Below are 240,157 nucleotides of genomic sequence, written 5' to 3'. Positions count from 1 at the left end.
TGGGCAGCCTGTTTCACTGGATCAGACAACAGCTGGGGAGGGAGATGTAAGAAATCTTCACTACTTATTTTTAGCAAACTAGCATTTATTTCCTGTGCTGTAGCAAAGACCTATGGTGTTCAGGGGAGATGACCAGGATTTTGAAAAGAGTTTTGTACCACAGGGCTGTACAGACTTCTACTGCTGAAGAGTCAACCAGTCAGTCATTTATATTAACAATGATTTCTCCATTTTGCCACGTGATGTGTTCTTTGTACAGCACTGTTAGATCTACTGGCCATGTTCTTCCCTTGTGCAGTAAGCTTCTGCTAGATTCTGTCCCTGAATGGCTCAGCATATAGGTCTGGAGTATGGGGGGGAAGTCTTTTCATTTGGATATTGGTCTGGTACCTTTCCTCAGCTAGAGGGAATGTAAAACAATTCTGAAAAATATATATAATTTTTTCAGAATTATGCTACATTTCAAGTAAACCTGCAGCAGGTGCTTTATACACTGAACCTGTCCCCTGCCACTCTCTACAGCATGTTGTCTGTGAACTTATAAAATCTATTTCAATTTGCCAAGTCATTGTATTTCATATTCCCCAGTAATATGTAGAAGATTGTCAAAAAGCTGGTTAGAGTCAAAAGTGCTCAAAGCTCCTGGGAACTCAGATGTGATTACCAAAATCAGGTGAGCATTTTATTATAGTCTGTTTGTTCATACAAGCACAAGTTCAGTATTGGCTTCTTAACTCCCTTGATCTCCACAAGTAAATAGTTTATTGAAACGTATTCTTCAGGTCTCTATCATATAAATTGAATTAAGATGCACATTTCTTTGTGCAACTTAATAACAAAATAAAATAAACCCTGAAGTATATAAGCATCTAAAAATAACAACTGAAATTGTGTGGCAAAAAAATAAGAAAAAAAATAACTTGAGACAGAATGCTTCAATTTAAATTATAGACCTACCTTATCCATGGGAATTCAAATTCTGTCACAGTCTAAATAAATCCAAAAAGATTGGCAGATGTCTAAAATGCCAACGTTTTAATCTTCAGCTTCATGGGGAAGTTCTGTCCTCCTTGGATAACTAGTGGGTTTGCAGCTTTATGCATTAGAGCAGTGGTTTTCAACCTTTTTACATTTGCAGAACCCTAAAAAAAATTCAAATGGAGGTACCAGGCTCCTTTGGATGGTAAGAGAGTGCATTCACATGCTTTTAATTGATCATAGTCATCTTTTGTGGACCCCCTTAGATATAGTGTGTGGACCTGCAGGGGTCTGCACACCATGGGTTAAAAACCACTGCATTAGCAAAGTAAAATCTGAAGAGGGTTAATTTTTAAACTCGTGAGTTAGAAATTATGAAAATAGCTAAAAGTTTGTTGTCAACAACCATCAGAAACTTCTTCACCTACAAAAACTAGCATAAATGAGGATGAAAATGAGGTTTTAGAATGCTGATTCTCAATCAGGGTGCCACAGTACCCTGGGATACCTTGAGATCTGTTCAAGGTGCCCGAGGATGCCACATAATAGTAGTACTGTTAGCTGTGCAAATCTGATTCACAAGATAAAACCAAAAATTTCCAGTAGGAATTCATAGTTGGAAATATTCTGACCTGCTGAGGTCTTTCTCAGTCCTTTGCAACAGAAGAAGTGTTTTATTATTGTTTTGTAGTTAAGTAAAAATTGAGAGCATTTCTGAAGAATGTCTTGAGTCTGAGAAAGTTGAGAATCATTGAAGAAGATCTTAACCTGGGAACTCATTACTGTATTTACTCAAATCCAAGATGAGGTTATCCCTGCCTACTGCCCCCACCCACCCAGTCCCTCATTTAATATGGGGAAGAAAGCCCCTCATCTTGGATTCAAGTAGGAAGTGGTGGATGGCAGGCAGCTGCTGTGGCTCCCACTCCAGCCCTATTGCTCCTGCCCCAGGCCAGCCTGGTAACACATGGTGGCAGCTCCAGGCTCCAGAGCTTGGACTGAAGCTGCCGCTACCACTGCTGCCAGGCTGGGCTGGGGCCATAGCAACAAGGATGGAGCAGAGCCAGAGGGTAAGTGTTGGGGGGCAAAGCAGGGTAAGGAGTGCAGGCATGGGGATGGTGCAAATAGCAGGGGGTAGGTGCTGGGGAAGAGGTGATGATGGTACAGGTAGCAGGGGACAATGTGCGGTGAGGCAAAGGGAAGGAGTCAGGCTACTTGACCCTGCCCCACCATCTCCCCACTATCTATGCCCCTGCTGTCTCCTAAGCACACCCAGCTTTCAAATAACTTTGTGTCCCAGTTGCACACTTCACAGGGATTCTTGGAATATTTAGTGCAAACCATGTATGAAAGATGCTTCTGTTCCTGGTAAAGTTTTTGAATGCAAAGTATGCTTTATCAGGTTACTTTACTTTGGGACAGAGACAAGCTATTGAATGCAACTAGGGCTGTGTGAAATTTCAGCAGCCATTTCATTTCAGAGGTGTTTGGCCCATTTCGGCACCCAAAACACCAAATCCAAAATGAAACAGAAGGCTCTGAAACGAAACAAAACCATCTGAAATGTTTTGGCGGCAGATTTAAGGGAGAACAGAAACTCAGAACAGGGAGGGGGAAGGTGGGGAGGAAGGACTGCTTTGATTGACATCTGTAGCTGACCAGTGTCTATGATCTGCCCCTGAGGTCCCTTCCAATCCCAGTGCTCTTGGGGAGGGGTGGCAGCCTGCTGTTATGCCACATGCAGATCTGAGGGCCCGTGTCCCGCAGGAGGAGTCCGGTACAGCCTCACAGCCCTCCTGGGGGGTGCAGGCCTCCAGATCTGTGCAGGGGATGACAGCAGGCCGTCACTGCTAGCTGGGGCCAGCTGTAGCACCCAAATCTGCTCCACGCACCCCATGACAAGTGCCGGGAAGACTGGTGCTGCAGCTGGCCCCAGCCAACAGCAACCGCATGCTGTTGTCCTGCATGCAGATCAGGGGGCCTGTGCCCCACAAGAGGAGTCTGGCACAGCCCCACAGCCCCCAGATCTGCACGCAGGATGACAGCAGGCTGCCGCTGCCAGCAAGTGATACGAGTTGTGTTTTGAACAGTTTGAGGTGCAGTTTCACAAATCTCCCTGCACCTATCTCCTTGAAACTTGGCAAGCTTCGTGCCCTCAAAAGGGGCTTCTATCCCGGAAAATTTAATCTGAATCAGGCAAGAAATGACTAATTTATAGGCATTTTAGTGATTCCCCATTATAGCCTATGGCGGAAACACCAAAAGAGCGTCAAAACTCTGAAACAGATTTGGCCAAATTGAAACGGGACAATGAGCTGAAACACCGAAATGAATCGTTGTCCCTCCAAAATATCGAATCTGAAACTGAAGCGATACGTAGCCATTTCTCACAGCCCAAGTCCCAAGTATGCAGTTGATCCAATAAAAGATATCCCCCCCACCTCCTTCCCCAATCGTCCTTCCCTCTTGTATAGTATATAACTGTTTCAGTTCTTTAATTTTGTTGGTAAGAAATTTCCTTTGCTTGAAGTATACCATTTTAAGTAAGCAACCTGTTTTTTTGGAGGGCGTCATGTCCTTAAATCTCATCTTTATGAAATAAAAGTACTGTACTCAGTGGCAATTCTAATGCTGTCTCAGCTCTAGGCTGGAAATCCAAATCAGATCCAAATTGTTTCATATTTTCTCCATTGTCAAAAAGCTGGTTAGAGTCACAAGTTCTCAAAGTTCCTGGGAACTTAACTGTAACTACCAAAATCAGTGGAGAAAATATGAAACAATTTGATTTTATTCATCATGTGAGTGCAATAGAGCTTACGACAAGTCTAAAAATTATGCAACTGAAATTACTTTGCCACATATCTTTCTATAACTGAGTGCACAAGTGACACTTGTTTGACAAACCAGAGCAGTCTAGCACAAGTGAGGAAAATAATCTCATACATATGAAATCCTGGCTTTGTGTTTCGAATTGACCTCTTTCTAGATATTACGCTGCTTCTTAAAGTTCATCTTTAAATAGCTTCTGTAAGTAAATTAGAAAGCTGGACTATTTGTCCTACTGGTGCCAAGAATCATTTATCTGACAAGACTTCAACACAACTGTGCATCTGAAACATACTTTTGCTTGACAAGCCTCAACAGTTTAGTTGTATAGAAAATTCTTCAGCTAGATCATCTTCCGCTTAGATGAAGGCCAAAAGGAAACTCTGTGTATCACATGAAAGTTAGGAGTTTGGGTTTCTGGGGGGAAGCGGAAATGCAGTGGTTTGTCCTTAATAAATAGTATGGGAGTTTCTTAATGCATCTGAAGGGATTATTTCTATTTGCCCTTTTCACTCCAGGAAAGCAAGAAATGTATCTGTGTAGCTCATTTGAAAGATAGATTTTTTTACCTCCTTGGCTGCATATTCTGCTTTATGCATTGGAAAAAACACTGAACCCAGAGATCTAAAAGTGACCTCCCTGAATATACAGCATGAAATTTATCAGTTGGGTGTATGATCTAATCATTGATCTCCAGGAAAACCTGATACTGGCAATTTTTTTCCTATAATAACAGCATTTTTGCAGAAGCAGGCCATTTTCATGCTTTCAGTTAGACTTGGTATCAATTCTGCTTTCAAGTTGTTTAGTCTTTCATTTTCATTGTAGGTATCCTGCACTCCATGGGCGCATCCAGACAAGTGTGCACGTGCCTGTTGTGGTGTCTCTAAGCAGTTTGAAATGCCACAAGAGGCATGTCACAAATAAAAAAAATGTTCCCTGCGCTGCATATTTACAACGTGGGCTCTAAATTTGATACCTGGAAATGGGGGTGGAGGGGCTGTGGGTGTGTGTGGGGGGGTGCACCAGGCCACTTGGGCTGTCACCCAGGAGCCCAGCACCACTCGCAGGGACCACACTGGGTCCTGCCTCCATGGAACTGGCCTGGCCTGATGGCGCACAGGGCACTTGGAAGCAGGACCCAGCACAGCCCCTGAAAGCAGTGCCAGGACCTCGGGTGACAGCCCAAGTTGGGCTTTAAAATTGTAGATATAGGCAAGTGGTAGCAGAGCATAGTCCCTGCTGTAAGCACTGCCATGCCTGCATTCTGTGCCCCACCCCTCCTCCCTGAGTCCCGCACCGGCTGGGCAGTTTGTCCCACACCCAGGCCCAATCCCTTCCTCCCCTCTGCTCCTTCACTCCCCCCCTCCACGCTCCACAACAAGCTTACCAGCTGGAGGCAGCTGTGTCCAGCATGGTGAGGACTACTGCCTGTTTAGTCTATGGCCAAATCTCTGAATGGCACCAAATCTTTTCTGAATTGATTCGGAGGCTTCCGATTCAATTCAGACCTTTTAACTGGTCTTGCGATTTGATTCAGATTTGGAGATTTGGTCACCGAATCAGGCCAAATCTCCTACAAATCGAACTGGCTGCTGAAGCTTCGCACAGCCCTAGTCCAAGTGGGTGGATGTTGTCACAGGTAGCAGCACATCACAGCCAGGCAGCAACCCCCACTGCCAGACTGCTGCAGGGGGTAGAGGGTTCAGGGTTCATTTTAGGTCAGGGCCACTGCGGCAGTCCAACTGGTATGGGGAACTAGTGTCCCCAGATACCAACTGTCTGGGCCTGAGAAGCTCCTGAGAGCAAGTAGCCCTGAGCTGCTTGCCCCAGGCCCCAGTTTCCCCAGGGCAGGGTCAGTTTGCTCCAAGTGGCACAACTTGCCCCACACCACAGTGCATGCTCAGACACATGTGCTGAAGCAAAAATCCCTGGCACAAATTTGTGCTGCTTCTATTTGAGCTGCTACAAGCGCACATGCCTGCATGTGTGGGTGCACCCCACTAAAGCAGCCATCAGTTTGACAGCCTGTAGATTATAATTTTTGTTCATTGGTAGTGTCTCCTTGGGTGGCTGTGTTCCTACTGCCTTCATTGAGGTGAGGATTTTACTCATTCAATGTATTTGTCTCCAGAAAAGGAGAAGAAGTTTTCTGGGTAATCTTGTCCCAAAGTGGTTGGTTGATTTACCTAAGCCAGTGGTTCTCAAACTTTTTAGATTTCAGGCACCCCTTAGAAAATGCCAGCTCTTCCTTTACACTCATGTTTTGACTACAGGAATACGATAGAGGAATTTTTGTGTTGCAAACAACTCAGACCACACAAGGCCAGAATGTTTAATTTTAACACTATGAATTTTTTATTTGAAATCTCCAGGTTTATTATCTGAATCATGTTGACATGCATAACAGTGTTAACATTGTGTGGCATCCCGCATCATCCTTGAGAGGATCACAGCAAACCTCAGGGCGCTGCATCACCCTGGTTGAGAATCACTGCTCTAAATCCTGAGCCTGTGAAATACCAGGCATGAAGGAAGCTGAAGATACTGGTATCTTAAGGCCAACCTAGAAGCTGTTCCACAGAGGCAAAATTCCTTGTGGCTTTGGTAATTAATTTGATGGAGTCAAGCCCTGTAACCACCTACGTAACCAGGGTTTCTATGTTCTTTTGTGTGCTGTAAGCAATTTCTTGGCGCTAAATAAATCATGATATATCTGCAGGCAAAAAGACTTTATACCATTAACATCTAATAATCACAAATCTTAAATCTATATACGTTATGATCAGCATGTTTATACACAACAGATAACATACTGAGAGAAACTTGGACAGTATTACTGGAATTATGTGACAAGGCACATTACAGGAATTTATATCTTTTTGTTTGTGAAGTGAAGATGGTAAAGAAACTGAAGAATTTACTTTCTTTAATGAGTCTCAGGGCTGAGTCAAGCTTTCTGTAGACTGACACTGTAATTCCATGCAGCTCATGGCAACACTTTACCAGTCTGGCTTTTCTATTTGCCCTTGGCTGGCTCTTCAGTGGTATAAAGTAAATCTCCAGTTGGAAATGTGCTGCCAAAGAGTGCATCCACACAAGCACACATATGCACTTTGCAGCGCCTCAGAGGCTTTTGAGGTGCCACAAAATGCACTCCGCACACATGATTTGGTTCTCCATGCTACATATTTGCTGTGCAGAGCCCAATTTAGATACCAAGAAATCCTGGTATCAAAAAAAAAAAAAGGGCCAAAAAAAAGTGGCACACATGGGACCAGCATGCACCACCCTAAACTAGAACCTGGGTGGCTAGAGCTATACTCCAGCTGCTGGCCAGGCTCTGCACACCTGGATCATTGCTGCTGCTGCCCCAGGAGGCCCCCAGAACTCGGGTAAGGCTGCTGAGGCCAGCATAGGTGCTGGTCCCAGCCTCCCCTACCACCCTTCTGGGGCAATTTGCCCTGCACCAGAGCACACGTGCAGAGGCATTCCCCGAGGACAACTAGCAGTGGCACAAATATATGTCACTGCTAGTTGTCCCCAGGGAAACACACATGCATGCACATCTGGATGTGCCCAAAGTGTGTTTTCTAAGCCTGAAGTGCTGGTGACGTTCCCCCGCTACTGAATGTATTTTAAGCAGCTTTGACTCCTTGTGGCTAATTGCTGAAGCCTGCCAGGTGCCCTTCAGTTCCTACTGAGACACAGCAGGATGGATGCCCAGCATATCACTGAACTGGAAGGCAAGTGAAGTTAAAAATCAGTAGGGCTTGACAGCTGAATTTTTTGTTCACCTGTGCAGCACTCTGCTTCAGCGTTGAGGTGCATCAGCAGGGAAATGTCAGAGCTCTTGTCTTCATTCAGATCAGGTGATGCATTTCCAGATTCAGATGTACAAAGTCTAGTCAGGCAGATTATTATTGCTGGTGTCCAGGCACCACATCTGACACAGAGACTTGCAACTGGTGGCTGGTCTTGCTGTCCCAAATCTTACTGCAGCTGAGTCTTACAATTGGTATTCTTCTAAAAAGGCAGCAGCTATAGCACGTAGCCAACAGGGAGCTCCTTCTGGCAGCAGCTGAGCTAACCTTGTCTCTGCTGAAAGCAGCTTTCTGAATATGTCATGCAGATTCTTTTCTCACCTCTAAGGGACAGAACCTCATTTCCAGTCCAGTTAACATCCTGCACCCTTTGAACTCCTGAAACCAGCCGCTGTAATAAGATACTGAGCCTTTTGCGATGACATAATCTTGTAGCTGATGCAGAAGTCCTTTAACATGAAAGCAAATAGACAGATCCAACAAACATCTTCTGTGCTGTGTTTAGCTCCAGAATCAACGGCTCAGCAGCATGGCAGCAGGAGAATTATCACCAGAAGTCATCTCAATCCAGACACACTTTGTTTCCCTAGCAGGTTTCATATACCCCAACACTTATCAAAATCTTATGTCAGGGCAGAATCCAGCCTATGCTACCAACTCTGCATATAGGAGATGACAGAAAATTCTTAAACAGAACGAACCTTTGGATCATCACCCTAGACTCTACAGCAACGATCGCAATAATGGAGTATTTCCAGGATGTGCTTTTTCACATGGGTACCTATAGCCCCTGCTACATGTTGCATATGTTATGTAATTAACTGGTTAATCACACAATAAATTTAAACTAGCCACTCATTCAAAGCAATTATCCTACCATAAAAATACCAACCAGCTACAATGTTAGTGTTTGGAAATGAGTAACAAGTTGATAGCTGGTTTCTATCCAGGTATGGCCCTGCCACACGATTAATCCTATTTCTCTCTGCACTTGCTGTGCGCAGCCCTGATCTAACAACTATTTAAGTATACACATGATTAATTCTCTTGGTTGTCACATTCACACTATGTGCAGTAGATTATCTGCGTTAAGAGACTGGATCTGATTTTAAAATGGTTAAGTGGCCAAGAGGTGTTTGAGCTTTCAGTCTGTGAGGTTCTGTACTTTTTAAATTGTATTTGTTGATGTTTGTTTCACAGGTTTGACAAATTAACTGTTTCACTCCCAGTGGCTGTTCCCTGTCTTCAATAGGTGAGTGCTTCGGCTTTTACATTCCAAGATTTTTCTCAACAGCAGCAGATGCATCGGGACCTCAATGGCGAAACCAAACCACACAATCCACATGTAGGGGAGAAGGAAAGAAACAAATAGGTAGACAGGATCTGTTGGGGCTGGTTTAGGAATGGCACATCCTGCATCTGTGAAGGTGGTTGAACTAGATGAGCATTTCTCAAACAGTAGGTCACAGTGGGTTGTAAATAAATTTAAAAAATGGATCCTCCTTTAAACAAGAAAAATGTGGGAAACTGTGGTTTTTTCCTTGCTAACTGTCAGACTTCCAGCCTGCAGGGGGCTGCTTGGCCCCCTCTGCCCCACACATGCCCCCTACCACACACACATACGCACTTTCTGCCCCACACACTGGGGATTGGGGCCCGGGGGCAGCGGGTTGCAAGTGAGGGGCACTGTGTTGAGATTGGCCATTGATGTTTACAAATGGGTCCTGGTACAAAAAAGGTTGAGAACCGCTGAACTAGATGACTTGTGAAGATCCTTCCAATCCTGTGATGCTATGAAAATATAAAACTCCAAATGAGATACTAACTGATCATTTTAAGAGAGGGGATGTGTACTCTTTGACAGAGGCAGGAAGACAAGATGACAGGTGCCATTGCTAGGTATGGATATTATGCAGTCTTTTTAGTTTGCATGTATTGGGATTTTCTCATTTGAATTCTCTAAAAAAAAGGAGTTCGGTTTCAGCCTTGGCTTCTTCTTGCTGTCATTTCAGATATGTCACTTTTTCTCCCTTGACTAATATCCTGCTCATTCAGGCTGCAACCCTGGGTCTCTTTGATGATAACACAGTGAATCTTCTGAATACATTTACACATATTGCCTTTAAAAAAGCATGGTTGTGCAGGAATAAATTTGGATAAGGGAAAGAAATGAGTATAAAATTGTTCTTAGTCAATCCAGAAAATTGCTGGCTAAGTTACTCTTACTGATATTTGTATTTAATAAGTCCTCCTTGTCTAAGACACAAGTGCTCCTGCTTCTTTGTCACTTAAAAATAACTGTCTTGAAATATAACAAAAATAACATGACAAAAATAACTTGTCATGAATTTTTCTCAAGATATCAAATGGTGAGCAATATGATTTTGCTGCTGGATCACATGAGAGGAGGACAGAATCTTCCTTTATGGCCGCTGTTAAAACACAGACGTCTCTGATAGTGAAGAGATGTGGTCAGAAATGCATGCTGGTTTGCATTTAACATGCTGGATTGTAGCCCAATGTCTTTCCCAGATCCTCAAAGAAAGATTGTATAGAGTCATTTTTTCACATGTAAAACCACAAATAAACTTCAGGAAAAGGATTGTTTATTCTAAGTAATCCAGCACCAGCACCTGCTGGAGCTGGGTCATTTATATGGCTATTCAGCCTCAACAAAGATATAATTATGTCCAAAACAGTTAAGTTCATATAATTAGCCAGATAAAAGAGTTTGATTGCTCCAGAAAAGGAAAGTATCACTGGTATGAAAATCAAGTTAATGCAAATGTACATGCTGAATATGGCAGTAGGTGAACCATGACTCAAAGCTAACATTTCAAGACAGAGATGTTGTACAGTTTTATCTGTTGGTAGCAAAGTGTGATAGGAAATCAGGTTTCATTTCATTTCAGGCACACACATATGAGCTACCTATTGTGTCACTTTTATACAATGGGCTATACTGTCTGGCAGCCTAGCTCCACTGAAGTCAATCGAGAGACATTGGGAGAAAACTTCCCACTCTATCTGTGACTAAATGCCTTCTTACGAGTACTTGACATCAGCACCATGCATGTAGAAGTGCAGGACACTGTTAATTCATGAGAGTTACCTCTCATTCTCACCTGAAGACCTGATAAAGCTGATAAAGGAATGTGAGCAGTGTATATCTACTGAGTAGTGACTATGGATCACCTAAGGGCAACTCAGCATTTTTAATATGTCTTTCCTTCTCACCCCTTAAGGTGATATGAAACAAACCCCATGTTCTCCTCGACTGTGCATAGGAAAAGCCCAGGCAGCACATTAGGAGCTCAGAACACTTTGACGAAAGTAGCTTCCTTCTCCATGGAGAAGGCTGGTTCATTTTCTTTCCCCAGTAGTGTTAATAAAAGTTGGGTCCCTTTAATGTTCTGCAGAGCCATATCCCCCATGCGTGTGGCCCCTCTACACCCTACCCTGGCATAACATCCCATGATACCCCATGATCCTGCTTCACCCCTCACGTATGCAACACCATCCCCACAAACCCAGGATCTGTGCAGCTGGAGGCAGCATTTCTTCTTATCTAATATCCAATGAGAAATCCTCATGGAATGGGACTGGAGCATACAACAGCCAATGGCTATTCTGCCTTGATTCCCTGCTATTCCCAGACCCACGCAATCCCCTAACTTACATGAAGACAATTTTCTTGGGCCTGGGGGCATTTTGGGAGCTGATACTTCTTATGCCTTGGTATGCTCAGAGGGTTTGCTTTCCCTGTCCTCATGAGTGCCAGGGTAACTCTATGGCCCCAAATAAACTGTGACTAAGTCATCTAGATATAGATGGAATACAGCAAGGAGAACAGAAAATGGAAGGCCTCATTCAAAGTCCCCTTTGTAACTATAAATAATGCACCTTTGTATCCCAATACAAAAGTTTCCTATTCAGTTGACCTCATGTTGTAATAAATAAATGGTCTAGTTACATCCAGAGATTCATTTTGGAGAATGTTCTGTTGCTCCTCCGTGCCAATAACTGAGATTCCAGCTTTTTTTTTTAATGATGATGTTAGCTGGTGATAGACACAGAAAGAAAGAATCTAGGTTCAAATACTCTTCTTGTCCCCAAAGAGGGCTAGATCTGTGTGAGAGAATGTAGTCAATTGACACAGTAGGGAATACTTGTATACAAGAGACTGATCTAACAAAGAACTGAATTGCTTCACTGGAAATATAGAAGTCATAGAGGTTTTTTAAAGGTTTTTCTTCATGTATAACCAACTTGCACCCTTGAACTACTGGAGCATTCAAAATTAGCTGCCAAAATACATATGTAGGGAATATAAGGGAGGGATTTTTCCCCCTTCCTACTTCTACATATGGCAGGCGGTGTTTTAAGCCTTCCTTAAAAGCATTGGATGTTGTCTGTGGCCAACACTGGGGAATGCCAATGCTTCTGCTGGGACTTAAAGCCAGAGGTTCTTTTCATGAGGGTCTTGTCCATCTGCTCAGGGTCAAACAGTTACTGCATTTGGGATCAGAAAAGAATTTTACTTCACAGCCAGATTGCCATGTTGCCATTTTTCACTTCCTTGTAGTGGATGGCATGGCCCTCTCCTTGGGAACTCTTGAGATTTTTCAGCAGCAGGAAGTTGGCACCCATGGTCCCTTTGCTTTACCTATGGCAGATTAGGGCGTTATGTCTTGTGGTTATGTCAAGAGTTGACTGTATTTTGACTAAGAATTTAGCCAATGGATTTGTATAGCATGGTTTGGATAGGGATGATCCTACCTCAGGCACGGGATTAGAAGGTGACCTCTCTTCCAGCCCCAGTTCTCTATGATTTTGTGGTAAGTTGTTATATGATTACCATAGCTTCCAACGAGTTAAGGCGATAGTATAGTCAATAAATCCACAACAGTTTACCTACTTCTGTGTAGATAGCTTGATAAGACAGTGTCCAATTTGGGGGCTTCATTTTTACTCCACTTCTTTTGCAACCACCACTGCTGTGAAGTTTGCAGAGGTGAAGCAACATTGGCCATTAATATGGTCTGAGCCCAGGTCAAGGAATTGTTATATCAGCAGCCTTGTTGTAGTGGAGGAGATGACCCCGGATCACCTTTCTTTACATATTTTGTCCTTTGCCCTTTGGTATGGTTGTTTTTTTCCAGCACTCTGGGCTCCGTATTTCTAATGTAGTGGACAGGAACTGCCTGACCATTGTTTTTTTCTCAGATTATAAATGTGCATCCCAAGAGAAGCTAGTAGCAGTGTACATGGTACATAGGCCATGCTGCAACACATGTGTGCTAGCTATCAAATGATGGCTAAAAATGGATTTTGCTCCTGTATGGTGTCCTGTTACAAACTAGTCAGGGGGGACCAGCAGGCATTGGGGGAGTCCCTGTTTCTCTGAGCACTGCCAGGAGTGACTAGAAATAACAGTCACAAGCTGGTAGAGGGTAAATTCAGACTAGACATCAGGAGGCGCTACTTCACGGTCAGGGCGTCTAGGATCTGGAACCAACTTCCAAGCGAAGTGGTGCTGGCTCCTACCCTGGGGGTCTTTAAGACAAAGCTAGTACTCTTTCCTGCCATGTCAGGGGCTCAGACTTGATGATCTGCTCAGCTCCCTTCTGACCCTACTAACTATGAAACTATGACTTTTAGTCCGCACCCCTGAAGTGGAAATAGAAATTCTTAGATCATTTCTCTTATGTATTTGTCTAACCCATTCCTAAAAACCTCCAGTCAAGGAGACTGCACAATCTTCCTACCCTTCCTAGGTAGTCTGTTCCAGTATTACATGACTTGTATAGTTAAAAACATTTTCTTAATAGTTAAACTAAATTGGGTTACAAATTCAACTGATTTTTCCTACAGTGTCCACTTTGGGGCACCACACTTAAAAAAAAGGTGTGGGCAAATTGGAAAGAATCCAGAGAATAATAACAACAAGTATTAAAGATAGAGAAAATATGACATATGAAAAAGTTAGAAGAACTGGGATTACTTGGTCTAGAGAGGAGAAGACTGAGGTGGGGGGATGTGATAATTGTTTTCAAATATAGAAATGTATTATAGAGATAATGGTGATCAGTTGTTCTCTACATCCACAGAAGACAGAACAAGAAGTACTGAGCCTCAGTGACAACACTGGTTGGATATTAGGAAGAACTTTTTTAGCTATGAGGGTAAGCAGTAAAACAGATTATCTAGAGAAACAGACTCTGTCACAGGAAGTTTTGGAGTGCAGTTTAGGTAACATTTGCTTGAATGCTTTAGACAGAAATGATCATGCCCTGAGCAGAGTCAGAATATATGATCTCTTGAGATCCCTTTCACCCTATTTTTCTCATGTTCTAGCGTTCAATAGCCCATGTGGATATGGAGAACATGTAATTGCTGTCTTCCTTATAACAACTTCAAGCATATCATGTTGCCCACCTGGGTCTTTGTTTAGAATTAACAGTTCAATTCTTCCAATTTTCTTTCACTGATCATTTTTTAAAAACTTACATTTTTTCTTGCTGCTCTCCTCTGGACCCTCCCCAATTTGTCTATATCTTTGTCAAAGCATGGTGTCCAAAATTGAACACAGTACTCCAGCTAAGGTCCCACCAGTGCTGAGTAAAATGGAACAAGTACTTCTAACGTCTTGCATATAACACATCCCAAAATAAGATTTGGCTTTTGTGCAGTACCATCCCAGCATTGGTCCTATCCATTTTGCAATTCTTCCACATGAAGAAATGGCTCTATACTTTCCTTTGCCTCTAACATATTTAAAAAACTTCTTCCCTTTGCCTTTTATTCCCCCTGCTGTTTTAAATTCATTGTGCAATTTAGCCTTTCAGATCTGATCCCAGCTTGTGGTACTGTGCCTCTTATATTCATCTTTAGTTATGTGTCAGTGTTTGCACTTTTTGTACAGTTCTTTTTTGATTTACAAATCACTGAAGAGCTCCTGATGCAGTCATGTTGGTCTCTCCCTATGCTTCTTATCTTTCATTGGCATCAGCATAGTGAGCCACTGTGCCTTTACTATGTTTTTTTCAATAACTGCCAGTTCTCCAACACCTTTACCATTTAAATGATCTTCCTCAAGCACCATAACTATCAATTCCATGAGACTGAAGCCTGCTTTTTGAAGTCTGCTGCTTTCACTTCCTCCTTTCATTAAAACCATGTGTTCTGTTATTTTGTGATCACTTCCACCCAAATTGTTTTCTACCTTTGGATTCTCAACCAGTTCCTCCCTAGAACCTCCCCCAGTAACAGGCCTCACCTTCTGAAATCAAAAGTTATCCCCAGCAAAGTTATTGGAGTGTCTCTGCTTTCCAACAGGTATCTGGGCAATTCAATTCTCCTGATACCACTAGGCCCTGTTCTGTCTAAAATATAATTATGCGATATACACATTCTGGGCCAGTTATTAAACATACTTAGGCATCTAACTCCTAATTAAATCAGAAGAGAGCGCGCGTGCACACACACACACACGCACACACACCCCTATAGATAGATAGATGTCTAAATATCTAGTCCTATATACTTATTGCCAATTTCTCTTTAAGGTCAGAACAGTCAGAAATGCCTTATCAATAAATAACTTGATCAGACCCTTCACATTCCTGAAGTGGGCAATTTAAATGCAAGAGAGGCTCTGATAAGAACATCAGCATTTTGACATAAAAACCTCAATGGTGGTGCTGGGAAAGAGAAATGAAAGATGCAAACTTGGCTTGATTCACTTTGTACTTCAATAATCTATAAATTTCAATTTCCAGCCAGACATCAAGTATATGGATGCTTTATTCGTCACTGGAAATTGAAATGAGATACTTCAGGCAATAAGTTAAGTCTCTGAGCTTGTACTCTCAGCGGATCTTTCAGAGGCAGCAGGAAATGGAATCATCCCTTTGCTCCAGCCTCCGGACTAAACTTAGCCCTTGAAGTAAGCAGAAAATGAATGTGTTTCATAATTGTTCTGTCTTCGGTGTCAGGTCCCCATCCCCGTCGATATGGACTAATGAGAGAACCAAAGGCAAACTCCTTTTTTTACCCTTTGTCTTTTCAACCTAAATAATAATGATTTCTTGGGTATAACATTTCAAAGGAACCTTTTACGTTTAAATGGCTTGAGACAATTCTTCAAGTCTAGCTGACTCCTCCTAATTAAAACAAATTCAATTAGTAATGCCTGGGTTGTATGTTGAAAGCACCAATATAGTTTGCCCTTCAGTACAGTAGCATTTAAAGATACCTTTAATCTGAACTAATTAATGAGGCAATATATTATGTTTCCCCCCAGGCAATTCCCCTTGCAAACAACTGGCTCTACTTAAAAGCTCGTGCCTCTGTTCTAAAGTGATGTATATAGTAGATATTAAAACTTACATAGAAGAATCTATAATAGCTTTCAGTTAGGACACAATCACTCCTGCACTTTGAAATATGAAATGCAATCTGTGCACAAATACATAGCCATTTTCAGCCAACAATCTCAATGCAATAAACCTCCATTATGCCTCACAACACCACTTTCTCCCACAGCAGCATATATATTACAATTTCTATATAACATATTGATGAAGTAAAGCATAATGAATCAATCCACTTACTTAAAACCAGAACATAGCTCAGTCCCATAATTGAAGGATAAGGCCAACAACGGCTTTTTCTATATTCCTAACTGAAAGACAATATGCCTTTGGTGTTTCTGGCCCACAGAGGTGGAAAACCTGCTGTGGTTTCATGTGCATTTCCTGGTTAATGCTGGATTGATGTGTTTGAAACGTTTCTAAGGAAATGCCCAAGGGCATTTCCAGCTCTAGGGTCTGATGTACATTTACTAATATTATCACCAGTATCTCCAATCCCAAGTGTTCAGAAGCCTAGAGTTAGGCTCCCTTTTCTTTTTTACAGATTGTGGAAAATATTTTGAATGAATAGTTGGCAAGTTGTCCCATGTGTGAAAAATATTCCCAAGAGACTGCAGCACTCGGGAAGTTCTTCATATATGAAATTCTAGCAGCCCTTTAGCCCGGCTTATTATGAAAATGTATGTGTACCAAAGGGTTTCTATGTTTTAGTTTCTATTTTAATGCATTTTCTTTTCTAAATAGTGCCTTTAAACCTGACAACAGCAAGGAATTCTGAAAAAAACAAGTTGCCATCCCTAGCACAAACTCCAGATGGCAGTGACAAAACTTGAGCAATATGGGAGAGAATGACATCATCACACATGCTGCTTGTGAGCCCTGCCAGTCCCAAAGTTTCTGTCAACCATAGGCTATGCTGGTCCTATGCAAGTCTTTCAGGCTCCCGAAACTACCACATTAAGGCTTTTTAAAGTTACTGTTCCACAGGTTGGTTAGGGTTGATTTGGAGAAGGGTAAGGATGTAAGTGAACAGGGACTGGAGGGTGTATAAGCAGCATTTCCTTGTTCAGTGGAGCGTTCTTGGAGCCCCCCCCCACATTCCAACCCTATCCCAAAGACTCCTTCACAAGAAAAATGATCAGTTAACGAGATAACAATTGTCAGCAGATTTTTTTTTTTTGTAAAACACTTGTTATTGTTTCCAAAGAATAGCACTGCTTATGTTGTTTAATTAGGAAAGGTCATGAACGTATTGCCTAATGGTAAAATAGCTCTGGAAGTGAATATGCATTTGAGGATAATTAATATAAGTTTTAGGTTTCTTTTTCTCTTTTGCCTATATTTTATCATAAATGTATTTGGGGTTAGAGTTCAGAGCTGTGAGAGAAGTTTTAATTCTAAAGCTGGTTTATTCTATGGGCAGCACAAAAATCCTGGTGTCTTCACTGATCATTTCTATGCCTGTATAGGCTCAGATTTTTACAGTGATGTGACAGGTAAGTGCACCATTGCCACGTTGTGTCAGGTATCCAGGTTGTAGTCATATTGGTCTCAAGGAAAAAACAATCCAGGTCGTGGACAGAGGTGATATCTTTTATTAGACCAACAAGATTTTTGCAAAAAAATGCTTTATGTTTTCCTCATAGTACCTGCTTTGTTTTTTAACATGTATGCCAAAAGCTCAACTTAATTCTTTCTGCTATTAGCTAACATCATCTTATTCCTGCCTGACTACACTATCTCTGGTATTCCTTATGCTAGACGTGAGATGGCATATCTACTTCGAGATCCCACTCTATTTCCTAGATTAGAATCCAACTATTTTGCACCACTTTGGTGAAACAAAGGATCATAGTCCTGTTTTAACCACCGTTTGAGCTGTGGTTATGATTAAGGTCCCATCCAATCCAGACCGATATGCTTATCAGTTAATCTGGCCGCTTGTGTCAGGAACATCTGATTCCAACTTAAAACCAACAGTTTGCTGCAAGAATAGTCTGTACTTTCCTTGAGTTACTATTTGGCTCTAAAAACTACCTGAGTGAAAATTTCTCATGTCAAATCTTAGACCTCTAATTACTTTTTAACAAAAAACAGATCAGTTTTGACTGTGGATTAGGGACCCACAGTCCACTGCTTTAAATCTGTTTTCTATTCTTCTTCTTATTATTGTTACTATGATGCAACTACTACAGTAATACTCCAGTACTATTACAGTAGTGGTGCTCAGGCAACTACTGTGTGAGGGTTTGGATCCTATGTTACTAGATCTGTAGAAAGTGTTTCATCCCCAGAGCTCTGTGCAACAATAAGCACATGACCGCAGCACTTTGACCTGTTATTTTAAGGGTGCTGTACTCAGTACTGCGGCTGGCAGCCATAAGGTATACTCTGCGCCCAGAGCTGTTGCAAAATTCCCCAGGCACATGGAGCTTCTGGTGTCACTCTCCAAATCATTCCCACCCCCCTACAATTCTTGTTCCAAACTGCAGGGAATCTGCAAGTTATTACAGAAAGGTCCAGTAAGTGACACTCGTCATCCAGAAGTTTATAATCATAATGCTGACTTGAAAAATCAGCTAATTTATAGAATTAATTATGAGCATTTGATTCTAACAGCAGTCAACTGCAGAGTCTGACTGGGAGCATGATAATAATGGACTACAAATATGCATTCAGTTTCTCGCATATTGAATAAATAGCTGTCAAATAGGTTCCACCTACTAAGAAATTGTTTAGGAATTATGCATTTCTGAGCTGAAACCAAGGATCTGACCTAACAGCCTAAATCTGCACTAATGCAGACATTTTTTGAAGAAATCTCAAAATAAAAATCAAAACACCTTTGTTTCAAAATAGAAATCTGCCCTATTGTTCTATGTAGACTTGACCAAGGACTCACAGCCTTTATAGTGTTTGAAATGAATATTGCTCTGAAATAGCTTTTCTTAGCATACTCAGCAGAGGTTTGTTTAATTAACTTCAGAACGATGCATTAGGATGAAAGGGTTTGAATGCTCATTAGTACACATCTTTGAAATGCCTCACTTGATGATAATGTAATGACAGATCCTATAGTAACATGTAGAGTACATACAAGGGAAGCTAAAGTTACTGTGGAAGTGTCACATCTACATTTCTTGACTTCTGTGAGGCCTCTCAGTGTTATTATCATCTTATTACTCCTCCTGACCCAAGTGGTTAGCTAAGAAATTTAGGGTCTTGCAAGTGACTGATGATGCAACCCTGTTTATTTATCCAGAATGTACAATGTGCTGTTTTCTAGGGAGAAATACCAAGGAGTCACTTTTCTTTCTCAAAACTCCAAGACACTTTCAGGTCGGACCCCAACCCAAGAACACTTTTTTCTGACTCACATTACCTATGCTTCTGTGGCCCTCAAGCATTAGCTCCTTCTGGCTAGGTAAACTGGTATGTGATTGGAAACTGGTCTAGACCTGTAGCAGAACAAAAGTTTAGTACACACAGACCAGTTTCAAAATAGCAGAACCCAGTTTAAGATCAACCTGGATGGATATAGTATCAGCTTTAATCGGTGTAGTTTAGAACAGCCTATCAAACTCCTGTTTCAGATCCCCCTCCCGCCTCAAGTTACCTAAGTCTCCCAGCATCCCAGGATGTTTTGCAGCCCCGCTAACTCCCCCAGCTGGGCAGGCAGGCTAGCCTCAGTCCCAAAGCTATCACAGACCAGAGGCAGCAAAGATTACTCCTCAGCCCTGCCTGCACCCATCAACCTGGGAGGGGGGAGGCGGGGAATGGGGCCCCCTGCCCCAGCTAGTGGAGGTCTCATGATGTGGGGGTTTCCCTCCCACTCGGTCAGGCCAGGCTGCCCAGCCCCTTCCACCATGATTTGCTGCCTGTGACCCACAGGGGAGGGAAATGGCCCCCTGAGCTGGCCCCTGTCCTGGCCCCCTGAGCTGGCGCCTGCCCACCTGGAGCAGGGGGGACACACACCACAGGAGCTTCCTCCCCTTCCTCACTGCCTGTCCCGCCTGCCCAGCACAGCTCCTCTCTTCAGCCCCGTTCCTTGTGGTAGTGGGCGCATCCCTGCAGCAACCCTCCAGTTCCAGGGTCTCTCCACACCCCAGAGCCCTAGCCTTACTGCAGCTATGATCCCCAGGGTCCAGGGCTTTCACAGCCCTGAGCCCTAGGGATCACAGCAGCCGTGGTCCTCAGGGTCTGAGGATTTCACACACCCCTGAGCCCTAGGGATCATGGCAGCTGTGATCCATATGGCTTGGAGGATTTTCACTGGGCATGGTGCACTGGTAGGGAAGCAGATGCCCTCACCATAAGGTCCTGGCCCCCAACAAGCCAGCCAGCAGAGCTGTGGGGGTGGGGAGGCACCCCCCACCCTGCTGCTGCTGTCAGGTGGCCACTGGGGGGGCAGGAGGGGGCCAGGCTGGCGGGTCAGGGATGGCCCAGTGTCTGGGAGGCATCCCCCAACCTGCTGGCCATGGCTAGTGCAGGCACCCAGCTTTGCCCTGCCACAGAAGGGTGAATGTCTGTTTTGTTCCCTCCTGACCTAACCTAGGGCACTTAAGAGTAAAGTGCAAAACTTAAGGCGCTTCTCCCTCTAGCTTTTTGAACCTGTGTACTTAGCCTCTGTTTCTGAACTGCCCCTCCTTTCTACCTTGCACAGGCATGCATGTACCCCTTTCCCCTTCCCCTAACTCCCAACCCACTACTCAGACAATGCCCAGTGACGCTTTCTGCTGGTATGGTTCAAATTCCTAAGCAGCCTTGCCTATGCCCTTGTTTTGGGTAGTAATATGTGCTGTGTTTTGGTTTGAGGCCCTTTACTGCTTTCTTACATTTAACTTGACTGAAGAGCAGCTGTTACCTTTGCCAGTTTTAATGAGGTTTAACCCAGCCTAAGACAGTATTAATGGAGGTTTCTTTCCCATAAAACTGAAATACAGAATAATCTCACTCCCTTTATTACCTAAACACAAGGTAATAGATAGCGCTGCTCAGAGCACTAAATTTACCGCAGTAGTCCTTCCATCTTCCTTTCCCGGGAAAGCCTTCTGTATGCAAAGCCTTGTAACTGGTGGGGGAAAAATATTTTAATTAGGCTTACAAAAGCTTGTAGTGCTATCTCCACTAGTCCTCAGCTGAGACATTTCCCCCTAAATTAGAACCTCTCCCCCCGCTTTCACAGCCAGCCTTTGGTTTCAAGGTCATATTCTCTTGCAGAAAGGCCCTCTAAAGGTGAGTAAACATTTCATTTAACCCAGTGGCTCACTCTGTAGGCATTGGATGGGAATCTCTATATGCCCCAGTCACAATATTCAGAGAAGGATTTTGTGCCTGGGCTTTCTAAGCTGTTGCTACATTTCCAAGGAAGACCCCAATTTCACTGGCCGTGGCTGATGCAGAGATGACTGTGCAGAAGTAAATGCAGGTGTAAAGCCATGCCCCAACAGGGTTACTGAATTTCCCTAAGCCTCCATTTGGATAGGGCCCTCTTTCCAGAACACCTGGTGTTGTTGATACAAATGATATCTCCCTTTCCAGCCTTTCTGAGTTTTATTACTAATTTCCCACACAGACAATTAGGGCTGGTCGTTTGTGTCCTTTAATGGCCACCATATGTCAGAAATCTGAACTCTTCTGGGAGAAACAATCAGCGGTGCACAAGCTGCTGCAGTGCGTGAAGGAAATTGCTGGAGTCCTGCCAAAGAAAGTGCTCTAGACCCATTCCTGTATATTTGCCTGCACTGATTTCCCACACCCAACCTTAGTGCTAATAAGTGTCTGAGGCAGCATGGCAGCCTCATGGAAACACAGAGAGGACAGGATGATCTTGCAGCTCCCACAGGCGCTCAAGAACTGAGAGGAGGAATCTGATTGCTTATCTGGGATTTCCAAGAGGAATCATCTACCCAGCTGCTGTCTGACACCCTGCTCAGTAATAAAGAATAACTATTGTCATCACAGGCGCCTTCAAGATTCTGTGGGTCCTTCTGGCATTTATCACACCATGAATGCACCAGGCATATTTCTCATCTTGCCCTGAGAAGAGGGAAGGCTTTTATTAAAGTGCCACAGTGCAGAAAACTGGTGGGCTTCCCATGCCCTGGTACATTTCCAGCCTTGTCCCTACGCTCTGCATGCCGATGGGTTCCCCATACCACTTTTAACAGCTTTGCCTTGCATTCCACATATGGGCACAGCTGGAAATATGCCAGGGTGCAGGTAGTGTAGCCATTGCAACCAGGCAGGGGGCACCAGGTTGGGGGCTGCCTACTGCCCAATCCTAGGGATCAGCCATGGGGTGGCTGTATCCCAGACCCCAAACCTGCCCTAGCCAATCACAATGATCAGCTGATTATTGAACTCTGGCATAGGGCAACCCTGGGTTCCAGATGCTGGGCCTGCCAGCAGTCAAGTGACTGGGATCTGAGGAATGTTACGGTTGATCCCAAAAAGTCGCACATCCTGCCATGCACATCTGGCAGGTCAAATGAGTTTTGGGATCAGGCATAATAACATTTCTCAGATCCCAACTGCACAATTTTATTAATGTCTTCCAGAGGCCTGAAAGTTGCTTCCAGCAGGAACTTTATTTTCTGCCAAGTTTGTTGGACTAAAAATAGAGCCAGGCAAACACAAATGGGTCAGTGATCAATAAATCTGTTGTGCCCCAAACTTCAGAGTTCCAGGTTACTCCACAACTGTGAGGTCTTTGGCAGACTGATTGTCCTGAGCACTTCTGACAATCCAGATGGGGTGAACTCTGCTAGGCTGCTATCAGCTAGACTCACTGTCTAGGATGCTTGTGTCAGATGCTTAAAAGAACTCTTACCTGAACTAGTTCCCTGTTTGCATTAATGACAGTGAGCTAATCCTCCAGAAATTCTTAAAAAATCTGTTGTCGCCTATGGGCTTATTGGTCCTTTCTCAGACAGGCTGCTTTCTTAAGAAAGAAATGTGATCAGCTGTACCTGAGTAGAATGGTTTGCTGATCCAGTCCACTATGTTAAGAGAAGAGAGCTGCAGTATGTTTTGCAAAACTTTTCACAGCCTGTCACAGAGGCTTTGTGATGGAGGCACCTGTCAAAGACCAAGACACTTGAGGGAGTTCTTCTATCTTTTCAATAAATGAGGTTTCTTCCAATTACTTTGCCTACCTGCAGAGCAAAGGCAAGGGGTGTTGATGGATTTTAAAGGTCTAAACCTTTCTTTCATGGCACCATGCATCTATGTCTATGGGGAATTTTTTGGGGGGGGGGGCTGTTGCATAGGAGCTCCTTGGAAATGGCTATTTCATAGGCTGTTTATCTAACTGCAAAAGGTCTTACCGGTGAAGTCTTTGTGCCTGAATTTCTAGACTTCCCACAGGATGGGTAGGTAGGACTCTTGCTGTCTTATCACTTTTCAAAGAGCATGCTTGAAGAACGGACAGCTACCTGGGGGTGCTTTGGCAAGCTGTTTAACAGGTGTGTGCCTGCCCTTATTTTATGTTCACTTGCAGTCACTGGGACTGCAGGCACTTGCAGTCAGACTTCAGCCTAAACCAATCTCTCTATTTTGCTACTCTGGTACAGCTGGACAGTCATTAATGAGAGACAGACTGGATACCCTCCAGCTACAGCAGAGTGTGCGTGTTTGCGGTGGTCATGACATCCTCTATGGGGTTTTAGTTTCCAAGATATGGCCTCTTTCCCTATACATCGGGGAGTGAAGGAATTTTACTTCTTCTGCATACCTCCAAGGGGTATGTTGTTCCAAGGTGGGCAGGGAGCGATGCCCTGTCTCCCTTCTGCAATGGGCCACAGATTGGATTAGCTGCCCTAAATACAGTAACTACACCAAAGCTGCTCTAGTCTAGTCTGTGGAACACCCCTGTGTGGCAGTAGAGCACAAGCAGGGATTGGCCAGCTCCTCAAGTCCCCTGGAGGAGGCAGGCAAAGGTTTCATAGTGTCCCCTTCTCGGGGAAGTATCTGAATTGCATGATCTACCCCTATTCCTTGTCTATAGAAGCAGCTGTGTCTTGTTTCCCTCCAGTTGTTTCCCATTATGATTTGCATCCATTTTAACTTAACAAACTAAGGTTACAGCAAATATAATTTGTGTGACCCAAATCCTTGTCAGACAGACCAGAGTCCCATCAGAAATGTATTATGTAAAAAATATGCCAAGTAAGATAGGAGTAAATTACTAAATGGCAAAGAGTTTCTCTGTTGGAGAGCTCTGCCCAAGGTGTAAACTAGAGTCTTAGGAAGTTATACATAGTAAATAGGAGACTAGCTTACAGCAGCTACACAGAATTGGGTGTTTCTGCTAGATTATTAAAGAAATCGCACAAAATTTATTTGTAAATAATGCACAAACATTTAATGACTCTAACCCATTGCTTCTGAAACTCAGAAGAGCACAAAACCCAAAAGAACCTAGCTGTAAGTTTCCAAAATAAGTCTCTGAGCTTCGTGAAGATAGATGCCTCATAGCGTTCATTAAAAAGCCAGACTAACATAGTGGGGTTTTATATTTTTATAGCTGATTTGTTTTCCTCAGTCTTCATGAGTTTTTAGGTGACTGTATGGGTGGAGGCTCCTAATGCATGCTTTTTTAATGTACTGAACCTCAGCTGACAAAGGGTAAATATCTAAAGTACCAAGTATGTGCTCCATATGTGTACTAATGAGAATAAGTAATACACCCTCTAATTTGTGTATAGAATTGCAGCGGTAAAGGCATCTGCTGCAGATTAAACTAAAACAACAGCTGGCCAAAACAAGACCCTGTACTTTGGAAGTACTAATTAACTTTTTTCTTAAGGCAATATCTCACACTGTAATTCACCCCAGGACTAGAGAGGAAGAGGAAGACATTCATAGCAGGAGAGGCATTGCCAGGATTTGTATGCTGTCGGCATCTCTCCAAGAAAACACCTACAAATTACCTTGATTGGATCTTCTGGTTCAATATGTGTAAGTGTTACTTTACAATATATCAAAATATGCATAGTTTAGGGGAAAAATTGGGGGAAAATATGCGTTATATTTAATAGAATTAGTATTTTTCCCTATTGAAATGGAATAGCTTCTGGCCCAACTTTGCTGCCTTTCCAGTTCTGGAAAGTTCTGTTGGTTTCAGCAAGGCCACTAGCGAGTAGGCCAGTGGTCATAAACATACAGGCCAGATCCAGCCCGCGAAGCCATTGGATCCGGACTGCAGAGCTGGAGGGATTTGCCTGTGCCTGTGCCTGTGCTCATGCCCATGCTGGGGCCAGGCAGCAAGAAGCTGTACTACAGTTGGAGTTGCACCAGGTTTTTCCAGCTCTCCCACTCCTCAGCTGCAGCGTGGGTACAACTTTTAGCTGGTGGGTGCCAGAGCTGGGAGTTGGGGGTGGGGGCAGGGAAAAGAACAGAGCAACCACAACTGGGGAGCAGGGGTTGGAAGAAGTGGTGACAGCATTGACATAGCTCCCAGCTATCTGGTCCCTGCATGGGTGCAGGCACAGACCTAAGCTACCAAAATCACCCAGGTGCCATTGAAGCAGAGTTTGGGTTATTCCAGCCTGCAGCTTGTTAAAAGTTGCCAGGTGCTGGAGTGGGCTCTTGAGTGGGGCTACTAGCTGAAGGAAGCTGGAAGAATCTGACCTTGCTAAAGCATGGTGCCAAGACCTGATGTCCCCAGGATAAGCAGTAGCATGACATCTGGAGAAAGGAAATCTTTTGAGTGTCATTTCAGAGTGGTGAGTGTCCTCTGCTCCAGCCTTGTTCTCCACCAAAGAAACTGTGTTCCCAAGCCACAGGATCCCCTAGGCAGGATCAGTCACCTTGGAAGCTCCTTGGAATTGCTCACTTGAAGCCGTTGTCCCTGGATTGCATGCTTTCTGCTATGCTGGCTATGAAAGGTTTGTCAGTGGGATAGTGTGCTCCAAACCAGTGACTTATGTCAACAGGAATAAACTTATTACAAACTACATCTCTTTGGAGAAATATAGACAGTTGTCCTGCAATGCTGGATGCAAACATTTGCCCCACTCTGAAAATCTGTAATGGGATAGAATGAGTCGATGAATCAAATCTTACAGCAATCTCCACCAAATCAGCACTGATAAATCTTACGGGAATTGTACGTGTAGTGCTTAGGAAACAGAAATCTAAAACACCTCCGGTACATTTAGAATGGATAGTTGTTGAACATAACTTTAATGGAGAAAATAACTTTGTATGGATGACAGATTGAGGACAAAAGCATTAAATGTGAATCACATTATATATGGCTGTGATACAATATATCTGTAAAATGTGATGTAACCATCAAATCATTTTAAAGGTTATGGCCCCAATCCTGAATAAGGGAGGATTTATCAGCCAGTGCAGACTCCCACCCTAGGCTGGTATGGACTCTCATTGAAGTTGGCTCTTGAAGTAGGATATGGGTCTAAGTAAGTAATACTGTTAACTGTTAACCTTGGTTGTGCTTTTTGTGTGTGAGAGAAGCGGTGGGGGAGAAGTGGGGAAAAGCATAAAATAGTAGCAAAGTATGCATTTGCATTCCTTTGTCCTGATGTCAGTAACAGCAAAAGTAGCCTAATGTCTTGCTGAAGACATGCTTTCTCAACTAAAATGTGACAAGAAGGAAAAGGTCTCAAGGACACTGATGCTGTAACACGCTTATAATATACATTCTAATTTCTAAAACAAAAATATGCAGCTGCTGGATGGCCCTTACATGATACAGAAGTCTAGCGACTAACATAGCCAAGGATTCAGGAAATATTCTGTCCTTGCAAACAGTTCCTGCATTGCATTCACCAAACCATTCTCTTTTGCCATAGCCCAGTGTCATGCTTTGAGTATAAGAATTTCTCACCAAGAGGGTGTTACAGGATCTTTCAATAGTCGGGCTTACGGCAGATCACGCTCTGCGATGTTATAGGTGGTCAGGCTCAACTTTATTAACGAGGTGCAAAACAAAACAGAATCAATGGTGTTGTGTCCACCAGTGAGCACACACTCACCACGTCTCACGCACCCTAGCGACACGTGAGACTGGCGAGGTGTTTCCAGGATAGGTCGCCGGGATCAGGCGGGTCTGGCGTCCTTCCCTCCGGCTGGCCGGGCCGAAGGTCGCTCCGAGTTCGAACCAATCCGTGAGTACGTTCCGTCGGGCACGCAAAGACCCCAAAGTTCGTAGTGCAATGTCTTTTATACCCTCAGTGATGCAGGGTGGTCTAATCGCGTGTGGCACTTCTTCATTGGTTCGGAGCGGTGACTGTCACATTACTGACAGACCCTGGACTTTCCCTTGGGAAACCCTGTGTGGAAAATCCCAACCGCATGTTTCTTCTATACTGCAGCCCTAGAGTCTCTTATTCACTTAGCACCTGTTACATAAACACTATGCAAACCTCTAGCTGACGTATGCGAACATGGCACCTATTACAAAAGGTTATAACACACAGCAAGTGCAAAATAATTACAACAGAGGGGTTAGTCATGCCTACTTGAGTCACAGTCTGGTGTTGCTTAATTTAGTGCAGGCCATTAAGTATTTTTACTTCTGTATTAGGGTCAGGACAGGAGAACTAATCAAGTGAGACTTGGGGCTTTTTATTTCCCAGTAAGTACTTCAAATTAATTGTCTGTGATTCAACTTACTTCATACCATATACAACTGATGTGGAAACACACAAGGGCCAAATTCTGCCTACACATGTGCCCCTCATGACTTCAAAGGGAATTGTGTGCTTGTTTCCAAGGGCAGTATTTAGCCTTAATAGCTTCATCACAGATCCAAAGCCTTTAAGGGAGATGATAGGGATCATCCATGTGACAGGCAGCTCAGGTATGCAAACACCTTTGAGTATACAGCCCTGTCTGAGCTAGATACTTGTACTGTCTTAACGCCCCCAGTGTAGCAAAGCCATGCATCTTTTCAGTGTGGGTGCCCTGCAATAGTGTACAGTGAGACTTCAGCCAGAGCAGCTGCATAGCACAGTACCTATTCATTAGGATTTTACACTCAGGTAGCTGTATCAGTTTCTGGTTACATTGGTACAAATATCCCCAGTAGAGAGAGGCTTTCAGAAATAAAATGATTAGGAAATCCATTAATTTTAAATTTCTTTTCTATTTACCCTCCTTAGTATTCACATTGTCAATCATGTACAGGCCTAAAAATGTTGGTAATACGATAAATATTTATCAGATGTTTCCTTGCCTGCTTAAATAGCAAATAGGCCCTCAGACATGAACATCAACATTTATTACCATCATTCATTTAGGATGGGGGAGGGGAAGCCCTTCAGGATCTCCCTCATTTCTTCCCTTCCCCTGCCCTCAAAGGCATGTGCATGCTAAATCCAGGGGAGGAGTGGATAGCATCAGCCAGGATGACCAGACGAGGACACTGTGGGGGTTAAACAGAAAGTCTCAGCAGCAGGTCCCAGTCTCTGCCAGTTAGGGGATTTGGAACAGAATCTGGGGCCAAGCTCAGGGCCAAAAATGCAGATCACCTACATAGCAGCATGTTGTGCTTCCACCACACTGCTGGGCTGGCCCTGATCAGGACCATTTCAAACTGTTCCCCAATTATTTCACAAACATTCAGTGGACCTTTCAGACACAGTTATTTGGAAAAGACTTTTGTAACCCTCTGCTAATCCAAATTAACTATACCTTGAAATTGTTATATTATTTTGCCTTTATGCCTCAGATTATATTTTTTTAAGTGTGACTTTTGCCATAGCTAAGAAACTTGAAAGAAAAACAAGCTGCCAGCTGTTTTGATGTGACCTCCCCCACCCCCCACAAACATGGCAACGGCCACTAGCAAACCTGCAACCCACTTTTGGTTTTGTATGCCATGCATTTGTAATGGTTTGATGGATTAGGTATGTGCAGCTATGGACTAGCGTAATTAACATTTTCATCCACATCTAGCACAATGCTGGCAGTGCTGTGTGAACCCAAAACACACCTTCCCTGCCACAGGAAGCTGCAAAACAAAATCAAAACAAAGGAGTTAAAACTGAAAACCAGGAAATACTGAACTGGATTATGATTTCAAAGAAACTGGTATTAATCTGAAGTTATTCCACTGATTTTAGCAAAGTTACTCTGTAAATGATAAAGAATCAGACTCTCCCAAAATTAGTAATACATTTCACTTCAGTTAAATCTTCCTCTCAGGATCTCAGAGTTATTCTGTTCAGGAAGTAAGCATTATTGATTTGCCCAAGGTGACTGCAGAACTTTGTAGTAAGAGAAAGGCTGAAATCCAGATGATTTGACTACCATTTGCCCTTAATCATAAATCCATCCTTCCTCCCCTCCTTCTCCAATGAAGAAGTATTATTAAAATTCTGTCCACATCTTGAGCCACACTCAAAAAGAAGATTTCAGTGGTTCACTGTCAGACTGGGAGGGCATTTCAAGTAGGGTCCTTGAAGGTCCCTTGAAGGCCAGAGGTCTGTTCTGGGCCCAGTTCTAGTCAATATTTTAATTAATGATTTGGATGACGGAATAGAGAGTGCACTTATAAAATTTGCAGATGATACCGATCTGGGAAGGATTGCCAGCTTTTTGGAGGATAGGACCAGAATTCAAAATGATCTTGCTACACTGGAGGCACAGTCAGAAATCAGCAAGACAGAATTCAGTGAACATAAGCGCAAAGAAGGAGAAATCAAATGCACCCATACAAAATGGGGAATAAATAGCTATGCAGCACTGCTGCAGAAAAGGCTATGGGGATTATAGCAGATCACAGACTGAACAGGAACTGACAATGGGATGCTGTTGCAAAAGAAGAGCAACACATCCTCATTCTGGGATGTATTAACAGGAATGTCATATGGACACTGCAGGTAATGATCTGCTCTGTTCAGTGCAGGTGAGGCCTCAGTTGGAATAATATGTCTAATTTGGTGCATTGCACTTTATGAAAGAAATAGACAAACTGAAGAGAGTCCAGGGAAAAAGCAAGAAGAGCGTTTGATGGTTTAAAAGACATGGCCTGACAGAACTATTGACAGAACTGAGTTTCAGTCCAGAGCTACTGATAATGGGGTTTGTGGTTTGTTTTCAATATGTAATACATAAAAAGTTGTTACAAAAAAACCACAGCAGTCAGTTGTTCTCCATGTCCACAGGAGCAGGACAAGAAGAAATCAGCTTACTTTACAGCCAAGCAGATTTAGGTTAGCTATTAAGCAAAATACTTTTTAAGTATGTAGGTACTGAAATACTGGAACAGGCTTCCTAGTCTGGTTGTAGAATTTTCTTCATTGGAGGTTTTTAGGAACAGGGTAGACCTGGCAGGGATCCTGCCTCAGTACAGGGAGAAGAACTGAGAGGTGCAGTGGTCAGCTCTGTGGCAGCAGACTCTTTGCACTCCACTCCCCCAGCAAAGGTGGCACCTGGGGCTGCTGCCCTGATCACCCCCTGCACTCTAGCAGTTGCACTACTGGATGGACTAGATGAGTACTTGGGGTTGTTTCTAGATATACATTTCTGTGATCGTATGACGTTTCTGGGCCTGAACAAATTTAATGTCCTGATAGCACATGGTATATTTCCTGACTGACATGAGAGCTCCACTGCAGCTTCTAAAAGTGAAAGATAGAGTCTGTTTCAGTGTATGTACATGGCACAATGCAATATTGTACAGCTAATTCTGTATAAAGCTGAGAACCTGGATATATTAGTTCAGGCAAACTGTTGCACTAGTGGGGCTATTCATCTTCTGGTACACAAGCTAGGTCTTTCAGAGTGAGCTCAGGTATCTCTGTACAGCTCTGCATTGTGACTTATAGTTGAATCCTAAGAGTTTTTCCCAATTGGTTAAGCAACTTACTCGATGAGGCATAAATTGCTCCAGAGAAATTCCTTCTTGTTACAAATTAGCTCAAATGACTTCATAACAGCAGGATCAAAGCAATGCTAAATCTGGACTAAACCTTTTCCTGTCCAATGAGAAGGACTGACATTCTGCAAACTTGAAATACAACAACTGAGGTAGCTTGGATATAAAGGTTAAACTAGACAGATTAATATGAGCTCCTATAAATCTCTTAATGCTATTCCAAATGCTAATAGTGACTGACATTATAGGGTTTCCTGAAACTGATTTAGAAAGGCAAGAACTCTTTGCAAGAAAAAGGCTGTTTATCTAATCCGAGAAGGAAAAAATCCTTAATTACCAGCCAATTTAGCTGATTATAATTTCTTTCACTAAACAAATATTTTCTAAGCACTGCATATCTTCACAGTTTCTGCATTGTGCAGCACTTTTCAGGCAGTCTCCAGTATCCTGAAGTGCTTCATAAACATTAAATCATGATCACAAAAGTACTGCCAGGAGGGCAACTATTATTATATCCATTTTATAGATTGGTAAAATGAATCATAGCAAGGAATGTGCTTTTCCTAAGGTCACATGTAGAAGCTGAGGCAAAGGAAGGATTAGATACATGAATGCTGTCTCCTCCCACCCCATTCTTACCATCACATGTACTACTTCTGGTGAAGTAGTTAAGGATGTACCATGCTGTCCAGCTCACACGTAGAGAGTCATTTACTAATTTCCACACATTTCTCCGGCTTTTATTTCTACTTATTGAAATAACTGCATGTGAGACTGTCATCCATTTGGCAAAAAGGCAGATAGAGAACCTTAGGGAACTAATTTATTTTGTTGAGAGTAATCTTAGCTCACAATGAGAACAGCGATTCCTGTCTGTATTTCAACTCCTGCTTTAGCAACAGAAATGTGGGGAGATTTTTATCTCTGTAGCAAAAATCTACTTTGGTGAGAAAATACACACTTGAAACCTTAGGGTGCCCAATTACAAAAATATTATCTGACTCACTGCTCCTGACTTGAGCCATCCTAGGCAAGCATCTCTATGATCAGAGATTGGGCTTCCCAGTCAAAATGTAGGAGATTTGATCCATTTCTTCTCGGCTTTGAATGCCAAACATGAGCAGCTGAAAATATGTATGTACTGGGGTGGCTCTAATATGCTGGACACGCAAGTAAAGGGTCTTGCAAATGTGTATGACCTACAGTTTTGTTAACTGTGAACTAAAAGCATTCACTGTGCATCAAAGGTCAATTTTGGCTCTCAGATGGACATGTATTGCCTACAAATTTTGTACCCTAATGTTATGAGGAATTTCTAAAGATTTCTTGCAAGGAGTTTTTGTCACTTGTTCCCTCAGTTCTTAGTTATGTAATCCTTGAATGGAATTAATATACATGTCTTGTTATTATGTTCTGCAGTCTTTGCTCAGTGTACTGAGATACTCTGCAGGCGATTTTAAACCCTGCTGTAAAAACAGCTAGCAACATGCACATTTGGTAATAGGAAACAGATGTTGAAGGGGACTTCAACTATGTTTGATGTTCACTTTGTAATTGCATGCTTTCATTTTGTCTACCTTCAAACAGCTCACATAGCATATATGAGCACACCTAATATATATCACTACAATTTATTGTGAACTGCCTTTTATGGGAAGATTGCTTCTACACTTAAGGCATAACAGATGAACTTATTCTTTCATTACCTTCCTAAGCAAAATTGAAGGGTATAAATGAAAAGGTGCCAAGACCAATTACTTGGGGCAGTAGAATGAAACTGAGACAGGAAGGTCTTTTCGAATAGTTACCCTCCAGAAGGAGTGAAAACCCCATCACTTGGGTATGTGAAAACTTTCCTTTTTCATGTCCTTCTGACGAGTTTTTTAGCAGAATTCACAGATTTCACTGGAATCTGACAGGCTACACCATAAGCACTTCTGCTGTGGCCTTGAAGTTGTGATCTCTTGGGCTATCCACTATATACCTTAGCACCCACACCACCCTAGCCCCCGTGAAAACTAAATGGGACAAAAAACTAGAAGGCGTATTATAAGAAATAGTCTGCCTGGCATGTAGATAGACCGGATAATCTGACAGATCTCTTCATCTCTGACTTCCATGACTGTCTTTTTGGATATGTAAAATGAGGCATAGAAGAGTTATTGGATTTGTCCAGTCACAGAGCAAGTCAGTGATAAGATAATGGAAAGGCAACCCAGGAACTGTGGCTTGCAGCACTAGGCCCACACACATTGTACAGTGTACTAGAAACTGGGAAGATTACCAAATGTGACCCAGATTGAAGCTTGTGGGCAAAATATTAAAGCCAGTACCTTCTACTGGCAATGTCATCACACAACCCATGGCAAAATAATTTGAGAACTTGTGGCACTCAGGAGAGGTACCAGAAGACTGGAATAGGACTAATGTGGTGCCTAACTATAAGAAGGGAAGGAAGGAGGATCCAAGGAATTACAGGCCAATCAGTTTGACCTCAATCCCTGGAAAAATCCTGGAAAAAAATATCAAAGAATCCATTAGATATAGGCTAACGGAAGACAATATTCTAACAGATAGCAAACATGGCTTTGTTGCAAGCAGGTCATGCCTGACCAACCTAATTTACTTCTATGATCAGGTAACACGCTGCCTGGATAAGATAGGTGAGGCTGACGTCATATACTTGGACTTCGGAAAAGCCTTTGACTTGGTCTTCTACGATGTGTTCATGGTAACACTGGAGAACTGTGGCCTCAATAACCCAACAGTTTGGTGGCTAGGGAACTGGCTCCAAGGCAGGACCCAGAAAGTAATAATAGATGGAACTGAGTCAACATGGTGCTTGGTGACCAGTGGCTTCCCTCAGCTTTCAATACTTGGACCAGTACATATTCATTAATGATTTGGACTTAGATGTTAAAAGTGGACTGGCAAAGTTCGCAAATGACACCAAATTATGGGGGACTGTGGTTGTGCTGGAGGATAGCCAGGAGATACAGGCTCAACTGGAGAGGCTCACAAGGTGGGAGGATCAAAACCTGATGATGTTCAACAATGAGAAGTGTAAGGTGCTTTACCTAGGGAGAAACAACCAGCAACATACTTACAGGTTCGGCAGTGCTACACTTACTAGCACCACAATCAAAAGAGACCTGGGGGTCTTTATAGACCATAGAATGATCTTGAGCCACCAATACAGTGCCTTAGCCAGAAAAGCAAACAAAACACTGGCATGCATCTACTGATGCATCTCAAACAAGACTAAAGATGTCATCCTTCAGCTTTACTCAGCCTTGGTGAGGCCGCAGCTGGAGTACTGCATCCAGTTTTGGGTGCCACACTTCAGGAAGGATGTGGAGAAGCTTGAGAGACTCCAAAGAAGGGCTATGCATATGGTTAGAGGTATGGAGACCAGGCCGTATGATGAGAGGCTGAGAGACATGGGTCTGTTCAGCGTGGAGTGGAGAAGACTTAGATGAGACTTAGATGAGACTTGGTGGCAGCCTATCAATATATAAAGGGGGCATAACAGGGACTGGGAGAAAGTCTGTTCACCAGGAGTCCCCAGGGGAAGACTAGGACTAATGGTCTTAAATTGCTAGAAGACCACGTTAGATTAGACATAAGGAAAAACTTCTTTACAACTTGAGTGTCCAGGGTCTGGAATAGACTACCCCCAGAAGTGGTACAATCACTACTCTGGATATCTTCAAAACACGTTTGGATGCTTACCTTGCTGGGGTCATTTGACCTCAGCATCTTTCCTGACCAAGCACGGGGTGGCTGGACCTCATGATCTTGAAAGGTCTCTTCCAGCCCCTAGCATCTATGAATCTATGAATTCTAGAACAGGGGTGGGCAATTATTTTGGCTGGAGGGCAACTCAATGAATTCTGGTAAGTTATTGAGAGCTTGACACAAAATCTTTAGAAGAGATCATTTTAACAAATTATAGGTAAAAAACAAATCATATACTAAAAATCAAATATATACTATGACATTTTAATTTTATTGCAAAAATATTTTGTCCTGATTTCTTTTTTTTTGCGTAATGTATATAGAGGTCATTGTATAATAGCTCAAAATAAAGCCTTCCTCTTTTGCATATTGTGGCGGGGGTGGCTGGGACCTGAAGCGGGAGCCCTGTTTGTTGGGGCAGAAGCCATCTGGCTGCAGCTTGTCCATGGGCCCTGTCATTTCCCTGTGCTACCTCCTGCCCAGAGTGGTATAGCAGGGACAAGAGGAAGAGGAGGTGCTAAAGGCTGGGGGATCCAGACAGTACTTAGGTGGCTGCAGCTGCATTAGGAGCAGCCCTGTCAGGAATCTGTGCATGGTGTCTGGGGCCAGGTCTATCAGTGGGCACAGGCTGGAGCTGGTAGGTCTCAGCCCCATGTGGAACACTGTGCGGGTATCCATATGACAGATTCAGTTAATTTTTGGGTGCCTGCCTGCAGGCCAGATCCAGTCAGTTGGCAGACTATTTTGCCCACCCCTGTTCTAGAAGCTGTGTTCAAGTCCTCTTCAACAATAACAGCAAAAAAACAGTGAAGAGAGGTACACTATTTCTACTATCCTTCATCTTCGTTGCCTGGGACTGTAACCTTTCACAAGCAGGGGCTGTCTCTTGCTAGCACCTGTGTGTACTGTTTGATATGAGACCACCAGTGTTGAGTAGGGGTTTTAGACACCAATATGATATAATTAATAACACAATAATAAAAATAATAATGAACTGGTCATTGCTATACATTTTTCCTTAACACTGTTCTTTTTAATATTTAGTGATAACATACACAGCTTGCAAAGAGAAGGGAAAGTGCCAGTGTTCTTGACTGGCAGCATTCTCTGCTAAAGAGTGTTTTCCAGTGATTCTAGCTCCAGTTTATCAGAAGCAAAGACTTAGGGGTCATGGTAGATAACCAACTGAACGTAAGCTCCCAGTGCAATGTTGTATCTCAAAAGGCAAAAACAATTATTACAGCCATAAGCAAGGGAATGCTAAGTTGAAGTATCAAGAGGGTATACATATGTATATGGTATTAGTGGATACATTAATGGATTTCTGCATCCAGTTCTGAGGCCCACCAAACAGAAAAAAGATGTTAGCAAATTAGGAAGGAACAGGAATGAGTTGAGGCCTGGCAAAAATAACTTATAATGAGAAGCTTAAGAAGCTCAAGATATTTAGTTCATCCAAGAGAAGGTTAAGAGGTGATGATCACATATACCTGCATAGGGAAGAGAGTTCTGAGAATGTATAGCTTCTTGGTCCAGCAGAAAAAAAGGATAACAAGATCCTGTGTTTGGAAGCTGAAGCTAGAAAAACTCAGGACATATCTGTACTAAAAGCATGTGACTCAAGCTGGCTAGTTTAAAGTTACCATTAGCAGTTTAGCCGGGGCAACGTAGAGCTCATTGTGGGTTTATAAAAGTGCCCCAGAAGCAGGACATACTAGCTCAAAATGAATTCCATGTTGCTGAAGCTAGATTGCTAGTGGATTCCAAGGTACTTAGTTTAAAGTTAGCTTGGATATCTGTATATTACACCAAAGTAATTGCTATGACTGCAATATAGTGAGGCCCTCAGAACAGAAATAATTTGTTAATCTTCAGCATTAAGGTTACTTGACTATTCTAGTTCATTCTTCACCTCGTGCCTTAAATCAAGATTAGATGCTGTTTGAAATGATGTATATAGTTCAGGTGGAAATTATGGGCTTGATGCAGAAATTATTTTGTGAAATTTTATGGACTAACACAAAGGAGGTCAAAATAAATTACCAAAATTATACTTTCTGGACTTTAAGTGTATGAAATAACATTATAGCTTGTTTTTCCTTGCTTTTTACTCACCTGCACTGGCTGACAGTAGTGACAGACCCCCAGCAAGCAGAAGAGCAGCAGCTGGTGGCCTGCAACTTTCCCTTGCATGCAAGTGGGTCAGGAATAAGTATAGAGGGTGGGAGCCTCGGTTCTGCCTTACCCAGTGTATCTACCAGCACATCTGAACTAAAGCAAAAGCAAGAGGAAGCTGATGTAAGAAGGGTGCAGGATACAACCCTTCTGGGAGCAGTGAGGAGTCAAGAAGTAGATTGCAACTTGTGGTGTTTGATCCTTGCTGTGTTTGTAGAGTATCACAGCTACATGGCTTTTTCTATATGCCTTCTTCAGACAAGACTGAAAGGTTGTAATCCAACCCAAAGGTGCCAACCTCAAGTAGTCTTAAATGTGTTTCCTGTATACAGGCTTTAATATGGCCAAGAAATAAGTATGAAGTTGAAAAGCAGAGTTCTGATATGACCATAGGTAAAGGGTGGCTGAGTTGTCTTCTGTATGCTTTGCATACTAAAGTTGTGGAGGTTTTTTTCTTCAAACTCTAGGCTTTAACCACATTGGAATCACAATGTAGAAAACAATGCATTACCATAGTAGGCACAGTTCTTCAAATCAATCATGCATTGCTAACACATTACTCGTAAAATGTACCTACAGTTCTCAGGGAAAAGAAATAATGGTGTTAAATTGTAACTTTTGAAGGGAGAGTGATTGGGCAACCTCTGCTTCCTGGTGGGGCCATCATGTTTGCTGTGGAGGCAGTGTAGAAATGGCACAAAAGTACTGAAAGGAGAATGTAGTGTCTGGTTGAAGCACTTTATTCTCCTTGCCACAGCTTTGTCTTGTTCAGGACTCATGCACATTGCTGTGCCAACCCTGCCTAGGGAAAAGAGGCAGCTGGGAGGCAGCAAAGGGGACACACTGTGCTTCTGGTTGGACATTTGACAAAAAATACGGATCCTTTATCAATTTTCTTGCTGAGGGGCAGAATTCTTTTTTTGTTGTAGCCTCAGACAAAGAGGCAGGGAGGAGAGAATGCACTATCCCACCCACAGTGCAGAAATTACTCTCTATTCATCCTCTGCTCCAAGCAACCCCAGCTATCACAGCTGCCAAGGACAAGACCAGTCCCACAGATAATGTTTTTGTAAAAAAAAATTGGAAAATTAAGTCCCCATGCTTATCCAGAATGTAAATTTTCAACTAGCTGAATTCTGAACTGTATTGGATTTAGTCGTTGCTTATACAATTCACTTGGGAAGAGTTACACTACTCACAAAGTTAATATTAGAAACTGGAGCCGAGGGGCCCTGTCAAGTTAATCCTGTGATACGTGTTTCCTTCGTGCTCCCTGCAGGAATCTTGCAGGTGCTGCTGTCATTCTCAAATAGTAGAAAACACATTGGAAAAATTGATTCCATTGTTTATTTTGCCAGAGATATTCTATATCCATATTAAAAATAGCCCCTCCCCAATCCTCTTTACTTATATGCACTTTGGTACGGACAGCCAATGAAAGGTTCTTGCAGTAGTTAAGTCTATAAAGTAGGATTACATTGTGCAAAGGGCAAGGATAGTCATTCTGCATTCAGGTGACTTTCACCTATCAAAAGCTAAGATACAGAATCACAAACAATGATGGAAACTGACCCTTTTGCTGATGAGACTGCTGGCTATAGAAGGTCATTATGTTTCCTTCTGCATTAGGTTCCTTGACTCGATTTGGTCACACATTTAATTTGAATGTTTTAACTGATTTTTTTGTAATGTCTTTGCCTTTATTATACAATGCTTAGATATTCCATCAGAAAAATAAGTTACTTAAAGCATGTTACTTAAAGCAAGTCTCTCCTGCTTCAACTGTATTGTAAATAATTTTTTGTTGTGGCGAATATGTCTTTTGCATTTTTCCTTGTTCGTTTTATTAACATGTTTCATCATCCAGAAGCCCTAACTTGGTATTTGGAAGGGGTAAGCCTAATTTCATAGATTTCACAGACATCAGGGCTGGAAGGGACCTTGGAAGATCCTCGAGTCCAGCCCCCTGCCCCAGGGGCAGGAAGTCAGCTGGGGTTATAGGATCCCAGCAAGATAAGCATCCAAATTTCTCTTGAAGGCGTGCAGTGTAGGTGCTTGAACCACCTCCGATGGCAGGCAGGAATTATGGACTCTGTTGATCTATGTATTTCCACATTTACCAGCAACCTGTTCAGCCAGGACTAAATAGTGTGATAATGCCTAATGGCAGGGGGCCCCAAACTAGTGGAGGCCCTGCAAGATAAATGACAAAAATGTGAAATTCACTTCTTGCAAAAGACATGAAGAGCTGGAATGTGTGTATTCTGGATCCATTATTTGCTCCCCATTGAACTAAAAGATTACACGGAAAACATAAACATAACTACTTGAAAGAAAAGTTGTGTCCATCTGTTCTAGAGGGCAGGTTGATTATGAGGCTATTGCTTAGTGAGACTTGTCTAAGCCAAAATCGGAAAGTACCACAGCTGAATCTTGGCTTAAGTAATGGCTCAAATGCGCTAGGGCAGCTAGCCCACTGTCTGACAAACATAGGGGTCAACCAATCAACGGCCCATTTACACATCCAGACACAGCACAACATCCGAATGCTATGTAGCGCATTACACACTCTGTACCCCTTTTGTAACAGGAAAACCTTTACCTGCACCAACAACACCGATGTAAGATACCTAAATGCCACTAACTCCAACCGAGGATACCTTAGTTTATCCAACCCCCTTGGGTGCGTATTAAGTAACGCCACACTTTTGAGAAAATTTACTAAAGCCCCTCGGGCGATAACATCCTGTACTTCCCCAGTACCAGACGGGACATTACCCCCAGGCTGGATATGGCTCAATATCAATACAAACCGCACCTCAGCCAAGCCCGCTATAAAAGAAAATGAAACCATTATCCCAGTCACATCCACTTGGAGTTTACATGGTCTAACCCTGGGCTGGAAAACTGCTACAGCTCAACCACATGTAGCAGGTAGCAACTCTCGCAGACGCCATTTCTTAATGAATGAACAAATTAATTACGCTTATACACTCCTCGATGGGTGGGACAAATTTGGTCTCTGGTTCCCTCTGACAGGGTCGAACCAAAACACTTATAAAATCGCATTAATCCTTGAAGCTCTTACTAACCTTACCACACTCACCATGGAAGGTTTTCAGACCATAAAAACTGAGATAAACCAGCTCCAAAATGCTGTGTTCTTTAATCAGTTAGGACTAGACTACCTGTTGGCAGAAAAAGGTGGACTATGTGAACTGTTTAAAAATACTTCGCACTGTTGCTTGCAGTTTTCTCTTAACTCTGGGTCCAACCTTACCGATGTCATAGGCAAACTAAAAGTCCTTAGGAATAATTTCCAGGAGGTCATAAGAAAGAAAGAAAGCTGGCTTGACAGTCTAACTGGCTGACTGGATTGGTTAGGCCCCGGATGGTTAAAGTCAATGAGTGCCTCAATTGCGTTGTTCTTAATTGGAGCCACTTGTTGTTGTACTGTTGTTTTTTGTATTTTGCAGTTCTTCAAGAGCAAACTAATTACGCTATCCACTTTCGTGTACACTCGCTTGCCAAGGCAAGATGACATAGAAAATGAAGACGAGTTGTAACTCTGGTGTCACCAGCAAGGGGGCATGTCTAAGCCAAAATCGGAAAGTGCTGATGACACAGAGTTAAAAGGAACAAGTACGAACATGCAGGTGGAAAGCCCCTAAGACAAGTGCGCATGTTCAAACACACACCACACACATGGTCATGGCCAGTGTGTGATAGAGTAAGGTATTCAAATTGGCAGAGTACACATGCCCAGTCATGCACTAAGCGGATAGCCATTACATAACCAGACTAGAACATTCCACAAAAGTGATCGTACGATTGGCTACTTGAAAAGTATTTAAGTCAACACAGTTCCCGCCCAAGGCAGAGACCAGCTCAGAGATACCTTGGGCTACCTCACAAAGCGGCCACTTGTGAAGGTCTCTCCGCCACCATTGTCTCCTGGCGTACCCCGCACCTGCATGCTCGAAACCAATCGACTCACTTTCGTCAGCTGTCGTTTTCAAATTAAAGTTCGATCGTACTAGGCAACTAAAAGTTTACAGCTGCTGTAACTGTGAAACCTACGCTCTCTACAAGCGTAAGTAATAAAACAGCTTTGCAACCATTACGCGTTAGTGCCGCCTCTACCCTGTTAGCCCCCGCCTGTTCGTCCGAGCTCGTCATCCAGCACCGGAGCTCCGGACTGCTGACCGCCACAAGACTAAGGGCTCCAAATACGTGAAAAAGAAAAATTGGTTGCTGAGGATCCCAAAACAGGCAGGACATATAAAATATATCTCGTCTTAGAACCCATGATGTAATGCTCCCTTGTAATAGGAAGATTTGTTGAAATCAGATAAAAAGTCCCTATATTCTTAAGGAGACACCTTGCTATGTAGATTTAGAGTGTTTTGATAGTAAATGTCTGGTAATATACCCATTATTTATTTTCACTAGTGATGTGATGTGGCTGAAGGGATGGCAGCAAGCTCCCTCACATTCTGTGAAGAATTTAGAATGGCCTAGACCTCAACACGAGTGGTCATGTGTGCATGGCACAAGCACTAAGAAAGTTGGCTGTATATCTTTTTTTTTTTCCAGTCCTGAGGTTGCCTGAGAATTATCAAATCCCCAAGTACAACTTTAAGGTTAGTCTATGTTTTTCTGCCTGGTGATAGTCAAAAGGAGTCCAGGAGAGCTCGCTGTACTTTAAAGAGGCCCTTTTAAGGATGCAGGAACAAACTATCTGAATGAGGTGGAAGAATGGGAAGTCCAGTAAGAGACCAGCTTGGCTAGACAGCAATCTTTTCAAGGAGCTGAAACTCAAAAAGGAATCTTACGAAATTGGAAACTTGGTCATAGTACTAGGAAAAAGTATGAGAGAGAAAATTAGAAACGCTAAGTCATAATCTGACATGCAGCCAGCAAAGGACATAATAGGCAATAAGAAGAGATTCTAGAGGTATGTCAAAAGTAAGAGCAAGACCAGAGATTCCATAGGCCCCTTATGGAACATGGAAAACCATCTAGTCACAGACACTGTAGAGAAGCCTGAAGTTATTTAATGCCTTTATTTTAGGGTTTCACAAACAGAGGCAGCTTTCAGCTGATGAGAACACTTGACAGCAGAGATGGGGAATGAGACAAACAGCCTAGAGCAGAGATTGTCAATAGTGGGTATGTGTACCCCTAGGGGTACTTTGAAAGGTCCCAAGGGGTACGCGGGGGCGGATGGGGACAGAGCGCTACTACCCTGCATGCTGCCTCACAGGAGCAGGGCTGGGGCAGGGAGAGAGCAGGGCCTCATAGACACTGCACTCCTGCGCACTTGTCCCCACCTCCACTCCATGTATGGCTGCTTGCACCCCCCAACTCTGTGTCCAGCCACTCACCCCCCACCCCTTCTCCCCATTCTGCATCTGGCCACTTTTCATCCCCCCGCCTCCCTCTCCCAGTCTGGCTGCTCACCGTGGCCCACCCCCCAGGGGGTACATTTATTAAAAAGGGGCTGCCAGGCATACACTTATTAAAAAAGGTTGAAAACCCATGGCCTACAGTAATGGAAGAACAGATTAGGTATTACTTAGAGAAGCTAGATAGTTTCAAGTTACCAGGGCACGGATGTACCCAAGTGTACTGACAGAATTGGCTAAGGTCATTTTGGAGTCATTGGCTATCCTTTTTGAGAACTCATAGAGGTTGGATCAGACCCAGGATGACTGGAAAAGGGCAAAGAGAGTACCCATCTTTGAGAAGGGAAAGAAGAAGGATCCAGGGAACTACAGACCAGTCAGCCTGCCCTCTATAGATCATGGAGCAGGTCCTCAAGGAATCCATTATGAAGCACCTAAAGAATAAGGATAAGGAGTAGCCAGCATGGATTCACCAAGGGCAAGTCATGCATGACCCACCTGATTTCCTTCTATGACCAGGTAACTGGCCCTGTGGATGAAGGGAGAGCAGTAGATGTGGTATACCTTGAATTTAGCAAGGTTTGGTACTGTTTCCAACAACATCCTCATTAACATAATAAGGTAATACAGAAAGTAGTGTAAAGTGGATATTTAACTGGTTGGATCTTTGTATTCAGTGAGTAGCCCTCAATGTCTCTATGTCTAGTTGCGAGAAGGTATCAAATGGGATTCCCGAAGGGTCTGTCCTGGGTCTGGTACTGTTCAACATTTTCATTCATGATAGCACGTTTAGCAAATGTGTGGATGATACCAAGTTGGGTGAGATTCAGATACTCCAGAGGGCAGGGCAAAGATCCAGAATAATCTGAATAAACTGGGGAAAAAAATCATCCACAATCAACCAGATGAGACTCAACAAGGACAAGTGCCAAGTTCTGCTCTTGGGATGCAATAACCACATGTAGAAATACAAACTGGGAAATGGATGGCTTGGCTGCAGTACTGCAGGGAAGCACCTGAGGGTTTCACTGGACCATAAGTAGAATATGATCCAACTATGTGCTCTTGTTGTAAAAAAAGAAAAAAGCCAGCAGTCCTGGATTGTATGAGTCTACTAATCTATGAAAGGCTATAAGAACTAGGGCTATTTAGGCTGGAGAAGAGAAGACACAATAATAGTTTTCAAATACTTGAAGGGTGCATATCCAGAGGATGAAGATGAGCTTTTCTCTGTGGCTGTAGAAGCAATGGCCTCAAGCTGCAGCAGGGGGAATTTAGCCTGGAGATTAGGAGGAACTTTCCGATTATGTGGATGGTCAGGCATTAGAACAGGCTACCTAGAGAATTTGTGGAATCTCCATGTTTGGAAACTTTCAAGAGCAGGGTGGGCACATGTTTGGTTGGGATGGTTTAGTTCATAGGCACTCACTTTTATTTTTGCTGTGGGGAGTGGCCTAAGATGATGGACATGTAGACATTTTTATGTATTTCAGGTGACTGCCCTCTTCCCAAGGGTGGCCAGCACCCTTGCACCATCATGTACTTAGGATCTCTGGTTTAGTCAGGCATGATCTTGCTTTGAGCAAGGGGTTGGACTAGATGGCCATTAGAGGTCCCTTCCAGTCCTATTGTCTTAGGAGTTTATGACCAAGGTCCTCAGGCATGGCCTGTATCCCTGTTTAGTTCACCCCGTTCCATACTACCTCCATATATGTAATATCCCAGACTGGCTTTCCAGGCACTTCACATTCCCAGAGTAGTACAAAGATGCTGGAGCAGAATCCAGGATCTTTGCTCGCTACCATTCCTCTTAAATAAAATCAGAACTGATGGAGGAGGCAAGTCATGTTTCTTCCATTTTGGTGCCAAAAATGGTGTGCTTTTTCTTTTTTAATTTCAGCATTCTTGACAACCTAATTTATCAGAATGTCAAATGTCAAAGCTTGCAGGCAAAAATAAAACATGGAGATTATAGAAAATCATGAGGAAAGAATTCACAAGAAAAGCTTCTAACACAAAATATATGGATCATGTAATCCCTGTCATTTTGCATCTTTGTTTAGCTATGAAATCTCTACAGGAACTACTGGTGGCTTTCTCAGATGAAAGGAGATGAATATCATTTTAAAGCTCCCTGACGAGTTGTCATGTAGATCTGTCATTGCTTGGAGAGGGGCATAGTACAGCACATAGCAAGATGTGTAGATGACAAAACATTAGCTCCCAAAAGAAACTTTAAAGTGATATACAATGGTATATATAAATCCTGTGTTCAAATGAAGACAATCCTTCCTGAAATTATGTCATAAACTGGCACAAATCAAAAGTTTTACATCTAAATGTCATGTTAGTTCCAAAGTTTGAGAATAAGTATGAAGATCATCCCTTCTTTTTGCCTTTTTTTCTTCGGCAGTGAAAAATTAACTAATTCACAAACTTTTCAGTGAGTAGTACAGTGTGTGAACTTAAGATTTTCTACTTACCTGAAAGGTCCTAGCATTTCTATCTATATAGCCTCTCTTAAGTGTAACACTTACTGGCATGAGTGTCCAATGCAACCCTACCATTGCTATTTTCCTCCTCCTCCTCTACTACTGCACCCTGACCAACCCATAAGAACCCCAGGAGAAGCACTGGGATAGCAGATGAGGTAGAAATTGGGGACTGGGAAGAAGTGGGGCCAGTGGAGAACTTGGAAAATATGCAAGTTTTGGGGTAAGACTGATGGGGTCTTGATGGACACTGAGAAGAAGTGATGGGGCATAACTGATAGAGAACTGGGAACTGAGCAAATGCTGAGCACATGTGGGCATAGGACCTGAATTGAGAACTGGGGGGCTGGGTAATGGCTGATGGTTGAAACTGATGTGGCAGATGGAAGTTGGGGACGGAAGTGAGGTTGTAGGGCCTGGACAGAGATAAGGGCTTGCAGGCATGTCTCAGTGGCTGGGTGAATAGGACTGATTTGCAGATTTGAGGCAGAATTAACTGTAAGGCAGTGGACAGTCAGACATGAGGGTAAGAGTTCCAAGCACCCTTAAGGCCCAAATCACCTTTCTTAAAGATCAAACCAGTTGTTAATTGCAGCCACACAGAACAGGTAGGAGGAATTAACAACGCCAAAAGACAGACCAAATATACAATATGACCTGTGTAAAAATATATATATTTTTGAGATTTTGGGGGGACAGAACCCATGATTTTTTGTTGGGGAAGAAGGGCTGAGTAATATTTTGTTTTTCTTTTGAGGTCGCCAATTTTTTACTAGGGCTATCTCAGCCCTAATTAAAGAGCAAAGGCTACATATATAATAGACCTCTAATAGGGAGTTCTACTTAAAAATCAATAGCACAATATGGCCATTATAGTTAAGCTCTAAATCTCATCTAGTTTAATATTACCTGAGGATTTTCCTCTGAAATAACACAGAATATTATCTGTTCATCCAGATTTTTAAGTGCTCAGCTTCAACATCAGTGTTTAGTATCTGGCAGCTCCAGCTCTGATGCTTATGGACAGATTTCAAAAGAACTGTTTGGAAAATCTGGCCTCACTTGTTTGTGCTTAGACCTTTTGAAGATTCCAGCCATGGAGCATAAAACTTATATTTATTTGGATTAATCTAATTCAAATTTCCCCTGCCAGGAATTACTGGTGGTCATTTTCTTCTGACTGTGTCTGTGATTCCCTCCCTGTAGTTGTATGTTAAGGCTAGTGTGCAACTGAATTTCTTTTTGTACATATATATCACTTCTGTGCAGGCAGTACATAATCACCACACCCAAATGTTGCACAACCAAATATGCCAATTGCACAAGTCTGGGGGTCTATCATAATGCCATTTAAGCTACAGGGCAATCAGTTTGTTCACCTGGAGTTTACACTTTGCCACAAACCACAAAGTGGTTGTCTCCATCAGCCTTTAGCTTGGGTTTAAAGATCTGCTTAGAGAAGAGTCATATATTAGATACTTTTGAATCAGTATTTTACCAATTGCTGTCTTCCCCATTGCTGAAAATTTGTTCTTCCTGGCTCAGTTTGAAGATTAATTAGATAATCTGTTTATCTGATTAATCAGTGACCTGTTTATCGGATTTAGTGAAATATTATCTTCAGTTTTATGATTACTCTGAATGGGCTGTTGGGCACCAATGTTGTGGCAAGGTTCAATGACTTAAAGCGCTATATTACTTTGAAAAATTAAGGTATGTGGTATGTGACAATAGCACCTACTTCAGATTTCCTCCTTTTTGTTTTTTTTATTTGGTGACTTTAGGGGGAAAATATAATCTTTAAGTACTTCTTCCACTTATTACCCCCACAAAGCCAGTTATGCTAGGGAGAGTATAAAATGCAATTTACATCCAATCTGGCTGTAGTCAACAAAGATAATTGAAATTTAGCAGAAAGTTACAATAGGGAAAGCTGGTTGAGGACACAGCATTTGTATAGATGTCACCATGGGCATTATCTAAAGCAAATGGAATTGCACAGGTGTAAGTGAAGGCCAAAACAGACCTTTGTAACCGAGGGTGATACGTGATACAATAAGGACCTAATTTGGCTTTCAAAGACCAGGCTATGTTTCCAGGCCTCTTAGTTATGGGATACACACCTTTACTTGCAAACCAAGCTTATCTGAGATACAAGAGACATACACCTTCACAATGCCATTTTGCAAAGTCACTTTTCAGAACAGATTTGCACTTTAACATCTGAACAGATATTTTAAATGAGAAAGTGTTTTTAAATCATTTGAAGACTGAATTGGTAATGCACTTAAGCATTGTATAGTGCCATTTAAACCACAAGGCCTCAATACTTTTAATAAAGGTGGATAAGTTCTATTATCTTTTGTTCAAGGAAAAAACAGAAATGAGTGATGAAAGTGATTTGCTCAAGGTCAGGAGAAGAAGCCTGCAGTAGAGTCAGGTACGGAGCTCAGATTTCCTCTCATTTGCAAGTCCTATTTTGCTATTCCAGAAAAGGTTATCAATGGCATTGATAGCTAAGGTTGACTAACACTTTCTATTATAAAACCTGTTTTCATTAGCTAATAACTGCCAAACTTTAACCATAGAGACAGAAATTTACCATGCCAGCTGTTTTCCTCAAGGTGACTTTTTAAAGTAAAAAAATAAAGTCAGCAAAAATGGTACAGCCACTTCAGACATCAAGATTAGGGGAAAATATAACTTTTAAAGTTAAAAATATCTTACATACATTTCCTTGAGCTCTAACCCCCCTTGCTTTGATACATGGGCTTTACATTTGCTTTGGGGAGAATCCTGTGTTCAAGAGAATCCTGTGTTCTTTTACCTCCGTCATGAAAATTAAATCAAATTTGTCAGTTATAAGTCCCTGTAAGCCCTTATAAATTGCCATTTGTGCACACCTGGTTTTCATAGTTTTTTTACAGTTTTTTTAGGGACTGGAAGGGACCTTACGGATCATCGGGTCCAGCTGTCAAGTCAGACACTGACAGTAAAAAAATGGGCAAATATCTACTTGTCCTGAATATACTTCTAAGTCTTTTTTTCTGAGATTATATATTTCAATGCAAGTGTGGCACTGGAATTCAAAGAAAGACTGTGTAACCTCAGGACACCCCAAGAACATGGAAGAGGAAACTACTTACCTTGAATGCAAAGGAGAAGTATTCATAGAATCATAGAAAGTTAGGGTTGAAAAGGACCTCAGGAGGTCATCTAGTCCAGCCCACTGCTCAAAGCAGGACCATCCCCAATTAGATCATCGCAGCCAGGGATTTGTCAAGCCAGGCCTTAAAAACCTCTAAGGATGGAGATTTCATCATCTTTCTAGGTAACTTGTTCCAGTGCTTCACCGCCATCCTAATGAGAAAGTTTTTCTTAATATCCAAACTAAACCTCCCCTGCTGCAACTTGAGACCGTTCCTCCTTGTTCTGTCATCTGTCACCACTGAGAACAGTCTAGCTCCATCCTCTTTGAACCCCCCTTCAGGTAGTTAAAAGCTGCTATCAAATCCCCCTTCAACTTTCTCTTCTCAAAACTAAATAAACCCAGTCGCCTCAGCCTCTCCTCAGAAGCCATGCTCCCCAGCCCCCAAACCATTTTCACTGTTCTCTCTGCAACTCGTCCATATCTTTTCTATAATGAGAGGCCGAAAACCAGACGCAGTACTCCAGATATGGCTTCACCAGTGCAGAATAGAGGGGAATAATTATTTTCCTCAGTCCACTGGCAAGGCTCCTACTAATGTAGCCCAAAATGCTGTTAGCTTTCTTGGCAACAAGGGCACACTGATGGCTCATATCCATCTTATTGTCAACTTAATCCCCAGGTCCTTTTTTCCAGAGCTGTTGCTTACATGTGACCAGTTGGTCACACGTCTGTACTGGTGCATGATGTTCTTCCATCCTAAGTGGAAGATGTTGCACTTGTCCTTGTTGAACCTCATGAGATTTCTTTTGGCTCATCCTCCAATTTGTCCAGGGTACTCTGAATCCTACCTTTCAGTGTATCTACTACACCCCCATCCTGGTGTCATCCACAAACTTGTTGAGGGTGGAATTCAGTCCATCCCATCTTCCGGATCATTAATTAAGATATTGGACAAAACCAGCCCCTGGGGCACTCCACTCGATACTGGCAGCCAGCTAGACATTGAGCTATTGATTAGTACCTATTAAGCCCAACAGCCCAGCTAGCTTTCTATCCACCTTACAGTCCATTCATCCAGCCCAGGTATATTATGTCTACTTTCCCACATCCACAGAGCCAGTCATCTCATCATAGAAAGCAATCAAGTTGGTCAGGGATGGTTTTCCCTTGGCAAATCCATGCTGACTGTTCCTAATCATCTTCTTCTCCTCCAGGCACTTAGACATAGATTCTTTGAGGACCTGCTCCATGATTTTTTTCAGGGACTAAGGTAAGGCTGATTGGCCTGCAATTCCCTAGGTCCACCTTCTTCCCGTTCTTAAAGATGGGTACTAGATTTGCCCTTTTCCAATCAGCAAGTGTGGCAGTGACCTGGTCATGTCTTTTGACAGCAAAAATTGTATCTGTTTGAAAGAAATGCTTGCTGAAACATCCTGTGACAGCTAAACCGGCTTTCTGAGGGTTAAACCTGGTTTTCTGCTGCTTATCTATGTATTGCAGAATGCTTACAGCTAAAAGGTAAAGTGTAAGAGGAAGCTGCTGTGGTTAAGCATTTTCTGTAATTTAATACATTTCGCCATAGCTTATAGTGTAACTAAAGTTTAAAACCTAGTTAAGGCCAGCTTCATTAGCAATGGCACAGCTGAAATTAATCATATAAGGAAAACGCAAAGGCTTGTACTGCTATTAGTTAGTAATATAAACAAAGTTTGTAGCATAAAACTATAATTGGCTGCAAGCCAACAGTGTAATTCAAAAAATTATAAATTTGCTAGCACATCCAGGAATCGGCAGAAGGAAATGCAGCAGCATGGTGACAAGAGCTTACTTTGTAAAAAGGCTGTTAACCTGGATTTCATTAGCCATTAGATTTTAAAAGGCCAAAAGACTGAATACCAGGGTCCTTCCTGGTACCCCTTTGAACAGCGCAGATTGGGGATGCCTGCTTCGCTAGATCTTGAGAGGCTTGTTGTGTAACTTGCCGACTCAGAATTTTACTGTCTGTCTTTGTTGTTTTGTTATCTGTGCATAGTAGTGTTTTTGTTAAGTCAATAAACCTTTCTTACTTTTCTACCCTCGACCACACTCTCAATCCTGAACCCTCTGCAGGCAGCTGGGGCAGCAAGGACCTCCCCCAGTCACCACAAATTTTCAAAGATAATGGCCACAGGCTCTGAAGTCACATCCGCCAACTCTCTCAACACTCTCAGATGCATTGCATCAAGCCCCATGGACTTGTACAGCTTTTCTAAATAGTCCCTAACCTGTTCTTTCACCACTGAGGGCTGCTCACCTTCTCCCTACACTGTGCTGTCTTGTGCAGTAGTCTGGGAGTTGACTTTGCCTGTGAAGACCAAGGTAAAAAAGGCATTGAGTACCTCAGCCTTCACCCTGGACTTCTCTTGTCATAGTTCTAAGTGCAGAGAGATGGATGGAAGGTGACCAGTCCGTATTGCATTTTATTTATTCCAAGATGGGACATGGTTTCTTGGAGACTGGCAGCAGACTTGTTTCATTTGGTGCTTATCAAGGCAAGCTGTTTGACCTTGATCCTGGGATGGGATTCACAACTAATTGATAATTCTTAGCTTCTCTTTCCTCTCCCTCTTCTAGGCTGTGCTGCAGGTGTACAGGAAAAAGGGAGCAATTACTTCTTCAATGTTTCCATCTGTCCATGAAGAATTAATTGAGCTCTCATTCTGCTGTTTGTTTTCCAGCAGCAGTGGAGCAACCAGAATTGCTCCCACCTCCCTTACCTGTGATGAAGCAGCCAGTAAACAGGGAAGCTGATGAGCAGTTGCAGCAGAGAAAGGTCAACAGCTGCTCAGAGCAGTCTTCGGGCTGCAAACAAAGAGGTGGAAGGTGTTAAAGAGGTCATTCTTCCTCCCACCACCTCATGCTGACAGGGCTGATTCAGACATTTCCATTTAAAATTAGTGTGCCGCTTGGGGTACATATTTCCAATTCATAGTCCATTACAAATTATTTTAACCCTCTGAAGGGCCTCAAGGGGCCTTCAGGTCTCAGGCTGGAGACTATAAAGAAACTCAAACATAAATGGAAAATAGTACCTTAAGGTGATCATGCTAAATGCTAAATGTTAGGAAAGAGGCCTTGCATTGTTACGTGTACTTGCTTAGTGCACAGGCAAGAGAATTAACAGATTCATTTTTGCAAAAATATAAATTCTATTATTTTGTGAAAGTTAGCTTATCTCTCTCTATAATTTCATTCAAGTGGTTCAGATGCAGCTAACCTAGATATACGAAGCGCTCAGAGAATCATGGAAAATTCATAGCAAATTAGATTTGCAAGGGACCTCAGGAGGACATCTAGTCCAACCTCTGGCTCAAAGCCATCCCCAACTAGATAGATAGTATTCATATAGGACTATAGTGGTACTCCACCACTGACATTCAGTGGGCTGCAACTTCGGTAGGACAGATGAAAACCTGAGTTTCGTCTAATGGAATTAGTATATCTGATTTTCATAGACTTCATAGATTTCATAGACATCAGGGCTGGAAGGAACCTCGGGAGATCATCGAGTCCAGCCCCCTGCCCAAGGGGCAGGAAGTCAGCTGGGGTCATAGGATCCCAGCAAGATAAGCATCCTCTTGAAGGTGGTCAATGTAGGTGCTTGAACCACCTCTCCTGGCAGACTGTTCCAGACCTTGGGGGCTTGGACAGTAGAGAAATTCTTCCTTATGTCCAGCCTGAAATGGTCTTGCAGGAGTTTATGACCGTTCAACCTAGTCATCCCTTGGGGCGCTCTGGTGAACAAACGTTCCCCCAGATCCTGGTGGTCACCCCAATAAACTTTTAGGTGGCCATCAGATCACCTGAGCCTACGCTTTTCCAGGCTAAAGAGTCCCATGTCTCTCAGCCTATCATCATAAGATCTGTTTTCCTGACCTCTGATCATGTGCGTGGCTCTCCTCTGGACTCTCTCAAGCTTCTCCACGTCCTTTTTGAATTGTGGAGCCCAAAACTGGACGCAGTACTCCAGCTGCGGCCTCACCAAGGCCAAGTACAAGGGGAGAATGACGTCCCGGGATTTGCTCGAGAAGCATCTATGGATGCAAGCCAGCGTTTTGGTCGCTAGCCGCAGCATCGCATTGCAGGCTCATGTTCATCTTGTGGTCAATGATGACCCCCAAGTCTCTTTCTTCTGTAGTGCTATCCAACGTAGCACTGCCGAGCCTATAAGGATGCTGCAGATTTTTCCTCCCAAGGTGGAGAACCTTGCATTTTTCGGTGTTAAACACCATCAGGTTCTCGTCTGCCCATTTGCTGAGCTTGTCCAGGTCAGCCTGGATCACCCGCCTATCTTCTGGCATGGATGCTTTGCCCCAAAGTTTGGTGTCATTGGCGAACTTGGCCAGTCCACTCCTGACTCCAATGTCCACATCATTCAACAGTATGTTGAACAGTATGGGTCCAAGGACAAAGCCTTGAGGGACCCCACTGGTCACAGGGCACCACGATGAGTGACTGCCATCAATTACAACCCTCTGGGTCCGACCACGGAGCCAATTTCCCAGCCAGCGGATCGTGGTGGAGCCAAGGCCACAACTGGCCAATTTGGCCAGGAGGTGATCATGGGATACCAGATCAAAAGCTTTTTTGAAGTCAAGATATATGACATCAATCTCTTCTCCCTCGTCCAGGTGATAGGTCACCTGGTCGTAGAAGGATATGAGATTGGTCAAACAAGACCTACCCGCAACAAACCCCTGCTGGCTATCCCTTAGGATGTTAGCCTGGGCCAGTCCATCAAGGATGGCCTCCTTAATAAACTTGTCTAAGATCTTCCCCAGGATAGAAGTCAGGCTAATGGGCCTGTAGTTAGCCGGATCCACTCTCCTCCCTTTCTTGAAGATCGGCACCACATTGGCCTTCTTCCAGTCTTCGGGCACTGCAGCAGAGCGCCAGGAGTTTTCAAAGATCCGTGCCAGGGGCTGGGCTATGACGCTCGCCAGCTCCTTGAGTACCCTGGGGTGCAGGTTGTCAGGGCCGGCTGACTTGAAGGTATCCAGCTTCTCAAGATGTTCCTTCACGAGGTCAGCATTTATGGAGGGTAGGGGATCCCAATCACCCGGATCTCCCTGTCCCATAGCAGGCATGGGTGTCCCAGGGGACTGATGAAAGACTGACGCAAAGTACCTATTTAATAGGTTGGCTTTTTCCTGGGCGTCAGTTGTCAGTTGCCCCATCTGGTTTAGCAGGGGTCCAACGTTGCCCTTGCTTTTCCTCCGGCTCCCCACATATCTGAAAAAGGACTTTTTGTTGTCCTTGATGCTTGAAGCTAGTTGGAGTTCAGTTGCAGCCTTGGCTTTCCTGGTTTGCTCCCGGACCAGTGCAGAATAATCCTCCTTGGAGGTGAATCCCATCCTCCATCCTTTGTAGGCTTTCCTTTTTAGCCGCAGGAGGTCCGCTAGGTCCCTGGAGAGCCAGGAGGGCTGCTGTGCCTTCTTGCTGCCTTTCCTCCATGTTGGAATAGTTTTAGCTTGTGCATTGAGGATCGCTTCCTTGAGAAGCAACCACTCTTCTCGAACTCCCATCTCCCTGGGGTCATGGTCCCTGAGGGCCTGACGGACAAGCCTCTTGAGCTTGTCAAAGTCGGCTTTTCTGAAGTCAAGGACTTCTGTGCTGCTGACTGACTTGCCAGCTTTACGGTGGATGGTGAAGGTGATCAGCTCGTGGTCGCTGTCACCCAGTTTCCCATCAATCATTAGGTTGTCGATTAGGTCGTCCCCCGTAGCCAGTACCAGATCGAGCAGCGCTTTGCCTCTCGTTGGCCCATAGACTTCTTGAGTCAGGTAGAGGTCATCCACACACGAGAGAAAGCTTTGCGACCGCTCGGATTTTGCTGAGTGATCTTCCCAGGAGATGTCCGGGTAATTGAAGTCACCCATGACAACCAAGGTCCTGGAGCAAGCGGCCTCAGTCAGTTCCTGGGCGAACTCCTGGTCAAGCTCAGGACTTTGAGTGGGAGGTCTGTAGTAGACTCCCACCGTTGTGTCCCCTGTGCCGTATTCCCCATGAATTTTTACCCAGAGGGTCTCTAGCTGTCCATGCCGGTTGCCAACATCAGCTTGCAGGGACATGTAGCTTTCCTTCACATAGAGAGCTACACCCCCGCCTCTTTTGTCAACACGATCCCTCCTGTATAGGGTATAGCCCTCTATACCCGGGTCCAGTCATGGGTGGAGTCCCACCAGGTCTCTGTTATCCCAATGACGTCATAATTATTTACACTGAGCAGGAGGATGAGCTCCTCCTGCTTGTTGCCCAGGCTCCTGGCATTAGTGTACAGGCAGGCAAGTGTGCCCTTGGGGGCTCTTGCCTTGCCCACAGATTTCTACCATGCTGATGTCATGCATCATCTATTATGCTTCTGCCTACTATTACTTTTTTCCTTTTTGTAACATAATCCTGCAAGCTGCCGGCAATGAGATTTTGCTTTGTGATTTTATTTTTTTAAAGGGGACAAATGGAACCAAACTCAGCACTTGATGTAAAGAAAAGTTTGGGGCATTCATGGCCACTCATTGTTGCCTGGGAACAAATTACCTTCCATCATTTGTGTCTATTTTAGCCCCTGAGTTCTCTCGAGCTGGAATTCCTCATTCCCAACTCTATTCTTGCAGTTTCACAGTTGTTCTCCCCGAGGACCTTCTAACAACTGTCCCCCCAGACAAGCCACCATAAGCACTTGTGTCTTCCCAGCTCCTGTCAGGCAGGTGATCATATCTGCAGACTCCCTCCAGTGCAAAAGTCTTCGCAAGACCGCGCAGGCCAGCAGCCTGGTCATCCAAGTAGAGCTCAGTTGATCCGACCGGCCCAGCTGGTCACAACCAGGCTGGCGGGCAGTGCTGCACACGGATGACTCTTGCAGGTTGAGCAGGGACACCCCAAAGGCCGGGATGACCTAAAGGGAGTTGATGGCTAGTGTCTGTTGCCCATGAGGGAGCTGGGCAGGGGAATGGACGCGACTCCCTGTGCTACCAATCTATCAGCCGGCTTCAAAAGCCAGGGAACAGCTTAGCGAGCAGGGACAGGAGCCTGGGGAGTTAGCTGTGGTCGCCTCAGGAAAGCAGGGCAGGTGGCTGGAGGCCGCGGGGGGCGGTGGGGCGCGCTGAGGCGGCGGGAGCGGCCGAGCCCCGGGCGGGACAGGTGGCGGAGCGGGCGGGCGCGGCCTGGGGGTGGCGCGGGAGGCGGAGCCGCGCGGCATCATTCACGAGCCGGGGCGGGAGGAGCGGACTGCGCGCCGAGCCGGGGGCCGCCGGGGCGCGGGCGCGGGCTGGACCCCGCCGCAGCCGCCGCTGCGGGTAGGTGCTCGCGGGGAGGGGCCCGGCGCCGAGGTGGGGACGGCGCCCCGCAGCCCGGTAGAAATTGGGAGCCTGCAGAAAGCGGGGCGTGGGGCTGCGGTGCAGGGCGGTAGTTGGCAGGGGCAGACGCGCGGGAGGGGGCCCGAGGACAGCAAGCATCGGTCTGCCCGGCGGAGGGGACCCCCGGCTGGAAAGCAGAGGTTTGCATGGGGAAGGGGACCCCGGGGAGGAGGACCCAGGCAGCGGCAGCGCGGCTCTGCGGGAGAGGACCCGCGGGACGGGGCGGTGTCCTGGGGAGCAGGGGCGCCCAGTAGAGGGCACTGGGGCGGCGGGAGCCGGGTGTGCGGCGGGAGCAGTCCCCCGGGAAGGGGTGTTGGGGGTGTCGGGCCTGCAGGTCTGAGAAGAGGGTGGAGGGTCCTCCCCCTCTGGGAAGCATGGTGGAGGGACCAGAGCAGCTGTTTGGCTCTGAAGGAAACACTTCTTTGCCCCCGTTTCTGTTGATTTTGCTGGGGCAGCTGTGTAGCGACTCTACGGGGGCGCTGGCTCCTGCAGCAGGGAGAGAGGAGTGGAGACCGATTTGTATGCGAGGGCTGGAGACGAGCGGAGCACGATGTAAGGGGGAAACATCTAAGACGTCCTCAGACATGAACTTGGGCACAGTTAGAGGAACCTTAGCAGCGGGGGCCAGACTCTGGTGAGAGTTGCCCCCGTGCTGCGTATCTCGGGGCAGTCAGTGGAGGACGTGGTGAGGTACATGGGGGTATATATTGAATAAGGTGCTGTTTTAGAAATGTTTTTAGGAGGCTCAAGATGCTGGTGTGAGCGGGAAAACCCAGCAGTTGGATCTGCAGTCAGATCATGAGTTGGTAACCCTAACTTTTAACAGAGACCCAGCAATGTCCACGTTTTGGCTTCTGTAGACATTGCAAGAATTCACTGTGTTCAGACCTGACGGTGGGGGGCTGAGTTAGTTGAGAAGATGCCAACCATAACCCGTTTACAGCTAAGTGTAGTTTATGTCAAATCATATGAGTGCTTAAATCCTGGTCTGAGACAGGGCTATCAAATATGTAGTTTATGATGAGTAAGGGAGCTGCTGTAGCAAATATGAGCTCTCTCCCTTGTCCACCATGTAGAAGAAAGCAAATGAAAAAATCAGTTGTTACTCCACAGTGAAACAAACCATACTGTGTAATTTATAGTAAAGAGCATAGTGGGCTGGTGGGGGCTGGAGAGACCCCCAGTTAGATGTCCTTCCCCGCCTCTTCTTCCCAGCAACATGTCATGTCTGGGAGGTGTTGCATTTGTAGCTGACACTGGAAATGTGGGTGTCTATGTTAGCTACCACACCCCACCAGTTCATAGTTGTCATATCTCCTGTTCATGGGATGCCTTTATAGAGTTTAATGCTCATAATCTCTTATGTATTGCTCTTCTGGGTTGTGCTTTATAGACAGTGTCTGTGCAACTGAGATGCGATTTTTTTTTTCTTTGATTCATTTAGTAATATAGATATTGGGTAACTGGCTAATATTTAAACCTGCTTCCAATCTGCTTACTTGGAAAGCAAATCTCTCACCTATGGACTTAAGGTTTTTTTGCAATGACTTTAAAATGATCACTTTTTATGAGGGATTTTTGTAGCATTCAGTGTGCAATGCCTCTCTCCTTTTTTAACTCCTTATGTTTTGAACCACTTCTGTAAAAGCCTTCCTGTATTCTGAATATCTAGCTGCTTTGCCTTGAGCCTGTCATCAGTTTTATCCCATTTCAAACTTGCAGCCAGGATGTTAGATGCATATAGAGACTACCCGGTATTGTCTTTGTTTATGGCATTGCTGCCAGCCTGTGTTTAGCAGTCCCTGATGTTCAGTAGGTTCATTTGCTCCATACTCCTCCTATGGCAACAGGTTGCAGTCATTCATAGGGCCTGCAAAAGGTTTTGTAACAGAAAACTGCACTTGTAACTTACCAGTGATCAGCTTGGCTTACTGTTTTATGTACTTTGAATGTGGAAGTTGATATTTTTATGTAGATTTAAGAGCCATAGTACAATAGTAACTGTCAGTTTTTGGCTGCACCCACATAATTCACACTGCACCTTTGGTGCAGGTTGTCACTGGAATGCTAGACACGGACTTCTGTGAAGTGAGCACAGCTAAGTCCTTCATTCGTGCCCTACATGAGCAGCTACCCCTTCTTCTGCCTTCCCAGAGGGCTCCCACGTCTTGCTCCAGCAATCTAGCCTCTGGTTGAGTGAATCTAGGTGAATTACAGTCGCATCACTGGATTACAATATTATATTTGCATGGTTTACACTGTTTACTAGAAGTACGATCCTGAGGTTAAACCAGGGAACTGGGAATCTGGAAACTGTATTGTACTTAGCGGTGGCAGGGAAGGTTCTTTGGGTAGATGTGATATCTTTAATTAGACTAACTGAATAGTTGGAAAAAAGTTCTTTGCAAGCTTATTTTAGCTGTGCCACTAAGATTTGGTGTAATCTTGGAAGCTACTTAAGAGATCCCCATGTTTTGTAATAAAGGGATGCTTACATTGTTATGTAGCGTGGGCTGCTGAGGCTTAATTATTGTTTCTAAAATGGTTTGAGAATATTGTATGAAATATGCTATATAATGGAAATGGTGTTGCAGCATATATGGTAAAAGAATTTTGCTGATACAGGGAGTGGTAGCATACAAAGAGTGGTGGAAAAGAGAGAGAGAAGAGGCAGGCAGGCAGGCAGGTGCAGAATAAAAACCAAAAATCTAATAGCTAATACTCTTGCAAACTAAATTATTTCATTCAATTGCTTACCTTGTCATATGGGAACTGTTTTGTTTGTTTTTTTTTCATGAAAATTAGAATATTGAAATTAATTTCTTGTATCTTGTGAACTGAAAATCCTTTTAAAATTGTAAAACTCTCCTTTTTTGTGAACATGAGGAAGGGTGTAATGACAATGCCTATAGCTCAACCAGGGAGTAGTGGCAGATTCTTTGAAGGGTGCAGTGAGGTGATTGGCAGATAAGCAGCAGCTCAGGCTTGCCTATTCCTGGATGATTCCCCCCCAACTTCCCAGCCTCTTTTTAAGGAGATAAGCACTGTAATAGGTAGATTCGTTTTTGAAATTGGATGCCACTCAATTCACAAAAGTTATGGAAGGGTGCCTCCAGTCCCAAAAGGTTGAGAACCACTGGTATCATTAATGAGTTGCAAAAGGAGTACATAACATTTATTTTGCTTTTAATAACATGAGGTTCTCATGTGCTATGAAGAAGTTGCAGAGATATGTAGGGGCCATTCTGTTCTAAGGTTTGTGGCTCTTACAGTTTTGTCTTGAGGTTTGGTAATAATGTTACGGGTTAAAAACTGTTGGGATAGTTTCCTCTTTCAAGTTCTATCAATCTACAACAGCATCATTAACCAACAGTGAACTCTGAACAAAGTTTCTTTTGTCTGTGAAGAAGAGGATAAGTGCCAGGACCTCTTTCATATTCCAGATTCTCTGGGTAGGGAAGCTGTCATTTAGTGAATTGAACTCTCACTCCTATGCATAGAGGCATTTCAGGTCATGAGACTAGTACTGTTTCTGCAGGTTTCTAATTATTATTGATACAGCACCCAAATATGCTAGGGCTTTGAAAGGCTTAGAAAATATGTGTTTCTGGTCCTAAGAAACTTCCAGTACATACATTTAGTTGTAATATTACCAATTAAAGTAACAGTCAAAGGGCAAAGAGAGATTCCCAGTCACAACTCTGGCAGAACTCCTTTATTTTTAAAAGTCCAGGGAATCCTAATATGGCATGTGAAGATTTCATTGGCACCTGTAGAATTGAATGATACCTATGTTCATGCCTTTGTGGTAGGGTGTGTTAATGCATTTTCCAGCCTTAGGCAGAAATGTTGGGCTAGCATGGACAAGGTGTGACTATTAGACCACAAGGGTGTGATGTAGCTAGTATTTTAATTTACTTATTTATATGCTGTCCTTCCCAGAAGAAGTTCAGGGCAGCTTATGTATAGGTACCTGTGAAACCCAGTTTGAGCAATGTGATACCCATTTCTAGCTGAGTCAGCTGTGTGGGTGCCTTCTGCAAGTATCTGAATAAAAGCTGGAACTCGTACATCTCAAGCGGTAATAAGCTCTTCTTCTGCCATATATGTGAGATGGGCACCTTCATAATTTTAACAGGATCCTTCTGTGAGGCCTGCTAACCTTCCAGCATCATTGGCTTATGGCTTAGTGATTCTACCAGTCACATTAGTAATGGTTACTTTCCTCCAGTAAGGAGGACAGCAAGGTAGTGATTTACTTGCCTAGCTAGCTGGGTAGTCAATTTTTTTTTTTTTTTAACTGAAGTATTTATGTAGAAAAATGGGTTGTATTTCTCTTAACGTTAATCATGCTTGACTTAAACCCCAAAATCAAGGCAACCCTCTACTCTTCCACCCAGTGACATGTATCTTACCAGTAGTACAACCCCTGTACATCACAGAGAATGCATTACCATTCTTCATAGACATTAGGGGTGGAAGGGACCTCAGAAGATTGAGTACAGCTCTGTGCCCCATGGGTAGGAAGTCAGCTAGAGTCAAAAGATCCCAGCAAGATAAGCCTCCAAACGTTTCTTAAAAGAGTCCAGAGTAGGTGCCTGCACCACTTCTGGTGGGACTCTATTCCAGGCCTTGGGGGCTCAGAGAGTAAAGTTTTTCCTTAAGGCCAGCCTAAAATGGTCTTGGAGGGCTTTGACTGTTTGACCTTGTCATCCCTTGGGGCGCCCTGGTGAACAGATGTTCCCCCAGATCCTGATGCACACCCCTTATATACTTATAGGCTACCACCAGGTTACTCCTGATTCTGTACTTTTCAGGGTGAAAAGTCCCATGGCTCTCGGCTTCTCTTCATAAGGCCTATTCTCTTGCTATCTGATCATGTGTGTGGCTGTCCTCTGGACTCTCTCAAGCTTCTCCATATCCCTCTTGAATTGTGGAGCCCAGAATTGGATGCAGTACTCCAGCTGTGGTTTCACCAATGCCGAGTACAGTGGGAGGATGACATCCTGAGATTTGCTTGAGAAGCATCTATGGATGCAAGCCAGGGTTTTGTTCGCTTTACCAGCTGCAACATTGCATTGGTGGCTCATGTTCATCTTGTGGTCAATCATGACCCCCAAGTCCCTTTTGGCCATGGTGCCAGCAAGCATATCACTGCCAAGCCTATAAGCGTATGCGGGTTTTTTTCTGAGGTGGAATATCTTGCATTTTTCCATATTGAATGTCATCAGATCTTTATCCGCCCACTTTCTAAGCCTATCAAGGTCAGCCTGGATCATCAGCCTGTCCTTGGGTGTGGATGCTCTACCCCAAAGTTTGGTGTCATGGGTGAATTTGGCCAGTCTGCTTCTGACACCAGTGTCCACATTTTTAATAAAGATGTTAAGGAGTACAGGTCCAAGGACAGGGCCTTCCAGGACACCGCTGGTCATGGAACGGCATGATTATTCACTTCCGTCAACTACCACTCTCTGGGTCCAACCTTGGAGCCGATTCCCCAGCCATTGGACTGTGATCTAACTGAGGCTGCAGTTGGCCAATTTTTTCATGAGGAGATCATGGGAGACCAGATCAAAGGCTTTTTTAAAGTCGAGATATATGATGTCAAGCTCTTCTCCCTTGTCACCTTGATATGTCACCTGGTCATAGAAGGAAATGAGGTTGGTCAGGCGAGACTTACCTGCAGCAAACCCATGCTGGCTGTCCCTCAGGATATTGCCATCATCCAGCTTGTCAAGAATGGATTCTTTGATAATTTTTCCCAAAATCTTCCCAGGGATTGAGGTCAAGCTGATTGGCCTGCAGTTCCCTGAATCTACTTTCCTCCCTTTCTTCAAGATAGGCATCACATGGGCTTTCTTTCAGTCTTCAAGTTTTTTACCTGAGTGCCACAAGTTCTCGAATATCCTTGCCAGTGGCTGGGCTATGATGCCTGCTGGCTGTGTAAGTACTCTGGGGTGCAGTCTGTCAGGACCAGCTGACTTGAAGGTGTCCAGTCTCTCGAGGTATTCCTTTACAAGGTCTACACTGACACTGGGTATAAAGTCACCCTCACTCTGGCCATCCCGCATCATACTAGGCAGGGCAGTCCTTTGGGCTGGTAAAAAAAAAAAACTATGCAAAGTTCTTATTAAGCAGGTTGGCTTTTTCCTAGGTGTTGGACCCATGCTAAACCACTGGGACAACTGACAACCAATGTTGCCCTTGCTTTTCTTCTGACTCCCCATATATCTGAAAAAGGACTTTTTATTGTCCTTGATATGTGTAGCCAGTTGGAGTTTGGTTGCAATCTTGGTTTTCCTGGTTCACTCCCTACAGATACAGACCAGTGCAGAATACTCCTCCTTAGTGGTGATTCCATTCTTCCATCCTTTATAAGCCTCTCTTTTTAGACCTAGGAGGTACACAAATTCCCTCCTGAGCCAAGGGGATTGCTGTGCTCTTTAGCTACATTTCCTCCGAGATGGGAAGGACATCCCTTGTGCTTTCAGGATTGCTCCCTTAAAGAACAACCACTCATGTTGGACTCCCCTCCGTGTCGAGTCATGGCCCTTTAGGGCCTTGACAACAAGCCTCCTGAGCTTATCAGTCAGCTTTCCTGAAGTCAAGGACATCTGCGTTGCTGACTGACTTGTCAGTTTTGCAATGGACAGTAAAAGTGATCAGCTCATGGTCACAGTCTCCCAGCTTTCCTTCAATTCTTAGGTTGCTGACTAGATCATCCTCATTAGCCAGTACCAGGTCCAGCAGTGCTTTACCTCTTGTCAGTCCATAGACTTCTTGAGTCAGGCAGAGCTTGTCCACACGTGAGAGAGCTTTGTGACTGTTCGAATTTGACTGAGTGCTCTTCCCATGAGATGTCTGGGTAGATGAAGTCTCCCATGACAACCATATGCCAAGAATGTGCAGCCTCAGCCAGTTCCTGGTTAATCTTTTGTTCCTGATTTTGTTCCTGTAGTAGATTCCTACCATCATGCCCCTGTGCCATGTTCCCCACATATTTTAACCCAGAGGGTGTCCAGTCATTCTCCATGGGTGCCAATGTCAGTTTGCAGGGATATGTAACTTTCCTTGATAGAGACAGCTACACCCCTACCTCTTTTTTTCTGCATGATCTCTTCTGTACAGGGTATCTGAGTATACCTGTGGCCCAGTCATAGGTGGAGTCCCACCAGGTCTTCATATTCTCTCCCAATTGATATGCTAACATTCTACCCTGCCGTTCCCCAAATTCCACATTTCTTATCACAGTGGTTCCCAACTTCTTTTATACTGCGGACTAGCATGGGAGTGCGACAGGTGTGTGGAGCCAGCTGCTGGGCAGTGGGGCATCCCAGAAGGGAGGCGTTCATCCCATACGTGACTGCCAGTGGTGGAAGCTGCTTACCTGGGTGGACAGACGGGGGTCTGAGCTGGGGGGGATCGTGCCACAACCCAGCAGCCAACCTTTTGTGGCCCAGTACTGGGCCATTGCCTTATCACCACAAACATTGCACAATTCTTTGCTAATATTTGGGGAATAAGGCTTCAGTCCTGCATATACACTGAAATCAGTTGGAACCTTTCAACTTACTTCCTTTGTGTCCGTTGTGTTCAAAATTTGGTGCAGAGATAATTTTTTAAATATAAAACAAAAGATGAATTTTTGCATTAAGTGCAAAACAGAACCCAACTCTAATTGTGATATTGACATTATTCTATAATTAAGTGCTTCCTAAGCAACTTAGAATGTTTATTGCATGATGCATACAGGAGTAGGGCAAAATATAAAGGAATGAGAAGAAAATCTTGGAAAGCTGAAGCAAAAGAAGACTCAGCAAGTTGTTGGACCTATATGTTTGGGTTTATAGTATAGATGCCTTGCAAAAATCAGTCTTTGCTTTGAAAACACTGCTGTTGTGTTTGTTTATATTGAGTATGTGTTCAGGATGCTTGGGAAGGTAAGGCATAGATGATTGTTGTGAAAGGGTTATTAGTGCTGTTTTTTCTTGGCTTTTGCTAGCCATGAAGGTCAGTTGTATCTTAGTAACCTAGCTGAACTGTTAAATAGAAATAGTTTTTTGTTCTTAGCTCTATTTCTGGTGTTTTTTTGTCCTCTGGCTTTTGCTTGCTCTTTTAAATAAGGATGCTTGTTGCCCTTTGCAGCAAGGACTCTGGTGTACCATACAGGTCTATTAGGCAGGGTTTTTATGAGGTGAAAACATGTGGGAGAAGTCATCAAATGTTTGTATTACTTGGATTTGTATTAGTGTATCACTGTTGGTTCTGGTGATTTGTTTGCCTAGCTGGACAATCAGGTGCAGAAGTCATTCTCCTGGTGACCTTTCAAAATCTTGCCAGAACTTCATGGTTGAACTGGTCTGGATAGATATTTCTACTGTCATTATACGAAAGCCACTGTCTCCATCTAGAGAAATTTGTTGTTGGAGCAGGAAAGAAGTAAATCGAATGTATTCCTCATGGTCTCTCCTGGGTCAAGTATAAGCACATTGTGTGACCACAGAGAGAGTGCGGGGAAAAAATGATGTTTGCCATATATGCCAAATCTGTAAGGTGTTAGCGATGTCTGTCTTCTGTATCTCAAAAGACAAGAGGGGGAGGAAGTGGCAGTAGAATCCTAGGAAGTAGGTTGGTCAGTCCCTCTGTGGAGGTCATTGAGCTGGTCAAAGTGTGGAAGCCAGCAAGAGTCCCATGTCTGGATTTGCATTCTTGATTTGGTTCTTATATGTCTACTCTTGAGAGGTTTAGTTCTTTAACTAAGGGCATCAGACTCTCAGATAACAGAGAAACAAAGCTGTCATTCTGCCTCCTCTCTTAATTTTTTAACTTCTCTTGTACTTGACTAGTACATTACAGGCCACCTGAGTCAGTACCTATACAAGGGAGATCTACCGAGGCTTCAGTAACCAAAGGTGAAGTTGGATGTTATGTATAAAATTAAACCAGACATAGCATTGACTTTGTGTTTATAGATCTGTTCAGCTACAATCAAGTGAAACTGATATGGGCTCATATAGTCACCACTTTCATAAGGTTTCTTATAGAAAATGTGGGAAGTGTAAACGTAAACATGACCAAGGTCTTACTAATTTTATACTGCTTTGGCAACCTACGGGAGAAACATGTTGGTTCATTTGCACATGTTCATAAAAACAGCACTCTATTGGTTCTCACTTGAAAAGTCTTAACATTAGTAGACAAGTTTCTTTGGGTAAGTGTGATATTTTTTTTATTAAACCAACTAAATAGTTGAAAAGTTTTTCTTTAGAAGCTTTTGGGTACAAACACCCTTCTTCAGGCCTAGGGAAAGTCTGCTGGTGCTTGTATTCTTTCTTGGGTGGAATAGATGCTTAAGCCAATATGTAAAATGCAGGTCTGTGAAAATGCAAATGCATGGCAGGGAAGATGGGTAGTTGAGGCAGGGAACACAAAAGATGGGAAGGTTTGACTGACGGTAAAATGTAAAGAGGTTACCTGGGGTTACTGGATGGTAGGCAGGTTATACTGTGCCATAAATCCAATGTCTATATTTAGTCCATGATTTTTTTTGTATCCAGTAGATTTATTAAGTGATGTTTGTAGGCTTATGTACGAAAGATGTTTTATAGAGTCCCTTTGAGGATTAGAACTGAGAGATTGGAAAGAGAGTGGATGTCTTGTGAGAAACCTGCACCCACAGGTAATTGGGCATTTTTGTCTTTGATAGATTTTTGGCATGCGTTCATTTTGGTAACATTAGTAGAAATTCGTTGGCAAGGCTCTTTACTCTTTTATCAGGGAAAATTTCCCACTTATGAGTAGACTTTAAGTCCACAATGGCATCTGGGAAAAATTGGAAGAGCAGATTAATGAATCTAGAACAGTGGTTCTCAACCTCCAGCCCTTGGGCCAGATCCAGCCCACAGCAGCATGTTATTTGTCCTGTAGGACTCCCCACAGGTTCAGAAATTTGGTGATAGGGGAGCTCTGGCACAGCTATAAATATATGGGGAGCCCTGGACCCTGCACACTGGATCTGGCACCCAATCCCAGCATGCACAGCTGGATGGGGGTGGCACCGAGCCTCAGGGCCCAATCCTGCTGTGGAGAGCTGGGCAGGGGTGGCAGAACGGGTTGGTTCTAGACCCCCCAGGGTCTGATCCGGCCCTCAGACAGGCCCTGCACTATTCATGTGGCCCATGGGGCCAAAAGATTCAGCACAACTGGTCTAAGCATTTCACTTCAGTGGAGTTATTTGATTTCCTCTTGGTTATAAAATGAAAGAGATGTGTAACTTCTAACTTGAGGGGTGTCAAACTCATTTGGGGCTCTGTAATGGGGCCTTCTTGGGGACTGTCTACCCCTGGCCCCGCCCACCTGTTTCTGGGCCAGCTGCCCATTTTCTCACCCCTCCACACCTTGATACTATTTAGTTAATAGTTATTAATTAAGTGGGAGGCTGCCCATTTCCTTGTCCCAATGCCAGGGGGCGCTATCTGTAGCTCTGTACCTCCCTTACACTGCAGCCCAGGCTTCGCAGACGGCATCCAGCTGTTACTCAACCGGCCCCACACTGGGCCCCAGAATCCTCCTGTCAGGACCCCTCCATTCAGGTGGCCTACCCTGCCTTCATTCAGGCTATCTAGCTCCCTGAAACTATTTTCCTGTCTTGTGTGTGGTCCCCTCGGGACCTTTGGCCATACAGGCACTAGCCTTGCCTCCAAGGCCAGCGGAAACCCCAGGCCCTCCTAGCTCTGGGCATCCCTCACAGTGGGCCCCTGGCCCTTTTGACCATCCTGATCCTGGCCCCAGCATTAACCAGTCGAGCGTACTCTCTCAATCAGTCTGAGTTTCTAGCCCCACTCTATCTCTGGAGTCTGCCTTCTGGCCCTATTAGCAGGTGACCCAACTGGTTGTGGGGGCCAGGGGTTAAGGTGTCCTGACCCACCTTTCACTGGGGTGGTAACTGGCCTGGCATTTCCTGGGGGCTCCCACACCACTGAGAGCCCTACCAGGCCACCCACTTCCGGCAGGGTGCAGTTTTAGGTCATACCCAGGACCAGGAGCCTCCTAACCATCATCTACAGCTCCTCCCTTACCTCCAGGATGTTCCAAGAAGCCCCACAGCCAGGCAGTGTTGCTGCCTCGCCTGCCAGCAGCCAAATGCTCTGCTTATATAGGCAGCCCTGAATCTAAGATGGCTACTGCAGTCAGGTGCCTGCTGGCTGCTTGGCTCTGATCTTAAAGTGGCAGGCACAAACAGTGCCCTGCCACAGGCCCCAAACTGGATCCAGTCCACAAGGCTCCTTGTGAGCCAGGTGTGCACCATGGTATGGGGCCAGTTGCTGTGGGCACAGGGGTGGTGAGGGACATGGATCTGCTGGCAGTAGGAGGGGTCTAGCAGCAGCACCGGGACTAGGGAAAGTATCTGGAGGTCACAGTGGCGAGCCAAGTTCGTTTCCAGTACCCATGGCCAGCAGACCCAAAAAGCCTTGAATTCCACTGAAGGTTGTGCCGCTGAACTTCTTGTGGCCCACCAGTAGCCAAGCAGAACAGATAAGAGAAGCTCCATGAGCTATATGGTTGACACCCTGCATTAGATTATTTTCTATGGTAAAGAAAGGGGCATATGTAACAATACATGAGGAATATTTTTGCATGAAATAAATTGTAGGTTTGATGTACTAATCTATATTTCATTAATTTAGTTAGAGCTATGATTTAGATATTTTAGAAAGCCATATATGTTTTTGGATGTCCTTTCTGTATTTTATGCATATGAGGAAGACATCAGAATTGGTATCGGTGATAAGAAATATGGGGTAATTGCTTTCCCATGGCTATATCTACAGGTTTATCTAATCTGAGGAGACAGGCAGCTAATTTCATAGGCAGATCACAGGGCCAGTTGCCATTTTATGGGCTTATAGTGGTGGACCACCTGAGGGGCCCGCGGGCCTCGTCCCTTGCCACTGACTGGTTAAGAGAGCTGTCCATCATGCCTTGAGGACTGCTGGCTCACTGGGAGCCAGCATTTTATTTGTTGTAAGCTGTTTTTTCTCAAACTTCATGACATCACTCGATTTGATTTTTTTTTTTATGCTAAATCTGTGGAATCATGATTTGAGTAGGTCCTTAGCTATATCAGACTGATACTATGACATTAATGGAAGTTTAAATCCTTCTTTGATGGGGAATCCATGCCCCCAGTTAGTAAAAAAGAGCCTCAAGTTCAAAGATAAATACAGAGCTGCTAATCCATGTGAAAATAAGTTTGGCAACACTGAGGTTATGGAAACTTGGGGTATAGAAGCTTTTAAGTTGATACAAACATCAGTTCAGAAGACTGGTTAAATGCATTTAAAGTTGTACATTGAGGCTCTAATTAAATGCACTGCCTGATTCTATGGTGACTAAAGACAACAAATCTTGCTTTGTTACAGCTATAATTGCAGTAAATATTTATTCCTTTAATTCCATTTGCTCCTTACTACAGTCCCAATTTTGTATTTTCTCTTTATTTGTGAAGACTCTAAGAACTAGATTGTCACTAATTAGTGTTTTACTCTTTCAAGAACTGGGTATACGATAGGTTACATTTTTCCACACATTGGAGTAAATTTTCTATTCTCTTCTGTTTAGCTTGCCAGTGCAATTATTTGCACATTAGACTTCCACATAAAATTACAGGCATTTTGTGCTTTTATATTTTCCTACAGTGAGGACAGTCATTAAGCAGTTGTTTTCTGTCTTTGCCAGAGATGGTGCTCTAACTCAGTTGTGTGAAAAGCTTCTACATGGTTCCAGTGCAAGTGTACATTCAAGACTAATCAAGGGATTGAGGACATCAGCTTTTTCCTGCTGAGAGATTTCATTCCCAGTGAAGATATTTCTAATGTGCTGAAGTTTTTTAGACTTTGGGGACAAGATCTCTACCTCAAATTTTATGAATACTGAGAGCCATGGCTGTGGAACTTTTACTGCTGCTGTTGCTTTGTGGAAGTACAATTTCAGAGATGCAGCCTATACACAAATCACCTCCTGGAACTTTGGATTTTGGGTTTGTACCTGTGAAGACTTATGATACACATGCATATTATGAACCTGGACCAATAGGAATTTTGTTTAGCATAGTCCATTCTTTCCTTTACGTTGTGCAACCAAATTCTTTTCCTCAAGGTAAGTACATAAATTATAATTTTGTTTTATGATGCATTAATAAGACATTTATTTTCCTAGTAACTAGTGGGATCACCTTTTAAAATCAAATGGCATTTACGCATTCATTAATAGCATGCTATGTGGGATATGAACATGGGAAATTCATATGGTGTGCAAAGTAATATTTTATTTTCATCTTTTCTAAATGATTGAAATCTGGAAATGGATATTTTCCTGTGTCTTTACATTTTTTTGCATCTTTTTCATGCTGATCTTTGAAACAGTATAGTTAGAAACAAAAGTGATGGATTAGGAGTAAAGTACTAATTGCTCTGCTTTTTTAATGTTATATCTGGCATAGGAAGTATAATGAGATTTATTTGCATTGTATACTGTGATTGTTCATCACCCATCTACCAGACTTGTCCTAGAAATTATTCTGTGCATCTACATTCAAGTCATGTAAACAGAATTGCATAGTTGTGTAGACGAACACTTATTTCTGACTTGTAGTTCCTTTTGTTTAGCTGTTAAATCTCGAGACTTGTTTCTTCTTTTAGACTATTTCTCTCCCCTTTATTTCCACTAGTGTGGTTCATCATCTGGAGGAGAAATTGTGAATTCAGGTTTTTCCAGATTGCATTCCTGAATGGTGCTTTAAAGAACTCTTAGAGTTTGTGGATCTGTTTTTAATATTTTACTTTTTCAACAGCCTATTTCAGATGTTAAATGTAAGTGGAACTTGTACAAACACAGCATTACAATCCACAATGGGCTGAAATTCTGAATATATATCTATATTTTGAATTCTGAATGTGAGAAATTTTTATATTTTATTTGCTTTCAGAGTTGCTTCTAATTATTCTGGCCACTGTAATTGTAACTTTGCATAAATGTAGACCAACTGTTTTCGAATGTAGCAGATACTTTTAAAAAGTAGACTTCAATTAATCTAATTTTTTTCTGAACAAGTATTAAAGAACACGTTAACTTTCCATTTTAACTCCATCTGTGAGATACTGACTGGGGTCCAACACAGTATTTACCTTTCAACTTGCAGTATTTTTTTATCATACAAACCATTAAATTGAGACTAGTAAGATTATTCGTGTGAAAATAGGAATCGTTCCTTAAACGTAAGTGCAGGATTTAATTTTATGAGGCCTTATCCTATAAACCCTTATTACTAGGAATACAGTTTACAACCATTTTTTGTAATCCTTTTGGGGACTGTTCATAATACTACACAGCTCAAAAATTGTTTACAGGATTAGCCCCACAGAGGGCAAGTGTATTTATGTGTTTGTATTTAATATATGTTTTAGATCCCCGCAGTAGATAATTTAAAATCAGTTATTAAAAATGCTTCTTATATTGACGTTATGTGAAATCCTTTTTCCCTTCCCTACTCGTGCGCATCTCACTGCAAAACACAGATTTGAAGGATCACGTGGATTTCTGAGTCATATTGTGTAATTAGTTAATCCTATAATCTCTTTTACCATATGCTATTTTATTTCCATGTACAGTGGGCTAATGGTGTGGTTACTTTTTAACAATTATTTTAAAACTGGCACTGAAATAGAGTTCGGTCTAATCAAGAGATGAAATGCAAAGATAATCTTAAAGTGCACATGCAACTTTACACAAGTGTGTTTGTTAACTCAGAACTTTGTTGCTACTAATTAGGCTGCAGCTTCAGAACAGTTTAAATCTAGGCTATGCACACTTTACATTGGGGGGGTGTGTATTACACACACACTCTCACACATGCACGAAAACAAGGAAGTACATTTTTGCTTTATAAGCAATACTTACAGAAAGAGCCATTTTAATATCTTTTGAGGAACAGAGAGCAAAATTTAAAATGGGATCCACTTCTATATTTGATCTTTCTCTTCACCTGTAGTATATGACCTAATCCTAGGAAAGGACTTTTTTTAATATCTTACGACTCCTTGTTTATAAAAATAAGCTTTCCAACTATGTAACCATGCATGCGTATCCTTACTGCGTTACAGCATTTATAAGTTTGCAGTAATGTTCAAGCACAAGGGAAAATGTTGCAGACAGCCACTGCACATGTAGTCTGCTTTTAGTCAGAAGTAAGCGATTAGGAAAAAAGTTAATGTCAGTTTTATGCTTCAGGACAAGAGACAGTGAAATGTTATGTTTCTGGGGAGAATTTATTTTTTAAGTAATGTATGTCAGTCTGAAGAGTTGCTGATACCTCAGAATAGAAGATCTGTAAGTTAAATGTGGGAAGGATTTAGTTAGGAGAATTGGTAGAAGGAGAGAGAGAGAGAGAAACCCTAGCAGCAGAAAAAAATCTAGCGTACATGTTTAAAGGGGAAAACCCCCCACCTGACATTTAATTCCAGAGCAGTTTTAACCACTGTTGTGATCAGTGGGATCTGGATAAAATATAGAAATATGTTACACTAGCTTGGATATTATGACCAAGATACCACCAGAATATGTGGATACTATATATTATGATATGCTCTTAGTGGCAGCATAAAACCTTGGATGCATCTTGTTTCACTGTTTAAGATACGTTACCATTTCTGGCTAGTTCTTATTTTGATTATTACTGAAAACCTAAATACATTATCTTATCCTCTCTAATACTAATTTATAGTACAGTTTCCCATGATGAAAGGCTACAAATCATAATATTAAAAATCTTACATTTATGTTAATATAAAATTATGTGATCAGATGTATCTCTTACTATTCAATTTAACAGAATTAAGGAAGGGAATTGTAGCCCTCCTCAGCACTGTTTTAGGCCTTTGAGTTAAAAAAAATAATACTGTGTTCCTGCTGTATGACAAGAAATTATCCTTTTGTTTTTAAAACAAATGTATTGGTATCGATGTTAAACATTCTGCTGTCAATTCCATCCAACTAGTCCTCTTGACTCTGTTGGACATTGCACTGTTGCAAATGAGCAGTGCTTCTCCTTCAGCATAAATTGTATAACTATCTTGCAGGAAGGGAGGGTACTCAGTGGGCAGAATACCGAGGCAGCTGGGCGCTATTCCCAGTTTAGCGGCTGACCTAATGGGTCACCTTGGGTAAATCCTTTCGCTTTGCTGTGCTGCTGCTTCTAAGGTTATACAGTGAGAATAACAGTGTTTGCTTCCTTTGTAAACTGTGCATGAGTTAGGTAGTATTATCTCTCTTTATGTTAGTAACAGTATTTAATGCTATAATAAATGTTAATTCTCTGTCATTTGTATTATCTAACTAAAACAAGGTCTAAGCAACTAATCTAGTGGGTTTTTCTTTTCATCTCTGTAGTTGTTGCAAGGTGAAACACTTAATGGATTAAATGTACTTCAGTAATGATGGGAGCATGGTTTATACCACCTGGTAGTTTATATGTGAACTTGTAGTCAATTTGATCCTCTGAGTGCTGTGAATATCTTAATGTAGCTTTGTCTTTGCTCCCATGGAAACCAGTTGTTGGTTGCAATAAAATGTTGTTAATCAGGGATTTGTTTGCCAGCAGGTTGCACATAACAAATCTTCAGCTTCACAATTTGGATCTTGTAGCTAATGTACAAAGAGGAAATGAGGAGCTGGATACGGGAATTATGCTCACTTCAGATTTCAGTATAATAAAGCTTATACTGTACTGCCTGTACTGATGTTACTGGTAGGGCAGCACAGGTGGACTACATCCTTAGTACAAGACTGCCATGTTCCAACTTCTGGTTGCAGGATCTGCAGTGTTCAGAATCTTTGGTTGCTACTGGGACTAGAATGACATTTTAAACACAGAAGTAAACTGTCAAATTTATGCGTGTATTGGACATGGTATAGGTTGATATATTTAAAACTGTTTCTTCCCATGGTGGGAGAGAGGCAATATTTTGTTTTCCAGGTACAGTATAGTACTTTTTGAATCCTGAACTTGTCAGGCAACATGAAAGAGGTTTTTAGTTAGACCAGGATCTTGTCACATGAGAAGTTAAAATTCACATCAGGCAAGACACTCCAGCCTAGTTTTCATAATCAGTAGCAGCTGGAAGTAGCAATGATAGATCACATCAGAGGCACTCACCCTGTTGGTAAATTGTATGTGCCTGGCAAACGCATTGCTTTGATTAATTGAAAGGGGTTTTTTTTTTTTCTGAACATGAACATTAAGTAATGTTCATGTATGACCTGGGATTAATTTTTACTATGTAGTACCTATACAATTGTAAGTAAATTAGCTAAACACAAGTTAAAATGGCTCAAATGAGGAATGCAAGTGGTAAGGGGGGCAGCAAATGTTAGTAATTGCTTAGAATTCGGAAAACCACATGACTTTTTAAAAAAAAAAAAAGAAATCGTGTGTTCCTGTATTTAGGACTGTAAAGCAAATTCTTTTTGCCTATCACCATCATAACTGAAAACTCAAAAGAATTCTGATGTTGCAAAGAGTGTGACATCATGTCTTTTACCTTTTGTAATTATTGGTTGTCCATCTCTAGCTAAGTTCTTCTTATTAATGATGTCTCCTGCAACTGATTATGGTAAGCAAAGAAAGCAATGATGCATATTTTAAAATAGGACTCCTAATCCTATGAAGACTGATTTACTATTTGCATGTGTAAAATGCAGGTAGTTTAATAAACATTTATTCTTGCTGTGATTTCAGGTAACTAGGCAAAATATGCTATTTGACTCTATATAAGCCAGTCTTATTTGAAGTGGTATTAATAGAAGATGTAATCATTTAGGAGATCTTGACATGGGAGTTGAAACCAGCTATATACATCTGAAAGTTCAGTTTTGTCCTTGAAATCTATGGACCTTTCCAAAATAAGACTTGGATCACGTGAATATTGTTACAGAATTCATCAGCTGACTGTTTTATTTTACTTTGTCTCAGTCTAGGGGAGATACAGGGGGAGAAATTACTTCTCCAAATATCATAGTTGTGTGGATGCTCCTCTCCTCAATTCCTTTCAAGTGTGAGAGCCATGTTTTATCCCTTCCCTCTCCCTGTTCTGCAGCAAAAATTACAGACATATACATTTATATGTATGTAAAACATGTAGAATTGTATTACATAAAACATTTTGCTATTTGACTACAAAGGTTTATAGCTATCCAGTAAATAAAACTGAGCAGCTTCTGAACCAAAGGGTGGCTTTTCTGCTGGGGGCCTTTAGAATGTGTTTAAAATTCTAGTATTATTGCAGCCTGTAATAGGTATCCCTGAGTCCCTAATGGCTAATATGACTGTCCTTGTCAGAAATGTGTGAAAAGGACAGCTGCAACCTAGTTTGGCCTTGATTATTATTCTGTATCTTACTCTACCTTTTCCGAGATCTTAATTCAAGCTCCCTTTTTTTTCCAGCCAATCAATAATTATACTTAACTTAAGTCTTCACTATGCCATCACCTTTTATAGATAAAATTAGATTTTGTTTGCGTAAGATAGACAAGAGAAAGATGAGTATGAAATGGAAGCAGCTGCTCAGTGGGTCACCTTGACATGTACCCTTAAACTGGCTCCAAAGCTTATGGTGATGGCTGCAGCTATACAGTCATTGATTAAGTCACCCAGAATAACATTTGTGAGTCTCTCTTGTGTCTCTAAGACTAAGACTAAGTACAGACCCTTGGAGAGATTAAATTGGGTTCAAAATGGCTGCCTGATTTTAAACCCAGCTTGCCCTGGTGCCCACCTGGCAGACCTGATCTCATGACTAGCAATCAGTCTAAACCTGTAGCTACAGAAGTTCCACGTACACAGACCAGTCTAAAAATTGCAGAACCCAGTTTAAGATAAACCTGGATCTGTGTAGTATCAGACTTAGTCCATTTAGATCAAACCGGTGCATGTAACTTTCATCCACTTCCCCTGTGCAGCCCCAGGGCTGGGAAAACCCAGCTACTGGCCCTAGCCCAGGGCTGCTCTTTTCATCCTCCCTACACTAGTCTGTTTTTTTGCTCCCCCTAGCCCCCACCCCTGCCAGCTTTCTCAGCCCCCATCCCATCTCTACCCCACCTGTGGGTTGCACCTGGCCCCCATCCCCCAGGAGACCCCTGATCCCCTCCAGCCTGCTGAACCCCTAGCCTTCAGCTACCCCCCATCCTGACTTACCTGATATTGGGCAGCCATTTTGAATTGATTTAATCTCCCCTAATGACCCTGAATGTCTGTACTTAGCTTAACTGCTCACAGTCCTGAAGTCCATGTCTAATAGGCAGTTCTTTATCTTGCTAGCTGTGGAAGTGCATGCATCCTGCATGCGAGTCTGGAATAATTCTGGTGTTGATGCAAGTTACCCCTGACACACAGCAGTAATGTAATGTGGTTAGAATGTGGTAAAATAGAGTAATATACAGTATATTGATTTGACATTCAGTTTACCTACTGCATGAAAGGGATTTAAAGACTGGAATTAGGTGATAGCACAAAAAATAAGTAGATTGAGGGAGGAAGCTTGCTTCCTCCTTCAGATTATATACCTTTATAGTTAAAAATAGAGAGCCAGCCTAATAAATTCTCCCTTTCCCACCAATACACATATGCGCCCACCCTCCTGTTCATTTTATCCTAGAAAGCTAATACTCTTCTTACACAACATATATAACAGCAGAACCTTTCTGAAAATAAAATGCTTCAGTCTTAATTTGTTTCTGTACTTTTATGGGGGCCTGCACACGTGCTGCAATGCTGCTCTGATGTGCTGTAATTACTCAATTAATTGAGTCTGCTGGAGTGTGGCAGTTGCTATGTTCCGGTCAGCCTCTGTATCTTGTGTATCAGTGTCCCCATGCTTCAAAATGGTGGTGGGGGTGTTTCAGCTAAAACTCTGCGAACAAGCTTTAGTTCAAGCATCCCCACCACCATTTTTGGAGCGTGGGGTACTAATACACAAAACCCTGTGGTGCTTTGATTAGAGTGGTTCTCAGAGCCGCTCTAACTAAAGCCTCCCCCCCCCGGAGCACATGTAAAATGCCCTATGTGGATAAACTAATGATACCTCGGTTGCAATTCCAAACTGATTGTTCAGATTTCTTGACGGAAGGGATTTTTTTCTTTCTTTCTTCTTTTTTTTTTTAAATGCATGTTACCTGGTAACAGCTATTACAGGGGAACACATTGGCAAACATTAACACTTCTTCTAGACACTGACTTCTAGATTATTGAAAGAAGGAATCTGTCTTTTCAACAGGATTGCAGATATCCAAGTGAAAAATAATCAAATTAGTTATTATCATAATGAAGCAAATTTGGGTTGTTTTCAACCCTACTGTGCATGTGAATTTTCTTTTCACAAAATTCCTCAGGGTCTTCAGAAAGTTGGTTTAATAATATCTGTAAACAGCACCCAGACTAAAAAAATTGTGGGTTGGAAGCACTGGAAAATGACCATGCAACCTTGGATCTTCAACAGCACTTGGGGGTAAAAGAGAGAGATTCATTGAAGTAATCTGCAGAACCAGATTTGAGGGAGAGGTTTTTGTTTTAAATCTGTGTCAGTCTCAGTTTTGGCTTTCTGACTCCAGCAAGCAACAGTTGTCCCAGAACATGCACAATGTGATGCTTATCCTTTTAGTTTTCTTTTTATAAAACTGTAATTGGCAACTATTAAATACTTCTGAAATGTTAAAATTTAATTGAGACTTTTGGAAAAAATCTGGTACAGTATCTTGTATTAGTAGAATCTAGATTAAAGTATAGGTAGGTTTCACCTCAGTCACTTACTCTGCACCATTCTTTTTATGTGGTGATGTCATTGGACTCAATTAAAAGAAAGTACCTTAGAAGATGGTTCTTCTGTTTTGACATGTACTTTGCATATTTTATATTTTGTGGGAGCTCATACCTCTCAACTGATCATCAGTTTGGCTCTCAGTCTTCCATGGCCCATCAGTGACAATCTCTTTAATCCCCGTCACCGATGTGCTCCATCCTAATCCTCTGTTAAGTTTCTTGTTTATATACTTGCTCACCTACATAGTATTGTATCTTTATTCTCTTTAGTGTCCTGTAAGATACTGTCCAGATGTGAGTAACATTTTTCCAACTGCATCTAAATGACTTAAATTAAGTCACGTTAGTTGCTTTTTATATTAATTATTATTCATATTGTAACTTTTAGAACCAGCTGAATCTGGATTGTAAGCTACGTGAACAATAGTTGTTAACAGCTTGCTGTAAACCTTTAGAAGAAAAGGTGGACTACTTTTGCCTCGCCTCCTATTATTAACAAGACCTAACCCACGTAATATAGGCAAAGTCTACCTGGCCTCCTAATCTTTTTAACGAATCTCTAAGCCATCGTATTTAAGAAAACACCCACAACAGCTGTACAACAGTAATGCTGTTCAGTAACGGACTTGTCTCTAAGCAAGTCACACTTTTTCAGCCAAAATATCAGTTTCTGATTAATCCTGGTTGCATGCTAATCTGGTTACACTAATTCACTTAGTTATTCCAGCAGTTGTGCAATAACATGGATTTATAGTTTGACAGCCTTTTTTTTTTATTGACTGAAGGGTGAAATTTCCTCCTTTCTCTTAGACATTGTTTTTTACTTTTCCTTTAAGTTCTTTGTATCATGTTCAGACATTAACAGGTTACCTTTTGATACATTTTTAATGATTTTTTCCTAACTTACTATGTCCCTTGAGAGCCTGAACAGATTAAACAAAACAACAACAACCCACAAGGAAGCAGTTGTCTTACTTTGAGTTAAAAGGATATTAAAGACTGTTGGCACAAACACAAATGTACAAAATGTTTAAGATTTATTTTTATAACTTTGAATCTTTCACATATCTATGTTAAAGCTACACAGTATATATAGATTTTTCCCTTCTAGGAGTGTGTGTGTGTATAGTGTGATTTAACTACCACATTTATGCAAATTCAAGTTGACTATGAATTTAAGATGACCCAAGATATGGCAGGGAAAACAGTGGTGGGAAGGGGTAGGTGGCTAGACCCTTTCTCTCTTGCCTGTTGCCCCTCTGCCCTGCTGTCTCTTGTTCTGCCATCTGCCTCCTTCCCCCAGTTGCCTCCCTTTGCTACTTACTTTTTATGCAGCTCTGGCTCCAGCTCTGGAGCAATCAGTGGTGGCAGCCAAGCCAAGCCCAGCCCAGCCCAGCCGGAAAGAGTTGGTGGTGAAAGTTCTGGGCCTGGCTGGATCAGGGCTGGAGCAGAAGATAAGCAGTGAAAGGGGCAAGCGGCTGGGGAGGCAGCATGTGTGGTCTTCCCCATGTACCCCTCAAGCCACACATTGTGGGTCTCCACTGCAGTGTCACCACATTTTCTCCCTTGTGATCTCTCCATCATGTGCCCCCCTTCTCTGCACTGGCCAATTCTCAAATCTAAGATGAGGCTTTTTTCACTCCCATGTTCACTGGAGGGGACCTTGTCTTCCATTCAAGTAAATACGATAGTTACCACAGATAGAAGATAAGTCACTGTTGTCTGTTTTAAAAGTATGAATGCTTTTGAGCAAGAGAACTAGATGACATGACAAAAGCGAAGTGCATCCTGTAGCTTAAAGATGCAGCGTTACTTTTTTTGTACACTAGTTCCCGTAGTCAGGGTTCTAAGCCACGCTGTCCACCATTAAAAATGTACAATATTTTTTTTTATTGTTTTTCATTTATTTATTTATCTCTTAGTGTGATGGACATGCATGTTCTTACTAGTGCATTTTAGTAATGCATATTCTTTTGAACGCTGATTACTATGTTCATGAAATGGCAACTTTTTTTCAAAGTTTTAAGATGGCCTCATGGTTTTGGTTTTTAATTAAAGGCTGATATTTTCAGCACCTGAAAAATGTCCTAAAACCAGAAAAAGTGAACACATGGGTTTAGGAGGGTTTGGATGAGGAAGATTAAACTCTTCAGTGAGGCATCCACTCTTTTTAAGTATGTGGACAACTTGTTTATAATATGTACTGGTAAACGCTGTGGGTGGAATTTGTTAGCCCTGCAAATTTTGAATTGTTAAGTGAGTAAAACTAGAGTACAAACACAGTGGGTTCAGTCTCACTCTTCGGGCCTCTTCTCAGGCCCACCTGTCATCTACACTGCTTCTGCAGTGGTCTCTTGAGCATGGCCCTGTCCATCTGCTCTTGCTCTGCACATACCAGGCCTGAAAATAAGGTGGTGAAGCTGCCTTGAGAACTCCCCTGTTGCTTCTTCCAAGCATGCTGGAAACGGATCTGGAGAGCAGTGGGGAGGGGCGCACTGGGGGCACCTCCATAGCCGTGTTTTTAGGTTTGGTGTCAGTGAAGCACAAGCCAGTAGACTGGGACAGTCTCAAGAGCAGTATTCCATCTGGCCAACAGCAGTAGAGATCAAAAGTGCAAGGTTCATCCATGCTTTTATTTTGGAATGTATACTTTCATTGCCGAGGCTATCTTTACTAGGGCTTTGAACATTTGGGGTTCTACTGTAATCTGAGTGTTTTTATCATATAGCATGTTCTGCAGGGCTTGCTTACTACCAACATCACTTGGGCTTCCCATGGGCAGAGTGCTGCTGTCTGCACAGAACCAGACACGGGATCAGAACTTAAGTAATTGAGGGCTAAAGTGAGTAATGGGCTTAGAAGGCCACAAACTCGGCACTTACATGTACTCCAGGAGGTATGAGGAGGGGGACACTTTAATTAGTGAGCCATGCTAATTAAAAGCACCCGAGCATCACGTGCAGTTGCATCACCGCCCGCACTGAAAAATGGCAGCGGGGTGCTTTGAACTGAAGCTCATCGAATGAGCTTTAGTTCAAAATGCCCTGCCACTATTTTTCAGCATGGGGATCCTGATGCACGTGATGCCAGAGTCTGCTGGAGCACATTTATTTCCATGCTCCAGCACATTCGATTAATCAAGACTGCTCCAATGTGCTGGATTTCCAGTGCGTGGGAGCCAGCTCCCTGCACATCTATAAGACCCCCCCCGGTGCCTAATTTATAGAAACCTGGCCTCCATGATGGAATCCAAACCCCCAGTTAGCCCTCTTACACACTGCATATATCAAAGAGGATAGTTCATGTTCTGTGTAATGCTAGTACACTGTTTTGTAAATAAAGGAGTTCCTCCTAGGCTTCTGAGATTCCATCTCCATCAGGGGGCACAATGGTCCATCTCAAGAAAATTAGATCCCAACAATAGCCTAATAAGCAAACATTTTTCATGCTGTTGTCATAGCTGCCTCATTCCAGTCGTAAAGATACTTCCGATAAATTTTTGTAATGTCTTAACGTGAGCTATACAAAAAAGGATCATGTACAGTATTAAAAGTTTGAATTGGTGCAAATACAAATAATCATAGAAGTAGGGTCAGAAGGGACCTTGTAGATCTTCAAGTCTGACCCCCCCTCCCCCCCCCCCCCGGCCTGGGCAGGAGAAAAACTGGGGTCAAATGACTTCAGCCAGGTAGGCATCAAGCCTCTTCTTAAAGACCCCCAGGGTAGGAGCCAGCATCACTTCCCTTGGAAGTTGGTACCAGATCCTAGCTGCCCTGGCTGTGAAGTAGTTCTTACAGATGTCTAATTTAAACCTACTCTCCAACAACTTATGGCCATTATCACCCGCGCATCTCTCACCACTCCGGAGCCTAACTGCGCCCCCGCTCCCCCGAAGCCCCCCAGACGCCCCCTCAGCAGCTGCAGAGCCCCCTGCCGACCCCCGGCACAGCCGGAGGTAAGTGGGCGCGTGGTGGGAAGGGGTTAACTCCTCGCTCCCTGGGAGGACACAGCTGCATGGAGCCGGGCCGGGTCAAGCCCCCGCCCACGCCCCTACTTGGCCCAGCCCCCCAGGGAGAGAGAAGAGAAGGAGAGGGTACTCACCAGTCCCCCTCCTGTAGGGCAGGGCCCCCCCAAATCCCGGGCAGGGCCCCCCCGGCCTGAGAAATCAGCTTTCCCCAACGGCAAGCCCACTGCGCATGCGCGCAGTTTAAAAGGGCCCACCAAACAAGGAAAAAAAAAGCTCAGTTAGGCTCTGGAGCGGTGAGAGATGTGTGGGTGAAAGCCCGCTGCGCCCCCGCTCCCCCGAAGCCCCCCAGACACCCCCTCAGCAACCGCAGAGCCCCCTGCTGACCCCCAGCACAGCCAGAGGTAGGGAGGAGGCGGCTGCGTGGAGCCGGGCCGGGTCAAGCCCCTGCCCAGGCCCCTACTTGCCCAACCCCCCAGGGAGCCACGCGAACAGGCTGTGTAAACAGGTGCTTGAGTTAGCGTGGAGTTCGCACAGGAGAGGGCGTGGGAGGGCACGAGACCCTGCCTTCGAACCCCCAGAGTAGTCAGTCCCAGCCGTAGCCAGCCTATCAGAGGCATGACATGGATGGGCACGCGCTGCACACCTCGGGTCCCCTCGGGCTCTGCAGCCCTCCCATTGGGCACATCAGAGACGGCCACGCAGACGGAGCCCATGGTTCCGGGCTCCACGCAGATGGAGCCCCTGGCTTTTGGCTGCGGGGGCTGCCTGTCCCTTTTTCAGGCTCTGGGGCCCGGGAGCATAGCCACCTCCCCTTGCGGGGTCTGTTCCCTACTGGGGTCTCTGGTGCGCCAACTGGAGGAGCTCCAGGCCACAGTCCAGAGACTGCGTGCCATCAGGGACTGCGAGCAGGAGATAGACTCCTGCTGCCAGGCCCTTCTCCCCCGGGAGCCGCAGGGTAGAGCACCGTCTCCCTCCAGGACTAAGGAGGACTCTGGGACCTCCCGCTCTGCCCAGTCAGGGGCATGAACCAAGGTGGTCAAGGGCCCTAAGGCCCGCCGCACCAAGGCCCCTCCCTCACCGGAGCTTAGCAACAGGTTCGCACCTCTTGCAGCCCCAGCAGACCCTGCTCAGTTGCCAGCTCCTGCAGGCAACCCAGGCTCAACCACAGCTACTGCCCCCACTCTCCCCAAGACAAAACGAAAAGTGTTTTTTGTGGGAGACTCCATCCTGTGGGGGACTGAGGGGGCAATCTGCTGCCCCGACCCCTTAGCCCAGGAAGTCTGCTGCTTCCGAGGGTCCCGCATCCGAGACAGTTGCGGAGAGGATCCCAGAGCTCCTCCGGTCCACAGACCACTATCCCATGCTCCTTATTCACGTGGGCACCAATGACACGGCTCGGAGCACCCCCAGCCAGGTCATGAGGCGCTACAGGGATTTGGGAGTGGGGCTTAGGGATCTGGGAGCTCAGGTGGTGTTTTTGTCGATCCTTCCAGTCTCGGGCTATGGGCTGAGGATGGAGAGGAGGATCCACGCAGTGAACCAAAGACTGCGGAGCTGGTGTCATCGGGAAGGCTTTGGCTTCCACGACCACAGCCCACTCTTTGGCAAGAGAGGCAGCGAGCTGCTGGGAAGAGATGGCCTCCACCTCTCCCCCCGGGGAGGAGGCTCTTCTCAGCCAGGCTGGCTGACCTGCTCCACCGGGCTTTAAACTGGGCCCACTGGGGAATGGGGGGACTACTCCCACTGCTGGCCCACTGAGCAACCCTTGCAAAACCAGCAGACCAAGGCACTTAAGGGAGCCCACCCCTGCCCCAGCCCTGGCACAATCTGTGGGCAAGGCAAGAGCCCCCAAGGGGACACTTGCCTGCCTGTACACTAATGCCAGGAGCCTGGGCAACAAGCAGGAGGAGCAAAGAAATATGATGTCATTGGGATAACAGAGACCTGGTGGGACTCCACCCATGACTGGACCACGGGTATAGAGGGCTATACAGGAGGGATCATGTTGACAAAAGGGGCGGGGGTGTAGCTCTCTATGTGAAGGAAAGCTACATGTCCTTGCAAGCTGATGTTGGCGACCAGCATGGACAGCTAGAGACCCTCTGGGTAAAAATTCATGGGGAATACGGCACAGGGGACACAACGGTGGGAGTCTACTACAGACCTCCCACTCAAAGTCCTGAGCTTGACCAGGAGTTCGCCCGGGAACTGACTGAGGCCGCTTGCTCCAGGACCTTGGTTGTCATGGGTGACTTCAATTACCTGGACATCTCGTGGGAAGATCACTCAGCAAAATCCGAGCGGTCGCAAAGCTTTCTCTCGTGCGTGGATGACCTCTACCTGACTCAAGAAGTCTATGGGCCAACGAGAGGCAAAGCGCTGCTCGACCTGGTACTGGCTACGGGGGACGACCTAATCGGCGACCTAGTGATTGATGGGAAGCTGGGTGACAGCGACCACGAGCTGATCACCTTCACCATCTGCCGTAAAGCTGGCAAGTCAGTCAGCAGCACAGAAGTCCTTGACTTCAGAAAAGCCGACTTTGACAAGCTCAAGAGGCTTGTCCGTCAGGCCCTCAGGGACCATGACCCCAGGGAGATGGGAGTTCGAGAAGAGTGGTTGCTTCTCAAGGAAGCGATCCTCAATGCACAAGCTAAAACTATTCCAACATGGAGGAAAGGCAGCAAGAAGGCACAGCAGCCCTCCTGGCTCTCCAGGGACCTAGCGGACCTCCTGCGGCTAAAAAGGAAAGCCTACAAAGGATGGAGGATGGGATTCACCTCCAAGGAGGATTATTCTGCACTGGTCCGGGAGCAAACCAGGAAAGCCAAGGCTGCAACTGAACTCCAACTAGCTTCGAGCATCAAGGACAACAAAAGTCCTTTTTCAGATATGTGGGGAGCCGGAGGAAAAGCAAGGGCAACGTTGGACCCCTGCTATACCAGACGGGGCAACTGACAACTGACAAAAGCCAGGAAAAAGCCAACCTATTAAATAGGTACTTTGCGTCAGTCTTTCATCAGTCCCATGGGATGCCCATGCCTGCTATGGGACTGGGAGATCTGGGTGATGGGGATCCCCTACCCCCCATAAATGCTGACCTCGTGAAGGAACATCTTGAGAAGCTGGATACCTTCAAGTCAGCCGGCCCTGACAACCTGCACCCCAGGGTACTCAAGGAGCTGGCGAGCGTCATAGCCCAGCCCCTGGCACGGATCTTTGAAAACTCCTGGCGCTCTGGTGCAGTGCCCGAAGACTGGAAGAAGGCCAATGTGGTGCCGATCTTCAAGAAAGGGAGGAGAGTGGATCCGGCTAACTACAGGCCCATTAGCCTGACTTCTATCCTGGGGAAGATCTTAGACAAATTTATTAAAGAGGCCATCCTTAATGGACTGGCCCAGGCTAACATCCTAAGGGATAGCCAGCAGGGGTTTGTTGCGGGTAGGTCTTGTTTGACCAATCTCATTTCCTTCTACGACCAGGTGACCTATCACCTGGACGAGGGAGAAGAGATTGATGTCATATATCTTGACTTCAAAAAAGCTTTTGATTTGGTATCCCATGATCACCTCTTGGCCAAACTGGCCAGTTGTGGCCTTGGCTCCACCACGATCCGCTGGCTGGGAAATTGGCTCCGTGGTCAGACCCAGAGGGTTGTAATTGATGGCAGTCACTCATCGTGGTGCCCTGTGACCAGTGGGGTCCCTCAAGGCTCTGTCCTTGTACCCATACTGTTCAACATACTGTTGAATGATGTGGACATTGGAGTCAGGAGTGGACTGGCCAAGTTCACCGATGACACCAAACTTTGGGGCAAAGCATCCACGCCAGAAAATAGGCGGGTGATCCAGACTGACCTGGACAAGCTCAGCAAATGGGCAGACGAGAACCTGATGGTGTTTAACACCAAAAAATGCAAGGTTCTCCACCTTGGGAGGAAAAACCTGCAGCATCCTTATAGCTACGTTGGATAGCACTACAGAAGAAAGAGACTTGGGGGTCATCATTGACCACAAGATGAACACGAGCCTGCAATGCGATGCTGCGGCTAGTAAAGCGACCAAAATGCTGGCTTGCATCCATAGATGCTTCTCAAGCAAATCCCGGGACGTCATTCTCCCCTTGTACTCGGCCTTGGTGAGGCCGCAGCTGGAGTACTGCGTCCAGTTTTGGGCTCCACAATTCAAAAAGGATGTGCAGAAGCTTGAGAGAGTCCAGAGGAGAGCCACGCGCATGATCAGAGGTCAGGAAAACGTCTTACGATGACAGGCTGAGAGACATAGGACTCTTTAGCCTGGAAAAGCACAGTCTCAGGTGATCTGATGGCCACCTATAAGTTTATCAGGGGTGACCACCAGGATCTGGGGGAACGTTTGTTCACCAGAGCGCCCCAAGGGATGACTAGGTCGAACGGTCATAAACTCCTGCAAGACCGTTTCAGGCTGGACATAAGGAAGAATTTCTTTACTGTCCGAGCCCCCAAGGTCTGGAACAGTCTGCCAGCGGAGGTGGTTCAAGCACCTACATTGAACACCTTCAAGAGTAAATTGGATGCTTATCTTGCTGGGATCCTATGACCCCGGCTGACTTTCTGCCCTTTGGGCAGGGGGCTGGACTCGATGATCTCCTGAGGTCCCTTCCAGCCCTGATGTCTATGAAATCCTTGTTATGCCAGGGGGCGCTAGGGGAAACAAGGCCTCTCCCAAACCTTTCTGGTCCCCCCCTAGTGAGTTTATAGACTGTCACCAGGTCCCCCCTCAGCCTTCTCTTGTGAAGACTGAACAGGTTCAGGTCCTGCAGTCTCTCATTGTAGGGTGTGCCCTGTTCTTCCTGGATCATGCGGGTGGCCCTCCTCTGGACCCTCTCCATGTTGTCCACATCCCTGCTGAAATGGGGCACCCAGAACTGGATGCAGTACTCCAGCTGTGGCCTGACCAGTGCTGCATAGAGGGGGAGGATCATCTCCTCGGCCTTACTTGAGATGCACCTGTGGATGCACGACAAGGTCCGGTTAGCCCTGCCGACCGTGACCTCGCATGTTCATCCTGGAGTCAATTACATGCACTTCTGATATATTTCAGATTTTTGGTTGGGAGGAGGTTAGTAAAAACTACCATATCCATGTATATTCAGACCCTGAATCTTGCTTCTGAAATGCAAACTGAATTCCCTCTCCCAGCTTTTTAATGAAATAATATTGAAATTTTAAGTGGGGATGGGCAAGGGAAAATTAATTAGATTATGCCTTCATTAATCCTCTCTTGCCACTCCATTTCAGAAATCCTGCAAAACCTTTTCTTTGTACAGTGGGTGTGTGTGTGTATATATAGATTCATAGATGCTAGGGTCAGAAAGGACCTTAACAGATCATTGAGTGCAACTCCTTGCCTAGGCAGGGAAGTGTGCTGGGGCCAGATGACACCAGCCAGATGCCTATCCGGCCTATGTTTCCATTTAAAAAAAAGTCTCCTAAAATTAGGCTTTCAGTTTCCTGGGAGTTTTCCTGGAGGATGTTTCCTATAAACTCTGTTGTGTGCCACATTTAAGCAATCTATGCAAAAAGACAACCATCCCTTTTCAATTGAAAACACATATGTTCTGAATTTTCTAAGGAAAAGGCAATTTGCCTTCCCCTTACTGCTTAGCTGGTAAAAGCATGACACATATTTTTAACATACATATTTAAAATAAATAAATAAGAATAATAAATCAGACTTCATTTGAGCTAAGTCAGTCTGTGATGTACAGTGCTTTTGTAACCATGGCATGATGAGGTTTTTTCCATCCCTTGGAGAAAAATGGAGAATGCAGAGGAGGATTTCTGAGAGATCACAATATGGTTGCCAAAAAGCCAGTTGTTGAAGTAATTAAAAACCAGTACCAGCAGAGCTCCACTGTGTCACTCCCAATTATCTGTCTTCATGTTGCCATAGGCACAAGTTATAGAGTATAAAGGCAGAATTCGCTCTCCTCAGTTTACTTTACAATGCACTGGACCATTTTTGGAAGGAGGGGGGAGAACTGGAAATCAGACACGTAAATTAAATGTGTCACTTCATTATATCTATTTTAAAAACATTATGTAAAATTGTATTAATATGCAAATCCAGTACACCTGGAATATGCGCCATGACGTATCAACACATTGATCATTATCTGCAGTTGGCTAAAACAGAGAATCCTGTACAGCATGCAGAATTGAACCTTTGCCCTTCATCTGTTGTAAATGCCTACCAGATGGTGGATTAGAGAGAACTTCAGATAGCCACTACAGACAAAATAGATGGTGATGAGTAACTACTGTGCTGTAAACAGCATAGTTTGTTTAAGTATCTTACATAAATTATATGCAATTATTTTAATTTATTTTTCTTGATGTATGCAAATTCATTGCAGATTTCTGGGCAGAAACTCTTACCAGCAGCCTTTTCTTTTTGCAAATTTGCAGCAGGAACAAAACTTCCTTTATAGTAAAGAAAGTCTCCGCATAGGTTACTTTCAAAGGAAAAAAAAATTATTCCGTGTGTCCCATAGCAATCAATACTGTTAGTTTTTAATTTTTTTAATATTTTTTTTCTGCCCAAGCTGTTCTTAGTATTTTTTTTTTTTCTATCTATTGGAGAGCAGAGCCTGTATAAATGGTGGTAGTTGGGTACAGACATTACGCTTTTACCAGTATACGTGTTCAGAAACCGGTCTATATCCATAACAGAACAGAAGTTGAGCACACACAGAAATGGTAGAAACTGGTCTAAAAATTTGCCCCCACTCAAAGGGTGAATGTATGTTCTGTTCACTGCCAATCTAAACTATGCCACTTACAGAAAACCATACAACTTAGATTGATTCCCCCTTGGACTTTTTTAAATGTGTGTGTCTAGCCTCTGCATGTGAGAAAATGAGACCAACTTTTGGCATCTGTAGACTGAGGATGTTTTGTGGGAGAGGATGATTTAAATTGTCAAATTCCTTTCCTTGGTTAATAACAGACTCCAAGGCCATTGTGTATCTATAATTTCCATGGTTCCAATTATATTTCTGAAAAATAAGGAACTTTTTGTATGTATTTCAGATGTTTAAATGGGACTCTTTCCTTAGGAATAATGTTGTCTTTTCAGAAACTTGTTGAGATTTGCTTGTGAGAAAAGGGGCCTGTTTAAGTCACCTGCTAATCTGGACTATGTCATTATAAAACCAGTGACATTTGATTTGCCCCTCTGACTTCCTGCTTCTAGTATGAAAAGAGAGATCCAGAACAATCTGGGGTATGTTGGTGATGAAACAGTAGCAGAACAGTATTTCCTGCTCTGTTTTATTATAGGTAGAGACCTCCCAAGTTTGAAATTTTGTGATTTTCATGGAAACTATGAATTTATAGGTCCCCTTTGGAAAAAGCCTGGTTCCTGGAAAAAAGTGGGGAAATGGCCAGCAAATAGAGAGGAGGAAGGGAGTTGCAAACAGAGATGGGAAGGCCTGGCATCCCAAAGTGATGGGGAGGGATGGAAGATTTTCGCCATGAAGCACGGTGGGCTCCACCGTGTCTCTGGCCAACGCTCCCCGCTCCTCCCCACCCCGTGATTGACAGATGGTCATCTGTCAATCTCTGGGGAGCAGTGGGACTTCTGGGGGCCCTTGGCCAAAGGGGTGGGGGGACCCACTGTGGTTTGCTGCAAAAACTCGGACCACGAAATCAGGGGGCAGCTGCCCTGATTTCAGTAATTCCCTAATTATAGGGTAGTTTGGAACAGATTAAGGAAAGTAAGGTGGATATACGGGTGATAGAGCAATAGATTGGGGTCAGGATACAGCAACTCAGCCTCACTACTCAATAAACTGAAATGCTTGACTTCTGCAGCAGTCCGTGTTTTGATTAATTAAAAAGGTTTGTGTTTCTCTTATCCTTAATATAATCAAATACCCTGAGTATTGGATCATTTTGATGTTTGTGGCACCATAACATCTGTGATACTGTAATCATTGTTTTTTGTGAATTTAGTATAAAACACTCTAATTGCTGTGGCTCAGATGTGATATGCTGCAACTTGTATGAGTTTTTATTATTTTTAACAGCCCTCAAAGTCTATGAATATTGGAAGTTATTTAAAAGCTGCAGTTGTCAGCTAAGTAGTTGCTAATGTATTGCTGCCTAGCCAGGCCTCTTCAGTAACTTGCTCTCATTCCACCCGAGGCAGTCACAGTTGCCAATTCAAAACTGAGAACCTGAAGGTCATTGTTCGATAAATGAGCTTATAGCCAAGTGGAGTGTCCATATTTCACAGAAAATTTATTTATGAGAGAGAACCAAGATCTTTCCTGCAAGAAATGCACCAGACTGCAACTAGCACTCTGTCTGCCAGACCTAGGCAGTTTCTTTGATAGAGAAATGGGAGATTTTTGCCTTTGATCTCAGCTCTGACCTAGGGCATGCACACAAAGGTCATTCTGCTGACATGGTTTCTAAGAGTCCTGTAACTGAGAGAAATAGCTACCAGGGATCTACATTTTTTTTTTTGTCCAAGATGTGACCAATGTGTTGAGCATAAGCAAGTATTTGTTTAATTCTTTAATATAAGTGAATAGCCATTTTGCTGTGTCAGAACAGGAAACTTTCTGTTCTTAATTTGTTACTATATGACTTGGAGTTGTATGAATAGGAAGCCTGACTTGAATATTCCAACTAGATATAGCCTGGGAATTACATTCAAGTAAAGAGGACCATAAGATTTTTCTAAAGAGATGTCAGGGTAATAAATAGTTCAATGATCTAATTCCATTACAGGGACAGGTGTGTAGCCCTAATCTGTCTAATGGAGAAGAACAAACTATATTACTGGCTTCAGAGTCCATAAACCAGTGGACTCTGGAGAGTGAAAAGGGGTATGTTTAGCTGCTAAAGAATTTTAAATTGGGAGGAAATTGGGAATTCTTTCTGCTCTCCTCTAGTTAAACATTTTTTCCTCTGAATCTCACCCTTGTCATGGGTATCACCAGGCAGCAGGACCATCCTCTGCAGGAATCTGGATAGAGAGGTTTTATTCATGTGGAGTCCTTTTCTTTCTCATGAGGACGGGTTGAAGTTTCCATTGGAAAGCACCTTGTCAGAGGACTGGTCCCTCTTTACTGCCTCTGCAGCTGCCTGTTCACTGGATTCTTCTGTTACCACATGGCCCTGCACAAGGGCTTTCAGCTGGTTTAACTAGCTGCTATTTCAAGAGTCAAGGAACAAGAGCACCCAGCTGAAGAGATTGGCAAGCAGTGGAATGTCAAGCAGTTAGCTAAGGAGCAGAAGCATCCAGCAGTGCAGTGGGTTTTTGGTTGTAGCTGTGTTCGTCTAAGGACATAGGCAGGAACCTTGCCTGCCAGGAGTGTGGTGAGCTGTCAAGCAGCTGTCAGTCTTCCAGAGTCAGGACATTAATACACTGCCCTCCACAGGAGGGTGACAGCCTGCCCAGTGTCCTCTTCCCTGGTGTCATAGATTGGATTCACTGAAGTGGATGGGAGGAGCAAAGGAACCAGCCCCTTCTTGCCCCCTGACCAGCCAGCCAGCATACCTGCTCCAGCTGGGGAGCTCTGAATATGTGCACACCTCCACTGAACTCCTAAGTTATGTGCTGATGCAGAGTGCCGAGGAACTTGTAGCACTGCAAACGGATGTGGATCCAGGGCCTTAGAATTACAAATGGGGGAGTAGGAAAACTCTCCTTCAGTTCAGACCCAATGCTATTGGAAAGTCAATGGAGAGACACCAGTTGACTGTGCATTGCTTTAGGTCAGCCCCATAAAATTAATTCAAACTATTGATAATTAATTGAACTTCCAATTGGAATTGCTATTAAATTAACAAGGGTTGCTGCATTCAGTGTAAGTATGAAATTACTGTAGCTTGACTATGACCTTGAACACTGACTGTTGTGTTAAACCAGGGAGTAGATGCTTGTAAACTTTAAGTCATGACGTAAAATTAAAAATTGGGTCGCAATAATGGTAATGCATTCAGTTTGGGCTAGAAGTCGCATATTCCACATGTTGCAAAATTTGTCTTATTTGACATAGTCTCTCCCCCCTTCATAACCATAGTCCCCTGGACCTGAATCTGGAAACGCATGTAAGCATGTGTTTTAACTTTTAAAATTGATGGGATTACTCAATACTTTAGTTATATTTATGCTAAGTAACTGAAAACAAGAATATGTGTTAGTGAGAACACTTTGACAATATTAAAATGGTTAGTAGCTTCATGATGTATATGGTATTAATGTTATTTTTTACTGTGATGAAGCACAGGAGTAGCTCTATTGAAGTAATGATGGCTATGTATATGCTTAAAGCTAGGCATCTACCTTGAAGACCTAGGGCATAATATCCTGTGCATGATGGGGAAAAGTAATTTTCTTCTACAACTTCACTGATTTTTTTTTCTTTCTGTTTACGAGAGTTATACCAATGTAATTCATTTTTCGAGAGCGTGTGTGTGTGTGTGTGTGTGTGTGTGCGCGCACCACACACACACACACACACACACACACAGAGTCACTTAATTGGTACTTAATGAGCATGTCTACATGTTTTGTTAACACGCTTTCCGTAATGTGCATTAAATTTAGGACGTCCATTGTAAGGTACCAGAAAAAGGCGCATTAGCCTATTTTAGTGAAAGCACACAGTTTTTTGTGATACTTTAATGCACATTAAAATAGGATAATGTGCATTAAAGTGAACATGTAGACATGCCTAGTGTTTAGGAACTTAGTGCTAAATTGATATTCTCTTTTACCGTGCCTTTGTGTTGAATAGTTCCAAGAGACAGACTTACCAGAGGCCTTTGACATTGTTTCTCACCCCATTCTCATAAAAACCCCCCAAAAAACTAGGCAACTGTGGCATTGATGCCTACACAGTCAGATGGGTAGCAAACTGGCTAGATGGTGACACCCAGAGAGTGGTGGTGGACAGGTTGTTTTTGACCTGGAGGGATGTGGGCAGTGGAGTTCTCCAGGGCTCAGTCCTCGGGCCTGCACCGTTCAACATTTTTATCAGCCATCTGGATGTGGGTGTGGAAAGCATGCTGTCCAAATTTGTTGATGACACAAAGACGTGGGGAGAAGTGGGCACACTGGAGGGGAGGGACAGAATCCAGCTAGATCTAGATGGGTTACAGAGGTGGGTGGATGAGAGTAGAATGGAATTCAACACGGAGAAGTACAAGGTGCTGCATCTAGGGAGAAGGAACCTGCAATATACCTGTAGGCTGGGGAATACCCTTGTCGACAACACACTGGCTGAAAGGGATCTTGGAGTCATTATTGACTCTAGGATGAACACAAGCTGCCAATGCGAGAAAGCGGTCAGTAAGGCTAGCCGCACCTTGTTGTGCGTTTACAGATGCATCACAAGCAGGTCCAGGGAAGATGATCCTTCCCTTCCATGTGGCGCTGGTCAGGCTGCAGTTGGAGTACTGTGTCCAGTTCTGGGTGCTGCACTTCACGAGAGATGTGGCTAGCATTGAGAGGGTCCAGAAAAGGGCCACTCACGTGGTCAGGGGGCAGACCAGGCCCTACAAAGATAGACTAAAGGGCCTGAATCTATTCAGCCTCCACAAGAGAAGACTGAGAAGGGATCTGGTGGCCGTCTATAAACTCACCAGGGGGGACCAGCAGAAAATAGGTGAGGCTTGGTTCCTCCAGGGACCACATGGGATAACAGGGAATAACGGCCACAAATTGATTGAGAGCAGGTTTAGGCTTGATATCAGGAGGTATTACTTTACTGTTAGGGCTGCCAGGCTCTGGATTGGGCTCCCAAGGGAGATGAAGACCCCCAAGGTAGGGGAGAGCACCAAGAGGAGGTTGGATAGATGTCTGGCTGGGGTATTAGGATCCCAGCACGCGTTCCTGCCCAAGGCAGGGGGTCAGACTTGATGATCTGTTCAGGTCCCTTTCAATCCTGGAATCTATGAAACATGAAGACCCCCAGGGCAGGGGAGAGCACCAAGAGGAGGTTGGATAGATGTCTGGCTGGGGTATTAGGATCCCAGCACTCGTTCCTGCCCAAGGCAGGGGGTCAGACTTGATGATCTGTTCAGGTCCCTTTCAATCCTGGAATCTATGAAACTATTAAGCAGAGCATTATAACACTGAATAGTCGTACTTAGAAACTAATTTACCAATTATAAAAGGGAGGAAAAGTGTGGGCTTTTCCCCTTACGAAACTGTTTAGGGATGTGTTAATGTCTATAAGATGGTGATGTAATAGTTAATAGTTAAACCCAGCCAATAAATCTACTAGGGCAGATGGCCTCTTACATGCATGATGAAATCAGAAAAGACCCTGAGTAAAGCATTAATGGAATTAATATTGTAAGGAGTCTTACAAGGTAAATCTCTCTAACCCTGGTGATAAAATGTGTTCTATGTTAAAGCCTCAGATTACTGGTCATATGAAACGGTACATATATCTGGTCAGTCATAAACAAAAAGTGATCCAGTTACTTTGGAAACAGAGGACACCAAACTTTCACAATCCTTTTCTATTAGTTTTACATGTGAAATATGAATTGGACTTGGTATGTTCATTGTTCTCACAGACTGAGAAATCATTGGTTTCACACACTCAGGTGAGTGTGTTTCGATCTTAATGTCTTAAGGACAAGGACTGTTTATGCCCATGTCGACACTTCAGGTTGCAGTGGAGTGTAGAGACAGACCAGCCAGTTCAGATACTGGAAGCAGTCTAGCTTCTGATTTAATACTAGTTTGCATATTCGCACATCGACTGTAGTATGCAGTGTAAATCATATGCCGTTCTGTGTTTGTGTAGTGCCTTACTGAATGTTTCCCCATCTTGGGCGGCCTTTCAACGCAGCAGTGATAAGCAGGGATCTTGGTTTTCTCTGATTTTAAAATAATCCTCAATTTTGGTTAAAGAAACATAACTCAAAATCCACATTTTTATGCAATTTAAATGAAATGCAACGGATATAGATAGCTCTATCCACATAGATTTATAAATCTAGATAGATAGATCTATCCATATAGAGATGGGGAGAGAGAGCTCTATTTAGCTGGAGATATATAGTGGTGTTTCATTTTAATCATGGAAAAATGTGGATTTGGGGTGCCTTTTTTAAAACTGAAAATTGGGGATTTTTTTTAAATAGGATCCCTGGTGATAAGCCTGATTATTGCTAATTGTTACCACCAGAATGAGGGGTGACCTAGCTAAAGCATCTAAAGCCCATCAAATCTGATCATCCCAGCCTAAGGAGGCAGCCATTTGAAGGAGTCCTAGCAGTGGAATGAATGCAGATATGACTCACTAAGCCTGTTTGTGACAAAAAAAACTTTAAATGCCTTCCTTGTAATGACATCAGTAATCTTGTGGCAGATGCATGGTCCGTAACTTCTGCTACGGCTGCTTTGTCAACCTGGTATGTTTTTCCTACAGTTGGTTCTTACTCCCTACTAAAAAAGGTCAACACTCTCTTTGGAACTGCCAGCTGCATGGAAAAATCAAGCAGTTTAGCTGCTCTGAACAAGGTGGCATTTAAGTAGGTCTGCCGAATGTTTTTTCGGTTAGCCTCACTTGTGGACCCCTCTTCCCTTTTCTGCCTAAAACAGCTGCTCAAGCATGGCCTCACTGTTTGAAAGACCTATGCCTTCATCATCAATATTTTAGTGCTTGTTGCAGTATGTCAGTGTTTGAAACTCAGCTAAGCCTTTTGACAAGCAGGAGGAAGCACAAAATGACTGTGGCCTTTCTCCAGCTGCTAGAAATCATGCCTGTACAATGTCCAGGTTTCACACCCAAAGCAAAACAGTAAGATCTACAGCTTTATAAATTCTTACCTTAGTAAAGACCTTGATTTTTTTTTTTTTTTTTTTTTTTCCAGTCCTAAGGGCTGCATCTACTTGCAAGATGCAGGAAAACCCTCCCTCAGCACACTCCCCAGGTAACAAAACCAGTGAGTTGCAGGATCTCTTAACGTAGCTTAAGCCAAGTGCCAGTAACCTCCATTTTTGTTAGACTAAGCCCAGGCCTGTCTTACATGCATTGTTAGTGCAGTGTTTATGGCTCCCTTCCCCTAGCTCTGCAGATATTGTGTTGAATGTCCACATGAAATGAGTCCCAATTACATAGTCTGAGAGGGTATTGTTATGATTAAAAATAGTAATTTGCTGAATAGGTAGCATTTTTCCAGCAAAGATGGTGAACCTCTTATAAACAGTGAATTAAAATTGTCCACATCTGTATGTAGTTCATAGGTAATTTACTATTTGATTTTTTTTTTCATTAATGACCTCTCCAGTATCTAGGATCAACTCCTTTTAAAAAAAAAAAAAAAAAAAAAAAAAAAAAAAGGCTTCTCACTACCAAGTAGGTTAATGTGGTTGTCTCCTGGCATTCTCATGGCACTTCTGAGTTGTGCGCTAACAAATAAGCAGGGCAGTGACTTGCCATGTGTCAGTTGTTGTGTGATAAACTGTCTCTACGCCCACCCTACACTTGGGTTGAATGTAAAACCATATCACCTCATTCCAGAATAAAACAGGGCTCTTATCTAATTAGTCATACCTAGCTGTATCATTTAGAAAAATTGTTAGTAATTTATGTTGTCTGAAACTCAGAAATGCTCTTTCTTATTTTCAGAGGTCATCAGAAAGCTAGCACAGCAGAAGTTTGGGAACATACAGAATGATTATCAGAAGGTAATTTGTCCATTCATATCTACATAAGCTACTGGAAATAATAATTTAGCTGTAGTTTTCAGTTATCTGTCTTAAGTAGAGAATATATTATAAGATGAAAATTGTATCTGAGAATATCTTTGTACAAGGTTGTTGCGGGGGAGGGGTGGTATATTTTTTTTTAAACCGGAAAACTTCTTAAAATGCTAGAGAGCACCAGAAGCAAACGCATCTTATTTTTACTTGAAATAAAGATTTAAAGCCAAGAATGTTTTGAAAAAATTGGATGGAACTTGTTACTAGACACTGTGAACAAGGAGTTCCCATTCCTTCTTAGAAAATATAGGATTGCAGTGCTTCTAATATTGCTTTTTTTATACACACAATTGCAAGATTGTTTGCAAATATTTATTAAAAAATAAAATTTGTATGAATGTAGGTTTAGTAGAGTTTATTTAGTATTCCAGCTATAATGTGATTGTTACAAAGAGACTTAAGTCTGTGTGTAAAATAAATAATTAAATAAAAAATTTTAATCCACAATTATATAAACAGAACACCGTAATTGTTGAGTTCCCATGCTAGTTGCAGTTGTTACACAGAAAGCTGAGCTCACATAGAGATTTCAGCCATTACCCCCAGAAAGCTGAATTCCCTTGTTCCACTGATAAATATTTTCAGTTTCTGAGAAGTGCCTATCACTTTAAACACATTTTCCAATCTTCTCCCTACAAACAGGGCTGTCCTACTTCTAGGCTCCTACGCGCTGCACACTGTGCAGGCTGCACTGAGGCATGGGTCACTGAGCTTTAGGCCCAGTAGACACTCCTCCAATTCCCACCTCCTGCTACATCTGTGCACCCATGCAGGCACCCCGTGTCACTGCTACAGTAGGTGCTTCCTCGCCCCTCCAGCTGTTGCACTGCTTATCTTGCCTGCCAACCCCCAGCACACAACCCCTGGAACAGAGGTGGGAGGCAGCAGCTGGAGGAGGAAGGGGGAAACCCAAAGACTCCAGCCGCTGTTGCATTTGCACCAAGAGGGGGAGGGGAAGAGTGGTGGCTGGTCAGGAGCTGTGGGCTGCCAGTTAGACTTCCCTCTGCGATTAGTATAGTATACCTACACTGTACACTCAAGTTAGCAAGTAGCAGTGGAAGAAATAATCCAATTCAGGTACAACAGTGGTTTGTGTTCCTTTGAACCACTCCTGAACACTATAGCCCCTGTTTTAGACATCATCACATGTTGAGTTCTTGTAATATGGCCCTTGGCTGAGACCAAAATGGTTGACACAGTACTTTGTACTATCTATTAGCTTGTACATGCCTAGGTATGAGGTTTATGGGTCTGTATGTTTAGATGGATGCATGGAACTCTGTACATGGTCACTAGGCTCACATCAATGCCAAACTGATCATCATAGGATTTGAAGAGGGAAGGTACTTTGTGCTGTCCTGTCTTTCTGAGAATGAGAGTATGGCTCCAGTACTGCAGTTCCCAATTTTTTTCCAGTCGTGACACAACTTGGATAATTTCATGGATCCCCATACTTATGTTATTTGTGCACTGACAAGTAAGCAGGGGCGGTGACTTGCTGTGTGTCAGTTGTTCTGTGGGAAACTGTCCCTATGCCCACTCTTCCCTTAGGTTGAGTGCTAAACCACATCAGCTTATCCCAGAATGAAACAGGTTTATGTTGCTTTGGTTTAGGATAGGGGCTGTTACCGCAGTTCATGAGGGCCCACTCTGATAACTGTGGACATGCTGCACCTCAGCTCTCCAGTGACTGTCCTGTGGCTGCTTCACTGATGCCCCTGTCACATGGCCAGTGAGAGCCAAACGGGGGCAACTTAGCCCTCTTTCATTTAGGGAGGAGCTGCCCCAGGTTAGCTCTTGCCATGCAGCAGTTATGGGTACAGGCACAGTTATGGAGCAGCTGAGGCATGCTAAAGCTTTATTCTTGTTAACTGTAAACAGAGGGCGTGATTGCAAACTCAGAGAAATAAAAGGCTCTGTGACAGGTGCTAGAAACTCCCAGCATGTGTGCCAGAGCACGGCACTCAAGGTAATTTTGCTTGATACACCACAGCAGGCCTGGGCTCTGGGCAACTGTCAGTGGCCATGGCGCACAGGCTGCTCAGAGTAGGTGACAGGGAGGCTGCAAGCCAGGGGTGGGAGGCAGCAGCTGTCTAGAGCCCGGGTCAGATGTGGCAGGCAGCGAGGAGGTTGCAAACAGCTGCACCGGGCTCTAGAACCTTGGTCAGGCTTCACGGAGGCGGTGGCTGCACACATGCCTCAAGCACATGGCCAGGAAGGGGTCTCGGGCAGTGCAACCCCAGTCCCTTGCTCACTGTGCACCCTGAGGTGTGTGTGTGCAGCCACCACTGCCATTTAACAGGTGCTCTGGACATGGTACAGCTGTTTTTAGCGTGCCCACCACCTGCTGCGGCTGCCCAGAGCCCAGGCCAGCTATGGCAGGCAGCCAGGAGGTTTCAAACAGTTGCACTGAGCTCCAGCTAGACTCTGTGGCAGTAGCAGCTGTACGCATGCCATCGGGTGGATGGCAGGGAAGGGTTTAGGGTTGTGCTGCCCCAGGCCCCTTCCTCGCTGCTACACCCTGAGGTATGCATGCAGCTGCCATTGCCACAGAGCCCAGCTGGAGCTTTGGAGCCCAGTGCAGCTGTTTGCAGCCTCCTGGCTGCCTGCTACAGTCAGCCTGAGCTCTGGGCAGCTGCAGTGGGTGGCAGGCAGGCTGCAAACAGCTGCACAAGGGTCTGGAGCCCTGGCACTGGCTGCACAGCGGCGGTTGCACATGAGTCTTAGGGCGCACGGCTATCAAGGGGCCTGGGGCAGCACAACCCTGGCTCTTCCCCTGCCATCCACCTGGTGGTGCGTGTGCCTCCATCACCTGCAACAAGGATTGGATCCCTTGCACATCCAGCACACCAAGCTGAGGTATGGGTCGAGGTTGGGGTGTTTTTTTGGCACTTTGGCCAAAAACATTGCTGACCCCTGCTCTGTGGGGACTCCCAACTGCTGCACTGCAGCTCAGAGTTGTCACCCCTAGTTTGGGAATCACTGTTGTGGTACCTTGATAGCCTAGGTATAGTGTTTGGCTGTGTCATTCCTCTCTTGAAGCTAGGCCAAGCTGTTACCAAACCCACAAGTTATTTTGGGTGCTAACAGTGCATTCAAAGACTGCAGAAAAACCACTGTATACGTTAGATGAAGTTGAGAGCATGGATTTCATGAACTAGTGAATACGGCTGTGTGAAGCTTCAGTAGCCAATTCGATTTGGAGGAGATTCGGTGGCTGAATCTCTGAATCCAAATCAACTCGGGAGACCCATTAAAAGGTCTGAGTCAAATCCAAAGCCTCCAAATCGATTTGGAAAAGATTTGGAGATTCGGATCAGTTGGGGTGAGGCAGGCACAGCTGGGTGGCTGCAGGTTCTTCTGGTTCCTCTGGCTGTGCCTGCCTGTCTCCATCCCCGCCTGGCCCTAGCATCCTGGGACTTAAAAAGCTCCCCACTCACTGACTGCAGCAGCAGAGATCAGGACCTCTGGGAGCTTGTGACAGTGCCCGCCCCCCCCAGGAAGTGGGGGGCAGTGGGGGGCAGCAGGGATCTCCCCCCCCCGCCTGGCACCTGCGTGGCTCCATCGCGCAGGTACAGTGTGGCCTGGCAGGGTGTGGCATGTGGTCTGGGATCTGGGCCTGAGCGTTACCATGCTTCAGGTGACTGCTGGAGCTGCTCCAGCTCCCAGACCACGCGCAGCGCCCTGCTGAGCCATGGTGTGCTCACACCATAGGATAGCTGTCATGTGGGTGCCAAGTGGGGGGGATGATCCCTGCTGCCCTGCACTGTGTGGTCGTGGGGAGGAGGGCTCTGCCACAAGCTCACAGAAGCTCTGCTCACTGCTGAATCAAATAACTGTCCTCTGAATTGGCCAAATCCGAATGCAAATAAAATACTTCCCTATTCTCACAGGCTTACTAGTGAGAACTGTAAATGAAGCCATTTAATTGTGAGTGATAACTGTGAATCTGAGTGTTTCCATATTGCTCTAAATGCTGGAATTGTGTTCATGAGAACTGGAAACCACTGCCAGCTATAATCATATTTACAGTGTCCACTAGATAAACTTATTTGTCTCTCAAGAGTGGCAGTGTATAATGTCAGAATAGTGTTTATATGTTATCTGTATTTAAGAAGAAGAAAAAACTTATCTGCTTGTCCAACCTCAATAGTATGTAAGACATTAGAACAAATTTCAAGGGAAAGGAAAAAGGAGGAAGATGGAACATGGGATAAAGTTCAACATGGTTTTGCCAAAGATAGATTATGGCAGGTTAGTCTGATTCTAATAATTGAGTTATTTTTGTCAGAAGAAAGATAAGGGGAATGTGGTAAATGTACTTTGTCTGGACTCCCCAAAAGCATTTGCTGAGATAACACAGTGGAAGATGGGGGAGATGGGGATTATTATGAGAATTACAAAGTAGGTAAGGAATTGGCTGAAGTGGCGACTACAACTGAAAATGCTGAAAGGGGAAGCTACCTAGCTGAAGAGAGGCTTCTAGGGAAATCCTCAAGGATTGGTGTGGGAGTACTTTTTAAAATATGCATGTTACGTTCTTGGCTCAAAAAATAGCAGCAAGTTATTTACTTACGGAATAAAGTTAGGAGACCTTATTAGTACAGATAAAAGCTGGAATACATAAAGAAGATTTGGGATGACCCTGAGGCCTGGAGTAATAAAGTAATTAAAAAATTCAACAGTACAAATTGCAGCATCGTGTTCCTGAGGATTATAGCTAGAATTTTTCATATAAGCTGGGAACTACGAGTGACGGAAGAGGAGGCAAAAAAAGTGGGCTGTGCTTATATAGTGGTTTTCAAACTATTTCAGGGAACTCTGGAGTTGTGCAACAGGTCATGAGGGGTTCTGTAAAGATTGGTGGTAATCACGGAGCAGGTCAGGAGATGGTACACCTGGCTCTGCACCAGTCTTTAGGATAGGGGTAAGGAATTCCCTGGCAGAAGTGATATGAAAGGGTTCATGACTTTCCACTGTGCTTGTCCATCACATAATGACCATGAGCGACTTTTTTTTTTTTAATTTTGTTTTATTTTTGGATTGCTATATTAAATTGGTAAGCAGAATCGTAGGGTGTGTCAAGAAAAGTAATTCTGATAGCTTTAGGGAAATATGCAAACTACTGGTAAGAACTTGTTTGGAACAGTATGTACTCTTTTGGTCACTTATATTTTAAGAAAGAGTAATTTAAACTGGAATAAGTGTGAAGGAGAGTTACTAGAGTAATAAGGGGGATGAGAACCTGTCTAACGAGAGGAGACTAAAACTTTGGCTGCTTAATCCTACAGAAACAAAGACGGAGAAGAGATATGATTGCTGTGTATAAGTACATTATCAGGGTAAACGCTGGGGAGGGAGAAGAGCTGGCAAAGCTAAGAAAGAAGGTTGGCGCTAGAACAAATGAGTACAAACTCACCACAAAGATGCACGGTCTGAAATTTGGTTGAAAATTCCATCAAAATAGTGACTTTCTAATCACAGTAGTGGGGCCAAAAATCTAGTTTTAAGATGCAGCTTGAGAAATTTATGGATGGGGGCTATATAGTGATTATCAGGGATCTGGATTTTCCATTTGCTGCAGAAAAACATGGGAAAATGCAGATTCTCTTTAATGGAGAAAACTTGGATTTCTTCTTTTAAAGGAGAAAATTATGTATTTGCCCCTTTAAAGGAGGAAAACGTAGGAAACAGCAGGTTCCAGCCTGGATGGTCCTGCTTGGGGTTGCAAGGAGTGGGAATAGAGATATCGGGCAAGGGGAGCTACGTGCATGTGGAGGGGCAGCAGGAGCTCTATAGGAGTCTATGGGAGTAGAGATGGTTCAGGAAGGGGGCACAGGCCACCGGGAGAGGGGGGAAGAGGGAGCACAGGCCACATGTGGCAAGGAACAGGTGACCCCTGAGATTTCTGTACCCACAGTGGGGCGTGGGGCTTCAACAGCAGGGCCAGAACAGATCCAGAGGAGCTGCCTCTGGCCCAGCGCTGGGTTCTGCCTGCTGGGTGGCAGCGGAGGCTGCTGTCCTGGAGTTGGTCTAGCCCTGCACCCTGTTGTGGGCACAGAAATCTTGGGGGGCCTTACCCACACATCTGCTTCCTTCTTCACACACTGAGGGGCTGGGGGCCAGCAGGTCAGGAGGACCAGTAGGGCTGGGGGGCTGTGGGTTGGGAGTCAGGGGCACTGGCAGAGCCGGAGGGCAGCAGGCTGGGAGCAAGGGGCACTGGCAGGGTTGGAAGTAAGGGGCAACAGCATGGGTTTGGGGCAGGGCACTGGTGCATATTAGGGCTGCTCAGTGCCACAAGGCTGATCCCATGTTCTGGTGAGCAAAGGGGGCAGGGAGAGCTCTGATTTTTTTTTCCATGATAAAAAAAAAAACAAACAAAACCCCCAAAATCAAATGCCAAAAAGTATAGGTATTTAGAATGGATTTGATTATAGTGAGTGAGGCACTGGTAGGTTTCCAAATTGCGTTAATATTGTAAATGTATCAATAAAACATTGTGTTCTACCGATACCTCTATATATTGGCATTTCATTTTAATTGCAGAAAAAATGCTGATTTGGGGTTTTAATCAGAGATTTTGCAATTTTTAAACCAGGATCCCTGGTGATTGTCAGAGAAAAGGAGATTAAGGTGTGTGTGTTTGTGGAGGGAGAGGAAGATCTCAAAGACTTCCATGAAGAAAAGGGGGAAATGCCATTCTCCCTTGCCATGGAGGGCACTACACAAGGCGAAGAGTTGAAACTGCAGCCGGGCAGATTTAGATCCCACTTTAGGGAAAAAAAAAACTTAACTGTCAAAACAGTGGAAGCAGCTGTCTGGGGAAATGGTGGAATCTCCTTAATCAGAGGCTTTCAAGAAGAGCCTGGATGGGCATCTGTCTGGAATGATTTAGAAACCTGTGCAGAGTATTGGAATAGCTGACCCTTGAGGTCTCTTTCAACCCTTGGATTCTGTGTGGTTACTTGCAAGTGACCCAATAGGTCCTTTTTACTCATGTCCTCAGGGTTACACAGCTTCATTAGACTATCTCAGATGTGTAGAAATTGTATTCTGTCAGGGTAAATCAGGAGTTGACTATAGCCTCATAAATATTCAGCTGATTATGTTGTCTTGATTTCTAGCTGTTTTGTGAGAGATTCTTGTATTCAGCTTCCATTATCATATTTAGGTACCCATTTTCATTATATTTTTAATTAAAAAAGACCTAACTGGGGCCATAAATATGCTAGATTAGCTCCCCTCTGAATCTTGAAAACCTGATAAAATTTCCAATAAAAAGTTCATATAATAAATATTTGTATTTTAGAATGTTTATATAGATGGACTTCGTAATGTCCTTACAGGATTCAGTAATGTTTTCTTTTTTGCTTACTTTTCCTGTTAAGTTCTAAACTGATGGGGGTTTTTTGGTTATTTTTTTGAGGAAAAGGCAGAAGGCAGGGCAGGGTGCTCCCTTAGAAACTAACTAGGTCAGACCAGTATAATCTTTTGTAGGTTACGGGCTACTTATCAGTTATCAGCAGGGATCCTAGTTTTCTCTGTTTTAAAAAAAAATGCAAATTCTCCAATTAAAACTGCATTTTTCTATTATTAAAATGAAGTGCCACTATATACATAGGTATCAGTTGAACACAATATTTTATTGATTATATTTACAATTTTAAAGCAATTTGAAAGCCTACCAGTGGATCACTATAACAAAATACATTCTAAATGCCTATACAATTTGGCATTTGATAGTGGAGTTTTTATCACAGAAAATCAGAGCTTCCCTTGCCCCCTTCACTCCAGCTGTGGCTGTAGCCCCCACTGCTTTGTGACACTGAGCAGCCCTGATATGCTGGTGCCCCTCACTCCTCATCCACAGCCCCACTGGTGCCCCTGCATCCCCCTACCCCCAGCCCTGCCAGAGGGGGCCCACAGCTGCCAGAGCTGTGGGGTCAGAGACCTAGGTCCTCAGCCCCATGCCCCTCTTTCCCCCCCACCCAGTACCTGAGCCCTGGGTGCTGCCCGTGGGAGGCAGCAGCTGCTGCAGTGGAGCAGAGTGCGGAGTTAAGCTCCCCTTCCCCACAAGCAGCATGGCTGGAGTGGAGTCCATGGGGGTGGGGAGGCATATACAGATTGCCTGCTGTGGGCTTGGGGCTCCCCACTCTGTTGCCCTCCCCTCCCCCTCCAGGGCCCAGCGGCTGGGACCTGGCAGAGCAAGGTGGGGAAGCCGAGAGCCCTACACCACCATGGTGAGGGTCCCCTTGTCTGGCCAGCAGCAACTTCCCAGCCTCGCTCTGTTCTGCCATGCTAGGGCCTGCTCTCTGGCCAGTGGAGGCCTGCGGAGAGGGGAGGGGCAGTAGGGCAGGGAGCCCCGCAGTGGGCAGCCTGTACTCACTCCACACAAATCTGGGGAGCCCATGCCCCTTCCTGGGAGTGTGCAGTGGCAGGGAGCCAACCCCCCCACCCTTGCCCCCAGACCAGCTGTTCACTGCTCTGTCCTGCTCCCCGTCTAAGTCCTTTGGCCGTGCATTCCAGCAGCAGCACCAGCGCCAGCCCCAGCCCTGCCTAGCTCCCTTCCTCCCTCACTATGAGGGCCTCAGCCCCCTCCCACCCCCAGACTTACCTGTGGGAGCTGTACTCCTGGCTGCCATGTGCATGTGTACGTGTGCACATGGACATGGCATCCCTTGCCTGATCGCCCTCCTTCTGTTCCCCCTAGCCACTTGCAGGCTGGAACTCTGCCAGCCTGCAAGGGGAAACCCATTGGTTTGCTGTGTTTCATTCCTTTAAAGGAAAACATTCAGTTTTTTCTCCTTAAAATTAGAAAATCTGGGTTTTACTGCGTTTTTCTATGGCAAACAGAAAATCCAGATCCTTGGTTATTGGGTGCTCTCTCAGATGCTTTTGAGGAAAAGGGGAAAAACCCAACAAGTGTGAACTGGTGTCTCTGGATGTGGAAAAACAACAGTTTAAGAGGGTCTGTGTTAATCTGAACATAACATAAACTCTGAAAACAAGAAGGGGAGAGGATTGTATGAAATGGATGTAGGGTGGATTTCAGTCATTTTTTTTCTAAAATGAAAACAGACAACCTTATTTGGATATATGTGATATATTTTACTAAATCAACTAAATAGTTGGAAAAATGTTCTTTGTGAGCTTTTGGGCATAGGGAGACTCTGCTGGTGTTTGTCTTCTCTCTAGGGTCTGAATAGAAGCTTAAGCCAATATGCAGAATGCAGGTCTATAAAAATGCAAATGTGTGGCAGGGAAGATCGGAGAGGATGGAGAAGCATAAGTTAATTTAGAACCTGTTAAAATGCATTTACTTCTGCCCCTTCCTTTCTCTTCTCTTTCCACTCTTGTAGATTTAAAAAAATCTGGGGGTGGAAATTTTAAAATGAAGGGCAGATGAACTTTCTTTGAAATGTATCTGGGTATGAAAGCTGCTATTGGACAGTACCTTCTCCTGAAGTCAAAACAATTATAGGGTTCAAAAAGAAATTTTGTAAAAAACAAAAAAAAAAAAGGATAACTGAACTGCTCTGACAGCTAGATTTCCTGGAGAAACTGATAAATCATATATTTTGGGGAGTATACGCTGGTGTTCAATACAAAACTAACTGCTCTGTAACTTTAAGACAGATTTTTGGAGAATAAAGAAGCTTTGATTTCCCAAGCCAATCAGAAATCCTCTATTCCTTAATACTTCTTCTTATAAATAATTAATTGGTTTAATTATTTACTACTTTGCATTTTTTTAGTTCAGTGGCACTTTTTTATTTTGGGTATGTTTAATTGTTTCAGTTATGGTTAATTATTCATTATTCACATGATTTGTTTTTGTGCATGCTGCCTGTGCATTATACACATTCTCCATCTGCTTTGACTTCCACAGCCAGAAAATGTTGTCCTGACCCTTCAGGTAATTTCTTCCATTGTATCTGGTAGATGTGCACTATGTTACTAACAATGACAATAGGCTGCACTCCTGTCCAAAACATACATCACTCTTTAGTGTCATTTTAAAACAGTTCTGATATTTTTTGTATTGAAACTGCTTTTATTCATTTATTTTCCAAGTTGTTCATTTCATCTTCAAATATGTACATTTGTTCCTTCTTAGTTACTTTGTAACTTTTTCTGCTTTCCTTTCCTACCTCCTCTGCCTCCCCCATAAATACGTTGGCGAAATAATCTGATTTGCAAAATCTAACCAAAATTTTCTTCCAGTGCATACAATTCTTATTCATCAAGCAGGAGCAGTAATTAGCAGCACTAGTCTCTGAGGCTTTATTCTAAAATTGTTAATTAGGTCAGAAATTACAACTGCATAATGATAATAGGTTGCTGTATTTGGAACAATTTATACTCAAAGTTGGGGAGAATGGGAGATTCAGTTAAATAGAAGTGGAGCGGAATAATGCATAGGTGGTTAGAAATTATGATTTGTAACTGCAATTGGGAAGAAAATATGCAGCATCTAATCTGTCTTGTTGCTGCCAAGCTGCTAGTAATGATGTGATATAAAAGTGGCCAGAGAAGTATCTGTATACCAATTACATTGCCCTAAAAATTACCATATAAATTTTGAAATTTATCTTAAGTCTTTCAGAGGAAGGTGTAGTCTTGGGACTTCTGCTGTCTCTAAAATTGAAAAAGCCTACCTGTCATGGTACCTTTGAAAATTTTCCCTTTATTGGTTGTTCTGTTTGGTTCTTCTCATAACTGCACGATTCTGTCTAGTTCAGTTCATGATAATACAGTTTCTGCACCCAAAAAACTTAAAATATACCCCTTACATTACTGTTCTTCGAAGTATTTTTATGTTCAGTAAAAAATGCAAAAGGACACTTGAAAAAATATTGTACCCTTAAAGTGATGATGAATCCCTTCACTTATGTGAAGATTTCCACTTGACTGTTTCTTTTTTAATTCCTGTGTGATGTGCTATTGTCTTAGGCTTGATGACATTTGCAGATTAGTTTTTTGGAAGCACACATAAGAGACTGTAAATCAGATTGTGGGCCTGTGAATCATGTATGTCCATTTTAATCCATTATACACATGGTTGTAACTATTTTGTAAGCATAATCACCTTTTAGAGACGGTTGATTTGTTAAATAATTGTTAAATGAAGTTTACATTTTATATGTGCTGCTTAAATAGACATATTAGAGGCTAACTGTCAACTTTTAGAATGTTTTGTTTGTTTGGGATGGCAAAGTTGGATATACAGTAATGCCACGGAGATGCTGGACATATCTACACTGCACTAGGGAACACTGCCATGAAAATACTGCCTGCCCACTTAGTTCACTTCCATGACTACCAAATGTTTTTAAAAAAAAGGTGGGGGGGCAATTGTCACCATTTAGAACAGCTTTAGTGTCTCAGTAGCACTGTAATAAGGATGCCCAAGGCTGAGTGTAGTACTAGGTGTGGCTTGGTGTGCTCCAAAAGAACTGCATATTTTATGCTACCAAGTAGTGTGTACTTTCACAGCAGCCCTCCCAAATGTGGCCCAGTGTAGCGTAGGCAACCCCAGTGAGGACAAAAGGGTCCAGCAACCAGTAGATTATCTAGCTTTTAATTTAGTTTTTAAGTACTAGCTATATATGAATGAATGACTGTGTAATATCCTCTGTTACAGTTATTCTTGTCTGAATTGCAGGCAATCTACTATGAAATCGGTTTTATAATCTCTGCTGCTTTGGGATTGCTATTTGTTCTGTTACTGCCTCTTGTGGGACTGTGCTTCTGCATGTGTCGTTGCTGTGACAACTGTGGTGGGGAAATGCACCAAAGACAGAAGAAAAATGCTGACTGCAGGAGGGGCTGCTTTGCAACATTTCTTTTTGTTACTTCTCTTATAATCAGGCAAGTATGGCAAAGAGCACAGCGTTAATTCTGCATAAGACCAGTTTTGCATTACAATACAATAAAGAGTGTTAAGTGCAGTTTATTATTTTTCTCATGCTGACATGGTTTTATTAAACTATAAATTGTTTATACTGTTTTGCTCACAAAAAGATATTTGAAAATCTTATGAAAGGTGGTGTTTCTGTAGTTAGTTAGCCATTCACAATGTGCCTAGTTTAGAGGAATTTGGGTATGAAACATCATTGAATTGGAGTTTGCATATGAAATTTTTCCCAGGGAGTTTGGTGTTTGTTTTTTTTGATCAAATTTATCATAACAACAGTCATGAGTTTTTTAAACTTTAAAAATACATGAGCAAAAGGTAGTTTGGCTTTTGGTTATATGCCATTTCATTGAAATGAGATGTTAGAATGCAGCATGACTGAAACAGAAAAAACTAGATTAGTGTTGTTAGAGAAATTATTTTGTAAGAACTCTCTACGTCTGTTTATTTCTTATCTTTTAAACAATACCTTTTCCAAGTACCAGAACACAAGCTCATCTAGCAATATGAACAGTTCAACTCCATACATATAAACTCCTGAAAGAGATACTAAAATTAGTGCCTGAAAGCTTATCTAATGCATCTCCCAACTACATAGTTAGTCCAAAAAAAGATAGCACTAAAACAACCTTGTTTTTCACATTTCCTGGACCATCTTGGCTACACCAAAACTCCAGCCCTACTGGCTGACAGTAGTGATGACAGTGGTATTGTTACATATGAACTCAGCACATACTAACACGATCAGGCAAAATGCAGCCTGTGGGCTGGCCCACCAACTGATTGGATCTACCCTACAGGCAGAAACCCACTAATTTATTGTACCTAGCCTAAGGCTACCCCCACATCACTCCATGTGGGGTCAAGCCCTGCCTGGGCAGCTTATGCCGTGTTTCTGCCCACACCTGCCGGCAGTGCTACCACAGCCCTGGTCCTGGTTAGTGTACATAGCTTCCCGATGGGGCTGCTCTTGGTGCAGCTGCAGCTGCTTGGGTACTTCTCGGCTCCTCTTCACTGCCTTCTCTTTTTCCTGTCCTGGATGCACTGCTGCAGGCAGCAGATAGTGCAGGGAAGGGCAGGAGCCATGGCTGGGCATTTGTTGCCTGGCACCAAAATCCCATGGCTTCCCTGCATTACTTGCTTCCCCCCCACCCACACACACATACTCCTCATACATACAATATACAAGAGTAAGACTTTATTTGAAGCTATTATGCAGTCACATTTATACTACTCAAAAAACCATAAATCAGGACAAAAATATTTTTTTAAATAAAAGTATGTTATAGTAGATTTTTGAATTTTAGTTATGCTTTGTGTTTTATCTATATTTTGTTAAAATGATATCTTCTGAGAGACTTGGTGAGCTGTTGAGGGCCACACACACAAAAACTCATTAAGTGGCCACCCAGCTGAACTAATAGCCAACCTCTGTGCTAATAGCATTTACAATGCTAGTGTCCTAGTGTTAAAACTGTAAGGCATGCACCAAAAGTTATGCGCGTGTAGCGGGAACAAAAAAATTTGCAGTGTGGGGGCAAAATTAGACCCCTGGATATCCAGGGGTTAAAAAAGAAAAAAACACTGAGGGGGTGGGGAAAGCCATGCCCTGAGGCAACCGGAGGCTTAGGCCTCCACAAAGATGCTCTGGTAGCCAGCCAGAACATCTCTATCGCTGGCCCTCAACTTGGTGCTGAAGCATGCTGCCAGCTCCCCCCAGGCCCCCCCGATCGCTGCCCCACCCAGGCCCATCCCCCGCCTGCCTCCTGAGCCCCTGATTTCTACCCTGTCCCAGCATCCCAGCAATTAAAAACAAACAAACAAACAAAAAAACAAAAAACAAAACAAACAAAACAAAACCAAAAAACCACATAAAACAAAACCAAAAAGCCAAAAACCAAAAGTAGCAGCTGCTGTCAGGGTCACCGGGGCCTCATGGCAGCTCCCCCTGCACAGCACAGGGCGCAGGTGACAGCTGTGCGATGGGGCAGTGGCAGTGTGGGTGCCAGTAGCTGTGGCCAGTCTCTGCTGCCTCCCACTGCCCCGTACTATGCAGGGGGCTCTGCCACAAGCCCCAGTGACCTCAATGGCAGCTTCTACTGCCAGTGAGTACGGGACTTTTTTAAAGTGTTGGGAGGCTGACACTAGGTGGGGCAGCCATTGGGAGGGCTGGGGCTGGGTGGAGCAGCCATTGGGGTATCCCAGGGAGCAGGTGGCGGGGTGGGACAGCCATTGGGGGGGATGCAGCCAAGTGGGGCAGCAATCCAGGGGCATGTGGGCCCTGTGGAAGCAGGGGGTAGCAGCCCCTATGGGGGCCATGTGGCCCCTGTTGGGAGGCCTGTAGTCCCTGTATGGGGCAGTTTGTGAGCTGTGCAGGGGGCTGCTCCCTGTGGGGGCAGGGGACCCACCCCTCCTTAGCAGCCCCCCTGTACAATTTACCCACATGTACATGCACCTTCCATGGCCCCCCACATCTCTCCACAGCCACCCACATCCCCCTCCCCCCCAACCCTCCTCCTGCAAACCCCACATCCTTCCCAGCACACATCCTGCATGCCCAACTGCCAGACAGGATGAAACCTGCTGGCAGGAGCTGTGGTTGCAGGGGCAGCTGTCCCCACATCTTGGTTAGTGAAGGGATTGTGGGAGCTCTAACTGCTCTGTGGTAAGAAAACCAAAGGCAAACAGCAAAACATATATAGGTATTTAGAATTCATTTTATAATGATGATAGAGACACTGGTAGGCTTCCAAATTGCTTTAACACTAGATGTCTCAATAAACCATTGCCCAACTGATTGCTCTCTCTCACTCTCTCTCTCTTTCTCTCTGTATATAGTAGTCTTCTGTTTTAATTGCGGAGGAACATGGATTTAGGGGTATTTAGCAAAGTGCTATGGAGGTTTTTTTTTTTTTTTTTAATCAGGAATTTTTTTAGGTTTCATATAGGGAACACCAGAATTCCTGCTAGGGAGGCAAGTGCCAGGAGCTAGGCAGAGGAGCCTTCTCAGAGCTGGCATCTTGGTCCCAGCTGGAGGTAGCTGACTTCCTGGTCAATTGGGACCAGGAGGACAAGGTTTGACAGTCCAAAGCAGGCCACCACACTGGGAACATCTTCCGGGTGATAGCTGCCCAAATGGCTGGGCAGGGGGCACACATGGCAGTAGTGCTGCACAGAGGCCAACTCTGCAGCCACAGCCAACTGGCAGCTGGCCCAGAGGGGCAGATGCCTCTACTAACTGTGCAGTCCCCTTCTGAGTCTGGCAGGTGTGCAGCTGGTCACAGCCAGGCAGACTCCCCCACTGCCAGACTGCTGCAGTGGGTAAAGGGTGCAAGGACCTCACAGGGCTGCTTCAGCAGTCCAGCTGGCACAAGGGGTAGTGTCCCCAGGTACCAGTTGGCTGGGTCTCAGAAGCTCCTGAGAGTGAGTAGCTCTGAGCTCCTTGACAGGGCAGCTTTTTGTATTGCTGGGGACGAAATAGAGAGGAAGTATCACTTCCTTAGCCCTGCTCGGGATCCATCGGCTAATGCACTCTAGTATGCTACTAGCTCTGACTACAGCGTTGCACTGATGGCTCATGTTCATCTTGTGATCAGCCATAACCCCGAGGTCCCTCTTAGCCATCATGATGGCCAGGATATCTCCTCCTAACCTCTATATATGTCGCTGGTCACTTTTCCCTAGATGAAGCACTCTTCATTTATCCTTATTGAGCTGCATCTGGTTTGGCTTCACCCACCTTTCCAGCTTGTCCAGGTCCACTTGGATCTGCATCCTCTCCGTAGGGTGATCGCTTTTCCCCATAACTTAGTATCATCTGCGAACTTGGTTAAAGTGCTTTCCACATCCTCATCTAGATTGTTGATAAGATTGATAAGATGTTGAATAGCACAGGGCCAAGAATTGAACCCTGCAGGATACCACTGGCAACCTCGTGCCAAGACTATACATACCTGTCCACTAACACTCTGGCTTCCATCCTTTATCCAGTTTCGAAACTATTTGACCATGGACTCTGCTAGCCCACAATTGCCCACTTTTTTTTATAAGAGCATCATGGGAGACCATACTGAGGGCATTTTTAAAATCCAAGTATATGCTAGCAACTGTGTTTTCCACTACTAAGCTGTTTGTTACTTGATCATAAAAGGAGATGAGGTTGGTCAGACATGACCTGCCTACAGTGAAACCATGTGGGCTATCCTTCAGTATCATGTGCCAGTCTCTCTCAAATAGACTTCTTGATAAGTTTTTCCAAAATCTTACCTGGATCCAGTCATGAGTGGAGGACTAATTAGCACATGGATACTTTGTGTGGGGTATCTGGAGTACTGACGTACACAGATCTGGAGTACACACATACTGAACAGTGGCGAGCTGTGTGGGGTCACCGTGGCTTGAAAAGCTGTTAACTCTGGTGGGGCCCAGCCTAATAAACTGTATGGTAAATCATGAGCCTTTTGGCTTTGGACTAATATCATGCCTGTCAGTGGCGGTGGAGGGAGGGGAGAGGAGGGAAGCACGTGGTGCTGATGGGGGCAGTGCTACTGCTGATACTTCTACACATTGTCCTAGTCTTCACCTCAGAACAAGTTGTTCACAGAATCCAAAAAGCCATGTGTGTTTTCTTTGGAACTCCACATGGGAGAAAGTGGTGAGGACAAAACTGAACAAAGCGAAACGGTTCGGAGGCAGAGGAATGCCAGATGTCTTTCTCTTCCTTTGGGTCAAGTGCATGAGCCAGGTTTGCAAACTGGCAACGGGTGGAATCCAAAACAGCCAGCTTTGTCGAGCATTTTGCAGGGCAGCTGCTGCAAGAGTGGCATGCGTACATGATGACCACTGGGACCCCATGGACCATGGTGTCCCCATGGTTCTACAAGGTCCTGAAAAGCTTCCAGGAGAAATACAAACTGTACGATGCTACCCCTAGTGACCCTGGTAAACCACCGCAAGATAATATGGGAGGTGGTAAGGGCAAGAGACACCATATTGCCTATGGATTTTCTACCTGCTGACAGCTGTGTGGGAGTGAATCTTCCACAAGGACCTGCAGAAAGAGCACAGAGACCTAAATTGGCAGGTAACCCACTGTGCACTCTCTGAATGGGCATGGAAAAACACTGCAGGGCAGAGCATTCCATCGAACTGCCTGAGACATACCTGCCGCTAGCAGGTCTATATTCTATTTCTATTTTATATAAAAAAAAAATTTTGGAGAAAAAAGGCATAGTTTGTACTATATGTAAGTAGTACCAAAATGCTGCTTAAAATGTGCTTATAGAGTAACTGCTAAAACCTGCAGCAGTTTCAAAAAAGATGACATGTATCAATTCTGGATGAATTGATACATACGTAGTCTGTGGGTACTATATGCAAATTACTGCAGCAGTTTTTAATTTGAAGGTCAGTGTTTTCAAATTGCTCCTCACTTCCATGGGCTCAGGGAAATCAGGTTCTGACAGTAAAGTGGGGTGGGGAGAGGGGCTTCTGGCGAAAGAGGTTGTGGCAAGGCAGAGGACAAGGGGGGCTACTTGAGCCCTCAGATTTTCCTTGCTGCAGTAGTGGGAGGGAGACAAATTCAAGGCGAACTTCCAATAATTAAATTCAATACCTGGAAATTTTTAAAACATTTACACATTTTCCATATAAAATTTAATTACTGGGGGGTTGTTGTATAATCAGTCATGTTCTATTTGAGCAAATATGGTAATAATCAGAATTCCAAAAAGTAATTTGAACTCCTAGCATGAGTTCAGTTGGAAGAATCCAAAGTTAATTATGGAGTGTTTTTCCACGCAAGAGCAGAGTCATTAACTGTGAATCGGATAAATTTTTATATTACAATAAGAAATTAAAAAAACAAAAAAAACTAGATCTTCCCAACTAGTCATCTGTCTGCCTTCCTGTAACTGGTAATACAGACCTAGAAACAGGTAAATTTTTTCATAAAGATCCTTAAACTCTGACCCAATATTTTGCTATGTTTTTAGTAGGGAAGAGGTTCTTTTGTTTTTTGTTTTGTTTTTTTTTCTTTTCCTTTTTCCTTAGCACTTTAAATCTGTTTTAACATTTATTTTCTGTGATTTGAAAGTTTTACCCTCACAACCATAGGAAAAAGCTTACTTTCTTCCCATTTGTATTAGTAATGTTTACACCAGTTCATGAAATCTCACAAGAAATTGAAAACGTCAGACTTTCAGGGAGACTGTTTAAACAGATCTACGCAACTCTAATATATTATGGGAAAGTCAAGCCTTCTGTCATCTCTTCTCTGTTTCCTTTTTTCCTCCCCTCCTCTCATATAATGCATTTGTCAAGGTTCCGCTAGGTGATGGAAAGGATTTTCTCCTTTCGCATTGTGTCAGTTTAGTAACCTTCACAAATGTAATCCCAATTGTTTGAATGCACAGTCAGTTTAGAGAATCACGTTTCCCCTCACTGCCCCCTCCGTTCAGAAAGCTGAAGCGAAAAATGATCACACTCAAATTCACAAAGTACTTTTTTGTTGGATTGAAATTGTTGACCTTTTTGCTTTGTGAGCATAACATTCAAAGGAAATAAAAACAACCCCTTTCAAAGAACAAAGATGTCTTTATAAATTCAGTGGTGTGAGTTGCACACTATTTTTTTTAATTCTCGATTGATTGACAGTTCTGTTTTTTCAGCATGTCAAAAGAAAGCAGGATAATCAGTTTCCTTTGACTCTTTAGCTGGGAAAATATTTTTGAAATAATTGCTGTCTCAGTAGCATTGGAGGAAACAATGCACATGGTTCCTCAAAATGCAGTAGCCAGTTTATTTTTAAAAAATGATTCAAATAATATCTTTTGTTGAATGTTGACTGACATGACTAATCAGGTGTTTTGAAGAGTGTTAGTTTTTATTTCAATCAGAAATTCTGCCATTTTGCCATTCTTGCCATCAGTGACACCCTTTGGAATGGCAGGGATCAGCTGATTTTTTTTTTAAGGGAGAAATTGTTAAACTTTTAAGAAGTTGTCTCTTTATACTGACTTCTCCAATTTTCATATTGTCCAAAATGCTCCTTTTGGGAGTCAGGAGGGAAGGATTAGTGAGTCAATTCCAATCGAACAGCTCCAGTAGTATTTAGAATATGTAATAAGGTTTCTTACTTTGCCATATCCCCACATTTGATCTCTCTCTCCACCCATACTGCTAAAATAATGTAATTGCTTTACTACTGCAGCTTCCTAACCCCCTCAAAGCCTGCAGTCTCTTCTCCCTCAAGTCTCTGGGGAAAAACTGCCATTTGAACTATCTTTCATGTTGATCACTCATGATCCATCTCTACAAAACCTCTCTAAGCTTTAGTGGAGGGTGATAGAAGTTTTCTGCTTGCATAGCCACACTTCCCAAAATGACATAAACTGAACCAGGAGAAGCCTTCTGTCAGCATAGCTGCAGGCATTCCAGCAGTTTTGCCCATGTTATCACAATAATAGTGATATTTTTACATCTCTAGGTGAAATAGCTAGGGCCAATTAAAACGGCCTCAGGCTATCACCCTCCCACATTTTTCCACACCCTTCCTCCATTGGCTTTTCTGCTTCCATAGCATCAAACACTATTTGTTTTTGTCCTGACTTAGAAAAGCCTCCTCCTTCCCTACCTCTCAATGGCAAAGTTGACTGGCTGCTTCTCCGTGCCAGCAATGCTACTTTTTGCTCATCTGATTCTTTGCTCATAATTTACTACGTGCTTCTACATAATTTGGCAGAATGGGGATTTCGGCCCGCTGGCTTCGCAGCATTTCTTCAGAATGGGCTTAATAACTACACAAAATGTCAGGTCTCCTTGACCCCAGTCAGTTTAGCTTGTATCAGTTGTTAGTGATTGATTTCCTGGCACTGGTGATCCATAGCCTGCTTTCTTAGATATATCATTGGCTTCCATATTGCATGCATCTGCCTTAACTTTAACCTGGTTTATTGCAATGCAAACCTCAGACTACCTAGAAACAACAGGCTTGTGGCTTTCTGGGCAATGTTTCCCATGGGAAGAATGCTAATACTCATGCTCAATGATATGCGCTGCCTACCAGTTTATAGCTGTATTCATTTCTGAAAGATGTTAACCTGTAAAATTGACTTTCATGCTTGGAGATGGTTTCTCTTGTACTATTATTAGAGTCCCACCCAAGCTGCATTGTGTAGATTTTCCCCACAACTAAGGCCAGTGGTGATGCGTAGCGGGTGCACATGCACCCCCTGAGAGCATCAGTGCTCCCCCTGACCAGCCATGCTGTCTGCTTCAGCGATAGGTGGGGGAGCTGGGAGCGCCAGTTCCCCCCCACCCCAGCAAGAACTGGCCAATCGCAGCAGCCGCTTGCAGAAATGGCTGCGGCCGCTCCCGGAAGCAACTGCAGTATTTGGCCGTCATGGGATCGGCAGCAGGGGGACATCCCTCCCCCCAGGCAGTGAGATCAGCCGCCCCCCATGGGCGGGCACAGTAACCGATGACTAAGACTCGGTGTCTATAAGAGCAGGGCTCTACATTTTATTTTTAAAAGGAACAAAATAGAACTAAACAAAATCCCTATGGTTATGGTAAGTGTGTCAATTTAGCAACTGGGAAACTTAGTTCTACCTTGAAATAAAATTGAAAAAACTGTATTCTGAGATTAACTTTCAGAAGTGTGTCATGGGCTTTTGGTTATCTTATTCTGCAGCAAGTTCATATATATTTATCATTGCTTGCTTATATTTTGCAGTCAGAAAGGCCAAACTGGAGAAATAATCACTAAAAGAACAGTGACTGAAACACCTCTGCCATTCCTATTACTTTTTATTTTCTGACTATGCTACAACTCCATAAACATTATGTACATGTTTAACTCCATGAGGAATGACGCTGAAGCTAATGGGACTGCTTGTCTGCTTCATAGTTTGAAGCTATTCATTTTTTTTGAGGTTTAAGAGTATGTACAAGTAGCAAGATTGGGCCTATACTGAGAAATATATTGGAAGTAATTATAAGTTTTAAAGCATATTTTGGGTGTCATTCTTTTTAATAAGTATTTAATCAAGTAGTTTCTTGTAAGTGTGTCAAGGTTGTTAGCTGTTTTTGGAAGAATATTAGCCTTTATATCGTATGTAGTTTTTAAAAGCATCCAAAGTTGTAGTCTTTATACATTGTGTCAGAAGTCTACAAATTACAAATGCAGTGCTGTAAATGTGATTTGCCATTGTAAATTTAGTCTTTCTGAAGACTTTTGGGTTAACATGATTCCATTCTTTATTAAATGCGTACAAAATTTAGTAGTACAGTATTGAACCTTATAGCTAATTTCTCTATGCCACCTAGTGGTTAAAGTTAGAATTTAGATTAAAAATGAGACATTGCTTAAAAGTGATTCTGGGCCCGTCTACACAAGACATTGACTGCACAATAGCCGAATAATACTGCCCAGTAGCACATCACAGTACGAAGAGTGCTAATATATTACTACACAGTATTATTAGGCTACTGCACAGTAGTGTTAACTAAAGGACATTTGCCAGTGCTGCTAAGCAGTAACTCTGGATATTGTGCATTTACTTAGTACTCGCTAATACAAGTACTACATAAACGCACAGTAATGACTGTACAGTAGCATCTCATGTAGACACGCCCTCTGTTGTTGTTTTTGTTTTTTTAATTAGCAGAATGGTTATTATATATGGTAATAAATAATATATCTTGTTTTTCTTTTTATAGTATTGGTGTTCTTTGTGCATATGCTGCGAACCAACACTTAACAGATCAAGTCCGGGGAGCAAAGCAGCTGGTGTACAGTAATTTTAGAGACCTGAGAATTTTCCTTAATGACACTCCAGGGGTAAAGAGATACTTATTTTAGATACAGACTGTCTATGTAAAATTGTATAATAAAAAACAACTTTTTCATTGTAGTTAGTGATGCATACTGGAACATATTAATTTAATTTATACCTTCTTTGGGACTGAGTTGCCTGAATTATAATGCAGAATGTAACACAAGATAAATAAATGCGCATACATAAATAAGTATCCACCAGTTATTTTGGTGGAAGGACTTTTGACCAAATGATGTTCTCAGAAACTTGCTCACGTTATTGTTTGAACATATTCAACCTGACACTGGAATGAATGCCTTTTTCTGTTCATGGTACTGTGCATTGCTTAAAATGGTCATTAACCTGTGCCTGGGTAAAACTTTTAATACCTGTATCCCATAGAAAAAACTTTTTTTTTCCCTTGTTCTGGTACACTAGAACAATTTGAAGTTTGCTTGTTCACAGTGAAACATACTGAATAGAAAGTATACTGTTCTTGATAGCTTGCAACTTCCTCTAAATTCTCTAGATATTTTTCTATATTACTGTCTTCAAGGAATGGTGAATTCCATGAAATTTTATAGAGTAACCTTCCCATTTGTTATTTGTTTTTTTTTTTCTACTTGCAAAAAAATAACATAGTCAAATAACAGTGGCTTTGGCAACCTGTAAGTAATAGCATATCAGTTTCCCTTTTCTATGTGATTGTTAAGGTGTTGATATGTGTAGTTCAGGAAATACTCTTAGGCCTAGCTGAAGTGATCCTCCTGTCCTGGTCATAATATTCCCAGTCTCAGATTAGTGTACTGTTTTTCTGCTGACTGAGGTCTCGGTGGTAATAACATGAGACTTCTAGGGGATCAAGACATCTACAACATTGCAGCCTTGGCTAGACCATATATATATTTTAAGGGAAATTTCTATTCAACTCTTCCCTAATTCTCTCCACATCTGGATATATTACACATTCTCTTTTGTTTGTAGTACAGGCATGCAGAATATTGTGGCAGAGTCCTTTGGGATTGCTGTGGCAAAAAAAAGTGATGGCCTTGTAATATATCACGGAAAGAATGGTTTTCGTGGATGTGTGATCTGTATAGAGCTTATCCAAGGCACCAAAGTGAACATAATATTGCTCTGTGTGATCTAGTTTTACCCAGAATGCAGGTGTTTTTCCTGCATGGAACCTTGCATCTTTTTAAGCAGAGCAGCAGCGTCATCACTATAGGAAATACCAGTATATACCCGTCTCCTGTTCTCTTAATCTACTTTGATAGATATAAAATAGTTAAAGGTAATAACCACGATTAAAAATACTGTTTAATAGAATGCAAAATACTATTAGAAATTGAATGTTTATGGAATTACAGAAACTTCTCATATTCTCAGTTTTTGGAGTATGCTTTCAAATTTTTACCTAGGATTGTTAGGTGTTCTTTTCTCCCAGAATAGACTCTATGTATGCATTTAGCTTATTTATATTAATATATTACTTTGGTCTATAAGGCACCTCCACATCACATGCTCATCAGCCACTGACAGAAGCTAGACATTCTTTAGATTAACTGGAAAATACTGTTGTTTGTCTACAATGACCTAGAATCCAGCTGATTTGGTTGTTAGAGCTCTGATGTTTTAGCTGATGTCTGACTTCAAAAAACAATACTGGCTTTTTCTTTAAAATTGCGTAGTTGGGTTACTTACTGGAGGGCCTTTAGTCCGAAACCTTAGTTGGAATGCTCACTGGAGGGCCTTTAGTCCAAAGTGTTGGCACTTGATTTATGATCTAGATATCTTGTTCTGGGTAGACCCAAACCCTCAGACTGACCGTGACCTTTGCATTCAATAATAGGCAAATTTTATTGATACACAGTGATCGTGTATAAGAATAATACAAACAATTCTCTGTCTACCAGTCCTAGAGCTGTTAGAGGGGAGGTATGTTGGACCAGTATGCAAGCTTCACCCTGAGGTTCATTGTTGACTGTCAGATGTCAGCAGCTTGGAGGTTGGAAGCTGAGGCCCACCTGCCTACCCCCAGTGGGGTGGGTGAGATGTGCTGGTGGTGTGCACTTTGTCCATCGTGGCCTCAAGTTCCCCTCTTGGGGACCCTTTGCTGCTCTGAAATCCCTCCTTTTGTATTTTCTCCTCCCTGATGACTCTTCATCTCTGGGCATGGTTGATTGGTCTTCCTGTGGTCATCATACTAGCCATATTCTGGCCTATATATCTTTGTTTCGCAAACCCATCACATGCACCCATCTTAATTTGGTTATTTAGCAGTCCTCCTAGTTTGGTTTCTTCCCCAAAGCTGGAAATCCCAACGGCTCTGCAGTTTGGCACTGTGATGTAATGCCACCTTATCTCATGTTATGGCACAGTGTGTCATATCTTCATGTCTTCAGTTTCCCAGCCTGTGTGTCTGCTGGCTTCAGACATAGTAGGCCTTGAATGAAACTTTTTCTCAAACAGGCTTTTAGAAATCAAATAACCTTGACATCCCCCTAGCTATTCTAATGCAGTAGCTACTTCACCTACAAGCCGATTCCCAAAAGTAAGCCTCTAAATACCATTTTCTAGCCCTCACAAAGCATCTGATATTTACTGAGATGCTCTCTGTCGAAACTGCTCTCTGCAATGGTGCAGAGCTCAACTTTTTACTGAATAAACCTGTTTGGTCATAAGGGGCACAGTCTATGCTAGAATCAGGACAGCTGCTCCTTTCTAGCTGTAAGCTGTAGAGGAACCTCAAGGATGCCTAGTTGAGTAAGGGTCCAACTGACAGAAGCAAGAAATAGTGAAGCAATTTTCAGACTTTCTGTATATCTCACAGTTAAGGAGGGCCTTCATATATTAGATGACCAGAGGAGTAGAACCAGCATGAGATGGGTATACAGACCTTCATTGCCATAGAATCAATGGTTGCTGCTGTTTCCCATGAAGCAATGGTTGCTACTATTAAATATCACTGGGTTTAAATTTGTTCCCTAGGAGATGTTTCAGTTAAGTACATTTTCTAATTTAAGCTTATCTTAAGTAAATGCAATAATGCTGAGCAAGAATCTAAATTATTTGATTTATTTGGAAAGCACTGAAGAGAAAATTTCAGTGTTGGGTAGTTTTGCAGTTAAATATTTGTATTGTTGCAGTGTAGTGATTTCTGTGTCTTTATTAATAATCTTTTTGGCTTTTTTTAATTCTTAGCAAATTGACTACTTGGTGAGCCAATACAACACTACCAAGGAGAAAGTACTCTCTGACCTTAACAGTAAGCAATTCTATTCAAACTTTTATTAGCTGAATAGAAAGTTTGTTCAGGAGCTCATAAATAGCTTATAATGCAGAATAATAAATTGGTTTAAACTATAGTCACAGTCAAATTTATTACACACCATACTAGAGACAAAAATAAGATTTTCTTTAAGTAAAATATCACTGGTTTAGAAGAGGGGATGGCAACCTTTTGCCACTCTGGGCCAGAATAACCCATCATGGATCAGCTGTGGGTAGGAGCTAGGAACTGGCCACCACTATCACTTGTCTCTGTGGCAGCATGGGAAGAGTGCCCACAACCAAAGCCCCACATCTGAAGGCCAGATCCAGTGATTCCATGGTCCAGATTCAGCCTGCCTGTTTTAGACCCCTGATTTATAACAACGTGTATTCTTTTTATTTTTTAAGAAAAGTAAACTGCATGAATACATTGTATTTATTTTAAGAAAAAGGCAAGTAATGTTTGCCTTTTAAAACTGAGTAGTAATGAACTGAGTAGTAATGAATTGTTTCCTGTCTTAGGAAACAATTTCTTTCAATTTTTAAAGTACAGAACTGAGTGTAAAACCACATGGTCCCAGATCTGTGCCACAGGGTTGCTATTTGAGCTTACTGAAGTACTGTATTTTAAAGAAGCCTTACTGAGGACTCGGGAACAAACCATCCCAATGTGCAGGAAGACTAGTAACTCTTCAGTGAGCTAAAACACAAAAACGAAGCCTACGAGAAATGGAAATTTGGACAATGACTAGGGAGGAGTATAAAAATATTGCTTGGGCATTCAGGGATGACATCAAGGAGGCTAAAGAACAATTGGAGTTGGAGCTAGCAAGGCATGTGAAAGATAACATGGTTTCTACAAGAACATCAGCAACAAGAGGAAAGTCAGGGAAAGTGTGGATCCCTTACTGAATGGGGAAGTCAACCTAGTGACAGATGATGTGGAAATGGCTGAAGTACTCGATGCCCTTTTTTTAACCTCAGTCTTCACAGATGAGGTCAGCTGTCTGACTACTGCACTTGGCAGCCCAGTTTGGGGAGAAGGTGAGCAGCTAATAGTGCTAAAAGAACAGGTTAGCGACTACTTAGAAAAGCTGGATGTGTCTCAGATGATTGGAAAAGGGCAAATATAATGCCCATCTTTAAGACAGGGAAGAAAAAGGATCCAAGGAACTATGGACCAGTTGGTCTCACCTCAGTCTCTGGAAAAATAATGGAGCAGGTCCTCAAGGAATCCATGTCTAAGCACTTGGAGGAGAAGGTGATTAGGAACAGTTCAACCTGACCAACCTGATTGCCTTCTATGATGAGATGACTGGCTCTGTGGATGCAGTAGACATGATATACCTTGACTTTAGCAAAGCTTTTGATACTGTCTCCCACAACATTCTTGCAAGCAACCTAAGGATGTATGGGTTAGATGAATAGACTGGAAGGTAAATGGAAAACTGGCTAAATCATCCTGCCCAAAGGGTAGTAATCAATGGCTTGTTGGCAGCCGGTATCAAGTGGACCACCCCAGGGGATGGTCCCGGGGCCAGTTTTGTTTGATATCTTCATCAACTTCAAAGATGGGATAGAGTTCCCCCTCAGAAAGTTTGCAGATGGCACCAGGGTGGGGGGAGTAGTAGATATGCTGGAGGGTGGGACGGATTCATTGAGACCTAGACAAATTGGAGAATTGGACTAAAAGAAATCTCATGATGTTCAATAAGGACAAGTGCAACATTCTGCACTTAGGATGGACCAGTCCCATGCACTGGTACAGGCTGGGCCTCATTGGCTAAGCAGCAGCTCTGCAGAAAAGCCCCTGGGGCTTATAGTGGACAGTAGACTAAATGAGCCAACAGATTGTGGTCCAGCGGCATAGTGGGCTGCATTAGTAGGAGTACTGTGTCCAGTTTTGGGTCCCAGCTACAGAAAGGATGTGCACAAATTGGAGAGAGTCCAGCAGAGGATGTCAAAAATGGTTAAGGGGCAGGCTGAGGTAAACAGGCTTATTTAGTTTGAAGGTGAGAAGACTGAGAGGGGATTTAATAGCAGCCTTCACCTACCTGAAGGGTAGTTCCAAAGAAACTAAATTGTTCTCAGTTGTGGCAGATGAAGAATAAGGAGCAGTGGTCTCAAGTAGCAACAAGGAAGTTTTAGGTTAAATATTAGGAAAACTTTCTCACTCTGAGGGCAATAAAGCCCTGGTACAGGCTACCCTGAGAGATTGTGGAATCTCCACCCTTGGAGGCTTTTAAAACCCAGCTGGATAAAGCCTTGGTTAGGATGATATAGTTGGGGACAGTCCTGCTTTGAGCAGCGGATTGAACTAGATGACCATCTGAGTTCCCTTCCATCCATAATTTTCTATGATTCTATGCAGTCAGTTAAGTTCTCCATCCTTGATTTCTTCCCACTGTAACATTGCCCACCATACATGGATATTGAGATATAAGCTTATGTCCTAATATTTGTAAAACTCCTTTATGCGTTTCTTCCTCTGACCAGAGAGAATTGTTGAGGGAGGTCGTTACGCAACTAGCACTTCCAAAACACTTGAAAAGCAATTACTGCTTTTTCCCTCAGGTACAGTTATAGCTTTAGTGATATTTCTGAAGCTTTTAATTAAGAAGCTAAACAAAACTTAGAAACTTTGGCAAGGGTTCTTATTGCACCTAATCTAGGCTGGAATGAAGGGTGTATTGCTATATGATAGGTCACAAATGCTAACAAGTTTAATGGCATGTCTATATACTGTAAAGTAGAAATACCCAAGCCAATTTGAAGTGAACAGGCTGGGGTATAGACCAGTCTAATTGTGGCATCTTGGAGCTCAAAGATTTATCATGTGCTAAATTAGGCATTAATTTGGCCAATTAAGCATGTGTTAAAAGCAGCATGCCTTCTCTGAAATAGAAGTTTAATATATGTTAGTGCATATGCCAAACAAACGATAATATTGCTTTGTTTAAATCAGTTTAGGCAGGCATCAAATGCTCTTGTCTCAGGGGGAGAGGATCATAGGCAAGCCTGTTGGGAGATTGCCCTCTGCATTTCAAAACTAGTTTGTGGCTTCCAGGTTCTCTGAATTGCCAAAAAAAGAATATTTATCTACCTTCTCTGTCATCTTAAGACCTTGGTCATTATTTCTGAAGCTGTCAATAGGTTGGCTATGTTAGAAACCACATCTTCATCCATCTGCAAACTGAGAATTTTGCTTTTCTGGGGAAATGTTGCAAAACCAGAATGAAGTACGTGACAAAAGGAAACCAGTGTTTGAGTTGTGAAATCATCCAAATTTTCTGAAAGCTGAATCCAGGGTCTGACTGTCTTTAGGAAATACTGAAAAACTTTCCCCTTCAGTAAAATCATAGCCAACATTGACAATGTTAACAGTACTGGACACTTTCCTGCCGTAATTGCCCTCCCTATGACTTCCTCAAAACAAAAAGCCCTGCCCAAAGAACTTTCTGTAACCTGAACACAGTGAAGAGCCAGAGACTTGCAAAGACTATTGCTTGTTTTGCTATCACCAATCTTTCAGCTATTCAGGAAAGTAAAAGTTATAAGTGATCTTCAGTTTTGGAGAATCCATTTCCTGGTATCTCAAACTAATAAAAGTAGGTGACAGTGGAGGGATTTATTTCACAAAATTCATCTACAAATGCTGGCCTTTTTTATGTGGCCCTGTGAGACAAAATTCATGTGCCACGAACATTTAAGTGTTCATTTCTGCTTTAGGTAGACAAGGTTCTTTGGATAAATCTGATATCTTTTATTAGACCAATTCAAATGGTTGGAAAAAATTGTTCTTAGCAAGCTTTTAGGCACAAACACCCTTTGCCCAGCTGAGGCTGTGCCTGAAAGCTTGCTGAGAAGAGTTTTTCCAACTATTTGAGTTGATCTAATAAAAGACAGTGGATTTTATACAACACGGCTACAACCTACACCCCTGAAACATTTCTGCTTTACTGATGAATGTGTTGCTTCAGTCCACTCACTTTTTGAAATCAAGAATTAATAAATAGTGAAAATTTGTAGAGATGGGTGATTGTATTAAACTGGCATGCAGTGTTTTTCTTTATTTTTCTTTATTTTTCAGATGTTGGACCATTGCTTGGCTTTAGAGTCCAGGAGCAACTGGGGAAAGAAGTCCGCCCTGCACTAGATGCAGCTCTAGCAATGGCAGGAGGTAAATGTACATACTTGCTTTTTTTTTATTTATTTTTTTATTTATTTATTATTTATATTTTCTTACAAAGAGAGACATCTTCCCCCTGTTTCACAACACAAGAGTGTTCATTTGTATGCACTGATAATTATCAAGTGAAATGAGACCTTTATGCATGGATTTTAATAGGGATAAAGGCATAACTCCTTTACTACTGCTACTACAACAAAATGTTATTCCACAGACAGAAGCTCATTTGTCATTCTACAAGCTTCTCCCTTTAGTGTATGTATCTCTCTGTCTTGCTGTTTCCATCGTGCTTTTTGCAAATTTTGTCAGAATAAGGGATGATGGATCTTTTGGTAATTACAAGTGTTTGAATACTGTGTTTTGGCTGTTTAAGTTTCCCATCCTCACCACTTTCTGCAGCACCAGTGATTTGAGGTTGTAGCAATAATAAGTTTGCAGAGGCATGATACAGTAGAACTCTTAGTAAATCTGTGGTTGCATTGTACCCACAGGTTGGTGATTCATTTTGCCCATGTTCAATTAGCCTTTGGAGTGAATTTTCTATCTTGTAGTATAGCATGTATATTTCCAGACAAATGGTTCTTTTATATAAAATGAATGACAGCAAAAATTTTAATTTTTTTTGGTGAACTATGATTTAAGTAATATATCTGATTCTCAGGTAAGATAGACTCTGCTATTCATCATCTGAGGGCAGCTTGTTGTGTTTTAGTGTATACATGGGTTAGTGCCATCAAGTTAATATTACTGTGAAGGTGCCAGCAACTACAATATCTTGACTGTGTGTGAACTTGGTAACACACAGCATTCCCTCTAAGCTGTGTGGCATGCACGGCCACGCAGGTGCTCCTAGCATGAGCGTGCCTGCATGGCCACGCATGCCACACAGCTTAGAGGGAATGCACTTGGTTCTTTGGCTTGGCCATCATAATGATGATTTCTGTAGTCCTTGTTTTATGCAAAGAAAATAGCTTCTTTAAAGCATCTTGATAATGGGCAAGCCAAACAAGCTATTTCAGGAATCTGAAGTGGCTATTCAGAAAAGTAAAAATTATCAATGATCTTCAGATACTTTTATTTCTTTTACTCTGCCCGTGCACGTGAAATTGTTTGCATACATCACTAGAATTCTTTCTCATCACCCATCATCATTCACCTTTCTTGCTTTATTTCTCTATTGGCTTGAAGTGAAAGTGGAAAGGGCTATCAAAGGTAAAAGACTTGACAAAACTCGTGTGTAATGTGAAGTGTGGTTCATTATTTGTATACTTTCTTGTGCATTTCTAGTTGTATGTGTTTTGTCTTTTACTCTCCTGATCAATGCTTCTTTGTTTTACATGACTGGGGTGAAATCTAAAGGCAGAAATACCTTGAAACTCGCATTAGGGTCTGGCTGTTTCACTTGAAATGTGCAACTTGGTAACTTGTGGTCAAATTAATGGGAGATACAGATAACAGTGTTTTGAAAAATGATAGAGCCTGGATTTAACTGCTAATGAACTAACACACTTGTGCTGGTACACGAAAATGAAACAGATGTCTCATATTTCTACATGGAATCATAATTGAGGGAAGGGAACCAAGGAAGGAGTATAAAAAGGAGTAAATTTGGGAAGTGGGTGAAATTTTAGTAATAGTAACTGTACTGTGTTTGGTTTATTGTGGCAAAATATGTAATTTATCTTCCATGCTAGAATTGTTTTTTCAATTAAGTGTGTACACCTGGTTGAATAATTAGATTGGCTTTTAAGCAAAAACTGTTTTGTTTTTTTTTCAACTTGATATCATCGTAGCAATCAGAGAAACAAAGGAGGCATTGGAAAATGTGAGCGTGTCTGTGGAGGTTTTGCAGGAAGGCACTGAAAGACTCCATGCTAACCTGACAGATGTAAAAGCACACCTGAGCAATACACTTAATGATTCTGCCTGTTCTGCACCTCAAGTTGCTTCAACTTGCAACATGATCAGAAATTCATTACATCAGCTGAGTATCAATGCCAACTATAGTGGGGTAAGCGAATATTTTTTCAGTCTTTCACAGGGCAGTTGCATTGGATTAGCTCAGCAGTCCTGTGTGATTTAATGGCTTAGTCTGTGGAGTCACTTGTATAATAAAATAATCTATTCTGCTTCTATGTTTCTATGCAATTTCAATTACTATTTTCATTCTGAATGCAGAAGAAAGTAAGGTCCACGTCAAACAGCTAGGTTAAAGTGCTGCTTTGGGCACCATTATAATCTTCCAAAAACTTGCTTTCAACCAACAAGGATTTTAAGGAGTGAACTAACAATATTGTGCTATACATATTCTTTTCAGTTTGTTTTTACATCCCCTTTGAAATATTTAGTAAGGCACTATATATTTGATGTGCTGATTTAATTCAAAAGCGCTTTATATTTTCTAGTTGCCAAGTGTGAACTTGCAGCTTGCCAAAGTCAATGATGTCCTTAAAATAGACCTCTCTAGTTTGGTTCAAAAGGTATGTTTCTTGAAAGGATCATTTTTTTTTTTTTTTAACTAGGAATAAAAGGGAGGGGGAGGAGGGTGCTGCTTCCATATAATATTTGTGCTTTGTTTACTTGGGTGGAAGTTTTCTTCCCCTCATCTCTGGTCTCATAATAGGTTTCTCTTCTGATTATCCCACTATTGTTCACATCTCCTTAAGATTAAATATTTAATAATTAAACAATGCTTTACATCTGCAGAGAGTGTAACTCCAAAATTACCGTGGTGGTCTAAGAGCAAGAGACACAAACCTTAATTTGCCAGCATTCTGTATGTTTTCAGATTATATAAAAATGCAGTTTTTTTCTTCTGAATTATATTCCTTCTTTACATTTTGAAATATTTAATTAAATAAATCCCATGGTGCATATCTGGCATGAAATCTGCTGCATTGGTAATAGTTAAGTGCCATGTAAGAGGGGTGTTCAACATCCAGCCCACAAGCCGGATGGAGCCTGTAGAATTATCACATCTGGCTCAGGGAGCTCCCCACAGGTCAGGCAATTTGGCAGTGGGGGAGCAGTAGCCATTAATATGGCCACCCACCCCTAGCAATTCCTATGCAGCTGGTTGGGGCCAGGAGGGTGTGGCTGAAAACCCTTCCCCTGAACAGCTGGGCCCCACCCTCCCTCTTCTGGACCAGGGCCAGGCCATGCCCCCTTCCCTCCGAACAAGGCGGATTAAGGCCCTTCCCTTCTACTGGTCCAGGTTGGGGCCCAACAGTGCCCCCCCCCCAATCCCCTGCAGACCTGTGTCATGTCCCCCCTGTGGGGCTGGCCACACCTCCTTTTACTGCTTCCCCCACCTCCCACAGGGCCAGGCCATGTCCCCTTCCTTCTTCATGGGCCTGAGTCACGCTCTTTTCCCCTGTGGGGCTGCTTTGTGGCTGGCCTGCCCCCTGCCTCACCCACACATCCAGATGTGATGTCTGCTGTATCTGGATCTGGCCTGTGCACCAGGTACTACCAATCTGGCTCACCAAGCTAAAAGGTTGACCACTAACCCATAAAAGAAGGAAGACCACTAACTCATAAAATACCGTGGTTTTCACCTGAAAACAAATGGCTTAGTCTGAGCTGAAATAGCTTCAGAAGTTACATATTCTCATTAGGAGTGCATTGAGATAGAAGGGTACTCTATAGAATCCCTGTAATTTTTTTTTTTTTGTCTCCAAAACTTTTTTGAACCTGACATTTTTGAGTTTGGTTAGGATAGAGTTGCACTGAGGAGGGGATAATCTACTGGTGTTCAGAACACTTGTATGTTGTTAGGTTTCTAAATGTGAGACCCATGAGGTTTCTAAACTTGAGACCCATGTTCAATAGAAAGAACTCCTGAGTCATAGTTGTCTGACTATTAAAGAAATACGTCTTTAAAAAAATCTGTCTGCGTACATATATATTTATTTACAGAAGTGAAGGGCTAATCAAGGAGAGCAAGCCACCTAGACCCTTGTTAATTTTATTTTACACTTGTAAGCTGAGACATTCAAATTTGCATGCCATACCAGATAAACTGTGATGTGTATGGTATTAGTCCTTTTTTAAATTTGGCTTTGAGAATATTTAACTCTCCATTTTTATTTTAGGGTTATACAGCATTTAATGATACACCAGATTTAGTGATGAAACAGACCAGGAATATCTTATCAGGTGAGGCTGATGGTAATTAACTTTTTTATTTTATTGTTTAAATAAAAACAGTAGTACAATCTTGCCATTCTTGGAGGCTTTTCTTGTATTCTTATTATTGAGGATGGTTTTATCTCTGACAACAGTATATAACTAGAACAGTGGTGCTCAACCTTTTTGACCCATGGACCAGATGAGTGGTACAGACCTGTCTGCGGGCCAGATCCAGCCGGGACTCGGGATAGGGATCCTGGTGCTGCCCTCGCCCAGCCTTGTGTGCTGGGATTGTGTGCCAGAACCAGTGAACAGAGCCCAGAATTCCCCATGGGTCTGGAGAATTAATCTTGGGGAACAGTGCCACAGCTCCCCGCTGCCAAATTTACGGGCCTGTAGGGAGCTCTTCAGACCAGATGACATGGTGCCATGGGCCAGAGGTTGAGCACCCCTGAAACAGAAAGTTGCTTGGGTTTTTAAAACTAAAAACACCATCTCGGGCAGTTCCATTATTCCACACAAAATCTTAATAAATCAGTATGTGTCCTATCAGCGACTCATAATTAAGTCTAAGAATGTGGTGTAGGGTACTGCATGTATTTCGTGCTGATGTTAAGCTTAAATCAACCCAACCCTAGGTAGGTTGAGCTAAACAGTATGTATGCCAAACAGTACATATGTTCAGAGAGTTTAAATTGGGCAAGGTTTCATAGTTTCATAGTTTCATAGTAGCTAGAGTCGGAAGGAACCTAGGTAGATCATCTAGTCCGACCCCCTGCCTTAGCAGGAAAGAGCACCGGGGTCAGATGACCCCGGCAAGGTGCTCATCTAACTTCCTTTTAAAAATCCCCAGGCTAGGAGCCTGCACCACTTCCCCTGGAAGCTGGTTCCAGGCCCTAGCCGCCCTGACTGTGAAGTAGCGCCTCCTAATATCTAATCTAAACTTACCCTCCGCCAGTTTGTGACCGTTATTCCTGGTCACTCCTGGCAGCGCACGGGGGAACAGGGACTCCCCCAATACCTGCTGATCTCCCCTGACCAGTTTGTAGCAGGCCACAAGGTCCCCCCTTAACCTTCTCTTGTGGAGGCTAAACAGGTTCAGGTCCCGTAGCCTCTCCTCATAAGGCCTGCCCTGCTGACCCCTGATCATACGAGTGGCCCTCCTCTGAACTCTTTCCATATTGTCCACGTCCCTCTTGAAGTGTGGCGCCCAGAACTGGACGCAGTACTCCAGCTGCGGCCTGACCAGTGCCGCATAGAGGGGGAGGATCACCTCCCTGGACCTGCTCGAGATGCATCTGTGGATGCATGACAGGGTACGATTGGCCTTCTTGACTGTCTCCCCACACTGCCGGCCCATGTTCATCGTGGAGTCAATGACGACTCCAAGATCCTTTTCCGTCTCCGTGCTGGCAAGAGGGGAGTTCCCCAACCTGTAAGTGTGGTGCCGGTTCTTCCTCCCCATGTGCAACACCTTGCACTTATCAGTGTTAAACCCCATCCTATTCTCATCCGCCCACCGTTGCAACCTGTCAAGGTCAGCTTGTAGCCTATTGCACCCTTCTAGTGCGCCCACATCCCCCCACATCTTAGTGTCATCAGCAAACTTGAACAGGGTGCTTTCTACCCCCTCATCCAAGTCACTGATGAAGATGTTGAACAGTGCGGGCCCGAGGACCGAGCCCTGCGGAACCCCACTGCCCACATCCTTCCAGGTCGAGAAGAACCCATCCACTACCACCCTCTGGGTGCGGCCCTCCAACCAGTTGGCGACCCATTTGACTGTGTGGGCATCGACACCACAGTCTCCCAGCTTTTAGATGAGGACGGGGTGAGAGACAGTGTCGAAAGCCTTCCGGAAGTCCAAAAAGACTACATCCACAGCAACCCCTGCGTCTAATGATTTGGTGACCTGATCGTAAAAGGCCACCAGGTTGGTCTGACAAGACCTGCCACTGATGAACCCATGTTGGTTGCCCCTGAGCATGCATTCCCCCGCAAGGCCCTCCTGAATGTGTGCCAGGATAATTTTTTCAAAGAGCTTACCCGGGATTGAGGTCAGACTAACTGGCCTGTAATTTCCCGGGTCCTCTTTTTTTCCCTTTTTGAAGATAGGGACCACATTGGCCCTCTTCCAGTCCTCCGGCACCTCGCCAGAGCACCACGAGTGCTCATAGAGCCGTGCCAGGGGTCCCGCAATGACCTCGGCCAGTTCCTGTAGAACCCTAGGGTGAAGATCGTCCGGACCAGCGGACTTGAACACGTCCAGCCTCTCCAGAAGTACCCTAACTAACTCCTCGCTAACCCCTGGCCCAGGCGTGTCTCTCCCGGGGCCCGAGGGGGGCCCAGCAGGGAGGTGGCTGAACTGGTCCCTACTTAGGAAGACAGAGGCAAAGAAATCGTTAAATATGTTAGCTTTATCATCTGGCGTGATGACTAAGTTGCCCATCGTGTCCTGCAGGGGCCCCACATTACCCGGGACCCTCTTTTTACCCCCTATGTATTTGAAGAAGGACTTCTTATTGTCCTTAATCCGGGAAGCTAGTCCTATCTCCAACTCTGCCTTGGCCCTCCTGACTGCCCCCCTACATCCTCGGGCGACTGTAACATAGTCCTTCTTGGTGATGACCCCATCTCTCCATTGGGTATATGCCTCCCTTTTAGCAAGGAGACATTCCCGGATGCTCTTAGTGAGCCATGGGGGTTTATGTGCCCTCCTGCTCCCTTTGACCCTTGTTGGGATTACCTCCCTTTGGGCATGGAGGATCGTCTCCTTAAGGAGCAACCACTCACCTTCGACATCTGGTTCCCTTCCCCTCTGGGTCCTCAGCGCTTCCCCAACGATCCTCCTTAGCTTGTTGAAGTCAGCCCTCCTAAAGTCTAGGGCTGTTGCCTTGCTGCAGCCCTTTGCCACCTTACGCTGGATGGTGAATTCCAGCAAGGTTGCACTACAAAGATCAGGTTAAACCTTACCCAATCTTACTGAACATCTGTAAACATTAGGAGCACAGCCCCAGAGCTGATTAAAGCACAGCCACTCAATCTAGCCTTGGGGCTGTGCTTTTCCTACCTCCCACCCTGACTGGGCTCTTTTTAGCTCTCCACCCCAACTCCCACCTCTGCTTATAGACAGCCTCCCACCAGCCCCCCCTGCCTCTGATCCTGCCTGTCCTTCACCCCTCCTCCCTTCCCCCTACTTACTTGGATCACATTCCCGGTGTGGCTTCTTGCACTGGCAAATGTGTGCTCCAGTTGTAACCCGATCTGCATCATGTGGCATAAAGTAAGGTTCTGGGAACATGCCCTGTGTGTACACATGCTTGATTCTCTCTACTGAGACTAGTCTTGGATCTGGGAGTTTGTGGTCTCTGGATAGCCCTGTCTTTATTTTGTTGTAATGCTGACAATGATTCTTATGTGAACGTAGACAATTATCTTTTTACAAACTCATTTTTATGCTAATTTATGTTATACTATCAAATCTCATCAGGGGGAACCTCTTCTAACAATACTTTAATACTACTTCATCTTATACTGAAGTACCCCAAAAACTATCTTCTAACAATACTTTAACTAAAACAACTTCATTTTACACTGAAGTACCCCAAAATCCAACCATTACAAACGGTTAAATCAACTAACAGATTAGTAATCATTAAAGCGTAAAGCATAGTGAATATAGTCTGTGAGTATGTATGCTAATATGTGTTAATTTTTGTTCTTGCTTTTTGGACCCGTTCTACCAATATAAGCAGCTATTCCTTGTAAGTCTGTCAAAACAACTATGTATATGAACACGTCATATTGTGTGAATTAGCCTAAAATGAGTCAAAGTTTTCTAAAACTGTAAACTTTGTTTTTCACTGAAGAATTTAAATGCAAAATTACTTGCCTACTGTAGCTGCTGATGTTCATAAAACAAAAGGCTTTCATCATTTACCAACCTACTCTGGCTTACAGTTGGTTGAGTGAGAGGTACAAATCAAATTAAAAATGAGGGTGAAAAATGGCTCCGCTACCAGTTTTCTGAGCAGTTGAGTTCTTAATATTGTTAGAGAGTACCATGTAACATCTAAGAGCAGACAACTAAGCAATGTGGTATCTGGATTTACCAGTCTCAAATTGTAAAATGGTCTGATTAGTATGATGGGAAGAGAAAAAACCAAAAGATTTATGTATGTATCTGAGTAGAAGTATCCTGATTATTGAAGAAAATCTTGAAGAATAATACAAATAAAGAAAAATTATACCTTTTTATAAATATGTAGTACAGTAAGGGTATGGAATATTTCAGAATCTCTATATAGTTAAATACAGCTGTTAAAATTACACCCTCAAAATAGCAGGTTCATCCAAAAATGACAAAAAATTAGATCCTGTTACAATGTTACTAATTAAGTGGAAAGATATTAATTTAAAGTATGTTGTCAAAAAATATAAAATTTAAGTATTATATATTCTTCCTATGTAAGGAGTGAACACACAGACTATTTAATTTCTTTCCCAAGATATGTTGTATGCTCCAAAAGATAGTTTAAAAGACAACTTTTAAACTTCTACTACTTGTTCATAAATCAAGTAGTTAATTCCCTTCCTCAGTAATACTATTTATTGTATTATGGAAAATACAAGATTTAAGCTAGATGGATAAAAAGTGATAAAAACATGTTATAAAGAAAGAACAGAAAGAGAAAACTCTGGCTTGACTTCAACATCCTTCATCATTAAGCTAAATTACAGTGTGTGTGCCTTAATGTCATTGTGTTACATTGAAAGCTAAATAGTCCTTGTGGCTTGCCTGTTTCTGTTTCATGCTTTTTTTCCCATGGCTTTCCTTATTTTAAATACAATGTGGCTGAACAGATTTGTGTGTGTGGAATATATTTCTTTTATGGATTTGTAAGGGTAATATCCCTGTGCTTACTTTTTCAGATATCCAAAACGTATTGGAATCTGTTGGCTCAAATATCAGTAGCTTCACTAAATCACTTCCTGTTGAGAAAATTATAACTGATTTCACAATGTATCTTTCTCAGAGTGAGGCATATGTTCAAGATTATTTCCCAGTAATGGAACAGTATGATTTCTATAGGTAGGTATGAAGTATTTAGATAATGAGGTGGGAGGATATACTATTCTGAATATTTTGAAATTTATATTATATAAATTTTGACCAAGACATTAAACCATAATTACTGAGCAGTTGTGAATCCTAGAACCTGTAGCTTAGATGTTGTTGTAAATTTTTATTTAGCCCAGTGGTAGAGGAAAATGTAAAATATTTGTGTTTAAATGTTGCACAAATATAGAGGAAGGGATAGTTCTTACTTGAAAGAGTTTATAGTCTTTTCAGGCTGATCAGATATAGTCTGGTGGAAAGGGTTATAACAAAAGTGGAGTCATGGATTTTAAGCATTGTGATAATTCTACAGTTTTCTTTTTTGGTCAGTTGCGGATTTATTTATTTTTTTTTGGTAATACAAAAAATTCCCCCCATACGCCAGGAAGAGCCCAGTGCCACCCCAGCCTACACCCGCACCCTCCCTCCATGTTCTCCTGGGGTGTGTGCAGCGGTGGAAGCTGCCCTCCCAGCCCCCCCCACTCGCACCCCCCCGGGCAAGCCACAACTCCATCCTGCACCTGCCCCAGTCCCTGCCCCAGCCCCACTAGCTCCCTCACCACAGGGGACATTGATCTGCCCCCCACATCCCTTCCCTTCCCCCTCCCCTTCCACCACAACAGACTTACCAGCTGCACACAACTCTCCATGCTGCTGGACTGTGCTCTTTGCCGCCTACATGTGCTACGGCTGCGTGCATGCACATTTGGCATTTATCAGCCAAATTATTGGCCACATCAGGCAGATTTCTGATACAGTCAATTTTCTTTATATTGGTGCTAATCTGATATTGGAGCAATATATCAGTGCACCTCTAAAATTTATTATTCTCCAAGACATGGTATCACCCATAGCTTCATGGATACATTTTATTTTCAGAATTCTAGAAAGATATCAGCATATTAAGTTTTTGAACTTTTCATTTTTGAGCGTCAACTTCCACCTTAGTACAGGCACCCTAGCTTCCTTCAGCTGCGGGGAAAGCCTGATCTTTCTCCCTCACCTGCCACACAGGCAGCTGGGACCTGTCCCCAGCTGCGCACATAGTGCAGGCATCATGGACCCCTCTTCTAGGTTTCTTCTTACTGTGCTACCTGTCCCCTAAGCATGGGGTAGGAAGCAGAAGCCAGAGAGGAGTTGGGGGGAGCTCGGGGACCTCAGCCTCCGTAGCAGCAGGAGCAAGGGGCTCAGGCTTCATGTCAAGTCTTTGCAGACTGCATGTAGAGCTGATGGCTAGCCCTGCCTTTATCCTTTGCAGTATTCCACTTGATTTTCTTCTTGTGTATTACATACGGGGCACATCTACATGAGACATTTACTGTGGATCTGCCTAATTAGTTCTGCAGTAAAGTCTCAATATCTACACATGCGACCCTGTTAAGCTTCAGGAAACTAACTTTGCTGCATGTTAGTACTTCTGAATACAAGTACTATCCTATGGCACAGCAGTGCACGTGTTAATGCTGACAAGGCTGGCTGGGACACACGATTGCTTCAGTGTGGGGCTGTCTGTTGGCTAGCCATGCACTGGAGCACCCTTGTGCCCCAGCCAGCCACTTTGCAGCACACTGAGCCAGGCCCTCTACCAGCTGGGGCAGCTCCAACCCAGCTCAGCGTGCTGCGGTCATGTAAACACGGTGCCCAGGAGCAGTAAACTACAGCACCAGTATGTGCCAGAATTTATTGTACCATGCTAATAGCACATGTAGACACACCCACTATAGCACATGTAGACACACCCACTATGGAGTAACAGTAACAAAAGGGAAGAGGAGAAAGAATTGGGTAAAAGGAGAAAACAAAAGAAGGGAAGTGAAGGGAGAAAATATTGGGGGTAAGTGAAGGACAGAGAGGGACCTGGATCATTTTTTGAAAGTGTGGTAAATTCTACACATCTAAGCTGTTGTTTGATTTCTGTTATGAGTAAGAATGAAACATTAATTCCTGCAAAGAAGGTTCTCTATCCCTTTGATTATATCCCTTTAATTATATATCTTTGTAACAGCAGCAGTCCATTGAGGAGTGCCAACACGGGCACTTACAACACGGGGCATTTGTACATATGTTTGCACCACAGTGGCGGGCGCTTTTAAAAGCACCTGGTGCTGCAGTGTATGCAGTTGTATAAGTGGTGAAATGCATGTCAGCACTGCGAAAATGGTGGTAATGCGCTTTTGAACTAAAACACATCGGAGGTATATTCGTTCAAATGTGCACCACTTCCATTTTCTGCACACTGCCGCACATTTTGCTGCTTATACAACTGCATGCAACACAGCTCAGCGTGCATCAGCTCGCGTGTGGAGTAGACTCAGTTTATCGAGTCTGATCCAACCTGCTGGATCTCCGGTGCATTGTGGAACGAAAAGGTATATGTATGAATGCCCATAGGTTATAACTACAGAAATTTCAAAAGAAAATTGTGAAAAGCAAGGGTGATATCTGTTATTGGCCCCACTGCATGCTTGAGATTAGACCTCGAAAAGCTTTCAAATACAGTACACTCATCCTCAAGTCACCTCCTTGCCTCTCACATATGTCCTGGGTCATCATGGCTACACCAGAACTCCAATATTACTTAAAAGAAAATTATTAAACCTGATGTTAAGACAAGAAGCAATCCCTACAGCAAGAACAATGGAAGTTTTATAACAAAGTTGGAATCGCATTTACATATTTTTCAGTTGCCTTTTGCATATTACTGTTAATAACTTACTAAGATTCTGCCTCTTTTGGACTATTAGTCACCAGTGCATAATATTTTTCTCTTTTCTATTTGCTATTTCTTCTCTAATCTGTAACATTTATTTTGGAGAATTGTGTGTCTTACATTTTTAATCCCTTAACTTTAATCCCTTAATTTGATTCGTTAGGTGGCTGGCTTGTCTAATTCTCTGCTGCATGGTGATCCTTATCCTGGTCTTTTATTACCTTGGGTTACTATGTGGCACCTGTGGTTATGACAGGCATGCTTCTCCAACAACCAGAGGCTGTGTTTCAAATACTGGAGGGAATTTTCTCATGGCGTGAGTATATTTTACTTTTAACAAATAAGTGAAATATACAACTATCTCATGGAGTCTGAGTACAGTATTGTAGGAAGTATAATTTGAAAAGGCATGGTTTTATTATGTATAAAGAAATAAATGCATTGGAAAACTGTGAACAAAAAATGTTAAACTGAAAATATCTGTTAAATGTTTGGAAATTATCTTTGTGAAAGCAAGTTCAAGCCCTGGTGTGCTTTTAAAACTGAATCAAGTTAGAGTTGTTATTCAGTAATTTCTTTCTACAAGATCACAAGAGAAGATAAATTATGTTAATTTACTGGACTAATGAAAATACTACAGCTAACAAATATCCACTTAAAACCAAATTGGAAACTGTAAAATTGTGAATTATGTTGAGCTAATTAGAGTGCAGAGAGGCTTTATATAAAATATAGTTAAATATGATTTGAACCCTCAAGGAAGGATTAGAGTAGCTGCATCAGAAGACTAGAGGCATCTGATTCATTTCTGTCTTTAGGTTGTGTGTGGCGCATTTGGAGTCGGTGAGATGATCCTTAGAAATATCAGTATCTGGTTTTTTTGCTGAGGAGTACAGGGCATGATTCAGTTTGAATTCTATCCAGACTGCTCTGGAGAACATTGTCAGTCTGAATTTAAAAAAAATAATTTAATTTGACCTGGGCAATATGTTCCACTCACAACCTGGGCAAGAGGCCAAGCTTGGGTCTCAGACATCGTTCCCAGTAAACCTAGGTATTTGCACTGCCCTTCAAATGACCATAATGGCTGGTCTTGTATAGACAAACATTCAGTACCAGTGCTAAGAATTTCTGGGAGATTCATAGCAGTAGGAAAATAGATGGAGATGGGAGTATAGGTGTTCCAGCCCCTTGACTGGAGGGAACTCAGATTCCTCAAAGGCAAGCTCCGGCTTTAGCAGCTGTGGTAGTGCTGTTGGGAGGCCCCATCCTACCAGCCAGAACACTGGGCAGGGGATAGCTTCACTGACCAGAAGAACTGCGACTGCTGGTAGAACAGCTGGAACACGTCTCCTCTGTCCAGCTGATCAGTGGCATTGGGTAAGGGGCTGCATCATGGGGCACATTGATAGGTCATCACTCCTTGAAAGAGCTAGCAGTTTGTGGCAGAATCACTATCTCTTTTCCACTGCAAACTACTTGAATACCTGTATGCTTACTTTTTGTGTTGAGAAAAAGTTGCATTTCCTGATGCACATGTAATGCTGGTCCATGGTATTTTCTACACTTGAACTCAAAACTCTTGGGAGAACTGACATCTGGAAGATGTATGCTTATAATGTACTATGTCTCCATTTAGTCATGTGACAACAGTTTTTGAGGGGGCAAAAATGAAAGAACAAATTTATTCATCTGATAGTCATCTTATGGTCTTGGTAATTGCTACACTTTTTTTTTTTTTTGGCTTATCTTCTTCATGCACATACTTTTAAAAACTCACGAGACTTCTTTCTTTTTCAGTGGCGTTGGATTCAGTTTCATTTTCTCCTGGGTGCTGATGATTGTAGTTGTGGTCACTTTTGTTACAGGCGGAAATGTAGAAAAACTCGTTTGTGAACCATTTGAAGACAAGACTTTATTCAAGGTGAAGTCAGACACATCCAACATACTAAAACAAATAACAAAAAACACCCCGCAAGTGGTGGGTAGATAAATGTAACTTTTAATAGCTTTAAAAGGGGAGATGCATCATATGAGACAGTGTGGGATCTGATACTTATTCATCTATTTTTTTGAACTTGGAATACAGCAGTGCACTATGAATACTTTCTGCTTGTTGACTCTGGGGGAGAAATGTCTTTCTAACACAGTAGCTTCTGGTAACACGTGGAGTTCAAATTTGCACTTCCCACATCAGAGACATTGCTAACTGTTCGTTCCACCTTCTTAGCGGCAGCTGATAAAGTGTGTATGAGCCTATGTGTGTTTATGGGGGTGCTTGTGTGGGTGTACACATGCAAAGGTATTGAAAAGTTGTTTAAAAACCAATGCATGCTGGAACTGAAAAATACAGCACTAAAAATTCTTGGGAGATTAGGAAAAACATTCAGACTATGAGGGTGGTCCAGGATTGGAACAAGCTATCTAGAGAAACTGTGGAATCTCCATCCCTAGAAATTTTCAAGAGCAGATTAAATGGATGCTTGGCTGGGATGGTTTAGTCAGGGATGATCCTGCCTTCAGCAGGACTAGATGACCTTGTGATGTCCCTTCCAGACCTACTTTCCTATGATCCAGTGATAATGGTAATTATATTTTGGGTTCTAGGTCCTCGATACTCCCTACTTACTGAATCAACATTGGAAAAACTACCTTTCCGGCATCTTGCTAAAAAATCCAGATATTAACTTGACCTTTGAAAAAGTGTACAGGTATAAAGCCTCTCTGCCATGATTTATAGTATTCTTGTATGCATTGTTTTCTCTGGTCCCTGTTGTCTTCACATTTCAGATTTCCAACACTAAAAAATCCTGTAAGCCATATAAGATCATTTTCCAATTTGAGAGTGAATCACTAACAAAAGTGAATGTCTTGCAAGCAGACCAGTTATTAGAAGCACTCTTCATCTAATGTTGTGGAACAACACCAGCTGCTCTTATTAAAAGCTACTAATTTTATCTCTTCTCTCCTTCCTAAATTCTGAAACTCCAAAACATAAGGCTAGAACTTGTTAAAAAACAAGACTGGCTTAATCAGTCTACTTTGTTAATCTTTTAAAAAATAGAAATGTATCAGTAAACCTAATTTTCTAACTGACTTATGTTTAATCTATTTCCATAGTGATTGCAAAGAAAACAAAGGAATTTATACCTCACTTCATCTAGAAAGTCTCTTTAATATAAATGAATTTCTAAATATTAGCATGGTAAGTGTTTCAAACTTCTGTCTGTGAGGGAGAACTTTTGTTGGAGTGGGAGGGCATTTTGCAGTTGTCATCTTCTTCACTTGGTCTTGAACAGGACTTTCGAGTTCTTTTAGGGTTTTTCTGGTCAAGAGTTAGGAGAAATTATTTGTGGGGTTTGGCATTTAAAGTTCTTCTAGCAATTTGTTTAGCTTTGGTCAAAATGAATTAAATGGCATTTGGGGTAATTAACAGTTTGAATTTCTTTTACAATAGATTCAGCTGAGATCAGTGTCCTGCTATACTGAGTATTGTACCTGTATAAAAAAGAATGCAATCCAAAAAAGAAAAGACAGGCAAAAACTGAGCAGGGAGACTGATATGAATTAACCTGCTCCTGAGTATCACAGCAACCTAGTGGCAGAGTTTGGAACAGAATTTGAGTCTCCTCACTCTTAGCCTGGTCATGTTTCTGTCAGCACCACTCAAGGCACAGACAGCAGTGCAGCTCCCCAGTATAAGTCCTGGTGCTTTACAGAAAGTGCCATGAGTTAGACATTAGCTGTTGGGCCAGGAGCAGTACTGTACCAGACTCCTGGTGGCCCCAAGAAACCTTTTAGTATTGTGCCCTTGTTCACTAGGGATAATGATAATAATGATTGGATAGTGGGGAAAAAAATTACTCCACTGTACTTGCAGTCTCTGGTGAAGCTGCAGCCAGCCAGCAGAGGGGAGGGGCCAGACCAGCTCAATAGAGCAGAGAGCTCCACCCAGCCCAGAGAGCATGCTGGGATGCTGGGGGACTCTGATTTAACTTAAGCCAGGAAGGTGTCTGGGACAGACATTGCATAAACAAGTTTAACCCCAATCAGTTAAGTCCGATTTACTTTTATTGGTAGATGTTTTGGATGGGGAATCCAGAAAAAAAGATGACAAAGCTGAGATGGAAATACAAAGCGCCCGAGCGAGGGACTAACAATCAAGGGATGGGGGAGAGGAAGGCAACACAACTAGGTTACAAGCAATACAATGTTAGCCAACTAAGCCCGGGGGTGGGGAGATGGGGGAAGGGGGGGGTTCGCGACTACTGCATTCAACCAGGTTCATCTCAAACCGGTTTCAGCCATTTTCAGATTGGCTTATGTGCACTCAACATCTGTTCTGTTCCAGGTTTAAACCAATTTCTTATCATTTAAACTAGTCTATATGTAATGTCTGTCCCTAGCCACTATGTCCAATTTCAGATGGGTTTACATCTTTGTAACCAAGAGGAGTATCTGATCACTGACTTCCTGTGCAGCACCTTAAGTGATGAGTCCTAAGTCTAAAAAAGCAGCTGTTTTCATATGGAAGAGTGTTTTATGATAAGAGGAATGTAAGCTCAGTGAGAACTATTGCATCTGCTTTTTTCCCTCCCCGTTAGTATACAGAAGAAGTAGCACTTAAAATCGAGCATATTAATATTAATCTCAGTGGCATCATTCTACTGGATGCACCTGGGAGGCAGAATCTTCTGAACTTTAGCTCTTCCGGAGTTGATGGAATCAACTTTGCAGCGTATTTAACAGAGGTAAGGTTTATGATGACCTGAGACTTGGAAACAGGTGTACCTTGAGAACAAAATACTGTGCTGTATATTTGTGTTAATAGGCACAGAGAGTAAAGACTATTTACATCTTTATTGTTTTGGGACCCTTTTCTAAGTTATACAAACAACCTTTTAAATCCCTTTACTATCACATTTATAACTACTTTAAAATTGGTGTACAACTACTGCATAAATACTGAAGTATGGGTTCAACTTAAGATGTTTTGAGTACAAGATTGGGAAACACTCTTATTCAACTGCTGTTTTGTTCCTCTTGTCAGATCAATAAAAGCATTACCAAAGTGGATCTTTTGTCATTTGCTAATGACTTGGAAGCAAGAGCAGACCAGTTGGTGAGTTTTAATTAATGTAAAGGCACAGTAATAATAATAATAAAGCTAGTCCTCTTTTTTCTGGCATTCTAGACAGATACAAAAATGTCTATGTATTTTGTGATTCATTGTTTAAACAACATTCCTTTACATCCCTTTGCCCCATAAAATCAACCTTACCTAAACTATCTGTCTGACACATGTTCATGGGCTGAATCTAGACTGCAAGGGTCTTATCTAGTACAAAAGAATAATGGCATAGAGCTACACCATGCTGCCTGTTAGGGCTGTGCGAAGCTTCGTTAGCTGATTCAGTTTGGAGGTGATTTAGCCCAATCTGGCAAATAAATCTCCAAATCCGAATTGAATTGGGAGACCAAGTGAAAGCTCTGAATCAATTTGAAGCATCCGAATCAATTCAGAAAAGATTCTGAAAAGATTTGGTCAATTTGGAGATTCAGCCATAGACTAAACAGGCAGCTGACAGCTGTCTCCAGCTGGTAAGTCTGTTGGGGGTGGGGGAGGGAGGGATTGGGGCTGGGGCTGGGACAAGCTGCCCAGCTGGCACAGGGGGTGCAGGATGCAGGCGCAGCAGTGCCGGGAGCAGGGGCTCTGCCCTGCTGCTGCTTGCCCATCTGGGGCAGGAGAAGGGGAGCAGGAAAAGGGCATGGCTCCTGCAGTGGCTAGGCAAGCAGCAGCAGGGCATAGCCCACGTGGTTTCCCCTGCCAGGGCAAAGGCAGACACAGCTGGAGGAGCTGAGGGAGAAGCCCCCATGGCTGTCCAGCCCGGCCTCATACCCTGCCTGGCCCCAGCCTCTCAGCACTTCGAGAAAAAAAAAAAAAACAAACAAACCCTGTATTCACTGACTCTGGCTTTGGAGATCAGGGCTTCTGAGGGCTCGTGGCTGACCCCCCCCACGCAACATGGGGCAGTGGGGGTCAGCAGGGATCGCCTCCCCTGCCTGGCACCCATGCGGCAGATGTTGCATTGCATGGGTTCAGCAGGGTGCTGCATGCTATCTGGGAGCTGGAGCAGCTCCATGTGTCAGCCGGAGCCTGGCACCACTCAGCCCCAGCATTCCCATCTGCCAGGCAGCGCGCGGTGCCCTGCCAAGCTGTGCTGCACCCATGCAATGTGACAGCTGCCATGTGGGTGCCCATTCTTGGGTTAGTGTGCGGTACCTGTTTGTAGTTAGCAAATACTGTGTTAGTGTTCAAAAGCCACAAGCAGTGTTAGGGTCCAATTATAGCAACTCTTTATAAACTCAAGGCACCCCTTGATAGAGACAAGGCATTCCTTGGAAAATGCCAGCTCCTTGATTTTCACTATTTCTAACTACAGAAAAATAATAGAGCAAGTCTTTTGTTGAAAGGAACCCAGGTAAGTAGACTACAGCAGGTCAGAATGCTTTTAACGCTGTGGATTCCTATCTGAAAATTCTGGATTCATCTTCTGAATCTTGTTTTCACACTTACCTGCAGGTGCCACAGCACCTGTTAGGAAACACTGTACTAAGGTGTACAAATGTATAAAGCAAAAATTCTGCTTGCCTTACTGTGTAAAGATGCATACAGCCAAAGGGCAGGGATGTGGATACAGATATGTAAAAGCAAATCTGGTGAAGAATTAGCACCATTTTGTTAGGCACTTAAATGAAATTATTTAATTTTTCATTTTTTTCATCCATCCTAGATAGCAAGAGAATTGGTTAGGACAGCAGATTCTTTTGCTCTGGTCATAAGCATGCCTCCATATGGGAGGTAGGGGACTTCCATAGTGTGATGCCTGCTCCTGTAGAGCTCTTTTCTAGTAACAAAGAGGCAGGGAAAGTGGTGTGGGACCACATTCTGCTTCCCAAAAGAGGTCACAAGGTTCTTCCCCTTGGGAGAATCAAGAATTCCCCTTTCTTTCAGAGCACAACAAAGATAGTGCTAGCTACCTGAGTGGGAAAGCCAGCCCAGCTGCACTTTGTCACATGTACAGTTCTCTGGCTGGTGGTGATGGTTGTGCTCCTGTCGTGGGCTTTGTCTTGCACTTAGCATCTTACTGAGATGCAGTCCTATTGCTCACACCTCTTGATTTAGGCCACCTGCAGGCTTTGTTATGTACTAGTGCTTTGGTTACATTTGGTTCCCATTTTCAAGTGTGTTTTTGCTATCATAAGGCTAGAAGCTTTTTTTTAAATGGGAACTGTAATTCTGCTGTCTTCAGGTTGCCTTTTGAAGCTGGAGCCTTAAACACAGGTCTATAGAGTCCTATGTTTTCTCTCATATCTGTGAAGTTTTGTTTAGTATTATAGAGATAGAGTAGTGGTGCCCAGCTCATCTGGCCCATGGCCCCATCCAGCACGCAGGAGCAGTCTGTAGGATGAGTGGTGGCAGCATTAATTCTCATGGCTGTGGGAGTTGTGACAATTAACACTGCCACCACTCCCCTGCTGCCAAATTTCCTGATGCATGGGGAGCCTGACGGGCTGGATGATGTGGCTTCACTGGCCAAATCCAGCCTGTCAGCCCTAACTTGGTCACTCGTGAAGTGGAGGAATAGAGTAGTTAGAGTTTCAAGAGATGATGGGAATGACTTTGAAGTGGGCTTGAGTTTATGTGGCTGATTTACATGAAATCACAAACCTATATAAACAGGGCTAAAATACCAAATAGGCTTGTTGAAAAAGTGTGTTCCCTCATTGTATTCTCACACTTTTCTTGCCTTGCCTAGGTAAGATTATTCCTTTTTACAATCTGTTGAAATGTGTGTTCCCTTAACTTAACCCTTCCTATAAAAAAGTTAGGAGATGAATGGCAGGCCCCAGGGAATGTTGCGTGGGACTATGCATTGTTTCTTCTGCTTGTAGAAATCCCTTAAGCAGAAGGCTGTTTCATTAAAGCTATAGTAGGGCATAGAAGATCTGTGCTAAGAGTCAAGGAATTGCATTGCTGCAGCATGACTGAAGTGATATTGCCCTGTCCACCTCTCCATTGCACTCCTGAATGCTGCATTCTTCAAACAGTTTTTTCCCTAGAACTGCCCCTGAGAGGGGGCATCTTAAGCACAGCTTCTGTATGAAAGAAAATATTTTGTTACTGTATTTCTATTTATATATTTATGTTTGGTGGGGGGAAAAACCCTTTAAACTGAGAAAAGATAAGGTTGAAAATTTCTAGGTAAGGAACGAAAAATTACAATAGGTAAAAGCATTACTTGTCAGTGTGGAAGTTTGGGCTGTATTTAGTACTCCCTTGTGCTGATGCTCAGTGTGTAGGAGACAACTTTTGAGACAGCATGCTGTTAGAAGGTCAAGAAGCTAAATTGCTTTGAAATTGTCCCTGGCTTCCAAAAATGTAACGTTTTATGATCTTTCTGTCTCGGTAAGAGCTCTGGAGGAATTTATAAATGCAGTAGATTAAAAAAAAACAAACTAAACTAAACTGAACAAAACAAAACATCACGTTTTGAATGAGTTGATTTTGAATTTGCAGTTAGTATTTTTGACACCATAACAAATTAACAAAGTTATTAGCTCTGAGAGCCATGGTTCAAATGAAGCTGGTTCCAAACCAAAGGGGACAATCTCTGTCCAATCTCTGGACAGTCTCTTCTGTTTTAGTCTTTCTGTCTCTTCTTCCTCCCCTGCCCCCAGTGGTTGAAGCAGAGATTCTCTTCACGCCTAAGGATTTTCCAGTATGTTCAGCCTCCAAGAGGTAGAACTATCTCCTAACGGGCAGGTAAGCTTCAGCAAAACTGTATGGCCAAAAATAGAAGTTTCCAAATGAAGCAGATCAGCTGTGCTGCCATGTTTAACACATATTGCCTGTTGTCCCACCCTTCATGGTGCTGGGAAGGAACAATATGATCTCTGGAGGCAGTTTTGGTTATGCAAGGAAAGCTCCACTTTCCCCACTCATCCAGACCCATCCCCTGTGATCACAGGAGCAAGTCTGTCTGAGTGGGAAAAGCTGGGTGGGGAATGCCTACTTTGCTTGTGGAGAGGCACCCTGAGATTCCCTTGGTGGGGATTTCCTGCCTCCAGAGCACCTGCCCAGGGTGTCTGAAGGATGCGAGCAGCTCAGGTTGCCCATACTCCCCCACCACAGAGCTAATAGACGTCCATTGCAATAAAGTGGCAGAGTCTGTTACTACCTTTTGTCATGCCACTGATTTTCCTTTGTTGGGGAACGACAAAGGGTATCAACAGCAGCACAAATTAGACATCAGGTGGGGTCTGTCTTCACTCTGTAAGTCTAATAAATAGGTCTCTGGCAGTCTCAGGAGTGCTGCAGAGGAGCATGCACCAAACCCCTCAGATGTATGCAACATGGCTGAATTACCATGGTCTTGAGCACATGCCTGGAGCTGCTAAGGGATGCTTAGGGTCACACTAAGATGGCAACACTATCTGCTTTCTGGGTTTGGTATGCACTGAGTGGGTTACTGAAGCTTTCAGGTCCAGGGGGGAGAACTTTTGGGGGGTTTAGTGTGGGCAGACTTTACTGTGAATAATGCCTGTAAATAGTTCCCCGAGTAGGACATCTAGATACCCTTTTCACCTCGGGGGTAGATGGCAGTCTAGGTCTGACAGCAGGCTCAGAGACTGCTCTTATGTTGGTTCCCCATGACATAAGCTTTCATTGTATTAAGTTAGTGTTGTCCCTAGGTTAAGACTATAGTTTTTTAACTGCGTTGTTGCAAGTGTGGCTGACTGCGCTTGAGGAGGAATGAAGCGCTGAGAGGAGAGGAGAAGGTCCCAGGGCCAACAGAAAGAGAATGATCCCAGTGTGGACAGAGTAAAATCCAAGAGAGGAAAGAAGGGACTGGAATAGCACAGATAAAGATTGCATGGAAGCAGAGTCTGTTGTGCTTTTGGGGACAATCAGCACTTGGATAACCCTCTTTTTTAAAAGAAGAAAACACCCTCCCTTCTTTCTACAAGCTGACCAGAAAAGGACCTCCAAGAGATGGGGTGTTACAGATCACTGGGGAAGCCAGGGACTGAGAAGAGCCAGGGTCTCAAAGCCAGAGGCTTTTCCTTTGTGAAGCACTGCTCTAGGCATTCAGGAATGTATTGCACTGTGTAGTCTGGGTTTCCTACTAGAAAGAAATATAGTTATGAGGCTTGGGGGGCAAACTAAATAATTCCAATGATTCCTCTTGTTTCATCCCATCTAGAGAGGGTCCTCTCAGGAGAGGGAGACCGAATAAGGTTGCTTCTGGGGAAAGTCCCAAGGAAGAGCCTTCCCCTTCCCCTCTGAAAGAGACAGATTGATTTTTCCTTCCCCCCGCATTCCTCCATGAAAGTGGGAATGAGTGAGCAGAGAGAGTGTCCCTGGTCTTGGGAGTTGCCTTTAAAACTAAAACTTCAGCAATGGAAGCAGTGTCTACTGGAACAAAACTGGCTTTCCTTGTCTATGTTTGGCTGCCAAATACAGGCACTGAACTTTTTCAGTGGTGAGTCTTCTCAACCTTTTTAAACTTGAGACACTTCTCAGGAAATGCCAGCTCTTTGTTTCGACTTTTTTTGACTACAGAAAAATAGAGACATTCTTCTGTTGCAGTGAACTCGGAGAGATTTTAACAGGTCACAATGTTTTTAATGATATCAATTCCTATTTGAGATTTCTGAGTTTATCTTGTGAATCATGGTTGCACACCCAACAGTGGTAATATTGTGAGGTACCCTGCAGCACCCTTGAAAGGATCCCTCAGTGTCCTAAGCTGCCATTTCACCCTGCTTGAGAATCAGTGCTTTAGAAGTACATGAATTACTTCCCTGATTGCTTTTTTGGCAGAAACTCCAGGTCTACCAGTCTACTCAGAAATATTAAGCTGCTATCCCTTTTTCTAGACAAGTAAGGTACTGTGTATTGAAGGGAAAAAGGCATGGCTTGTCATCTCTGCATGGAAGGAGGATAAACAGAAAACCAAGCAAAGGTTAAAAAGAAAGAGAATTTAGGCTTGTTCATCTTGCAAGGAAGAGAAAGGCAAGATTTAGTTGTTACCTTCCTCTGCTAAGTCAGAGGTTTGTAATTTGGATAGGAGAGGCTGACTTGCTGGATGAACTAAGTGACCAATTATCTCAAATCATATTCACAGTTGGACAAAATCCACACCTACCTATATCTGTTGTGTGAGCAGTTCATACATGCTGCATCCTTATCTTGCAATGACATTTGTTTCCCTGAATCTTTACAGCTGTGGAGCACAGTGATGTTTTGAAATGTTTAGGAATACACCATGGATTCAGGATTACACAGAATTAAGAGTGTGGGGGGCAGACAGTTTTTTATTAATGACAGCATACTGTTAAAATCTTTATCAAATCACATGTCAAAATATAAAAAGTAAATATCCACAAATCAGTAAAGCATACCTGCTTTAAATCATGGTGCCATTGCTGTCATGAGGTAGGGCGCAGGGGCAGGGGCTGTGCTTGGTATGGAAGGAGGCTTGTCAGAGGATTCCTGACAGTCACCTGCCCCTGCACTCCCCGAGCCCCACACTGCACCATGAAGAAGCGGCTGTTCAGCCCAAGGCGGGAAACAGCTTTCCACTCCCTGCAGCCCTTTAAGGGGTAAGCCCCACCTGGTGGGAACCAGTTGAGGGGCAACCCAGCCCCTGGATGGTTACAGCCTCCCACCCCTCCAGGCAGCATGGGGCAGCAGCTGGGCCCCAGAGGCACCCCTGTGCACCCCACCTTGAGCACGCAGGGGCTGGGCTGGGTTGGACTCAGTGATAGTTTGGTGCTTGAACCCCAGCTAGAACCTGGGCAAAGCCAGCAGCCAGTGGCACCGGTCCCCTTGGCAGCAGGACCCCATAGCAGCATCCCCCCCTCCCTTTCCCAGCACAGCCCCTAGCTTCTGCAGGAGCTGCCAGAGATGCTGCCAGAGGAGCAGTGTGTGGATGGCACAGTCTGCAACAGCTTGTGTGCATGTGCAACACACTCCCATCTTGAATTTCCTCACCCCTGTCATGGATTTTTCTTTATTCTTATATCCCCTTTCCAAACATTTTGATAATTATCAGTGGAAATATTTTTCCATTGGTCTGGTTTGTGTGTATGAGGTGAAATCAACATTTAGCTATAAAAATCGAATCCTGCCAATCCTAAAGATGAGGTAACATCTGAGTAGAATAACTGGAGCAACACAAGGTATACAGATTGAGAAATATGTTCTGCACCTGTTTCTGTCTTATGCATAGATGTTTCAGTTTCATCTCTGAATGAAATTATGATCCCAGTGGAGGGCGCCCCTGGACCTCGACAGATATTGAATAAATAACTAGAGCTCTACTTTAAGAAGATCAGTTATTCTTCATGGGTGTCTCAACGATTAGAATAAAAGAATGGGCTTCTTTATTTTCTATACTGAGAAGAAAATGGCTTAGAGCACTGTATGAAAATTGATTCTGTTGAATTTGTACAGATATTCTTAACATTTCTATTACTAGACTTGCATATTTGTTTCAGTTATTGAAGTTTCTACATCTTCAGTAGTCTTTTTCCCTGTTATGGGATTAGATTTACTGTATCCTGTTGCTCATAATTTGTAAAGTATGTTGTCATTCATTGCAAACACACTTTTTCTTTGCTTTACCATCTTCTAAGTACAGACCAGCATACTGATTTTTATGTTTATGTATTTTTGCAGCCCAGAGGAGCACTGGAAAATGCCTTAAAGGGACATGCAAACAGTATTCGAACAATTCATGATCAGCAAGTTATTCCACTGGAGCAAGCCATGGTAAATTTTCAAAACGTGTTGTTTTATGAAAACACAGATTAGAAAAATATTAGCAAAGTCAAAGTGGAAGGATTTTTATTTTGTACAAATTTCACAATAGACTTAGCTTCACATATGTATTTTCAAAATAGACATTTTTATATTTTTTATGTCTAAATATAGGTTTTATATATTTTATGGTATTCAAAGTATGGAGAGGTAGTTAGCCTTTTTAGTCTCAAGTCAAGTAGAAGACAACGTAGATTTTCACCATACCAACCAATTAAATCACAATGCATAAGCAAATGCATAAGCTTTTTCAAGCAGCAGCTTGCTTCTACAGATGCTATGAAGGGACTGCAAGAAGCAGATCTTCTAAACAGAAAGCCATAAAGGGTAGGAAAGTGGGAGGGAAAAGGATGGGGCACTGCTGGGAGAGCGTGGTCTGATTAAAGTATGTTTTTAACAAAGAAATTGCATTGTATGTGTTAGTATTGGTTAATATTAGTTTATAATATTTCTTAATAAAACTTACCTTTTCTTCTTTGGTTTTTATAGTTTCTTTGCTTATACATAGTATTATGTAGTGGAGAAAGGGAAGGGAGAGACTTCCAAAACCTCTAAGCTTGTACATTATTGGATTTTCCTTTTATAGATCATTCATCCTGGGTAATGGAAATGGTTGTAATTTTTGCACTTAAGAGACTGATTTACTTTCTTGAGCGTAGGAATAGTTTACTACTTCAGTGTTTGATTTGGCAATTCTATGGGGCTACATTTTAAAGAGAGAAATTTTTTTTGTAGAAACCTTTTAAAAGATCCAGAATTGTTTGGCTTTTTTAACAGGATTTCCAATGCATTTTTTTAAGTGGCAAACTCAAACCATATCTCCACCAGATGTCAGCTTATATATATTTGCTTAAGTGTTTCAGTTTATTCCATTTTAGTGTCTTATGTATCCAGTTCCATTAAGTGAACAGCACCTCTTGGAAGATACAGGGCAACTTTTTTTCCAGAACTGTTGGAAACTGAGAAAACTCCACTGTATTTCTGCCCCTGTCAAGTTCCTCTCATAGAAAAATAATAGGGATTCTTTTCCAAACTCTTGATTCTTTGCTGTATCTTTTCTAATTAACTCTTAATTATTCTCATTTTTTCTTTTCCTTTTTCCAAAACTGACTGTCAAGAAATATGTTAAAGCTAGGGTAAGTGCTTTTCTTTTCTGAAGCTCCACAATAATACTTCCCCCTCTGGTGTAACATGCTGGGCACACTCAGTTAATTTTAACCATTTTACCTTCAACAAAACAATATCAAACTCTTGTTACTAATTTTGGTTACATTTTAGATACACAGTTTAAAAGCTACCATATACTTTAGCTAAAGTATTGTTGAGTTTTGTTCTAAGACTGTTAGTTACAAACACTGACTTAATTCCATTAAAGAGTTGTCATCTGTTCTTAGCTGGTGCAGCTGTTTTGATTCCATTTAACATTAAGGTTGATGAGAAATGGTATTTGATCTGGTTTTTTGTTGGTGGTTTCACTCTGTATGCTCAGACACACAGTATGAAAGCATTATGGTTCTTATTTGCATTGATATGTGGAATCTTTTTTTTTTTCTCCTTTCTTTTTCCTTTAACTAGAGCACTTTAAATAGGAGCATTCGATTACTGCAGAAGACATCATCTGAACTTATGGTAGGTTTGTCTTTTAGTCATAAGAATGTAAACTATTTTAATTAGTCCTGTCCTATACAGGGCATGGACACTGCCTGTAACTTTTGAACCCCCTTTTTTTTTTTTGTTACTAATTTTTGTTGGGAAAGAAGATGGGGGCTGGGGACTAGATGTCTGGAGGTCTGGATTCTGTTCTATAGAGTTCTGCATGCTTTGGGTTCCCCACATAAGCGCTTGATGTCCTGAGTACTATTGATCAAACGTGTAGTTATCATGGTCAGAAAGCATCCATAAATCATGACATTTTTGGCTAGCTTTATAAACATGCTACTGGAAATTAAATTCTCACATGGTAAAAAAAAGCATTGGTACAATCTTATGTACTGTGATACGTATGTTACTCAGCAACTGGCTACCATTAATTCAAAAGAATTTGCCTTACCCATCCTTACTTCAAAAAAACCAAAAACTTACACAAAAATTTTAGCTCACTGACACCCTTCAGAGAGTGTTCTCCAGGGCCCCTCTACACATCACGTAAGGGCACAATGGGATCTAATTTGCAGTCGACGTAGTCATGCCTCCTGCCATGCTACACACAGTGGCAGCTGCAGTCTCTCAGCCCTGGGGGTTTCATGCACTACTGGGGTTGGGAGATTGCAACTGTGCCCCGGAGTCACGCTGCCAGGACCCAGCATCTGCAGCTGCTGAGGTTGAGAGTCCCCTCAGTTGTGGTATTCCCACTCCAGCTGGATGTGGTGTATCCCCTCCCCTGCAGCTGGGAGTCCTGCCAGCTGACGCAGCTCCGAGCCTCAAGGGAGACCGTGCTACATGTGCAAATTAAAGCTTGATAGCAGCCAGTTATAAAATTAGTACATGGTTTTTATACTTAACTTCATAGCTGGTTGGTGCCTTTTATGGCGTAATAGCTACTTTGCACATGTGGCTAAATCTAAAGATAATTTTACAATTAACCAGTTAATTGTGTGATACCTGTAACATGTGGAGGGGCCCCCAGCATTCAGTTGGATATCTGTTCTATAGCATAGTGCATCTGTTGTGTGATTGGCCTCCTGAAAGTGCTCTCTACAGCCATGTCGTAACGCACATGCATGGCTGAAGAGCACTTTTAAAGTGGCCAATTGTGTGACAAAATAACCCTCATAAAGTGAGGATCAGATGAATGCACTCCACTTGGAATACTTTAGCTTAGGGAACTTGTGTGCCCCAGGCTTAGTCTGTTGCGTGATCTGAGCTGTCTGCAGGAAGGGAGCAGGGCTGAGGAGGGGGAGCAAGCTGCAGCTGTGGTTTGCCTGGCCTGAGATGGGGGGGCAGAGGAGTGGATTGGAGCCCCCTCACACTTCACAGTCCCATCCCACCCCCTCTTTCTCCACCTGTGACTGGGAAAACCCCAATTTGAAACTCGCTTCCCCTCCGCCATCCCTCCCTTCTTGCAGACAGCCACAGAGCTAGGTGGGGTGGCAGGACTAGGGGACAGAGGCTACAGGCAGGCTTCTCCAGTTCGATTGGCTCTGAAGTGGAGCTTGATTTTGCCCTTCCCCCACCTCTATGTAAAACACCATGAGTTACAGCGGAGGGGGGGAAGGGAGGGTGTCTGTCTGTCAGCACCCTATCTGACTTCCACAGCATCAGCCAAACTTTGGGAGGTTTGAACCGCACAAGGGCTTTCCTTATGGCCGTCCACATACTTCCTCCCTTAATAAAAGTTAATGCTGCTTGCCATGAGAGCAGCTTTCTTCATGCTCCACCAGTCTTAAGGATCAGCTGCAGTGCAGCAGTCTAGCTGCAACCCAGCAGTACTCATGGTTATATGAGCCTGTTTAGCCCATATCTGCTCCAGTTCCTGCCAGAACTAATTTTTAGCCCTGTGAAATCATTCAGAACTATTGTGCCCTGAATAGACACAAGCAGGTAAGAGGCCTTAATGTGTATGGGTTAGTAAGAATATGATTGTTGGGAAGAAATGAAAACTTAGCAGGTTATTTGAATAGGGCTGTGTGAACATTATCATTTGTGTTTCATTAGGAAGTAATTTGGGATTTTTGTTTTCAAAATGAAAAATTGTCTGTCTTTAAAACATTTGCATAGTTTGGAAAAGAGATACTTGAGGGGGTATATTATACAGGTTAACAAAATAGTAAGTGGTGAAGAGGAAGTAAATAGGGATTAATTATTTACTCTCTCTCTCATAATACAAGAACTAGGAGTCACAGAATGAACTGAATAGGTGGTAAATTTAAAATCATAGAATTGTAGAACTAGAAAGGACCTGTAGGATCATTAATTCCAGTCCCCTGCTGTGGGCAGGAAGTTACTGGGCTTAGACAAGCTCAACAAGGTGCCTATCCAGCCCCTTCTTGAACACCTCCAATGATGGTGACTGCACCACCTCTGGTAGGAGTGTGATTCTAGCAACCCCTATGGAGAAAAAGTTCTTCCTTATGTCTAGCCTGAATTTGCCTTCTATAAGCTTATGACTGTCCTTATCTTCCCTTGAGGTGCCTTCCTGAAGAGTTGCTCCTCCAGATCTTTGTGTTCTGCCCTGATGTACTTGTAGGCAGCCATCAGGTCACCTCTCAGCCTTCTCATACTCAGGCTGAACAGGTCCCTCTCCTCATAGGGCCCTTCTTTGTATCCTCTCAAGCTTATCCATGTCCCTCTTGAAGTGCAGAGCCCAGAGCACTTCTCCCTCTCTATTCGGCAGCTCCAGCTGAGGCCTCACCAGTGCCAAATAGTGAGGGAGACACATCTCCCTGGATCTACTGGACACACATCGGCTAGGGCATGCCAGAGCTCTGTTTGCTTTCCTAGCGACCTCATCGCACTGCTGGCTCATTTTTGTTTTCTGGTCTATCGTAACCCTCAGGTCTCACTCAGATTCTGTGCCAGCCAATGGGCCATCACCCATTGTGTATTTGTGGTGAAGGTTCTTCATACCCAGGTGAAGGACTTTGCACTTATCCATGTTAAATCTCATCTGATTCTGCTTCGCCCAAGAGTCCAGCCTGTTGAGATCCTGGCCCTATCCTCCAGCGTGCCTGCATTTCCCCACAGCTTGGTATAATCTGTGAACATAATAATTGAGCTTTTCACCCCCTCCTCCAGATCACTGATGAATATATTAAAGAGAAAGGGTCCCAGCACAGATCCCTGGGAGATGCCACTGGAGGCGGCCTTCCAGGATGAGGCCAGCCCATCAATTACCACCCGATAGAAGCAGCCAATTGTCTACCCACCTCACTGAGGACTGGTCAAGTCCAGCATCCTTGAGTTTGTTTGAGAGAATCCCATGGGAAACCAAATTGAAGACTTTACTGAAGTCTAAGTAGAGCATGTCCACCACGTGTAACAATTATTAACAAAATTAAGTTCTTTTTCACACTACATGTAATTAAAGTGTAGAAGTCATTGCCACAAGCTGTTGTAGAAGCTGACCGTTTACCAGATTCCAAAAGGGATTGGACAAATTCCTGGAGGAAAAGTGCACCAGTAGTTATTGAACATGGGAGTTAGGGGTGCAGCCTCTGAATCAGAACTTCCTAAATGCACTCAGCCACCGCGTGACACTGGGCAAGATAGACCTGTGGTCTGACTCAGTAAGAGCAGTTCTTATGTTTTTATATTTTGGATTATATATTTTAAGAGAATAAACTTCTATATGGTAATCTACAGCTATGATAGTACATGGCCCTGTCCTCTCCCTTCCCTGTTCTTTTGAGTTCTAGGTTGGGATATAAAAATGCTGCTGCCATCAAAAAAGTTCATTTTAGTTTGTTTTTTTTAAATAAATGAAGTCTCACTTTTTTATCTGTGCTGCTGTGGAATCCATAGCTTACTGTGTCTGGCTGTCAAAGATGAAAAAAATCTACCCCTAGGAAGAAGCGATAAAGTCTAGAACAGGGGTGGACAAAATGCATCCCGCGGGTCAGATGCAGCCCACCAGGACGTTCTGTCCGGCCTGCAGCGCCCCTAAAAAATTTAGAAAATTAATATTAATCTGCCCCCGGCTGCCTATCATGCGGCTCTCGATGGCTTGCTGAAACTCAGTAAGTGGCCTTCTGCCGAAAATAAATAATTGCTTGCCCCTGGTCTAGAAGCATGCGTAGGTATAAAAAAGGAGAGCAGGAGTTATAGTTTATAACAGTTGAGTTGCCTGCCTCTGATACTGGTGGTGGGTCTGTTGATCTGGAGTGAATACTTCCATTCCGGCAGTGCCAGGACACTGCACTTGCTATATGAAGAATCACTGTTGTCTTTAAATATTTTAGCATCTTTATCAAGACAGTGGTATTTATTTACTTAGAAAAATGGTGGGAAATACAATAGTAGTATTGCCATTTATAGTAGCTCTGGAAGGGGCTTAACTTGCATACTTTCTTTTTCAGGAAAAAGTAAAACATGTGATTAATGCTGTTAATGCTGCTCAGCTCCTCATAAACAACAATGCTTCGCTAGTTATTGTCCAGGTAAACTGTCTTTGGTTTTAATTAGTTTATTGGGTTTATAGCACCTCAGATGTTAATATTTATTTATTTTACTTTCTTTTTTTTAAGGAGACTAAAAAGTACATGGATATGATTATAGGCTACTTCGAGCAATATGTTAACTGGGTCAAAGAGTCGGTAAGATGCATTTACTTCATTGAGAGAGGGGAAAAAATGTAAAGTATAGTCAAGTTTGTAAAGAGAATAAATCAGTTATCCTTTTTATTCTGAAATTGTTTTATATTTTGTTTAATAAATTCTACATGTCCAGTATAGCAAAAAAAGTGTAATCTATTTAGAGTGTTTCCTCTGAATAATAGGGCTGTGTGAAACAGCACCGTTTTGTTTTGACTTCCGTTTTAAAGGGAGTGTTTCATTTTGTCATTTAGTTTCACAGCACTGTTCAATTTCACTTCTTCGAAACTGTTTCACTGTTTCAACGCGTTTCGACATTTTGCTCATAGACTATAATGGGGAATTGTGAAAATGCCTAAAACTTTGTCATTCCTTGCCTAATTCAGATGAAAATTATAGGGATGGTAGTCCCTTCTGAGGGCATGAAGCCTACCAAGTGTTAAGGAGATAGGTGCAGAGGTTTCTGGGAAACTTCACCTCAAACAGTTGAAAAGAAAACTTGTATCACTTGCCGGCAGTAGTAGCCTCCTATCATCCTGCGCGCAGATCCGGGAGGAGTCTGGCACAGCCCTGCAGCACTCCCAGGGATGCAGGCCCCCAGATCTGCATGCGGGATGACAGGAGGATGCTGCTGCTGTCTAGAGCCAGCGGCGGCAGCACTCTTCCCAGCACTGGGTGTGAGCTGCACCCAGTGCCTGTCCCAGGTGGCAGCAGTAGCCTCCTGTCATCTTGCATGTGGATCCAGGAGCCCACACCCCCCAGGAGGGCTGCGAGGCTGTGCCAAACTCTTCCCTGGGGGCATGCAGGGCGACAGCAGACTGCCACTGCCAGATGAGACCGGTGCTGAAGCCAGGCAAGCCCAGCTTCGAAACTTGAAATGTTTTGAGTGCCCTCGTTTCATTTCCATACTGTTTTGAAGCCTTTTGTTTCTTTTTGATTTTGCTGTTTTGTGCTCGAAATGCATCGAAACAGCTTCAAAACAAAACACCCAGTGAAATTTCCCACAGCCCTACTAAATAATGTTGCAGTGTTTATAGTAGTATGAAACTCATGAGCTTTTTCTGTTGTATAAATGTGGACAAAATGAATTACATGAGAGTTTTTATGGGAGCAGACAGGAAATTTCCTCTTTGCAATCTGTTCTGCTGAGGTGGCCCTTGTTTTAAGATTTGTACTCATCAGGAATGGGAAAAATACGGCCCATGGGCTGGACTCAGCCTGCCATGTGATTCTGTCTGGCCTTGGTGGGTCCTTTGGCCCTGCCCCACCTGGCCCAAGCCCAGGGGGCAACCTGGGCTGTGGCACGTGTGGCTGGTCCCACCACCTCTGGGCACAGAGCCACTGCCTGGAGTGGAGTGCAGGCCACCCTTATCTGCATGTCTGGGGTGCTCCAGGAGCTATAGTCCACAGGACCAGGTGGTGGGGTAGGAGCAGCACAGCAGCTGGACTCAGCTTCCCAGTAGCAGTTTGCTCTGCCCTCACATTTGTGACTGCTGCTGCCAGTGTCTCCATTGCCAAACGCGGTGCTGGACAGAGGGGGCATGTGGGCTAGGCAGGGCATGCTCAGCCAGGCAAATGAGATGGGGTCATTGGCAAGTAGGGAGTGGCATCTGGGGCTGGAGATTTACTCCCCGCACGTTCCTGTGACAGGCACTGGTTCTGCAGGGAACTGGTGCCCATTGCAGAGAAGTGCAAGGAGCGGATCATGGCTCTGTCCCAGGCCCTGGCCCATGCTGTCACCATCCCACAATCCCAGCTCCAACCACCCATCCTGATTCTGGACACCACTCCCCACCTACCAGGAGCCCCATCCCATCTGCCCAGCTGGGCCCTGGGGTCCTGGGCTGGTCTCCACAGACTCCACCGATCCCTCCCCTCCATCCAGCACTGGGTTTGTGGGGCATGGGGCTGGATAGGATCAACTGGCATCTCTCTGGTGCTCGTTCGCCCACCCCCCACCCCAACACGCTGGGCCAGGCAGCGTAAGCCCAGGGTACCGAGGTCGAGTCAGCATCATCCCATCCCTGGGCCCTCAACAGCTCACCAGAATTCCTTATGTGGCCCTCCAGCCTGAATAACTGCCTACCCCAGCTTAATTGATAGAATATATCCATGGAAGCTGTTTAGGGATGGAATAAAAGCAAGTTTCATTAATACCATAGTTTGGTTAAAAGGTAGTGCAGTTTTTGTTTAAAAAATGCATTGAACAATATTTTAATTTCTTTTAGGTAACCATGGATGTGGCTGCATGCAAGCCAATTGCCAATGTGATAGATACTGCAGTAGATATTTTTTTATGTAGCTATGTAACTGATTCTGTGGTAAGAAAATATTTCCCATTTTTCTCAAAATTAGAGCTTAAAATTGGGAATTCCTAATTGCATTGCCACTGAACTGTGAAAACAGGTCTCTGCACTTGAGTTTTTTTGACAGTGCCATTTCTAAAATGTGATGGGAGAAATACCAAATTTATTACAGAAGGCAATATTCCATTCTAGACATGATTATTATTTAGGGTTTGAAACCCAGTCTGAAGTCCGACCAAGGCTGGAGTTTCACTATGCTCCTATGGCACATATTGCAAGAATATCTTGTAAAATCAGATGTTCATGTGAAATTCCTGATTATCAAATTAAATAGACAAATTTTGGTTCTGGGATCTGACTCCAATTTCAAATTTTAACGGTGATTTATATTTAGTACTTGAACGTTCATAAAATGTAAAGGGATTTAAGGTCTGAAGTGTCATCTTGGATCCATCTTTTAATCTGAGAATATAAGAAGAATATAAGTATTGAAGAGAATCTCTCTCAAACATGTTTGCTGGAATTTAGAAAATGTGAATGAGGAAAATGAAGTTTTTCATTTGGCTTCTAGGAAAAACAAATCTCAGATCATTAATGCATAGCATAGACTTTAATTATGACTTGTAGTATGGTAAGAACAATATTGGCTTTTCTCACTCTGAGAGAGCCTAAAAAGCTGGCTGTGTGTGTTTAAAAGTAAGACATAAAACCACACACTCGTAAGCCATCTCCTGGCTTTTACTTATCCTTAATCAATGTCAACCAAGTGATAATCAGTACTAACACAAGAACCACATCTTACTTTATAAAAAAAGTTAAAAGCATCTGAACCCTGAAACCTTCTAAGGTCAAGTTATAATCACTGAGCACTGGATTTAAATTTTAGAGCCTCTCCCTTTCTTATCCTGCATTATGTCTTGCTTTCAGTTAATTCTGGATATACCAAATTTTTTTCCTTGCTGAAAGAATCTAGTTAGGTCTGCATAGAACTCAAACTGTCAAAGTGCCTCCAACTCGAGTGAATGAAGTATGAAATATCCTTTCAACAACTGGAGCTAACTCAGCTAATCTGTGTGCTAATTTAATTCTTCACACAAATATGAACTGCAGCTCTCAAATCAGACACTCTCACGTACTGAAAACTCAGCTCGCTACAGAAAATGTGAATAAGGTTACTCTTATAAAATATATAGGTAGGAAAAAACATGGCTAGCAGCAGATTTATCCCTAGGGACTCAAGGACCTTCTGGCTTGGTGTTGGTTGGCTGAGCTGAGGCTTGGAAGCATTATGGCTGAGTAAATTTGGATGTCTGCCTTGAGTACTGTCTGGGTGCAGCTAGGTGGTGATGGTGCTCATACTTTAGTTTACTTTGGAATGGGGGATATTTTTATGGTTTGTGGAATTAGTTTATACAGATTCAGGTGATCCTGCAGTTTATTTACTTTTCTTAAGGTGTGATATTTCAAGCAGTCTCTCTCAGTATGAAGAAGGGCCCTGCAGTGCGCTGGAGCTTGCCAGTAGTTTCTCCTGCATGATTTTGCAACCCATGTGGTTGATAATCAAGTAGTATCAAGGATAGCAGTGTTATTAGAGTGCTCCAATATAAGACTAATCCAAAATTCAAGAGTCCTAAGGGTCAATTTTAAGACACTATGTGAGAAGAAGTAGCAGAGATTTAAAGTGCTCCATGATGCACTGTTTTCTTTAATGTAATTTTTCTGGGTTTTGTTTTTCCTTTATTCCAGAATACCTTCTGGTTTGGTTTGGGAGGCTGTTCAATATTTTTAATTCCTGCCATAATTTTTGCTGTAAAATTATCCAAATACTATCGTAGAATGGATACAGAGGATGTGTATGATGAGTAAGTATATAATCTTAAAAAGGCTACAGAAATTATATGAATACTTTTCTGTACCATGTAGTCTTCTGCATGGTCTAAACGGTGCTTTGTATAAACCTTCATTGCACTCAAAATGAATGTTATATGTTCGTTTCAGAGAATACAAATTTGGGCCCTGTTATACCAATGTGTTGATCCTATATGTGGACTTTGTTCAGTGGGACTTTGCACTGGGATGGGGGTAGATGTCATATTTCAGGTTCAGGACTTAAGAGTTTTGTACAATCTTTATTTTAAAAGTTTCCAAAATGTAAATGGCCATCTGTGCCAGGCTATAACATCAGGGGAAACAGTGCCTGCCTTGTAGTTACCTGTGCTAATTCTTTGCTGCCTTTTGCTTTATATCCTAGGTATCCCTAACTAGTCTTTCCTTTTTTTCAATTGCAGTTCCTCTGTCTCAGGGACTTGGCATTTTACTTTATGATAACTGTTTTTACTTATTTTCATTCATTTTCATTTTTACTATTTTTCCTACTTTATTTTATTCATTGTTCAGCAAGACTCTGCACTGCATTTTTCTTATTTCACATTGATCAATTTACACTTTACATTCACACATAACTAGCTCAAGCAGGGCATGTAGCCTAATACAACAAATGTTTATATACTAGTGATAAGTTAATTGCTTTTCCTTTTTTATATTTTTTAGTGTTGAAACTATACCCATGAAAAAGTAAGACATTTTTACTGGTATTTGTTAAAATTATTTTACTAAGGCGGGAGGTTTTATATTAAAAATGTAATTCCTTACTTTAAGAAGTAACAACTTTGGGTTTCATTAAAACATGCAACTGAACATAAATATCTCCATGAATAATTAAATTTGGAGCATGCTAAAATAAAGGATATTTTGTAAATTGTTGTTGTATCATTCAAGTAACTCTGAATGTTGCAAATATTACCTTCTTTTGTACAGCTAGAACTAACCTTAACATATGATATCATCATCCATTTACATGCCTTTCTAGCCATGTTGTACATACTGCATCTTATGCTTAACATGGTCTTTCTTGGTGTATTTATTTTGTTACAGTATGGAAAATGGTAATAATGGTTATCATAAAGAGCATTTATATGGTATACACAATCCTGTTATGACAAGGTAAACCAAGTCTGAAACTGCATGCCTTCACACGTCTGCTTAGTGTACTATATTAATCAGCTTTCCAATTTTCTGCATGTTTTAAAGTAAATAATTTTCTGTTTTCTTTTTGCATGGTTACTCACTGTACCAAGTCCTGTATGTTTAAATGTTTTCTACTATGCCTTATATAGCAGTGGACAGTGTAATAGGTTTCAGTAATTTAACAATGATTTTTATAAGCTTTAAATTTAGAAGCCAGATAATTTTTAAAAAAATTCTCTGAATCAGTATTCCTAAATTTGTAAACCTACTGAAGCGCTATGTATAGCAAATGAAAGGCTGTGGGATGCATGCTCAGTTTACCTGGGTTTTACATGAAGATCGGTAGGGCGAGTAATACAGTGTATATATTCAGAAAAGGCATATATAGTATAATCTGGGGCATGAGCAGATGCAGTATCTTAACTAGGGCAGGGTAAAAAGAGCATCAGCCCTGGGCTCTGACTTGGGAGGGGGTGTTGGTATGGCCCCCGCAACCCAGGGGTGTTTCCACTGCATGCAGAGCTCTGTGCAGCTCAGCCGTAAGGAGTCAGGCAGGAAAAGTGCCATGTCCAGAAGTGTATCTGGTGGAGGAGAGAGCAGTGAAACAGTGCCCCTTTCTGCCTGGGAGGCTTTGCCGTGGGAGGGCAATCCTTCCCTCAAGGGTGGGTGTGGCAAACGGGTCACCAAAAGAGGCCCTGGAGCTGCTGCCTGTCCCTCCACCCTAGTAGCTCAGCCCATGCTTTTACAGCTGCTACTGTTGCTGCTTTTATTCAAGTGAGGAAAGCCCAAGCAAGTAAGGCGACCCCACTTCTTCCCTGCACCCTTCCTCTCCTGTCTCCACTTTCCCCCAGCTCAGGTGCTGATAAAGCTTGCCGTGTCTCTGGGCAGACTATCCCTTCCCTTTTTTTAAAATGAGAATGCATCAAATATGCAGACTAGATAATAGAAAGAAGGAATACAAGAAAAAAAAATCTTATTGTTCTAACAGCAGTAAGTAGCTAAGCATTCAATAAATGCATGTTTAATCGTTCATTGGTCCTTCTGGCATGAGTATCTAGGACTATGGTATGGCTTTATAAACAGGTGAAGAAAGGAGATTTTGCCGTATTTAGGCACCAGATGGTGCAGGGTATGTGGAAGTGTATGGAGAAAAGATGGATGTTCCTGCATGATCAAAAGTGTCGTAAAATTACAGAGTTGAATAGTCAAGTCACAGGTTTGGGAGACAGGCAGTCAGGGTTCTTTTTCTGATGCTTGCTTGCTTGCTTGCTGCAAAATCTTGGCAATTTGGTTAGCCTCTCTTAGCTGCAAGTTCCTTGTCTCTGTAAAACATGGTGTTGTGAAACTTCATTAATTGAGCCTTGTAAAGTATTTCTAAAGTCTTCAGTTGAGAGGCAATACAACAAACAATTCAAAATGGCAAGCCTCAAACTTCTAATACGTAACAAAAAATAGAGGACAAGTATTTTGGAATGATTTATTGCTGCTCTGAGTCATGTATGAGGTACTCAATATTGATGGAAACTGAGGTATGTTTTGGCAACCTTCATGGCTATAACAGTTAAATTGAAGGTTATTTTATATGAATATTTTCATTGCCCAGATCTTTTTCTTCTGTTCCCTTTTGGAAGAAGTGTTTTATATAATAATAATAATATTATTAGTGGTGTTATATTCAGTTTTGTGGTATTCTCTATATTGCACTGTATGCCTTTGGGACTCGTTAAATTAATCTACAAGGTATTTGATTCAAAGTTCTGCCCCATTGGCACATCAGAGAATTTTCACAGTGAAGGCTTTTGATATTTTCCATAACTTATAATCATTCAGACTTTAGAAGTAATTTTTTGATCTTTGGATTTTTTTAATATAGATTTCAATAATTTTGAGCTATATGCTATATTACCTGTGTGGTACTTTAAATATTTTTTAAAGACTTTTAAATAAAGAAGTCCTCTTCAGTCACTTATTCATAATTCAGTATTATGTTAATGAGAGGCCTAAAATCATTAACATAAAAGACATTGGTTAAATAAAAGCAGACTAGTTTTGCTTTCAAAGTGAAGAAAGACTTTAAGAGCTAGATTTTTACTTCAGTTCTCTAATTCAATGGACTTGCTCCTAATTACCTGTAACTGATACAGGAATTTAATCAAAATAACTGCTACCTTATATTTTGGTATCTGAAATAGGTTGAAAAGCTGTAGATTAAATTGGGTGTGTGATCAGTATTCTGTGGGCCAAGCGTCTCAGGCTACTAGAGTTGTTTTCTGGTCTGTTCATGTTTTCTTACATTTCTACTTTTTTTTTCTTCGTTCTACAGATCCTTTTACCAGCATCTCTAGCATCTTTGAATGAGACTGTTTCGAATTTAACCATAATATTTTAAAGTGATAGGAGGCTCTGATTTAACTTTTACAGCTGTAGTGCTATGGGTACAAATAATTGCATGTTATGCATTTTCCTGATTGTTTCCTCAAGGCAATACTTATATATTCAAATGACATTGAGTGCCTATGGCCTTAGTTGTCTAAGCTAAGCAGGAAAGGGTCAAGCCTCATCAAAGTTAGGGCTCTTGTTGCATTGACTGTTGATGAATTTCCTTCCCCAAACTCCATCCTCAGAACAAATCTTAAAACCCAAATGAGATCACAAAAGTGAATGCTAGAGCAGAGCTAACTTATTTCCTTTGTTTGTAATGTAGTCCAGTAACCAGGAAGACAATCTGGGAGTCATTTCTGGACAACCTACATGTTTCAGAGATAGGTGTGATTGGTGACCATATTGTGCTGAAAACTGCCACTTATAAACATATTCTTTCTAATTCTTTTGTTGGAAATGGAAAATGATATTCCTTTATTCTTTCACAGCTCTGTGGAACAGTGGTAGCAGATACTGGCAACACTGGGGGGGTAAGTAACAAGCTTTCTAATTTATTTCAAAATTCATGCATTCTTTTTTTCTCAAAGTGCTTTCAAAATGTGAAAAAAACAGCAAAGGCTTATATTTTGTAAGTGGCATGATTGTTGCAAGGTAAAAGTTGTGCTGATCCATACGTAACTTTTACATTAAATTTATCCATATCTCAGCTTCTGTTCAAATTACATCACCTTTTTCCTGAATTTCTGTTTTCAGCCCCTAAATGTGATGCTCAAGAGACTTCTGCGGGACAGCATGACACTTGAAACTGTATTGGGTTCTGCATTCATCTTCCAAGCCCTGAGCCACTTGCTTTCTGTGGCTTGTCCTGTAAATCAAGCAAATACTATTGAATGTTATACCATAAACTACTGCACAAAATATTTTATGACCAGGGCACTTGACATCCACTTCTTGCTCACTAACATTCAGAGTTTAAAATAAAGTGTAATGTTGTTTCTTTTTTACTTTTTTACACTGGGCTTTCCAAACTACATCATGATAAATGTATTAATTTCACTTGCATAGATTTTACTTCAAGTTAGGTGTCTGACCGTGGTTGCTCAAAATCTTCTCTAATTTTGTTGGGAATGTATTAAATACAGTATATACACGTTTACATAAAGAATACATTTTATATACAGAGACTTTTGTATATACATTTTCTTACAACTTACAACTTATAAGTATTTAGCTAAGTTTTTAATACTGTATAATATACTTCATAAAAGAACTTACCAGCATGATCAGTGTTGATATTTGGTGCTCTTGGAATGACCACTTTTGACTGAACTTTTAAATATATGAAACTCACAATATCTCTTTTGTGTTTTTGAAAAATTAAATCAGTCAAAGAATTATTTTCTCCTTTTCTTGAATAATTTCATATGGAGTGATATTTGAAATATAGAAAAAAAGAGGGCAGTTTCAGAGAAACTCATTTAAAACTACAAGTTTGTGTTTGACTTTGTGTGCTTGCACTGCACAATATGGAAAACACACCCTGATTACTGGAGTTTAATAATATCCAAATGGAGTAGGATGTCATGAAACTGGTTCTTTTACAAGGGTTGGAAACCTACAGCCCAGGAGTTGAATCTGGCCGCTGAAGAGATTGGATCTTTCTCAGGGCAACCTGGGGAATCGGCAGCATACTCCAGTCAGGGCAGCAGAGGGGGTCCAACCACCTGCCTTGTTCCATCTATTCCTTCTGCAGTAGCCAGGGCCCTAGAGGAGATATCCAACAGTCTTTGTGTTCTGTCTGTTCCTTCTGCGGTGTCTGCTGGTCACTCCGCTCTCCCAAATACAGCACCACCAAATTTTAACCCTTTCCATCAGTCTTGGCCACTTGAATCTATGGTGAAGGTAGGTGCAGGTGGCTTGGGCACTCGGGGCGAGTTGGGGGGGGCAGAGATTTGCGGCCCGTGGGAGGGTTCTGGGTCACAAGCATAGCCAGCAGTAGCAAAAAGTTGCTGATCTCTGTTTTTGAAAGCTCCATTTCTCCCGCACAACCCAAGTTCCTAAGAGATGGCACTGAAGATTGTTTAACAGCCAAGGGTTATTTTTGCTAATTCATTTGCAAATGCAATTTTCCACATAAAACTTGGAAACACTTTGGGGGAATTAATTTACATTGTTATTGTTTGGGGGATTGCCTTGAATTTAGGCATGACAGTTATGTTGCTGGATGAGATGGCTGCATAAATTCATTCAAAAGGGCTGCAAATGTCTACACTATAAATATAAAGCACAAGGGGCAAAGGAAGATGAAATAAATAGATGTCTTGAATATGTTTATTCTTAGTTTTATTTCCAGAAAGGTTAATTTTGGTTTCAGTTAGGGGTATTCCTGAAAACCGTTGAATATATAAGATGAAAACTGAAGAGTGCTACCAGGTTTTCAGTGCTACCAGTCTTTATCTGAAATAACTTCCTACACTTTTCACTGTTAGATCATAAATGGAAATATTTCTACTTGATTATATGTAGCATATGTGCACATATTATGTTTAGACTGTAGATTTTAAAGTTTCTATTTTTAATTTGAGAAAATGTTCCCAATACATTAAAATAAAAAAAACTTGGTTAACTAACCTGTGTTTTGATGCATAAATACTATTTTGTTTGATTTTTGAGTCTGTTTCAGGCTTTGAATGTGCATTGGATTAGATCATGTGTGAAAAATGGATTTAATGGAAAGTAAATTTGTTCCTCATAACAAACTGCTGTAGTAACAGCTTTGACTGACAGGGCCAGCTCAAGCAAGATGAAATAATTGCAAATGGCAGGAGAGGGATGGGAGAACTTGGCAGAGTTCTGTAGTGAAAATCCTTAAACCCCACATTATCGATCAGTAGTTACGTGTTTGTTTGTCTTTTTCTATTTACTCAACTTCTAGTGTGATTTATTCCAATTACTCAACTTTTCTTCGATGTTTTAAAGAGCTGGAACATTTTTCAGGGGCTTATCCAAAACCCAGTGATATCGGTGTCACTGACCTTGATGAGTTTTGAATTGCATCTATTACTACAGATGAATAGGTAGAAATGCCTTTGGCCCTTATTCTCCTAGGCACATCAGTGCAGGCATGTGTACAGTGCACAGTTGTACAGCTGTGCACAATTTATGACTTTTCAGGTGTCAGAGATGTTTACTTTATTTACTACTTAAAATGGTGATTTCAGTTTCTCCAGACTTCAGTTAGGATGACTGCAGTTAAGAAATTTCAGTCCTCTCGATGTCACTTTGAGGTGTTTACAGCAGTCACTGTGAGAAGGAAAAAGGTTACAGAAATAATTAAATGAATAATTTCAAGACATGTATACCTTGGAAATATCAAAGACTGACTGTTACTTCCTTCTCTGGGGACCATTTATTCCAGAATACTATCACGCTCTGCTAGCTATTGTATGTTGTCTTAATTGTTAGTTTAAAAAACTGTGTATGTAGTGGCAATGAGAAAATATCCCATGATGTAGACCTTCTTGAGAAAAATGATGGTCTTGCCTAGCTAATGCTTGCCTAGTTCTAAAATCTTTCCTGAATGAAGCAACAAGAAGTTAATTCTTCCCAAGGATTCATTATGCCCAGTATTGTTTGAATGAACTGCTGGCATAATGAAGTTCAAAAACCATGTGCATACAAGTGCAAAACCCCAAGAATCCCACCAGTTTAACTTAGTGGGTTGAGTTTCTAGTTGTCTGGACAACATTATCTAAGGTTCAGTTGGATTGGCCTTATTTTGAGTACTTCAGTGCAGTCCTCTAAGATCTGGCACAGCAATAATTATAAGGCAGCTGGAAAATGGAAAAGATCTGTTAAAAATCAAATGTGACGTGCATATTGGGCAGGAATGTGTGGTTCGGTTATACAACCATCATGCTGTGTTTGGCTGCAAGATGCGTCTTGTTTCCTTCTTAGGAGTTCATAGGTTATTTGACACTCCACGAGCTATAAATTATGGGCATACACATACAGTAAGGTGATTTATTTTAAAAAAATACGGCCCACCTTGAGAGAGAGAGACTTCTTTGTGCACCAAACCTTTAAATGGTGAGCCGCCTGTTATATTTTCATTTTGCTTTTTTGGATTACGTTGTTTAAGAACCTTAATCAGCTCTTCACCATGAAGACTGTTACCTTTCTTCTCCTAATGATAGTCGGTTGCCTGGGAGGATTAGGACAGAAGCTGAGACCAAGGAAAAGGAGCAGTGTTGAAGAAATCCGTTTTCAGACTAAAGCCAAAGATTCATGCACAATGACTGTGAGTGGTGATGAGGAAGTTAAACTCAGAATTGAATGCAGAAACCAAGGCAAGTCATACTGGTGTGAGTACACTGGCAAACCTTCAGTTTGTCGTGCTTTCAATAACAATCCAAAGGCTTATTGGAACCAGATTGCCCTTGAACTTAGAAAACTTCCAAATGCTTGCCTGTCCACCTCAGTGCTGAAGCCTGCTATGTGCCAAAAGGCTCCCACAGATGCTCACATGAAGCAAGTAGCTTCCAGCTTGAAGCCAACTCAGAATCCTAGCCAACAACCAGATACCAACAATCAGGGGAAGTCGGTCCAGAAATCATCAACTTCTCTGAAGCAGGCAGGAAAGAGCTCTATCAAAAAAGCAGGGAAACCTAGACCATCTACCCTGCTTCTTATAAAACCAACCCAGCACAGTCGGGCGTCCGAAAATGAAACTGAAGCAATGAAGTTGGCACGAGAACATTGCTGGGAATCGCTGCACAATTTCTGCTCCTACATAATCAGCTTCTTTAGAGGCTAATTCAGGTAAAGCTCCCCTTAAATAAGATAAACACACAGTATCCCTTGCAGTGATGTTTTTTAAAGTTAAGAGCATTTTAAAGGCTAAAAACAGGGTAGGATGCAATGTAATGAATTCAGAAACATTTTTGGTGGACGAACTTGTCCACATGAAAGATTTGAACTGGTTAATGATTCAATAACCCAGAACCTGAACTTAGATGGTCTGTAAAATGCTGAAATGTTCTTACAGTTCCTACTGAAATCAGTAGGACTGGGATGTCCTTAGCATCTTCAGGATCCGGTTTTTAATGCCTGCTAACATGGAATGGGTGTAATGTCAGGTGATAAAAATAGCTGCTTTTAAAACCACTTTGTAGTTCATTTCTATGTTCTACAAAACATGATTTCTGACCCAGCAGTACATCTGTTAAACCTGCATACACTGCTCTTAGCTTTCTCTCCCACTGCATATTGCTTCAAGACTTAAACAACTGAAATGGTACAAACGTTTAACACAGGTGTGAGAGAAATCTAAACCGAGAAGGCAGCAGCTAGCTGTTAACCAGAACTAGGGAATATTTAATTAACTGAAAAGTATTTTATTAAATTTAAAGAAGTTACATAGTTTACATTTATAAATGAAAATAGACAATTTTTAGGTTTCCATAGTAATAGCAGGTGAGCCCTACTGAATCTTTGCTGGCAAATATCAATGGTATAAATCTACACACACAAAAAACCGCTCGCAGAAGTAATTGTACCTTACATTTCACCTTACACTTCACAGAAGAAATTTATGCTTACATTTTCCCTTAAAGCGTGTCAAGAATTGGCTACAAAAACTGACATTTTCTGCAGAAATGGAAATTTGTACAACATGAGCCAGCATGTTAGTTAACTTTAGATATGTTTAGACTGCTGAAAATCCCAAGTCTGCTTAATAAGGCAAACTGCTAAATGACTAATTTTTTCTTTTCTTTTGTGTGTGTGTGTGTGTGTGTTTTGCAGGGCAAAATTTTTACTGCTGAAAAAGAGATACCTACAGTAGTTTAATGCAGTTTTTAGACTAATGGCTTTTAGTTCCAAAACGGGATCATCTCTGCAAATCTTGTTGCAATTATTTTTTGCTTTGCACCTCTGAAATGAAACTATTTTTAACAAGTTCTCATAGCAAGCACCGAAGATGCATGGAATTGGAATGATTGTACTGAAAGTATTATGATAAACTCATCATTTAAACTTGTTGATTCTTCTAGAGATGTAGGAACATGAGTATTTATATATACATCCAAGACTCCAATTTAACCTTTTTTGTGCTCTATATCAATAAGTAGTATCGTGTGCACAATTTGCTTTGAATGAGTAGCTAACAAGAGAAAAAAGCTGTAGATAATGCTGCAATAAAAAATGATTTTTGAAACTGTCTAGAGTTTACTGCAATTTTAAATAAAAGGAGGTAAATGTCTAAGGCTATAATATCAATGTCAGCTTCTTAGGGGGCTGTTGTAGCATATGGGAGGATGGGGAAACCACAGAATGAACCAGTCTTTACCCCAGCTGTAAGAAGCTTCAGCTGCAAAAACTAAATGGAAAATTTGAAACACAAACGTAAGTATATGCTCCAAAATACAGAATATGAGAGGCAGACAACAGAATAGCATTCACATTCATGACTGTTACCATGTAGTGAACAAGGATATTTGTGTGCCTTTGTCTCCCAGAGTTGCACTTGTCTTAAGGATTGGAAAGGCAGCCTGTCTCTATTCACAAAATTACACATTGCTTCTACATAAACATTTTCAGAAATGAAGGCAAGCCCTGAAAGGACTCTCTTGCTTTTTATTTCTAGACTGTAGTAGTTTACAAAAAATACTTTGCATAATCTAAATCTACTGAAAATATTTTTAATTGCTATCCAATACTTTCCTTTGCCCCTAAATGAGTCTTTCTCAGCATGACATAACTAGATATTCAGTAATGGGAAAAATGATTGTGGCTGGATGTCTGCTGTTTTGTCTTTGTAGAACATAAGAATCGCATTTACTGGGTCAAACCATCTTCCCCAGTATCCTGTCACACAGTGACAGAAGATATTTGTGTAACTAGCTTAAATCCAGATGTGTTTAGTATTGTGATCTACAGTCCTGCCAAGTAGTTAAGCACTTACGCAAAGGTTTTATTCCTTTGCGTACTTTGAAATCCAGGGAATTGGTCACGAGTAGTTGTGCTGTGCTGCAACTCATATTCTGCAAACACTTACCTGGGTGTCTTGAATTGAAATGCTAATTATTCTTGCCTAAAAGGGTTTTGCAGACAAAAAATTAAATGCAAGAGAAAAACAGGTGCTGAAATTAACTGAAACTCAAACGGGTGGATTTACTACTGGAGCAAGCATTGAGAAGGTGCATCAAGAATGGGAACTCAGAAGCCTGAGTTTGTCAACCTTCATAAACTAATGCGATAAACCTTCATCTGTCATTTCATTTACCCTACTCTAGCAGCAACTCTGCTTCTGGGGAAGGCATTTGTGGGGAGACATGAACATAGACTTGTGTCAAATTTCCATTCTAGTTTGCCCATTACTGTAGGATCTGAGCACAATACAGGATGGACGCTTTAGAAAACAGATTTATAAATATTTAGGTGCAAATTAAAGGAAATATTCTTTTAAAGGTGAGGTAGGCTGATGTGTGAAATTATTTTCTTCAATGCATTTTTTAAAGAAAATATTGGAGGCTGGACCTGGGATTTTGAACTCAGCAACTATATGCTTTTGAAATAGCTTCTGTTTTTGCTTGATTTCTACTTAAGAACACAGTAGAATTATTTCAGGGCCTCGCTTGTGTTTCTTCCAACAAGTTTGATATGTGAAAAGTGAATCTGTATGTGAAAAGATCCACCCAAGGAAGTGGAGTGGGGGAGTTGTAATGGGGCAATGGAGAAGGAACAGAGCTCAGATGACTCGAAGGTTGTTGTTCTAAGTAAACAGACATCCAGAAATACTTGCCCTCAAAGGAATGGAAATCCCAATACATTTCAAAGTGCTTTTTAAATCTATATAATAACTGTACAACTTGAATTCTGCCTCTCCCCCAAATTCATGGTACCTACAAAGTAAAATGTGCTGTGTGTTCTTTCTCCTTCACAGTTCGCTTTTTGCAGTTATTTAAACTTTACTTTGGCTAGAAAACCCAGTACCTGTGGGCACACTCTCCAGATGTTTTTTTTCCTGGATAAATAGATCACTGACCCATTGCTGAGATGAAGTAGTAGGGCAGAAGGCAGCAAAAATGAACTATATCCAATTCATTGTTAACAACTCCTTAAGAAGTTCAACTGGGCAAATGTGTCTTGGCAGAAATGTAGGTGCCATTAGGATCTTCTGTGAGCTTAGGGAGAAGGGAAACGGCACTGAACTGAGGGAGAAGGGCTTTGACTAGTCTGCCTTCAGGTTCCAGCCATCTGAAGTAGGGTACAACCTGTCACTGGATGCTGGATCCAACTCAGCATCCAGAAAAATAAGCTTTCAAAATTAAATGAAAACAGATATGATTGGAATTAAAGTGTCTATATCACTTCAGCAAGAGGTTGGGGTGGGGAGATTATTTTTAATGTGTTACCAAGCTGTGCCCTCTTAAAACCTTCATTCTTGCCACTTTGCTGGGCACTGAGGCTTCCTGTGGCAGCAGTGATACAGCACTGTGATTCTGCCTCTCCCAAAGCTCATGCCATCTGTACTGCTTGTTGCTGGGGAGTCCCCAGGAGCTGCTGTAGAATAGAGTTTTCCAGGTGTGTTCGTGGAGCTCCCAGTGCTTCGCACAGTAGTTAAAAACCTTCCTGCACTAGAAGAGCTCCACTTTTTTTGTATTTTCTCACAGCCCTCTCAACAGCTCCTGCAAAGGAGCCTGGGGAAAAACCAGTGTTGTGAAGATATGAAAAATGAAAGAGGTAGAGAAAACTCTACCAACATCTGCCTCTCCAAAGAGAAAATGGCATTTCTGCTGAGTGGAGATGGATAGGTATGTTTGGGAATCTCTGTTACTCAGATATCTAGAAGGAACTAGGGAATAATGACTTCTGGGCTGAGAACTTCAGAAACAAACAAGGCTGCAGATGCAATTTGCTGTTTCTTTTCCTGTCCCAATCTTATCTACACTGCACACGTCTACACGTTGCCGCATGACTATGTTGCTACAGTGCTGCGTTCCTTCTGGAAGTACTAAAACATGGTGCAGTACAGGGCTGTCACTATGCCATGTGGGCTGCTATGGCAACATAGCTGACGATCACATGTAGACGCACACTATTGCTGTCACTATAGCTTGCCATACAGCAACGTAGTATGTTGCTACATCACCAAAGGGTGATGTGTAGACATGCCCCCTAACTCCATCTCTTCTGGGTTTGATCTTAGCCTGCTAAATTCCCCCCCACATCCCTGTCTCTGAAAGATGCTATAGGTGTGTCCAGGTGAGCACGGCTGTGTGGTATACGGTGCCACAAACACATCTGCAGCACCACATACTGCACACTGAGGTCTTCTCTGCACTGCCAGGGCACGCTGCCTGTGCATGCGCTGCTTTGGTTTATTTTTCAGCAGGGGTTTTTTTACTCCAGGATATCCCCCTGTGATAGAATGACAGGCTGCATCCAGACGAGCGCGGACATTTGGCTTTGCACTGGAGCTACTTGTCCCCAGAGAAAGCCTGTGCTAAGCACGCTTTGGTGTGCAGCAAGTTACCTTGGGGGCAGTAGGGGAGGCTGGGGCCAGCTCTGTGCTGGCCCCAACAACCTTACATGGGGTCCTGGAGGCCTCCCGGGGCTGCAGCCACAGCACTTCTGGATCTCCAGGGGTCAAAAAAATCCTACAAGAAAAAGAACCAGAGCAGTGCACATGTGGGCAGTGCATGCTCCTGAAAAGCGGAGCTGAACTGCCTGGAGCCATGCTGTGGCTGCCGGCAGAAGCACTGCTGCTGCGGCCCCAGGAGGCCTCCAGGATCCCAGGTAAGGCTGGTCCCAGCCTCCCCTACTGCCCCCAAAGTAACTTGCACACCAAAGCATGCGTGGTACAAGCTTTCCCTGGGGACAAGTAGCTGCAGCACAAAGTGTGCTGCAGCTACTTGTCTCTGTGAAGCCAAATGTCCACGCTCGTCTGGACACAGCCATGCTCGTCTGGACGTATTCCATCACACTGTGAACGTTAAAAGAGAGTGCGAGTGTTATCAACATACTGACTAAAATGTAATCCTAGTTACCTTCTTTTGCTGTATATATGCTGAATGAGAGAGCCTACAAGATGGAACCCTATGTGACTTCACACAATAGCTCTCTTGATAGCGTAGGCATGTGCACAGGCAATTCTATCCCATTTTGTACATGACAGTAAGCACAAGTACATCCCGTCATGTTCACTGCATGTTCCCTGTAGACTATATGACTTTCCTTGGAGTTCAAATATCACAACAGTATAAGAAATCTGCCTAGGACTTCATGGTTATCCCTATGGGACTATAACACCTGAAGCCTTACTGCTTCAGTAGAATGAAAAATCAGATTTTCTTATTTCAAAAACACACACCTTGTGATCAGCCTACAGTAAACAAGATGGAGCCTAAGATTTTAATTTGAACAATTCTTTTCTAAAAAGCAGAAGGTATTTAAATACCAAGTTGAGAGGTGCTTCCCTTCAGATAAAACTATGTAGTAGCATGTGCACAAAACAAATACTTAACTAATATTCTTGCCTCAAAACATCATAAAATTGGATCAATAATCAAACAACAGCATTTTTAAAGCCTTAGTTAAATAGAAGTTATAGAATGGGAATTTAAAGGTCTAAATGCAGTTCCAGCTACCATTTTGGTCTGACATGCTGTTCATTGATGAAAGGACAAATTGAGACGTGTTTGCCATAAGCTTAGCACAGTCTGCAAGTATCCTGTAAATGAAACAAAAAGCCCATTTGTTTTGGTTAAACTGCTAGTCCACCATACAGTACAAAAGGAAAGCCATACGAATGAAGTTGATGCCTAACTTTAATTTCTTGACAGAGGGACAGCACAGTCTAAACACTGAGGTCAGTGCTGGAACACAAAAAGGCCTAAGATCCACTACTGATTTAGTCACTGGCCAAGATGTCAGCCAGACCACTAGCACTTTGTGCTCATATTTATGAAACAAAGTCAGTGCCCATCTCGTAAGGCCATTGTGATGGTTTAAAATCTTTTGAAAAGATAAAGCAGGAGAAAAATGCCATACATATTTTTAAAAGCATAGCTAAATTCCTACCACGGAGATGTGTATTACACGTATCTTCAAGAGTGATGAGAAAATTATAAGAAATCTTGAAAATTCCTGCAATTAATAATTCATCCTTTCATTTACCTCTCTGTATGTTTAGTTCTGTGCAAAGAATCACTGCTGGTTTAACCATTTTTATTCCAAGTGGAAACTGGCAGAGGTTTTCTTTAATGTTGTTTATCTTAGCAGTTCCCCACTATCAGGCTTTATACAATCACTTGCATGTTAAGGTGCAGACAGAAGTAATGATTTTTGCCTGGTCTGGGCACAGAAAGCAGCTTATAGCTGTGACCAAACACAAGTGCACAGCTGCAAGCAGTTTCAAAAATGGCTGATTGGGTGAAAATCTGACCTCTCATTGCATGTGGTATCAGATAAAGATGTTACAAAATGTGGCATTTTTGTAACTTGTGTCTGCAGAGCTCCCAGCCTATGGCTGTTTTCAGAATGGGAGGCAGGGAAGGGAGCAGAGGAAGTTCAGTCTGGAGATTTTTCAGCCCCCCACCCTGCCTGCAGGGTGGGGCAGGTGGGGGGATCCAATCCACCCACCCCAACCTTCAGCACCAGCTGGAGAGCCCCAAGAACGAGCTCCCTCCACTGCCCCCTCCCCCCCCCCAGTCTGAAAATAGCCAGCACTGGTAGGGAGTCCTGGCCGTTGCTGTGGGATCCTGAATGCAGGCTTCCAGTTGCTGCTAGTTTTCCCTCCGCCAGCCCTCCCAACAGTGAACTTCTGTTTAGTCTCGAGTAATGGTGTAATTCAGAACACTTTGTCAAAATCGTTCCAAGTTACATGTGGGAGCTGCACTTCTGTCTGCACCTTCAATTCCCACATTTTCAAAGGTGTCCTGACTGACTGCTTCAGATGTTAGACCTTGACTCATCCTGATCTTGGCATTAATTTGAAGTCAGCAGAGATTTCAAGTGTTCAGCACCTCTGAAAATCAGGTATTGGATGTCTTGGATTTGATAACTAAAAATTAAGGAAGTGCATATTTGCAAGTGAGCCCTGACTATGCCAGTGCTTTGGATCATTGTGTTAAAGCAGTTTAAATATATGCCTAGATAATATTGCAGCTTCAGGATGATTTTCCTACCAAGCAACTATTACATTAGCTTAATTGTGCAATAGCACACTCCGGTGTTTTATTTTTTGAGAGAATTGGTTTAATTATATTCTTTTATAATTGGTTGGGTTAATTTACAGGTTTGTATTACTGTTCAATTTTTGTTTGAACTGATGTCATAGTTTTAGGAATTTTTGTGGATGCAGAGAAGGAATTTATTGTGGAAATAGTGTTAGAGGAAAAGAAAATGTCCCCAAGTCTCTTGTTGCTATTCCTGCTTCTCTCTGTTGGTACTTCCTGTTGTTTTCGTTTTAAAACTTCCCTTTATCATGCTGTTTGTTTCTACCTGTACTTGTTTTTAGAAGTATGCCGATACATCAATCCCATATCAGATAGGCAATGATATAAAGAAAATTGACTGTATCAGCAATTGGCTTTTTTTGGCTGATGTAGCCGATAAATGCCACATGGATGCACACAGCCACAGCACAACATGCAAGTGTCCAGGAGTGCAGCCTGGCAGCATGAAGCGCAGCTGGGTCTGGCTGGTGAATCTGTTGTGAGGGAAGGGGTGTGTGCGGAGGGGGTTGCAGATCAAGGCCCAGTGGTGAGGAAGGGAGTGGAGCTGGGGTTGGGGCAGGGGCAGGCACTGCCCAGCTGGGGCAGGGTGTGGGGCTCAGCCATGTGAGGCTCCTGCCAATATGCATACCCCGGGAGGGCATGCATGGGAGCATGTGCCCCCAGATCTGCACACGGAGTAAGGGTGGGCTTCCACTGCAGGCTGGGGCCAGGGCTGCACTGAGCTTTTCCCAGTGGGGGTGTTGGGCCGGGCTGCACTCAAGGCAGGTGGCAGCAGTGCTGGGAGGGGAGGTTGGGGGACTACAGCAAATTTTAGGGTGGCTGCAGCCCCCCCCATATCCCCTACCCAGCACTGCTGCTGCCTGCCCCAAGCACAACGCTGCCCAGCCCCGCACCAGGAAGAGCCCTGTATCACCCTGGCCCCAGCCTGCAGCACCAGCTCACCCTCACTGTGCAGATCTGGAGGCACATGCCCCCCATACCCTCCCAGGGTGCGTGCAGGGGCGGGAGCTGCCCACCCTGCCCCAGCCCCAGGCCCACTGTCTCCATCACCGTGGGGGCCTTGATCTTCCCCCCCCAGCCCAACAGACTTACCAGTCCGATATTTCTCTCCAAGCTGCCTGGATGTATATCAGCAATTGGATTGGTATTGGCTGATATGTCTTGTTAAAAATCAGCCATCTGTATCGGCCCAAAAAATCGGTATCCATGCCCCCCTACTTGTTTTTCTGGAGCTGATGAATGTAGTCTATGAAACTGTTTTTATCACATCTGTCATAGTCTCCTTCTTAATAAGCAAAAAAAAAAAAAAGTACCTCCTCAGACTTAACAAACACTTTTCTGTAGTAGCACATCATGGTGATGCTTTAGCAAATGTACAACATGCAAAGCACAGTAGAACACAGTTGGTATTGTCACACAGCTACATTGTCAACAAATAAGTAAAATTATTAGTACTGAACGCCTTTTCTCATCATTTTCACAACCTGCCCATAAAGTTTATTAGGTAAGTGTTAAGGAAGAGGCCAGGAATTGAGTTTTCAGAACGGTCATACTACCTGAATTATAGCTGACACAGTTCTCTTTTTAAATATGTTATGAAACCACTTGCCCAACCACCTACTTGCAGTACATATTCCTCCAGTTCCTTTAGCCTTACAATGATTGTAGTCAAGAGAGAACAAAGAAGCCTTTTTAGGACTGGCTAGCTGGCAAACTAGTTTGTACTATTACAATTCCTGACAGCTGAAGGCACACTCGTGTCATTGCTGTTGCACATAAAAAATAATGCTTAAATATTTCCCCCCCTATTTTTCTTAAGCATGATACGTGTGCTGTTGGGGTGCTCTCTGTGCTTTGAGTAAAATTTGGAGTAAAATTAAAGAGGAGTTCCCTCATTCTCTTTTAAAGTTTTCCACCTACATGTCAGGATCATCTAGAAATGCAAGACTCTTCCCCAAGCAGGAAAAGCTTAACAGCATCCAGATGCTGATCTCCATAAATAGTTTTTCTAGCCTCATGAATAAAAGCTATTTACATGTATAAGACTGAAGGAATTTTTGGAATGGCTTTTATGGGCCTGTATTCACTTCTAACAAGAGAAAACGGCCCAAGGGAGAATGCATAGAATATATCCATTCTTTATTTATGGAGAAAGAAAGCCAATACCCTCCTTTCTCAGTCCAGATACTAAATTCCTACTGATGGGTTTGTAGCTCACTTAATTTACCACAATACACAGGGAACATTGTCAAGGTAACAGAGGGCTTTCAGAACATCAGCTGGTCAGAAAGTTGGTCCAGTCAGGCTGATGTGTGGAAGCTGTTCCAACATAGTATAATATCATTGAAAAGGCACAAAAAAGCTTGAGGAATAAATGTTAAAAAAGATCCTCTCTTGGGAAGAATATTATTCCGCTTCCATTAGGCACATCTGTATAAAACGGGTGGGCAAAATGTGGCCTGGGGGTCAGATGCAGCCCTCCAGGCATTCTACTTGGCCCACGGAGCCCCTAAAAAATTTAGAAAATTAATATTTATCTGCCCCTGGCTGCCTATCATGTGACCCTCGATAGCTTGCCAAAACTCAGTAAGTGGCCCTCCACCCAAAATAAGTGCCCTCCCCTGGTATAAAAGAACACAAACAGGACAATTAAATTGCTAGTAGATAATCCATGCCTATTGACTCTGAAGTAAGTTTTTTTGATCTACTAGTTATGGAGCTAATCACCTCTTTTCAGCATGAAAAAAAAATCCTTTGTTCACTACTAACTTGGATCAAAGATCAGTGGAAATGGATGCTCTGGCTATCAGATGGACAAATAACCTCTCATGTTTTCTTCCTCTTCTGCTACTAGAAGGAGTTATTTGGATTATTACAAAGGTAGAAGACATGGTTGTTCTTGACACCCCAAAATGATCTAATGTAGCAGGGGTTTTCAGACCTAGCCAAACTGTCAGAGATGCTCCAATTCATCTTCTCAGACAGAAGAATCTGCTTCTGCATCCCACCCCAAACAGCCTGAAGTTGACAGTTTGGTATAGTATGACAAATCCCAAGAAAGATTTGAGCCACAGCTCCAAACTAGCAGATGTCCTCCTAACCTCCTGGAGGCCTTCCACAGCAGGTAAAAGTATGGACAAAATTTTCTTATTGGTATCACAGAGGTAGTGAAGGCTAAGGATGTGGTTGTCATGGACCTGAATTTCCCGGACATCTGCTGGGAAGAGCAGTCAGCCAGGTCTGAACGCTCACGTAGGTTCTTGGCCAGAGTGCAGGACCTCCATCTAACCCAGAACGTGCACAGCCCCACCAGGGGGAATGCCTTGTTGGACCTAGTGCTGGCCACGGGTGATGACCTGGTGAGGGGGCTGCGAGTGCTCGACCACCTGGGCGACAGCAATCATCACCTGCTGGAATTCACCATCCAGCGCAAGGTGGCAACGGCATGCAGTAAGGCAGCGGCCCTAGATTTTAGGAGGGCAGACTTCAATGAGCTAAGGAGGATAGTTGGAGAAGCGCTGAGGTCCCGGGGGGGAGGGGAGCCAGGTGTCCAAGGAGAGTGGTCGCTCCTTAAGGAGACGATCCTCCAGGCCCAAAGAAAGGTAATTACAACGAGGATCAAAGGGAGCAGGAGAGCACACAAGCCTCTGTGGCTCACCAAAAGAATCCGGGAATGTCTCCTTGCTCAAAAGGAGGCTTATACCCAGTGGAAAGAAGGGGTCATAACCAGGGAGGGCTATTCTGTAGTTGCTTGGGGATGTAGGGGGGCAGTTAGGAAGGCCAAGGCAGAGATGGAACTGGGACTAGCTTCCCAGATTAAGGACAATAAGAAGTCTTTTTTTAAATACGTAGGGGATAAAAAGAAGGTCCCGGGTAATGTGGGGCCCTTGCAGGACGACATGGGAAACTTGGTCATCACACCAGATGGCAAAGCTAACATGTTTAACGATTTCTTTGCCTCTGTCTTCCTAAGTAGGGACCAGAACAGCCACCTCCATGCTGGGCCCCCCTCGGGCCCTGGGGGAGGCACACCTGGGCCACGGGTTAGCAAGGATTTAGTTAGGAGCTTCTGGAGGGGTTGGACGTATTCAAGTCAGCCGGCCCGGATGATCTCCACCCTAGAGTTCTAAAGGAACTGGTCGAGGTCATTGCAAGTCCCCTGGCACGGCTTTACGAGCACTCTTGGTGCTCTGGTGAGGTACTGGAGGACTGGAAGAGGGCCAACGTAGTCCCCATCTTCAAAAAAGGCAGGAAGGAGGACCCAGGAAACTATAGGCCGGTTAGTCTCACCTCGATCCTAGGCAAGCTGTTCGAGAAAATTATGCTGGCACACATCCAGGAGGGGCCAGCAGGAGACTGCATGCTTAGGGGCAACCAACATGGGTTCATCAGTGGCAGGTCCTGTCAGACCAACCTGGTGGCCTTTTACGATCAGATCACCAGATCATTAGATGCAGGGGTAGCAGTAGATATAATCTTCCTGGACTTCCGGAAGGCCTTTTACACTGTCTTTCACCCAGTTCTCATTAAGAAACTGGGGGGCTGTGGTGTAGACACCCACACAGTCAAATGGGTCGCCAACTGGCTGGAGGGCCGCACCTAGAGGGTGGTAGTAGATGGGTCCTTCTCAACCTGGAAGGACGTGGGCAGTGGGGTTCTGCAGGGCTCGGTCCTCGGGCCCGCACTGTTCAACATCTTCATCAGCGATTTGGAGGAGGGGGTAAAAAGCACCCTGTTCAAATTTGCTGATGACACTAAGATGTGGGGGGACGTGGGCACATTGGAAGGATGCAACAGGCTACAATCAGACCTAGACAGGTTACAAGGGTGGACGAGAATAGGATGGGTTTCAACACAGACAAGTGCAAAGTGATGCACCTCGAGAGGAACAACCGGCACCATACCTACAGGTTGGGGAACTCCCCTCTTGTCAGCACGGAGGCGGAAAGGGATCTGGGGGTCATCATTGACTCCAAGATGAACATGGGCCGGCAGTGTGGGGAGGCAGTCAGGAAGGCCAACCGCACCTTGGCATGCATCCACAGATGCATCTCGAGCAGGTCCAAAGAGGTGATCCTCCCCCTCTATGCGGCACTGGTCAGGCCGCAGCTGGAGTATTGCGTCCAGTTCTGGGCGCCGCACTTCAAGAGGGATGTCGACAGCATGGAGAGGATCCAGAGGAGGGTCACTTGTATGATCAGGGGTCAACAGGGCAGGCCTATGAGGACAGGCTGCGGGACCTGAACCTGTTCAGCCTCCAAAAGAGAAGGCTGAGGGGGGATCTAGTGGCCTGTTATAAACTAGTCAGGGGGGATCAGCAGGCATTGGGGGAGTCCCTGTTCCCCCGAGCACCGCCAGGAGTGACCAGGAATAACGGTCACAAGCTGGCAGAGGGTAGGTTTAGGTTAGACATCAGGAAGCGCTACTTCATGGTCAGGGCGGCTAGGGTCTGGAACCAGCTTCCAGGAGAAGTGGTGCAGGCTCCTACCCTGGGGGTGTTTAAGAGGAGGTTAGATGAACATCTTGCTGGGGTCGTTTGACCCCATTACTCTTTCCTGCCATGGCAGGGGGTCGGACTAGATGATCTGCTCAGGTCCCTTCTGACCCTACACACTATGAAACTATGAAACTAAGATGCGAAGGTCAGAAAAATGAGGCATTCTGGATCCCCTAGACTAGTGGGCCTCAAGTTGTTTTTTGTTTTTTTCATGGACCACTTGAAAATAGCTGAGGGTCTTGGTAGACCACTAAATAAACTTTTTTTTGTTGTTGTTCTACAAATCAAAGCACACAACTCATACTTTCATATCAGTAGTCTCATCTTTCTAATGCGATGGATCTCCCTGTTTTTTGAGCAAAGTTCTGGGAAGTCGGGTGTAATGTTTGTCAGCTTTAGCCTTGGGTAACCTTTCTGCAGACCAGCTGAATGGAGCTCGCAGACCAGTGGTGGTCTGTGGACTAGAGTTTAAGAACCTCCGTCCTAGACTTTCTTACAGGGTGGCTCTGACTGGGCCAAAGACCTAGGATACCATTGTGTCAGTGAAATAAGCTTCAAAGCATCAAATATATGCTCATCTAAGGGTGGTATCACAGGTTCACTTGCAAGAAATGACAAATGACTGGAATGTAGAGACCTATTAGTATGTTAAGCATATGAGATGACCCTTGTCTGAAGGGTAACGACTTTGCAGTGCCACAAGGGCACTAGTGATAAGCTGCTTTAATATGCACATGCTGCTCATTGAATATGGCATTGCCCTAAGTCTCCGGTTTATTGACTTATTAGTCGGAGTCAGTAAGGATCAGTCTTTGGAGCAATAGGTGTGTCCAGCAGAAAGAACCTATGTTTCCTTATCTGAGACCAGCTCTGAGTGATGCAATCATTCAGGACCTGTTTGTTCAAATCAAAGACTTCTATATCCTTGTATTTTTTCTTCAGAAATATATGGTCATTGATCCCAGGTTCTGAAATCTCTGCACATAGATGTTGTGAGCTTTAAAGCACTTGCCATAAAGATTAGCTACTGCAGAAAGATGTTAAAATTTTTTTTTTACCCAGGTTAGTTCTTCTTCCTTTATCTTCCTTCATTTTGCCTAAAGCCTCAGTGTCTGAAATGCACACATTGTTAAATATGTAAGGAACTATTATGAATTGCCCTAGTAGAACTGAAAGGGAACTCATCCTTATTCAGTTTATTTTAACCACATTCTTGGGCTTGAAACATCACAATCCTGTAAAATCTGTTCATCTGCAGCTGCTGTTTTCACCTGAGCGTAAGCAGCTGTGGACACAATGATTACATTTAATGCATCTTCTCACATTTTCCTGGGCAGAACGGGCCTCAGTAACTACAGAGGAAATCAGCAAAGCTGTCACTTCAATTTCCATACAAATCTCTTATAAAACACTACAGGCTTCACCTCCAGTCCTCAGTCCAACAGGTTAATTTTAGCAGAAAGGTGTTTTGTGCAGAAGCCTAGAATAGATTAATGCTACTGATTTTAGGGAATGGCAAGAACATTTTTTTCCTGTCCTATTTTTCTCATGTCCTCAGCACTGACTATATTGCAAAGGTTTTCAGTCAGGAAACAGCCAGGATCCAGAATGGGATATTTGTTACCAAACTGTCTTTTTGAGATTAACATATTCATCTGTCCGACCTGGGATACGTTTTGCATGTAGATGTGTTCTGATCACCCTTTCTGAAGCCCATGTGTATGCTTTATATCATAGACAACTGGTGCTGCCTTAGTCGGGGGGGCACATGTCTCCACAGTGACTGGGGTGGAAGGGGGTCCCCCGGCAGCCAATCTTGCTGACTGGGGGGGGGGAGGTCCCCCGCAGCCAATCACAAGACATCTGATTGCTGCAGTTACTTCCAGGAATGCAGTGGTGCTCCACTCCCCGACTGACACTTGCAGGGGGGCACCAGCGCTCCCCCCTGCCCTTCGCCTAAGCGGCGAGAGCAGCCACTCACGGGGTGCACACGCACCCCCTACGCATCGCCACTGCTTTATACTATACAATTAAGGCACTGCTATCATTTTGCATTTAAACTTCCAATAACAATTTACTCCTCTGCAACTGTGGATGTACCTAACTAGCACAAGTATAGATCCCATAGAGCGAAGACTAAAATGACTCCAAAAGAGGCATACCCTAAAATTTCAGGCAGGGAAAGAGGTTGATTCCAGTAAAAAGAAATCGGGGACTTCAATTTCTATTTGTTCTTACTGTTTTCTTCAATGTAAAATGGATTAAAGAAAATTATTGCTCTCTGCACTACAATATGATTATTTTAGACTTATAATTGCCTCATATCATACTATCTTGTAGTTCTGTAGCACCTTCCATTCACATTTTTCAAAGCATTTTTACAACACAGAATTTAAATATAGCTTTTCCATACTCCTCCAAGGTAAGCAGATATTGGTAGTCACTTTTTAAGATTTAGGAAACTGTAGTGCAAGGTTTTTAAAGCAGCTCCAATTTGCTTTGCAGTTAAGAATGAACAATGAATTGCATGCATTTTGAATGCTGTCACCTTCACAGACATCTGGCAGAGTCTATCAGTCACACACAGGTGAAAAAACTTGCATGTGCCCAAAAGTTCAACAAACATAATTCCCTCAGGCAAGGCCAGTCTGCCATCTGTATGTGCATGTCTATGGCTATGTTGGGGTGAAGAGACAAAAAATCTAACTATATGTATATTTTCAGGCTCATAAAAAGAGGTGCTGTTTTGAAAGCTGGCTGTAAGCGACAACCAAAGGTTCACAGGAAGTGAGTCTGGCCCTACTGCAGTCAGCGGGAATTTTGCTTGTGATTTTGTGGAGCCAAGATTTCACCATGGAATTTCTAGCAAAGTCAAGAGGAGGAAAAAGTCTTTTCTGAAGATCAGGATGAGACCTGTGGAGAGTGGGGGGCAATTTCTCTGCCTCTGTCTGCTGTGGGGTGGTTCTTCTGAAGTATCTGAGGTTGGCCAGTGATAAATGCAGAATACAGCTAGAGGGATATTGAGACTACCAGTCGGCAGTTTTCTTCTTCTTGTCTCCTTATACCTAGTCCTGCCTCACAGGATCATTTCTTCACTTCTGCTTTGGATGAAAAGATCAAGTCCTGAAGAGACTGAAGTGATCTTTGACTATGTCTGAGTTTGATGTGTGAGGAATATTTTTAATGAGACAAACGCACAAAACAGACCATTTTTCTAATGAACAGATTGTGCACATTAGAAATGATAATGGCCCTTGCCTTCCCAGGTAGTGCCTCTAGCTTTTTTTTTGTTTTCAATTTCGTAATCTGTATGCACTTCTTTTCTTTTTCTACGTCTCATTAGTTCTTTATTTCTACTGTAAATCTGTCATGTTGCAAAGCAAACCCTAATATATACAGTACACTAAGTGAATATATACTTTTTCTGTGTGTGACAGCACATAGTTTAAAGTAAATCATGTTGCTGAAAGCAACAGTGTTTTCTTGGGTTAGTGATGTTTACGTTTAACTGAACTATTTACTCTTTGATCCTTTCCATATAGTTTCTCTTATCACTTTAGCAATGTTAAATTAGAAAAATAAACTGATAAAAACTGTGTATTAATAGTAATCATGCTTGAAACCTACTTTGTGTTTTGCATTTTCAAAGCACTGGACAAATGTTAGTTAGTGCACTTGGGATTGTCAGACAAAAGAGAGAAAGTATTGATGGGGTGACAGAAAAAAGCTTTAAAGAATGCTGAGAAATTGTACTTTTGCAATATAGCTAAAAGTTCCCAAGTGCTGAAGGCAGGAACAAAGGCAAAGAATGAAGCCTTTTTTGCCCTTTGCAATAATTCATGTGTCTACCAAGTTCAGCTGAATCTTTACAAATATTTGGCAAGCCGACTGAGTAATCTTGTTTATCTTTGGAAATCTTTTCTTGTTCCTCCATCCTGGGGTTGTATAGGTATTATTTTATTCTCTAATGTAAATTAGAGCAATGTGACAGAGGAGTTGCTAGACAAGCTGGATTTTAGCCTGCAGTTCTGGTGGGGAGCACTTTGGGAGGCACAGTGTGGGCAGGCTTTACTGTAAATAATGACTGTAAATATTTCCCTGAGGCCCCCTCTACATGTGCAGGTAAAGGTGTGATTGGATATTATGCACAATCCACAAGATTGCACCTCCTGCCATGCTACACATGCATGGCAGGAGGCATGACTGTGGGATTTCACATGAAATCCAATAGTACCTTATTGCTGGTATAGGGGGAGCCTGATCTAGGCTTTTCCTGCATTTGCAAGGGGCAGGCTCTCACACCTGTGAGCCCCCTTTGCTGAGCACCTCACAGAGCTCTTGGTCCCGGCTGCTGTGTGCTATATGGGGCTCTCGGTTTTGGCTGTGCATGTGGGCCCCTGGGACTCCATGCATCCATGCCTTGGGGATCGTGGCTGCCATGATACACTGGACCCAGGGAGTTTCGCACACTCCTGAGCCTGGGGGATCATGGCAACTGTGATCCAAGGGTTCAGAGGTTTCATGCTGGGCATGGTGCACCCCTGTGGCTGGTAGCTCTGTCAGCTGACAGGGGAGACCCTGCTACACATGCAAATTAAAGCTCCATAGCAACTAGCTATAGAGTTAGTACACATTTTTGAGGTGTGGCTTTGTAGCTGGTAGCTACTTTACAGGTGTAACTGGTCTCCATGTAATTGCACAATTAACCAGTTAATTGCAAGGTACCTGTAATGTGTGTGGGGGGGGGCTGAGTAGGATACCTAGATGCCCTTTTCACCCCTAGGGCAGATAGCAATCTAGGCCTGACAGCAGGCCACAGAGGCTTCTCTTTTATCATTTTTGCCTGACAGTGTTTTGGGTGAAGTTGTCCCCAGGTTCAGACTATAGTTTTGTAGCTGCTTTGTTGCAAGCATGGCTGATTGGGCTTGAGAAGAATGAGTAAAGCTCTGAGACAGTTGTGGGCAGAGAAGGTCCCAGAGTGGAGTGAGCGAGGATGGAGGGAATTGCAATGGCACAATAAAGACTGGTTATTTTGAAGCAGTCTGCTGTGCTGTTTGGGACACTGACTCTCTGACCCGTCCTCTTTAAGGTTAGGGACAGGCATTATGCATAAACCGGTTTAAGTGATCAGAAACTGATTTAAACCTGTAACAGAACAGTCATTCAGTGCACATAAACCTGTCTGAAAATGACTGAAACCAGTCTGAGATAAACCTGGTTGAATGTAGTATCAGACTTAACTGATTTGGGTCCAAGTGGTTTATTCAATGTCTGTCCCAGACCCTTACCAGGTTTAAGTTAAACCAGACTCCCCCATGATCCTGGCATGCTCTCTGGGTTGAGTGGGCCCCTCCCCTCTGCTCCCTGGCTGGAGCTCCAGCACAGACTTGCAGGCACAGCAGGGTTTGCCCGGCTTCCCCAAGCCACCTCACCCCACGCTGCTTAAGTAGAGATCCCTTCCTCCTTTCTCCCACAGCATAGAACATAGTTAGCATGTGGTATGCTAGCTAATGCTAAGAGGTGTCTGTTAAAGCAGACAGGACAGTATCTGTTTATGGCTTTTTGGAGCTAATCAACATGTCAGCTGGTAATGTGTCTGCATTCCTTCTTTTGGAAAAAGCTGTTTAAGAAAAGCTGGATTTAATGAGTGAGGCTTTGTATTCTAATGGGGTGCTAAATGCTGATAACAACGCTGATAAATGCTCTGTTATCAAGGGAAGAGTGAACCCCTCCCTAACAAGAGCATCCTGCTGGGGCCTGGGCACATGCCTCTCAGCTCAGCACTACGGAAGGGATGTGAGGGTTGCTTTAACACCCCCCAGCTTCTAGCCTGAGCCACTGAAGGCATGTGCCTGCATTTCTTCAGTCCAGAGGTGATGCCTGTATGGCTACAAACAGGTTAGACTAACCTGCAAAGATTGAATCAATTCAGGCTCAGGATTTTTTAATGTCTGTCCCTAGCCTAAAAGAAGAAAACATTCCCTCTTCCCAGAAAGCTGACTAATAATTAGGAGCCCCCAGAGGTAGGGGTGCTATGAATCACTGGGGAAGCCAGAGACTGATAAGAGCCAGGGTCTCAAAGCTAGATGCTTGCCATTTGTGAAGCTATGCTACAGCTGGCTTCAGAGAGTCCTCTTAGGAGAGAGAGACCAAATAAGGCTGCTTCGTGAGAGGGCTTTGAGAAGGAGCCTGTTCTCCTTTAAAAGGGGCAATTTGATCCTTTTTCATGATGAGCAACTTGAAGGCAAGGTAGATATGCATCTTATAGACTAACTAAATCAGATCTATAGAAAGCACAAGCTTTTGTGAACTTGAGCTGACTTCATCAGATGCTGTGAAAGGACAAGCACAGAGCAGTGTATAAAGTGGAGCGAATGTTTAGAGCAACCATCATTATAGAGCTTTACCTGAAGTTGCAGCCTACAGCTCTCTCACAATCAACAGCTTTGCTAATTGGCTGTGCAAAGAGGAGCCCACCATGGAGAAGAAGGATTCTAGTTAGCCACTTATCCCCTCCGTCTCATTGGTTGTGGATGTATTGGTTTTGCAGGTCCTATCAACTGGAACCTTAGTACAAGTTACTCTTAAAATAAGGGCCAATGAATAGAAGTTCCTAATATATTGATATATACTATGAACAAGATAATGTTTCCCTATGTATGCAATGAAGTATGCAAATGACTGCTTATTTCCTGGGTGTTGGTGGTTTCCACTTGGGGGAGCTGTAGAGTTAAAAATATTGCCAAAAAAAAAAAAAATTAAACAGTCTGAGAGAAGCAATGTAGCAAATAAGCAGCTTTTTGTCTGTGAGAGCAATGAGTAAAACCCCATATTTGTTCTAACTGCTGTGGAGGATGCAGTTGGATTTTTAGTGGGGCTGTGGCACTCTGCATCAAAGAGCAATACACATCCTCAACAAACAGCACTGGATCAGAGGAGGGGCAGACTGAAGTGCTCTGGGTCTGAATACAAGGGGGCCAGGGGGGAAAGGGACTTAATGGTAGGGGTTTACTACAGGCCACCCAAACAGGGGGAAGAGCTGGACTGGGAATTCTCAGGTCAGCTCAAGGAGGCAATTAAGTCAAGGGATGTGGTCATCATGGGTGACCTAAACTATCTGGACATCTGCTGGGAGGAGCAGTCAACCAGGTCTGACCATTCACGTAGGTTCCTAGCCGAGTTACAGGACCTCCATCTAAACCAGGAGTTGCACAGTCCCACCAGGGGAAATGCCTTGTTGGATCTGGTCCTGGCCATGGGTGATGACCTGGTGAGTGGACTGTGGGTGCTTGACCACGTGGGTGATAGTGATCATTCACCACTCAGCACAGGGTTTCAAAGGCCTGCAGCAAGGCAACAGCCTTAGACTTCAGGAGGGTGGATTTCAATGAAGTAAGGACACTAGTTGGGGAGGCACTGAGGTCCCTGAGGGGAGGGGAGTTGGGAGTCCAGGAAGAGTGGTCGTTCCTTAAGGAAACGACGATCCTCCAAACCCAAAGGGTGACAATCCTGATGTGGATCAAAGGGGGCAAGAGTGCTCAAAAGCCCCCATGGCTCACCAAAAGCATCCAGGAATGTCTCAAACCTAAAAAGGAGGCGTACACCCAATGGAAGGAGGGGCCATCTCCAAGGAGGATTATACTTCTATTGCTGAAGACTGTGGGGGGGAGCTATTAGGAAGGCTATGGTGGAGATGGAACTGGGACTAGTGACCCAGATCAAGGATAACAAGAAGTCATTTTTTAAATACATAGGGGGTAAAAAGAAGGTACCGGGTAACGCAGGGCCTCTGCAAGATACGCTAGGAAATCTGGTGGTCACATCAGATGACAAAGCTAACCTCTTTAACAACTTCTTTGCCTCCATCTTTTTGAGCAGGGACCAGGGCATCCTCCACACTGCGATCCCCAACAGACCCAGGCTCATGGTCAGTGAGGACCTAGTCAGGGAACTTCTGGTGGGACTAGATATGTTGAAATCAGCAGGTCCTGATGATATCTACCCCAGAGTGCTGAGGAAATTAGCAGAGGTCATTGCGGAACCCCTGGCACAGCTTTACAAGCACTCATGGTGCTCTGGCTAGGTGCTGGAAGACTGGAAAAGGGCCAATGTGGTCCCCATTTTCAAAAAAGGGAGGAAGGAGGACCCAGGAAACTACAGGCCCATTGGTCTTACCTCAGTCCTGGGGAAGCTCTTTGAGAAAATTATCCAGGAGCACATCTGTGAGGGACCAGTGGAGAGATCATGCTTTGGGGCAACAAACATGGGTTCATTCAAGGTAGGTTCTGTCAGACCAACCTGGTGGTCTTCTACGACCAAGTCACAAAATTCTTGGACGAAGGTGTCACAGTGGACGTAGTCTTTCTGGACTTTAGGAAGGCCCTTGACACTGTCTCTCACTCCATTCTCATTAAAAAATTAGGCGACTGTGGTGTCAATGCCTACACAGTCAGACGGGTCACAAATTGGCTGGAGGCCCGCACCCAGAGAGTGGTGGTAGACGGGTCCTTTTTTTATCTAGACGGATGTGGGTAGTGGGGTCCCCCAGGGCTCAGTCCTCAGGCCCACACTGTTCAACATCTTCATCAGTGACTTGGATGAGGGGGTGAAAAGCACCTTGTTCAAATTCATGGATGACACTAAGATGTGGGGAGAAGTGCGCACACTAGAGGAGAGGGATGGGCTGCAATTAGATCTAGACAGGTTACAAGGGTGTGTGGATGAGACAAGGATGGGATTCAGTACTATTGCACCTGGGGAGGAAAAACCAGCAGCATACCTACAGGCTGGAGAACTCCCTTCTCACCAGTGCAGAGGCAGAAAAGGATCTTGGAGTTGTCATTGACTCCAAGATGAACATGGGCTGGCAGTGTGGGGAGGCAGTCAGGAAGGCCAACCGTACCCTGTCATGCATCCACAGGTGCTTCATGACCAGGTTCAAGGAGGTGATCCTCCCCCTCTGTGACACTTGTCAGGCTGCAGTTGGAGTACTGTGTCCAGTTCTGGGTGCTGCACTTCGGGAGGGATGTGGCCAGCATTGAGAGGGTCCAGAGGAAGACCACTCACATGATCAGAGGGCAGCAAGGCAGGTCCTATGAGCAGAGGTTACGGGACCTGAACCTATTCAGCCTCCACAAGAGAAGGCTGAGAGGGGACCTGGTGGCCATCTACAAACTTAAACTAAGTCCACCAGGGGATGGGGGGGACTACTGCTGCTGCTGGCCCACTGAGTGACCCCTGCAAAGCCAGCAGGCCAAGGCACATAAGGGATCCAACCTCAGCCCCAGCCCTGGAACAAAATGTAAGCACAGTAAGAGTCCCTAAGGGGACACTTGCATGTCTATACACAAATGCCAGGAGCCTGGGGTATAAACAGGAGGAACTTGTTCTCCTCCTAAATGAAAATAACTACGATGCCATTGGGATAACAGAGACCTGGTGGGACTCCAGACATGACTGGACCATGGGAATAGATGGCTATACCCTGTACAGGAGGGACTGAGTGGACAAAAGGGGTGGGGGAGTAGCTCTCTATGTCAAGGAAAGCTATGCATCTCTGCAAGCTGACATTGGCATCCGTGGTGGACGACTTGACCCTCTGGGTTGAAATCCATGGGGAACACGGTGCAGGGGATACTATGGTGGGGTTCTACTACAGACCCCCTACCCAGAGACAAGACCTCGACCAGGAGTTCACCAGGGAATTGGCTGAGGCCACACAATCCCGGTGTATGGTTGTCATGGGAGACTTTAACTACCCAGATATCTCATGGGAGGAGCGCTCGGCCAAATCCGAGCAGTAGAAAAGCTTTCTCTCATGTGTGGATGACCTCTATCTGATGCAGGAAGTCTATGGGCCAACAAGAGGTAAAGCACTGCTGAACCTCATACTGGCAAACGGCGATGACCTATCTGGCAACCTAACAATCGAAGGGAAGCTGGGTGACAGTGATCATGAACCGATCACTTTCACCATCTTCCATAAAGCTGGCAAGTCTGTCAGTTGTACAGAAGTCCTCGACTTCAGAAAAGCTGACTTTGACAAGCTAAGGAGGCTTGTCAGAGAGGCCCTAAAAGGCCACAACCCAGTGGAGAGGGGAGTTCAGGGCATGTGGATGTTTCTCAAGGGAGCAATCCTGGATGCACAAGCAAAGTCCATCCCATCTTGGAGGAAAGGCAGCAGGAGGGCACAGCAGCCCCCTTGGCTCTCCAGGAAACTGGTGGACCTCCTGCATCTTAAAAGGAGGACCTATAAAGGATGGAGGACTGGAACCGCCACCAAGAAAGAATATTCTGCATTAGTCCGGACTTGCAGAGAGCAAATCAGGAAAGCCAAGGCCACGATGGAACTCCAGCTAGCTACAAATATCGAGGAAAATAAAAAGTCCTTTTTTAGATACGTGGGGAGCCAGAGGAAAAGCAAAGGCAACATTGGACCCCTGCTAAATCAGATGGGGCAACTGACACCCAGGAAAAAGCTAACTTGCTAAATGGGTACTTTGCGTCAGTTTTCCATAAGCCCCATGGGGCAGCCCTGCCCACTAAGGGTCAGGGAGGCCCAGGTGAGGGAGATTCCTTGCCCTCCATCGAAGCTGACCTTGTGAAGGAACACCTCGACAGACTGGATACCTTCAAGTCAAGCAGCCCTAATGGGTTACACCCAATGGTACTCAGGGAGCTGGCAAACATCATAGCTCAGCCACTGGCATGGATCTTTGAGAGTTCTTGGTGCTCTGGTGAAGTGCCCGATGATTGGAAGAGGGCCAATGTCATGCCTATCTTCAAGAAAGGGAGGAAAGTAGATCCAGCAAACTACAGGCCCATCACCCTGACGTCTATCCTGGGGAAAGTCTTGGAAAAGATTATTAAGGAGGCCATCCTTAACAGACTAGCTGAAGGCAATATCCTGAGGGATACCCAGCATGGGTTTGTTGCAGGGTAGGTCTTGCTTGACCAATCTCATTTCCTTTTATGACCAGGTGACTTATCACCTGGACAAAGGGGAAGAGATCAACTTCATATACCTCAACTTTAAAAAAGCCTTCGATCTGGTATCCCATGATCACCTCTTGGTTAAACTGGCTAACTGCAGCCTTGACATCACCACGATCCACTGGCTCTGGCTCCATGGTAGGATCCAGAGGGTGGTGGTCAACAGGAATCAATCGTCTTGGTGTGCTGTGACCAGTGGGGGTCCCACAAGGCTCTGTCCTAGGGCCTATACTGTTTAACATCTACATCAATGATGTGGACATTGGTGTCAGAAGCATACTGCCAAGTTCGCTGACGACACCAAACTCTGGGGTAAAACATCCACACCTGAGGACAGGAGGGTGATCCAGGCAGATCTGGACAGACTCATGAAATGGGCGGATGAGAACCTGATGGTGTTCAACACTGAAAAATGCAAGGTTCTCCACCTTGGGAGGAAAAACCTGCACCATGCTTATAGGCTCAGTAGTGCTACACTGGTTAGCACTACAGATGAAAGGGAGTTGGGGGTCATGGTTGACCACAAGATGAACATGAGCCTTCAGTGTGATGCTGCGGCTAGTAAAGTGACCAAAACACTGGCTTGCATCCATAGATGCTTCTCAAGCAGATCCCGGGATTTCATTCTCCCCTTGTACTCAGCCTTGGTGAGGCCGCAGCTGGAGTACTGCATCCAGTTTTGGGCTCCACAATTCAAAAAGGATGTGGAGAAGCTTGAGAGGGTGCAGAGGAGAACCACGCGCATGAGCAGAGGTCAGGAAAACAGACCTTATGATGACAGGCTGAGAGCAATGGGGCTATTCAGCCTGGAAAAGCCCAGGCTCAGGGGTGATCTGGTGGCCACCTATAAGCTTATCAGGGGTGCTCACCAGGATCTGGGGGAACACTGTTCACCAGAGCCCCCCAAGGGATGACAAGATCAAACGGTCACAAACTCCACTGTGACCAGTTCAGGCTGGACATAAGAAAGAACTTCTTCACTGTCCAAGCCCCCAAGGTTTGGAACAGACTGCCACCAGAGGCAGTTCAAGCACCCACTTTGAACGCCTTCAAAACACATTTGGATGCTTATCTTGCTGGGATCCTATGATCCCTGCTGACATCCTGCCCCTGAGGCAGGGGGGCTGGACTCGATGATCCTCTGGGGTCCCTTCCAGCCCAAATGTCTATGAAATCTATGAAACTGGTCAAGTGGGACCACCAGGCTATGGGAGAATCCCTGTTCCCCCAAGCACTACTGGGAGTAATGAGGAATAGCGGCCACAAGTTGACTGAGAGTAGATTCAGGTTGGATATCAGGAGGCATTACTTTACAGTCAGGGCAGCTAGGATCTGGAACCAACTTCCAAGGGAAGTGGTGCTTGCTGCTACCTTGGGGGTATTCAAAAGGAGGCTAGACGGCCACCTAGCCAGGGTCGTTTGACCCCAGCATCCTTTCCTGTCCAGGGCAGGGGATCGGACTTGATGATCTGCTCAGGTCCCTTCTGACCCTACCTACTATGAGCATCAGTGCTGGCCAGGCAGGCAGGTTAACCCTTCTCTGCCTGCTCCCTTGAGACAGACAGACAGCACAGGCAGCCACAAGTAAGTGGGAAGCAGAGTGCAGGGGAGCGCAAGGGGTAGTTGGGAACTGGAGGAGCCTTGGGGAGCAAGGGTCAGGGGAGAAGCCTGGAAAGGGAGGGATTCTCACCATTCAGTTCTCCAGGCCCCTGGTGGTCTGAAGTGACTCCTCCAAACTCAAGCTGGCACCAACACCCATCAACATTTGTGAAGTTCATAGGGGAAGGTGTCACAAGGCCCTATGTCAATCAGAGATGTAAATTTGTCTCCCAGTCCTAACTATTTGTCATAACTATGCCAGCAAAACCCTCCATACAGTAGTAATTCTACTAGAAAAAAAAAAGTCTAGTATTATTTATTTCATTCAGGGAACTGGCTTGAATTATACCATCTAACTCAGAACTCTCACTGAAGTCAGTAGACCAGATTCTGCTCTTTGGTTATGTTGGGGAAAATCTAGCTATTTTGTACCATGTTGCAACCACTAATTTAAGAGGCTTTGCAAATCTGAGTGGGGGGGATTTAGGAAGCTAATTTAAAGGATTTGAATTTTCACAAAGTTTTAGGAAGAAAGAAAACTGATTAAATACAGTGTGTCCTTGAACGTAGTTGAAGTTTCTGAGTAAAGGAGTGTGAAGTGAAGGCAACAAAAGCAAGCATCTAAGGGCACACCATCATTGCATCTCTTGCAATGCCAGAAGGGGAGGAGGTGTCTCAACACACTCTGCCCATTCACTCCCATTTATGCATGTCAAACCCAGAAATCTACCAGTGAAGCTACTTTGGTGGAGACCCCGAGGTTCTCATGACCCTTGTCTCTAGAATATTTGAGAGCAGTGAGTCCATCATCTGTCCAGGTTTGGTAGCTGAGTAGTGAGCAGGTGGGTAGGACATACTCACAGAAGGGCAGCCCTTTGCAGATAGAAGACTGGAGTGCAGTGGAGTCATTGCCTCTCTCCCTGCTCATCCCCGGCCATTTTTTAACTCCACTGTCCTCCCCATAACCTCACCAATGTCTCAGATATGAGAAAAGGTATGGAAAGCTCCCTAGAATAGAACTATGGGTGAGAGGCAAACTCTCCTACATGTACTCTCCTACATTTGAGAAGTGCACTTGTTGCCATGAAAGGTACAATACAAGAAATCAGGCAGATACGTTAGGTTGCCTTTTGAAGAGCAGTCTTCAGCCAGACAGCCCACCCTCCAGTGGGACCAAGGTAATTATCCTAATCCCATACTGAGCCTCCCCCCCCCACACACGCACACACTTGCACACGCACATCCCAGAGCCACATAATTCCTAACTAATATCAAACTAGATAATTTCTGAGTGTAGCGACTTGTCCCTGCTTTTTCTCGGTAGTGCATGGAGTTTTCGTGCCTGCAACTCTTTTTTTTTCTAGTGATCGTGCACTTTGAAAAAATGAAGGTTTTGTGATAGGGTTGAAGATTTGCTCTTCCTGAAGTTCGCCATTTATGGACAGAAGAGCTGCACCATGGACCACATTTCAAACTCTGGCCTTACTTCTGTGACAGTAGGTATAAAACAATCCTCATGTGTCAGATCCTGCCTTCCCAGATAGATATGCAACCACTTTCATAGTATTGTAGCCATTGCATAGACCAATCAGGTGACAGAATGCAATGGACAGCAGTCTCTTTTTACTATAGTTCATTTCATAATTATTTCTTTGAGTGCATGTGGTAAAAGATGCACCCGTTGTGTAATGAATCCATATGCATTGCTGCAGCTTGTAGTCATACTCAGATGTTTAAAGCTGTTAGACTCTTCTGGTCAGACAGGCTGGCACCCATATTTTACTAAGCCATAAAATCCTTAGTAGACTAAATATTTTGGATTGCAGTTTAGTCAACATCTAATTTCCCCTGGCTGCCACAGCAACTCAAACAAACCATAAAAATAGTAAATTTAACTTAACAAATCAAGCACCCAGATTACCCAAATAAAAATGGAGACATTGAACTGGTTGTAATGAGGAAACTTTTAAATACACAAGAGACAAAGAATGTATTATCAGGTCACAATTGCCGCCAAAATCAAAATTAAAACAAATATGCCAAAGGCAAATTGTAAAATTGGAACCAGTCAGATATGGGAAAATAGCAACATGCCAGTATGAAAGGCTATGTAGCATTTCATATTCTATATGACATGACCTGTTTTTGTCCTTTGTCTTTCTTCTTATATAGACAAATACGACACATAGAGAAATATAAAGAAATGCGTTTATATAGAGAAATACACTTGTTCAGAAATACTAACTTCAATATGGATAAAAATTAAGAAATATCACTGAAAATGGATTTCATATTGGTTCATGTTTTGAGGGAATTGACTGAACTCTAGGCTTTGCCTTTATTCTCACCTGCCACTTATTTACCAGATGCAGACCGGGGAGAGCCAGGATCTTAAGGTTGGCTTACAAAGGGAAAATATGTTGTCTTACCTTGCATGGTACCTAAACTGTTTTAAATAACATTAAACAAGATTTAGCATCTGCCTTATCCTATTGCAGACAAAGATAGCCACATTTTTTTGACTGGTCATGGCTGGTGATTACCATTTATCTCTTTTAGGATTAATTAGAACATACTAAGATTTACAAAACATAGCTGTCCTTGCCTGTCCTTAAGGGCAAAGAAAACATGCTAACTAACTTTACTAGAGAGAAGAGAAGACTGAGGGGGGTTTGATTAGTTTTCAGATACCTGAAGGGCAATTACAGAGAGGATGGACATAGGCTTTTCTCTTTGCCTGGAGGGAACAGGACTAGGAATAGTGGTTTCCAGCTTCAGCAGGGTAAATTTAGTTGTGAGATTAGGAGGAACTTCCTGACAGATTACCTAGTGAAACTGTATAATCTCTGTCCCTGGAAATTTTCATGATTGTTAGACAGATACTTGGCTAGGATGTTTTAGTCAGGGATGATCTTGCCTTAAGCAGCCGGCTGGACTAGATAACCTCTTAAAGTCCCTTCCAGCCCTACTTTCCTAAAGACAATTTTTTTTTACTGACAATCTGTAATCTTTTTACTGACAAACTTTTTTACTGGCATACATTTTACATACTATAAATGTAACTCTTCTGCCAGACCTTGGACAAGGGTGGGTTCAACTTGTCACCCTTGTCCAAAGCCTGAAAAAGAGTTACATTTATATTATGTCAGTAAAAATAAATATTGAGGTGGCAACCCTGTTTAAATGCAGCAACTGTTTTTACATACTGCTGTCCCTACCTCTCACTCACCCTCACACCCTTGTGATCCCCTACTCACCCCCAGGCCCTGGTACTTCTAACCACACTGCACCATACTGCCCCCCTCCAGCCTTATTTCTGCCAGCCTCACCTTCCCAGCCCACCATAGACCCCCCCAAAGAAGGACTACTGTCTGCCTACTTACCTACCAGTAGTGGTACAGGCAGGCACAGGATGCAACAATAGGAGCAGCAGCATATGACTGGTGAGGGATTAGACTACAGGCTCCAAAACCCTGAGAGAATGTTCCCTGCAGGGTGCTGTGCTCCTGTTCAGACACCAAGTGGTGCTCTTCTGCTCTGCCTGCCCTTCAGTATGCAGCCTTGTTCAGAGATTGAACTTCAGTCAAGCTCCCAGGTTATTTTGTTTTTACAGATAACTCCATTTGTTTATGAACGTTACAGACAGGTTCACTGGCATTATGCCCGCAAATGTTGGTGAACCAATCTCCATTTACTTTCTCCCTGAGTTCTATATTGTCATATTCTATTTGTATGATTAGCTTCAGAAAAAAATTAAGCTTTTGTTTAGTTTATGGTCAATTAAATTAAGATGTGGACAATGCAAACAAAATAATGAAAATGAAGCAGCAGGTGTGGGGAGGGGCTGGCTCAGGGACCTGGTGCCTTTTTTTGCCCTCCTGTTACCAAGATGAATCCAGTTCAAGGTCAGAAGTGACTAAAAGTTATTCTTAGTTGTGAAGAGTATCCATGGTCTTTGGATAGGTACTGAAATCCTACCAGGAAGGATGCTAATTAGCCTTTTCAGCAGAATACTAGTAGGAAATATTGGCCATGGAGACTGAACTGTACTGGCAGTGTCCTTTGTTGACTGTGAGGTATAGCAAAGATGGTGGTAGTATTGCCAACGTCTATGCAGTACTTATTTTTTTGCCTTCCATAAAAGTGTTTGGACTTTCAGAGCAGTCCAACCAGTCTCCTTCATAGTTATTAAAATTATTAAATAAAAAAGACCTGTTATTTTCATCCTGGTTAGCATATTGCTCTTAGATGTATAAGCATATCGTGTGTCTGGTATGAAATCCTTAGTCTTTCTGTGGATGTTTTCAGTGGAGAGTTGTGAAGTATTTTATGTCTGAAGGATTAGAGTTCTATCAATTAAAAGTACATGAACAGCATTGCTATTTTAATTATATTGAGACTTGCATATTAGTATTGCACAGATATTATTATAGCATTTGTATAATAAAAATGATGTTTGACTGATGTCTGAAATTTGTATGTGAATTGGATCTATTTACTTGGAAGAGAAAATCTTGAAATTAACATTAGATGTATGCTTAATTAAGCCAAAAACAACCTTGTGGCTCCTTAACATCCTTCCTTCCATCAGTCCAGTTATTTTTAAATAAAATACTCAGATGAAATATACAATTTTTATAATATTATACAATTCTTATAATATCATTCCTTCTCCATGTCACTGGACAATTTTTAAAGACACAGTAGAATGAACTGCACATTTTTAAATGGTGTGTAGGAGATGCTTGTCTGCTCTTTTAATGAGTTTTGGGGTTACGCCCTTTGTGCACTGAGGTAAAGCTTATTATACGTGTGTTGTCAGGGAAATTTGTGTGAAAATGCTCAACTAAGAGAAAACCTTTGCAATGGAAGGAGTATTCCTGAAGGTATCCTTTGAGTTCTGTTAGAATAAAAGGGCATACTCCAGGGTGCGGTGGGAGGGGGTGTTTTAATTAGAGTGACTCTCTCAGGAGCCACTCTAATTAAAATGCCTGCAGTGTCTTGTGTATTTAGCACCACCTCATTTCAAAATGGTGGTGGGGGTGCTTTAACTAAAGCTTGTTTGACAAGCTTTGAGTCAAGCAGCCCCATCACCATTTTGAAATGAGGTGTAGCCCAGGTACACCCGGGGGGTGTGCCCTGTCCTCCGATGACAGTGGTGGTGATCAGGCAGGGTACTGAGGAAGGGTGCCGAGCGGCTTCCTCCCCTCTCTATAGAGCTTAGGCTAAAACCAAGTACTTAACTATGTACAGTTTATTACAAGAATAGATGCAGACAATATAAAACATAGAATATTTACAAGACTTAACATATAGTGCTATATATAATATTTTACAATGCACATATAATACCAAATATGAACCAAAAGAAGCTATACAACCCAACTGACACATGGGGATATTAACTTATATAACCCAAGTAACTTAACCACAATATTTCTTTGAACCTTCACAAATAAGAATACCAATATACACAGTGAGACATTAAAACACATAAACCATATAAACCCCCTTAAAGAATACCCCTAGCTATATAGTCCTTAACACAATGACAACCTCAAAATAGGGAGTGCACTCAGCACCTCCCCGAGGGGTTTCCCTGAAGCCCCTCCCCTTTAGGGCCCTGAGCCATGGACACCCCCCTCCCAAAATGAAGGGTGGAGGGGGCAGAACCTCCTCACCTGTGTCAGCCTTCCCTGCGCTTCCCCAGTAACTCATACTTCCTCTCTAGAGAAGTCCAGGCTCGTCCCCCAATGTCCAGTCCCACAATAGCCTCTCCCCAGTGGCAACTTCAGCTCTCCTCGATGGCGCGGTGCCCCACACTGGGCACCCAGGGCTCTTCCTTGTGGGAACCAAGCCCTTGCAGGCTCTGACTCCCCGGTCTCACGCCAGGGGTTCTCCCCTTTCCCACTGGGGATCTTTTAGTTAAAAGTGGACCTGCACTATGGGGCTCCAGTTACTCAGCCTAGAGCTGGGGCTAATATGAGCAGCCACGAGCTGCTTCCAAGGTGGTTCTCCATGCGCCAGCCTACACACTGTGCGGGGCCCGAGCAGCCACGAGCTGCTCCCAGGGCTAGCTCTCCATGTGCTGATTTGCACACCGATTGCCCAGCCACTTGCTGGGTTCGCAGGCTCAAGCTGCCTCAAGCAGCTCCTAGAGCCTGATCCCCAAGAGCCTGAAGCTCAAGCAGGATCCTGAGGATGGCTATCTCTGGAGCTCCTCACCATCCCTCGTTGTCTCCCCAGCCTGCTGATCACGGTCCCCTTTTATACTCTTCAGGGGCTCCACCCCTGAAGTTCTCCGGATGTGGCTGGCACAGTTCTGATTCAGATCCAGCTCCTCCTTGCCCCCTTCCTTTGGAAAAGGGCAGGGCATTGCTTTCCTTGTGCTGCCTCCGGATTGGCGGGTGGGCTATGCCAATCAAACAGCAGACCCTCGATCCTGGGACTTAACCCAAGCTCTGGAAAGGTAAGCCTAATACAGAGGAGATGCAGAATTATATGTGACACCAATGCTGCTGGAGCGTTCTAAAGTGAAGAGCAGGACTCAGGAATGTGTATAGGTGCCCATAGCTACCTTTTACATCCTTGGAACAGCAGCTTTATGTAGTGACAAACTCTCACACAGACTATATTAAACCATGATTAGGGATAAGAAGCCTGAATGTTACAAAACACTTGAATTCCAAACAGCTATTCACTTCACTCATATTGCTGTCCCTTTTAACTTGTGAACATTTGTCTGAATAACCAAGAAGGTAGGATCAACAGGAGTATTTGGAAAATAATGGTTGTTCATACAAGTAGTTCTATTTGCATGTCCTTAAGGGGATACATTCATTTTTTATTATTTGTTGTTCTTTTTTTTAAAGTTAGCAGGAACAATACCAAATCAGTTAAGGTGAGACCACAGAGCAAAAGCAACTGGTTAAACTGTATGGTTTGCACACAACCCTGGCACATGTCCACAAGGGGCCAGCAGGAGAGCTTATGCTTAGGGGCAACCTACATGGGTTCATTAGAGACAGGTCCTGTCAGACCAACCTGGTGGCCTTCTACGACCAAGTCACCAAATCCTTAGATTCAGGGGTAGCAGTGGACATAGTCTTCCTGGACTTTTGGAAGACCTTCAACACTGTCTCTCACCCTGATCTCATTAAGAAAGTTGGGGGCTGTGATGTAGACACCCACACAGTCAAATGGGTCACCAACTGGCTGGAGGGCAGCACCCAGAGAGTGGTGGTGGATGGGTCATTTTTGACCTGGAGGGATGTGGGCAGTGGGGTTCCGCAGGGCTCGGTCCTTGGGCCCTCACTGTTCAACATCTTCATCAGTGACTTGGACGAGGGGGTAAAAAGCACCCTGTTCAAATTTGCTGATGACACTAAGATGTGGGGGGATGTGGGCACACTAAAAGGGAGGAACAGGCTGCAATCAGACCTAGACAGATTACAGGGGTGAGCAGATGAGAATAGTATGGGATTCAACACTGACAAGTGCAAGGTGCTGCACCTGGGGAGGAAGAACCAGCACCATACCTACAGGCTGGGGACCTCCCTTCTCATCAGTGCAGAGGCAGAAAAGGATCTTGGAGTCATCATTGATGCCAAGATGAACATGGGCCGGCAGTGTGGGGATGCAGTCAGGAAGGTCAGCTGCACCTTGTCATGCATCCACAGATGCATCTCTAGCAGGTCCAGGGAGGTGATCGTCCCCCTCTATGGCACTGGTCAGGCCACAGCTGGAGTACTGCGTCCAGTTCTGGGCGCCGCACTTCAAGAGGGATGTGGACAACATGGAGAGGGTCCAGAGGAGGCCACTTGCTTAATCAGGGGGCAGCAGGGCAGGTCCTATGAGGAGAGGCTACGGGACCTGAACCTGTTCCGCCTCCACAACAGAAAGCTGCGGGGGGAGCTAGTGGTCTGTTACAAACTAGTCAGAGAGGACCAGCAGGCATTCGGGGAGTCCCTGTTCCCCCAAGCACTACCAAGAGTGACCAGGAATAACGGTCACAAGCTGGCAGAGGGTAGGTTTAGGTTAGATATCAGGAGGTGCTACTTCACGGTCAGGGCGGCTAGGGTCTGGAACCAACTTCCAAGAGAAGTGGTGCAGGCTCCTACCCTGGGGGTCTTTAACAGGAGGAAAGATGAACACTTTGCTGGGGTCGTTTGACCCCAGGACTCTTTCCTGCCATGTCAGGGGGTTGGATTCAATGATCTGCTCAGGTCCCTTCTGACCCTGCCAACTATGAAACCCAGGGTTTGCAGGTAATAAAGAATTCAAACAATAAAAATCTTTTTTTTTTTTTTAAACCATATCTGTAAATAATGTATGACCAATAAAAAAGACTAAATGAGTAGCGTGGATTACCACAGTTCATCCAGCTCCATTCATCACGTCAGTAAAATCCCCCCAAATTTCCTTTTTTTAATTATTTTTTTCACAGTTAAAAACAGAAAATCATCAATTCATACCTTAAAACAGAAAATTATCAATATCATATCTAATTTCAATGCATATTTTTATCAGATGTCCCAAATCAAAAAAGCAGCAGGAAGACAGCTGGAACTGTTCATCACTGACCTGACTTTCTGCCTTGCATAAATGCATTGAGCTCTATATTAAGGCCATGCATGTGTGTTGCCCCCAGTACTTCAGAAGAGTTTTCCAAAATTTCAATCTTCTGATTGTTAGAAACCATCTTCTAACTTGGAATCTCAGGGTGTTCATACACCTGTTCTGGGAGCAGGGGGTATGGAAGGTAATTTTTGGAGGGTTGTCTTGAATTCACCCCCTTCCCACTGCTACATCAGGGGAAAAGAATAGCTAGTGGGTCAGGTGGCCTGGGGGGTCATGCCCTCTGTCCCTTCAGTTTCAGCCCCCTACAGTCTGTGTCCCTCCCCCCCTTACTGTCAGAGACTACTCTCACGCTCTGCTGCCTCCCAGAGCACAGCATGTGGGAGCTCAGATCTTGACAGGCCATGCAGCGGTGATAGTGCTGCTGATCAGCCATGGAGGGTACCGAGTGTCCATGTGCTCCCTGCCCAGGAGAGAACCCGGCCTGAGTCGGAGCTCAGCTGCACCTGACAGTGAGGCAGGGGAAGAGGTCAGAGGTAGGGTCAAAAGGGCAGAGGGGAAACTGGGATGAGGAGGGGGACAGGTGGCTGCAGTGGGTCTGCAGCAGTGACCTTCCCCTGCTCCTCCCACTTCACACTGTATGCAATTCAAGTACATACAGTACCTTACTATAAGTTGAAACAGACGACTGTTGGATTCCCCAGAAATAATGATCATGTTTTTAGAAATGGAATATTGTTAGAAATGCACAGCTTGCATCTTGCACCCGATAAGAAAGAAACACTGCCAAGGACTTTTTTCCTTTCCCAGCCTTGCTACAGCTTTTCTTATGCTAAATCGCAAACTCTCCCCCAGCTTCTCCCTAGCCTTTCTCATACAGATCACAGAAGCTGGAATGCAACTGACTGTGTCCTTGAAAAGGGGGGGGTTTGAACTCTTGGTGACCTATAGTAGTTTCTGAGCATGCTTAATTAGCTGATGCATATTTACCTCTCCGCCCTGCATACTTAAGTAGTTAATTACACTATACATGCGATGTATGTAGTGATGTAACCACATGTATGCTTGTATGAAACGGAAGTGAGCTGTAAGAGTTCCTGTTTCTGCGCACGTGCCCAGGAGGGAGGAGATAAATACAGCCTGCAAAATTCCTTTGTTGGTTCGGAGTAATCTGAGTTTTTGACTCTGCTCTGACCCTATTTGCAAATACACCTTTTGTGCCATCTAATGAGTGTGTGTCTGTGATTTTTGTGGCCTCCAGAGAAATGAACCACTTTATGCATCAATGTGATTTTCAGCTAAAGGAGAAGGAGAGAGAGAGAAACATTACCCAACCGTTTTCTGTACTGTTGGATAAATTAATCATAAATATTAAAGTACAGACTTTATTTCTTTTTTGAAAAAAATAGGTCAAATATGAATTTGACAAGGAGGACCAGAGACCTGAGGAAGGATTCAGGCTATCATGTTGGAAGTGGAGACAGATTTTTATAGGTCTTTATGCACCCATGCAAGTAAGTAGCTGCTTCATCAGATTTTCAAAAGTGCAGGTAGGCACATTGCTTCAAGGAAGTTGTTGTCTAAGTTGCTTTCTCACTTTTGAGAACCTTACTACCACCCTTTCTGCATGTAAAGGTGCATAAATACCTTTGAAAATAAGACTCTTGAGTGTCTAACCAGAGCACCTGAGTATGCCCTGCCTTCTGATTGTGCTCCTGCTGGAACAGCTGGCTTCCACATTCCATACAGCCTGGCTTGCACAGTTTTTGCACTCGTGTTGCTATTTTGGTTAGAGCTGTGCAAATATGGAAAGTTAATAACCGATAGCAGCAGAAGAATTTTTATATTGCTACCATATTAGGAAAATAGCATGCCTCAACTACACTGGCATGGGGCTGTGTGTAAACTACACTTCTGTATATATGCTGTTGTTCAGTGGTAAATTATGTGCACAAGCTTTCCCATTACACACCACTGATTAGTTAGAAGTTAGATACTGAATGAAGCAAACTTCCCTTAGACTGTTCTGCTCAGGAAGTGATGGTAGCTTCTGGGACCCAAAATCATATTGATTTTTTTTGTTGGTTTGTTTCATCTCTCTCTATATATATCTCCGGATTCCCAATGATGCAGGCATTTTCATTTTCAGTTTTCTGTTGAGCTAAATATCAGCAGGTGGCAACACAGTCTTTACTGATGTTATTGTGTAATTTAGCAGTGGTGAATAGAGATGACAGGCTAGTACAGCATCTGCTTCCTGAAGGCATTTTTCAGTTTAGGGATATAGCACTAAAAGGGGCCTTTTGGGCAATCAGATCTAATCCAGTGGGTTCATTTACTCAAAGATTCCTAACAATCACCAACTTCAAAACCTCATGCATCACAACTACAAGTCACAAACTAGAAACACCAAGAACAACCACAGATAAAAGGAGGGGAAACAAAGGCACTGACAGTGCCCTGCTACTACGTTGGGAGAGCATTAACTGATTAATACCTTTCACTTGCTATGATCTGCAAGTTTGTCATATGCAGCACTGGGCATAGTTTCATCAATGTCACTATCCATTTGAGACCAGTATAAAACATCCCAGGTGTGACTTTTACATTTTTCATGTTAGCTCTGTACACACTAGTTCTGGCACCAGAAGCCCTGTCTCTCAGCTGAGTTTGCCTGTGACAAGTGTCAAGCTAACACAGCTATTCTGATTCCTGTTCAAGAGCTAAGACATGCAAAGCTGTCTCGGTGCTAACTTGTGCAATGTAGGCATATCCAGGTCATAGGCTTTGAATGCAGACATTCCATAATCAATTTGCAACCTGGCATCCTTCTTCACAAGTCTGCCACTGCTATATCACTTTGCTAGTCAGCACTTGTCTCTCATTCTTCATATTGCAATGAAGAAAGCATGTTGTGACAGAAGTAAAGTGTTGAGTAACTGTAGTTAGTTGTTTGTAAGAACTGTTCTCACAGGTTACTCACAATGACTGCTGTCATGTTGAAAATCACCATAGGTAGTACCTCATAATGTGGATATTGTCTTTCAGCAAATAGGGAAGTCATCAGTGAGTCTGGAGATGACTGAGAAAGCTGATCTCAAAATGATAGATACCTTCTTTGTCATACATCATGGCACCACTGGGGAGGATTTGGTGCTCGTGTCTCCCAGGTATTGATGTTCATATTACATTTCTTCAAATTAGCCTTCAAGGTCTCCTTGAATCTCAATTTTTGCCCATCTCTAGAGTGGTGATTTTCAGTGAGCTGGAAGTACAAGACCTGTTTTGGGAGCTGGTTGTCAGGCATCCTTAGGGCATATCCTGTCCAATGGGGCTGGTGTTGTATAAACATGGCTTCAGTGTTGGTTGGTGTTTGCTTGAGCCAGAATTCTGGACAAGTGTAAAACTGGTCTGATAAACAGTGTGTTTGAGGAGCACTGGAAGAGTAAAATACTTGTTCAAAGAGCAATGGGAAATCTCAGTGCTTTGTGTTCTTAAAGGAGGACACAAACCAATGGCTTGAAGTTGCAGCAAAGTAAATTTAAGTTTGGATATCCAGAAAAACTTCTTAACTGTGAGAATAGTGCGGCTGTGGAAGAGACTTCCTGGGGATGTTGTGGGCTCTCCATCACTAGAGGTGTTCAAGAAGAGATTGGACAGCCACTGGTTGGGGATGATCTAGGTGTACGATGCTTATTTTTTACCAAGAAAGGGCCAGAGACCTGGATACTAGTGAGACAGCAGGGAGACTGGAAAGGCCGGGCCAGAGGCAGAGGGCCCGGGCCATTGGGCAATAGCCAGAATAACCCGCAAGCCAAAGGTAGTAAAGCTGTGTTCTAACAAGGGATCAAATGACAATGATTAATACCTGTGAGGCATGGCCATGGATGTAGAGGCAGAAGGAGGCCATGAATTTAGCCCTTAAGGCATGTAGGGCTTGAGGGGATGAATACTGAGAGAGAGAGAACCTAGGCTCCCTAACCTCCTAGGGTAGCTTCCCCTCATTACTTTTAATAAGGTGTGGCAGGAGAGGAAGCAGGGTGACACCCTGAGAAGCGGAAGCAAGGGCCTAACAGGATCAGGCTGACAAATACGGATGCACTTCTCAACCCATGGGTTGCTACCCAGCTGTGGGTTGCAAAAATATGTAGAAGAGTCATAAGCAAACTTTAAAAATAGATCAACAAACTTTAAAAATGGATTCTTCTGTAGAGAAGAAAAACATGGGAAACATGGCTTTTCCCTTGCAGGTGGTTAGAGTTCCTGCTTTAGGGCAGGTGGCAGTGGGTTGGGAGTGAGGGGCACTGGGTCAGGCCTGGCCCTCAATTTTTACAAATGGGTTCTGGTATAAAAAGGGTTGAGAACCACAGAACTATGGGACACCATGGCAGCCCATAGGCACAACTCCTGTCACACAGCCCTTTGAAGACTGCTATCATGTTTCTGCTTAAGTGTCTTCTGCAAGCTGAACATGCCTAGCTCCTTCAGCCTCTCATATGACTTGCCTTCCAAGCCACTGATCTTCCATGTTGCCTGCCTCTACCCTCTCTAACTTCTCCACATCCTTTTTAAAATGTGGAGCCCAAAACTGCACATAGTAGTCCAGATAAGGCCTAACCAGTAATGAATAGTGAGGCACTATTATTTCCTGTGTCTTGCACATAATGTTTCTATAGATGCATCTCAGAACTGCATTCACTTTTTGTGCAGTTGCATCACACTGCAGACTCATATGGAGGTTGTGCTCTACCAAGACTCCCAAGTCCTTTTCCATAGAGCTGCCATCCAGCCAGGTGTTCCCCATTTTGTATTTGTGTTTCGGATTATTCTGCCCGAGGTGTAGCACCTTCCATTTTTCTGCGCTGAACTTCATCCTCTAACCCAACTTCCTAATCTGTCAAGATCCTAAATTGTGTTTGCATCCTCCAACATGTTTACAATCCTTCCCAGTTTTGTGTAATCTGCAAACTTGCTTGAGAAGCTTTCTATGCCAGCATCCAAGTTCTTAATAAATACATTGAACAGCACCAGGCCCAGGACAGACCCCTGTGGGACTCCAGCCAAAACCTGCTGCCATTCTGACAGGGGCTCATAGCTTATGGCTATTGAGCCTTTTCTATCCATCTTGTAGTCGCTTAATCCAGCCCACATTTCTCCAATTTGTGTATGAGATGGTTGTGCAGGACCTTGTCAAAAGCCTTGCTGAAGTTCAAATATACTATATCCACAGCATTCCTTTCATCCACCCAAGTAGATACCTTGTCAAATAAGATCAGGTTTGTTCGATATGATTTGTTTTTCATAAATTCATGTGATCAGACTTTCTTCCTTGAGATGCTTACAAATGACCTTCCTTAGGATATGGTCCAGTAAATTCCCAGGTATTAGAGCCTTCTTTTTGCCTTTTTAATAAGAAGGGTGTTACATTAGCCCCTTTCCAGCCTTCTAGTACTTGGGTTATCTCCCACGATGTCATGAAGATCATTGTCAAGTGCTCTGCGATCTCCTCTTCCAGTTCCTTCAGGACCTTGGGATGAAGTTCATCCAGCCCTGCTGACTAATTCATTCAGACCCAACAGAAGCTTTCTATCTCTCTTGTTATCTCCTCTTCTCAGCTTGTTCATTTCCTTATCCAGATAATCCCTACTAGGTGTCTGGCAGCTTTTTTTCTTTTTGTGAACACTGAAGCAAAGTAATTGTTGAGTAACTCTGCTGTCTTTATAGCTTCAGTTAGGAGTTCCCCCTGGCTTGTTAACAGAGGACCCACAGCTGCTTTGGGCCTTCTTTTCTTGCCAACATACTTATAGGATCTTAACCTCCTTTGCCAGGTGCAGCTCATTTTTTGTCTTTGCCTTCCTGATGGTTCTTGCTAGTTCCTGGTGTATGTCCTTGGTGACCTGCCCATTCTTACATTGCCTGTATGCTTTCCTTTTGCATTTGACAGGGGGGAAGTGGGGGAAGGTTGTAGTCATGTTGGTCTAAAGGCATAGACAGACCAGATTCTTTGGGTAAATATGATATATTTTATTAGACCAACTCAAATAATTGGAAACATTCTTCTTAGCAAGCTTAGCAATACTCTTTGTCAGGCTGAGGAAGCATCTGCAGTTGGTGTGTGCTCTTCTCAGATGAAATGAATAGTAAAGAAGCCAAAGGCTGGTATGCATGCAAGAAAGGAAGTCAGTGAAGATGTAAATTGAGGAGTCAGTGGGTGAGACAGGCTGGGTAGGCAAGGGGATCCAGACCATGCTGTGACAAGAAATGTAAAACCTGCTAACATATCTCCTCCAACCCCACAATTACTATGCCTCACAACAGAACCATCAACATCCCTGAATCTTACAGCTGCACCTCCAATAATGTTATACATCTCATCCAATGCACCAAATGCCCTGATGAAAAGTGGACTTCCAGTACTCAGCACTTTTATCCTTCAGTCTGTCCTCCCATGGATGTAATTCACCTTTTTGAATCAAACTGTGTCCTCAAGAATTGTGAATATGAATAGGCACAGGTTAGAATAATTATCTGATGTAGTTGAAAAGTATAGTTATTTGTCTTTGGAGTTTTTCCATGTGTATGTTGTATTTATGACTTATTCTTATGAGACCTGTTCCATGTAATCTTTTTGGTAATCAAGGAAACTTTGAAACTAACTTCACTGGAAATATAGCAGCTCTGTGCAGTTATGCATTTGAGATCTGCACATCATGAACAGAGACATGTATGGGTCAGGATTCACAGCAGCCAGCACTGTAGGTGGGGAGGTGCATTGGGCAGTCAGCAGGAAATATGTGGTAAGGACCAGGGAATGTGTGGAATCCTGCCGTTCTCATGCGGTTAAGCAGCACTATCGCCTGCAGCCTGGAGATGGGCGTTTCAGTTAACGTGAGATTGACAATCTGAACCCTGCCCCCCTCACTTAGAACCGAGGGGGGCCCACCCTCCTTTTGCCCACTAAACTAATGGTTAGGACTAGGAAGTGGGAGGCCTGACTTCAGGCCCACTCACTACAGTGGGTTTGAACACATATCTCCCACTTTCCAGAAAAGGGCCCTAATCCCCAGGTTATGGGTTGGGCCAGGCTGAGGGCATCCTGCACCTCCCCTGTGGGGTAGCCAGGAGTACGGGATTCCTGGGACCAGAGCAAACAAGAGAAAACCTGACTGTAGCTTGGTGAGGAGGGTACTCCTAAGGCAGAAGATAGTGTAGAGTCCAGGTTTTCCATTTCCTTGAAAGTGCTCTAATTACTAGACTACTGGTTACAAAGTAGGTGATTTCTTCCCCCGTTCCTCCCCCCAGGGGCTTTGGCAGAGGAAGATTTTGTGACTCCCCAAAGCCATAAGATGCAAACAAATGCTACCATATATGTCTCATTCAAAACAGTAGGAGTACAGAGCATGTGCAATAGCTGTGTTTTCCAGTGCCTAGGTTCTTACTTGCATGCAAAAAAACCCATTGATCTGCACTGAAACACCAAGGATTTCATATGTGCATAAACATTTAGGCATGTCTTTGCTGAATTGCACATTAGAGAAAAGGTCCACAAATCCTTTTTCAATCCAGGCCAAGGAAAATATGTCAGGAAGGTTAAGTGATTTGATGAAGGCTGCAGAGGGTGGCAGTATCAGAACCAAATCCTTGCTCTGATCCAGTTTCCTGTGATGCCTCCCACATTATTGAGCAGCCAGACATCACACTGATTCTCACTTGAAGAGGCAGGGCAGACTCAGAATCTCATCCTGACAACTTTAGCAGTAAGAACATGAATAGATCAAAAATCTCGTTAAAATAAAGGAAAGCTTCCAAACCTGGACAACTAACTATATTTTTCAAGACTATTTTTCGGAAAAAAAAAAGCTGAAATTATCCCTGACAGCTGTCAATCACTGAATCAGAGGCATGTCTGAATGTGGGCACTGGGACTGTAAGTCTTAAAGGTCAACTCTGGCAGTGGAGTTTGCATTCAGAATACCTTATGGTGCCAGATCTGTCATGAGTGTCGATCCATTTTGAGTTAATAGCTTCTCTTAATGAGAAATAGGTCAAGTGGGGTTCCCAAGCCCAAACCTCTCTTCTTCATCCTTAGGGCAATTTAGTCAACTATCTCTTTCTCTCTCTTCTTTTATTTTCCTAATTAATTGATTCTGTGCCACTTTCACAATCTTGACCAGGCCTGTGAACTGTATGTTCTGTGCCTTAACTGCTTTTCTTAATCCTCCTATTCGAGGCCAACCCTGGAACTTTCATCTCCAGGTGAATGATGTGCCTAGCTGCAGAATTGCCTCGGCCGATTCAGAACTGCAGGTAACAGATCCAATTGCTGAACCTAGTTAGCAGTCTGCAGCACCAGTAGCTAAATATCAGTAGATAAATGGTCAGAGTTGGGGATTAGTGGAGTCTTGAGTGCAGTGCTTCTCAGCTTTTTAAGGGTGCTGTGGGGTATCACATAATATTAGCACAGTTCAGTGTACAAACATCTACATATGACTCACAAGATAAACCAAGAGATTTCCACTAGGAATCCATGGTGTCAAAAACAGAAAGATTATAACAGGTCAGAATGAGTTCTTGGCAGCAGAAGAATTGCACCACAGTCATTTTTTCTATAGTCAAAAAACAAGGGAAAGCAAAAACTTGGTATTTTGGGCGGTGAGCCTTGAGCTTAACAAGGGGTGCCTTGAGTCTAAAAAGATTAAAAATCACTACTTTAGAATGTACCTCAGTTTCATTTTTCTAAAGGTGAAAAAATTGAGAAAATTGAACTCTTCTGTTTCCTCATTTCTCATATCTCTGCTTTGGGGCCCTCCACATAAGGTCCAAACATCTCCTCGGCTGCAAACCACTTCAGACAGTGCCTCTGAATTCTGTCTTCATTTTCTAGCCTCTTACTTCCTTTGCTTCTGGAGGCGAGGAGTTAGAGAGAAATGCATGTTATCTGTTTCTTACTCCTAATCCTAATCCCATCCCCTCGGCCATGTCACTTTTTGTCCTTGGAAATACCTACCAAACACTGTATATCAAATGCCCTTCTCTGCTTTCAAAGGAACCTCAGCTGTTCTATGGAGGTTCATTGTTACTGCCATTCTTTATGAAACTTTTGAAGCAACCTCATTCCTCACTGAATGTATTAACACCAGAATGTTTACTGGATATCTCAACTTGATTTTAATGTTCTTTCATGGTTGAACAGAAGTCAGACTGAAATCTCATAATCAAACTACCTCAGAGTGGGGAGGAATGAGGTGTCTAAATTTTGCAGTTTGTTGGTATGACTCTAATAGGCTGATCTGAATGTCCAGAGTTTCATGCCTTGAACCATCAGGCAGGTGGGATCTGATTGTGAGTTATTTGGTTTGAGATCATCTCCATATGTAGAATTCTGCTTACCTTAACAGTGATGTAGGTATGTTATTTTAAATAAATAATATTCAATAATTTATATTTCTCATGAATAGCTTAATATAAAAAGAGAGATGATAAAAACTACTACAAGCAGTGTAGCTTGATCCTACTTAGTTCTGAACATCACTGAACACAATGGGCAATAAAAGGTGCTTGATTCCCTATAGGATCCAGCCCTTTATGACAGAAGAGCTTTTTAAAGAACCTGTAAATGAATACAACTTTTATCATCACGTGCAAGGAGGGAACTAGCATAACATCTAACTTACTCAAACATGCCTGTCACCCCACTGGGGTGGGTTTTTTTGGAGGGTGGGAGGTTTCCACTTTAAACAAGCTGGCATTTTTTCAAGAAGGTGTGTTGGCATAAGTGAATAAGGCACTAAAGTATTCCATTGTGTTGTAATCTCCTTGTTGGAGGGAGGAAGGTGTGTCCCTGGCTTTATAAATAGCACCCTGATTTACAACTAAGCATGAGACGTTTTGAAAGAGCCGAGATTCATCTTGAATTGCATTCGGACCCAGGCAAGCACTTTGCAAGGTATGTGTTCAGATGATCTCGCCTTCCCAGCATTGCATTTCTTGTAGAAAGTCAGCGTCACATAATTAGTGGCAAACCTTTTTGTTTGCCTCCAAAAGGGTGCTCAGAATTTGCAGCACCATTGCTCCAGAGGTCTCCCTGCCTTACAGTTGTAGATGGTGACAATCACTGTAGTAATTCAACAAAGCATGTACGAGCTACACTAAAAGAGGAGTCTGTTCTCATCTTCTGATGGCTACTCATTCAGAGGAGTAAATTTGTGTTTAAAGACATTAACAGTTGAATAAAAGTATTTGCCAGAATGCTTTGCCTGAAGCTAAGTTATTCATTTGGAAACCTCACTACAGGAAGGGTGTGGTAAAAATTTGTGAACCGTAAAGTTCCCTGTTATTACCATATACTTTATCATAGCCATGGGTCCTGATTTTTGCAGGCTGCTCAGTATAGATGACCCCAGGACTGAATTTGGAGGCAGGAGTCCACCTATAGGAAGCAGTGTGCTGGATAATGCAACCTATTTTGGAAGTTGTGTTTTAGCCACCTTGAATTTGCTCTAGTTTTGAAATTGAATAACCTATCATCACTTAACTTCTGTTCTCCTAGATTTGGATGGTTTCTGATTCAGTATATTGCAAAGACCTTCAAAAACCAGATAGATACCTTTTTCTGATTAAATAGTCAGTGATTCAGTATTGAAACTAAAAAATAACAAAAAATAAATTATTTTTGTGTGTGCTCCATGCAAAAAAAGTTTTTAATAATCAGAAAACTAAAAGAATCATGTTGAGACTGAATGAGACATTTTGTTCAACCTGAAACAAATTATTAATTTTATTTGGGTTGTTTTTTTTGAGAAAAACAAAGGGACCCTGGTGCCATTAAAAACAGTAAAGAGGAAAAGGAGTTATAGTGGCAAGTTTCCTTTTCCACTATAGCCCAGTGATTAAGATGCATATCTGACATGTTACAGGAGTGTAGGTTGTAGCCGTGCTGGTCTAAGGGCATAGGCAGACAAGGTTCTTTGCGTGAATCTGATATCTTTTATTAGACCAACTTAAATAGTTGGAAAACAATTATTAAGCAAGCTTTCAGGTTCAAAAACCCTTTGTCAGGCTAAGGAAGTTGGTGTGTGCTCTTCCTGGATGGAATGAAAAGTAAAGAAGCCAGAGGCTGGGCTGGTCTGCGTACAAGACAGGTAGTCAGTGAAAATGTAGACTGAGGAGTCAATGGGTGACTGACTGTCTCTTACTCACTGACTCCTCAACCTTGTCTGCCTATCTGACATGCGGAAGACCAGGTTTAAACCCTCTCTCTACCTGGCATGGAGCAGGGATTTATATTCCAGTGGTTTTTCTGTTAAAGCTTTTTCAGTTTGTATAAATATTCAAATAATTATTGGACTAGAGCGAGAGTGAGAGAGAGAGAGAGAGAGAGAGAATGACTCTATAGTTCTATGGCTTGGGCAACCCTGTGTAAATGTAATTTCTCAATGTGACACCAATGTTTTATAGCTGAATTTTTCACAAGTATAAAATGAAGCAATCCTATAAACCAGAGAGTGGTCCTATCCAAATCTGTGGAATTTGCCTGATCATTCCGCTTTAATACACTGTCTATCCACTCTCCTATCTAAAGCTTCAAAATATGGCAGCTGGATGAAGTTCAATTTTAAGATTAAGATATTTCCATAATTATTTTATTTATTTGCAAAACAGGTAACAAGCAAAGAAGAGATGATGAAGATCAAAAGTTTTGCACTTCTTTGTATGTTGATTCTGGTCTCTCAGGTGCTATTAGCTAATGGTGAAGATGAGAAAGAAAGACCAAAAGAAAGGCAAAATACTGAAAAGAACAGAAAAAGCCAAAAGGGCTCGAGGCAACAGAATGAGAAAGGACAACAATCCAAAGGAGGCAAAGCTTCACTTAAAGGCAAATTTGCAACCAAAGATAATTCTGAGTGTAGCTGGGCAGCGAGTGGAGTAGGTGCTGTCACTCTCAAAGTGGAATGCAAGAAAGGTGAAAGCAGCTTCTGGTGCGAGTTTTCAGGAAACCCTTCCACCTGTCCTCAGTTCGCAGCAAACCATGTTGCTTACTGGAAACAAATCTCTCGATCCTTAAAGAAACAGAAAAACATCTGTCAAGACCCGAAAAGTGTCCTAAAATCCAAAGTATGTAAAAAAGGGCCACAAACCGCCCACCTCACCTTAGTCAGCTCAAGCCTTGTAACACCTAGTTCCACAAAAGGAGAGAAAACTCACCAGGATAAAGACGTTTTCCAAACTTCAGCACCTGCTATTGGAACTGAAAAAAAGCCAGAGAATACCTCTGATGACTGCGTTGAAGACATAGATTATGTTGATCAGAGAAAGGTGGCTGAAGAATACTGTCCGGAAAGTCTGCTGTCTGTCTGCAACTTCTTCATCTCAATGATACAGGATAAAAAATGCTGACAAGGTCATAAAATTCATTACTATTGTTAAAACTGTCACTGAAAGCTTGGTCCCATCTACTCTACTGCACAGCATTCCAGATTTGCCTCTCCTGCTATATTACATTAAAAAAGTAACAAGGCATACGGCTAAGCAGTTAAAGATCTTGTCTGAGTTAGTGTTATACTCAATTCTCTGTACTTGGCACAGCTGAAGATGCTGTAGATTTTATTTGCATATACATTTTAATGCAAATGTTACTAAAAATGTTACATACGCTGTAAAGATGTATATAAGCCAAGTCCTTTCTTTGTTTCTCTTTGAGCTGTGCTAGCCAAAGTCATGATTTCAGTGCTGTGCACTTTTTGGTAGGGTACTTTTGATGTCAAAATTACTAACAATAATAAACTTCAAAATATATTCAAAAGCTTATTTGACTATCTAGCTATCTGTCTGTCTATCTATCTGTCTATCTATATTTGTGTATTTGAACTGACTTTTCTCTCTCATGAAAGACTGATTTTTTTTTTATATATTACAAAAGTATGAAAAGTTCAGATTCAGTTTTTGTGCGTGTGAAACATCCAACTTTCATATATATGTTGACATAATCTTTTCCCATCCCTCCTTATTCTTCCCTCCCTTCCTATTCTTAATCTCCCACGCTACCCCTTAAACTCTATGAACAAACTAAGCCATTCCACTTGAGTGCCTGTTCAGATGCATGTCAAGGACTGATCATTCATAATCTGAAGGCACTGTGCCACCTACAGAGTAGTTTCATTAATATATTTGCAGTTTTGCAAAATTTCAGCTTGTTCATACCTTGGTTGAACAATTTTTTAATGGGTAGATAAATTATCATTACTTTTTCATTATCATGAAAGTAAAGGGCAACAGGAAGTTTTGGTGCCTGAACTGATAAATTTTCCTGAGCATTTTGTGAAGCTTTGTATTTGTATTTTCACCCAAAGATTGTAGAACACTTTACAAGCATCGATTCTCTCAAGTGAGCAAAGCAAGCAAAATGTTGGCTTGCATCCTTAGATGCTTCTCAAGCAAATCCTAGGATGTCATTCTCCCATTGTACTCGGTCTTGGTGAGGCCGCAGCTGGAGTACTGTGTCCAGTTTTGGGCTCCACAATTCGAAAAGGATGTGGAGAAGCTTGAGAGAGTGCAGAGGAGAGCCACGCGCATGATCAGAGGTCAGGAAAACAGACCTTATGATGGCAGGCTGAGAGCCATGGGACTCTTCAGCCTGGAAAAGCGTAGGCTCAGGGGTGATGTGGTGGCTGCCTATAAGTTTATCAGGGTGTTCACCAGGATCTGGGGGAACGTCTGTTCACCAGAGCGCCCCAAGGGATGACGAGGTCAAGTGGTCACAAGCTCCTCCAGGACCATTTCAGGCTGGACATAAGGAAGAACTTCTTTACTGTCCAAGTCCCCAAGGTTTGGAATAGACTGCCGCCGGAGGTGGTTCAAGTCCCTACTCTGAATGCCTTCAAGAGACATTTGGATACTTATTTTGCTGGGATCCTATGATCCCTGCTGACTTCCTGCCCCTGGGACAGGGGGCTGGACTCAATCTTCTGAGGTCCCTTCCAGCCCAAATGTCTATGAATCTCTCTCATGACAGCACAGGCAAACAGTACACACATTTTCAACTGTGTAAACTTTGAATAGATATCAAATTATTTGTGATACAGAAGGCTGTTATATCACAGACTGATACAGGAACTGAAAAAGGGAATAGGTCTTGGACTGCATCCCATCCCTTTACTCTAACAAGAGACCTCATATATGGACCTTGATTGTACAGTCTTTGCCAAAGACTACATACGTTGCTTATTACCATTACTATTTGGACAAACCACTAAATAAAATGCTGCAAACATGTATGAAGCAAGGGGGATTATTTTTGTAACATCTTTTATTGGAATAGCAGTCTAGCTGGGAGACATGCTAGACACGTTTTTGAGTAAAAAGCTTTTGTGCCTGAAAACTTATCTAACATCTCTCTCAACTACAGAGTTGGTCTAATAAATAAACTTTCTTGTCGCACATTTACTGAACCATCACAGCTAGAACAACACTCCAAACTACTGCAGATATTGTGAACCTTCAGTACTGAAGGGTTTGGCTGTGCTTTTGCTAAGCTTATGAAATCCCATGAGAATAGGGCTTTTACTCAATGGGGATGTGAACAGCACCTCTACCAGCCCAGCCACTGCAGCTGACCTGGTGCCTTCTGCCACTGCTGCTGGCACCCCAGAGCACAGCCCTGGGTTGTTACTTATCACAAAGCTGAATAAAGATACATAATTTTTTTCTGAGAATCAGGCAAATGCCTCACACTAAGTCCTCTTATGCACAATGAATCCATATGGTGGCACATCTTATGCTTCCTCCAGCCTGTTGCTGCAGTAATAGAACACATATGTCTCTTTTGGTTTCTGCAATGAACGTATATCAGTTTGCTTTCAAGTCTCTTTCCAGTGAAAAACATCTTGATGCATACTTTTTGAAAAACATGAGGTTTTCTTGCCCAAATGTCTTCAGGTAGAGGACATACAATCAGAAGAAGTGTCTGTCTTGATTGAACTGTTTCTAAAGCAGAACTTCCCCCAAAGTTTGCTTGCTCAGGGGAATCATACTGGTTGAGACCCAAATCAACCATATCGTGCTGGTTAGAGCTTATCATGGCAGAGTAGAAAAGTGAAAGAATAGGTTCGGTACTGCCATCAATCACACTGCTTTGGATGCTTTGATCTGAAGTAGGTGAATTTGTACTGGACTATATTATGTGTCACTTCTGATATTGCTTTTATAGAGCCAACTTTCCAAAGATCTAATGCTGCTATTTGGCATACACACTACATTTTTACTTCAAGACATCCAACTTTATTTCAAAGTCCAGATAGAAGGAGGAGTAGGCAGGTGGTTACTGTTGATCTACTCACTGTCGTATCTATCAGACAGATACTGTATTTCTAGAATATGCTGATGCCCATTGCCAAACATCACCAAACAGGCAATGCTGCCAACTGCTGAGGAAGCTTGAAAAGGCAGCAATGTTTTTGGCTGAACTGTTTGTAAAGCAGAACACTCCCCAGCATGTGTTCGCTCAAGGGGATTATGCTGGTTGAGACGTGAATCAACCGTATTGTGCTGGTTGGAGTTACGTAAAGATTTGGCCATTTACAGATGCTGAAGGCAGATTATCAGTTAACTGTTACACCAGTCGTGGGTGTGGAGCTATATTCTGTCTTCTAGCCACCCTGTTTTTTGGCTCAGCGTTCATGCTACTAAGAATGTTGTGGCAAAAGAAGATAAGTGTTGGACACAAGCATATATGCTCGTATAATTGTATGTTGAAGCAATCTTGTATGAGTAGTTAGACAGTAAACACCAGTGCACCAGATGCAATCAAATGCCTCTATGATAGGTTCAGCGGGCTCTCCTGTTCTAGGCGTGCTGGGAGAAGTCCAGCCTTAACTAGGTGCTGTTACCTACACAAACACTGGACAGTTCTTGCATCAGGCCCGTTCCACGCCTGTCTCTTGCTTTTTACAGCCTCCTATCAGGTGATCAGAATTAAGCCAGAGTGGCATTTAAGCCAGTAAGTAAAGACTCCAGCCTTGCAGACAGCCTTGCGTTCAGGCTGCCTGATAGCAGTTACCAGCTGGAACCATAGTTTGGTAGCTCAGTGCCTTGTCCACAAAAGTAAGTGCCTAATTGCCCATCTTCATCTTTTTTTTTTTTAGTGTCTAATAATAATGTCTCCTGGCCCCTAGTCCTCATTTATTTCCATTTACTTCTGTTCTGTATTCAGTAGCTTTTACTAAGAGCCCAGTGCTTCAACCCAGAGATGCATGTTTAGGCCAGTGCTTACATAAGTAATGTAGTGAGACCATGCACTACGTACTGAGACCAAGCAGTCCTGACAAAATGGGGGCTTCTTGCTGTGATCCTTTTGCTATCTCTTCCTATTCTTTCTTTTCTGTTTGATAATCTCCCTTCATAGTCTTTTTGAATCATCTAGTTATCTATGCACTAATGCATCACTATACCTGAGCACAGTCATTCACAGATTTTATGCTCACGCTGCTCCCTAAGGATGTTATGACCATTCTACATCTGGACGACAAGTTTCCCTCTATGCTGTGCATGTGCACAACTGCACACGATTTAAAATCTTGCCGCACACAAACTTTTTAATACCATGCACCCACCTGGAGAGGAGCTGGGCGTGGAGCACAGCAGAGGTACCCAGGTTGGCGCGGGACACTTACTGGAGGTAAGTTCCTCATGTGGGACAGGCAATGGCTCATCCCCAAGGTGAGGCAGGGGCTGGTGCTGGGGAACTGCTCTGCTTCCCAGCTCTGATGCCATGTGCCTCCTTGCTCCCCAAGGCAAGGCAAGGCAGGGGTGGGAGCTGGGGCTGGGGGTGGCATAGGCTAGTTGCTACTCAGGGGAGCTGTATCCTCATCAAGACAGAGATCCTTCTTAGTCTGACCCATCTCTGCACCAAGATGTATGTAACTAAATTGCTTGTAAAATTCTGAAAATGTAAGAAATCCCCCCAAATCTTCACACGTAGCTAGCAGGTAAAATACCCCAAACACTAAGAATGGGACACTATATTTTATAAATATAGTATATTTACTATTTATGTATGATATAGAAATGAGAAAACCTAGCATTTAATTGACTGTGTTGAGTTATGACCCTAAAAGCAATCTTCATGCATACAAAATGCACGGTACTGGTTCTAGCATTAATTTACTGTAGGGGAAATCAAATGGTAACTGCATAAAAGCAGGGAAAGAACACACAAATAAGCAGCGACCAAAGCAGCGTGCACCAAAAAGGGGAGGCGGGACCAATTTGGGAACAGACCAAAGCAGTGTGCTCACAGACCGAAGCGGTGTGCTCATGGATCGCAACACATTAGAAGGAACTGTTGGGCAAATGAGGCATGAAGTAGATTAGCCTATTTGGCCAAGGTCACAGAAATGAAGACTGTCACTGAGCCAGGAACTGAACACGGCTCTCCTGAGCCTGAGCCCAGTGCTCTAATCTTTGGTCTGTGCTTCCTATGATATCTAATATTAGATTGAAGTTCTTCTGAATTTGAACTGTATTTTTAGCTTATTTGTGCAATTTTCTTTCAAATAAAACACAGTAAGCTGTTATACAAGTGTCCCGGGGGGATGAACCAAGCCCCAGAATCACGGTGGGCCGGGGTGGCAGTTAGGCACGGAAACAGGCCGGGTTCTTTTGGCTATGGAGAACTGAGGCACGGGAAGCATAGCGGTTTCTTAAACAAGGTGGAATTTATTTGACTTATGCTTAGGTGCATAGGAAAACAATGTCTTCAGTTACAGTTAGCAAATTTACGAATGACAAGAACAACAAAGGGGTCTGTTGGCCCACGAGGTTCAGTCCGGAGACTTAGTCCCAGGGCTGCTCAACAGCTCATTGAATGGATAACACAAACAACAAAACGAAACTGTAACGCGGTGAACGATGAAATAAAACGTGACGCCAGTCCCAATTGGTGGACGATCGAGTAGCCGGAGAGTAATGCTGAGGTCAGGATGCCAAAATGCTGAGGTGAAGTCGCAGTGGGATGGTCCAAATTGTGGTCAGTAATCGGTGAAACTTAATCGGGAACCAGGAGATCAAAACCGCAATCGCTCTAACAGCGCAAAGTGCTAATCGGGGAAGGAGATCAGTAGGCCCGAGAGCCTGACTGCCAGACAGTCCCTGGAAACACCAGCTTCTGTCTCCAGTGGCGATCCCCTCCCCCCAGAGGGAGGGGCCCTCAGACTTTTTATAGCAGCCCTATAGCCAATTAGGCTGCTTGGCTGAGAGAAATTTCTAGAGGTATTACCTCATTCCAGTTGTACAATGGGCATGCTCTGCAATAAGATCTGTGTAGCAACTGAGTCTGCACAGGGCTGAAAGTGGGTCAGGGCTGATTGACAGCGCCTGAGGTCATAGAAAGGGTAGTTCAGGCCCTGTATAGAATTTTCCACTCTCAGTCAAACTGAGTTCATGCATTGGCAGCACCTCTCCTTAAAATTTTGCTCCAACAACAAGATTCATGAATTTAGAATTCCATCTCTCCTGCGAAAAAAGTGTGCACAGACAGAACATTGATTCTGGGGCTTAGTGATACGGTAAAGTTTCAGAAAATTATCCCATATTTAAAATGGGAAATAATCTGGTAACCTCCCTCAACCATGAAGAAGCTTTTAAACTTTGCCTATGGTTTACTCCATGGGTAGCCAATCTTCAGCATGCTCGCAACAAGTTATAGGGGCAGCCTGTGTATGGCATACAGCATATCAGGGTGGGGCAGCTCAGTGCCAGATAAGGCAGGGAGCAGAAAGTGGGACAGTGAACTGCACAGGGAACAAGGCGGGAAGCAGAAAGCAGAGCATTGTATTGGACAGGGCACAAAGGCAGAGAAACAGATTGGGCAAGGGAAGGGGATTGGAGTGTCACTCAAGGAGGCCTTGGGGCTAATTTGTAGCATGCCTGTCAAAAAGGTTGGTCTCCCACTGTTACAGTTTTTAGAAAAGCAAAAACAAGCAAACAACAATGAAACTTGCATTATATCTACATTCCATACAACTGGTTCAGATTGTTTAAAATAATTCTCAAATGGTCTTGCCTTTAAGTAAAAATACCCATTTTTTTAAAGGGAGAAATTTTGTCTATGGTTTGAACAAACAAAAAACCAGCTTCCAAATATATAACAATATATTTTGCGAACAATATAAGTTAATGGACTCAAATGGTAACTTGTTAGTCATATAGCTGACAGAGAACTAAAATGGTTATGGTATAACACTGAAGATTTTATTTAATGCTCTTAGAAATATTGGGTAAATTTAACTTTAATTTATTTCTTTTTTATTTGTTTCAATGTATTTGCTACTCACTTTCATTCCAGGAAACATTTTGTTTAATACATTTCGCTTCCTGTACAGCTCTACTCAGTCCCCGGTTGGCAGCTGTCCACGTTACACACCTAAATGCATAACATGTTTCATGCTACCTCCCAGGAGAACACACGGTGGGTGACTCAACCTTCCTACTTCCAACAGAGCCCAACCTTCACCTTGCCCTGGGGGGGCCAATGGCTACCTACCGCCTGATATCACCTCACCCTGGCCTGGCCAATCATCTTGGAGGTTCAGTTTTAAGTCACAGCACGTTTTATAACATGGGTTTAGGACATGTACACATAGCTCAGATAACAACTTCCACTCCCATTTATCTTTATATGATGCTGCCATAGCCAGGGCAGCTTTTTACTTGTTAGTGGTTGCTAAGCCTCTCCTATTCTTTGCCTGCTTTTCATTCCATTTCCATACCTTACACCCTTTGTTTCCTCCAAGCTATCTCTAAGGGTGATGATAAGTCAATCAACAAATCAGGCTTCAATGGGAAAAAACCTTCCTTAAAAGACATGAAACTCCACAAGCTTTAGCTCAGAGTGTCCTTGCAGTCTTTTAATTGGAGGTGGGGCAGGGGGGTTATTCCCCTAGGATTCCTCTAGGGTTTTCATGGGTCTTTGCTCTTCAACTCCATGACAGGGGCAGGAAATCCTAAGGATTTCAAGGTCACTGTAAAGAGCCAAGTTGTTCTGTGCAGAGGCCTAGTGTCTCGCCTGAGCTGCCCTATGCTAGGCTAACACAGATTCCTTAGCAACCAGGGAAAACTTCACCCCCTTCTGCTGCCTTATTGCCCCCTCAAGGGGCAGCACAGAGGAGAAAATAGAATAAAAGTGTTCCAGTGGGGTCATGTTATCATATGCTGAAAAATCCTAATACATTTGGAAGGAGGTAATGGTTTAGGCTGGCAATGGCTCCCAACTTGATTCCTTCAGAGCTCAAGACTACATGATAGCCATACCAAGAGATATGATGATGTATAGGGGCTTCTGTAAAAAAAAGTGGCAAGAGACAGTACTACTGTTCTTCTATTCACTTCAGGTCGGATCTGTACAACTCACATCGCTGTTGTCAGTAAAAAAGACAGGGAGCATTAGCAAACAATATATTCAATCAACAAGGCTTTGTCCATCATTTGTTTCTTTGGCAACACGCTTCTGTTCCAGGTAAAAGCCATTTTCCCCTGGCCTTCTGCCAAACTGAGTTGAAAAGGCAGGCGCAAGATAAAGGGGTGATAAAGAAAGAGGAAGGAATTCAGAAAATTGCATGTGGGGACGTTCCATAGGATTGGTGCCTCGTGGCACCAGTCTTTGATCCTGCCAATCACTGTGCAGCAATAATAAATGTAATTAGCATGAAGTTCCCAGTTGGCCATGGAAATCACACGGTGATTTACAGGGAATAGCTACATCACAAGGGCTTCCCTGCTCGATGAGAGTTTGAAACATGTTTGAAACTGTTTGTGCATGTGTGGGTATTGCAGCTCTCTAATGTATCTCACATGAGCTATGGTTAAGAAGAATTGCCCAAATCAACCAAATTGTCTTATTATAATTCTTACATTAAATCTGTAAAATTATTTTAGTACTGTATTAGCCTGAATGGTGCTTTATTTATTCTCTGTGTTTGCAATCAAGGAAAATAAGGATAATAGAATTAAATACCATATTTTCTCACATACAGCATGCTCTAAATCCTGTCTCCCCCCCTCCCCAAAATTGGGAGGGGGTGGTATTTAAGCAGGGAAACTGTTTTCTTTGCTGAAAAAGTAACAAACACTAAGCATGGCATGCAGCTGCCACAACGGCTGCTGCTTGTGTCTGCTCAGCAAACTCTATTTGCTAGGGGGAATTACAGAGTCCTGTATTAACTTTCTTGCAGCCTTAGCTACTGGCTGAGTACTGGAACTTTGTGCCTGAAGCAACAAGTCTGCTGTTGGCAGTAGCTTAATGAGGCTTGTGATGTGGAAACAATACTTTATTTACAGAAACTAATATTAAAAAAACTATTTACAGTGAAGAAATAACAGTTTTACTATGGCTCTTTGCAAGGGTCTGGGACCTAATCTTGCGTGACATAGATAGAATAAGCCCCCCCTGGGAACACAGAATGTCCTGGATGTGTGGCATCACAGGACACAGTCTGCCATACCAGGGAGTTCCTGATGCCACACTCTGTAGACACTCTGTTTCCAGGAAGACTTATTCCATGTCACTCACTTGGCCATGACCAGAAAAATCTTTTTTTCTACATTCTGCCTTCCCAAAACAAGATATATGTTTTATTTGGGGGCATGTTGTATTCACAAAAATATGATGTGAGTATTCACACGCACACATTTATAGGTGTAGTCCGTTTTTACAGCTTTAGGTTGCTCTGCGTGTGGTGTGGCCATTGGCAAAGCCCCTGACCGCCTCTGCCTCTGGACTTCTCTGCAATATCTGGGAATCCTAACAGCTGTATTTGCTATGGGGAATTTCCTGCTGCCCTTGACCCAAGGCTTGGAAGAGGGTCTCTACAGTTGTCCCAAAGAACTTGCATTGCAAAAATGTTTCTGATTCCATTAAAGAGCTTTTGCAGCTGCAGCAGTTCTGTACCAGGACTCTAATAGGAACAAAAATCCTTCTTGCTGCTATTTTGGGAAAATTAATTAGAATTGGTGTTGCTTATACCTGTACAAATGACCTGGAAGTAGGGCAAAGGTAATGGCTATTCTCAGTTAGAACTGAAATAATTCTCAAGCAAAATTTTAAGGGAGAGCAGGTTGCCTTTTGAATAATAACCCATAAAAATCAAACTATTCTTTAAACTGCGGTCATTATGATGAGGAAATTTAAACAGGATCACTTTTTGGCTGTTAGAAGTGCTTTATTTTGCATGGCCATGGGAGAAAAAGCAAGAGGCAGCTAGTTCTCAACGAGAGCAAAACACAGACTCCTTTATATACTGATAAGTCACATACAGGTCAACGTGCCCTGTAACACACTCCTGGCAGTCTGATAGCGACTCATCTTGTTGTCTTGCTGAACCAAACGCAGTTTCTCAAGCTGTTTCACGATAAACTTATCTTGAAGGCTGTCTTGTTATTCTCACTCAGCCTTCACCCACATCCCCCATCCTACCTCGACATGTATGCACTTCTTTCAGTACTTTTCCATTCTTGATCAATTAGAGGTCCATGTTGCCCCTTTGTCAGAGTAAGGATGGTACTTTATGGTATACTGACCAAACTGCAACTGGGTAATAATTATATTCTGCTTTCTAAACCCCAGTAGCTTCAGTTGGACATGGCATTCTTTACTGTATGCCCTAAATTCTTCTGTAGTAATGTGGTGCTTGAACAGCTGCCGTATTCCTAGTGAACTGCACTTCTGCAGGGCCAAAAGGGGGGCTAGGGAGGGAGCCCTAAATCTGAGGAAGGTCAATCTATTTAGGGTAGCAACGAGAAAGTAAAGAAGGTAAAAACAAAGAAAAACATGCAATACAATTTGGAGATTTAGTGCTGTAACTTAAAGTCACAATATTGTGCCAGCTCAGGTTTTTATCTTGAATCTCAGGGTTTTCTCCTGGAATATTTTGTGAATATGCCATCAAAGTTGAGCATTGCTTCAGTGAATGTTTCAGTGAAGCTTCTCATGATGCTTTCTTTCAAATTTAAATCTTTTGTTTGGATACTACCACACAACAGAAGTTATATCATATTTATTCTTCCACAGACACACCCTACCCCATTGACTGAAGCCACTTCGACTTGCTTTGTAGGTCTTTGTATGATGGAAAGACCAGACAAGGACATGGCCTTCACCCAAATGATTATATCAAGACAACACACCTCCCTCTTCTGCAAGAACAAAACATGAGGTGGAAAAGATGAGTTAGAGGCCTGGTGAGACAAGTGGGATTGTATGTGGCTGAGTTGGTGAGTCAGGATGAGTCCCTGAATTTAAAGATGCCTGTTCATGTTTTGAGCTTTTCCCACATGACTAATTTTAGCCATGCCTTTCTCTGCATTTAGTATATTACTATGCAGTCTTGAGGCTACTTTAATGCCTAGTCTTGAGCTTGTGGTGTGAATACAAGATCAGGCTCTTCCAGTTCATTTAAATATTTTCCACAATAGTCACTACCTGTCTTTAAAAAACAGTTTGGTAGAGTAAAGCTGAGATTTGTACCAGCTTTCATATTGCTTTCATAGCCCTGGAAGTAGGACAAGATTGATTTAGAGATGATAACTAATTGATCTGCATTCCTATGGTGCAAGAATCCTGATCCACCTTTGCCCCTCCCTTTTCTTGCTAACTGTCTCTAGCAGTTGGTTTCTCCTTTGATTTTGAAAGCATCATGTTTGTATTCAATGTTGAAGCCTCAATTTTCCTTTTAGATTGCAACATTTTATACAGGGAAGGTCAAATTCTGCTTTCAGTTACAGTAGTGTAGATCTGCTATAACCCCAAAGATAACAGCAAAGATACTTCAAATGTACACTAGTATTACCGAGAACAGAATTTAGCCAGTGACTTGTTACTAGAGCTGATGTTATTCTTCAAAAATAGCCATTGTAATGTATATCTAGCATAAAGTCCAAGAAGAACACAGAATTCTTAAAATTTTATAGCATTATTTTTGTAAAAAGGGGCTTCAGGGGGTTAGCTGAAAGCAAAGGCTGAGTTTGAGAAAAGAAGAAGAATTATCCAAACAAATATCACACATTGTAAAATTATCATTATTACTGACACTATCCTCACAGTTCCCTTTTACCATACTCATATTACATAAACTTTTACTTCTATGTAAAGGTTCAGGCCATTAAGTCTTCTACATGTCCACATGATGTTTTACAAAAAAATTCCAATGGAAGGTTAATGTACATTCCTGACAATAAACCTTACCACACCCAGAAAAAAACACCAGATGGATATGTTCTTCAGTGCTGGAGCACATTCAGTTCTTGTCTTACTGAGAATGTCTATGGTGCTGCCAATTACAGCCCATATTATACAAAATTTTAACACAATGCATTTCCTCTCTCACTCAGTAATCATGTTTGCAATCCCCTGAAATGTTTGTCGCATAGGCAGGTTTAAGAGTATTGTGTATTGTATGCTGCATGACAGTGATTTAAAAAGCCTGGCTAATACTATAGTAATAATGAGACTGAATGCATGTGATGATCCAGAGTTTGTGGCAGGATAGCATTTATATTTTTCCAAACTTTCTTTGCTTTGCCTAGTTAAATAACATGCTGCTGCTTTTTCTCCCCAAAGCATCATAGAATTTAAATGAAAGGATTTGCTGTCTTTCTTCACTTTGTCCTAGAAAAGATACGGAGGTCAGGATGTTCTGTGTATGATGTGAGCGAGCCCTGTGGCTAGCATTCAGATGACTGGGTTAGCCTCAGGTGTCTTTCAAAGCTACAAAGTTGACTCCTGTTGCCTTTGTTATGTGCGCTAGTTAAAAGAGCCATATTTTTTAAGGGAGAGAGAAACTGTCCGGGTTTGATGTGATGAATGGGTTAGGTCAGAAGGCAAGAGAGAAAATGAAACTATCATGTCTTAGTAAGTGTTGTTGCCAGTTTTAAAGGTAATTTTTTCATGCTTAGACATGGGATTCCTGGGAGTTGTGATAAGCCCTGGCACATGTCACTTGCCAGGTGGCATCTGTTAACCCATAATGAATAAAAACGAAGCTCTTTTCCCAGACGGTACAATTGCATCCTGATCGGCTGTGCTACTGGGGCCAGGTGGATCTGAAAAGAAGGACTGGTGATAAGCAAATTTGTTAATTAAGCAAAAAGTGTTGGTGTTGGGATTTAAGGGCCTGCTCTGGTGGAACAATAGTCTCTTCTCCAGGTCCTGGCTGGTGGTGGGGTGGTCTTCTTAAGGCCTCCCTTGCAGTTCAAAGTTCATGTTGGTGGACTGTAATGGAGGTGGAGCAATAGTTAGCTCATTATGATCCAATTGCTGCTTTAATGTTACAATATGCTTTCTAGTTTACACACAGAAGGCAGAGTTTGTTGTTTGTATTGGTGTTCTAAAACGCTGTTTCCACTAGACATGCCTAAACCAGTTTCAGTAGACCATGATTTGGGTACTGCAAACAGCAAGCAAGCTTGTTCAGGTAAGAGGTCTTATTGGCTCTTTACAATCACCTTATATATCACCTCCAATAGCTGTAGAGCAAGAGACTACAATTTATCTCATGATTGTTAGAAACATGTTTGTGACTGGTACATTTTACAGGCTATTTTTAATAGCCTGAGGATCATAATGGGAAAATATTTTTTTTACTGGGCTTGATCCCAAATCAGTTGAAGTTAATGGGACTTAGGAGCTCTACAAGCTTGATCCAGTAAGTCCTCTCAGACATGCCCATGCCTTCCTTATGTCTCTAACTGGCAACTATGAAGTCTTTAGCAAAATAAATGGTATTTCCTGGTAATAAAATAGAAGGACCCAGTTTCACCGGGAGATTTGGGGCTTGCAATGAGTACTTTTGGAGAGAGGTTTTCAATAGTTGGTATTTTCCCAGAGTGATTTTTAATGGTAGATTTTTGGTGCCTTCAGCTTGAATTCCCAATACTCCTGAGTTGTATGTTCCAAAAGGGCACCTTTCAAAATTTGCCCACTCTGTGTTATTTGCCAGGCACCACCAGTGTGTTGGTGCTGCTGAACCACATAAAGAGACAACTCCTGCTCCACGTTGTTCCAAAATAGCTCTTCCAGAGGCACCCACAATACATTGCAGACACCAACCACTTATCAGCTAATGAATCAAGCCCCAAATCTCCTGGTGAAACTTATAACTTATGTGGTTCAGCAGCACCAACATACTGGTGGTGCCTGGCAAATAACACAGAGTGGGCAGATTTTGAAAGGTACCCTTTTGGAACATACAACTCAGGAGTATTGGGAATTCAAGCTGAAGGCACCAACAAAAGTAAAAATCCACCATTAAAAATCACTCTGGGAAAATACCAACTATTGAAAACCTCTCTCCAAAAGTACTCATTGCAAGAAGGTATCCCCATCTAGCAACAAGCAGTACCCTCTAGATAATGTTACTGTGCCCAGTATATATTAAGGATTTTGTATCATCTTATTCCATGCAATACATGGGGCATTGTCTGATCACATTTTTTTATGATTTTAGGTCTACCTAGCAACATCTACTGACCCTTGCAAATTTGCTTGGTGAATTTCTGCTGTCAGGGTTGACACCCTGCTCAGTGTACAGTGAAGTATCTCTGATGACAGCCTCTTTACTGGGCCACTTCCATGTAAGTTTCCTTGTGGAAAATATTTTGGAAATATTTCTACTCAACCATCCAAAAATGCCCATCTGTCTTTTGTGCTCAAGACCTTGGGAAACTCTATCTGGCAATGGGCAGGCAAATGAAACTTGAAAAAAAAAGCTTTTCTGCACATTGCATGTATGTTCAAGACTTTAGATTCACTTAACATAGTTGTATGTGCAATTATTATTGCATTAAGTAATTCTTTGAGTTTCTCATTGAGAGTTGGGCAGGGCTTCACCATCCAACCAGTGTACTGGAATACATGGTATTTCAAGGAAACTGCCACTATCACACTCTTTCTGGCATGACCTTTCTGGTTGGCTGCTGCAGCAGAAAGGCCAGAGTTTGACTGGTTTCAGTTTCAAGATAGAATACATCAAATATTAGCAGAAGATCCAACATATTACAGTTCAACCTATCTTGAAAATCCTAGAATAAGAAATAATGCTGACAGATTGTACTATGTGGTGCCAAGTACAGAATTTTAAGGGCAACCATTATAAGTAGAGATGAATCTGACAGCTTAACACCAATTACTTACTTGAAAGTTCAGTCCAGAGCTTAAATTCACATCCCCAGCTTATCTCAAACAGTAAGATAATGATTTTTATTTTTATTTGTGCTGTTATAGCCCCTATGATTCCTAGTAATAGACCAGGATCCTATCTGTAGGATGCACAACAGAATGGTACGTGTTATAGGATGAATTTCCATTGGGATACTTAAGATACGTAGGAAAACTAACCATGCCTTGAAGTTATGAAATTACAGAAACACTAGAACTCAGCAATATAAATTCTGATCTAATTCACCTGCCATTTAAATTAATGCCATCGTATCATCTGTTGGCTAGAGTGTAGTTTTACTTGGTGCCTTTTAGTAACAAAATAGAAGGACCCAGATTCACTGTGAGAAACATCTGTGCATTCTACGTGAAAGACACGTACAATCCATAAAATAATTCCTAGGTTATATTACTAAATTTACAGGCAAAAGCACCCCCACCCCAAGAAATACTTTTCCCAAAAGAGGTTTGCTTGTTCTTTTTCAGTCACTAATAACAGAAGTACACGTGCCTTTTATGTGTGGTGAGTCACTCCATCCATTACAGGAAAACAGCAATAATGCCAGAGATGTAAGATCTTGCCAAAAAAGGTTGTTATTACAACTAATTAAACACGTCTAAGTTTTATGCATTCCTCTGTGTTTATGAGCTGGAATTTATTTCTAAGCACCTTTCAATGTGTTGAGTACCTTAGAGATGCCTCCACAAATTAACGAAAGACATTAAGAACTTGCCTGCTGGTCCTGGGGAAGATGGAGGGATTGAACATGCCCTGTCCTACTTGAGCCCTTTAATGTTCTTCAGAACCAAAAGTTCACCTGGAAGTTCACCAAACGGGAGACACTAGTGCCTTGGCCTTGTCTTTAACAGCTGCTTTCAGGCCCACCAGACACCAAGGACTTGAGAATAGGTTCAGAGGACAAGCTCAGAGTAGCATCACACGTATCAATGGTGCAGAGCACCTCTGTCCTGAGAAAATGGCCATGGTGTGATTTGAACCAAAACAAGTTTGGAGATTTTTAGTTCAAAATGCATCGCTGCCATTTTTTCAATGTGGGGGCACGCTGTGCTGCTCATGCACATGTTCCTGATGCGGCGCCGAGTGCTTTTAATTTGTATGACTCACTAATTAAAAGTGCCTGGTGCCGCATCAGGAACACATGTAAAAACATAATGATTAGCTAGATTAAATATAAAGTTTAAAAAAACCACAACAAACTAGACAAAAATAGGTAAAATATCCAAAAGACAAAGTATCGTTAGTCCTGTAGTCATTGTACTTAAATGTATATCTCTAATTCAGATCCATAAAATATAATCTAGCCTTCTTGAGTGCCTTGACAATGTCTCCAGTATTTTACTGTCAGTCATTCAGTAATGCCAACTCTAATTAACCTGATTTCCAAGTCAAATTACCTCTGACTCATGATCTCCTGCTAGAGAGCTCAGATCTCAGGATTTTTTCCTTTGGCACATGTAAGGTCCCCAAACTGGCAAGTCAGTGGAGAGGAAGGGGCAGGGGGAGAGGGAAGGGATGGGAAGGGGTAGATCAAGGCCCTCACAGTGAGGGAGGGAGTAGGGAGGGGGTGCATGGGGCTCTGGGGCTGGGGCAAGTCATATAACAGAGCCCTGGGTGGCTGTATATGTGTGTGTCCCTCACTCCCAAGCCACAGCCCTCCCAGCCCTGCTCCTGCCCCTCACTGCTGACCCACAGTACTCCACAACCTGCCAGGGTGTGCAGGAGCATCCCCTGTCCAGGCTCCAAACCACCCCCACACACCCACAACCCCCCACAACTTCATAAATAACTTCCCCCGCACACACACACACACACACACACTTAAAAAATAGCATCTCGCGATTTACATTCCAAATCTCTTAATTTTTAAGAGTTTGTCTCATGATTTTTGACGGTGGCAATATTGGTCATTTCTACAGCTGAGTTATTATTACCAGACCTGAGTTAAGGACTGTGAATTAGAAAAAAGACAGTACTTAGAATAGCTAACAGACAGCAAAATTGCAAAAGGAAGGGTAATTTAAACAGCAGAACATCAAGACTCTTAAAAAGGATAGAGGTCTGTTAACACCTGTGGAGTACAGTGAGATTAACAGGTGGTGAGATGACCAGGGGTATGATGTCAATTGATATCAGAACTGCCTGAACAGAAATTCAGCTGCCCCTCCAGCTGCTTTTAAAGTTTGGGTAAAGCAGGAATCAAAGGGGGTGGGGAGGGGCAGAGTGTGCAATGGTACCACTGCATCCCCCCTGGATCCACCTCTGTGCATATTCACTGGGACATGCTGTTGCTTCAGTATAGACAAGCTCTAAGTGTAACACACAGTAATCTGGCCAGCTCACTGAGTCTGCAGTCCTCACTCAGCTAAACCTTATTGACTTCAGCTCCTCCTGATGAAAGCCCGCATAATGAAGGATATGCACTCATAAACATTTTATAGTGTGGTGTGAGTGCTGTTTTCTGGGATCTCCAGGTCCTCATAGTTATTGCCCATTCCCCATTTTCAACTATGGGGTGTAGAAATGATCAGAAGATGACTAAAAATCTTGGTGTTGATTTAATGGGAAAATCGACTACTACTGTTTCATTTAGTTATTTATTTTTCACTCATTTGCTCTCAGCACAGCAATTTCTGATGTTACTCAGGCTTTTCTGGACTCAGCCTCAAGCAAGTGAGCAGACTAATTCCTAGAAGGGCTTGTGTAGAGCTTTAGACTCCCTTCTAAGAATCGTCTTCCCACTGCTTCTTTCTCCTTCTGTGTTCGCCTGATTCCAGGTAGTACAGTCAAGAAGTAGGATACAGAAGGGCCAGAAGAGAGGTGCTTGTGGACTTCTTGTTTTTTTGACGTTCAGTTTAGGTAAGTTCTGAACAGTGTTCAGGGAGGAGGCTGTGGCATTCAGGCGAGCATCTGGGGCCAGACTAGATTGCCACAGGCAGGTAAGATAAGGGCTTTAAACATACATGGTCAGTAGGGCTGTGTGAAGCTTTGGGTGCTGATTTGATTCAGAGGAGATTCGGCTCGATTTTGGTGGCCGAATCTCCAAATCCAAATTGAATCAGGAGACCAATTAAAAGGTCTGAATTGATTTTCAAATCTCCCCAAATCGATTCGGAAAGGATTTGGAGAACTTCAGCGATTCAGGTAGTCCCCGCTCACTGCCGCAGGGAGCTGGACCTGCTGGTAAGTAGGGGGTGGGGCTGTAGGCATGGGGAGGGGACCATGGAGGGACCCCTACCAGACCCCATCCCCTGCCTTATCCCCCAGCCCCCCTGACAACCCCCCTGACCCCTGCCTGCTCTCCCAGCCTCCCATGGCTGCTCCACTTGGTCCCCTCCCAGCTATAAAAAAAAAAAAAGCCCCCACTCACTAGCTACTGCCAGGTGGGGGGGCTGATCCCCACTGCCCCCCACTGCACCATGCCATATAGGGGGCTCTGTCATGAGCCCCCTGATCCAGGCCCGTTATCCTAGCCGCCCCCATGGCTGCCCCACTTGCCCCAGCTCCTGGCCCTACAAAAAGGAAAAAAAAAACAACCTGAACTCACCAGCTGCTGCCGCAGCCTTGGGGCACCTGGGGACTCTTGAAAGAGTGCCCCCACACAGCATGGGGCAGTGGGGGGCAGTGAGCATGGCCCCCCTACCAAACAGGAGGCAGTGATCTGGGGCTTTTTTTTTTTTTTAAAGGGCTGGAAGCTGGGCTGGCTGGGGTAGCCATGGGGGGGTGGACTGGGAAAGCTGGTGGGGGTCAGGGGGCTTGTGAAAGAGCCCCCCATACAGCACAGGGCAGTGGAGGGCAGTGGGGATTGCACCCCAGTTGGCAGCAGCCAGTGAATGGGGGCTTTTTTTTTTCTTTCAAAGATCTGGGAGCTGGGGCCGGGTGGGTCTGGAAGAGCAAGCATGGGATGGGGCCTGTGTGATTCAGAGACTCAGCTGATTTGGCAGCAGCCAGATCTCTTAATCAGATTCAGCCAAATCGATTTGGGACAGTGATTTGTATTACCAAATCAAATCACTGTCCCCCGAATCGGCCGAACCCGAATCTGCCCCCTGTCCCCTGCTAAAGGCATGTGGTTCCCCCCCCGCCCTGCATTGACTACACCAGCGGCACATCATCCTCTGCTGTGCAGCACTAGGAGAGGCAGGTGCCGGGGCCCATGGCAGGAGTGGATCAAGAGGGGGTGCAGTAGGGTGGGGTCCACTTCCCATTTGGACTGCTGTGGGAGCAGCAGTGGGGATTTTTTTTAAGTCCAGAATCAGGTAAAAGTCCTGTCTCCCCACTCATCACCCCTTCCTTTCCTTTCCATCCTCAATAGCTTAGGCATCCCTTGTCCCTATTGATCCTACTGTCCCTGGCTGAGAGGAAGGAGGCTCCAGAGCCTTTTCTGCCTGCTCTAGTCAGACGCTGTGGCAGTAGCAGTGACAGGTAGGTTCATCCTGTCTTTCCAGTCCCCCAGGCAGAGGCAGATTTACTGTGAATCAAATGGTGCGGTGGCATGGGGCCCTCAAAGACAGGAGGCCCCGCCACTGACACTGCCACCACCACCAGACAGCTTCCTGTGTTTGGTTTGTGGCCCTCTCTCCTGCCCAGCAAGTTGTAGGCATCTTCAGCCATTCCAGCTGGAAATACTGGCCATTGCCCCTCCCCCATGGCTGGTGTGCCACACTAATTCCCCCACGGATGTGCCGTGGCATGGGAGGTGGAGCCCTGCATCCTGCTTGGATCACAGGGCCCCACTAACCATAAATCCTCCACTGCCCTCAGGTGTCCCCTGCCAACCAGGGAGCAAGCATGGGCCAGAGACCTGCCTGTTGCTTTTTTCAGCTGAGCCTGGCTGCAATGCCTCTGGAGTGCCTCCTCACCATGAAATGAATTGGGAGAGTTGTGGGGGAGGGACTCCAGAGCCTCTGCAGCCAGGATCAGCAGGGCACAGCAACAGCCATAGCAGCAGGTGAGTTCGCTGAATCCCCCAGCCTCCCTGTGCTTGCTCCTGGGTTTGTGGGGCACACCCAGGAGAATGGGCAGAAGGGAGGATCCCACCTCTTGCCTCTGCTACTGTCCCCTGCTGAGCTAGGGGTAGGAGTGGCTCTGGTGCCCTTCCCCACGCCCCATCACCCTAGGACAGCAGCTGTGGTGGATGGAGAAGAGGTGAATGAAAGGGATGGGGATTTGCTGCTGAGGATGGAAGGAAAGGAGGGGCAGGTTCTAAGAGCTGTGGGAGATGGGTGATGAGATTCTTAACTGATTTGGGGACTTAATAAGGGTCCTTGTTGCTACTCCCATGATGTGATCTGTTTGCCTTGGGTGGGGGAGCTGGGAGCCAGAATGTAGCCACCCTTGCAGCACCCATTGCTGCTCTCTCACCAACCTGTACAAAATCCAGGCCTACAAGCCACTTATGAGCTACCAGTTGATCAGCCCTGAGCTAGTACATAAGCCTGGGGGTGGCCCTGGGGAACAGCAGACATGTCTATATGTGCATTAATGTGCTGTTACTGCACATTAAGTTTAGTATCTATAATATGAGGTATTACCTGAATGCACAGTAACTGGTGTTACTGCACAGTATGCTGGCACACGGTCTTTCCATGGCACTTAATGCTCAGTAGACTAATTCTACTGTACATTAGCACATTAGCATGGCTTTTGCCATTACAAGCTAATGAACAGTAGACTTAGTCTACTGCACAATTAGCATCTTGTGTAGACATGCCCAGTAATATACCTTATATGGCACAGACCAAAACAGAAGACTCTCTATATAACCATCTTCAGAGTCACTGCTACACTAAGAAGACCAGAAAAACTAGGCATCTTGCTAAGGTGCTTAGAGTCAGTTTTAACTCTGCTGCAGTTATTAGATTAGAGAGAGACATCAAAGGGATGAAAAAACAATATTAAGTGAAAACCCTGTTGCAGTCATGTTTGGTGTCAGGCAAAGACATGGAGGCAGGCAACAAAGACATGGAGGCCGGCAGGCTGTGAAATGGAGGCAGTCAATAAAAAATCTAATTCCATTTACTTCTGGTGCCACGCCAGATTCTCTAATTCAATGCACTGTGTTTGAAAGACTGATTTTTTGCACTGTCAGCTCCTGCGATACTCAGTACAAGTATATGATTGTAAGTGTTCAGGAAGCAGAACAAGAACTAGCAACTGTGATTATAAACACTTTATCACACTTCTGTCTGATAAGAATATCAAATGCCATTATTTCCTGCTTAAAAGAACGCCTTATGAAATAATGTGTTAAAAACTGAAATGGAGTTTTGAAAAACGGGGAAAGGAAGGGGGGGAACAACCTTCCCAGAAATAAATGGTTCAGAATTATGGTCGCTGCATTGTTACAAATGTGAATTTTGCTGTGTAAACCTGAACTTACCTGTGAACCTGATGTTAAGAGCACAGAGTCTTGTGGCTGTTACTCGGGGACTCCAAGAGAAGGCTCCCTGTTGATAAGAAGCTGCCCTCACTGGAATGTACTTCCTCACTGGGATCGTCAACTAAGCAGAGCAAAGAAGGTGATGGGAGCAGGCAGCTACACAACCTCCACATGCATGCAGCCTTCCCAAATGGGGAGAAGGACTAAGATCAGAGAAGGAGAACAAATGAGTGATTTTAAATATAGAACTCCTGTGTTTCATCCAGCCAGCCCCATTAAAATAATCTCTATATCTATACTGAATGGTAGCATCTTTAGCATGGTGCCTTAGCAAATCATGTACTATACTAGTTCTAGCCATGGGCCATTAGAGGTCAATTCAATGATCCCTTGAATTCATAAACCAGGAGACCTAATTTTGCTTCCTCTTTACAGCTCAGGGGAGTTATAATGGGAGCAAGACACAAAAGAAGATCCTGCAAAAGTCAGAAGCAACCACAGAATACTGCAAGTGGCTTAAAACGAGCGATGCCTTAAAAATATGAAGATTATTCATGTCAGGACCCATAGGACTTGAACATGGGCCTTCTTAGTGCATGACTGGAGGCTGGAACTACAGCATCACCAAGAAACTTATAGGGTACTGGAGCCAGAAATAAGGTATTAGGCCTGGTGCCTCCTGTGAAGGTCCCAATGGGGGTCAGATGGGAAAGCAGTGGGAGCCACAAGACCCTGGTAGGAGGGCTATAAAACCCTCCCACTTCCTGCAGGGCCCCGTCTCTGCAGCAACACTTCCAGTGTCTTTGCAATGGACCTTCATGCCTGACTCTGGTACTCCTGCTCCTGCCTTGGACTCTCTTGTACTGCTTGTGCCTTGTTCCTGTCCTCCTTCCGGCCCTGTCTTCAGCCTTGGACCCATGTATCTCACTCCTGCTTACTTTATCCTGTCTGTTGGATTTCTTGGTTCCTGATCTCTGGCATGGCCTTGACCACAAACTAGCTTGATCCCCGGGCTTGCACCATTAGACTCAGACTTACATCTGGTACTTTGACCCTCAGCTTGGCTTCTGGACCTATGGCACTGTTGACCTTTGGTTTCTCAGCCCTGATCCCCCATCTCTGAGTTTTACCTGTGACATTTCATGTATCTCCTGACTTTAACATACATTAAACAAACAAACAAACAAACAAAAACCTTTTTAACCAACATACTTAAATTTGGCATTCACAAAGATTCAGATTTGAGTGAGCCCCAGCACTAACTGTGTGGGCTCACTGTCTAGAAACTTGCAGGAATGACTCCCATGATAGCTAACTGGTGTTTTACTTAGCATTGCTATTTACTTACAGACCAGATCACTTGACCAGCATTTCCTTCTCTACTGAGACCTTGTTGCATATAAATTTCAGTTCTATCACTCCACTCTGTGGCTGCTCCCCTACGTTGCCTTTGTTTTACTCATGTTTATTTTCTACTTATGGGGACTTTTTAACATCTTGTACCATCTATACTTTTCCCAGAGCCTGATGAAGCGACTTTGATCCCGAAAGCTTGCCAAAAAGAATAATTTTCTTGCAATTTTCCAGTTGGTTTAATAAAAGGTATCATTTTGGAACCAAGAGTTCTAGTTCTTTGTATATCTTATAGATTCATAGATTCATAGATGCTAGGGTCGGAAGGGACCTCAATAGATCATCGAGTCCGACCCCCTGCATAAGCAGGAAAGAGTGCTGGGCCTACATTACCCCAGCTAGATACACATCCAACCTTCTCTTGAATACCCCCAGGGTAGGGGAGAGCACCACCTCCCTTGGGAGCCCGTTCCAGACCTTGGCCACTCGAACTGTGAAGAAGTTCCTCCTAATATCCAATCTAAATCTGCTCTCCTCTAGCTTGTGGCCATTATTTCTTGTAACCCCCGGGGGCGCCTTGGTGAATAAATACTCACCAATTCCCTTCTGTGCCCCCCTGACGAACTTATAGGCAGCCACCAGGTCGCCTCTCAACCTTCTCTTGCCTCTCAGTCTCTTGTCTCAGACCAACATGGCTACCGAGTACACTCCTGAAACATGGAAGATGTTGAATTTTAGCTGATTTTGGATTTAAAATTTCATTGCAGAACAACAAGAAAGATGTTTTACCTCCCTGCCTGCTATCTGACACCTCCAGGGAAGGAATTCTACCTGATCAACACATCAAAGAGCTGCTCAGCACAGCTCACATAGACACTCTCATAGACCCAGAGGGATAGCCCTCCGTCTCCAGCTCCCTCTGTGCAAAAATGAAGTTTATTTTCTACTTATGAGGATTTTAACCATCTTGTATCATCTATATTTTTCCCAGAGCTTGATGAAGGGACTTGGATCCCAAAAGCTTGCAGAAAAGGACAATTTTCTTGTGATTTCCCAGTTAGTCTAATAAAAGGTATCATTGTGGAACCAAGAGTTCTAGTTTTTTTGTATATTTTACTCATAAAGCACTTTGGCTTAGACGGGTGTTTTAATTTTTAAGTCCGTTCAAAGAACTGAGTGGGAATAAGCTTGTCACTACATTTTAAATCTAAAAATGCCACTGTTCTCAAAATAATGCTTCTAAGACTTATCATATTGCCATTCTTCTCCTAGTAGGGGATTTCTTTGTGGTTCTGCTCCCTCTACTGGACTTTCTCTTGTCAGGCATAAAGCATTCCTCCTCTTAGGTGTCCCTCTTCTTTGCGAGGTCTGTGTGTGGAGGGCAACCTGTGCCAACTGATGCAGGGAAAAGCTCTGCTTCTGTACCAAGGGTCCTGCTGCAGGTGGAAACATGTCAGGAATCATATTCAAAAAGCTCTGTTGTTGGTTAGCCAAAACTGACTAAAAACTTTGTCTTTGCAGCAGAAAATTTAAATGCCTGTCTTGGCGCAGAAGTGAGTAAAATCTTCTTCTTAGTAAAATCTAGTCAGAATTACAAAAACATTACACTCCACATGTGCCCCCCCCACACACCATTTGTATATACAGATATATGTAACATGTCTGACAACATGTGCACACATGCACTTTCCCATTTTTAATTAATTATAAGAATTTTTGGTCTTGCTTATCCACAACTCTGTATTTTTGATCTCTGCCCCACCCCCTCCCAGTTCTTCTCTCCAGTTTGCTCCATCTTCATCCATGTCGATAACATGGGTTTCTATACTCTGGATATGTGGAAAAGACCCCTGAGACCTAATACAGTGGTATAGACGACTGATCTCCTTTGTGTGCCAGGAAGCGGAGATCCTTGCATGGAGAGGACCCTCCTTGCACAGGGTGGAGGGATATAAGCTAGCAGAGACCAGGGGTCACTACACTCTGGCAATGGGAGCAGACTTACTCTCATTTTCTCCACCACCAGCAAAGTAGGTGAAGTAGGCATTTAGGGAGAGGGTAGATGGGAGGAGGGGAAGAAACTGTCTTGAGCACATGCCACACACTATAATACAGTATAAACTCAGACAAACAGTCTCACTAATTTTAAAGCTAGCTCAGGTATGCCTATAAAATTTGCAGTCCCATTTGACTGCAGTGTAGACATCCCCACGGACTGAGTGCACCAGTCAAGTATTTACTGCTTCACTAATGTTAATTTGTTTTTTCCACCAAGTCTCTCTGTATATTGCACTTTAATCCTTTAAAAAAAAAAGATTGATGCTGGCATGATGTTATACCAGCCAGCAGGACTAAAATGCTGTCATGTTTTTTTTTCAAGCAAAGTTGTCAAAGTTAATTCTTTGCCATTAACTTGAAGTGTATATTTTCTGATAACAAGAAACCACATGCATGCTTTTGACAGGTTCACTGTATAATCACTGATAATCATGATAATCTTCCTTAATTACTCTGAATAATTTATGTATAATCAGACTATTTGCATGCCTTCAGATCAGGTCACTGCAGTGTGCCACCTTCTGAGACACCAGGGATCTGGGTTTTCTGTTTCCCACAGAAAAATGGAGAAAAACACAGATTTCATCTTTTAACCAAGGAAAATGTGGATTTCTCATTTAAAAAGAGAAACCAGCGCATTTTGCACTTTTGGAAAAAGCTCTCTGCAGGCTGGCGGAGGTCTAGCCTAGAGAGCAGCTCTCATAGGTAAGTGGGGTGGGGGGAGGGGGAGATTGAGGTCCCTATAGGGAGGGAGGGAGCTGGACAGGATTAAGGCTGGGGCTGGGGCTCCTACCCAGCTGGGTGGTGCATGGGGCTTGGGGCCTAGGATCGCAAAGCACGGCCACAGGGCCCCTGTGTGGTGCAGGACTGAGCTGTGGGTGGCTTGTCCAAGGGGTGATGGAGGTGGGGCTGGTACCTGTCATGGAAATTTTTTGAGTATGTGCTGCCAGTACAGAAGAGGTTAAACTGACATGCGCGGTTTGAAGCTGTGAGTGGAAAGTTCCAAGACTCACCCAGTCCTTGCCCCCTGGGTGACCTGCGGAGCTGTCAATCATTGTTGACTTACTTTCCCCACAGACGCATGCTCAGACTGTGTCAGCTCCTGACTGAGAGCATGCTCAGTCAGAACCTGACATGAGGTAATCGGACTAGAAATTTCTCTGCTGAGAGCATTTTGATTGGCCACTAAATTCATATAAAAGTTCAGTGAGCCCCTCCCTCGGAGGGAGATCGTGTGGACTGGAGACAGAGGCTGCTGCTGCAGGGAGTGTCTCTCAGTCAGGCTCTTGGGCCTATAGATCTCCTCTCTCGCCTCCGTTGCTGGTTGCTTTTTGTATTAATCGTTACGTATGGTCTGACTACGCTTGCCTGGCTTCTGACTTACCTTCGTATTGACTAA

The 240,157-nt window shown here is 43.3% G+C and overlaps 3 protein-coding genes and 1 long non-coding RNA gene across 10 annotated transcripts; all 4 read left to right on the top strand.

Moving 5' to 3' along the window:
* Positions 1-55,032: 55,032 nt before the first annotated feature.
* Positions 55,033-165,467, top strand: PROM1 (prominin 1). Of its 7 annotated transcripts, none has more exons than XM_090035625.1 (28): positions 55,033-55,152; positions 67,951-68,370; positions 94,695-94,753; positions 104,718-104,744; positions 106,494-106,699; positions 116,466-116,586; positions 119,768-119,831; positions 123,927-124,016; positions 125,819-126,036; positions 126,431-126,505; positions 128,120-128,183; positions 133,089-133,248; positions 136,149-136,301; positions 137,786-137,909; positions 138,593-138,696; positions 139,106-139,190; positions 140,590-140,736; positions 141,036-141,107; positions 148,734-148,826; positions 150,450-150,503; positions 154,889-154,969; positions 155,057-155,125; positions 157,351-157,443; positions 159,175-159,290; positions 159,979-160,002; positions 160,363-160,431; positions 163,326-163,367; positions 163,591-165,467. In XM_090035625.1, exons 2-27 carry the CDS (start codon positions 68,154-68,156, stop codon positions 163,342-163,344), a joined length of 2,604 nt encoding a protein of 867 aa, XP_089891751.1. In that variant the 5' UTR covers positions 55,033-55,152; positions 67,951-68,153; the 3' UTR covers positions 163,345-163,367; positions 163,591-165,467. The 7 variants fall into 7 exon arrangements, with proteins under 7 accessions (XP_089891751.1, XP_089891754.1, XP_089891758.1 ...); XM_090035627.1 differs by lacking the exon at positions 55,033-55,152 and adding an exon at positions 55,190-55,209; XM_090035626.1 differs by lacking the exon at positions 55,033-55,152 and adding an exon at positions 55,217-55,352.
* A 1,395-nt stretch (positions 165,468-166,862) lies between these two features.
* Positions 166,863-169,057, top strand: FGFBP2 (fibroblast growth factor binding protein 2). The gene is made up of 2 exons (XM_090035633.1): positions 166,863-167,658; positions 168,643-169,057. Exon 1 carries the CDS (start codon positions 167,000-167,002, stop codon positions 167,651-167,653), a length of 654 nt encoding a protein of 217 aa, XP_089891759.1. The 5' UTR covers positions 166,863-166,999; the 3' UTR covers positions 167,654-167,658; positions 168,643-169,057.
* Positions 169,058-177,576: 8,519 nt separating this feature from the next.
* Positions 177,577-184,174, top strand: LOC149870128 (uncharacterized). Its single transcript, XR_016440692.1, has 2 exons — positions 177,577-178,203; positions 183,301-184,174. It is a non-coding gene; the product is annotated as an uncharacterized LOC149870128 (long non-coding RNA).
* Positions 184,175-211,633: 27,459 nt separating this feature from the next.
* Positions 211,634-214,530, top strand: FGFBP1 (fibroblast growth factor binding protein 1). The gene is made up of 2 exons (XM_090034691.1): positions 211,634-211,690; positions 213,406-214,530. Exon 2 carries the CDS (start codon positions 213,424-213,426, stop codon positions 214,138-214,140), a length of 717 nt encoding a protein of 238 aa, XP_089890817.1. The 5' UTR covers positions 211,634-211,690; positions 213,406-213,423; the 3' UTR covers positions 214,141-214,530.
* Positions 214,531-240,157: the final 25,627 nt, after the last annotated feature.

The sequence above is a fragment of the Crocodylus siamensis genome, chromosome 2 (assembly GCF_052110815.1).
Source record: "Crocodylus siamensis isolate JL-2025a chromosome 2, ASM5211081v1, whole genome shotgun sequence".
Classification (NCBI taxonomy): Eukaryota; Metazoa; Chordata; order Crocodylia; family Crocodylidae; genus Crocodylus; species Crocodylus siamensis.
Note: the sequence above shows the minus strand (reverse complement) of the source record. Positions and strands in the feature narration are given on the sequence as shown.

Bases quoted from the DNA above. Each gene is read 5' to 3' on its own strand.
- FGFBP1 (XM_090034691.1), top strand. From the start codon at position 213,424: ATGATGAAGATCAAAAGTTTTGCACTTCTTTGTATGTTGATTCTGGTC.
- FGFBP2 (XM_090035633.1), top strand. From the start codon at position 167,000: ATGAAGACTGTTACCTTTCTTCTCCTAATGATAGTCGGTTGCCTGGGA.
- PROM1 (XM_090035625.1), top strand. From the start codon at position 68,154: ATGGCTGTGGAACTTTTACTGCTGCTGTTGCTTTGTGGAAGTACAATT. The intron at 138,697-139,105 runs GTATAAAGCCTC...CTATTTCCATAG, and splicing joins ACCTTTGAAAAAGTGTACAG to TGATTGCAAAGAAAACAAAG. The intron at 139,191-140,589 runs GTAAGTGTTTCA...CCTCCCCGTTAG, and splicing joins AATTTCTAAATATTAGCATG to TATACAGAAGAAGTAGCACT.